This window comes from Giraffa tippelskirchi, chromosome 14 (genome assembly GCF_054371585.1).
Source record: "Giraffa tippelskirchi isolate mGirTip1 chromosome 14, T2T-mGirTip1v1.2.pri, whole genome shotgun sequence".
NCBI lineage: Eukaryota > Metazoa > Chordata > Mammalia > Artiodactyla > Giraffidae > Giraffa > Giraffa tippelskirchi.
The window spans coordinates 15,136,987-15,423,949 of record NC_137288.1 but is presented as its reverse complement, the minus strand read 5'-3'; the positions used below and the strand labels follow the sequence as shown (position 1 = coordinate 15,423,949).

Below are 286,963 nucleotides of genomic sequence, written 5' to 3'. Positions count from 1 at the left end.
CATTACTCTAGACAGCTTTTACATTGGAGAATTAAACTAGTGATGGCCAACCTTCTCTACTCTTCAGCAACTACAGCTGTTTATCTGAAGTATCCATTGCTTATAAAATTGATTAACTACTTTCCCAGAAAAAGATGTCACTGAGGCAAGAAATGGGCTGAATGCTTTCCAGTCAGGCTGGGCCTAGGCTGGACTGTGGAAACTTGAATCTCCTGGAGGGGAGTGTTAACCACAGCCCAGCCTAGGCTGGGCAATATACCACGTGACAACTTCCTCCACTGTAATCTGTTCGCTGGCTTCCAGTGGTGTGACTGCTGCCTCCTGGCATACAAGTGCCATCTTAAGAGCAGTCAACAGAATAATTTTTAAAATAGTTGCTATTTTTAGAATTAACTATATTAAATACAAGTCTTAGGCTAAGTAAGTTTTATCCACTTGTCAAAATCAGTTATAACTATTCAGAGAAGATTGAAGACACCTATTGAGGAAGGAGGAATGGTCGCCTGTAACGGAGTCCAAAGTATGTGCTGGAAGAGATTCAGACAGACAGAACTCCTGAGGGGGTGGACACAGAGGAGAGGGAGTGGTGTTTCCACCGACTTTTACACTGAAAATTCAATTGTTTAGAAAAGGAGTTTGATCCATTGCTCATTACAACTTAGTGGGAAAAACCCTCCACAATTAAAACCTTGAAAAACTAATTTCCCAAGAATTAAAACAGTTCTAGAGATCGAATATTTTAGCACAGCCCCATAAAAATGCAGGAAATTCTGCTTTAATAAATTATCAGTAAGACCTGGGAAACGAATGTTCCTGCTATCTTTCAGGACTCACAAGACACTGGAACACACTGGAACTCAGAAGTGCCACAGTGGCTGCTGCTGCTGAAAGTTTAAGAGCTCAAAGTCTCCTTTTTCCATTTCCAAGATGTCACAAGAAATTAATGAATCAGACTCACAGAAATTAGAGTAGAAAAGGACAAACATTGACTTTGATTAACTGTGGCAAGTTTCCTATTGAATAACCACCATGGATCATAGAGAAGCTGTCTTCTTAAGGAAAACAGTTCCCAAAAACACACTAAGATAAAATTAGCAAGATATTAGAGGCAATTCTCTCCAAAGGAAAATTGTTAAATTCAAGATAAATTGAGGACCTGAATCGGTAATACGTGGCCACCTCAGCGTGTCAGGCTTTGACGAGTTCGAGCGGCAGCTCAACGAGAATAAGCAAGAGTGTGACAAGGAGAATCGGCACCGCAAGCACAGCCACAGCCGCTCACGGAGGCGCGACCACAGCAACCGGGACCAGCGTAGCACCTACTGGGACAGGCGGTGCCACAGCAAAGCTTTGACCATAGGCGCTAAAGAGGAGCACGGTGGATTGATTCGCTCCCCCCGCCACGGGAAGAAGAAGAAGGTCCGCAAATACTGGGACGTGCTGCCGCCGGGCTTTGAGCACATCACCCCCATGCAGTACAAGGCCATGCAAGCTGCGGGGCAGATTCCAGCCACTGCCCTCCTCCCCACCATGACCCCCGACGGTCTGGCTGTGACCCCGACGCCGGTGCCCATGGTCAGGAGCCAGCTGACCAGACAGGCCCGGTGCCTCTACATGGGCAACATCCCCTTCGGCATCACTGAGGAGGCCATGATGGATTTCTTTAACGCTCAGATGAGCCTGGGGGGGCTGACGCAGGCCCCTGGCCACCCCGTCTTGGCCCTGCAGATTAACCAGGACAAGAACTTTGCCTTCTTAGAGTTCCACTCGGTGGACGAGACCACCCAGGCCATGGCCTTCGACGGCATCATCTTCCAGGGCCAGTCACTGAAGATCCGCAGGCCTCATGACTACCAGCTCCTGCCGGGCATGTCGGAGAGCTCCTCGGTCTACGTGCCTGGAGTCGTGTCCACCATGGTCCCGGACTCTGTGCACAAGCTGTTCATCGGGGGCTTGCCCAACTACCTGAACAATGACCAGGTGAAAGAGCTGCTGACGTCGTTCGGGCCGCTCAAGGCCTTCAACCTGGTCAAGGACAGTGCCACCCGGCTCTCCAAGAGCTATGCCTTCTGTGAGTACGTGGACATCAACGTCACGGACCAGGCCATCGCGGGGCTGAACGGGATGCAGCTGGGAGATAAAAAGCTGTTGGTCCAGAGGGCGAGTGTGGGCGCCAAGAATGCCACGCTGAGCACCATCAACCAGACCCCCGTGACCTTGCAAGTGCCCGGCCTGATGAGCTCGCAGGTGCAGATGGGCGGGCACCCGACGGAGGTGCTGTGCCTGATGAACATGGTGCTGCCCGAGGAGCTGCTGGATGACGAGGAGTACGAGGAGATCGTGAAGGACGTGCACAACGAATGTGGCAAGTACGGGCTGGTCAAGTCCATCTAGATCCTGCGGCCCATGGACGGCGTGGAGGTGCCCGGCTGTGGGAAGATCCTCGTGGAGTTCACCTCTGTGTTTGACTGCCAGAAAGCCATGCAGGGCCTGACGGGTAGCAAGTTCGCCAACAGAGTGGTCATCACAAAATACTGGGACCCCGACTCTTACCACCGCTGGGACTTCTGGTAGAGGCGGCCGGGGAGGGCAGGGGCGGAGCTGGCTGGGGGTTTCTCCCCCTCCTGCTCCCCCCATTTTCCCCCTCTGAAGACGATGGGCAGAGGAGTGAGAGCCAAATGACAGCCAGCAGCTCCTGGAATGGCAGCAACTAAGGGTGGGGTGGGGTGGGGTGGGGTGGGGTGGGGTGGGGTGGGGTGGGACGGGGCGGGGACTGGGGAAGTGTGCACACAGACCCACACAGACACACGCACCCACAGACACAGAGGGAAGGGCGGGGAGGAGGTGAGAGCAGGGCGGGGTCTGGCCTCCACAGCCCCTCCCTGAAGCAGTCTTCTGCCGGATACCCTCTTGCTCTTACCCTTCCCCACCATAGAAACATAGCCTGTTTATATTTTATGGCCAAACTCTTTTGAATTTTGTTGTCTGGCCCGGTACCCTGCCCCTTCCCTCTCAGGACCACAGCTCCCGTCCTCCTGGTCTCTGGTCCTCGCCCCAGTGTCCTCCTGATTTCTTACGTAGTTGATTCTCTCTAGTCACCCGGAACTGCCCCCCCACCCCGTGGCCCCTGTCCCTCTCCTCCTCGCTGTGGCAGGTTCATATTTGCTAGATCAGTTTTCTCGTTGAACTTTCTGTTGTATTAAAACAAACAGACAGAAAAGAAAAAAAGTGTTTTGGGGGGAAAAACATGAGGAGGTAAGAGCATTTATGACAGCGTGTGCGGGTTTATAAAGAGTATGCAAGATAACACCAGGAAACAACTCCAAAATAAATATTTCATTCCCAATAGGAAAAAAAAAAAGAACGAAAGAAAGAGAAAAAAAGAAAAATACTGAGAAATAAATTTAGCAATATAAAGTTGAAAACGTATTTGAAAACTACAAAATGTTTTGAAAGAAACGAATGTGAAAGTCGCTCAGTCATGTCCGACTCTTTTGTGACCCCATGGACAACTGAGTCCGTGAAATTCTCCAAGCCAGAATACTGGAGTGGGTAGCCTTTCCCTTCTCCAGGGGATCTTCCCAACCCAGGGCTTGAACCCAGGTCTCCCGCATTGCAGGCAGATTCTTTACCAGCTGAAGATCTAAATAAATGGATCCACACCCATTGATTGGAAGTCTTGATGTTGCAAAGATGGCAATACACCCCCAACTAATCTACAGATTCAACACAACCTCTATCAAAATCCCAGCTGACTTCTTTAGACGCTGCTGCTGCTGCTGCTGCTAAGTCACTTTAGTCGTGTTTGACTCCATGGACTGCAGTCCCCTGGGCTCCTCCGTCCATGGGAGTCTCCAGGCAAGAGTACTGGAGTGGGCTGCCATTGCCTTCTCCATCTTTAGACACTAGGCACCAAGCAAAGGTCATTTACAAGAATGAGAAGAACTTGCATCTTGCAGGTACTTTTGATTTGTAGATGAGGGTTTTAGAAACTCTGAAACAGAAATCACTGCTCAGCCCTGGCCTCCCCACCTCCAGGGCTCTCTCTCACAAGGTAGATTTGTTGCAGGAAGGGGGACACCTTCCAGGGCCCAAAACTGGGCTCTTGTCTAACACCCGGAAATGAATTGTCCGAGGAGACACATATGCTGACAAAGCAAGGGATTTTATTGGGAAAGGGCACCCAGGTGGAGAGCAGTAGGGTAAGGGAACCCAGGAGAACAGCTCTGTCACGTGGCTCACAGTCTCGGGTTTTACGGTGATGGGATTCGTTTCTGGGTTGTTTTTGGCCAATCATTCTAATTCGGAGTCTTTCCTGGTGGCGCATGCATCGCTCAGCCAAGATGGGTGCTAGCAAGAGGGATTCTGGGGAGTGGACGGACACGCAGTGTCTCCTTTTGACCTTTCCCGAACTCTTCCGGTTGGTGGTGGCTTATTCGTTCCCTATTCCTTACAACGCACGCGAATGGTTACTATGGTGCCTGGCCAGGGTGGGCGGTTTCCATCAGTGTGCTTCCCCTAAGAGATTTACTGAAAACCCACATAAAAGGCCTCACATCCAAACAAGGCCTGCTCTGTAATATAACCTAGTCACTGCCAGCTTAATTCTTAGAGGGGGCTGGGTGCAGAGGAACATGAGGACCTCCAAAAACATCCGAACGGGGAAGAGCTAATATCCGAAAAGTTACAAAGACTTGGGGGAGTCCGTGAAACCCTCACTTCAGATGTGTGGGGAAGCAGCCCTAGTCACCGCTCTGGACGCTTTCCTCTATGGTCCGGAAATCAGTTCAGTTGCTCAGCCGTGTCCAGTTGTCCGACTCTTTACGACCCCATGAACCTCAGCACGCCAGGCCTCCCTGTCCCTCACCAACTCCCTGAGTGCATCCAAACCCACGTCCATCGCGTCGCTGATGCCATCCAGCCATCTCATCCTCTGTCGTCCCCTTCTCCTCCTGCCCGCAATCTTTCCCAGCATCAGGGTCTTTTCCAATGAGTCAGCTCTTCGCATCAGGTGGCCAACGTATTGGAGTTTCAGCTTCAACATCAGTCCTTCCAATGAACACCCAGGGCTGACCTCCTTTAGGATGGACTGGTTGGATGTCCTTGCAGTCCAAGGGACTCTCAAGAGTCTTCTCCAGCTCCACATTTCAAAAGCGTCAATTCTTCGGTGCTCGGCTTTCTTTATAGTCCAGCTCTCACATCCATACATGACCACTGGAAAAACCATAGCCTTGAGGAGACGGACCTTTGTTGGCAACGTAATGTCTCTGCTTTTTAACATGCTGTCTAGGTTGGTCATAACTTTCCTTCCAAGGAGTGAGCGTCTTTTAATTTCGTGGCTGCAGGCACCATCTGCAGTGATTTTGGAGCCCGGAAAAATTAAGTCAGCCACTGTTTCCACTGTTTCCCCTTCTATCTGCCATGAAGTGATGGGACCGGATGCCATGATCTTAGTTGTCTGAATGTTGAGCTTTAAGCCAACTTTTTCACTCTCCTCTTTCACTTTCATCAAGCAGCTCTTTAGTTCTTCTTCACTTTCTGCCATAAGGGTGGTGTCATCTGCATATCTGAGGTTATTGATGTTTCTCCCGGCAATCTTGATTTCAGCTTGTGCTTCCTCCAGCCCAGCGTTTCTCATGATGTCCTCTGCATATACGTTAAATAAGCAGGGTGACAATATGCAGCCTTGACGTACTCCTTTTCCTATTTGGAACCAGTCTGTTTTTCCATGTCCAGTTCTAACTGTTGCTTCCTGACCTGCATACAGGTTTCTCAAGAGGCAGGTCAGGTGGTCTGGCATTCCCATCTCTTTCAGAATTTTCCACAGTTTGTTGTGATCCACACAGTCAAAGGCTTTGGCATAGTCAATAAAGCAGAAACAGATGTCTTTTTCTAGTACTCTCTTGCTTTTTTCGATGATCCAGGCGATATTGGCAGTTTGATCTCTGGTTTCTCTGCCTTTTCTAAAACCAGCTTGAACATCAGGAAGTTCACGGTTCAGGTATTGCTGAAGCCTGGCTTGGAGAATTCTAAGCATTGGTTTACTAGTGTGTGAGATGAGTGCAACTGTGCGGTAGTTTGAGCATTCTTTGGCATTGCCTTTCTTTGGGATTGGAGTGACAACTGACCTTTTCCAGTCGTGTGGCCAGCGCTGAGTTTGCCATATTTGCTCGCATATTGAGTGCAGCCCACGTTTTACAGCCAGATTCTGGGTGTGAGAACTTCTTTGGCCGCCTAAAGCTGCTGCAGGTGCAAACGGCCCCGTCTCGGGTTGAGGTGGCATTCCGTGGATGCTCTCGGGTTTTGGCCCGAATCTGGGTGTTCTTCTCAGGTTGATACACGTATCTTAGGGGACACCTGTGGCCACACGAACGGAGTCATGCTCTCTTTCAAGCCTGGAGAGGGTCCGGGTGATTGTTCTCAACACCCTGCAAGGGAAAAGGACCTCATCTCGTGATGGGCGTGGAATCACGTGTGTTTTCTCAAGTTTCCACGGGGGGCTCTCTAGTTGCAGTGGGCACTCCAGCTAGTGTCGTCTCTTACCACAGTGTGGTCGGGGTGCTTCCTTTCGAACAGCGAGGGGCATGGGCAACCTCGGGATTCCTCAGGAGTCTCTGTAGTGCACTGGGTCCTCATCAAGTGTTGAGGCAGGATACTCGGGGTTCCCCTTCAGGAGGGATGGGTATCTTGGGGCACCTCTGGAGTGGCATAAATGGAGTCAAGGGGGCTCAGCGTTTCTCTCCAGTTACTGCAAAGGATAATCGGGCTTCATCTTGTGTGAAGGCTCGAAGCTCTTGCATTTCCACAAGTTGCAGTGGGGAGCTGGGTATACCTCTCGAGTTCCGACAGGGGGTGCTCAGGGAGCCTGTCCTGATGCCTCTGGGATGTCCAGGCCTCCTTTGGCATTGCCAGCGTGCAGCTGGGGCTCCCCTCAAGTTGCTGCAAGGAAATTGGGCCCCATGTGCCCTTAAGGGTGCACACGGTGACCTTTCGTCTTTGGGCCGGAACTGGCGCTTATCCCCTCGTGCCTCAGTAGAGGAGACAGGCCTCCTCCTGAGGTGCGAGGGAAGGAGGGATTCCCAACGAGTGGAGGCAGGGGAGTCAGCCCCCCTCATGAGACGAGGGAGGGTACTTGGGGCCCCGCTCGAACTGTGTCTGGAGACTCATGGTTCCACTCGAGTGGGGACAAGGTTATTTCAGGGAATCTCTGGGGTCACCTAAAGGGAGTCAAGCTTCCTTTCCAATGCCAGAGGGAACTCAGGATTGCTCTCAAGGCGCTGCAGGTGCAAAGGTCCCCGTCTTTGACCATACACGTTGTCTCCAGACACGTGACCCAGACAGATAGCCTAGAAACGTGACCCAGACTACTGTTCCATGTCACGTGGCCCAGACATGTGACCCAGACACGTGACTCAAGCACATGACCTAGACACAGGACTGAGTCACATGGACCCAGACATGTGGCCCAGACATGTGGCCTAGATACATGGACTCAGAGACTTGTCCAAGACACGTGACCCAGACACATGGACCCAGACACGTGGCCCAGAGTCATGACGCAGACACATATACCCAGATATGTGGCTCTGCCACATGTCCTAGACACATGACCAAGACTCATGTTCCAGGTCACATGGCCGAGACACGTGACCCAGACATGTGGCCTGGACATGTGATCTAGTCACTTGGCCCAGAGACGTGACCCAGACATGTGACCAAGACACATGGACCCAGGTGGCTCAAACACGTGACTCAGGCACATGACCAAGACACATGGCCTAGACACGTGATCCAGACTCATGTTCTGGGTCACGTGGCCCAGACACATGATCCAGACACAGGGACTCAGATCATGGCCCAGACACGTGGCCTAGACATGTGGGTTAGGGTTTCAGTTAGGGTTAGGGTTCATGGTTAGTGTTAGGCTTATTGTAAGGTTTTAGGGTTATGGTTAGGGGTTAGGGTCAGGGTAAGTGCTAGGGTTAGGGTTAAGGTTACAGATAGGTTTAGGCTTTAGTTTTAGGGTTTGGGATAGGTTAAGGTTAGAGTTAGGATTAGAGTTTAGGGTTAGGTTTAGGCTTCAGGTTAGGGTTAGGGTTAGGGTTATGATTAGTGTTTGGTTTAGGGTTAGGTTTAGGGTTTGGTGTTAACGTTAGGGTTAAAGTTAGGGTTAGGTTTTAAGTTTGGTTTTGTGTTAGGGTTAGGGTTAGGTTTAAAAGTTATGTTTATGTTTAGGGTTAAGGTTAGGGTTAAGATTAGGGTAGGGTTATGATTAGAGTTAGGGTTAAGTTTAGTGTTAGGTTTAGGGTTAGACTAGGGTTTTGGTTAAGCTTAGGTTTAGAGTTAAGTGTTAGGATTAGGGTTTAGTGATAGGTTTAGGGTTAGGGTTACTTTTAGGATTAGGGTTTAGGGTTAGGGATAGGGTTAGGGTTAGGTTTGGGTTAGGGTAAGGGTCAGACTAGGGTTTGGTAAGGGTTAGGTTTAGTGTTAGGGGTTAGGTTTAGGTTTAGGGTTTAGGGTTTGCGTTCGGGTTAGCGTTAGGTTTACTGTTAGGGTAAGGATTTAGGGTTAGAGTTTGGGTTAGGGGTTAGGGCTAGTGTTAGGGTTAGGCTTATGGTGAGGGTCAGGGTTAAGGTTAGGGTAGGGTAAGCATTAGGGTTTAGGGTTAGGGTGAGGGTTAGTTTTTAGGGTTAGGGTAATGGTTTGGTTTATTGTTAGAATTAGGGTTAGTGTAAGTTAAGGGTTAGGGTTTGTGTAAGTGTTTAGGGTTAGGGTTAAGGTTAGATTCAGTGTTAGGTTTAGGGTTAGGGTTAGGGTTAGGGTTAGGGTAAAGTTAGGTTTAAGTTTTAGGGATAGGGTTAGATTAAGGGTTAGGGTTAGGTTTAAGTTTAGGGTTTAGGGTTAGTGTTAGGGGTAGGGCTAGGGCTAGGGTTAGGGTTAGGACTAGGTTTAGGGTTAGGTTTAGGGCTGGGGTTAGGCTTAGTATTAGGGTTAGTGTTAGGTTTAAAAGTTAGGGTTACAGTTAGTGTTAAGGGTAGGGTTAGGGTTTATGGTTAGTTTTAGAATTAGGTTTAGGGTTAGGGTTAGGGGTAAAGGTTAGGGTTAGAGTTAGTTTAGGGGCCTCTGGAAATTGCCAGGTGCCCTCGGGCAGGTACCCTGGCATGGCACCCTCTCCCCTCAGACACACTCCGCAGCCTTCTCCATGAGCAGGACAGGGCTGACCTAGGAAAGTGTTTGCAAGGCCCCCAGCGTGTAGGCAGACACACAGCATGACTCGGAAATTGAGGCCCTGGGAGCAGGCCCGGAAGTCTAGCATCTTTGGAGCCACACACTGGCTTCACAATAGAGTCCTGAAAACCCACTCTCTGGGGCTGCCTTTCTTGCCTCCAAGGACAATAGCGTCCACAGACACCTGCGGCCTGAGAGTCACTCCTGGATGGAAAGCGCTGGCTGGGAGGTCATTTTGCAGTGCGAAAGGCCCCTGGGGTTAGGGTTAGTGTTAGGGTTAGGGTTTAGGGTTAGGGTTAGTGTTAGGTTTAAGGTTCAGGGTTAGGGTTAGGGTTAAGTTTAGAAGTCAGGGTACAGTTAGTGTTAGGGGAAGGGTTAGGGTTTATTGTTAGGGTTAGAGTTAGGTTTAGTGTTAAGGTTAGGGATAAGGGTTAGGGTTAGGTTAGGGGCCTCTTGGAGTTGCCAGGTGCCCTCGGGCAGGTACCCTGTCATGGCACCCGGCCCCCTCAGATGCACTCCGCAGCCTCCATCCCCATGGACAGGACCACACTGACCTAGGAATGTTTTTGCAAGGCTGCAGACAGGCACATGGCCCTGACTCCAGGATTGAGGCCCAGGGAGCAAGCCCAGAGGTCTGGCGTCTGAGGAGCCACACACTGGCTACACAATGGAGGCCTGAAAACCTAGTCTCTGGGGCTGCCTTTCCTACCCTCATGGACTATAGCATCCCCAGGCGCCTGTAGGTTGAGAGTCACCCCCGGCTGGGAAGAACTGGCTGGGAGGTCATTTTGCAGTGGCAATGGCCCCTGGGGTTACTTTTAGAGTTACAGTTAGGGGGAGGGTTAGGGTTATTCTTTAGGGATACGGTTAGGGTTAAGTTTAGGGGTTAGGGTTTGGGTTACTGTATGGGTTAGGGTTAGGGGTTAAGTTTTTGTGATAGGGTTATTGTTAGGGTTAGGGTTAGGGTTAGGTTTAAGGTTATGTGTTATGGTTAGGGTTAGGGTGAAAGTTGGGTTTTAGGATTAGGGTTTGTGTTAGGGTTAGGGTTAGAAGTCAAGTTTATGGTTAGGGTTAGGGTTAAGGTTAGGGTTAAGGGTTAGGGTTAGTATTAGGGTTGGGTTTAATGTTAGGGTTAGGGTTACTTTTAGGTTTAGGGTTTAGGGTTAGGGATAGAATTAGGGTTAGGTTTGGGTTAGGATAAGGGTTAGACTAGGGTTTGGGTAAGTGTTAGATTTAGTATTAAGAATTAGGTTTAGGTTTAGTGTTTAGGTTTAGCATTAGGGTTAGCGTTAGGTTTACAGTTAAGGTAAGGATTTAGGTTTAGAGTTATGGTTAGGGGTTAAGGTTAGTGTTAGTGTTAGGGTTATGGTTATGGTGAGGGTTAGGGTTAGGATTATGTTAGGGTTAGGATTAGGGTTAGGGTTTAGTGTTAGGGTGAGGGTTAGGATTTAGGGTTAGGGTAAGGGTTAGGTTTATTGTTAGGGTTAGGGTTAATGTATGTTAGGATTTAGGGTTTGGGTAAGTTTTAGGGTTAAGTTTAGGGTTAGGTTTAGGGTAGGGTTAAGGTTAGGCTTAAGTTTTAGGGATAGGGTTAGATTAAGGGTTAGGGTTTAAGGTTCAGGGCTAGGGTTAAGTTCAGAAGTTAGGGTACAGTTAGTGTTAGGGGTAGGGTTAAAGTTTATTGTTAGGGTTAGAGTTAGGTTTAGGGTTAAGTTTAGGGATAAGGGTTAGAGTTAGGGTTAGGTTATGAGCCTCGGGGAGTTGCCAGGTGCCCTCGGGCAGATACCCCAGCATGGCACCTGGCCCACTCAGATGAACTAAGCAGCCTCCATCCCCTTGGGCAAGACCACACTGACCTAGGCATGTTTTTGCAAGACTTGCAGTTGCAGCCCTGACTCTGGTCCTGACTCTGGGATTGAGGCCCAGGGAGCAGGCCTGGAGGTCTGACGTCTGAGGAGCCACACACTGGCTATGGGATGGAGGCCTGAAAACCCACTCTCTGGAGCTGCCTTTCCTGCCTCCAAGGAAGATAGCATCCCCAGGCCCCTGTGGGCTGAGTCATCCCCGGCTGGGAAGCGATGGCTGGGAGGTCATTTTGTAGTGGCAATGGCCCCTGTGGTTTTGGTTTAGAGTTACAGTCAGGGTGAGGGTTAGAGTCTGGGAAAGGGATTAGGGTTAGGGTTTAGGTTTAGGGTTAGGTTTACGGTTAGTGTTAGAGTTGAGATAGTGTTAGGTTAGTGTTATGTTTCGGTTTAGGTTAGGAGTTAGGGTTAGGGTTAGTGTTAGGGGTTAGTCGTAGGGTTAGTGTTAGAAGTTAGGGTTATGGTTATGGTTAGCGTTAGTGTTAGAAGTTATGGTTAGGGTTAGTGTTAGAAGTTATGGTTAGGGTTAGTGTTAGGGTTAAACTAGGGTTTGGGTTAGGGCTGGTTTAGGGTTATGGGTTAGGGTTAGAGTTTAGAGTTAGGGTTAGGGGTTAGGGTTCGGGTTAGGATTAGGGTTAAGGTTACATTTAGGAGTAGGTAAGGGTTAAAGTTAGCATTTGAGTTACAGTTAGGGTTAGAGTTAGGGGTTAGGGTTAGGTTTAGTGTTATGGATTGGGGTTAAGATTTAGGGTTAGGGTTATGGTTACTGTTAGGTTTAAGGTTTAGGGTTAGTGTTAGGGATAGGGTTAAGGTTAGGGGTTAGAGTTAGAGTTAGCATTAGGAGTTAGGGTTGGGGTTAAGTGTTAGGGTTAGGGTTAGGTTTAGGATTAGGATTTAGGTATAGGGTTAGTGTTACGGTTAGGGTTAGGGTTAGGGTTAGAGGTTCGGGTTAGGTTTAAGGTTAGTGTAAGGGTTAGGATTAGGGTTAGTGTTAGGGTAAGGGTTAGAGTTAGGGTTAGTGTTAGGGTTAGTGCCCATAGGAGGTGCCAGGTGCCCTTGGCCAGGTGACCCCAGCGAGGCACCTGGCCCCCTCAGATGCACTCCGCAGCCTCGTTCCCCATGAGCAGGACAACTCTGATCTAAGAATGTGTTTGCAAGGCTCGCAGAGTGGAAACAGACCTACAGCCTGGACTAGGGTATTGAGGCCCTGGGAGCAGGCCCAGGGATCTGGCGTCTGAGGAGGCACACACTGGCTATGCGATGGAGACCTGTAAACAAACTCTCATGGGCTGCCTTTCCTGCCTCTAAGGACGACAGCATCCCCAGCCTCTTTCGGGCTAAGAGACACACCCGGTTGGGAACCTCTGGCTGGCAGGTCATTTTGCAGTGGCAATAGCCCCTTGGGCTTGGTGTAGAGTTAGGGTTAGCTTTAGGGTTAGGGTTAAGGTTTAGGGTTAGGGTTAGGTTAAGGGTTAGGCATTAGGGTTAGGGTTTAAGGTAAGGGGTTAGGGTTATGGTTATGGTTAGGGTTAGGGGTTAGGGTTAGTGCTAGGATTAGGGTTAAGTTTAGGGTTAGGGTTAGGTTCAGGGTTAGGTTTAGGTTTAGAGTTAGGGTTAGGTAAGGGTTAGGGTTAGGTTTAGGGTCAGGTTTAGGCTTAGAGTTAGTGTTAGGGTAGGGTTAGGGTTAAGTGTTAGGTTTAGGGTTAGGGTTAGGGTTAGGGTTAGAAGTTAGTGTTACGGTTAGTGTTAGGGCTAGTGTTAGCATTTAGGTTTAGTGTTAGGGTTACTGTTAGGGTTAGAGTTGGTGCCCATGGGAGGTGCCAGGTGCCCTCGGCCAGGTGACCCCGGCATGGAACCCCACCGCCTCAGATGCAATCTGCAGCGTCCTTCCCATGGGCAGGACTGAGCTGACCTTGGAATGTGTTTGCAAGGCTCTCAGAATGCAGGCAGACACAAGGCCCTGACTCGACATTTGAGGCCCTGGGAGTAGGCCCGGAGGTCTAACGTCTGAGGAGCCACACAGTGGCTACGCCATAGACCTGAAAATCCAATCTCTGGGGCTGCTTTTTCTGCCTCCAAGGATGAAAGTGTCCCCAAGCTCCTTCGGGCTGAGAGTCACACCCAGCTGGTAACCTCTGGCTGGGAGGTCATTTTGCAGTGGCAATGGCCCCTTGCATTAGGTATAGTGTTAGGGTTAGTGTTACGGTCAGGTTTAAGGTTTAGGGTAACGTTAGGTTAAGGTTTAGGCATTAGGGCTAGAGTTAAGCTTAGGGTTAGGGTTTAAAGTAAGGGGTTAGGGATCGGGGTTAAGGTTAGGGCTAAGGTTAGGGTTAGGGGTTAGGGTTAGGTTTAAGGTTAGCTTTAGTGTTATGGTAGAATTAATGTTAGGGTTAGGTTTAGGGTTAGTTTTAGGTTTACAGTTAGGTTTAGGGTAGGGTTAGTGTTAGGGTTAGGGTTTGGGTAAGTTTTAAAGTTACAGTTAGGGTTAAGGGTTAGGCTTAGGGTTTTGGTAAGGGTTATGGTTAGGTTTACGGTTTAGGGTTAGTGTTAGGGTTAGAATTTAGGATTATGGTTAATGTTAGTGTTAGATTTAAAGTTAGGGTTAGGGTTAGGGTTAAGTTTAGGATAGGGGTCCATGGGAGGCACCAGGTACCCTCGGACAGTTGACCCCAGCAAACACTCGGCCCTCTCAGATGTACTTTGCAGCCTTCTTCCCCATGGGCATGACTGTGCTAACCTAGGAATGTGTTAGGGTTAGGGTTAGGGTTAGGGATAAAGTTAGGTTTAGGGTTAGGGTTGGGGGTTTGGTTAATGTCAGGGTTAGAGTTTAGGGTTCAGGTTCAGGTTATGGTTAGGGTTTATGGTTAGGTTTGGGGTTAAGGTTATGGTTAAGGGGTAGCGTTAGGGTTAGGGTTACGGTTTGGGGTAGGGTTAGGGAAAGGATTAGCGTTAGGGTTAGGGTTAGGGTTTGGTTTAGGGTTAGGGTTAGTGTTAAGGTTAGGGCCCATGGGAGTGTCAGGTTCCGTCGGTAAGGTGACCCCGGCATGACACCCTGCCTGCTCAGAAGCACACCACGGCCTCCTTCTCCATGGGCAGGACCACACTGACCTAGGAATGTGAAAGGTTAAGGTTAGGGTTAGGATTAGAGTTAGGTTTAGGGAAGAGGTAGGGTAGGATTAGGGTTAGGGTTACTGCTAGGTTTAGGGTTTAGGGTTTGGGTTAGTGTTAGGGTTAGGTTTGGGTTTATGGTTATAGTTAGACTTAGGGTTAGGGTTAGGGTTAGGGTTTAGGGTAAGGTTTAGGGTTAGGGGTTAGGGTTAGGTTTAGGGTTAGGGTTGGGTTAGGGTTAGGGTAGTGTCCCAGGTAAGGTGCCCTGTGCCCTCAACCAGGCGACCCCAGCATGGCTCTCGCCCCCCTCATATGCACTGTGAAGCCTCCTTCCCTATGTGCAAGACTGCGATGACCTAGAAAAGTGTTAGGGTTAGGATTAGGGTTAGAGTTTGGGTTAAGATAGGGTTAGGGTTAGTTTAGGATTAGGGTTAGGTTTAGGGTTTAGGGTTAGCGTTAGGTTTAGTGTTTAGGAATAGGGTTAAATTTAGGCTTAGGGGTTAGGGTTCGGGTAGGATTAGGGTTAGGGTTACGATTAGGGTTTGAGTTAGGGTTAGGGTTACAATTTGGGCCCATGGGAGGTGCCAGGTGCCCTCTGTACGGTGACCCTGGCATGGCATCCGACACCCTCAGATGCACTCCACAGCCTCCATCCTCATGGCCAAAATCGCAGTGACCTCGGAATGTGATTGCAAGGCTCGCAGAGTGTAGACAGACACACCACCCTGACTCAGGAATTGAGGGTTAGTGTTAGGTTTATGGTTATGGTTTGGTTAAAGTTTAGGGTTATTGTTATGGTTAGGGCCCATGGGAGTGCCAGATTCTGTCCACATGGTGACCCCAGCATGGCACCCGGCCCCCTCAGACGCACTCCACAGCCTTCTTCCCCATGGGCAGGACCACACTAACCTATGAATGTGTTAGGGTTAGGGTTAGAGTTAAAGTTAGCATAGGGTTAGGATTAGGGTTAGGGTTAGACTAGGGTTTGGTATAGGGTTAGGTTTAGTGTTAAGGTTTAGGTTTAGCTTTAGAGTTACGGTTTAGGTTTAGGGTTACGGTTAGGGTTAGGGTTTAGGGTTTGGGTTAGGGTTAGGATTAGAGAGCTTTGGGTTAGGGTTAGGTTGACTTTATGCGTAAAGTGAATCAAGCCTCCTTTCAAGTGCCAGAGGGAACTCAGGGTTGCTCTCAAGGCGCTGCAGGTGCAAACGGCCCCTCTAGCATTGAGGGGTCATCCTGTGGACGCTCCCATGTTGTTGCGCAAAGCTCGGCATTCTTCTCAGGTGGGGATGTGTATCTCGGGGGACACCTGGGGTCGCACAAAAGGATTCAAGCCCACTTCCAAGCCGGGAGAGGGACAAGGGGATTGCTCTCCACGCCCTGCAAGGGAAAAGGGCCTCATCTCGCGATGGGCGTCGAATCACGTGGGTTTTCTCGAGTTGTGGTGGGGGTCTTCTCGACTTGCAGCGGGTACACTGGCCAGTGTCCCCTGTTACTCCAGCATGGTCAGGGTGTCTCCTTTCGAGCGATGAGGGGCAGGGGGAGCCTCGGGATTCCTCAGGAGTCGCTGCAACCCACTGGGTCCTCTTCAAGCCTTGAAGCAGGACACTCGGGGTGCCCCTAAAGGGGCAGATGGGTATCTCGGGGCACCTCTGGAGTGGCATAAAGGGAGTTGAGGGGACTCAGCGTTTCTCTCAGGTCAGCGCAAAGGGAAATCAGGCTTCATCTCGTGTGGAGGATGGACCGTGGACCTATGCCTACCAATCAATCAAATCTTTTCTATCATGGACAAGATTCTATTCTAGTTTAAAACTCAATCCAACTGTCTGATTGTGGCCAATTACCTATCATTTAAATTTAAAAGCTCCTCTATGTTGGGAAGGGTTAAATCATGCTAAAAATTATCAACCTGGTAATTATGAGACAAGGCTGGGTGCTTTATGAACTATGTCTCTTATTATCCTTAGAGAGAGTGACTGGTATGGAACTCAGTGGATTTGTGGCACTAATTTATGGCCTTCACATCTACAGAGTTGGATACGAAGGTGTAGCCTGGGATTCCTGTCAATTTTAGGTCATGCATGTTAACGAATTAGAGATAACCCTAACCAATCTACCATTGGCATGATCCCAATGGGTCAAAGATCTGTATTCTACTGGTATGACCATTTAGCAGCTTGTGTGTATGTGTGTGTGTTTATGCCTTCAATGGGGCTGGGGGATGTAATTTACCATATCTAAGCCTTAACATCTTTCATAAGCTTTAAATGAGAGTAACCGGGCTATTAGCCTATTGAATTCTGAGATCTCTATGATGAGAGAGGCAGTGCTACACAACTGCAAGGCCCTTGACACCTTAAACCATCTCAGGGAGGTATCTGTGCTATAATGCAAACTGAATGCTATGTTTTCATATCTGTTAAATACTTTAATGTAACACATTTGAACCACATGAAAAATCAGATTTCTGCTTAAAGTGACCCATTCCCTAACCTTGACGATCTTTTAAGAAAACTAGTGTGGGAGGTTCGTGGCTAAAATATTTACTTTTAATTCCACTAGTGTTATTAACTATACCATTTGTATTTTGCTTGTTTCAGAAGATTATCATTTCTTGTATTACCAAGTGTATGAACCTCCAATGAAAATGATGACTAGACTTGAATCAGTTGATCAAATGTATAGCTCGATATATGATCAATGATTGTAATAGTGTAACTCTAGGTTTGAACAGATGCAACGAGAGAGAATACTTTCCTGGACCATAACTAGAAGACAGATGTCCAGAGATCTTTGACTATTAAGACCTAGTCCAGTAATAGCACATTGAATGTCTTATCAACAAAAACCTCCAGAACTGGGGATGAGCCTTCCCAGCAACGCAGAACAAAATGGTCCTGAAATATCCCCCAAAGTATGATCAGATTTATGACCACAAGGGGACTGTGTCAACTACAAATTGGCATGTACCCAGAGCATTGCAAACGACTGAACAACAAAAGTGTCTACAGAGACTGAACCCCAAGCTCCTATAGCTGTTGACCTTCAACAACCCTTGAGGGAGTTCAGGGTGGAGTGAGGCACTCTGTGCTCCAGGGAATCTGGTGGGACAGGTCTTTAGATAGTTGGATGTTTTTAGGAACAGATTTTATGATCTCAATCCTTGTATCTCCTCATATCTAGAGAAACACTAAATCCCTTCATGGTGATATCAGATCCTTATGACTAACAAAAAGCCTTTTATAAAATGAGTGCTTCATGGTATTGAATTCCCCCTTTGGTAAAGAATCTGCCTGCAGTGCAGGAGACCTGTGTTCAATTCCTGGGTCAGGAGGATCCCTTGGAGAAGAAATGGCATTCCACTCCAGTATTCTTGCCTGGAGAATCCCATGGACAGAGGAGCCTAGTGGGCTACAGTCCATGAGGTCGCAAGAGTTGGACATGACTTACCAACTAAACTACTACTACTACTTCCCCCAAACTTTATATAGTGTCTTTCCCCCACTGCTGCTTGAGAACAGTCTCTCAGAGCTACCTGAGATGCTGCCTTCTGGGCTGCAGTCATCATTTTTCCCCAAATAAAACTTAACTCACTTCTCTCAAGTTGTACATCTTTTTAGTCGACACCTGCCACTGTAAAATTACCCTGGGCTCCATAGAGGTGATGAGAGTAGGGGCCTGGGGCCCTGGGCACCCCCAGTATTTCAGTGCCGAGCCTGAGGAGGCTGGGCAGAGCTGGGTCAGGGAACTCCTGCTCAGGACCAGGGGGGGATGTCCAGTTCGCTAGAGGGGTCCGATGTCCTTTTATGCCACAGCTGGGACATGGACTTGGAGGGGGCCTTGGCTTTAGGCATGAGTGGGCCCAGTGGCCTTGTTTGCCTCATCTGAAGCAGGGCCCAGGTGGCTTCCTTTCTATGTTGGTTGATGGAGAATTGGAGCCATGTATGGCACCCCACTCCAGTACTCTTGCCTGGAAAATCCCATGGACAGAGGAGCCTGGTAGGCTACAGTCCATGGGGTCGCTAAGAGTCGGACATGACTGAGCGACTTCACTTTCACTTTCCCCTTTCATGCACTGGAGAAGGAAATGGCAACCCACTCCAGTATTCTTGCCTGGAGAATCCTAGGGATGGCGGAGCCTGGTGGGCTGCCGTCTATGGGGTCGCACAGAGTCGGACACGACTGAAGCGACTTAGCAGCAGCAGCAGCAGCAGCAGCAGCAGCAGAGCAGTAACTAAAGGTGGCATTTGGCCTGATCTTTTGGCCCTTCTCTAGCTTTGCCTGTCCTTCCTGGTTATTGACAATCTTAAAGGCTAAATTTACAAGGTCTCATTGAGGGGTTTGAGGACCTTCTGCCTTTTTTAGTTTCTTTCAGATATCTGGGATGACTGGCAAATAAAATGGGTATTAAGGACAATGGTGCCCTCTGCTGAAGTGGGGTCTAATTTTGTGTATTTTGTAGTGCTTCTGTTAACCTGGCTAGAAATTGAGCTGGGTTTTCATCTAGCCCTTGAGTTATTTCCAAGAGCTTATCAAAATTGACAGCTTTATGCCTTGCCATTTGGAAGCCCACAATGAAGTAAGAAAGTGCATGATTACAGGCTGCTCATCCAGATCTCCCTGCCTGATAATCCCAGTTGGGATCTTTTCTGGGGACAGCTGTTGCCCATATGGGCTTAAGGTCATCAGTCCTGTGTATCTCATCAGCATGTGCCTGAGACGCTTGCCATACTAGTTACTTCTCTTCTGGGAGAAGAGTGGAGGAAAGGATGATGTAAACATCATGCCAGGATAAGTTGTAAGACTGGGTAAGATGCTTGAATTCTTTTAGATAATTATCAGGCTCTGAGGAGAAGGAGCCAAGACGCTTTTCAATCTGAGATAGATCAGAGAGGGAGAATGGGACACGAACCCGAAAAATGCCTTCTGCCCCAGCTACTTCCCCTAAAGGGAGGAGTGGAGTGGAGAACGGAGTGGGGTCCTGAGGTGGAGTTTCCTGTTTTAAAGGTGTTCAGAATAGGGTACTGGGGAGGGGATTTAAGGAGGTGGGGTAAAGCCTTGGGACCTTCTGTGTAGAGGATGGAGCTGAAGTCTCTGAGCTTATCTCAGGCACAGGTTGGGGAGGGGTGTTGGGAGCTGCAGCCTGAGAAGGAGGGAGGGAGGAGGGGGCGTACGATGGAGGTTGTGGCACTGGATCTGGAGTTGCTACAAGGGGATCTGGAGCTATAGAGGGTGGGCTGTGGTCGGAAGGGTCGAAGGAAGAAGAAGAAAAGTCTGAACAGGGATCGAGAGACATTGTATTTGGACGATGTGGCCCAGAATGGATTCACAGAGAGAAGGGCGAGAGTGAAAAGCAAAGAAAGCCTGAGCATAAGAGATTTCTAACCACTTGCCATTGTGGTGGCAGAAGTTATTGAGGTCCAGTAGAGTATCATAATCAAGAGTTTCATTTTCTTGCCATCTGGACCTGTTATCAAGTCTGTATTGCAGCCAGACAGTATTAGAATAGTAAATAAATCTTTTTGGTCTTATCTCCCCTTGGAAGCCCAAGGCTGTTGTTAGGTTACGGAGAAGGCATCCTAGAGGAGTAGGTTTTGAGGGCTGGGACTGAAAATTTCCCATTGCCACTGAATAGGCAGGTTAGACAAGGGCGAGGGAAAGCGAGGTGAAAGTTCGGAGAGAAAATGCTTCCCCATCTCAGAACTTTCTCAGAGAGTAATAACAGTCTGCTTTGAAATGGGAGTCCCCTATTTCAAAGTCAGATGGGGTGCAAGGGTCATGGAAATCCTCCCACCCAATGAGAGAGAGAAGATCCGAGAGAATGGGATTTCGCTCACCTTTGTAACCGATGGATGAAAAGTGGGATGGTGTGTGGATGTCAGTCCAGCAAGGTCAGTGTAGAGTTCCAGCCTGGAGATCGTCTCAGTTTCTCGGCAAGGTCCAAGGGAGGGGACCACTGGAGGTGGGCTCATGAGAGGAGCACACCCAGTTGCCATGATTCTTCCTTCCAGGGTTTTGGCACAAAAATGTAAGGCGAGTGCAGAGAAAAAGAGAGTAAGCCAGGCAGTCAGACAAGAAAAGAAAATTTATTGGAGGGAAGAGAGGGTGACTGTCTCTTAAGGAGAACCAGCATTCTCCCTTTCTGATGGAGTTCTTCTTATACCCCACCAATGGAAAATTCTCTGAAGGGATTATCACGTAGCCAGAGGTCTGGAATCTTGTGGTCTCACAGCTTTGAGAAGATAGGCACCAGTGAGATAACAGGATGCCATTTCGACAATTTGGTCAGTCTTACAGATCACTGTGATTTATTCTTTGTGAGATCATCATAACGAGCCCTCTTATCAATGAGATCCTATGTGGGCCCTAGCACTTAATATGCTTGTGCCAAAGTACTGATGCTGAAAATCAGCTCACAGGTAGCAGCTTGAAAAGTGCATGGGTCATATGGGAAAAAGAATCATGGACTTATTTTAGGACAGGAGCCAAAGGGGCAAGGATTTGTTGGAACTTTCTCTAGGGATGAAATCACTAACATTTTAAAAAATCCTCCCTGTACCCAGCAGGCCCAGTGTTAGCAGGAGACATTTCTGACATTCCCCACTTACCTTGCTAGCACTGCTTGCCCTGCCAGTCTCTCTGCTCCCGGTGAAACACACATATCCAACCCAGCCATGCCCACAATGCTCCTCCAAAATGGCTTCCCCCCGAGGGCTTGGATTCTCCCACAGTAGACTCCATCCCTACCACACACAGTGGGTGGACTCAGCCATGACTTGCATCCCCTCAAGGTGGTTCCCACTCCAGGTCAGCTCCAGCCAGAAACATATCTGCAACTGTTGAGGTGGGGCTCACGGTCAGCTGCACTGGTGGTCAGACAGACACACAAACATGCCCAAAGCAAAGATCGTACGTCCAACAGTACACCACACTCAGCCTACACGGAAGACAGGCTGAATTTCCTGTCTCTGGTGACCTGGGGCAACTGTTCTTCTGAGCCACACAGAAGACACTGTACATAAGTCCACTAATTCTACTTGGAGACATAGTTCATCTACCTAATATTAATGCATAGAAAGAGAAAGATAGGCAAACTAAGAAGACAAACACACACACACACACACACACACACACACACACACACAAAAACCCAGCGAATACGGTGGACTTTGTAAAATCAAAGATATCTACTGTGGTAAAGACCTTATTACAAAAGCAAAAGACAGGTCATACATCGTGAGACAAATAATTGGAAACACATAGCTTATCAAGGATTTGTCTCCAAACAGACAGTCACCCTCTCTTCCCTCCAATAAATTTTCTTTTCTTGTCTGACTGCCTGGCTTACTCTCTTTTTCTCTGCACTCGCCTTACATTTTTGTGCCAAAACCCTGGAAGGAAGAATCATGGCAACTGGGTGTGCTCCTCTCATGAGCCCACCTCCGGTGGTCCCCTCCCTTGGACCTTGCCGAGAAACTGAGACGATCTCCATTAACAAAACATTAACAAAACAAGCCTGTTAAAACTAGGGAAAAGTCTGAAGGGACACTAGACCAAGGAAGACACACAGAGAGTATACCGGATGATGTCCAGCACTGAGGGCCTGAAGAAACAACAGTTGAGTTGCACTCCCTCAGTCCTGTGTGACCCTGGATTAGACTTGTGTTTCCCGGTGGCTCTGAGACATGGCCAGGGAGGAAGGAGAAGAGAAATCATTTGCATTTCTATTACTCACAGCAAAGTCTTACAACGAGAAGGCAATTATCACCCCCACTGACAACGACATTCACTGAAGTGAAATACCCATGAGTCCATCTAACCCAGAAGGGAAGGAAGGACCTGTTCTCAGAAAACTGCAAGAGATGGAAGAAAGAAGATCAAGCCCACACAAACTAGCAGAAAGATAAGCTTTGCTCATGGATTGAAAGAATTCCTATTGGTGAAATGAAGTAATACCCCCACAGGGCAATCCATAGTTTCAATGCTATTCCTCCCAAAATATCAATGGATTTTCACAGTGAACAAAGAACTCCTTAAGGGGTATGGAAACATAAAAGAGAGTAAATAGTCAATACAATCCGATGAAAAAGCCTTGATAAGGACATACAAGGTTGTGTGAAAGGAAATTAGACTACAAAACTGGGATCCTCAGGACAGTATTGGAAAGGCCAATGGCAACACACTCCAGTACTCTTGCCTGGAAAATGCCCTGGATGGAGGAGCCTGGTAGGCTGCAGGCCATGGGGTCGCAAAGAGTCAGAACGACTGAAGTGACTTGGCAGCAGCAGTAGCAGAAGCAGGACAGTATGGTATTGATAATACAAAAATATGCACAGATCCAGATCATCGAATAAAGTTGAGAGTCCAGAAATAAACCCCAGCATCCATGGTCAACTCATCTATGACGAAGAAGGGGAGAATATAAAAATGGGAACAAGAAAGCTTCTTCAATAAATGTCCATGGGAAAACCAGAGAGCTACATCTGAAGAATTCTATTGGTTTTTATATCAGACCATCTCAATATCGGTGAAAAACGTCAACCTAAAGACTGAACACCAATACAGTATACTAATGCATATATATGGAATATGAAGGACTTTGAGGGAGAAGGTGAGGGTGGGACGTTCTGAGAGAATAGCATTGAAACATGTATATTATCATATGTGAAACAGAACACCATTCCAGGTTCGATGCATGACACAAATGCTCAGGACTGGGGCAATGGAATGACCCAGAGGGATGGGATGGGGAGGGAGGTGGGAGGGGGGTTCAGGATGGGGAACTCATGTAAACCCATGGCTGATTCATGTCGATGTATGGCAAAAACCACTACAATATTGTAAAGTAATTAGCCCCCAACTAAAATAAATAAATTTATTAAAAACAACAAAAAAAGACTGATGCTATGAGATAGCTAGAAACAAGCACACATCAAAGGCTCCTTAACATCAAAGTCTCCTTCACATTCGGTGGGTGGAAGTAGAAATGGGTCTCTTTAAGTAAGGTAAAGAGGAACACTAAGTACACCAATGTGTTTCCATCCAATTGAATATCTTCACAACAGAAAAGCTAAGCATTCACAAATCCAAAAGATAGTACACTGAACATGACAGACAACTTGCAAATGGCATATCTGATAAGGGGTTCATATCTAAAGAGACTAAGAATGCAGAGCACTCAGTCTCCAAGAAACACCACCACCACCCTTGACCCATCCCCCAATACCAACTCCAAATTAAAGCCTTTATCTCCCTCTACTGCTACTGCTAAGTCATGTCCAACTCTGTGTGACCCCAAAGATGGCAGCCAATCACGCTCTGCCGTCCCTGGGATTCTCCAGGCAAGAATACTGGAGTGGGTTGCTGTTTCCTTCTTCAGTGCAAGAAAGGGAAAAGTGAAAGTGTATTCGCTCAGTCTATCTCCCTCTTACCTATCCCTAAAAAATAACCCTAATCTAATAATATACATGTGCATTCATAGGCATCCATCCATCCAAACAAGAGAGAGAAAGAGGAAGACATAGACTGAATTTAAACAGGAAAACAGAGAGACACATTCAGAGAGAGACATGGAACAAAAGAGAGGAAATGAGTAGATTGTAAAGATTTTGCATAAATTTATCTCGAAGTTAGAAGCAATGACAGCGCCCATCCACCCCAGAAGGGGGAAAATGACCCAAGGTTATGAGAGTAAATGACAAGAACACAGGGAGCCATTATAAGCTCGGCCACCCACAGAAGCAGAGCTGGGACACTTGAACAGAATCTCAATGGAAACAGAAGACCAGAAAGTTGGCCAGTCTTTTCTATAACAGAGGGAGACCTTCGAATCTTCCTCTTGGTCCTCCAACTTGGATGCAGGGTCTCAAAACAGTCAGGAGGGTAAGTGCCTTTTCCTGGGTACCATAGCCCATCCAGGCCTAGTTCTGCCCCATTCTGTGCTATGTTAGCCCTGTACTGAATCCTTCTTTCGGAAGTCTCAGTGCACAAGCTCCATGTGATATCAGCCCCAGATTGAAAGGCATGGAGGTGCTTGTAGGCCAACAGACCTAGGAAGCCGATGGGAGAATGGCCCCTACTTTGCAGATGGAGAGACTGGGGAAACCCTGAGGGGCATATGCTTGTCCAGGGCAACATCACTTATGAGAAGAAGGAGCCTGGTCTGAAAGCAGCTGGGTCCTCAGAGTTCAGGCCCTGGCTGCACCCAGGCCTCCCCAAGGCTGTGGGGTGGGTTGTATGGGTGTCACTGTGTCTGCACATGGCCTAAGAGGGTGGTTGAACAGTCAGAAACCCAGAGATTCCCTTGGGGAGCTTTGTGTAAGGGACCTCAGTACGAACCCCTGGAAATGATGTCACCTCACGGTAACAGAACACAACAGAACCCGGAACCCAGGTATCCAGGCCACCAGAGCAGAGAGGAGCCCCCATCCAGATCACTTGCTGCCAAGGTGTTCTGCTGTTTGCCCTTGCTCAGAGGCCGGGGCCTCAGGAGAGCTCACAGGCAGAGTGTGTGGAAACCCTGTCGACACTGGCTCAGGGCCCCCCCCAAGAGGCCTCTGGCCCTTTTCCCGAAGGAACAAAAAGGTAACATGGGGGGCACCAGGCCGGGCCAGGCCACCTTTCCCATGCCACCCGGAAGCACTGGGTCCTTTCCCTGTGTGTGTGTATGCGGGTTTCTCGGTGTGTGTCTCCCTCAAGTAAGCCCAGGTGGATGTGGGGTCAGAAGCCTGTGGGCAAGTTGTGTCCAGACCCCAGGGGAGAACAGGCTGGGTGGGATGGGGAGAGTGCAGGCAGCGCCAGATGCCCAGGCTGACCTCACGCCCTCAGGTGGGTCTTCTTTCTCCGGGGGTTGGGGGGTGGAACCTGGGCAGGCACAGGTCTCTGCCCTTTCTGGGAACAGAAGTTTGAGCGGGCAGAAGCAGCAGCTCTACTGGCCAGGCCCAGCTCGGAAAACTCCAAGCAGGGCTGGCTGATGGTCACTGTCGTTGCAGAGCTTCCCACATGATGAGGCCGATGACGGGGACACCCCATCCATTTCCTCGTGGGAGGAGTCGGAGCACCACCCCTCCACCCATGAGGCCCAGTGCAGGCTCCAGCGAGCATTCCCACAGAGAATTGAGCCCAACAGGGGATGAAGAGGAAGTGGGGAAGGCCTGCTGCCCAGACACCACCAAGGGCACAGCCGGCAGCCCAGTCTCAGGCTGCTTTGGAGGACAGCACACCTGGCTCCGACCCAGAGCAAAGAGACCCCTGCCTCTGAGGCAGCAGGAGGACCTGGAGCCCAGCACGGCAGAGCACAGAGGTAAGGACGCTGGGGCTGGAGCATGAGAGTGTGTGGGGAGGGGGTGCTGAGCTACACAGGAACGAGTTCCCAAAAGCTGGTGCTGGGCCTGGAGCAAAGTTTGGCCTCACACCACCCATCTTGCACCCTTTAGTCAGAAAAGACATCCTACGCTGAATATTCCTTGGGAAACTCTTGGAAGCTTTCTGTCCCGGGATACGCACATGACAAGGATGGCCTGTGGGTAAACTTTTCTTCTCTCCCAGCTCTAGCCCTGGCCTCCAATTGCAAGCAGGTTCCACTTCCCAGACCTGTGCCTACAGAGGTGGTTGCTCCAGGTGCAGGACCTAGGGATCCACTCAGGGGAGATGGAGAACTGAGACTTGCCCTCGCAGAGACACCAGGCCAGCTGGGTACTGGCCAGGACACTGGGCAGATCGGATCTCTGTGCCTGCAGGACCCCCAGCCCCAGGCACTGATTTCCCACCCCCTCAGCGAGAACCTCCACCTACACGTGCACCTGCACCTGCTCGGGCTTTGGCAGGAGAACCTGAGGCAGAGGAGTAGTCACCGCCTCGGCAGGGAGAGCTGGCCCTGGCTCCTGCAAAACACCCAAACGCTCATGATGACTCACTCGCCCCTGCACTTAGAACGGACCCCCGCTCTGGACAGAGACCCAGAGCCCTTTCTGGAAACACCATGTCCAGGGGAGCAGTCAGCTCTGCAGCCTCCAACCCTGTCTCCCCACCATGAACGCCATCAACTCAGTCCACACCCAGGGGAGACTGAGTTCCTTTCCCCTGAACTTCTTTGCATTTGGTTTTTTTCTAACTTTCTTGTGATGTTTTATTTTTTTATGGTTTCCTGTATTTTTTTTCTTTGGTTAAGTTTGGAATAGTAAATTTTATCATAATTGTTGCAATTTGGGAACACTGTTGTGTAACTGTGGTGATGCTGGGTTACCATCACCACTTTGTAGTTTCAGACCCTTTCAATCTTTATGCCCCATCTCCCGACAAATCCTGTACTCATGGTAAGCACTCCCTGTTCATCCCTCCCCCCGATCCTGAAGACACTTTAATCTTTTCTTTCTTCATTTCTTCCTATATTCTGGGTGTCCCCAATCAATGAGTATCAATGAAATGACTGAAGGAGTTTTTCTCTGACTCCCCAAGCATTGTAAGACTACATTTGAGATTTCTCATTTGTATATCATTTGAACTAGCCTTTGATATCTGAAAGGACGGTGTACGTACTTTCAAGATATCATATGCCAAATGAGCCCTTTTGACAAATGCCATCATAATCTCCAGCAGGGATTGTTGTTTTAAGTGTGACATCTCAGCCAGAAGGCAAATGCTGAGCTCTTCTTGTTGCACAAGCTCACAAAATAAGCCAAGAAAGGGAGCTGGAAAAACAAACCATCCCAACAACGAGCCAAGCGTTCCTTATGAGAGAAGGCTAGAAAATGACCCAACATCCTTGTGGCCCAGAAACACTCTAGAAAATCGATATTCCATAAAGAAGAGAACACGCGGGAAGTTCCAAGGAGAGGCAATGCCCATGGCCAGTGTAGTTTAGAGATGGCCTGACTGCTCAGAAGAAGACACACACCAATGGAAACCCTTTGGAAACAGCAGTGATAGTCATTACCATCGTAAGGTTTTACTCTGGTGACAACCTGCCCTGGGCACCACATGAGGGAGCAGACTGGCTTCTCTTCTTCTGCCCACACACCATTCACTCATGAAGGCAGCTCAGGTGCTATCATGCCCTGCCTGCCTGCCTGGCTCATCCATGAGCTGTGACCACCTCCAGGGCAGGACTCCACCTTCTCCTCTCTGTGTACTGTGAATCTGCACACAGTGGGCTTTCAGAACCTCAGGAGACTTGAGCCATTCTCACTAGAGCCAGAACTCTCTCCATGAATTAAAACAGCTGTGGAGTTATTTTGGCCCAAGCACTGGTTTTGGAACCCTGGCGGTTCCTACAGCCTCTACGGTGTGAAGAGTGAGGCCCTTTTTAAAGAGCTTTCTGGCTGTCAGATTTGAGCTGTTGTTTCATTGCCAGCTCTGTCTCTTCCCTTGCAGCCAGGTGGGCCATGCTGCTACAAAGGAGCTCACAAGCTGAGTTTCAAGGGAAGTATTGAAAGGACAGTGATGGATATAATGTGCTGCAAACTGAGTGAGGGTCCCCACAATACTCAGAAAAGGTCTGTGGTGTGCAAGTGGGGAGTAGAGGGCGCCCAAGTTCCAAAGGAAGAGATGTACTTGGAAGCAAAGGCCCTTGGCTGCTGTTGTAGCAGCTCCAGACGGCAGCTCTTGAACAGTGGACATCAAATGAGGTCACATGAGCGAGACTCTGGAAATGGCTCAGAAATCAAGAGAAAGGAGTCAGGGTATGTGGGAATCCGGAGGGGGTGGTGGGGTGGATGAAGGGAGATGTCCTTCCTCTCTCCAGTGTAATTTGGTTTTGGGAGTCTCAAAGCTACCAGATGGCAGTTACCAAGTAAGGCCCCCACAGTAACCAGGGTGGGCTGTGTGCCTCAACCCCTGCCACACGGACAAGCCACACCAGTGGCTTCCCTGAACTCAAATGGCCGGATCTAGGGCTTCTGTCTGGGTACACATCTTCTTGCTGTTGCCAAGTTACCCCATTCTCTGAGCACCAGTTTCATCCTCTAGAATGAGGACATCGATTGCTACCTTAGCAGGTTACTGTCTTAATCCTATGGAGACTAATTAGGGTTATCCTACAATTAATACCTGGCCCGAAGAGATATCACCTGAATCCAGATTAAGCTGGAGTCTCTCAGTGTCTTCTGGCATTTCTTCCCTGAAGTCATCCAAAACCCACACCCTTGCATTTCCAGGGACTCCCCTTAGCCAGCTGGGCAGAAAACCCAGCATGGTTCAAACAAGCTGACAGACAAGCAGGAGAGGACTCACGGGCAGAGGGCTTCCCTCAGGTCTCGGGTGGAGCTCTGGGTCCACAGCAGGAACTGGCGATCTCAGCCCCTGGGCTCAGCAGTGCCCTCATTCTCAGGCCAGGGGCTCTGATCTGAGTGGGGCAGGAAGGTCACCAACTGCCCCAGGTGGACTGCACGCCCATCTCACTGCTGGAGCCTGACCTCAGCCAGCCCCACCCCTACCCCTTTGGGCAGAACTGTAGCTTGTCTTCCATCTTCCCCTTGGGTCCTGGGATGTACCTGTGCATCCTCTCTACACACTACACTGTCCTTTGCAGACAAAATATTCTGGACACACCTCTTCGCTTCCAAGCCGTGTTTTATGAATGCACATTCTGGGAAGCAAGCCCTCCTGTTTGAAGACACGTTTGGAGATCTTCTCCTAGCCTCTAGGCTTGTTTATTGTGTCATATTAGAATAATGTATTCAGCCAAAAAACACCCACGAGCACCGCCACATGCTGCTCTGTGTTTTCAGGATTGTTGGCTGTTCTGAGTAGATGACATGGCCCAGGGTCCTCCCAAAGGGATTGCATTTTGTCCACAGAAGCACCTGTGACAGTGAATCACTGAATCACTTTGCTGTACACATGAAACTAACAAATGATTAAAAAGCAGCAATAGTTCAATTAAAAAAAATCTATTCACGCCTCAAAAATTGTTGTAAAATTTTCTTTCAATTGTTCATTCTTCTTATGTCTCTAATTGTTTTGGTGGTGTTTTGTGAGGTAGGGATCCAACTTACTTACCTAATGGATACCAAATAGTCCCAGTGGGCCTCCTTTCTCTATGTACGTATTAAGAAGCATTTGCTAAAATCTCAAGTATCAAGGACTTCAGATCTTTTGTAACTTGTGGACCACCCCAGAGGCAGGTGTCCTTTTCTGCGTCTTCTCCTCGCATTTGGCAGTTTCTAGTATACACAAGTACCCCTGGAAAGTTCTCTGTAGTGAACCATGTGTGTTACAGTGAGGACAGAGGATCTGAGCATGGAGTAGGGACTGAGTCCATAGTGATCTCTGACCATGCTGAGCAAGCCCAGCATTCAGTCTGGCTACGACTTCCAAAGGCAAAGTCTGTGTTTCTTCCTTTGGAGTCTGCATGCCCACAGCAAGGTTGGATGGTTGGGACTTTGGTCTCTGGGGCCTGCACAGTGTAGATTCATCTCAGCAGCAGATTAGACCCACAGCCTGATTTTCCATTGTATTTCCTCCATGTGGGCTCTCCTGAGCTGCTGTGGAGATATTTCGGATACATTTCTGCTAAAGTCCTGAAAGGTAGTCAATCCTTCTGCTTCCCATCCCCTGCCTCATCTGTACTTCTGTCATTTCTTTAAAATATATTTCCTGATCAATGTTGTTAGCTCTTGTGACATTCTGAAACTCAGGCACCTGTGGTTTAATTGATCTGCAGCTCCCGAGAGCTCTTTTCCTGGTGGAGACATGAAGAACTCAGGGAGCAGCACCACATCACACTGGAGCCTGGACCAGACAGAAGCTTCTTACAAGGAAGGCTCCATCCCTGCTGTGGGGGGATTCCGAGTTATCACTTCTGATTTGGCATCCCCCTCTCCTTGGTTCAGGCCCCACTCTGAGATCTGGAAAGGAGGTGGCCTCCTTCCCTGACCCACAACTAGTATCATCTTTGCCCTGGTCCTCGTCCAGCCCCATCTGGCTGCCTAGCTGCACACTTGACCATCACCCACAGGATGAGGAGAGTCCAGTTCCAGAAAAGTTTCACACAAGGAGAGCCTGCTGGAGACCCCCCAACCCCCTGTTCTCAATAAGTATTTCTTTTTAGTTTCACAACCCTGGGAGGAGGTACTGGTGTTGCGTCCATTTTGTAGTTGCAATGGTTGAGCCTCAGGTCATTGTGTGATTTGCCCAGGGTCACACAGCAGGTTACCGAGGGAGTGAGGATTTCAACCCAGACTTCCTATCTTGGAATCCTTGACTCTTCGCTCCTTTCAGCTCCTGGTTTACATTTATTTCAAGGTATTTTATTCCTTTTGATGCATTTCTAAATGGGACTGTTTTCTTCATTTCTCTCTCTGATGATTTATATCTTGTTATCTTGATGAATTTATTAGTTCTAATAGCTTTTTCTGGTGTAGTTTTTATGGTTTCATATAATATCATCTCATAATCATGTAGTGACAGTTTTAATTCTTCTGTTCTATTGGGAATGCCTTTTAATTTCCTTTTCATGCCTAACTGCTCTGGGTAGGACTTCCAATACTCTGTTGAATAAAATTGGTGAGAGCTGGCATCCTTGTTCTATAACTGATCTTTTAGGCAAAACCTTCAATTCTTTACCACTGAGTCTGATGTTAGATGTGGTCTTGTCTTATATAGCCTTTACTATGTTCCATGAAGATTCTATGAAGACCTACAAGACCTTTTAGAACTAACACCCAAAAAAGATGTCCTTTTCATTATAGGGGACTGGAATGCAAAAGTAGGAAGTCAAGAAACACCTGGCGTTAACAGGCAAGTTTGGCCTTGGAGTACAGAATGAAGCAGGACAAAGGCTAATAGAGTTTTGCCACGAGAATGCACTGGTAATAGCAAACACCCTATTCCAACAACACAAGAGAAGACTCTACACGTGGACATCACCAGATGGTCAACACCGAAATCAGATTGATTATATTCTTTGCAGCCAATGATGGAGAAGCTCTATACAGTCAGCAAAAACAAGACCGGGAGCAGACTGTGGCTCAGATCATGAACTTCTTATTGCCAAATTCAGACTTAAATTGAAGAGAGTAGGGAAAACCACTAGACCATCCAGGTATGACCTAGATCAAATCCCTTATGAGTATACCGTGGAAGTGACAGATAGATTTAAGGGTCTAGACTTGATAGACAGAGTGCCTGATGAACTATGGACAGAGGTTCGTGACATTGTACAGGAGACAGGGATCAAGAAAATCCCCATGGAAAAGAAATGCAAAAAAGCAAAATGGCTGTCTGAGGAGGCCTTACAGATAGCTTGGAAGAGAAGAGAAGTGAAAAGCAAAGGAGAAAAGGAAAGATATTCCCATCTGAATACAGAGTTCCAAAGAATAGCAAGGAGCAATAAGAAAGCCTTCCTCAGTGATCAGTGCAAAGAAATAGAGGAAAACAACAGATTGGGAAAGACTAGAGATCTCTTCAAGAAAATTAGAGATACCAAAGGAATATTTCATGCAAAGATGGGCTCGATAAAGGAAGGAAATGGCATGGACCTAACAGAAGCAGAAGATATTAAGAAGAGGTGGCAGGAATACACTGAAGAACTGTACAAAAAAGATCTTCACGACCCAGATAATCACGATGGTGTGATCACTCACCTAGAGCCAGACATCCTGGAATGTGAAGTCAAGTGGGCCTTAGAAAGCATCACTACGAACAAAGCTAGTGGAGGTGATGGAATTCCAGTTGAGCTATTTCAAATCCTTAAAGGTGATGCTGTGAAAGTGCTGCACTCGATATGCCAGCAAATGTGGAAAACTCGGCAGTGGCCACAGGACTGGAAGAGGTCAGTCTTCGTTCCAATCCCAAAGAAAGGCAATGCCAAAGAATGCTCAAACTACTGCACAATTGCACTCATCTCTCATGCTAGTAAAGTAATGCTCAAAATTCTCCAAACCAGGCTTCAGCAATATGTGAACCGTGAACTTCGAGGTGTTCAAGCTGGTTTTCGAAAAGGCAGAGGAACCAGAGATCAAATTTCCAATATCCGCTGGATCATCGAAAAAGCAAGAGAGTACCAGAAAAAACATCTATTTCTGCTTTATTGACTATGCCAAAGCCTTTGAGTGTGTGGATCACAATAAACTGTGGAAAATTCTGAAAGAGATGGGAATACCAGACCATCTCACCTGTCTCTTGAGAAACCTGTATGCAGGTCAGGAAGCAACAGTTAGAACTGGACATGGAACAACACACTGGTTCCAAATAGGAAAAGGAGTCCGTCAAGGCTGTATATTGTCACCCTGCTTATTTAACTTATATGCAGAGTACATCATGAGAAACGCTGGGCTGGAAGAAACACAAGCTGGAATCAAGATTGCCGGGAGAAATATCAGTAACCTCAGATATGAGGATGACACCACCCTTATGGCAGAAAGTGAAGAAGAACTGAAGAGCCTCTTGATGAAGGTAAAAGAGGAGAGTGAAAAAGTTGGCTTAAAGCTCAACGTTCGGAAAACTAAGATCATGGCATGTGGTCCCATCACTTCATGGGAAATAGATGGGGAAACGGTGGAAACAGTGTCAGACTTTATTTTTGGGGGCTCCAAAATCACTGCTGATGGTGATGGCAGCCATGAAATTAAAAGACACTTACTCCTTGGAAGGAAGGTTATGGCCAACCTAGATAGCATATTTAAAAGCAGAGACATTACTTTGCCAACAAAAGTCCTTCTAGTCAAGGCTATGGTTTTTCCTGTGGTCATGTATGGATGTGAGAGTTGGACGGTGAAGAAAGCTGAGCGCCGAAGAATTGATGCTTTTGAACTGTGGTGTTGGAGAAGACTCTTGAGAGTCCCTTGGACTGCTAGGAGATCCAATCAATCCATCCTAAAAGAGATCAATCCTGGGTGTTCATTGGAATGTCTGGTGTTGAAGCTGAAACTCCAATACTTTGGGCACCTCATGCGAAGGGTTGACTCATTGGAAAAAACCCTAATGCTGGGTAGGATTGGGGCGGGAGGAGAAGGGGACGACAGAGGATGAGATGGTTGGATGGCATCACCGACTCGATGGACATGGGTTTGGGTAGACTCCGGGAGTTTGTGATGGACAGAGAGGCCTGGCGTGCTGCAATTCATGGGGTCACAAAGAGTCGGACACGACTGAGCGACTGAACTGAACTGATGTTCCATGCATAAACACTTCTTTCACTTCCAGTGAAACCTGGAATCATATATAGATGTTACACTTGACCAAGAGTTTTTTTGCAACTATTGAGGTGATGATAGGATTTTTATTCTTTAGTTTGCTCATATTTTCTGTCACATAGTTTGATTTTCAGATAATGTCATCCTTGCATCCCTAGAAATAGTTCCATTTGATTATAGTGTAAGATTCTTCTATTTTTGAATTGGGTTTGCTAATATTCTTTTGAGGATTTTTGCATCCATTTACACCACGGTCGGGCTTCTCCGGTGGTTCAGATGTTAGCAAATCTGCCTACAATGCCGGAGACCCAGGTTTGGTCCCTGGGTCAGGAAGGTCCCCTGGAGGAAGGAATGGCTACCCACTCCAATATTCTTGCCCAGAGAATTGTTCGGACAGAGGAGCCTGGCAGGATAGAGTCCATGGGACAGAAAGAATGGGACACGACAGCGTGAGTAACACACACAAGGGTCCCTCTTGACATCCTTTAAATTTCAATTTAAAAAGTTATTTCTGTGAAAAAATACAGTCAAAGCAAAACTTACAAAGGAAAAGAGTCCTTAGAAGGAAGTGAAAATAAGGCAAAACAGATGAAAAAATGTTCCAAATAACTTACTTTTCATACGGATTTTAGATCTTCATGGCAATTCTCTCTAAACTGAATTTAACATGAAAGGTTTAAGTTTAAATATACACTTACTTTGGCATTATATTTCTCGGATGAAACTGACATTTTTCTAATTTATATAAGATATTGAGGAATAGTGTATAGCTATTAAAATCATAATTTCCAAATCTTTAAGGAATGAATAAGCACTCATATATAGTGGAAAAGGATCTAGGAATAGAGAATGATTCCATAGAGTTTCGATGACAGTACAGACGTATTGAGTGAGAATTTTCAAATTTGTTTATTTCTAATTGAGGAATAACTGCTTTCCAATGTTTAGTTGGCTTCCCTCATACAACAACATGAATCCGTTGTAAGTATATATATATATATATATATATATATATCCGCTTTTTGGGGATCCAGGAATGTGAAGTCAAGTGGGCGTGGTGAAGCTAGTGGAGATGATGGAATTCCCGTTGAGCTATTTCAAATCCTGAAAAATGATGCTGTGAAAGTGCTGTACTCAACATGCCAGCAAATTTGGAAAACTCAACAGTGGACCCAGAACTGGAAAAGGTCGGTTTTCAATCCAAACACAAGGAAAGGCAATGTCAAAAAGTGCTCAAGCTACAGCAAAATTAGCCTCATCTCACAGGCTAGTAAAGTAATGCTCAAAATTCTCGAAGCCAGGCTTCAGCAATACGTGAACCGTGAACTTCCAGACATTCAAGCTGGATTTAGAAAAGGCAGAGGAACCAGAGATCAAATTGGTAACATTCGTGGGATCATCAAAAGAGCAAGAGAGTTCCAGATAAAGCATCTATTTCTGCTTTACTGACGATGCCAAAGCCTTTGACTGTGTGGATCACAATAAACTGTGGCAAATTCTTCAAGAGATGGGAACACCAGACCACCTGACCTGCCTCTTGAGAAATCTGTATGCAAGTCAGGAAGCTAGTTGGAACTGAACATGGAATAACAGACTGGTTCCAAATAGGAAAAGGAGTATTCCAGGCTGTATATTGTCACCCTGCTTATTTAACTTCTATGCAGAGTACATCATGAGAAACGCTGGGTTGGATGAAGCACAAGCTGGAATCAAGAATGCCGGGAGAAGTATCAATAACTTCAAATATGCAGATGACACCACCCTTATGGCATGAAAGTGAAGAAGAACTAAAGAGCCTCTTGATGGAAGTGAAAGAGAAGAGTGAAAAAGTTGGCTTAAAGCTCAACTTTCAGAAAGCTAAGATCATGGCCTTGGGTCCCATCATGTCATGACAAATAGATTGGGAAAGAGTGGCAGACTTTATTTTCGGAGGCTCCAAAATCACTGCAGATGTGACTGCAGCCAAGAAATTAAAAGATGCTTAATCCTTGGAAAGAAAGTTATGACCAAACTTGACAGCATATTAAAAAGCAGAGACACTACATTGCCAAAAATAGTCTTTCTAGTCAAGGCTATGGTTTTCCCAGTAGTCATGTATGGATGTGAGAGTTGTACTTCAAAATAGCTGAGTGCCGAAGAATTGATGCTTTTGAACTCTGGTGCTGGAGAAGACTCTTGAGAGGCCCTTGGACTGCAAGGAGATTCAACCAGTCCATGCTAAAAGAAATCAGCCTTAATATTCTTTGGAAGGACTGATGCTGAAGCTCCAGTACTTTGGCCACCTGATGTAAAGAACCGACTCACTGGAAAGGGCCCTGATGTTGGGGTTAGGGTTAGGGTTAGGGTTTGGTTAGGTTTAGAGTTAGTGTTGGCGTTAGGGTTAGGATTAGGATTAGGGTTGGGTTAGAGTTAGTGTTACGGTTACCGTTTGGGTTTGGTTTGGGTATGGAGTTAGGGTCAGCGTTGGGGTTAGGGTTAGGATAAAGTTTGGGGTTGGGGTTAGGATTGGGGTTGGGATTGTGGATTGAGTTGGGTTTAGGGTTAGGGTAGGTGTTAGGCCTAGGGTTAGGGATAGGGTTAGGGTTGGGTTAAGGTTAGGGTTAGGGTTGGGGTTGGGTTTGGGGTTAGGGTTAAAGTTAGGGTTAGAATTAAGGGTTAGGTGTTAGGGTTAGGTTTAGTGTTAGGGTTAGGGTAGGGGTTAGGTTTAGGGTTATGGTAAGGGTTAGGGTTAGGGTGAGGGGTAGGGTTAGGGGTAGGGTTAGGCATAGCATTAGGTTTAAGGTTAAGTTTGGGTTAGGGTTTGGGTTGGGGTTGGGGTTAGTGTTAATATTAGAGTTAGAGTTGGGTTTGGGGATGGGGTTAGTTGGGGTTGGGGTTGGGATTTGGGTTAGAGTTCGGGTTAGGCTTAGGGGAGGGGTTAGGGTAAAGTTTAAGTTTAGGGATAGGTTTAGTGTTAGGGGAAGGGTTATGGGTAGGGTTAGTTGTAGGGGTAGGGATCGGGGTAAGAGTAGGTGTAGGGTTAGGGTTAGGGTTGGGCTTAGGGGTTAGGTGAAGGGATTTGGGACAGGGTTAGGAATTGGGTTAGGGTTAGGGTCAGGGATGGGTTACAGTTAGGGTTAGGGTTAGGGTAGGGGTTAGGGTTAGAGTTATGGTTAGGGTTAGGGTTAGTGTTGGGTTAGGTTTAGGCTTAGGCTTAGGGTTAGGGTTGGGGTTGAGTTTGGGTTTTAGGTTGGGGTTAGGGTTAATTTTAGGGCAGGGGTTAGGGTTAGAGTTATGGTTAGCATTAGGGTTAGGGTTAGGTTCAGGCGTTAGGGTTAGGGTTAGGGTTAGTTTTAGGTATAGATTTGTGGTTGGGGTTGGCGTTGGGGTTAGGATTAGTGCTGGGGTTAGGGTTAAGTTTAGGGGTAGGGGTAGGTTTGGGTTTGAGGTTGGGGTTGGGGGTAGGCTTAGGGTTGAGTTAGGGTTAGGGTTAGGGATGGGGTTGGGTTTGGGGTTAGGGTTGAAATTAGGGTTAGCTTTGGCTTAGGGTTAGGTTTGGGGTTGGGGATGGGATTTGCGTTGGGGTTGGGGTTTGCATTGGGGTTAGTTTTAGGTTTAGGGTTAAATTTAGGGTTTAAGGTTAGTGTTAGGCTTAGTTTTATGTTTGGGGTTGTGGTTAGGTTTTGGGTTAGGGTTAGGGTTAGGGTGAGGGTAGGTTTAGGGATAGAGTTAGGGTTAGTGTTTGGTTTGAAGCTGGGTTTGGGGTTAAGTTAGTGTTGGGGTTAGGGCTAGGGTTAGGGTTGGGTTAGGGTTAGGTTTGGGGATGGGATTGGGGTTGGGTTTAGGGTTATTGTTGGACTTATGATTAGGGTTAGGGTTAGGGTTGGGTTAGGGTTAGGGTTACAATTGGGGTTGGGATTGGGGTTGGGGTTAGGGTTAGGGTTAGGGATTAAGGTTAGGGGTTAGGGTTAGTGTTATGTTTAGGGTTAGGGGTAGGGTTATGGGTAGGGTTAGGATTAGGGTTAGGATTAGGTTTAGGTTTAGGGGTTAGGGTTTAGGGTTAGCATTAGGGTTAGTGTTAGGGTTAAGGTTATGGTTAGGGTGAGGGTTAGGGTTTATGTTTAATGTTAGGATTAGGGTTAGAGTTTAGGGGTTTGTGTTATGGTTAGAGATAGGTTTACAGTAGGGGTTAGGGTAGGGGTTAAGGTGAGGGTTAGGGTATGTTTTGTGTTGGGCTTGGGGTTAGGTTTTGGGTTGGGTTTGAGATTGGACTTAGGCTTGGCATTAGTGTTAGGGGAGGGTTTAGGGTTAGGTTTAGGGTTAGGGTTTGGGTTAGGGTTTGTTTAGGGTTAGTGTTAGGGTTAGGGATACTGGTTAGGTTTAGAGTTAGGTTTAATGTTAGGGGTTAGGGGTTAGGGTTAGGGTTAGTGTTAGGGTGAGGTGTAGGATTAGGGGTAGGGTGACGGGTAGGGTTAGTGTTAGTGTGACAGGTAGAGTTGGTGTTGGTTCAGGGTTAGGTTTATGCTTAGTGTTATCATGAAGGGTAGGGTTAGGGGTGGGGTTAGGTTTAAAGTTAGGGAGTTAGGTTTAGGTTTAGGGTTAGCGTTAGAGTTATGGTTGGGGTTAGGGTTGTGTTTGGGTTAGGATTAGGGTTAGGGTTGAGTTAGGGTTAGGGTTAGGGTTAGGGTTGGGATTAGGGTTGGGGTTGGGGTTGGGGTTAGGGTTAGCTTTGGTTTAGGGTTAGGTTTAGGTTTAGGGTTAAGATTGGGGTTGGGGATGGGATTTCCACTGGGGTTGGGGTTTGCATTGGGGTTAGGTTTAGGTTTAGGGTTAAATTTAGGGTTTAGGGTTAGTATTAGGCTTAGTTTTATGTTTGGGGTTGTGGTTAGGTTTAGGGTTAGAGTGAGGGTCAGTTTATGGGTAGGATTAGGGTTAGTGTTTGGTTTGAGGCTGGGTTTGGGGTTAAGTTAGTGTTGGGGTTAGGGTTAGGGTTGGGTTAGGGATAGGGTTACGGTTGGGGTTGGGATTGGGGTTGGGGTTAGGGTTAGGGTTAGGGGTTAGGGTTAGGGTTAAGTTTAGGGTTGGGATAGGGTTATGGTAGGGTTAGGATTAGAGTTAGGTTTAGGTTTAGGGATTAGGGGTTAGGGTTAGCATTAGGGTTAGTGTTAGGGTTAAGGTTATGGTTAGGGTGAGGGTTAGGTTTTAGGTTTAAGGTTAGGATTAGGGTTAGAGTTTAGGGGTTTGTGTTATGGTTAGAGATAGGTTTATGGTAGGGGTTAGTGTAGGGGTTAGGGTGAGGGTTAGGGTATGTTTCGTGTTGGGCTTGGGGTTAGGTTTTGGGTTGGGTTTGAGGTTGGACTTAGGGTTGGCGTTAGTGTTAGGGGAGGGTTTAGGGTCAGGTTTAGGGTTAGGGTTTGAGTTAGGGTTCGTTTAGGGTTAGTGTTAGGGTTAGGGATAGGGGTTAGGTTTAGAGTTAGGTTTAGTGTTAGGGGTTAGGCGTTAGGGTTAGGGATAGGGTTAGGATGAGGCGTAGGATTAGGGGTAGGGTTACGGTTAGGGTTAGTGTTAGGGTTACGGGTAGGGTTGGTGTTGGTTCAGGGTTAGGTTTATGCTTAGTGTTATCATGAAGGGTAGGGTTAGGGGTGGTGTTAGATTTAAGGTTGGGGTTGGGCTTAGGGTTAGCGTTAGGTTTAGGATTAGTTTTAGGGTTAGGGTTAGCGTTAGAGTTATGGTTGGGGTTAGGATTAGGGTTAGGGTTGAGTTAGGGTTAGGGTTAGCGTTGGTGTTGGGGTAGGGGTTAGGGTTAGTTTTAGGGTTAGAGTTAGGGTTAGGGTTAGGTTTAGGTTTAGGGCTAGGGTTAGGTTTAGGGTTAGCTTTGGGGTTATGGTTGAGTTAGGATTAGGGTTATGTTTAGGGTTAGAGTTTGGGTTATGGTTAAGGTAACGGTTAGGATTAGGGTTAGTTTTAGGTTTAGAGTTTGTTTTAGGTTTAGGGTTAGGGTTAGGGTTAGGGTTGAGTTAGGGTTAGGGTTAGTGTTAGAGTTAGGGTTAGGGTTAGGGTTAGGGTTAGGGTTAGGGTTGAGTTTGGGTTAAGGTTAGGGTTAGGGCTGGGGTTGGGGTTAGGGGTGGGGTTAGGGTTAGTGTTATGGTTATGGTTATTGTTAGGGTTAGGTTTGGGTTAGGGTTAGGGTTCGGGTTCAGTTATGGTTAGGGTTGGAGTTAGGGTTAGGGTTAGAGTTAGGGTTAGGGTTAGGGTTAGGGTTACCCTTAGGGTTAGGGTTAGGTTGGTGTTAGGGTTAGGTTTAGGGTTAGGGTTAGGGTTAGGGTTAGGGTTGCGGTTGGGGTTGAGGTTAGTGTTAGGGTAAGGGTTAGGTTTGATTAAGGGTTAGGGTTATGGTTAGGGTTAGGGTTTGATTAAAGGTTAGAGTTGGGCTTAGGGTTAGCGTTAGGGTTAGGGTTAGTTTTAGGGTTAAGGTTAGGATTGAGTTTGATTTAGGTTTAGGGTTAGCATTAGAGTTATGGTTGGGGTTAGGTTTGAGTTTGAGTTAGGATTAGGGTTATGGTTAGGGTTGGGGTTGGGGTTATCATTGGGGTTAGGGTTAGTTTTAGTTTTAGGGTTGGGGTGGGGTGGAGTTAGCTTTAGTGTTGGCTTTAGGGTTAGGGATAAGTTTAGTGTTGGAATTAGGATTAGGGTTAGGGTTAGTGTTAGGAGCATGGTTATGGACAGGTTTAGGGTTAGGGTTAGGGTGGGTTAGGGTTACAGTTAAGGTTAGGGGTTAGGGTTAGTGTTAGTTTTATGATTAGGTTTAGGGTTACGTTTAGGGTTAGGGTTAGGGTTGAGTTAGGGTTAGGGGTAGGGTCAGATTTAGGGTTAGGATTGGGGTTGGGGTTGGGTTTGGGGTTAGCTTCGGATAAGAGTTAGCTTTGGATAAGGGTTAGAGTTACTTTTAATGGTAGGGTTAGGGTTAGGGGTTAGGGTTAGTGTTAGCTTTAGGTTTAGGGTTAGGGAAAAGTTTGCTTTTGGGGTTAGGTTTAGGGTTGGGTTTGGGTTAGGTTTAGTTTTAGGGTAAGGGTTAGGGTTAGGGTTAGAGTTAGGGTTGGGGTTTGTGTTGAGTTTGGGATGAGGGTTAGTGTTAGGTTAGGGTTAAGTTTTGGGTTGGGGATGGGGTTATGGTTAGGTTTCGGGTGAGGTGTTAGGGGAAGGTTTTGGGTTTAGAGTTAGCGTTAGCTTTAGAGTTAGTTTTAGTGTAGGGTTAGGGTTAGGTTTACGGTTGAGTTAGGGTTAGGGTTAGGGTTTGGGTAGGGGTTGGGGTTGGGATTAGGGTTAGCTTTAGGGTGAGGGTTAGGGTTAAGTTTTGGGTTGAGTTAGGTTTAGGGTTAGGGTTAGGATTAAAGTTAGAGAAGGGGTTAGGGTTGAGGTTTGGTCACGGTTAGGGTTAGAGATACTTTACGGGTTGGGGTTGGGGTTAGCGTGAGGGTTAGGGTTACTGTTGGGGTTAGCATTAGAGTTAGGGTAGGGGTTAGGGTTGAGTTTGAGTTGGGGTTAGGGTTAGGGTTACTTTTAGGTTTAGGGTTAGGTTAGTTTTAAGGTTGGGGTAGGGTTAGGGTTAGACTTAGGGTTGAGTTAGGGTCAGGGTTACTGTAAGGGTTAATTGTAGGGTTAGGGTTAGGGTTAGGGTTAGGGTTTGGTTTAGTGTTAGTGTTAGGCTTAGGGTTAGGGTTAGCTTACAGTTATGGTTAGGGTTGGGTTAGGGTTAAGGTTTGGGCTAGGGATAGATATGTGTTAGGTTCAGGGATAGTTTCAGGTTTAGGGTTGGGTTTTGGGTTGGGTTTGGGGTTAGGGTTATAGTTATGTTTTTTGTTAGGATTAGGTTTAGGGATAGGGTTAGGGTTAGGAGTAGGGTTATGGTTAATGTTAGGGTTGGGTTAGGTTAAGTTTAAGGGTTAGAGTTGAGTTAGGGTTAGGGTTAAAGTTAGGCTTAGAGTTAGATTTGGGGGAGTGTTGGCTTATGGTTAGGGTTAGGGTTGAGTTAGCGTTAGGGTTAGGGTTCGGGGTCGGGTAGGAGTTGTGGTTGTGGTTAGGGTTAGGGTTAGGGTTTGGTAAGGGTTAGGGTAAGAGTTAGTTTTAAGTTAGGGTTAGGTTTATGGTTATGATTAAGATTAGGGTTAGTGTTGGGGTTAGGGTTACAGTTAGGTTTAGGGTTAGATTCAGGATTAGGATTGGGGTTGGGTTTGGGTTTGGGTTAGGGTTAGGCTTTTGTTTGGGGTTAGGATTAGGGTTAGGGATAGCATTAGGGTTAGGGTTAGGGTTAGGGTTAGGGATAGGTGTAAGCATTAGGGTTTGGGGTAGTTTCAGGTTTAGGTTTAAGGTAAGGGTTGGGTTTGGGGTTAGGTTTAGGGTTATGTTTGAGGTTAGGATTAGGGTTAGGGTTAGTGTTAGGGGTAGGGTTAGGAGTAGGGTTATGGTTAAGGTTAGGGTTCGGTTAGGATTAGGTTTAGGTTTAGGGTTGAGTTAGGGTTAGGGTAGGGTTAGCGTTAGGGTTGGGATAGTGTTGGGTTAGGGTTAGGGTTAGTGTTTGGGTTAGGATTGGGTTACTCTTGAGTTAGGCTTAGGGTTAGTGTTAGGGTTAGAGTTTGGTTTGGGATTGAGTGTGGGGTTTGCGTTAGGGTTAGAGTTAGGGTTAATTTTAGGGTTAGGTTTAAGGTTAGGTTTAGCGTCAGGGTTAATGTTGGGGTTAGGGATTGGTTTAGAATTAGGGTTAGGTTTAAGTTTTCGGGTTAGGGTTAAGGGTAGTTTTAGGGTTAGATTTGGGGTTGAGTTAGGGTTAGGGTTCCGGTTAATGTTAGAGTTACGGTTAGGGGTTAGGACTGAGTTTGGTTTAGGGTTAGGGTTAGGGTTAGGGTTAGGGGTATGGTTAGAGTTAGGGTTGTGGTTGGGAATGGGGTAAGGGTTAGGGTTAGGGTTAGGGTTAGTGTTATGTTTAGGGTTAGGATTGGGTTAGGGTTTTGGTTAGGGTTAGGGTTGTGTTAGGGTAGGGGTTAGGGTTAGGGTTAGCATTGGTGTTGACGTTGGCGTTTGGGTTGGGGTTAGGGTTAGGGTTAGTGTTAGGTTTAGGGTTAGGGTTAGGGATAGCATTAGGGTTAGGGTTGGATTAGCATTAGGGTTAGGATTATGGTTAAGGTTAGGGTTAATGTTAGGTTTAGGGATACGGTTAGGGTTAGGGTTAGGATTAGGGTTAGGTTTTGGGTTAGGGTTAGGTTTAGTGTTAGGGTTGGGTTAGGGATAGGGTTAGGGTTGGTTTTAGGGTTAGGGTTAGGTTTGGGTTAGGTTTAAGGTTAGGATTAGGGTTCAGAATAGGAGAAGGTGTAATGTTACATTTAGGGTTAGGATTGGGGTTAGTGGTGGGGTTAGGGGTAGGATTAGGGTTAGGGTTAGGGTTTGGGGTAGGGGTACAGGTTAATGTTCAGTTTAGAGTTGGTTTAGGGTTAGGGTTAGGGTTGGTGTTAGGGTTAGGGTTAGATTTAGTGTTGGGTTAGGGTTCAGTTTAGGGTTATGGTTAGATTAGGTTTAGAATTAGGATTAAGGTTAGGTTTAGGGTTAGGGTTAGGTTTTTTTTATGGTCAGGGATAGGGTTAGGTTTAGGATTGGATTTCGGTTAGAGTTGGTGTTAGGGTTAGGGTTAGGATTGGTGATAGCTTTATGTTTAGAGTTAGGTTAGGGATAGGGTTAGGGTTGGGTTAGGTTTAGGGCTAGGATTAGGGTTAGTTTTGGGGTTAGGTTTAGGGAGAGTGTTAGGTTTAAGATTGTGTTAGGGTTAGGGTTGGTGTTAGGGTTTGAGTTAGGGTTTGGGTTGGGTTAGGGTTAGGGTTAGGTTTAGTGTTCTGAGTAAGGGTAGGGGTTGGGTTTAGTGTTAGAGTTTGGTTAGGCTTTAGGGTTAGGTTAGGGATTTTGTTAGGTTTAGGGTTTCGTTTAGGATTAAGGTAGTGTTAGGTTTAATTTTAGGGTTAAGGGTAGGGATAGGAGTAGGTTTAGGTTTAAGGTTGAGTTAGGATTAGGGTTAGGGTTTTGGTTAGGGTTAATGTTAGGGTTAGGGTTAGGGTAAGGGTAAGGGTTAGGTTTAGGATGGGTTAAGGTTAGGGTTAGGATTACGGTAGGGTTGGGTTAGGGTTAGGGTTAGGTTTAGGGTTAGGATTATGGTTTGGTTTTGGGTTAGTGTTAGGGATAGGGTTATGGTTAGGTTTGGGTTAGGGTTAGGGTAGGTGTTAGGGTTAGGGTTAGGGTTAGGATTAGGGATAGTGTTATGATTAGGATTAGGATTAGAGTTCGGGTTAGGGTTAGGTTTAGGGTTGGTTTAGAGTTAGGGTTAGAGTTATGGTTGGGTTAGAGTTACGTTTAGGATTAGATTTAGGGTTAGGGTTAGGGTTGGTTTAGAGTTAGGATTAGGGTTATGGTTGGGTTAGGGATACGATTAGGATTAGGATTAGGGTTAGTGTTAGGTTTAGGGTTATGTTTAGAGCTAGGGTTAGATTTGGTGTTTAGATTTGAGTTAGGGTTAGAGTTGGGTAAGGGTTAGTGTTAGGATTAGGGTTGGGGTTCGGTTTAGGGTTAGATTAAGAGATAGGGTCATGGTTACAGTTAGGATTAAGTTTAGGGTTGGGATTAGGGTGAGGGTTGGGTTAGGGTTAGCATTAAGGTTAGGTTTAGTGTTAGGGATAGGTTTAGTGGTTAGGGTTAGAGTTGGGTTAGGTTTAGGTTTAGTGTTAGGGTTGGTGTTAGGATTAGGGTTTGGGTTAGGGTTGGTGTTAAGGTTAGAGTTAGGGTTAGGATTAAGGATAGAATTATGGTTAGGTTTAAGATTTGGGTTAGGGTTAGGATTAGGGTTGCCTAAGGTTTTGGTTTTGGATTAGAGTTTGGGTTATGTTTAGGGTTAGGGTTAGGGTTAGTGTTATTGTTGGCGTTGAGGTTAGGGTTAGGGTTAGGGTTAGGGTTAGGGTTAGGTTTAGTGTTAGGGTTAGGGATAGCTTTAGGTTTAGGGTTGGATTAGGGTTAAGGTTAGGATTATGCTTAAGGTTAGGGTTAGTGTTTGGTTTAGGGATAGGTTTAGGGTTAGGGTTTGGTTAGGGTTAGGGTTAAGGTTAGGTTTTGTGTTAGGGTTATGCTTAGGGTTAGGTAGTTTTAGGGACAGGAATAGGGATAGGGTTGTGTTAGGGTTATGCTTACGGTTAGGTTTATGGTTAGGATTAAGGTTAGGTTTTTGGTTAGAGTTAGGAATAGGGTTACGGTTAGGTATGGGTTAGGGTTAGGATTGGAGTTAGGGTTAGGGTTAGGGATAGGGTTAGGGTTAGTGTTAGGTTTAGGGTTAGGGATAGTGTTAGGGTTAGGTTTGGATTAGCGTTAGGGTTAGTATTATGGTTAAGGTTCGGGTTAGTGTTAGGTTTAGGGATAGGGTTAGGGTTAGGGTTGGGTTAGGGTTAGGGTTAGGGCTAGGAGTAGGAGTAGGGTTAGGGGTAGAATTAGTGTTAGGGTTAGGGTTATGGTTAGAGTTAGGGTTAGGTTTAGTGTTAGGGTTGGGTTAGGGATAGGGTTAGTGTTTGTTTTAGGGTTAGGTTCAGGTTTGGGTTAGGTTTAAGGTTAGGGTTAGGGTTCAGAATAGGAGAAGGTGTAGTGTTACATTTAGGGTTAGGATTGGGGTTAGTGGTAGGGTTAGGGGTAGGATTAGGGTTAGGGTTATGGTTAGGGTTCGGGGTAGGGGTACAGGTTACTGTTCAGTTTAGAACTGGTTTAGGGTTAGGGTTAGAGTTGGTGTTAGGGTTAGGGTCAGATTTAGGGTTGGGTTAGGGTTAGGTTTAGGGTTATGGTTAGATTAGGTTTAGGATTAGGATTAGGGTTAGGTTTCGGGTTAGGGTTAGGTTTCAGGTTAGGGTTAGGTTTTTTTATGGTCAGGGATAGGGTTAGGTTTAGGATTGGGTTTCGGTTAGAGTTGGTGTTAGGGTTAGGGTTAGGATTAGTGATAGGTTTGTGTTTAGAGTTAGGTTAGGGATAGGGTTAGGGTTGGGTTAGGTTTAGGGTTAGTTTTGGGGTTAGGTTTAGGGAGAGTGGTATGTTTAAGATTGTGTTAGGGTTAGGGTTGGTGTTAGAGTTAGGGTTAGGTTTAGCGTTCTGGGTAAGGGTAGGGGTTGGGTTTAGTGTTAGAGCTTGGTTAGGCTTTAGGGTTAGGTTAGGGATTTTGTTAGATTTAGGGTTTCGTTTAGGATTAAGGTAGTGTTAGGTTTAGTTTTAGGGTTAGGGGTAGGGATAGGGGTAGGTTTAGGTTTAGAGTTGAGTTAGGAATAGGGTTAGGGTTTTGGTAAGGGTTAGTGTTAGGGTTAGGGTTAGGGTAAGGCTTAGGTTTAGGGTGGGTTAGGGTTAGGGTTAGGGTTAGGATTACGGTTAGGGTTGGGTTAGGGTTAGTTTTAGGGTTAGGATTATGGTTTGGGTTAGGGTTAGTGTTAGGGATAGGGTTACGGTTAGGTTTGGGTTAGGGTTAGAGTTAGGATTAGGGATAGTGTTATGATTAGGATTAGGATTAGACTTCGGGTTAGGGTTAGGTTTAGGGTTGGTTTAGAGTTAGGGTTAGGGTTATAGTTGGGTTAGGGTTACGGTTAGGATTAGATTTAAGGTTGGTTTAGAGTTAGGGTTAGGGTTATGGTTGGGTTAGGGATATGGTTAGGATTAGGATTAGGGTTAGTGTTAGGTTTAGGGTTATGTTTAGAGTTAGGGTTAGGTTTGGTTTTAAGGTTTGAGTTAGGTTTAGAGTTGGGTAAGGGTTAGGGTTCGGTTTAGGGTTAGATTAAGAGATAGGGTTATGGTTACGGCTAGGGTTAGGTTTAGGGTAGGGATTAGGGTTAGGGTTGGGTTAGGGTTAGGGTTAATGTTAGAGATCGGGTTAGGGTTAGGGTTAGGGTTGGGTTAGAGTTAGCATTAGGGTTAAGTTTAGTGTTAGGGATAGGTTTAGTAGTTAGGGTTAGGGTTAGAGTTGGGTTAGGTTTAGGTTTAGTGTTAGGGTTGGTGTTAGGGTTAGGGTTTGGGTTAGTTTTGGTGTTAAGTTTAGAGTTAGGGTTAGGATTAAGGATAGAATTGTGGTTAGAGTTAAGATTCAGGTTAGGGTTAGGATTAGGGTTGCCTAAGGTTTTGGTTTTGGATTAGAGTTTGGGTTATGTTTAGGGTTAGGGTTAGGGTTAGTGTTATTGTTGGCATTGGGGTTAGTGTTAGGGTTGTGGCTATGGTTAGCGTTAGGGTTAGGGATAGCTTTAGAGTTAGGGTTGGATTATGCTTAAGGTTAGGGTTAGTGTTAGGTTTAGGGTTGGGTGTAGGAGGAGGGGTAGGTTACATTTAGGGTTAGGTTTGGTGTTAGTCGTAGGGTTAGGGGTAGGATTAGGGTTAAGGTTAGGTTTAGGGTTCAGGGTAGGGGTACAGGTTAGGGTTAGGTTTAGTGTTTGGTTAGTGTTAGGGTGAGGGTTAGATTTGATCATTGGGTTAGGTTTAAATTTAGGGTTGGGATAGGGTTAAGGTTGGGTTAGGTTGTGGATTAGGATTAGCGTTAGGTTTACGGTTAGGGTTAGGAGTTTTATTAGGGTTAAGGATAGGGTTAGGATTTGATTTCGGTGAGAGTTGGTGTTAGGGTTAGGGTTAGGATTAGGGATAGGTTTACGGATTGGTTTAGTGTTAGGGTGAGGGTTAGGGTTGGGTTAGGTAAAGGGTTAGGATTAGGGTTAGGTATAGGGTTAGGGTTAGGTTTAGGGTTAGGTTAGGAATAGGGTTAGGATTAGGATTGGATTAGGTTTAGGGTTAGGGTTGGGTTAGGGTTAGGGTTAATGTAAGGGACAGGTTTAGAGTTAGGGTTAGGGTTACGTTTAGTGTTAGAGTTTGAGTTAGGGTTTGGTTTGGGTTAGGGTTAAGGTTGGGGTAGGGTTAGCATTAGGGTTAGGTTTAGTGTTAGGGGTAGGTTTAGTGTTTAGTGTTAGGATTAGAGTTGGGTTTAGGGTTAGGGTTAGATTTAGGGTTCAGTTCTGTTCAGTTCAGTCTCTCAGTCGTGTCCGACTCTTTGCAACCCCATGAATTGCAGCATGCCAGGCCTCTCTGTCCATCACCAACTCTCAGAGTCTACCCAAACCCACGTCCATCAAGTCGGTGATGCCATCCAAACATCTCATCCTCTGTCGTTCCCTTCTCCTCCTGCCCCGAATCCTACCCAGCATTAGGGTTAGGGTTAGGGTTAGGGTTAGGGTTAGTGTTGGTGTTAAGGTTAGAGTTAGGTTTAGGATTAAGGATAGGATTATGGTTAGGGTTAAGTTTCAGATTAGGGTTAGGGTTAGGGTTGGGTAAGGTTTATGTTTTGGATTAGGGTTAGGGTTAGGGTTAGAGTTGCTGTTGGGGTTAGTGTTAGTGTTAGTGTTAGGGTTAGGGTTGGGTTAGGGATATGGTTAGGGTTCGGTTAGGGTTATGGTTAGGGTTCGGTTAGGGTTAGGGTTGTGGTTGAGGTTGGGGTTATGGTTAATATAGGGGTAGGATTAGGATAAGGATTAGGGTTAGGGTTAGGGTTGGGTTAGGGGAGGGTTACGGATATGGATAGGGTTAGTTTTAGGGTTTGTGGTAGGGATAGGCCTAGGGTTTGTGATAGGGTTAGGGTTGTGGTTAGTGGTAGAATTAGGGTTAGGGTTAGGTTTAAGTTTAGGGATAGTGTTATGGTTAGGGTTAGGGTTGGGATAGGGTTAGGATTGGGTTAGGGTTAATGTTGGTGTTAGGGTTAGGGTTAGTGTTAATGTAGGGTTCAGGTAGGGTAAGAGTTAGTTTTAGGGTTAGGGTTGGGGTTAGGGGTAGTGTTAGGGTTAGGGTTAGGGTTATTGTTAGGATTGGGGATAGGGTTATGCATAGGGTTAGGGTTAGGGTTAGATTTAGGGTTAGGGTTATGGCTAGGATTGGTGTTACGGTTAGGTTTAGGGTAAGAGATGAGTTAGGGTCAGGATTGGGTTAGAGTTAGGGTTGGTGTTAGGTTTAGGGTTAGGGTTAGGGTTAGGTTAGGTTTAGGATTGGGTTAGGGTTACTGTTGGTATTAGGGTTAGGGTTAGGGTTAGGGTTAGTGTTAATGTAGGGGTAGAGTTAAGGTAAGGGTTAAACTTAGGGTTATAGTTAGGCTTAGGGTTAGGGTTAAGTTTGGGTTATGGTTAGGGCTAGGGCTAGGGCTAGGGTTACGGTTATGGTCATGTTTAGAGTTGGGGTTAGAGGTAGTAATAGTGTTTGGGTTAGTGTTAGTGTTAGGTTTAGTGTTTGAGGTAAGATTAGGGGTAGGTTATATTTAGGGTTAGGTTTGGGTTTAGGTTAGGGTTAGAGTTGGGTTAGGGTTAGGTTTAGGTTTAGGGATAAGTTTATGTTTAGTTTTAGGGTTTGCTTTAGGGTTAGGGAGAGGGTTAGGTTTGGATTAGGGTTAGGGTTGGTGTTAGGGTGACAGTTAGTGTCAGGATTAGGGATAGGTTTATGGTTAGGATTAGGGTTAATGTTAGGGTTAGCGTTAGAATTAGGGTTGGGTTAGGGTTAGGGTTGGATTAAGTTTTGGGTTAGGGTTAGGGTTAGAGATAGGGTTAGGGTTAGGTTTAGGTATAGGGTTAGGGTTAGGGTTATGTTTAGGGGTAGGTTTAGGTTTGGTGTTAGTGTATGAGTTAGGGTTAAGTTCGGGTTAGGATTATTGTTAGGGTTAGGGTTTGTTTTGGTTAAGGTTAGGGTTAGGTTTAGTGTTAGGGGTAGCGGTAGTGGATAGGGTTAGGGTTAGAGTTGCATTAGAATTAGGATTAGGGTTAGGTTTGGTGTTAGGGTTAGGGTTAGGTTTAGGGTTGGGTTAGGTTTAGGGTTAGGGTCAGCGTTGGGTTAGAGTCAGGGTTACGGTTAGGTTTGGGTTAGGTTTAGGATTATGATAAGGGTTAGGTTTATGGTTAGTGTTCGGTTTAGGGTTAGGGTTAGGGTTTTTTTAGGATTAGGGATTCGGTTAGCGTTAGGAATGGGCTTGGGTTACAGTTGGTGTTATGGTTAGGGTTAGGATTAGGGATAGGTTTATGTTTAGCTTTAGGGTTAGGGTTAGGGTTATGGATAGGGTTAGGTTTGGGTTAGGTTTAGGGTTAGGAATAGGGTTAAGTTTAGGGTTGGGTTTAGGGATAGTGTTAGGGTTAGGGTTTGTGTTAGGGTTAGGGTTATGATTAGGGTTAGGTTTAGGTTTCTGGGTAGGATTAGAGGTTAGTGTTAGAGTTTGGTTAGGGTTAGGGTTGTTGTTAGTGTTAGGGTTAAGTTTAGGTTTAGGGTTAGGTTTAGGTTTAGGGTTAGATTTAGGGTTAGGGTAAGGGTTAGGTTTCGGGAAACGGGTAGAGGTAGGTTTAAGTGTAAGGTTAGTGTTAGGTTTAGGCTTAGTGTTAGGTTTATGCTTAGGGTTAAGTTAGTGTTAGGGTTAGGTTTACGGTTTTGGGTAGGGGTAGGTTTAGGTTTAGGGTTGAGTTAGGATTAGGATTAGGGTTAGGGTTAGGGTAAGGGTAAGGGTAAGTGGTAGAGTTAGGTTTGGGTTAGGATTAGGATTCGGGTTAGGGTTGGGTTATGGTTAGGGTTAGTTTTAGGGTTAGGGTTAGGTTTAAGGTAGGATTACGGTTAGGTTTTGGGTTAGGTTTACGGATAGGTTTATGGTTAGGATTAGGGTAAGAGTTAGGGCTAGGTTTAGGGTTACGGTTTGTTTAGGGTTAGGGTTAGGGTTGGGTTAAGTTTAGGGTTAGGTTTAGAGTTGGGTTAGAGTCAGGGTTAAGGTTAAGGTTAAGATTAGGTATAGGGTTAGGGTTAGGGTTAGGTTTGGGTAAGAATTAAGGTTAGGATTATGGTTAGGGTTAGGGTTAGTGTTAAGTTTATTTTTAGGGTTAGGGATAGGGTTAGGATTAGAGTTGGGTTAGAGTTAGGGTTTGGATTGGGGTTAAGGTTAGGGTTCGTTTTAGGTTTAGGGATTGGGTAAGTGTTAGTTTTGGGTTAGGGTTATGGTTAGGGTTAAGATTAGGGTTAGGGTTAGAGTTGTGTTAGGGTTAGGTTAAGGATTGGGGTTAGGGTTAGTTTTAGGTTTAGGGATAGGGTAAGTGTTAGGTTAGGGTTAGGGTTAGGTTTAGGGTAAGGGTTAGGGTTAGCATTTGGTTATGATTAGGTATAGGGTTACGGTTAGGGTTAGGGTTAGGTTTAGGGTTAGGGTAATAGATAGGGTTATGGTTATGTTTAGAGTTAGGGTAAGGGTAGCGTTATCGTTTGGTTATGGTTAGGGATAGATTTAGGGTTAGGGTTCGGTTAGGTTTAGGGTTGGGGTTAGGGTTGGGGTTATGGTTAATGTAGGGGTAGGATTATGTTAAGGGTTAGGGTTAGGGTGGGGTTAGGGTTAGGGTTAGGGATGGGGTTAGGGTTAGGGTTCTTGGTAGGGTTAGGCCTAGGGTTAGGTTTGGGGTTTGGCTTAGGTTTAGGGTCGGGGTAGGGGTAGGAGTAGGGTTAGGAATAGGATTACGGTTGTGGTTAGGGTAGGGTTAGGAGTAGGATTAGGGTTAGTGTTAGGGTTAGGGATACGGTTAGGGTTAGGGATTGGGTTAGGAATAGTTTCAGTGTTAGGTTTAGGGTTAGGGTTAGATTTAGGCCTAGGGATAGGTTTACGGTTAGGGTTATGGTTAGGCTTAGTTTTGGTGTTAGGGTTTCACTTAGGGTTAGGGTTAGAATTAGGGTTAAGATTAGGGATAGGTTTAGGGTTAGGGTTAGCTTTAGTAATATGGATAGGGTTATTCTTAGGGTTAGGGTTAGGGTTTGAGTTAGGTTTAGGTATAGTGTTAGGGTTAGGGATTGTGTTAGTGTTAGTTTTGGTGTTAGGGTTAGGGTTAGAGTTAGGGTTTAGGGTTAGCGTTAGGTTTAGGGTTAGGTTTAGCGTTAGGTTTTGGTTAAGGGTTAGGGATAGGGTTAGGGTTAGGATTGTGTTATGGATAGTGTTGGTGTTAGGGTTTGAGTTAAGGTAGGGTACGGTTAGGGTTAGGATTGGGTTAGGGTTAGTGTTAGGGTTTGAGTTAGGGTTAGGTTTGGTGTTAGGGTTAGGGTTAGGTTTAGGATTAGGTTTAGAGTTAGAGTTATGGTTAGGGTTAGGGTTCAGGGTAGGGGTAGAAGTAGGGTTAAGGTTAGGGTTAGTATTAGGTTTAGGTTTGGTGTTAGGGTTATTGTAGTGTTAGGTTTAGGTTTAGTGTTTGGGGTATGGGTAGGCGTAGGGTAATGTTTAGGGTTGAATTAGGGTTATGGTTATGGTTAGGGTAAGCTTTAGGGTTAGTGTTGGGTTAGGGTTAGGGTTAGGGTTAGGATTAGGGTTGGGTTGGGTTAGGGTTAGGGTTTGGGTTAGGGTTAGGTTACGGATAGGGTTATGGTTAGGATTATGGTTAGAGTTAGGATAATGATTAGGGTTAGGGTTTGGGGTAGGTTTAGGTTTACGGTTGAGTTAGGATTAGGGGTACGGTTAGGGTTAGGGTAAGGGTTGGTTTTAGGTTTGGTTTAGGGTTTGGGTTAGGATTCGGGTTAGGGTTTGGTTAGGGTTGGGGTTAGGTTTAGGGTTAGGGTCAGGTTTAGGGTAGGATTACAGTTAAGTTTTGGGTTAGGTTTATGGATAGGTTATGGTTAGGATTAGCGTAAGAGTTAGGGTTAGGTTTAGGGTTACAGTTTGTTTAGGGTTAGGGTTAGGGTTAGGATTAGAGTTAGGGTTAAGTTTAGGGTTAGGTTTAGAGTTGGGTTAGGGTTGGGGTTAAGGTTAGGGTTAGGATTAGGGATAGGGTTAGGGTTAGGGTTAGGTTTGGGTTAGAATTAGGGTTAGGATTAGGGTTAGGGTTTGTGTTAGTGTTAGGTTTAGGTTTAGGGTTAGGGATAGGTTTTGGGCTAGAGTTGAGTTAGGGTTAGGATTGGGGTTAGGGATAGGGTTAGTTTTAGGTTTAGGGATAGGGTAAGGATTAGGTTTGGGTTAGGGTTATGGTTAGGGTTAGGATTAGGGATAAAGTTAGGGTTAGGGTTAGGATTAGAGTTGTGTTAGGGTTAGGGTAAGGATTGGGGTTAAGGTTAGTTTTAGGTTTAGGGATAGAGTAAGTGTTAGGTTTGGGTTAGGGTTAGTGTTAAGGTTAGGGTTAGGATAAGAGTTAGGGTTAGCGTTTGATTACGGTTAGGGATAGAGTTAGGGTTAGGGTTAGGGCTAGGTTTAGGGCTAGGTTAATAGATAAGAGTTATGGTTAGGTTTAAAGTTAGGGTAAGGGTTATGGTTATCGTTTCGTTATGGTTAGGAATAGTTTTAGGTTTAGGGTTAGGTTAGGTTTAGGGTTGGGGTTGAGGCTGTGGTTAGGGTTGGGTTTAGGGTTAATGTAGGGGTAGGATTATGTTAAGGGTTAGGGTTAGGTTTAGATTTGGGTTAGGGTTAGGGTTAGGGTTAGGGATGGGGTAGGCCTAGGGTTAGGGATACGGTTAGGTTTGGGGTTAGGGGTAGGATTAGGGGTAGAATTAGAGTTAGGATAAGGTTTACGGTTAGATATAGTGTTAGGGTTAGGGTTAGGGTTCGGATACGGTTATGGTTGGGGTTAGAGTTAGGGTTAGGTGTAGGGGAGGGCTAGGGTTAAGGTTAGGGTTAGGGTTCGGGTTAGGGGTAGTGTTAGGGTTAGGGTTAGCGTTAAGATGAGGGATAGGGTTATGCATAGGGTTAGGGTTAGGGTTAGATTTAGGGTTAGGGTTAGAGTTATGGTTAAGGTTGGTGTTACAGTTAAGGTTAGGGTTAGGATTGGTGTTACAGTCAGGGTTAGTGTTTGAGTTGTTAGAGTTAGGGTTAGGGTTGGGGTTAGGGTTATGGTTAGTGTTAATGTAGGTGTCGAGTTAGGGTAATGGTAAGGGTTAGGGTTACAGTTAGGGCTAGGGCTAGGGTTACGGTTAGGGTTATGTTTAGAGTTGGGGTTAGAGATAGTATTAGGGCTAGGGTTAAGGTTAGTGTTAGGTATAGGGTTCGGGGTAGGGGTAGGTGTAGGTTACATTTAGGGTTAGGTTTGTGGTTAGTGGTAGGGTTACGGGTAGGATAAGTGTTAAGCTTAGGTTTAGGGTTCGGGGTAGGGGTACAGTTTAAGGTTAGGGTTAGGGTTGGGTTAGGGTTAGGGTTAGGATTCGGTTAGGGTTAGGGTTTGTGTTAGGGTTTGAGTTAGGGTTAGGGTTGTGTTAGGGTTAGGGTTAGGGTTAGGGTGAGGGTTATGTTTCTTTTTAGGGGCAGGGGTTAGGGTTAGTGTTAGATTGGGTTAGGTTTTGGGTTAGGGTTGGTGTTAGGGTTAGGTTTAGGTTCAGGGTTAGGTTTAGGGTTTGGTTTAGTATTAGAGTTTTGGTTAGATTTAGGGTTAGGGTTAGCTTTAGCATTAGGGATAGAGTTATGGTTAGGGATTATGTTAGGGTTAGTTTTGGTGTTAGGGTTAGGGTTAGATTTAGGGTTCGGGGTATGGGTAGTTGTTAGGGTTAGGGTAAGAGTTGGATTAGATTTAGCGTTAGGGTTAGAGTTAGGATTGGATTTAGGCTTAGGGATAGGGTTAGTGTGAGGGTTAGGTTTAGGGTTTGGTTTAGGTTTAGGAATGTGGTTAGGAGTAAGGTTAGGGTTAGGGTTAGGGTTAGGCTTAGGTTTAGAGTCGGGGTAGGGGTAGGAGTAGGGTTAGGAATAGGATTACGGTTGGGGTTAGGGTAGGGTTAGGAGTAGGATTAGGGTTAGTATTAGGTTTAAGGATATGGTTAGGGTTAGAGATTGGGTTAGGAATAGTTTTGGTGTTAGGGTTAGGGTTAGGGTTAGGGTTAGGTTTAGGCCTAGGGATAGGGTTACGGTTAGGGTTTTGGTTAGGCTTAGTTTTGGTGTTAGGGTTAGACTTAGGGTTAGGGTTAGATTTAAGGTTAGGATTAGGGATAAGGTTAGGGTTAGGGACCCTAATGCTGGGTAGGATTGGGGGCAGGAGGAGAAGGGGATGACAGAGGATGAGATGGTTGGATGGCATCACTGACTTGATGGACATGGGTTTGGGTAGACTCCGGGAGTTGGTGATGGACAGAGAGGCCTGGCATGCTGCAATTCATGGGGTCACAAAGAGTCAGACAAGACTGAGCGACTGAACTAAATTGAACTAGGGTTAGGGTTAGCATTAGGAATATGGATAGGGTTATGCTTAGGGTTAGGGTTAGGTTTAGGGATTGTGTTAGTGTTAGTTTTGGTGTTAGGGATAGGGTTAGGGTTAGGGTTGGGTTAGTGTTAAGGTTAGGATTAGGATTTGGGCTGGGTTAGGGTTAGGATTTGGGTTAGGGTTAGGTTAGGGATAAGGTTACAGTTAGGATTATGGTTAGAGTTAGGGTAATGATTAGGGTTATCGTTAAGTTTAGGGTTAGGGTTAGGGTTTAGAGTATGTGTAGGGATAGGTTTAGGTTTACGGTTGAGTTAGGATTAGGGGTACGGTTAGGGTTAGGTTAAGGGTGAGTTTTAGGTTTGGGTTAGGGTTAGGGTTAAGGTTATGATTCGGGTTAGGGTTGGATTAGGGTTAGGGTTAGGGTTAGGTTTAGGGTAGGATTATGGTTAGGTTTTAGGTTAGGTTTATGGATAAGATTATGGTTAGGATTAGGGTAAGAGTTAGGGATAGGTTTAGGGTTACAGTTTGTTTAGGGTTAGGGTTAGGGTTGGGTTAAGTTTAGGGTTAGGATTAGAGTTTGGGTTAAGTTTAGGGTTAGGTTTAGAGTTGGGTTAGGGTTAGGGTTAAGGTTAGGGTTAGGATTAGGGATAGGGTTAGGGTTAGTGTTAGGGTTAGGTTTGGGTTAGGGTTAGGGTTATAGTTAGGGTTAGTTTTAGGGTTCTCGGTAGGAGTAGGGGTTAGGGATAGTGTTAGAGTTCAGTTAGGGTTAGGGTTAGGGTTGTTGTTAGTGTTGGGGATAGGTTTAGGTTTAGGGTTATGTTTAGGGTTATGGTTATGTTTATTGTTAGGATTAGGGTTAGGGTTCGGGGAAGGGGTAGATGTAGGTTTAAGGGTAAGATTAGTGTTAGGTTTAGGCTTGGTGTTAGGTTTATGCTTAGAGTTAGGTTAGTGTTAGGGTTAGGTTTAGGGTTTGGTTTAGTGGCAGGGGTAGGTTTAGGTTTAGGGTTGAGTTAGGATTAGGGTTAGGGTTAGTGTTAAGGTAAGGGTTAGAGTTAGGTTTGGGTTAGGGTTAGGGTTAGGATTCGGGTTAGGGTTGTGTTAGTGTTAGGGTTATGGTTATGGTTAGGGTTAGGATTACAGTTAGGTTTTGGGTTAGGATTAGGGATAAGGTTATGGTTAGGATTAGGGTTAGAGTTAGGGTTAGGTTTCGGGTTAGGGTTTGTTAAGTGTTAGGGTTAAAGTTGGGTTAAGTTTAGGGTTAGGATTAGAGTTAGTGTTAAGTTTAGGGTTAGGTTTAGGGTTGGGTTAAGATTAGGGTTAAGGTTAGGGTTAGGATTAGGGATAGGGTTAGGGTTAGGGTTAGGTTTAGGGTTAGGTTTGGGTTAGAATTATGGTTAGGGTTAGGGTTAGTGTTAGGTTTAGGTTTAGGTTTAGGGATAGGGTTAGGGTTAGAGTTGAATTAGTGTTAGGGTTATGATTGGGGTTAGATTTAGGGTTAGTTTTAGGTTTAGGAATAGAGTAAGGGTTAAGTTTGGGTTAGGGTTAGGGTTAGTGTTAGGGTTAGGTTTAGGGTTAGGGTTAGGGTTATGTTTATGGTTAGGGGTGGTGTTACGGTTAGGTTTAGGGTAAGCGTTGGGTTAGGGTTACGGTTAGTTTATGGCTAGAGTTTGTATTAGATGTAGTATTAGGGTTAGAGTTAAGGTTAATGTTAGGTTTAGGGTTCAGGGTAGGAGTAGGTGTAGGTTACATTTAGGATTAGGTTTGGGGTTAGTGATAGGGTTACGGGTAGGATTAGGGTTAAGGTTCGGGGTAGGGGTACAGTTTAGGTTTAGGGTTAGAGTTGGGTTAGGGTTAGGTTTAGGGTTAGGGTTGTTGTGAGGGTTAAGGTTAGATTAAGGGTTAGGTTGGGGTTAAGTTTAGGATTGAGTTAGGGTTAGGGTTTTTGTTAGGGTTTGAGTTAACATTAGGGTTGGGTTAGGGTTAGGGTGAGGGTGAGGTTTATGTTTCTGGGTAGGTGTAGGGGTTAGGGTTAGTGTTAGAGTTGGGTTAGGTTTAAGGTTAGGCTTAGGGTTGGGGTTAGATTTAGGTTTAGGATTAGTTTTAGGTTTAGGCATAGGGTTATGGTTAGGGATTGGGTTGGGTTAGTTTTGGTGTTAGGGTTAGGGTTAGATTTAGGGTTTGGGGTTAGGGTTAGGGTTAGGTTTAAGGTTGGTGTTAAGGGTAGCGCTGGGTGAGGTTTAGGGTTAGGGATGTGGTTAGGGGTAAGGTTAGGGTTAGGTTTAGTGTTAAGGATAGGCTTAGGGTTCGGGGTAGGGATAAGAGTAGGATTACGAATAGGATTACGGTTGGGGTTAGGGTAAGGTTAGGAGTAGGTTTACGGTTAGGGATATGGTTAGGGTTAGGGATTGGGTTAGGATTAGTTTTGGTGTTAGGGTTAGATTTAGGGTTAGGGTTAGGTTTAGGGTTAGGGATAGGGTTATGGTTAGGGATTTGGTTAGGGTTAGTTTTGGTGTTAGGGTTAAGGTTAGGTTTAGATTTAGTGTTAGAATTAGGGTTAGGGTTAGGTTATTGTTAGGGTTGCAGTTAGGGTAGGAGTAGGGTTAGGGTAAGTGTTAGAGATAGGATTAGGGTTAAGCGTTAGTGTTAGTGTTTAGTAAGGGTTATGGTTAGGGTTAGGGTTATGCTTTGGATATAGGGTTAGGTTTATGCTTTAGGGATAGGGTTAAGGTTAGGGTTAGGCTTATGCTTTAGGGATAGTGTTAGGCTTACACTTTAGGGATAGGGTTAGGGTAGGGTTATTGTTCAGGGTTAGGGTAGCTTAGGGTAAGTGTTAGAGTTAGGGTTCTGGTTAATGGTTAGGGTTAGGGCTTTGGTAAGGTTTAGGGTTAGGGTTACGGTTAGGGTTTTGGGTTAGCATTAGGGTTATGGTTAGTGTTAGGGTTAGAATTTAGGGTTACATTTAGTGTTAGTTGTTAGGGTTAAAGTCAGGGTAGGCTTAGGGTTAGCCATTAGTTTTAGGGATAAGGTTAGGTTTAGGTTAGGTGCCCTTGAGATGTTCCACGTGCCTTCGGCCAGGTGACACCGGACTGTCACCTGGCCCACTCAGATGCACTTTGCAGCCTCCTTCCGCATGGGCATGAGTGCGCTGACCTAGGAATTAGTTAAGGTTAGTTTTAGGGTTAGGTTTAGGGTTAGGTTTAGAGTTAACATTAGGGTAGTGTTAGGGTTAGGGTAAGGTTTAGGATTAGACTAAGGATTGGGTTAGCATTAGGGTTAGGGTAGGGTTAATGTTAGGGTTAGGGTAAGTGTTAGAGGTGGGGTTAGGGTTAAGGGTTAGGGTTAGGGTTTTGGTAAGGTTTAGGGTTAGTTTTAGGTTTAGGTTTAGGGTTAGGGTTTTGGGTTAGGGATAGGGACAGTGTAACCTAGGGTAAGTGTTAGAGTTAGTGTTAGGGTTGATGGTTAAGATAAGGTATTTTGGTAAGTTTTAGGATTAGGGTTAGTGTTAGGGATTTGTGTTAGCATTAGTGTTATGGTTAGTTTTAGGGTTAGAAGTTAGGGTTATGGTTAGTGTTAATGTTAGGGTTAATGTTAGGGTAGGGTTAGGGTTAGCGGTTAGGTTTAGGGATAGGGTTAGGTTTAGGGTAGGGGCCCATGGGAGGTTCCACGTGCCCTCGGCCAGGTGACCCCGGCATGTCAGATGCACTTTGCAGCCTCCTTCCCCATGGCCAGGACTGTGCTAACTTAGGAATGTGTTAGGGTTAGGTTTAGGGTTAGGTTTAGAGTTAACGTTAGGGTAGCGTTAGCGTTAGGGTAAGGGTTAGGATTAGACTGAGGTTTGGGTAATGGTTAGGTTTAGGGTTAGGGTTTGGTTTAGGGAAAGTTTAGGGTTAGGATTAGGATAGGCTTAGGGTTAGGGTAAGTGTTAGAGATTGGGTTAGGATTAAGGGTTAGGGCTAGTGTGTTGGTAAGGGTTAGGGTTAGGTTTAGGGTTAGGGTTAGAGTTTTCGGTTAGCATTAGGGTTACGGTTAGTGTTAGGGTTAGAAGTTAGGGTTATAGTTAGTGTTAGTGTTAGGGTTAATGTTAGGCTTAGGTTTAATGGTTAGGGTTATGGATAGTGTTAGGTTTAGCGTAAGGGTCCATGGGAGGTTCCAGGTGCCCTCAGCCAGGTGTCTCCGGCCTGTGTGCGCTGACCTAGGAATGTGTTAGGGTTAAGTTAGAGTTAACGTAAGTGTAGCGTTAGGGTTAGTGTAATGGTTAGGATTAGACTATGATTTGGGTTAAGGTTAGGGTTAGGGGTTGGGTTAAATTTATGGTTTAAGGTTAAGGTTAGGGTTAGGTTTAAGGTTAGTGTTAGGGATAGGGTTAAGGTTAGGGTTAGGGTTAGTGTTAGGGTTAGGGTTAGAGATAGGGTTAGTTTTAGGGTAAGAGCCCATGGGAGGTTCCAAGTGCCCTCAGCCAGGTGACCCTGCCATGTGACCCGGCCCGTTCAGATGAACTTTGCAGCCTCCTTCTCCATGGGCAGGCCTGCGTTAACCTAGGAATGTGTTAGGGTTAGGGTTAGAGTTAAGTTTAGGGTTTACATTTAGGGTTAGGGTTGGGAATACAGTTAGGCATTAGGTTTCGGGTAAGGTTTTGGGTTAGGGATTTGGTATAGGGTTAGGCTTAGGGGTTAGGGTTCAGATTAAGGTTAGATTTAGGGTTATGGTTAGGGTAGGGTTTGTTTTAGGATTGGCAATAAGATTACGTTTAGTGTTTGGGTTAGGGTTAGGTTTAGGGTAGGGCCCATGGGAAATGACAAGTGCCCTTCACAAGGAGACCGTGGCATGGCACCCGACCCCATCAGACGCACTGCATAGCCTCCATGCCCATTGTCAGGACCACATTGACATAGGAATGCGATTTCACGCCTTTCAGAGTGCAGAGTAACACACTATTCTGACTCGGGAATTCAACGTTAGGGTTAGGGTTAGAGGTTAGGGTTAGGGTTATGCTTTAGGGATAGGATTAGGGTTATGCTTTAAGGATAGGGTTAGGGTTAGGGTTTAGGCTTAGGTTTAGGGTTAGAGTTAGGGTTAGGGTTAAGATAAGTGTTACAGATAGGGTTAGGGTTAGGGTTAGTGTAGCTTAGGGTAAGTGTTAGAGTTAGTGTTAGGGTTATTGGTTATTGTTAGGGTATTGGAAAGGTTTAGGTTTAGGTTTAGGGTTAGTGTTAGTGTTTTGGGTTATCATTAGTGTTAGTGTTAGCAGTTAGGATTAGGGTTAGGGTTAGGGTTAGGATTAGTGTAGGTGCCCATGGGATGTTCCACGTGTCCTCGGCCAGGTGTCCCTGGCATGTGACCCGGCCCGCTCAGATGCAGATTGCAGCCTCCTTCCCCATGGGCAGGACTGTCCTAACCTAGGAAATTATTAGGGTTAGGTTTAGAGTTAATGATAGGGTAACGTTAAGGTTAGGTTTAGACTAAGGTTTGGGTTAAGGTTAGGTTTAGGATTAGGGTTAGGTTTAGGTAAGTGTTAAAGTTAGGGTTAGGGTTAAGCGTTAGGGTTACTGTTTTGGTAAGGTTAGGGTTAGGTTTAGGGTTAGGGTTAGGGATAGCGTTAGGTTTAGAGTAAGGGCCCATGCGACGTTCCAAGTACCCACGGCCAGGTGTCTGCGGCATGTCACCCAGCCGGCTTAGATGCACTTTACAGCCATCTTCCCCATAGGCAGGACTGTGCTAACCTAGGAATATGTTACGGTTAGATTTAGGGTTGGGTTAGGTTAGAGTTAACGTTAGTGTAAGGGTTAGGATTAGACTAAAATTTGGGTTAGGGTTAGATTTAGGGGTAGGGGTTGGATTAAGGTTATGGTTTAAGTTAATATTAGGGTTAGGTTTAGGGTTAGTGTTAGTGATAGGGTTAGGGTTAGGGTTAGGGTTAGAGATAGGGTTAGTTTTAGGGTAAGGGCCCATGGGAGGTATCATGTGCCCTTGGCCACGTGACTCTGGCATGTGACCCAGCCCACTTAGATGCACATGGCAGCCTCCTTCCCCATAGGCAAGATTGCGTTAACCTAGGAATGTGTTAGGGTTAAGGTTAGGGTTAGGGTCAGGATTAGGGTTAGTGCTAGGGTTAGAGTAGGGTTTGGGTTTAGTTTAGGTTTAGGGTTACGTGCTAGGGTTAGCGTTAGGGTTGGGGATACTGTTAGGGATTAGGTTTCGGGTTAGATTTTGGGTTAGGGATTAGGTATAGGGTTAGGCTTAGGGGTTAGGATTCAGAATAGGTTTAGGGATAAGGTTACAGTTAGGGTAGGGTTAGTGTTAAGATTAGCAATAGGGTTACGGGTAGAGTTTAGGTTAAGTTTAAGCTTAGGGTAGGGAACATGGGAGGTGTTAGGTGCCCTTCACAAGGAGACCGAAGCATGACCCCAGGCCCCATCTGCCACACGTGTGTGGCCTCATGCCCCATGGACAGGACCACACTGCCCTAGGAATGTCATTGCAAGGCTCCCAGAGTGCAGACAGACACCCGGGCCTGACTCGGGAATTGAGGCCCTGGGAGCAGGCCAGGAGGTCTGGCGTTTGAGGAGTCCCGACTGGCAGTGTGCAAGAGGCCTGAAAACCCACTTTCTGCAGCTGCCTTTAATGCCTCCAAGCAAGATAGTGTCCCCAGCTGCCTGCGGGCTGAAAGTCACCGCCGACTGGGAAGCGCTGGCTGGGAGGTCATTTTTCAGGGGCCATGGCCCCTGGGGCCCCACGCACTGGGAGAGTTCCCACACTGGCCAGAAAGGTCCGTCACGTTTGCTCTGCAGGAGAGAGCTCCCGAGACTAGGCCTGTCTGAACCGTGCTCAGCTCCAGCAGAGAGAACACCCCGGGCACCCACCTGTATCCTGGGCCTAGGGGCCCCAACTGGCATTTTTCTCCCAGGGAGGGCTCACTCGGGGCGAGCCAGCAACTGCCTGTGGCAGCATCCCAGGGCTGTTTGCTTCCTTCTGTCTGAGCTAGCTTTGCTCCCTGCAGTGATGTTGAGCAGGCCCGCCACCCCTTGAGGGGGGACCCTGGGAGGTGCCAGTTGCCCTCGGCCGGGGGAACCCAACATGGCCCCTGGGCCCCTCCGCCGCACTTGCTTGGCCTCCTGCTCGATGGGCAGGACCGCGTTGCCCTAAAAATGTCTTTAGAAGGCTCCCAGAGTGTGGGCAGTCACCCTGGCCTGACTTGGAAATTGAGGCCCTGGGAGCAGGCCCGGAAGTCTGGCGTCTGAGGAGCCCCACACTGGCTGCACGCGAGAGGCCTGAAAACCCACTCTCTGGGTCTTCCTTTCCTGCCTCCAAGCAAGAGAGCATCCCCAGCCGCCTGCAGGCTGACAGTCACCCTCGACTGGGAAGTGTTGGCTGGGAGGTCATTTTTCAGGGGCCATGGCCCCTGGGGCCCTGTGCCCACAGAGGACTCCCACACTTCTTGGGAATGTCAAGGCACCCTCCACACGGCTCTTTCATCACGTTTGCTCTGCAGGAGAGAGCTCGCAAGACTAGAACTCTCTGCACCGTGCTCGGCTCCTGCGGGGAGAGTACCCTGGGCGCCCGCCTGGATCCCGGGCCTAGGGTTCCCAACTGGCATTTTTCTCCTGAGGAGGCTTCACACAGGGCGGCCCAGCAACTGCCTGCGGAGGCATCCTGGGGCTCTTTGCTTCCCTCTGCCAGAACTAGCTTTGCTCCTCACGGCGGCGTTGGCCAGGCCTGGGGCAGGCCCGCCAACCCTCGCCAGGGCCCCCAGGCCAGTGCTGGCTGCCCTCAGCTGGAGGACCCCAGCATGTTCCCCGGCCCCCTCCGCTGCACTTGCGCATCCTCCTGCCCAATGCACAGGACCGCACTGCCCTAAGAATGTCTTTGAAAGGCTCCCAGAGTGCAGGCAGACTCCCTGACCTGACTCAGGAATTGAGGCCCTGGGAGCATGCCTGGAGGTCTAGCGCCTGAGGAGTCCCACAATGGCTGCATGCGAGAGTCCTGAAAACCCACTCTCTGGGGCTGCCTTTCTTGCCTCCAAGCAAGATAGCATCCCCAGACTCCTGCGGGCTGAGAGTCACCCCTGGCTGGGAAGCACTGGCTGGGAGGTCATTTTTCAGGGGCCATGGTCCCTGGGCCCCCGCACCCAGGGAGAGCTCTCATACTGCCTGGGAATGCCAAGTCCCCCTCCACACGGCTCTTCTATCACGTTTGCTCTGCAGGAGAGCTCATGAGAATAGGCCTGTCTGAACCCTGCTCGGCTCCTGTGGGGAGAACACCCTGGGCGCCCACCTGGATCTCCAGCCTAGGAGCCCCAACAGGCATTTTTCTCCCGGCGAGACCAAATCACCTGTCCTGCCTCTTGAGAAACCTGTATGTAGGTCAGGAAGCAAGTTGGAACTCAACATGGAAAAACAGACTGGTTCCAAATAGGAAAAGGAGAGTTCCAGGCTGTATATCGTCACCCTGCTTATTTAATTATATGCACAGTACATCATGAGAAACGCTGGGTTGGATGAAGCACAAGCTGGAATCAAGAATGCCAGGAGAAGCATCAATAACCTCAAATATGCACATGACACCACCCTTACGGCATGAAAGTGAAGAAGTAATAAAGAGCCTCTTGATGAAAGTGAAAGAAAAGAGTGATAAATTTGGCTTAAAGCTCAACATTCAGAAAGCTAAGATCATGGCCTCGAGTCCCATCAAGTCATGACAAATAGATTGGGAAAGAGTGGCAGACTTTATCTTTTGGGGCTCCAAAATCACTGCATATGGTAACTGCAGCCATGAAATTAAAAGACACTTAATCCTTGGAAAGAAAGTTATGACTAACCTTGACAGCATATTAAAAAGCAGAGACACTACTTTGCCAATAAAACTACGTCTAGGCAAGGTTATGGTTTTTCCAGTAGTCATGTATGGATGTGAGAGTTGGACTTCAAGAAAGCCGAGTGCCGAAGAATTGATGCTTTTGAGCTGTGGTGCTGGAGAAGACTCTCGTAAGGCCATTGGACTGCAAGGAGATCCAACCAGTCCATCCTAAAGGAAATCAGCCTTAATATTCTTTGGAAGGACTGATGCTGAAGCTCCAATACTTTGGCCACCTGATGGAAAGAACCAACTCATTGGAAAAGACCCTGATGTTGGGAAAGATGGAAGGTGGGTGGACAAGGGGAAGACAGAGGATGAGTTGAGTGGATGGCATCACTGACTCGATGGACATGAATTTGAGGAAGCTCCGGGAGTTGCTGATGGACACGGAAGACTATTGTGCTATGGTCCATGGGGTTTCAAAGAGTTGGACACGACTGAACGACTGAACTACACAACTTGCAATTAATCACCAATAATTTAAATAAAAGGTCGATTTTCATTAATGATTCATTAAAAGGACAATTTCAATTATGAAATCAAAGGCCAAACAACAGTACAATGGGAAAAATGCATAAAATTCATAAGATATAAATAATAATTAAAAGAAGCTTATAACTAGGTCCAAAGTACCAACATATATAGTCTTGGGCACTTTCAAGTAAGACTGTGCAATTATAGGGACAGCATATGGCCATTGTGCATGAGAGACAAAAAATAATACAAGAAGATTAAAACTTTATTATGAATCAAACATTACTAAGTTTCCCTAAGAAACCAATGAACAAAATTATCCAGGAAAGGCAAACCATACTTTTAATGAGGCCAATTTCACAGAAAAAAAAAATGCTTCATAATGAACTGTTCAAGGAAGCAACTAAATAAACCTTCAAATAAGTTTAAAAGGTTTGTTTAAAAAAAAAAAAGGTGAAGGAGAGCTATACCTCTCCCATCTATGTGAATTTAGGTTTAAACTAGTTTTGTCTTGGACATTATATAAGGCAAAAAAAAAAACCCCACAACCCACCCTCCCCCACAAAAAAAGCAGTGTTTTTAATATATTGTGTTTCTGTGTACTCAGTTGTGTCTGATTCATGGCAACTCCACAAATTCTACCCAGCCAGGCTCTTCTATCCATGGAATTCAGGGCTATTTTTCCTGTCATAGTAAATGCCCATCCTGGGTGACCCAAAGGCAAGGGCTCAGAGGCTCGTTAGAGACTAGCTCCTTTTAGCTGTGCATAGAGCTGGCTCCTCACTGGGATGCCTGTGGCCTGGGGCTCCCAGAGGGGAGAGCAGCACTCGCCCCACCGTGTGGTCACTGCTAGAAGTGCAGGCTGCTCCTCACTCCCCCCTTTAGAGTGTCCCTGTGGGCAGAAATATGTGAATTTATTCAAGGTGGAAATTCAAAATGAAATGCAACCAAACTTCCCACAAGGTCTCCAAAAGAACTCAGGAACAGGGAATTGGAATCTGGATGGGATGACATGAATGGAGATGGAAACTTGACACCTTACACCAAATTCACTTCAAATTATCCCTAGACATACTTTCCATGAAAACTTTTCACAAATCTAGAAGAACAATGAGCAGAAATTGGACACGTGCTTTGAGTCTTCACACGCAAAACTAAAAGGCAATCCACAAGAAAAACCCAGAGAATACAGTGCACTTTGTAAGATCAAAGATATCTACTATGGTAAAGACCTTATTACAAAAGCAAAAGACAGGTCATACATCGTGAGACAAATAATTGCAAACACATAGCTTATCAAGGATTTGCCTTTAAACAGAAAAAGAACACTAACAAAACAAGCCTGTGAAAATTAGGGAAAGGTCTGAAGGGACACCAGACCAAGGAAGACACACACAGAGTATACTGGATGATGTCCAGCACTGAGGGCCTCAAGAAACAACAGTCTAGTTGCACTCCCTCAGTCCTGTGTGACCTTGGATTAAGCTTGTGATTCCTGGTGGCTCTGAGAGATGGACAGGAAAGAAGGGGAAGAGAAATCATTTGCATTTCTAATACTCATAGCAAAGTCTTACAATGAGAAGGGAATTATCACCCCCACTGACAATGACATTCACTGAAGAGAAATACCCACTAGTCCATCTAGCCCAGAAGCGAAGGAAGGACCTGTTCTCAGAAAAATGCAAGAGATGGAAGAAAGAAGATCAAACGCACACAAACCAGGGGAATGATAAGCTGTGCTCATGGATTGAAAGCATTCCTATAGGTAAAATGATGTCACACTCCCACAAGGCAATCCATAGGCTCGATGTTATTCCTCCCAAAATACCAATGGATTTTTGCACTGAACAAAGAATTCCAAAAGGTGTATGGAAACAGAAAAGAGCCTAAATTGTGAATAGAATCAGACGAAAAAGCCCCGATATGGACATACAAGGTTGTGTGAAAGGAAATTAGACTACAAAACTAGGATCCTTAGGACAGTATCGGAGAAGGCAATGGCAACCCACTCCAGTACTCTTGCCTGGAAAATGCCCTGGACGGAGGAGCCTGGTAGGCTGCAGGCCATGGGGTTGCGAAGAGTCAGACACGACTGAAGCGACTTAGCAGCAGCAGCAGTAGGACAGTATGGTGTTGGTAATGCAAAAATACACACAGATCCAGATTGATGGAATAAAGTTGAGAGTCCAGAAATAAACCCCGGCATCCATGGTCAACTAATCTCTGACAAAGAAGGGGAAAATATCCAAATGGGAACAAGAAAGCCTCTTCAATAAATGTCCATGTGAAAACCAGACAGCTACATCTGAAGAATTTTATTGGTTTTTATCTCAGACCACCTCAATATCGGTGAAAAACGTCAACCTATAGACTGATGTTATGAGATAGCTAGAAATAAGCATAGGTCAAAGACTCCTTAACACCAGGGTCTCCTTCACATTTAGTGGGCAGAAGCAGAAATGGGTTTCTTCAAGTAAGGGAAACAGGAAAACTAAGTACACCAATGGGTTTCCATCCAATTGAACATCTTTGCAACAGAAAAGCTAAGCATTCACAACTCCAAAAGATGGTAAACTGAACATGACAGACTACTTCCAAGTGGTGTATCTGATAAGAGGTTCATATATAAAGAGACTAAGAATGCACAGCACTCAGTCTCCAAGAAACACCACCACTATCCTTGACCCTTCCCCCAATACCAACTCCAAACTAAAGCCTTTATCTGACTCTAACCTATCCCTAAAAACCCTAATCTAATCTAATAATGTACACGTGCATTCATAGGCATACATCCATCCACACAAGAGAGAGAAAGAGGAAGGCATAGACTGAATTTAAAAAGAAAAATAGAGAGACACATCCAGAGAGAGACGCAGAACAAAAGAGAGGAAATGAGTAGATTGTACAGACTTTTCAAAAATGTATATCAAAGTTAGAAGCAATGACAGTGCCCATCCACCCCAGAAGGGGGAAAATGAGCCAAGTTTATGAGAGTAAAAGACAAGAATGCAGGGAGCCATTATAAGCTCAGCCACTCACAGAAGCCGAGCTGGGACACTTGAAAAGAATCTCAATGGAGAAAGAGGACCAGAAAGTTGCTTACCCTTTTATATAACAGAGGAAGACCTTCAAGTCTTCCTTTCAGTCCTCCAACTTGGATGTGGGGTCTCAAAACAGTCATGAGGGGGATGCCTTTTCCTGGGTACCACAGCACATCCAGGCCTAGTTCTGCCCCATTCTGTCCTATGTCAGCCCTGTATTGAATCCTTCTTTCTGAAGTCTCAGTGCACAAGCTCCAGGCGATATCAGCCCCAGATTGAAAGGCATGGAGGTGCTTGTAGGCCGACAGAGCTAGGAAGCAGAAGGGAGAATGAACCCGACTCTGCAGATGGAGAGACTGGGGAAACCCTGAGGGGCATATGCTTGTCCAGGGCCACATCATTTATGAGAAGAAGGAGCCTGGTCTGAAAGCAGCTGGGTCCTCAGAGCTCAGGCTCTGGATGCACCCAGGCCTCCCCAAGGCTGTGGGGTGGGCTGTGTGGGTTTCACTGTGCCTGCACATGGCCTAAGGTGGTGGTTGAGCAGTCAGAAACCCAGAGATTCCCTTGGGGAGCTTAGTGTAAGGGACTTCAGCACGAACTCCAGGAAATGATGTCACTTCCCGGTAACAGAACCCAACAGAACCCAGAACCGGGTATCCAGGCCTCCAGAGCGGAGAGGAGCCCCAAGACAGACCACTTGTTGCCAAGTTGTTCTGCTGGTTGCCCCTGCCCAGAGGACGGGGCCTCAGGAGAGCTCCAAGGCAAGAGTGTATGGGAACCCTATTGATACTGGCTCAAGGCCCCCCTCGAGAGGCTTCTGGCCCTTTGCCCGAAGGAACAGAAAGGTAACATGGGGACCCCCAGGCAGGGCCAGGCCACCTCTCCCATGCCACCTGGAAACACTGGGTCCTTTCCCTGTGTGTGTGGATGGGAGTTTCTTGGGGTGTGTTTCCCTCAAGTAAGCACAGGTGGATGTGGGGTCAGAAGCCTGTGGGCAAGTTATATCCACACCCCAGGGGAGAGCAGGTTGGGCAGGATGGGGAGAGTGCAGGCAGCGCTGGCGGCCCAGGCTGACCTCACGCCCTCAGGTGGGTCTCCATCCTCCCGGGTAGGGATCTGAGCAGACACACGTCTCTGCCCCTTCTGGGAACAGAAGTTCGAGTGGGCAGAAGCAGCAGCTATCCTGGCCAGGCCCAGCTCAGAAAACTCCAAGCAGGGCTGGCTGACAGTCACTGTCATTGCAGAGCTACCCACATGATGAGGCCGAGAAAGGGGACATCCCATCCATCTCCCCGAGGGAGGGGTCGGAGCTCCACCCCCTCGCCCATGAGGCCCAGTGCAGGCTCCAGGTGAGCATGCCCACGGAGGGTTCAGCCCAACTGGGAGTGAAGAGAATGCGGGGAAGGCCTGCTTCCAAGACACCACCCAGGTCACACCCATCAGCCCAGTCTCAGGCTGCCACAGAGCTCAGCACACCAGGCTCCGACACAGAGCACTGAGAACCCCTGCCTCTGAGGCAGCAGGAGGACCTGGAGCCCAGCATGGCAGAGCACAGAGGTGAGGACGCTGGGGCTGGTGCATGGGAGTGTGTGGTGAGGGGTTGCTGAGCTACATAGGGACGAGTCCCAGAAAGCTGGTGCTGGGCCGGGAGCAAATGCTGGCCTCACACCACCCATCTTGCACACTTCAGTCAGAAAAGACATCCTACGCTGAGTATTCTTTGGGAATCTCTTGGAAGCTTTCTGTCCTGGGATACACACCCGACAAGGCTGGCCTGTGGGTAAACTTTTCTTCTCTCCCATCTCTAGCACTGGCCTCCAACTGCAACCAGGCTCCACTTCCCAGACCTGTGCCTACAGAGGTGGTTGCTCCAGGTGCAGGGCCCAGGGATCCACTGAGGGGAGATGGAGAATTGAGACTTCCCCTTGCAGAGACACTAGGCCAGCTGGGTACTGGCCAGTACACTGGCAGATCAAATCTCTGTGCCTACAGGCCCCCCCGACCCAGGCACTGATTTCCCACCTCCTCAGCGAGAACCTCCACATTCACGTGCACCTGCACCTGCTCGGGCTTTAGCAGGAGAACCCGAGACAGAGGATGGGTCACCACCTCTGCAGGGAGAGCCTGCCCTGGCTCCTGCCCAACACCCAGACGCCCACGATGAGTCACCCACCCCTGCAGGGAAAACGGACCCCTGCTCTGGACAGAGACCCAGAGCCCTTCCTGGAAACACCATGTCCAGGGGAGCGGTCAGCTCTGCAGCCTCCATCCCTGTCTGCTCACTGTGGATGCCATCAACTTGGTCCGCACCCAGGGGAGATTGAGTTCCTTTCCCCTGAACTTCTTTTCATCTGGTTTGTGTGTAGCGTTCTTGTGATGTTTTACTTTTTTAATGGCTTCCTGTTTTTTTTTGTTAATTTTTATTAATAAATTTTACCTTATTTGATGCAATTTGGGAATATTAAGGCCTTCACAGTGGTGTGTAACCATCACCACTGTCTACATTTGGACCCTCTCATTCTATCCCCCCCACTTCGCAGCAAAGCCTGTATTCATGTCAAGCACTCCCTGTTCCTCCCTCCCCCACGCCAGGTCCCTTGAAAGATTGTTACTGAACCATGAAAAGATGCCGGGATTCTTGGCCTCCAGAGAATAAGCATTCATGGCCAGAAACGAAGCTTGATTGCTCAGCACTTTTGTGTGATAAAGTTTTATTAAATTATAAAGGAGATAGAGAAAGCTTCTGACATAGCACTAGAAGGTTGCAGAAAGAGTACCTCCTTGCTAGATCCTAGCTGAATGTTATATAGTCACCAGCAGTCTGTTAATGAAAGAAAGGAATGTCTTAAAGCTCAGAATTGCACCAGGCCCCTCATCCATAAGATGTATTTTGGGAGAATCTTGGCACCAGACGAGTCATCCCAGGCCATAAACCGATTGACTTGAATCTTGTAGAAAGGCAGATTACCATACAAATAGTTTCGTTTACATAGATTAGGGGAACAATGTCTGAGTATAACATACTGGTTTGTCAAGTCGGTTCTGAGCCATTAAGCGGAATCGACTTGAAGGCAGGGTTTGAGGTAAATGCATAGTACATTAACATAGCTTAAGACAAACATTTCCATAAGAAGAATAAATTGATTAACTCAAGGTTTGAAAATAGTTAACTTCAGGTGGAACCAGGTGTCATTATCGCAACACAGCATTTTAAGAGAAACCTCCTTTTAAATTTGTATAGAGAAGGGGAAAATAAAATATATCAACAGTTTGTTTCCTCCTGCCGCTTAAGAGATAAAAATGTCTGGCACTCGCAGCTTATTTCCTCCATTTGAAGATCCCTGGCCTTCCTGTCTGTTACCCTCTCATTCCCCCCTTTTCTTTAAGGAGAATTATGTCGCCTAGGGAAAAGGGGCGTCATTCTCATTCTGTAACTGCTTCCAAGCTGACAAGGGGCGTTGTCCCTAAATTGGTGAAGCAACATATTCTCCTAACCCTCATACTGAGGATTTCTGATACAGGGGCCCCAAGTAGTAGTTGGAAGAAGCTGCAGCAGTAGCAGGAGTTTGAGCACCCATTTGTAACTTAGAAGCTTTCATGCGACTAGAAACAAATTCAGTTACACAGTTACAGATGCAGGGAGCAAACAGCAAAAACAGAACAATCAGCATTAAACCGAGACAGTTCAGTTCAGTTCAGTTGCTCAGTCGTGTCCGACTCTCTGCGACCCCATGAATTGCAGCACGCCAGGCCTCTCTGTCCATCACCAACTCCCGGAGTCTACCCAAACCCATGTTCATCGAGTTGGTGATGCCATCCAACCATCTCATCCTCTGTCGTCCCCTTCTCCTCCCGCCCCCAATCCTACCCAGCATCAGGGTCTTTTCCAATGAGTCAACCCTTCGCATGAGGTGCCCAAAGTATTGGAGTTTCAGCTTCAACATCAGACCTTCCAATGAACACCCAGGATTGATCTCTTTTAGAATGGATTGATTGGATCTCCTTGCAGTTCAAGGGACTCTCAAGAGTCTTCTCCAACACCACAGTTCAAAAGCATCAATTCTGCGGCGCTCAGCTTTCTTCATCGTCCAACTCTCACATCCATACATAACCACTGGAAAAACCATAGCCTTGACTAGACGGACTTTTGTTGGCAAAGTAATGTCTCTGCTTTTAAACATGCTATCTAGATTGGCCATAACCTTCCTTCCAAGGAGTAAGCGTCTTTTAATTTCATGGCTGCAATCACCATCAGCAGTGATTCTGGAGCCCAAAAAAGTAAAGTCTGACACTGTTTCCACTGTTTCCCCATCTATTTCCCATGGAGTGATGGGACCAGATGCCATAATCTTAGTTTTCTGAACGTTGAGCTTTAAGCAAACTTTTTCACTCTCCTCCTTCACCTTCATCAAGAGGCTCTTTAGTTCTTCTTCACTTTCTGCCATAAGGGTGGTGTCATCCGCATATTTGAGGTTATTGATATTTCTTCCGGCAATCTTGATTCCAGCTTGTGTTTCCTCCAGCCCAGCGTTTCTCATGATGTACTCTGCATATAAGTTAAATAAACAGGGTGACAATATACAGCCTTGACGTGCTCCTTTTCCTATTTGGAACCAGTCTGTTGTTCCATGTCCAGTTCTAACTGTTGCTTCCTGACCTGCATACAGGTTTCTCAAGAGACAGGTGAGATGGTCTGGTATTCCCATCTCTTTCAGAATTTTCCACAGTTTATTGTGATCCACACAGTCAAAACCGAGACAATGTATAATCAAAATTAAAAGTCACGTTATGTCTATAGTTAAAGTACAAAGTGTTGCAGCAGTCCCTTTTAGGGATGTTAGATGTCATCAGATGAAGAAGAGGCATCACATATGATTGTTGTTGAAGGTATTCACAGACTTGGAGGAAATCTCTTCCTTGAAGTGGAGATGTCCACCATGGGAAGCCTTCCACTGATGAAGACGGGAGTGCTCCACAGACCCAGCAGTTAGACTGATTGTGGAATGCAGCGTAGGAGTGAGCCCAGGACAGGAAGTCATTGTCTTGAGGATCAAACGGCAGACTCGGGAATTTTGGTGTCAGCAAAGTAGGCTCACATAGATTATCAGGCCCATCTAAAAAGTACAAAGTCAGAGCATAGAAAGTAAAGACATAAAATGAAGTCACTTAGTTCTGGTCAGGGTGCCACCTCTTAACTTGAGTGTGGTATACCCACAAATCAATTCCTGGCACTTTGACAGCTGTGGGAGAAGAAAGAATAACCTGGTAAGGGCTTTCCCAGAAGGGTTTGAGGGATGGGCCCCCAGACCCCAATGTTTTTATGAGGATCTCATTTCCTGGCTCAAATAGAGGCTTGCTTGACTCAGAGGCTGGGTCAGGAGTCATCTCCTGGTGTTCCACTAATGCCTGTTGAAAAGCTGAGAGCTGAGATACATAATTAGTTAATTCCAAGGCTTCAGGGTCTATAACAATATCTGTGCATAAGAAACCTTCCATAAATACATTCAAAGGGGGACAGTCCCTCCTTTTGGGGGATAGTTCGGGCCCTCATTAAAGCTATGGGTAGGACTATAATCCAATTGTCCTGTGTTTCTTGAGTTAATTTGCACAGAAGTCTTTTGATAATGTCATTAGCTTTTTCAACCTTTTCTGAGGATTCGGGTCTCCAGGAACAGTGTAAGTGACATTCTATTCCTAGAGCTTTAGACACCCCCTGAGTTACAGCAGCTTTAAAGGCAGAGCCATTGTCACTCTGAAGTCTCCGTGGCAGCCCAAACCTGGGGATAATTTCATGGATTAAAATCTTTATAACCTCCTTAGCCTGTTCACTACAACAGGGAAAAGCCTCAACCCATCCAGTAAAAGTATCTACCCAAACTTGTAAGCAAGAATATCCATTAGCTTTGGGCGTATGAGTAAAATCAATTTCCCAGTCCTCTCCAGGATACTTTCCACTTGGTTGTAATCCAGATTTTGCTAGCTTTTCAGTCTTTGGTTATTTTTCTGACAAACCCCACACCTTTTTGAAATGTTCTTTAAAGTTTTCATTACATTTTTACCTTCAAACAAATGAGAAGCCATCTGGTAAGTACTCTCTGCACCCAAATGAAAACTCTGGTGTAAACCCTTAAGAATTTTCCACTGAGCATTTTGAGGAATAATTAATCATCCATCCTTGGACAGTAACCATCCTTTATCAGTAATCTTTGCTCCTCTTTCCTCATATCTTTCTAATTCTTCCTCAGTATATTGTGGTTGTTCCCGTTCCACAGGACCTGTCCAGATCAAAGGCATCTGCAGTGAAGGGGTTCCAGAAAGTGCCGCTTTTCTGGCTTGACAGTCAGCCAACTGATTACCTTAGGCTACTTTACTCCCATCCCTGCTGTGCCCTTTGCAATGCATCACAGCTACTTCTTTAGGACAATATATATCAGTTAAAAGTCTCTCAATCTCTCTGAAATGCTTAATAGGTTTTCCTGTTGTTGTTTTAAACTGTCTTTCTTTCCATATTGCAGAATGAGCATGTAAAGTCAAATAAGCATATTTAGAATCAGTGTAGATATTTACCCACTGCCCTTTGCTTAACTCTAGAGCTCGAGTCAGAGCCACAATCTCTGCTAACTGAGCACTGGTTCCCTGGGAGGAGCGATTTTGCTTCTAAAACCTGTACAGCTGTCACCACAGCGTAACCTGCTTTATGCTTTCCATCCCGAACAAAAGAACTGCCATCTGTAAATATTTCCATGTCAGGATTGTCTAATGGGGTATCCATTAGATCTTCCCAAGCTGCATAGTTTAAAGTTGGAAATTTGGAACAATCGTGATCAGGTGTTTCATTTTCTTTCTCAGGAAGGAAAGTGGCAGGATTTCAATTTCCACAAACTTTAAGCCTAGTTACTGGTCCTTCTAACAACAATGACTGATATTTAAGAAGGCTACTGTCTATCATCCAAATATTAACCTTAGAATTTAAGATTCCACTCACATCATGAGAAGTCAGTACAGTAAGGTTTCATCCATTAATTATTTTTAAAGCTTCAGGTGATAATAAAGTCACTGCCCCAATTACTCTTAGGCAGTGGGGCCACCCAAGTGAAATTACGTCTAATTCTCAGCCTAGATAAGTGATAGGTTGCTGGTGAGGTCCTCCGGGTTGTGTCAAAACTCTCAAGGCCATACCTTTTCTTTCAGTGACGAACAAATTAAAGCCTGACCCTGTGGGCAAGCTCAAAGCGGGAGCTTACAGGAAAGCAGTCTGAAGAACCTTAAAAGCCTTTTGAGTATCTGGAGACCAAACCAGTTTGTTGGTTTGAGTCTGCTGAGTTCCAGCTATAAGATTATATAAAGGCCGGGCAAGCTCCCCATAACCCGGAATCCAAATGTGGCAGTAGCCTATGATTCCCCCAAATCCTCTCAGTTGTCTTAAAGTCATAGGTAGGGGATGATTTAGTATAGGTTTGATTTTCTCGGGGCCTATAGCCCTAGTCCCTTCTGATATGATTAGGCCCAGATATCTAACAGATTGTTGGCAAAGCTGAGCCTTTTCTCCTGATGCTTTGTAACTGCAGCCTGTCAGAAAGTTGAAAAAATTGTCTGAGGCTCGTGAACAAGCTTCCTCGGTCTCATCACAGAGCAAAATATCATCTACATATTGTAACACCTCTGCTTCAGAGATACTAAAGTTTTGTAGATCTCGTGACAAACTTTGTCCAAATAAGTCAGGACGGTCATGAAATCTCTGGGGCAAAACTGTCCGGTTAACTGAGAAGCTGGCTGTGTAGGGTCTGCAAAGGCAAATAGAAATTGACTTTCCTTCACCAAAGGCACTGAATAGAAGGCATCTTTCAAATTAATTACTGAGAAATATTTGGCTCCCTCAGGAATTTCAGACAATAGAGTATAAGGATTAGGCACCACGTGGTGTAAAGGAACTACAGCCTCATTTATTATTCATAAATATTGAACTAGTCTCCATTTACCATTTGATTTCTTTGTACCCAAAATAGGAGTGTTGCAAGGACTGTTACGGGGAATTGATAGTCTCTGCTTCTTTAATCTTCATTGATGGGTTTTAACCCTTCCTTGACCTCAGGTTTCAGTGGATACTGCTTCTTATGTGGAAATAAGTGTGGGTCTTTGAGCTTGACAGCTATAGGAATAGCATTTTTTGCTCAACCCACAGATTTTCCATTAGCCCATACTCTAGGATGTACATTTTGTTCAATTAAAGGGAGAGAAAGGAAGGGCTCCATATTCATGAAAACAGAGGCATGGACATTGCTCAGTATATCCCTCCCCAAAGAGGGTGAGGGAGACTCTGGCACGATCAGAAATTCATAGTGAAACTAGCACAAAGTCCCAGTTACAACTTAAAGAACACTGAAGTAATACCTTTTGGCTCTTTCAGACAGTCCCATTACGGAAGCGGATCGGGAAGGAAGTGGGCCAGGAGCTTCAGTAAGCATGGAGTAAGTTGCCCCAGTATCTAAAAGAAGATAGACGGATTGGCCCCCCACAGTTATTAATACCCAGGGTTCATCAGGTGTAATTAGGATGGGAGCTTGTGTGGGGACCCTGGGCACCTTCAGTCCTAATTGTCTTGAGAGTCTGACCCCTGAAACCTATGCCTCTGGGGGCAGTCTCTCCTCCAGTGTGGTTCCTTGAAGACTGGACATACAGCCGGGGGCAGCTTGGATGTCTGAGGGCAATCCTGCTTGAGGTGCCCCTCCTTTCCACAGTAATAGCAAGCCTATCCCTTTTCACCTGGGTCCCTCTGGGCATTTTTCTCAGGCTGTTTAAGAACGGTTCTCATAGCCATTGTGAAGGCTTCTGCCTGTTCCTTTGTCTTTTTCTGCCCTTCTTTCTTTTCCTCATATTCCCTACCATAATAGACTGTCTAGGCCAGTTGTAACAGATTATGTAAACACTGATTTGTTCCATACACCCGTTTTAATAGCTTACGGCAGATATGTGGAGCCGACTGAGTGAGAAATCTATTTTAAGATCACTATTCCCTCTTCACTTTTGTGATCAATCTCAGTGAATCTGCAAAGGGCTTCTCTCAGTCTATCTAGGAATTTACCAGGAGCTTCCTTCTCCTCCTGTCCTATGTTTGCCAATTTGCCATAGTTTAAAGGCTTAGCATGCACCTGCCTGAGTCCTTCAAGAATACATCTGACAAAATAACTCTGATCCCATCTTCTATTAGCTGTGTTGTAGTCCCAATCTGATTCTGTAATGGGGACCGCCTGATTCCCAGTGGGGAGGGCAGCTATCTCATCCTCCCTCTCCCCTACCGATTCATTACCAAGCCATTCATCTCCGTAAGCAACTGCTTTCCCCAAAACTTGACTTTTTGAGTCGGGAATCAGTGTTTGTCCCAAGATATACATCACATCTTTCGAAGTAAGGTCATAAAGCAGAGTGGCACCTTTAAAAGCACTAATATATTTTTCTGGGCCCTCTAAATATTCTCCCAGATTCTCCTTGATTCTTTGCATTGCTTTTTAAGAAAAAGGCTTATTAACTCTCTTAGACTGATTATTTCTCCCGGTGGGTGCTTCATGAAGAGGCAATAGCTTGTGTGGCTGTTCCTCAGTCTCTCTGGCCGCTCTGAGTGTATGATCCCAGGGATAGATTGGAGAAACCTGCTTTTCTTTATCTCCTTGTCTCCTGTCCTCCATCTCATGTCTTACTTTGATGGTCTGAGTTTCTATTGAAACCAGAGTAGTCTGAGGTCATACTGAGACAGGAGTTGTTTGGACCTCTACATGGGCAGTTTGAATCTCAGTTTGGGTTTCCACTGAGACCAAGCAACCCTTCTTGGCAGGGAGGGGAGTTGTTCTCTGGCTTTCAGTTTGTTCAGTTGGGAGCCCCGGGTACGGGGGCAAAGTAGGAGGACAGGAGGGACCTGAAGGTGTTACACCCAAATCTATAGCCTTAAAACAGAAGTCTGGCATATTTCACAGAGAGAAAAGAGGCAACATATATGTTACTTCTACCCATTTCCCTTGGTTTTCTACAGAACCGGTCTAATTGTAAACCAGTATTATACTTAAGAGACCCTCCAACCGGCCACCGTTTGCCATCCTCCAGTGGGTACCATGGCCATGCAGTATCACATAGGAAGAGAAGGTGTGTCTACTTTAAGCCCTGGGGATCAAATCTATCCCAGTTTTTCAGGATACAGTTCAAAGGAGTGAGGCTGGAATTGTTAACTCCCATCTGTAAAAGAGAAAAATGCGACCAGCGCCATCTTTCTACCGGAGGCATCCCTCCCTTCTCTAGATGGGGGTGTAGACAGACTTTACACCAAAGCTTTTCCTTCCTGGCCAGACTTAGTCTGTCCCTTACAGACACAGGCAATGTACTCATCCCTCCTGGTTCTACCATCAAGAGGGGGTGGGGATGCACCAGGGGTAGACCTGATTGCATCCTTGACTGACGTCCAGCTCCTCACCAATAAAACCTTGTTTGCCTCTGATGCCACCAGGGGTGCAATCAGAGTAATCTTCTGGAATGCCTCCCAAGCTAAGACCGCTGGGGGAAACATTCGTTACCTGAGTGCCTGTGCATGACCCTGAGTATATTCCTGACCAAGATAAGGTTGATACAAATATAAAACTGAGATGTTCCTTCCAAGTGTCACCACACCAGTATAAGAGCCTCCTCTGATCCACTAAGAGCCAGTGTTACCAAAGGAAAAGAAAAAATAAAATACCATTGTAGTTCCAGTCTGAGTAACCTTTAACTTCAGAGATGCTCTTGGAGCTAGAGCTCCATCTATCTTCTGAACTTTGGATTCCTAGCGAGGCTGGGCGCTTCCTGACTACCAATCCAAGTTTGGGACGTAAGTAACAGTACACAGTAATAGCATAGATAACAAGTCTCTTGAAATTCTATGATAAGATAGATAGGTTAGTACTTCTAATTCCCAAGGAGTCATGAAATGGTCAAAGAGACCAAAAAGTTTGATCGGGAAAGGACAGTTTTGTTCACACACTTTGCCCATTTCTGGTCGATCCCCAAAGGAGACATTGGGTGCCTCTTGGCATTGGCAGGTCGGTATAAACCCCCGACAGGTTTCTGCCATAAGCCGTATGAGGTCACTGCAGAACCGCAGAGCAGGGCTCCTCACTTGCTTCGTGCAGGGCATTTCATTCATTCACACAAGCACTCCGTAGAGTTAGTAAAGTACTGCAGAAAACGTGTTCACTAGGAGAACAAAGAACTAGAGCTCCAAGCATCCTTACCTTGTCCTGAAGAATCCCGGACAAGCCCTCAAGATGAAAGGTTGTTGCTGAACCACAAAAAACACTGGGATTCTTGCCCTCTGGAGAAGAAGAATTCAATCTGGGGCCAGAGATGAGGTTTGATCGCTCAGAGCTTTTGTGTGATAAAATTTTATTAAAGTATAAAGGAGATAGAGAAAGCTTCTGACATAGGCATCAGAAGCAGGCAGAAAGAGTACCCCCTGCTAGATCCTCGCTCAATGTTATATAGTCACCAGCAGTCTGTTAATGAAAGAAACGAATGTCTTAAAACTCAGAATGGCACCAGACCCCTCATCCATCCCATGTATTTTGGGATAATCTTGACACCAGAGGAGTCATCCTGGACCATAAACCGATTGACTTGAATCTTGTAGAAAGGCAGATTACCATACAAATGGTTTCGTTTACATAGATTAGGAGAACAATGTCTAAGTATAACATACTGGTTTGTCAAGTCAGTTCTGAGCCATTAAGTGGAATCAACTTGAAGACAGGGTTTGGGGTAAATGCATAGTACATTAACATAGCTTAAGACAAATGTTTCCATAAGAAGAATGCATTGATTAACTCAAGGTTTGAAAATAGTTAACTTCAGGTGGAATCATGTGTCATTATGGCAACACAGTATTTTAAGAGAAACTTTTAAATTTGTATAGAGAAGGGGAAATATATATCTATATCTATATCTATCTATATATATCTCACCAGTTTGTTTCATCCTGCCGCTTAAGAGATAAAAATGTCTGACACTTGCAGCCTATTTCCTCCATATGGAGACCTCTGGCCTTCTGGCCTGTTACCCTCTCACCCTAACAAACTTTAGTCTTCTTTCTCCATTTGTTCCCATCCTTTGGGTGTCCCCAACCAACGCCAATCACTGAAATGATAGAAAACTGGATTTTTTTCTGACTGAAAGTGAAATTTATAGTCTCTCAGTCTTGTTCGACTCGGCAACCACATGGATTTTACAGTCCATGGAATTCTCTAGGCCAGAATACTGGAGTGGGTAGCTTTTCCCTTCTCCAGGGTTTTTTCTGACTCTCCACATATTGTAAGACAAAACTTGAGAATTCTTGTTTTAATTTTTTTTGAAGTAGCCTTGCGTATCTGAAACCACAGTGTAGGTACTTTCAAGATGTCATCTGCTGGGAGCCAGCCCATGAGATCCCACTCATGACAGAGTCATGGGAAAGAGGAATGATTGGGCATGGCTTCTCAGGCCTCAGGGATTCTCAAAAGGCTGCCTCAGCACTCACCTTAAAGATATCTGTCTTTCTGATGTTTACTATAAAAAACCTCTTCTTATTTTCTGTGACTTAGGCAAAAGGCCTTTCCCGATTTCCTTCTAAAATAGATCATTCTGAAACCTCAAATCAACAAGGCCCCTGAATGGTAGCACCCTAAATAAAATTATCTGGGATATAGAGTATGCTGATCTAAATTCCTTTTGCTAACATATTAATTTGTTTAATAAATAAGCCTGTGCCTTTAGAGCTAATATGCATAACTGCTCCTTAATAATAAAACAACATTGAGAGCCTCCACACAGAAAGCCCCTATGGGCACAAAACCCTTCGCAGGAAAAAAGGCTTGTTAGGAAATATAAGAAATATTGCTTTATGAAACTGTTACTTAGTCTATATTTACTCACTATGTTTTTACTCTTAATGTATTTAGCCTATATAATGAAAGCATAATAGTTAAAAATTTATAAAAGTTTGGCTTTAATACAAATAATAAGACAATTGTTGATTTAACTGATGATTCTTACTTGGAACTGACCTTCAGCTTGCTGTTCTTTGACTTTATGGAACTACATTCTTTTCTGTTAAGCTCAAGGCATAGAGTAAATTACTGAAAATAGGTTTTACCTTGAAACTTTCTATTGATGAATTCTTTCCTGCTGTGCCTGATACAAAAGTGTTCTGACTGATCAACCCTTATCAATGGAGAGTCACAAGATGTTAGCAGGCCCCCAGGCCAGAAGATGATGTAAACAAAATGAGGCTTTTGGTAACTAAAAACATGCAAACGGTTTCGATGAAGGTCAAAACTGCTGGCCTATTAAGCTGAATTGATAGGCCCATTAGGCTGAATTCATATGCCCATTAAGCTAAATTAGTATGCCCACTAAGGTGAATTGGTATGACTCTATACTTTACATTTGTTTCTATGTACCACAAAAAAATATAAAAGCTGTCTTAAAAATAATAAAGTTGGAAGACACTTGGGAGACACTTGGAAACACCGAGACTCGCTGTGTCTTCTCATTTGCATCGCCGACGCCGTCCATCCTGAGGGAACCCCTGGACCTGCTGGAGCTGGACTCCGGCAGTCATCTGCAAAATGAAACCCTTTCCACAAATGTGATCAGAATCTCCAGATAGGCATTGCTATTGTAAGTGTGATATCTCAGCCAGAAGGCAAATGCTGAGCTCTTCTTGTGGCACAAACAAATACACAGAATAAACCAAGAAAGAGAGCTGGAGAAATGAACCACACCAACAACCGGAAAAACGTTCCTCATGAGACAAAGCTAGTGAAAACCCAACATTCTATGGCCCCAAAACCCTCTTGGAAGTGAATGTTCAGTAAGGGAGAGAAGAAACATGTGAAGGTCCAAGGAGAGGTAATGCCCATGGCCAGTGTAGTTTATAGACGGCCTGACCGCTCAGAGAAAGACACACGCCAGTGTAAACCTTTGCAGACAGCAGTGATGGTCATCACCATGGTAAGTGTTTAGTCTGGTGACAACCTGCCCTGGGCACCACACGAGGGAGGAGACCTGGGTCTCTTCCTCTGTCCCCATGCCATTCCCTCATGAAGGCAGCTCAGGTGCTTTCAGGACCTGCCTGCTTGTCTGGCTCATCCATGAGCTGCAACCACCTCCAGGGCAGGACTCCACCTTCTCTTCTCTATGCACCATGAACCTGCACACAGTGGGCCTTCAGAACATCAAGAAACTCACCCCAGCCCCTCTATAGCCAGATGCCTCCCCAGGCATCAAAACGCCTGTGGAGTCACTTTGGCCCAAGCCCTATTTCTGGATCCCTGGAGCCTACTACAGCCTCTACAGTGTGAACGATCAGGTCTTTTATACACAGATTCCCAGCTATCAGATCTGAGTTTTGAATTCACAGTCAGCTCTGTCCCTCCCGTGGCAGCCAGGTGGGCTGTGATGCAGGCACAGAAGCTCATGAGCTGAGTTTCAAGGGAGGCATTGAAAGTACAGCGATGGGTACAGCTTGTTGCAAACTGAGGGAGGGTCCCTGCATGTCTCAGAAAAGGCCTCTGGTGTGCAAGTGTGGAGGAGGGCACCCATGGTGAAAGGAAAGAGAGGTACTCTGTGGCAAAGGCTCTTGGCCTCTCCTGTAGCAGCTCCAGTTGGTAGCTCACGAACAGTGGACAGCCACTGTGGTCACATGAGCATTACTTTAATTTCCTTTCAAAGCAAGAGAAAGGGGGCAGGATGTGGGAGTACCCGAAGGGTGTGGTGGGAAGGATGAAGGGAGGTGCCCTTCCTCTCTTCAGTGCACACTGCTTTTGTGAGTCTCAGAGCTGCCAGACAGCAGTTACCAAGTCAGGTCACCACAGTACCCAGTGTGGGCTGGGTGCCTTAGCCCCTGGCACACAGACAAGCCCCACCATGTAACTTCCCTGAGTTCTAACAGCAGGATCTGGGGGTTTTGTCTGGGTACACACTTCCTTGCTATAGCTGAGTTACCCCCTTCTTGGAGCCTCAGTTTTTTTCCTCTAAAGTCAGGACATCGATTGCTACCTTAGCAGGTTGCTACCTTAATCCTGTGAAGACTCATTAGGGTAATCCTAAAATTAATATCTGCCTTAAGAGATATTGGGCTTCCCTGATACCTCAGCTGGTAAAGAATCTTCCTGCAATGCAGGAGACCCTGGGTTGATTCCGGGGTCAAGAATCCTGATACCCTGCAGAAGGGACAGGCTACCCAGTCCAATATTCTTGGGCCTCCCTTCTGCTTCAGCCAGTAAAGAATCTGCCTGCAATGTGGAAGACCTGGGTTCAATCCCTGGGTTTGGAAGATCCCCTGGCGAAGGGAAAGGCTGCCCACTCCAGTATTCTTGCCTGCAGAATTCCATGGAACATACAGTCTATGGGGTTGCAAAGACTCAGACACGACTGAGGGACTTTTTACTTCACGTTCAAGAGATAACACCTGAATTCAGATTAGACTGGAGTCTCCCAGTGTCATCTTGCATTTCTTCCCTGAAGCCAGCCAAAACCCACACACTTGCATTTCCAAGGTCTCCACTTAGCACGCTGGACAGAAAACCCAGTGGGGTTCAAACAAACTGACAGAAAAGCAGGAGAGGACTCACAGGCAGATGACTTCCCTCAGGTCTCAGGTGGAGCTCCAGACCCCAGCAGGAACCGGGGCTCTCTGTCCCTGGGCTCAGCAGTGCCCTCATTCTCAGGCCGGCGGCTCTGCCCTGACCGGAGTAGGAAGGTCTCCTACTGCCCCAGGCTGACCTCATGCTCCTCCCACTGCTGTAGCCTGACCTCACCTGGCCCCACCCCTTCTGGCAGAATTAGAGCCCCTTTTCCCCTTGATTCTTGCATGTGGCGTGGACCTGGGCCCCAATTGGTCACCACCCCAGTCCTGTGCCAATCACGGTGGCCAGGAAGGATGGAACACACCTGGACAGGTCCAGGTCATGTGACCATACTCTCCAGGACACGTGGGAGCTGCTCACCCTGTGTCACGGGTGGAGACAGTGCAATGTCCCAAGAGCAGTGCCGAGAGTCCAGTCACTGTGTCCGTGTGCTCAGTGTTCTGGGACAAGCCTGCACATCCTCGCTACAGACCACTTTGTCCTCTGCAGACAAAATATTCATGACACACCTCTTCCCTTTCCAAGCCCTGTTTCACGCACCCATATTCAAGGGAGAAAGGTCTCCTGTTTGAAGATATGTTTGGAGATCCCCTGCTAGCATCTAGGCTTCTTTTGTGTGTCATGTTAGAATAATTGATTCAGTCAAAAAAATGCCCACGAACACCACCACATGCTGCTCTGTGTTTTCAGGGTTATTGCCTGTTCTGAGTAGAGGGCATGGCCCAGGGGCCCCTCAAATGGAGTAAATTTTGTCCAAGAAAGCACCTGAGACACTGAATCCCTGAATCACTTTGCTGTACACCTTAAACTAACAAATCTTTAAAAATCCATACTACCTCAAGTAAAAATAAAGATATTCACTCATCAAAAATTGTAAAATTTATCAAGTTTTCCCTTCAAGTGTTGGTTCTTACTATATGTCTAATTGCTTTGATGGTGTTTTGTGAGGCAGGGGTCCAACTTACTTTCCCAATGGATGCAAAATAGCCCCAATGGGCCTCTTCTCTCCATTTACATATTAAGAAGCATTTTTCAAAATCCCAGTTAGCAAGGCCTTCAGATCTTTGGCAGTTTGTGGAGCGCCCCAGAGGCAGGTTTTCTTTTCTGTGTCTTCTCCTCGCATTTGGCCATTGCCACTTTCTAGTACACACAAGTGCCTCAGAGGGTTCTCTGTAGTGAACCATGTATGTTTCTGTGAGGAAAGGGGATGTGAGCACAGAGGAGGCACTGAGTCCATAGTGACCACTGACCATGCTGAACAACCCCAACATTAAGTCTAGCATGATAAAATCACATCTTATAAGGGATTTATACCTTAAGCATTGAGAACTCCTAAAACTGAACATAAACAACCAGTTTAGAACATGTGCAAAAAAGTTAAATACACATAAAACAAAGACACACAAATGTCCAACAAGTTAAAGATATTCAGCCTCACTAATCACTAGGAGAATCCAGAATCACCCTGCCCTGTTAAGATGGCACACTGTGTCAATTTGTGTGTGTGTGTGTGTGTTTTATTTATTTTTCAGAGTTCACGATTTTATGTATCTATAAAATATAGTGGTGGCGAGAACAATATAGGGGTGGGGGAGAAAAAAAAACGTTATTATGGGAATATAGGAGATTAGGTGAAATCATGTGTGAAAGTTTTGAAAATTGTAGAGCACCTTAGAATTTAAAAATCTTTCATAAAAATATTAAAATTTTTAACACTCTTAAGTATGATGTTTCTTTTTTTAATTTTAAATATTTGGTTTTGTCGAGTCTTAGCTGCTGCATGTTGGATCTTCACTGCATTTTGCCAGACCCCTTGCTGCGGTGCACAGACTCTCCAGTTGTGTCACGTGGCCTCCAGAGTGTGCAGGCCTCAGCAGTTGTGGTGCACAGACCCAGCAGCTTCATGGTATGTGGGATTCCAGTTCCTGAGTCCCCTTCATTGCCAGGTGAACTCTCAACCACTGGGCCACCAGGGAAGTCCCTGGTTTTCATCTTGAGGTGATGAAAGTTTCTGAAATTACATAGTGTAATGGCTAGTTTTGAATATAATAAAATCCACTGAATTGTAAGCTCTAAATTGATGAATTGCATGTTAATATGAATTTTATCTCAATAGAGCTGTTACTTTAAGAGCCCCTTAAAAGCAGAATAAATTGAAGAACATCAGAAGAGGCAGAGCACAGGCCAGCTCCAAGAGATTTCGAAGTTGCAATGCTGGATAACCCTGTTCTGTGAGGTCACTGTGTAGGGAACAACGAGGAATCCTCCTAGGCTACACTAAGTGCAGGCATGTCTTGACTTATTGAGTTTTGATTTATTTCCCTTCACACACAATTTCCTTGAAAAAAATTAAACAAATCGATGGTTTGTACCAGCCCTTTGTGGAGCAAGTCTATTGATATCAAAGACCCTTTTCTCAGACAAGATCCCTTCAAAGTTTCTGGGGCACACATCTTTCGGGGACACCATTCAATCTGCTTTCTATGTAAAGTGACCCTCTTCTTTTAGGAACTGACTGAGGTCCCATATAAATTGGAACAGCACCAGCCATGTGGGTGGGGTTCTGGGGAGAATGAGGACTCTGAAAACAGGACGGGTTGAGGCTAGGGGCTAACCTACCTCCAATCTTACCTTTTGGGTTTTCACTTCAGTTCTGGGATAGGGTTGGCCTCATCACTGGGCTTCGTTTTTATGCAGTCAGATGATCAGTTTGTGTGGCTTGTAGACTCTTCGCATATTTGGAAAGGCCTTTCCTATTCTGAGGATGTAATAATTGTTATCCCTTGGCTTCGACACAACTGTTTGTCTCTTGGCTTTTGGTTGCGCATCTTTGGTCCAGTTGTAGGGAGTGGGTGTGTCTGTGTATAAAGTGTGAGACAAGAATATTTTTTCCTAGATGACTACCTAGTTTTCTCACTATCAGTCAAGGAAAGATCTCCCATTTCCCAACTACCTGAAACATTATGTTAATCTTCTACTAAAATTATGCATTATTTGGGAGTCTGTATCTGGCTTTTTCATTGTTCTCTTCATCTCTCTGAGAATCCATGCATCAAGGCCAGTACAAGGCACATGTGTCTTCACACTTCTCAGATCTCTGAATAGGGAGGCACCTAACAAGTCAGAACCTTAAGAATAGGCAGTATTTTTAGTGGTGGTTCATGAGCCAGTAATGCACCTTGTACTACACAGTGGCCTGGATTCTTCAACAAAATGATAATAATCATGGCTTTAAAATCTGTCTCATCTCCTGGTGGACCTTATCACACCTCATCGCTTGACCTGATTTTTTTCCCCTCAGAGGTTTCCTGAGGTATTCTTGCTCAGTTATTCCGTGTGAAGCTTAGACTCAGTTTATCCTGAAAATCAGTCTGAATGTTATTTAATTAGGATTGCATTAGATGTTAGATTAATAAGAAGTGACATTTCTAACATTCAATCTGATCATTAAGAACAGTGTATGTCTTCAAAATGACTCTAGTACTTGCATGTGAGTAGATATCTCCAAACGGTGATGAAATTTCCTTTATGTTCTTTCTGTTAATATTGGGCATCTACACTGGAGATGTGGCATAAACAAAGCAGATACGATTTCCTGTCCTTGGATTTTTACCTACCTGAGATCATGAAGATATCCCCCTGTGTCTTCTTCCAGGTTTTCTTACCTTCCCATTTAGAGCCACTATTCACTTGGAAATGACTTTTTTGGATTGATTTTATTCCATCTACATATGCAGTTCATAAAAGGCAATGGCAACCCACTGCAGTACTCTTGCCTGGAAAATCCCACGGACAGAGGAGCCTGGTAGGCTGCAGTCCATGGAGTCACTAGGAGTTGAACACGACTGGGTGATTTCACTTTCACTTTTCACTTTCATGCATTGGAGAAGAAAATGGCAACCCACTCCAGTATTCTTACCTGGAGAATCCCAGGGATGGGGGAGCCTGGTAGGCTGCCGTCTATGTGGTCACACAGAGTCGGACATGGCTGAAGCGACTTAGCAGCAGCAGCACATGGGCAGTTAATAAAGCACCATTGACTTAAAATCCACTTCACTGCTGACTGGTACTAGTAGTGTAATAAACCAAGTGCTCATATATGGGTCAGAGAAGGCAATGGCAACCCACTCCAGTACTCTTGCCTAGAAACTCCTATGGATGGAGGAACCTGGTAGGCTGCAGTCCATGGGGTCGTGAAGAGTTGGACATGACTGAAGCGACTTAGCAGCAGCAGCAGCAGCATATCTTCATATCTGGAGTTGGTGGAAAAGGAAGCAGCCAAGAATGACACCGTTGTTTGGGCCTGAGAAATAAGAAGTGGTGACGACTATGGGGGAGGACCCTGGAGAAACAGATGGGAAGTGACAACTTATGGCTGTGGACTTGCCTGAGGTTGAGGTATCTCTTAGATACCAACATGAAGATGGGAGGTAGGCAGGTGGAGATGAAAGTAACAATTTATACCTCTGAGCACCATTCCCTTTAGAAAATTTAGTTATTTGAAATCAAAACAACATTAAGACCCTCCATGCAGTAAAAAATATTATGTGTACACTTTACAGTCAGCCCTCTGTAACCTCAGTTTCACATCTGTGGATTCAAAAACCATGGGTCATGTCATAGTATGTATTCATCTAAACAACCCAGGTGTAAGAGAACCTGTGCAGTTCACACCTGTGTTGTTTGAGGGTTACCTATATATGTAACAGATACAGAATATATCCATTATCCGAAATATTCTCTTGTCCTTTTCCCAACCATTTCAGTCAACTCCAGGCAGCCAACAATCTGCTGATCTCCAGAGATTAGTTCTACTTTTCTAGGATTTCATACAGATTGGATCACGTATTTTCCTTTATGTCTGACATCTTTTGTTTGGCATCGTAAGTTTTCGGTTGCTTTTTGTTTGTTTTTAAATTTCCTTAATTTATTTGAATTTTTTAATTTATTTCTCTAAATGTTCAAGCCTTTTCCTTAAGAGGAAATGGACCCATTCTTTATAACTTTCATTAGAAATATATGCATAGCATTTTGTTTACTTATGCTGTCCATGATGTTTGTATTTTTTAATTTAGTTTTTTCTTTGGTTGCTCTTGTTCTCAGCTGTGGCATGTGGAATCTAGTTCCCTGACTAGTACAGGAATCTGGGATCCTTGTATCAAGAGCATGGAATCTTCAGCACTGGACCAGCAGGGGAGTACTGGATGTTCCTATTTTCATTTGTTCTTTCTTTTTCCTTATTTTTATTTGGGTTATAGTTATTTTACAATGCTGCATTAGTCTCTGCTGTAAAATGAATGAATCATTTGTATGTGTATATACCCCTCCCTGTTGATCCTCCCTCCACCCTTCATTCCTCTTTAGGTCATCCTAGAGCACCAAGCTGAGCTCCCTGTGCTAATTTGCAACTTTCCATTAGCTACCATTTTACACATGGTAGTGTATATATGTCAATGCTACTCTCTCAATTTGTCCCCTTCTCTCGCTCCCTTGTTGTGTCCACAAGTTCGTTTTTTATGTCTTATGGTGTTTCTGCTCTGCAAATATATTCATCAGTACCATATTTCTAGTATATATATATTTCTTTTTTTTCTAGTATATATATACTAGAAATATGGTACTGTATATATATATATATATATATATATATATATATATATATGCACACACCTATATGCTGTGCTTAGTTGCTCAGTCCTGTCTGACTCCTTGTGACCCCATGAACAGTAGGATGCATGTGTCTTTTCAAATTATGGTTTTCTCAGGGTATTTCCAAGTAGTGGGACTGCTGTGTCATATGGCAGTCTTATTTTCAGATTTTTAAGGAACCTCCATACTGCCCTCCATAATGGTTATATCAATGTACATTCCTAGCAAGAGCACAAGAGGGTTCCCTTTCTCTACATCCTCTCCTGCATTGTTTGTAGATTTTTTTGTTGATGCCCATTGTGATTGGTGTGAGGTAATACCACGTTTGTCGTTTTGATTTGCATTTCTCTAGTACTGACAGAATAGTGAGTGATGATGAGCATCTTTTCATGGGTTTGTGGCCATCTGTACAGGACTGGAAAAGGTCAGTTTTCATTCCAATCCCAAAGAAAGGCAATGCCAAAGAATGCTCAAACTACCACACAATTGAACTCATCTCACACACTAGTAAAGTAATGCTCAAAATTCTCCAAGCCAGGCTTCAGCAATACGTGAACCATGAACTTCCAGATGCTCAAGCTGGTTTTAGAAAAGGAAGAGGAACCAGAGATCAAATTGCCAACATCTGCTGAATCATCAAAAAAGCAAGAGAGTTCCAGAAAAACATCTATTTCTGCTTTATTGACTATGCCAAAGCCTTTGACTGTGTGGTTCACAATAAACTGTGGAAAATTCTGAAAGAGATGGGAATACCAGACCACGTGACCTGCCTCTTGAGAAACCTGTATGCAGGTCAGGAAGCAATAGTTAGAACTGGACATGGAACAACAGACTGGTTCCAAATAGGAAAAGGAGTATGTCAAAGCTGTATACTGCCACCCTGCTTATTTAACTTATATGCAGAGTACATCATGAGAATCGCTTGGCTGGAAGAAACACAAGCTGGAAACAAAATTGCCAGGAGAAATATTAATAACCTCAGATATGCACATGACACCACCCTTATGGCAGAAAATGAAGAAGAACTAAAGAGTTTCTTGATGAAAGTGAAAGAGGAGAGTGAAAAAGTTTGCTTAAAGCTCAACGTTCAGAAAACTAAGATCATGGCATGTGGTCCCATCACTTCATGGGAAGTAGATGGGGAAACAGTGAAAACAGTGTCAGACTTTATTTTTGGGGGCTCCAAAATCTCTGCTGATGGTGACTGCAGCCATGAAATTAAAAGACACTTACTCCTTGGAAGGAAGGTTATGACCAACCTAGATAGCATATTTAAAAGCAGAGACATTACTTTACCAACAAAGGTCTGCCTAGTCAAGGCTATGGTTTTTCCAGTGGTTATGTATGGATGTGAGAGTTGGATGTTGAAGAAAGCTGAGCACCGCAGAATTGATGCTCTTGAACTGTGGCGTTGGAGAAGACTCTTGAGAGTCCCTTGGAGTGCAAGAAGATCCAACCAGTCCATCCTAAAGGAGACCAGTCCTGGTTGTTCATTGGAAGGACTGATGTTAAAGCTGAAACTCCAATACTTTGGCTACCTCATGCAAAGTGTTGACTCATTGGAAAAGACCTTAATGCTGGGAAGGATTGGGGGCAGGAGGACAAGGGGACGACAGAGGATGAGATGGTTGGATGGCATCCCTGACTCGATGGACACGGGTTTGGGTAAACTCCGGGAGTTCGGTGGTGGACAGGGAGGCCCAGCGTGCTGCAATTCATGGGGTCACAAAGAGTCGGACACGACTGAGCAACGGAACTGAACTGAACTGATGTCTTCTTTGGAAGACATCAAGGTATTCTTCTATGTTTCAGCCTCCATTGATCTTTATTTCCGTTCTTGTGCCAATGCCATACTATCTTGATTACTGTAGCTTTGTGATATAGTCTGAGGTGACGGAAGCTGATTGTTCCAGATTCATTTCTCGTCCTTAAGATGACTTTGGCTATTCGGGAACTTTTGTGTTTCCATACAAATTGTGAAAATTTTTGTTCTAATTCTGTGAAAACTGCCATTGGTAACTTGACAGGGATTCCATTGACTCTCTGTTGTGGTCCTTTAATGGACCAGAACTTGGGGGTACAGTGTCGACCGATAAGAAAGTGAAAGAAGGAAGAAAAGAGGCTGATATTTCCTCGTTTGCACAGTATGCCAATATAACTCTAGGACAAAGAGCTAGCACTGTCTACGTAGGCTCAGAGCACCCTCTCTAAGAGTTCTTGAAAGCCCGGACAAGTAATTAGACATGGTGGACACCTGTACTCCGTGGAAGCAGCCTGAAGGGGGCGGGGAGAGCAAACGAAATGAGGAAAGACACGGGGACCAGTGTTCTGATAGAACAAAGGCGTTTATTCAACATATTGTGGGCATATATATATATACTCTCTTACAAGATAGCCCTTTTTAGCAGAGACAGGGATTAAAAAATCTTACAAGTTATTCAGGAAGCTTGAGGCTAGAATCATTTTCCAGGGAGAGGATTGTAAAAGTTACTTTCCATATCAGAAGGGAAGAGAGTTGTAATGGATGCTTTTCACCATATGGAGAAGCTGCTTTCCATACAAACGAGATGCATAAATTCTTATTATTCCGGGAACCACGTGCGGTTCCTCCAGCACCTGCGTTCAGGTGTTAATGAGCAACAAAGGATTTATGCAAGACTGAAAGCAGCATATGGAAAGCCTTCTGTTAAATGCTACCTTACAACTCTCTAGATTGCTCTGGGTAGTAGAGTCATTTTCACAATATGGGTTCATTTGTCCAAGAACATGTTATATCTCTCCATCTGTTTGTGTCATCTTTGATCTCTAAGCATAATGTTTTGATATTCACGAATTTAAAGTGTATCAGCAGTTCATTCCTTTATTAAGCTACTTCTGCATTGTTCAGACATAAATTGTTCATCTGTTGAGCAATTGCTTCTTTTCCCACCAAGTTTTGATATTTTAAGTAAAACTGTTATAAACAGTTCAGTTCAGTGCAGTTCAGTCACTCCGTCATGTCCGACTCTTTGCGACCCCATGGACTGCAGCGTGACAGGTTTTCCTGTCCATCACCAACTACTGGAGCGTACTCAAACTTATGTTCATCACATCAGTGATGCCATCCAACCATCTCATCTTCTATCATCCCCTTATCCTCCCAACTTTCCCAGCATCAGGGTCTTTTCAAATGAGTCAGTTCTTTGTGTCAGGTGGCCAAATTATTGGAGTTTCAGCTTTGGCATCAGTCCTTCCAATGAATATGCAGTAGTGATTTCCTTTAAGAAGGACTGGTTGGATCTCCTTCCAGTCCAAGGGACTCTCGGGAGTCTTCTTCAACACCACAGTTCAAAAGCATCAATTATTCGGCACTCACCTTTGTTTATAATCCAACTCTCATATCCATACATGACTATGGAAAAACCATAGATTTGACTAGATGGACCTTTGTTAGCAAAGTCATGTCTCTGCTTTTTACTATTCTGTCTAGGTTGGTCATAACTTTTCATCCAAGGAGCAAGTGTCTGTTAATTTCATGGCTGCAGCCACCATCTACAGTGATTTTGGAGCCCAAGAAAATAAAACCTGTCACTGTTTCCACTGTTTCCCCATCTATTTAACATGAAGTGATCTGACCAGATGTGATGATCTTAGTTTTCTGAATGTTGAGTTTTAAGCCAATTTTTTCACTCTCCTCTTTCACTTTCATCAAGAGACTCTTTAGTTTTTCTTTGCTTTCTGGCATAAAGGTGGTGTCATCTGCATATCTGAGATTATTGCTACTTCTCCTGTCAATCTTGATTCCAACTTGTGCTTCAACCAGCCCAGCATTTTTCATGATGTACTCTGAGAAATGGTGTCTTAGTTGCTGCTAAAAGCCCACTTTTGGTGGGTGGCCAGAGGGACAGTTAAAATCAATGATGAGAGTGTTGCCTGGTAGCATAATGGTTAGGAATGGACTCTTTCTCTGTTGTGAACAGAGTTCAATTCCTGGTGGTGAAACTGATATACAGCAAGCAGCATGGCCAAAAAAAAAAAACAAAAACAAAAAACCCCCAAACAAACAAAACAACTGAAAGCTGAGTGTAAAAGTGCACTTTGTAGGAAAAGCTCATCAGGTTCATTTCTCTGATTTTCACTCTTCTCACCTTCATTTTAGAATGTTCTGAAGCATATACTCTTGTTCCTTGTAACATTATTGTGTCAGAGTTTGAGACACCACCAGTTTTCTGGGCCTAACCCTTCATTAGCTTCATCAGAGGGGCTTGGGTTAAAAAGAGAAACAAGGTAGTTATGCCCATGTCCACCCCAGGAATAATTTCCATTAGGGTCCCGTGGCTCACATACTTAAGGGAATCTCTGCCCTCAGGACTGGCCCTCCCCCTTTGCACCTGCTGATCAGAGGCCCAGACACCGCCATCATGGTTCCACTTCTCAGGGCCTGGATTTCAGGATGGCTTTGGAGTAGCAGGACCCTCTTACTCTTGTATCTGCCAGGACACGAGCATGTCTTAAACGAGTCTGAGTTTTTCTGGTCTTAGGAAGCCTTAGCCAGCATTGCCTGAATGAGGATTTCTGTTCTGAGCCAGAGAATGCAGTCATGCAATGACAGTGAAAGAGTTGAATCCTCCCCCTAGACCAGTTGTCATTGACAAGGCCCTGGCTGAGTGGCTTTGTAGAAAAGAATTTCCACAAAGAAGCAGACAGTATTGAAACAAGTACAGTGCTTATTAGGACGAAAACCACTATGTGTGAATAGACAAAATGGTGCACTCAGAAAGAGGTTTCACAATTGTGGTTGCTTAAATCACTTATATGCAGTGTTTCTTTCAGTTTTTCTGGCCAATCATCTTGCTCTGCCTGATTCTGAGTCCACATCTGGTCCATCTCAAGGTGCTTCCCATGTGTGTGTATATCTTAGCAAAGTCAGGTTCTAGCAAGGAAGCCTAAGGGTAGTTGATGTCACTTACTGACTCACAGGAGGTGCCCACTCACTCTTTGACCCTTTGGAGCTTTTCTTCACATGTGTAGTGGAAAAGGTTTCCTCAAACTTGAGAATGAGGACTCTGTGGTCTTCTATCTGTTATCTTAACTGGGATAAGCTCTGCAAGTTGAGAAAACCCACGTGGCTCCATGCCCAGCGCGAGATGAGGCCCTTCTCTCATGCAGGGTGTTGAGAGCAAAGCCCCGGCACCTCTCTCGGCTCGGACCGGGGTTTGACTCATTGCGTGAGACCCCAGGTATCCCCCGAGATACTGATGCCAACCTGAGAAGGCCGGACTTCCTGCCACAACCCGAGAGCGACCACGGGATCCTCCCTCAATGCGAGACGGAGCCCTTTGCACAGGCAGCGCCTCCGGAGCCATCCTGAGTTCCCTCTGGCCCTTGAAAGGAGGCTGGACTCGCTCTAGGTGGCCCCAGAGGCTCCCCGAGATACCCGTGTCCCCACGCGAGCGGAACCTCGAGTTTCCAGGCGCGGCTCGACAGCGGCCCCGCCTCTCCTACACCACCTCTTCTCGAGAGGGGGGCGGCCTGCTTTGCCTTCACTTGAAGGGGATCCCTACTTTCCTTTGCACCTCAAGAGGAGGCCTGTCGCCTCTACTGATGCTCGAGAGGAGGCCCCAAGACGTCAGTTCAGGCCCCAAGACAAAAGGACCCCGAGGAACCCCCCAACGTCATATGGGGCCCAATTCCATTGCAGCGACTCGAGGGGAAGCCCAGCTGCCCCTGGCAATGTCAAAGGAGGCCTGGACTTCCCAGAGGCAACAAGACAGGCTCCCTGAGGTGCCCCGCATCAGATCGAGAGAGGCAACCCCCGCTTCCCGCAGCAACTCGTGGAAAAGCACGACCTTCGACCCTGCATTCGAGATGAAGCCCGATTTCCCCTTGCTGTGACCTGAGAGAAAGGCTGAGTCCACTCGACTCCATTTACGCCACTCCACAGGTGTGCGATATACCCATCCCCTCCCCCCCAAGGGGATCCCCAAGTGTCCTACCTCAATGTTTGATGAGGATGCAGTGCGCTGCAGCGCCTCCTGAGAAATCCTGAGGCTGCTCCCTCACCTCGCTGCTCAAAAGGAGCCACCATGACCCTGCTGTGCTAACAGGGGAGATGGGCCAGGGTACCTGCTACAGGTCGAGAGTACACTGCCACAAGTCGAGAAAACCCACGTGATTAGACACCCATCACGAGATGAGGTGCTTTTCTCTCGCAGGGCCTTGAGAGCATACCCAGGCACCTCTCCCGGCTTGGAACGGGGCTGGACTCCTTGTGGGCGACAGCAGGTGTCCCCCAAGATACTCGTGTCAACCTGAAAAGAAGGCAGGGCTTCCCGCCACACCGCGAGAGTGTCCCCTGGATCCTCCCTCCATGTTAGACAGGGCCCTTTGTATCTGCATCGACTCGAGAGCCATCATCAGTTCCCTCTGGCACTGGAAAGGAGGATGGACTCCCTCTAGGTGGTGCCAGAGGTTCCCCGAGATTCCCGTGTCCCCACGCCAGCGGAACCCTGAGTCTCCAGATGCAGCTTGAGAGGGGACCCCTGGCGGCCTCACCCCCTCCTCTCGAAAGGGGGGGTCGAATCCCCTATCTGAACTCAACCGGAACCCCTACTTTCCCTCGCACCTCAAGAGTGAGACTGTCACCTCTACTGAGGTTCGAGAAGAGGTCGAAAGAGGCCAGTTCTGGCCCCAAGACTAAAAGTCACTGAGGAACCCCCCGTCGACAAATGAGTCCAATTCCCTTACAGCTACTTGAGGGGAAGCCCAGCTGCCGCCTGGCAACGCCAAAGCAGGCCTGGACTTCGCAGAGGCAAAGGACTCTGTGGTGACTCCCCCAGAACGCCAGAGGTGCAGCTAGTTTCCTGCTGCAACTCATTGAGTTGTGGCGGGTATCCTGGCCCGTCTCCCATGTTAGCACAGCACGGTCGTGGTGCCTCCTTTTGAGTGGCGATGGGAGGGGGCAGCCTCGGGATCCCTCAAGGGTCACTGCAGAGCACAGGTCCTCATCAAATGTTGAGGCAGGACCCTCAGGGTGCCCCTCGAGGTGGGACGGGAATCTCGGGGCATCTCTGGAGTGGCATAAAGGGAGCGGAGGGGACTCAGCCTTTCTCTCAGGTCACTGCAGAGGGAAATCAATCTTCATCTCGTGTGGAGGGTCGAAGCTCGTGCTTTTCCATGAGTTTCAGCAGGAAGCTGGCTGTGCCTCTGGCGTTCCAGGGGGCCACCTCAGGGAGCCTCCCTTCTTGCCTCTGCGAAGTCCAGGCCTCCCTTGGCCTTGCCAGGGGGCAGCTGGGCTTCCTCTCGAGTCGCTGCAAGAGAATTTGACTCGTTTGCCGACGGGGGGGTTCCTCGGTGACCTTTTGTCTTGGGGCCGGAACTGGCCTCTTGGGGCCTCTTCCGAAACATCAGTAGAGGCGACAGGCCCACTCTGGAGGTGCAAGGGAATCTAGGGATTCCAGTTGAGTTCAGGTAGAGGATTCGACCCCCCCTTTCGAGAGGAGGGGGCTAGGGCGACCAGGGGCCCCTCTCGAGCTGCGTCTAGAGACTCAGGGTTCCGCTGGCATGGGGACACGGGAATCTCGGGGAACCTCTGGGGGCGCCTAGAGGGAGTCCAGCCTCCTTTCCAGTGCCAGAGAGAACTGATGATGGCTCTCGAGTCGATGCAGATACAAAGGGCCCCGTCTCGCAGGGAGGGGAGTCCAGGGGACGCTCTCACTGTGTGGTGGGAAGCCCTGCCTTATTATCACGTTGGCACGGGTATATCAGGGGACACCTGTTCTCGCCCACAAGGAGTCAAGCCCCGTTCTGAGCCGGGAGAGTTGCCGGAACATGCTCTCAATGCCCTGCAAGGGAAAAGCGCCTCATGACGCAATGGGCGTGGAATCAAGTGGGTTTTCTCGACTTGCGGCGGTTTGCTCTCGAGTTGCGGCAGGTACCCTGGCCCGTCTCCCCTGTTAGCCCAGCGGGGTCGTGGTGGCTCCTTTCGAGCAGCAAGGTGAGGGAGCAGTCTCGAGATTCCCCAGGAGGCGCTGCAGCGCACTAGGTCCTCGTCAAGCATTGAGGTAGGACACTCGGGGTTCCCCTCGGGGGGGAGGAACAGGTATATTGGGCACCTGTGGAGTGGCATAAAGGGAGTCGAGTGGACTCAGCCTTTCTCCCGGGTCACAGCAAGGGGAAATCGGGCTTCCTCTCGAATGCAGGGTCGAAGGTCGTGCTTTTTCACGAGTTGCAGCGGGAAGCGGGTGTTGCCTCTTTCGATCTGATGCGTGGCGCCTCAAGGAGCCTGTCTTGTTGCCTCTGGGAAGTCCAGGCCTCCTTTGACATTGCCAGGGGCAGCTGGGCTTCCCCTCGAGTCGCTGCAATGGAATTGGGCCCCATGTGCCCTTGCGGGGTTCTTTGGTGACCTTTCATCTTGGGGCCGCAATTGGAGTCTTGGGGCCTCCTCTCGAGCGTCAGTAGAAGTGACAGGCCTCCTCCTGAGGTGCCAAGGAAAGTAGGGATTCCCGTCGAGTGGAGGCAAACCCGGCGGCCCCCCTCTTGAGAAGAGGTGGCGGAGGGGAGGCGGGGTCGCTGTCGAGCCGCGCCTGGAGTCTTCGGGTTCCACTCTCGTGGGAACACGGGTATCTCGGGGAGCCTCTGGGGCTGCCTAGAGGGAGTCCAGCCTCCTTCAAGTGCCAGAGGGAACTCAGGATGGCTCTTGAGGCACTGCAGGTGCAAAGGGCCCCGTCTCGCGTTGAGGGGGGGGGTCCCGCGGACGCTCTCAGGTTGTGGCGGGAAGCCAGGCCTTCTCAGGTTGGCACGGGTATGTCGGGGGACACCTGGGGTCTCACGCAACGAGTCAAGCTCCAGTCCGAGCCGAGAGAGGTGCCGCGGCTTTGCTCTCAATGCCCTGCATGGGAAAAGGGCCTCATCTCACAATGGGCGTGGATTCAGGTGGGTTTTCTCCACTTGCGGCAGGGGGCTCTCAAGTGGCGGCGGGTACCCCTGCCAGTCTCCCTTGTTAGCCCAGCGCGGTCGTGGTGCCTCCTTTCGAGCAGCGTGGGAGGGGCCAGCCTCGGTATCCCTGGGCATTAATTCAGGTGGGTTTTCTCATCTTGCGTCAGGGGGAGCTCAAGTGGCGGCGGGTGCCAGAGTCCTGCTCCAGCTGGTCCAGGATTCCCTCAGGATGGACGGCATTGGCAATGTGAATGAGAAGACACAGTGAGTCTTGGTGTTTCCAAATGTCTCCTCAATTTATTGTTTTCAAGACAGCTTATATATTTTTAGTGGTACATAGAAACAAATGTAAAGTATAGAGTCATACCAATTCAGGTTAATGGGCCAGAAGTTCTGACCCTCATCGAAACCGTTTGCACATCTTTAGTTTCAAAAAGCCTCATTTTGTTTACATCATCTTCTGGCCTGGGGGCCTGCTAACATCTTGTGACTCTCCATTGATAAGGGTTGATTAGTCAGAACACTTTTGTATCAGGCACAGCAGGAAAGAATTCATCAATAGAAACTTTCAAGGTGAAACCTGTTTTTGGTAATTTATTCTACACCTTGAGCTTAACAGAAAAGAATGTGGTTCCATAAAGTCATAGACCCGCAAGCTGAAGGTCAGCTCTAAGTAAGAATCATCAGTTAAATCAACAATTGTCTTATTATTTGTATTAAAGCTAAACTTTTATTTATATAAATCTCTATTATGCTTTCATTATATAGGCTAAATACATTAAAAGCAAAAACATAGTGAGTAAATATAGACTAAGTAACAGTTTCATTAAGCAATATTTCTTATATTTCCTAATAAGCCTTCTTTCCTACGAAGAGTTCTGTGCCCATTGGGGCTTTCTGTGCGGAGGGTCTCAATGCCGCTTTATTGTTAAGGAGCAGTCAGGCACATTAGCTCCAAAGGCACAGGCACACTTGTTAAACAGACTAAAATGCTAGCAAGGGGAGTTTAGATTAAAATTCTCTATATCCTAGATAATCTAATAGGGTGCCACCGTTCGGGGGCTGTATCGATCAGAGTTCCAGACTGATCTATTTAGGAAGAGATCAGGAAAGGCCTTTTACCTAAGTCACAGAAAATAAGAAGAGGTTTATTAGAAAGATAGATATCATCTTTAAGGTGAGCGCTGAGGCAGCCTTCAGAGAATCCCTGAGGCCTGAGTTGCTCTGCTCGTCAGGTCTTCTGCATGACTCTGTCATGGGTGGGATCTCGTGAGCTGGCTCCCAGCATCTCCCCCTTTTTTATTTTTTAAGACGGCAATATGGATTTCAGTCGCGAGCTTCTGAGTGCTCAGCCGAAGAGCTCTGACAATGCAAGGAAGGACTATAATGAGAAGCAGAATTAAGGCAGCTACAGCAACATAACTGAAGATGGTTGATAAGATATTCTTTTTAGTAATAAAGTCAGAAAAGGTATGAAAGAAATCATTAGCGGCCCCTGCAGTAGTGAAATCTAGACGGGACTGTTCTAAGGTCCTTATTTGGTCATGAAGCTTTTTCAAATCTAAACCAATATTGGAGCTATTCCAAATACCTAAAATATGATTTTTTTTTATTTTTTCCCAATTATAATCTGTATCATTTACTTTTAAGGGTGTTACACAAATCCACCAATAGTCGGAGTGACAGTATAATGTTAACTTTACTTTTAAGGCCTGTAACTCAGTTCCAATATGCATGACTGCTTCTTCTATGGCGTCTGCCTTCATTTTTAACTTTTTATCTATAATCTCTTGCATAGCTAGAGTTATAGAAACATTTTTGGACATAGTATTGACCTATTGAGCAGTATGTTCCTGTTGAGCCAATGATATTGTTGCCACAGTAACAGAAGTAATTGCTGTTATTAAAGCTGAAATCCCTAATATAAGTAGTCCCACAAACCGTTGGGGGCGTATTAAATCTTGTAATTGTTGCAGAACAGCTAGACCATAATTGTCATACCAATAGGTATTAACTGTGACAGGCAAGCAATGTAAGCATAACAACAATAACAAAAAGATGCCCGGGAGTTGTGGCGGCTCCCCATTTGGCCACCAGCCTGTGAGTGTCCCCAGTCAACCTCCTAACTTGGCCCCAGGTGGGAAGATCAGCGGCTCTAGTTGAAGCAGCAGGGTGAGGACGTCTGCGCGGCACAGGTGTAGGTCGTGGTCTGGGGCGAATGTGTCCTGGAGCGTTGCTCAGAGTGAGATTCTGAAACTGCTGACAGGGTGGTGCATGTTCTGAAAGAGGCTGTGGTTTTTTGAAAAGAAAGTAGGGAGGGGGTGGGGGCTGCTTTTCCAGCGGCTGCAGAAGATGGACTCGAGCAGTATGTCTCTCTTGAAGTGCCAGGTGCCTGAAGCGATGTACTAGTAGTGAAGCCTCAGGTGAAAGGTCATTCGCCTTTCGGTTTTTCCTTGGTTTCTTCAAGTCAGGAATCTAAACAGGAGAAGTGGAATCCTGCGGAAACACAAGCATACCTTCTCCAGCAAGTTAACAGCACAAATGGCCCTTTCCATTCTCTAGTAAGGAGGTCTTTTTACTTGACCAGGGGCCGAGTCATAGCCCCTTCAGGAATCCAGTGTCTCATTATTGCAGTCTGCCCCTGTGTGTCTACGTTTAAATGATTAATTATAAACAAAGTATGGTGTAGAACATGATGTGGAGAGGAACACTTAAATCTTACCTGTCTTAATTTAGCTATCTGATTTTTTACGGTCTGGTGCGCCCTTTTTACTATGGCTTGGCCTTGGGGATTATAAGGTATTTCTGTTGAATGCAGTATAGGAAATTGTTGACAAAATCTCTTAAAGGCAGCAGAAGTATGAGCTGGGGTAAGATAAAACTATTTTTCTTGGGGTCACTGGTAGATGGAGCCATTCTTGGGCCTTTTTGCCACAAGCATCCTGTAGGTGTATGTTCTGTGGTGACAATAATTAAATCCCATCCTCTGGTAATATTAATTTTAATTAACTGATCATTCAAAGCCTCATCCACTTTAACAAGAGCCGACTCTGTCTCACTAGTCAATTCTCTCTTAGAACTGGGATTAGGATCGCCCCTTAAGCAATAAATAAAGGCTTTAAATCCACAGTAGTCAGTCTTATATGTGGGCATATCCAATTAATATCCCCTAATAATTTTTGGAAATTATTTAAAGTTAGTAAACGATCTCTTTGCAGCTGCAAAGGAGCATGACTCACAGTATGGGTATTTAACACACTTTTTAAATAAGAAAAAGGAGGATTTACTTGTATCTTATCTGGAGCTACCTTCAAACCCCAGTTTTTCAAGGCCTCAATCAATTCAGATAAGATTTGTTGTAATAAGGCTCTATCTTTATGGGCAGCCAAAATATCATTCATATAGTGTATCAAATATAAATCCCTATATTTTCATCTAACATTTTGCACATTTTGATCCACAAATTTCTGACACAAGGTGGGGTTATTTTATATTCCCTGAGGCAAAACCTTGGGAGAGCTCATTCCCAGGTCTCAGGAAAATGTTATTGATAGGCCACTCAGGGTGTTGTTATTGGACTAGGCCTTGTAAGTAGAAAAAGTCTCTGGACCACTGTCTTACTAGCCTCTTGGTCCAGGAAAATATTTCCTCTTGTTGCTTCTTCCCATATCTAGAGTTGTATTATTACAATCATTGATCTCATATGGAACTGCATATCAGCATTACATCACAGGCTAAGTCACACATTTGTTAACGTAAGAAATAATCTTTTGAAACAAGTGACATAGAAGATAATATAGCTATAGCTAGCAGTTATTAGCAAAGTCATAAGTAGGAATTATAAGTCATGAACTTTCATTAGGTAGAACCCAGTATACCCCAGATCATCTGACTTCATTTGTTAAATGATTACAGCCTGGTGTTAATCTCCTGGTTGTACATCATGGAGCATCTGATCTTTATCTGAAGATTGGTTACTGAGATAAGCCTTAGAAACAAACTTAGAGTGTCCTTTAAAATAACTTAATTAAATCTTTTAGCAATATAACATAACAAAGAACTATCTCAGAAGTGAGTGTTAGTAAACACTAGACTTTAATTAACAAAACTAGAAACTTAGTTTAACAATTTATAAAACTTAATATTTAGTGAAACATGATTTTTTCATTATGAAGGCATTAACCTTGTAGCCAAGGAAGGCTTTAACCCATCAAATAAAAATGAGGTTTGTCAGGGAGCTGGGAAAAGCCAAGCGGCCGTCTGGATTTCCCATAGCCCCGACTCTTTGATTTTCAGCTATTGTTTATCTATTTTTAATTTTCCAGTTTAGGAGTAGACTGTTGCCATGGTTTAAGGACATTAGGATAACACAAGTCTAACAGTGAGGGGTTATTTTTTGTAGAAGCAGAATCAGCTTTTACATGTACCATAATCTTAAGTAATGCTTATTTACTTTACCAAAGTAACAAAAGACTTTAAAAACAAATATAAATCACTTAAAGGCAAAGAAATTCATAATCTGTTATTGAAAGCAAATGAACTCAGGTAGTTTAATAGCTCTTTAGGATGTCTCAGGGGCCCTCTGAAGCATCCCAAAGTTAGCTAGAAGTCAAGTTATTTAGGCAGTTTTGTCGATAGATATTAAAAGAGTTTATAACACTCAGTCAGATAGAATCATATAGATCACTATGAAATAATATATTCACTTAGCCAAAGTAACAAAGAAGATTTCAGGTAAGGTAAACATAGAACAGATCACTTCAGATGTAAAGAAACGTAAAATTTATTATCAAAGGCAGTTTAACATCTCAAGAAAACTTGTATTTATGCAAAAAACTCTTCCCTTGGGGTCTACTTTTCATAAAAACTTCTTATCACTTACTGTACCCGTTTGTTCTCCCATCTTGAAAATACCCACCTGTAAGTCAGACCTACTTCCTTTTCCCTTCCTAAAATGTAACTTCATTCCTCATACCTTCTTTACTGAAACCACATATCCCACTTTCCTTAAGCAACCAAGAACTGACCTTTATAATAGCATTCTTTAGATTGGTGAACATAAATACCAGTGATAATTTTTAAAAATTTTAGTGAACATTTCAGGATGGCATCAAACATTATTTATTAATAGTCCAAAATCTTTAGTTTCTCTGTAAGTTAGTATTCAGTAATGAAGGTTACAGAATCTTATTTTATTTGGAAATGACCTATCTATTCAATAAACTTCTGTTATTTAGTTTAGCACAACCCTAGAAATTCAGGTTACTGAAATCTAGAGAGACTGTTTTAGACAGACATTTTTATTCTTAATAGAGTTTATCTAAAAGTTCATATCTCATTTATATATATATTTTTAAGTTTCTTCACTCGAGGTACCTTCCTTGTTGACAAACTTGTGACAGATATAACAATATAACAATATTTAACTTATAATAAACCTAGGTATAATAAAAATATGTTTAATGTAAATGACTATTAGACATGTCTATATTAGATTAGCAAATAAACATTAATATTAGATACTTAATATTGAATATTTTTCAGTTCATGTGAATCTGAAATTGAGTTAGGTTAATTTCTCTTGTGTTTAGAATTGTTTGATTTGTAAGCGCTTACTTTTCTTTTAGGCCAATTAAATAAAGCTCATTGACTAATTAGGCTTCAGCAATGTTGTACAAGGACAGAGACACACACTGAGACACACATAAATCTGGACAGACAGAAACCTCAAAGTTTTCCACTTGAAATTTAAAATGTCTATTTGCCTTTTTTGCTTCTCTTTCTGTATTCCTTCTCTCTGATGTATACCTCATACCCTTCTTTTTTTTCTTCTTAACAGGTATTTTTTTAGATTCATGCACGGGATCTAAGGCATCCCTAATCATGTTCCATAAGGAAAAGGTATCAGCAGTAGGCACCTTTTCTGGACCGTGCAGAGTGTAATAAGTTTTCAATTGTTTTCCTACCTTCTCCCAAGTATCTAAGTTAACATTACCCTCTTCTGGAAACCAAGGACATTGCTCTTGTACAAATGTAAGAAAAGATTGGACGTTAGCTTTTTTCACCTTAATTCCTCTTTTATTCAATAATTGTAAGATTACTTGTATGAAAAGTTGTCGTTCTTTTGACTTGCTATTACCCATCTTAATCTTTTTCATTCTAAAAAATCTTTCTCAAAGTCTCAAGTTTACTTTTCAAAAATGTTCTCAAAATCTTCTCCAAGTTCTCAGCACTACCCACTAATCCTCACCCTACCTATCTTATGCAGGGGGGCCTGCAGAACCCTTAGTGGGATCCTATCCGTCCCGAAAACTGAACAATGGGGAGAATTACCTTCAGGTCCCTGTCCCGGGCGCCACTTGCCGGAGTCCTGCTCCAGCTGGTCCAGGGTTCCCTCAAGATGGACGGCGTCAGTGATGCGAATGAGAAGACACAGCAAGTCTCAGTGTTTCCAAGTGTCTCTTCACTTTATTGTTTTCAAGACAGCTTTTATATTTTTAGTGGTACATAGAAACAAATGTAAAGTATACAGTCATACCAATTCAGGTTAATGGGCCAGAAGTTTTGACCCTCATCGAAACCGTTTGCATATCTTTAGTTACAAAAAGCCTCATTTTGTTTACATTATCTTCTGGCCTGGGGGCCTGCTAACATCTTGTGACTCTCCATTGATAAGGGTTGAATAGTCAGAACACTTTTGTATCAGGCACAGCAGGAAAGAATTCATCAATAGAAAGTTTCAAGGTAAAACCTGTTTTCGGTAATTTATTCTATGCCTTGAGCTTAACAGAAAAGAATGTGGTTCCATAAAGTCATAGACCCGCAAGCTGAAGGTCAGCTCTAAGTAAGAATCATCAGTTAAATCAACAATTGTCTTATTATTTGTATTAAAGCTAAACTTTTATTTATATAAATCTCTAACTATTATGCTTTCATTATATAGGCTAAATACATGAAAAGCAAAAACATACTGAGTAAATATAGACTAAGTAACAGTTTCATTAAGCAATATTCCTTATATTTCCTAATAAGCCTTCTTTCCTACAAAGGGTTCTGTGCCCATTGGGGCTTTCTGTGCGGAGGCTCTCAATGCTGCTTTATAGTTAAGGAGCAGTTATGCACATTAGCTCCAAAGGCACAGGCACACTTGTTAAACAGACTAAACTGCTAGCAAGGGGAGTTTAGATTAAAATACTTTATATCCTAGATAATCTAACAGGGTGCCACCGTTCGGGGGCCGTATCGATCAGGGTTCCAGACTGATCTATTTAGGAAGAGATCAGGAAAGGCCTTTTACCTAAGTCACAGAAAATAAGAAGAGGTTTATTAGAAAGATAGATATCATCTTTAAGGTGAGCGCTGAGGCAGCCTTCAGAGAATCCCTGAGGCCTGAGTTGCTCTGCTCGTCAGGTCTTCTCCTCATGACTCTGTCATGGGTGGGATCTCATGAGCTGGTTCCCGGCAGGCGGGTACCCCTGTCAGTCTCCCCTGTTAGCCCAGCGTGGTCGTGGTGCCTCCTTTCGAGTGGCTATGGGAGGTGGCAAGCTCTTAGCTCCCTCAAAAGTCACTGCAGAGCACAGGTCCTCATCAAGCATTGAGGTAGGACTCTCGGGATGCCCCTTGATGTGGGACGGGTATCTCGAGGCATCTCTGGAGTGGCATAAAGGGAGTGGAGGGGACTCAGCCTTTCTCTCGGGTCACAGCAAGGGGAAATCGGGCTTCATCTCGAATGCAGGGTCGAAGGTCGTGCTTTTTCACGAGTTGCAGCGGGAAGCGGGGGTTGACTCTCTCGATCTGATGCATGGCGCCTCAGGGAGCCTGTCTTGTTGCCTCTGGGAAGTCCAGGCCTCCTTTGACACTACCAGGGGCAGCTGGGCTTCCCCTTGAGTAGCTGCAATGGAATTGGGCCCCATGTGCCCTTGCGGGGTTCCTTGGTGACCTTTCATCTTGGGGCCGGAATTGGAGTCTTGGGGCCTCCTCTCGAGCGTCAGTAGAAGTGACAGGCCTCCTCCTGAGGTGCCAAGGAAAGTAGGGGTTCCCATCAAGTGGAGGCAAACCTGGCGGCCCCCCTCTTGAGAAGAGGTGGCGGAGGGGAGGTGGGGTCGCTGTCGAGCTGCGCCTGGAGACTCGGGGTTCCGCTCGCGTGGGGACACGTGTATCTTGGGGAGCCTCTGGGGCTGCCTAGAGGGAGTCCAGCCTCCTTTCAAGTGACAGAGGGAATTCAGGATGGCTCTCGAGGCACTGCATATGCAAAGGGCCCCGTCTCGTGTTGAGGGGGGATCCCGTGGACGCTCTCGGGTTGTGGCGGGAAGCCAGCCCTTCTCAGGTTGGCAGGGGTATCGTGGGGGACACCTGGGGTCTCACGCAACGAGTCAAGCTCTGGTCTGAGCCGGGGGATGTGCCGGGGCTTTGCTCTCAACACCCTGCGTGGGAAAGGGGGCTCATCTTGCGATGGGCGTGGATTCAGGTGGGTTTTCTCCACTTGCGGCAGGGGGCTCTCGAGTGGCGGTGGGTACCCCTGCCAGTCTCCCCTATTAAAGCAGCATTGTCTTGGTGCCTCCTTTTGAAAGGTGATGGGAGGGGGCAGCCCCGGGATCCCTCAAGGGTCACTGCAGCACACAGGTCCTCGTCAAGCGTTGAGGCAGGAGCCTCGGGGTACCCCTTGAGGTGGGATGGGCATCTCGGGGCATCTCTGGAGTGGCATAAAGGGAGTGGAGGGGACTCAGCCTTTCGCTCAGTTCACTGTAAAGGGAAATCAGTCTTCATCTCATGTGGAGGGTCGAAACTCGTGCTTTTCCATGAGTTGCAGCCAGAAGCTGGCTGTGCCTCTGGCATTCTGGGGGGGGGGGTCGCCTCAGGGAGCCTCTATTCTTGCCTCTGTGAAGTCCAGACCTCCTTTGGCGTTGCCAGGTGGCAGCTGGGCTTCCCCTCGAGTCACTGCAAGGGAATTGGACTCGTTTGCCGATGGGGGCTTCCTCGGTTACCTTTCATCTTTGGGCCAGAATTGGCCTCTTGTGGCCTCTTCTCAAACCTCAGTAGAGGCGACAGGCCCACTCTGGAGGTCCGAGGGAATGTAGGGATTCCGGTTGAGTTCAGGTAGGGGAATCGACCCCCGTTTCGAGAGGAGGAGGCAAGGGCGATGGGGTCCCCTCTCAAGCTGCGTCTGGAGACTCAGGGTTCTGCTCACGTCAGGACACGGGAATCTCGGGGAATCTCTGGGGCCGCCTAGAGGGAGTCCAGCCTCCTTTCCAGGGCTGCAATCCGAACGCGTACTTTCAAATCAAAGTTTCTTTATTTGTGCCTTTGCTGAACGTTGCTTTTGCCGAAAGAGCTGTCATCCGGGTCACAAAAGGGCTTTCTCCTGTCATGTCCAAATGTGGTGACATGGACTTGGACGGGGATGCTGGCGAGTTATTGTTTTGGGGCGGGTGCTCACACCGTCTGACGTGGGCCTGCGGTCCCCCTCGGATGGGAGTGCATTCCGATACTCCGTGGGTGGGGAGTCAAGAATCCTTCCCGTCCCCTCCCTTCCGTCCGTCTGTCTGTCAGCCCTCGCCCAGGGATATTCTCGAGAAGTGTGGGCGGATCCCGTTCTCCTGTCTGCGCCGTTGACTGAGCGGAGAAACACGCACTAGGATGGGCTCCGTCTGGCAACGAGTCCCCATTGGTCGCCCCCTAAGCTCCTATGCTTGGGCTGGCTCACTGGATAGCTGGTTGGGGGTCGGGCACCACCTGCCTGTCGGTCGCTTTTTCACACAGTCTTGGGGCGGGGCGACCATGGATGGAGCCGGCCCGGCCGGCTAACTCTTGAATGCCTTGAGGCTGTGGAAGGAGGTGGTGTGGGAGGGACACCTTGGGACAGAGGTCAAGGGGGCGGGGATGGGTAGCCTCTTCAGCTTTTCTGTTTTGGTTGGAAATCTTCTTTTCAAAACTTACTGGATTTGAGAAAACGGGCATTGGGACCCAGGGGAATCGACTTCCTTCTTTCTGGCCTGGTCACTTCGCATGGGGGAATCTTATTTCTCCCGCCAAGGATGTTGAAACCAAGACATGGCAGATCACGCGGGTCCACTCGCTCCAGTGAGGTTCAGGGGCAGAAAGCAAGGATCAAAGCTCGCCTCATGACAGCAAAACCCTGTGCACCCACCCACCCTCCTCCCCCCCTTGGCCAAATCGGAACACTCCCTTGTCTGCCAAAGACAAGTGCTGGCTGGTGGTGGCTGAGGTGAGGGTGGCAGACTCCCGTTTCATGGGAGTGAGCTTGATCCCGGAGGTGATGAGCTCAGAAAACACAAGCAAATACTCAGAAGAATATCCGTGCACATTGTCCTTTGTCTGACTGTGTCTTTCTGTCTCTGCCCGCACCACCTACACACGCTGCCCACGCCCCCAACGCGTACACACACAGCACACGCACTCCCCCACGGCCCTACGCAGCACCTGCACACACGCCGGCCACACCCCGCACACCCACACACACGCACACACAGCATTGCCCTTGGCCTGGCTGTGTCTCTCTGCCCGCCTCCCCCTCACACCCACACCCACAGGCGCAAACACCCACGTGGGACCCGCACACAGCACAGACACACCACCCCCTACACACTGCCCCCCTACACACACGGTCCTATGCGCGATCCTACACATGCACACACCCCGCACGCACACTCCCACCCTTTCACCCCGCCCCCCCACACTATGTTGTCCTTGGCCTGGCTGTGTCTCTCTGCCTCTGTCTCTGCCCGCCCCCCCTCACACCCACGTGGCACCCGAACACAGCACAGACACACCTCCCCCCCCGACACTGCCCCCCTACACACACGATCCTATGCGCCATCCCACACATGCACACACCCCACACACACACTCCCCCCCTCCCACTCCCCCCACACTATGTTGTCCTTGGCCTGGCTGTGTCTCTCTGCCTCTGTCACTGCCCGCCCCCCCACACCCACATGGCACCCACACACAGCACAGACATACCACCCCCCACACACTGCCACCTCACACATTGCCCCCCTTCACACACGGTCCTATGCACTATCCCACACAAGCACACACCCCGCACGCACACACCAACCCCCCACCGCCCCCCACACACACTGTGTTGTTCTTCGCCTGGCTGTGTCTCTCTGCCTCTGTCTCTGCCCCACTCCCCTCACACTTGTACCCACAGGCGCACACACTCTCCTGGCACCCGCACATGGCACAGACACCCCCCCCACACACACACACACTGTGTGGTGTCCCTGTCCCTCACTTTCTTCTTCCCTTCTGCATCATCCCTCTGCCCTTCCCTCCCCCCCTCCAGCTTCACAGGACAGGGTGCCTCTAAGATGTGTCTGCCTGTTAATACACCCTTGACATGAAGATTTCTACAGTCTGACCTGTCACGCCTGTCACCTGGGAGGCGGGGGGTGGTCAAGCATCCTTGGTATGCTAGGTAGAGCCTTCTCTGTGGAAGGTGGAAGCAAACGCTGTTTGCCACTTGGGGCATACCTTCCACGGTCTCTAGTGGTTGACACACCACCCACTTCACTGAGCAAATCCTAGGAGCCTCCACTGAAGCTCTTGCAAAATTCTTCAGAACTGTCAGTCTTCCAGTCACCCCCGATCATCAGACGAGGTGTAGAGGACCGATGGAAAAATGGGAGGATTGACTTCTTCCATGGGATTGGATGAACTGAGGAGTAGGATGCTCAAATGGATGCCTGACTTCTTGGCGAAAATATGGTGGGGCGGGGAGGGGCAGGACGGTCCACTTAGGAGGTCAGGTTGAACGTGTACACATACGACATGTACATCAAATAATCCACAAGCACCTACTAGGCAGCACAGGAAATGTAGGCTTCCTACTTTGGATTAACCTCTAAGGGAAAAGAATCTGAAAACCCGAAACGAGCACGACTTTGTAAACCCACTCTATACTTCATTTCTGCCATAAGGGTGGTGTCATCTGCATAGCTGAGGGGATTGCTATTTCTCCAAGCCATCTTGATTCCAGCTTGTGCTTCATCCAGCCCAGCGTTTCTCGTGATGCTGTACTCGGCATATAAGTTAAATAAGCAGGGTGACGATAGACAGCCTTGATGGACTCCTTACCCTATTTGGAACCAGTCTGTTGTGTTCCATGTCTAGTTCTTACCTGTTGCTTCCTGACCTGCAGAAATACAGATTCCTCACTACTTTTGTTGTTGTTGTTGTGAATTCCCTAACCTGAGTGAAAAGCGCGAGAGACAGAGAGAAGAGGGGGAGGGACAGGCAGACAGGCAGGGGGGAAAAATAATCATAATCATAATCATAAAAAAAAAGGACCTTACTGTTAAATCTGTTGCTTTCCAGATCCAAAGAGACCACAAAGGACCGGAAAGGACACAATGTTTAAAATGGGAATTGGAAAAGATGGATATCCACTTGGTCGCTTCAAACAATAATATCCCTGTCAGCAGAATAGAATTGTTTCTCTTTTTCTCTCTACCTGGTCCTTCCAGACTTCAGAAACTCTCAGTGAGGATTCTTATCTCCTTGGCAAGAGAGTGATTTCCAAACGTTCCTTAGGGGCCCAGAGGATGTTTCCGTGAAACGGGGATACACATTTCTGGATAGGAGATTCCTGGGCTACGTGTGTTTGGTCCTTTGCCTGTGGTGCTTCCCCCGAAAGTGGGACTGGATCCTGAAGTTTCCTGAGTTGCCTCCAATATCGGAAGCTCTGTCAGAGGGGACAACCCTCTCTGGGGGGACATTTCCCACCAGAGAACTCAAAAGGCCCTGTGCCTGAAGCTCTGCAGATGGAAGCTAGAGTGAAGGAGGAAACAGACAAAGCTGGACTCCATCTTAGGCCAGGCTGCGAACATTAGGCTACATGCACAGTCACCCTCCCAATGGACTCTGAACTTTGTGCCCAGTGTCTATAGAAAGGGCATACCAATGGAAAACTGGACACACACGTGCGCGCGCACACACACACACACACACACACGGATAAAACAGCCTTTAGGGCTTGTACTTGGACTCTCCGTGGCCTAAAAGAATATGCTAATTATCTCTGTCACAGAACAAAGCCATCAGTTCCATTATGTGTATCAGGATATGACCACAGGCCTATGGATAAATGTCCACTGTGTATCTCGTCTTATAACACATGAATGATGGGGTTATCGGGATTGTCTTTACCCTTACTTTTGTTTAGGTAAGTCTCAAGGAATTTGGGGTGGCGGGTTCAGACATATATCCCTGAGGTATAAAAGATTTTCATGAATGCTGGTCGGGGTCCTTGGCTAAGAGAAGGCTCTGCCTTGGGCCCGCTGGTGTAAGAAACTGCACTCCACTACCTGCATGGTCCTTCTGAGTGAATTTGTTTCCCAGAACGCATGGCTACTACAAGAGGACTTGGTGAACATTTCCGACAGAGCTTCCTTGGTGGCTCACACGGTCAAGAGTCTGCCTGTGATGCAGGAGACCCAGGTTCCATCCCCGGGCCAGGAAGGTCACCTGGAGAAGGACATGGCAACCTGCTCCAGGACCCGACCCTGACATCTAGAAATCTCCTTGACTGACTCCCCCTCCACCGACTGGTTTCGAATCTGCTCCAGGAATGAACCTGTGTGTTTCCTTGGTTTCCCTACAAGTGCCTCTGAGGAAATACCTGATTGCTTGCACCCCAGGCCTACTTTCCCAAAGCCATCCATCGACATCACAGCCTCCTGAGAGGAGATATGAGAACTGGTTCACTGAACGGAGGATCTGTGCTCAGAAACTCTTTTTCCACAATAGGGAGACCCATACTAACTAACCTATTTGGTCCTTCCCTCCTTCCCTCATTCCTTCCTTCCTTCTTCTTTCTTTCTTTCTTCTTTCTTTCTTGCCTTCTTTCTTGCCTTCTTTCCTTCTTTCTTTCATCTTTCTTTCTTTCTTTTCTCTCTTTCTCTCTCTCTCTCTTTCCTCTCCTTCCTTTTTCTGTTTTTCTCTCACACACACGCACCATCTCTCACGTACACACGTACACGTACACATTCGCGCACACACACAGTCACCAGCTCAGCTTTTCATGGGTTCCAGGCAAGTGTCAGAGGAGGGAACTCCTGGGGTCCAGAGTAGGCCGCCGACCCCACATCACACCACCCCACACCACTAACGCACCCCTCCGTGTCCTATGGAGTGTTTTGGATTCAAGTGACTTAAGAACTGGCCAGCGCCAGCGGAACGCTCTGCCCCTCCCTCCTTTTCTGTTTCTCTGAAGGCAGGCAGGAAGGAAAAACACCTCCCACGGAGGAAGATGTCAAGTGATGATGGCTGCTTCGATGCAGGTCCGAGATCCTCACATGCATTAGTGGGGTTTCCTGGGTTACGAAAAGGAGGAGACTCCTTTGGCCTGACACAAGGCCAGTTTGTCCCTCAGCCTCCCTCCCCACCCCCCAGCCCCTTTCCTCCCCGCGGTGCCAAAGGGGCAGCCTCAAGGTGGAGAAATGGAGGTGGGGTCGGGGCGGATCACCATTCAATAGAGAGAAGCTCGAGGCAAAATCCAAAGGCTCTTTCTTGACTGAAAAGCTTTCTGCATTTGAATGAAGCTATCCGAGGAGGGGCCCTGCAGGGGGAGCGGGAGCAGGAGTGGAAGGGGGAGGGGGAGGGTGGCAGTGGGGGTGGGGCCCACAGACGATAGCCCTGGCTGGCCGGCCCGCCTTGCCGGGCTGAGGAAGCCCACTGGAGGTGGCGGGGCCACGCCCCCGACTCCTGCAACTCGATCCCTTCAAGGAAACTTCTGCAATGACTCCTGTCCAGGGGAATCATCAAAGTTGGCCTGTTTCTGAAAAAGGCCCGAGTCACAGCTGTGATGGATTCTCTGGATCTCTTGACACATGGATTGACCTGCACCCTCCCATCCTGGCAGATCCTTTGGACACGCTTGAAGAGGTCTTTGGTCTCCGCCAGAAAACAAGCCAAGATAGACGAACAAATACGTTCTTGTCTAGTTTTGTTGAACAGGCTGAAAACGATGCATGACCTTGGATTGGAGAGAAATCTGCTCTTCTCACACACCTGAAGGAAGGAAGTTCTCAGCGGGACAGAACCTGCCTTCACGTCTCAGCGGGACCACCGGGGGACGGTCCCCTGGCCTTGCGCGTCCCCAAACCCTAGCCTGGCTGCCCCGTCTCCTCTCCCCAACCTCACCACCTCCCCCAGCCCCCAGCCACCGAGGGGGAGCCAGGGAGGGATGGCGGTCTCAGCCCCGGTTCTGAGATGTCACTTATGAAACCACACTAGCTAGGCTGAGATGCCAGATGTGGCTGCCCTGCTGCTTCATGTCCATCTCCGTCAGCCATGCCCAAAAGGCACGTGGAATAATTGACAGCAAATAGCACACCCAGAAAATGCAAAATGATCCTCCTGAACACCAAACGGCCATTTTTATTGATCCACGTTAGAGGTCATTGATATTCCCACTTGATGCATGAATAGTACTCACAGGGACTCGATTTCTTTTCTCTTTTCCTGGGTGCCCTATCCAGAGAGATCACGTGGGCCAGAAAGCAAACACAGAACAGAACAAAACCGAAAACCACAGCCAAGTCGAGGGGGTGCTGAACCGCAGGAACTCACAGAACCTATGAGGTGACCCAGATTGTGAAGACGCGTTTGTGCTCACGTATTTCTGCGGAGGTTGGAAGGGGCACTCGCCAGCGATGCAGATGCCGTGGGAGTGGCTGGAGATGTTTCTCCATAGGATCTCTCGGGATGTCGCAGGGTGCCGGGTGCAGCGGCACCCTGGGAGGGTTGATCTACCGAAAAGTCCGAAAAGTCAGCATGTGGGGCAGGCACAGAATGGTTTCTTGCAGGGCTGGGCAAGGAGAATTCAGAGGCCGATACCTCCACGCCCCACACGCCTTGACAGGGTTCCATGTAGCATTCTGAAAGGCCAGTCGATGGAGGGAAGGGGTTCGTGGCTGCAAAAAACGTCTGGCTGGAGGAATTCTTTGTCTTTGGTGATGGTTCACCCCATAGGTCAGGTCATGAGGTTCCCAGACACTTTCCATGGGGCAGATGTTCCCACTTCTCCCCTCCGAGAACTGGAGTTCGAATCTAGATGGGCCTCTGACCGCACACATCACTGGGTTTACATCATGCCGGTTTGACCTTCGTTTCTCACAAACTGGCACTCTTGCTGCTTCTAGAAGTGTCCTAGAGAAGAAGACATTGGGTTCCGTATTAGATCAGCTTCTTTGATGTGACCCTTTGGGGTCTGTGGCTTTGGCTTCAGGTGAAGCATGCTGCCCATAGTATAGCCTGGCCGGGAAGCTCATCCAAGGATTCCTAAGGATTTCGCGAGCCTCCAGGATTTTGTTTACGAAAGGCGTTTTCTGGAACCAGGCAACTTGAGAGAACGTGTCACTCGTCTGCAAAAAGAAAGGCGCTGTCAGAGGATTCAGTGACCTTTACGCTCCCTCCTTTCACTTGAAAGGTTTCTTCTTTTTTCTCTCCCCCCCCCCCGCCATAACGCACAGGCCCCAGCACCCGGGTAGGGCTCCCACAGCGCCCAGGAACGTCAAGGCACCCTCCATACGGCTGGCTATTCTGTCACGTTTGCTCTGCAGGAGAGAGCTCCCGAGACTAGGCCTGGCCTGACTCGGGAACTGAGGCACTGGCATCAGCCCCATTGTCCTGGCGTCTGATGAGCCCCATACTTGCTGCGCGAGGGAGGAGTGAAAACTCACTCTCTGAGGATGCCTTCCCCCCTCCAAGGAAGAGAGCCTGCCAGGCCGCCTTAGGGCTGAAAGTCGCATGGGGCTGGGAAGTGCTAGCTGGGAAGTCAGTTTTTAGGGGCCATAGCCGATCGGGCCCCGCACCCGGGTAGACCTCCCACAAGGCCCGGGAATGTCAAGGCACCGTCCACATGGCTGTTCTGTCACATTTGCCCTGCAGCAGAGAGTTCCTGAGACTAGGCCTGGCCTGACTCGGGAATTAAGGCCCTGGGAGCAGACCCACTGTTCTGGCATCTGAACAACCCTACACTTGCTGTGTGAGGGAGGACTGAAAACACACTCTCTGGGGCTGCCTTTCCTCCCTCCATGGAATAGAGCCTGCCAGGCTGCCTTCGGGCTGAAAGTCACATGGGGCTGGGAAGTGCTAGCTGGGAAGTCAGTTTTTTGGGGCCATAGCGAATAGGCCCCAGCGCACGAGTAGGGCTCCCTCAGTGTTCGGGAACACCAAGGCATCCTCCATAGAGCTGTTCTGACACGTTTGCTCTGCAGCAGAGAGCTCGCGAGACTAGGCCTGTCCTGACTCGGACAGCCCCACACTAGCTGTGCGAAGGAGGACTGAAAACCCACTCTCTGGGGCTGCCTTTCCTCCTTCCATGGACGAGAGCCTGACAGGCCGTCGTCATGCTGAAAGTCACATGGAGCTAGGAAGTGGTAGCTGGGAAGTCGGTTTTTAGGGGCCATCGCAGCTCGACCCCCGTGCCCTGGTAGGGCTCCCACTAGGCCCGGGAATGTCAAGGCACCCTCCATACAGCTGTTCTGACAGGTGTGCCCTGCCAACAGAGAGCTCGCAAAACTAGGCCTGGCCTGACTTGGGAATTGAGGCCCTAGGAGCAGCCCCATTGTTCTGGCATCTGAACAGCCCCAAACTTGCTGCGTGAGGGAGGACTGAAAACCCACTCTCTGGGGCTGCCTTTCCTCCCTCCACGCAAGAGAGCCTGCGAGGCCGTCTTCAGGCTGAAAGTCACATGGGGCTGGGAAGTGCTAGATAGGAAGTCAGTTTTTAGGGCCCATGGGCGCTGGGCCCACACGTCCAGGTAGGGGTCCCACACTGCCTGGGAACATCAAGGCACCCTTCACACAGATGTTCCGTAAAGTTTGCCCTGTAGGAGAGAGCTAGCGAGACTAGGCCTGTCCTGACTCGGGAAGTGAGGCCCTGGAACAGCCCTAGAGTTCTGGCGTCTGAACAGCCCCACACTTTCTGCGCCAGGGAGGACTGGAAACCCACTCTCTGGGGCTGCCTTTCCTCACTCCAAGGAAGAGAGCCTGCAAGGCTGCCTTCAGGCTGAAAGTCACATGGGGCTGGGAAGTGCTAGCTGGGAAGTCAGTTTTTAGGGGCCATGGCCCCTGGGCACACGCGCACAGTAAGGGCTTCCACATGGCCTGGGAACATCAAGGCACCCTCCACATGGCTGTTCTGACACGATTGCTCTGCAGCAGAGAGCTCCCGAGACTGGGCCTGGCCTGACTCGGAAATTGAGGCCTAGGGAGCAGCCCCATTGTTCTGGCATCTAAACAGCCCCACACTTGCTACGCAAGGGAGGACTGAAAACACACTCTCTGGGGCTGCCTTTCCTCCCTGCATGGAAGAGAGCCTGCCAGGCCGCTTTCGGGCTGAAAGTCACATGGGGCTGGGAAGTGCTAGCTGGGAAGTCAGTTTTTAGGGATCATAGCCGCTCAGGCCCCACGCCAGGGTAGACCTCCCACAAGGCCCGGGAACGTCAAGGCACCCTCCACATGGCTGTTCTGTCACATTTGCTCTGCAGCAGAGAGTTCCTGAGACTAGGCCTGGCCTGACTTGGGAATTAAGGCCCTGGGAGCAGACCCACTGTTCTGGCGTCTGAACAACCCCACAGTCGCTGTGTGAGAGAGGACTGAAAACACACTCTCTGGGGCTGCCTTTCCTCCCTCCATGGAATAGAGCCTGCCAGGCAGCCTTCGGGCTGAAAGTCACATGGGGCTGGGAAGTGCTAGCTGAGAAGTCAGTTTTTAGGGGCCATAGCGAATAGGCCCCAGCACCCGGGTAGGGCTCCCTAAGTGTTTGGGAACGTCAAGGCACCCTCCATACGGCTCTTCCGTCACGTTTGCTCTGCAGCAGAGAGCTCGCGAGACTAGGCCTGTCCTGACTCAGGAATTGAGGCCCTGAGAGCAGCCCAATGGTTCTGACGTCTGAACAGCCCCACACTAGCTGCACGAAGAAAGACTGAAAACCCACTCTCTGGGGCTGCCTTACCTCCCTCCATGGACGAGAGCCTGACAGGCCGCCGTCAGGCTGAAAGTCACATTGGGCTAGGAAGTGGTAGCTGGGAAGTCTGTTTTTAGGGGCCGTAGCCGCTCGGCCCCCGTGCCCGGGTAAGGCTCCCACAACGCCTGGGAACGTCAAGGCACCCTCCATATGGCTGTTCTGACACATTTGCTCTGCAGCAGAGAGCTTGCAAAACTAGGCCTGGCCTGACTTGGGAATTGAGGCTCTGGGAGCAGCCCCATTGTTCTGGCATCTGAACAGCCTCACACTTGCTGCGTGAGGGAGGACTGAAAACCCACTCTCTGGGGCTGCCTTTCCTCCCTCCACGCAAGAGAGCCTGCCAGGCCATCTTCGGGCTGAAAGTCACATGTGGCTGGGAAGTGCTAGCTGGGAAGGAAGTTTTTAGGGGCCATGGTCCCTGGGCAGAAGTGCCCAGGATGGCTCCCACACTGCCTGGGACGTCAAGGCACCCTCCACACGGCTGTTCCATCACATTTGCTCTGTAGGAGAGAGCTCGTGAGATGAGGCCTGGCTTGACTCCGAAATTGAGGTAGTGGTTGCAGACTTTTGTTCTGGCGTCTGAAGAGCCCCAAAATTCCTGCACGAGGGAGGACTGAAAACCGACTCTCAGGGGCTGCCTTAACTCCCTGCAAGGAAGAGAGCCTGTCAGGCCGCCTTCAGGCTGAAAGTCACATGGGGCAGTGAACTGATAGCTGGGAAGTCAGTTTTTAGGGGCCATGGCCCCTGGGCACACACGCACAGGAAGGGCTCCCACACGGCCCAGGAATGTCAAAGCACCCTCCACACGGCTGTTCCGACACATTTGCTCTGCAGGAGAGAGCTCGCGAGACTAAGCCTGGACTGACTCGGGAATTGAGGCCCTGGGAGCAGCCCCATTGTCCTGACGTCTGAAGAGTCCCACACTTGCTGCACGAGAAAAGAATGAAAACCCATTCTCTGAGGCTGCCTTCCTCCCTCCACGGAAGAGAGCCTGCCAGGCCCCCTTTGGGCCGAAAGTCACATGGGGCTGGAGAGTGCTAGCTGGGAATTCAGTTTTTAGGGGCCATAGCAAATAGGTCCCGACGCCCGGGTAGGGCTCCCACATTGCCCGTGAACGTCAAGGCACCCTCCATAAGGCTGTTCCGACACGTTTGCTCTGCAGGAGAGAGCTCGCGAGACTAGGCCTGGCCTGACTCGGGAATTGAGGCCCTGGGAGCAGTCCCATTTTTCTGGTGGCTGAAGAGCCCCACACTTGCTGTGGGAGGGAGGACTGAAAACCCACTCTCTGGGGCTGCCTTTCCTCCCTCCAAGGAAGAGAGCCTGCCGGCCCGCCTTCGAGCTGAAAGTCACATGGGGCTGGGAAGTGCTAGCTGGGAAGTCAGTTTTTAGGAGCCAGAGCCACTCGGCCCCCGCACCCGGGTAGGGCTCCCACACTGCCTGGGAACGCCCAGGCACCCTCTACATGGCTGTTCCATCACGTTTGCTAAGTCAGAGATAGCTCGCTAGACTAGGCCTGGCCTGACTCGTGAATTGAGGCCGTGGGAGAAGCCCCGGAATTCTGCCGTCATTGGACCCGAGGCCATGATCTTAGCTTTCTGAATGTTGAGCTTTAAGCCAACATTTTCACACTTCTCTTTCACTTTCATCAAGTGGCTATTTAGTTCTTCTTTACTTTCATGCCATAAGGGTAGTGTCATGTGCATATTGGAAGTTATTGAGACTTCTCCTGGCATTCTTGATTCCAGCTTGTGCTTCTTCCAACCCATCGTTTCTTATGATGTACTCTGCATAGAAGTTAAATAAGCAGGGTGACAATATACAGCCTGGAACACTCCTTTTCCTATTTGGAAGCAGTCTGTTGTTCCATGTTCAGTTCCAACTAGCTTCCTGACCTGCATACAGGTTTCTCAAGAGGCAGATCAGGTCGTCTGGTATTCCCATCTCTTGAAGATTTTTTTCACAGTTTACTGTGACCCACACAGTCAAAGGCTCTGACATCGTCAGTAAAGCAGAAATAGATATTTTTTCTGGAACTCTCTTGCTCTTTTGATGATTCCACGAACATTAGAAGTTTGATCTCTGGTTCCTCTGCCTTTTCTAAATCAAGCTTGAACATCTGGAAATTCACGGTTCATGGCCAGGCTCCAGTGTGATGTGGTGCTGCTCCCTGAGTTCTTCCCGTCTCCACCAGGAAAAGAGCTCTCGGGAGCTGCAGGTCTATTAAACCACAGGTGCCTCATTGTCAGAATGACACAAGGGCTAACAACATTGATCATGAAATACATTTAACAAAATGACAGAAGTACAGACGAGGCAGGGGATGATGGGAAGCAGTCGGATTGGCTACCTTTCAGGACTTTAGCAGAAATGTATCCGAAATATCTCCACAGCAGCTCAGGAGAGCCCACATGGAGGAAATACCATGGAAAATCAGGCTGTGGGCCTAATTTGCTGAGGAGATGAATCTACACTGTGCAGGCCCCAGAGACCAAAGTCCCAATCCACCAACCTTACTGTGCGCATGCAGACTCCAAAGGAAGAAACACAGACCTTGCCTTTGGAAGTCGTAGCCAGACTGAAGGTTGGGCTTGCTCAGCATGGTCAGTGGTCACTATGGACTCAGTCCCTACTCCATGCTCAGATCCTCTGTCCTCACTGTAACACACATGGTTCACTACAGAGAACTTTCCTGGGGTACTTGTGTCTACGGCTGCTGCTATGTCACTTCAGTCGTGTACAACTCTGTGCGACCCCACAGATGGCAGCCCACCAGTCTCTTCTGTCCACAGTATTCTCCAGGCAAGAATACTCGAGTGGGTCGTCATTTTCTTCTCCTCTTGTGTATACTAGAATCTCCCAAAAGTCAAATACGACGAGAAGATGCACAAAAGGACACCTGCCTCTGGGGTGCTTAACAAATTACAAAAGATCTGAAGTCCTTGATACTTGGAATTTTAGAAAATGCTTCTTAATATGTAAATAGAGAAAGGAGGCCCACTGGAACTCTTTGGTATCCATTGGGTGAGAAATTAATTTGGATCCTTACCTCACAAAACACGACCAAAGCAATTAGACACATAAGAAGAATGAACAATTGAAAGAAAAACTTGACAAATTTTACAACAGTTTTTGAGTCGTGAATATCTTTTTTTTTTTAAATTGAAGTATTGTTGCTTTTTAATGATGTGTTAGTTTCATGTGTACAACAAAGTGATTCAGTAATTCTCTGTTTCAGGTGCTTCTCTGGAAAAAATGCAATCGCTTTGGGAGGCCTCTGGGCCATGTCATCTACTCAGAACAGCCAACAATCCTGAAAACACAGAGCAGAATGTGGCGGTGCTCGTGGGTGGTTTTTGGCTGAATATGTTATTCTAATATGACACAAACAACAAGCCTAGAGCCTGGGAGAGGATCTCCAAACCTATCTTCAAACAGGAAGACTTGCTCCCCTGAACCTGGGTGCGTAAAACAGGGCTTGGAAGGGAAGGGTTGTGTCCAGAATATTTTGTCTGTAAAGGACAGTGTGGTGTGCAGAGAGGATGCACAGACATGTCCCGGGACCCAGAGCGTGTGGACACCGTGACTGGACTCTCAGCCCTGCTCTTGGGGCATTGCATAGTCACCAGCCCTGGCACAGGATGAGCAGCTCAGGAGTTTCCTGGAGGATATGGTCACATGACCTGGCCCTGGCCAATCGGTGTGTTCCACCTCCCTGGCCACTGTGATTGGCTCCGGACTGGGGCAGTGCCCAATCGGGGCCCAAGGCCGGGCCTCTCCTTGGAACCAAGGGGAAGACGAGCTCTGGTCCTGCTCGGGTAGAGGTAATGGTGTGGCTGGGGGAGGTCAGGCTCCAGCAGTGGGAGGGGCGTGAGGTCCACCTGCGGCAGTTGGTGACCTTCATGCTACCCTCAGGGCAGAGCCGCTGGCCTGAGAATGAGGGCACTGCTGAGCTCAGGGGCTGAGATCGCCAGTTCCTGCTGTGGTTCCAGAGCTCCACCAGAGACGTGAGGAAAGGTGTCTGCCTGTGAGACCTCTCCTGCTTGTCTGTCAGCTTGTTTGAACCATGCTGGGTTTTCTGCCCAGCTGGCTAAGGGGAGTCCCTGGAAATGCAAGGGTGTAGGTTTTGGCTGACCTCAGGGAAGAAATACCAGATGACCCTGGGAGACTCCAGCTTAATCTTGATTCAGGGGATATCTCTTTGGGCCAGATATTAATTGTAGGATAACCCTAATGAGTCTTCATAGGATGAAGACAGTAACCTGCTAAGGTAGCAATAGATATCCTCATTCGAGATGATGAACCTGGTGCTCAAAGAAGGGGGTAACTTGGCAAGAGCAAGTAGGTGTGTACCCAGACAGAACCCGCAGATCCAATCATGTGAGCTCAGGGAAGCCACTGGTGTAGCTTGTCCCTGTGGCAGGGGCCGAGGAACGCAGCCCACCCTGGTTACTGTGGGGGCCTTCCTTGGTAACTGCCATCTGGTAGCTTTCAGACTCAGAAAACCAAATTGCACTGGAGAGAGAAAGGACACCACATTCATCCACCTCACCATCTGCTCCGGATTCCCACATACCCTGACCCCTTTCTCTTGATTTCTGAGCCATTTCCAGAGTCCCGCTCATGTGACCACATTTGATGTACACTCTTCACGAGCTGCCATCTGGAGCTGCTACAACAGAAGACGATGGCCTTTGTCCTGAGAATCTCTCTTCCTTTGGAACGTGGGGGCCCTCTACTTCCCACTTGCACACCACAGACCTTTTCTGAATATTGTAGGGACCCTCACTCAGTTTGCAGCACGTTGTAGCCATCCCTGTCCTTTCAATACCTCCTGTGAAACTCAGCCTGTGAGCTCTTTGCAGCCGCGTGGTCCACCTGGCTGCACCGGAAGAGAGAGAGCTGACAATGAAACAACAGCTAAGATCTGACAGCCGAAAAGCTCTGTAAAACGGGACCTCATTCTTCACACTGTAGAGGCTGTAGGAGCCGCCAGAGTTTCAGAACCAGTGCTTGGGCCAAAATGACTCCACAGCTGCTTTCATTCCTGGGGAGGGAGGCAGGCAGGGCATGATAGCACTTGAGCTGCCTTCATGAGTGAATGGTGTGGGGGCAGAGGGAGAGAAGCTGGTCTGCTCCCTCATGTGATACCCAGGGCAGGTTGTCACCAGAGGAAGCACTTATGACTGTGAGGACTATCACTGCTGTTTCCAAAGGGTTTCCATTGGTGCATGTCTTCCTCTCAGTGGTAAAGCCGTCTCTAAAGTACACTGGCCATGGGCATTGCCTCTCCTTGGAACTTCCCATGTGTTCTCCTTTTTATGGAACATTGATTTTCCAGAGGTTTTCTGGGCCAGAAGTGTGTTGGGTCATTTTCTAGCCTTCTCTCATGAGGAACGCTTTACTGGGTATTGGGGTGGTTTGTTTTTCCAGCTCCGTTTCTTGGCTTCTTTTGTGAGCTTGTGTAACAAGAAGAGCTCAGCATCTGCCTTCTGGCTGAGATGTCACCCTGAGAACAGCAATGCCTGCCTGGATATTATGACGGCATTTGCCAAAAGGGCTTTTTTTGGCACATGATATCTTGAAAGGACGTACACCATCCCTTCAGATATCAAAGGCTAGTTGAAATGACATAAAAATAAGAATTCTCAAATGTAGTATTACAATATGTGAGGAGTCAGAATAAAAAATTCTTCAGTCATCCCACTGATAGTCATTGATTGAGGACACCCAGAATATAGGAAGGAACGAAGAAAGAAATATTCATGTGTGTTCAGGATTGGGGGTAGGGATGAAGAAGGCGTGCTTGCTGTGAATACAGGATGTGTTGGGAGGTGGGGCATAAAGATTGAAAGGGTCTGAAACTACAAAGTGGTGATGGTAACACAGCATCACCACAGTTACACAACAGTGATCCCATAGTGCAAAAATTATGATAAAATTTACTAATCCAAATTTAACCAAAAAAAAAAAAATACAGGAAGCCATAAAAAAACAAAACATCACAAAAAAGTTAGAAGCAAACCAAATGCAAAGAATTTCCTGGGAAAGGAACTCAGTCACCCCTGGGTGGAACCAAGTTGATAGCGTCGACAGTGCCAGACAGGGATGAAAGCTGCAGAGCCGACTGCTCCCCTGAACGTGGTGTTTCCAGAAAGGGCTCTGGGTCTCTGTCCAGAGCGGGGGCCCGTTCTCCCTGCAGGGCTGGGTGAGTCATCATGGGCATCTGGGTGTTGCACAGGAGCCAGGGCCTGCTCTCCCTGCTGAGGCGGTGACTCCTCCTCTGCCTTGGGTTCTCCTGCCAAAGCCTGAGCAGGTGCAGGTGCACGTGGAGGTGGAGGTTCTCGCTGAGGGGGGTGGGACATCAGTGCCTGGGGCTGGGGGTCCGGCAGGCACAGAGATCCGATCTGCCCAGTGTGCTGGCCAGTACCCAGCTGGCCTGGTGTCTCTGCGAGGGCAAGTCTCAGGTCTCGATCTCCCCTCAGAGGATCCCTGGGTCCTGAACCTGGAGAAACCACCTCTGTAGGGACAGGTCTGGGAAGTGGAGCCTGGTTGCAGTTGGAGGCCAGTGCTAGAGCTGGGAGAGAAGAAAAGTTTCCCCACAGGCCAACCTTGTAATGTGCGTATCCAGGAACAGAAATCTTCCAAGAGATTCCCAAAGAATACCCAGCGTAGGATGTCTTTTCTGACTGAAGTGTGCGAGATGGGTGCTGTGAGGCTATACTTTGCTCCAGGCCCAGCACCAACTTTCGGGAACTCGTCCCTGTGTAGCTCAGCACCCCTCCCCACACACTGCCATGCAACATCCCCAGCGTCCTCACCTCTGTGCTCTGCCGTGCTGGGCTCCAGGTCCTCCTTCTGCCTCAGAGGCAGGGGTTCTCGGTGCTCTGGTTCAGAGCCAGATGTGCTGAGGTCTGTAGCAGGTTGAGAGTGGGCCGCCTGGGTGTATCCTGGCTGGTGTCTGGGCAGCAGGCCTTCCCTGCTTCCTCTTCATCCCCATTTCGGCTGAACCCTCTGTGGGCACGCTCACCTGGAGCCTGCACTGGTCCTCAGGGCAGAGAGGTGGTGCTCCGACCCCTCCCTCGGGAAAGTGGATGGGGTGTACTTGTCATTGGCCTCATCATGTGGGAAGGTCTGCAACAACCGTGACTGTCAGCCAGCCCTGTTTGGAGTTTTCCCAGCTGGGCCTAGCCAGTAGAGCTGCTGTTTCTGCCTGCTCGAACTTCTCTTCCCAGAAGGGGCGGAGACGTGTGTCTGCTCAGATCCCCACCCGGGAGGAAGGAGACCCACCTGAGGGCATGAGGTCAGACTGGGAGGCCTGCGCTGCCTGCACTCTCCCCATCCCGCCCAGCCTGCTCTTCCCTGGGGTGTGGGCACAACTTGTCTGCAGGCTTCTGACCCCACATCCACCTGGGCTTACTTGAGGGAGACAGACCCCGAGAAACCCGCATCCACACACACAGGGAAAGGATCGTGTTTCCGGGTGGCATGGGAGAGGTGGCCCGGCCTGGCCTGGGGCTCCCCGTGTTACCTTTCTGTTCCTTCGGGCAAAGGGCCAGAGGCCTCTCATGGGGGCCCTGTGCCACCATCGACAGGGTTCCCACACACTCTGCCTGTGAGCTCTCCTGAGGCCCCGGCCTCTGGGCAGAGGCAAAGAGCAGAACATCTTGGCAGCAAGTGATCTGGCTGGGGGCTCCTCTCTGCTCTGGAGGCCTGGATACCCGGGTTCCGGGTTCTGCTGGGTTCTGTTGCTGGGAAGTGACATCACTTCCTGGGTTTCATGTTGAGGTCCCTTACACAAAGCTCCCTAAGAGAATCTCTGTGTTTCAGACTGTTGAACCACCCCCTTAGGCCATGTGCAGCCCAGTGACACCCACAGAGCCCACCCCACAGCGTTGGGGAAGCCTGGGTACAGCCAGGGCCTGAGCTGTGAGGACCCTGCTGCTTTCAGACCAGGCTCCTTCTTCTCATAAGTCATGTGGCCTTGGACAAGCATATGCCCCTCAGGGTTTCCCCAGTTTCTCCATCTGCAGAGTGGGGGTCATTCTCCCATCTGCTTCCTACGTCTGTCAGCCTATGAGCACCTCCATGCCTTTCAACCTGGGGCTGATATCACATGGAGTTTGTGCACTGAGACTTTAGAAAGAAAGATTCCATACAGGGCTGACATAGCACAGAATGGGGCAGAACGAGGCCTGGATGGGCTGTGGTACCCAGGAAAAGGCACTCCCCCTCCTGTTTTGAGACCCCACATCCAAGTTGGACGACCGAAAGGAAGACTCGAATGTCTCCCTCTGTTACAGAAAAGAGTAGGCAACTTGCTGGTCCTCTGTTTCCATTGAGATTCTGTTCAAGTGTCCCAGCTCGGCTTCTGTGGGTGGCTGAGCTTCTAATGGCTCCCTGCGTTCTTGTCTTTTACTCTCATAACCTTGGGTCATTTTCCCCCTTCTGGGGTGGATGAGCACTGTCATTGCTTCTAACTTTGATATACATTTTTGAAAAGTCTGTACAATCTACTCATTTCCTCTCTTTTGTTCCATGTCTCTCTCTGGATGTGTCTCTCTTATTCCTTTCTAAATTCAGTCTATGTCTTCCTCTTTCTCTCTCGTGTATGGATGGATGGATTCCTATGAATGCACATGTATGTTATTAAATTAGGGTTATTTTTTAGGGATAGGTTAGAGTGAGATAAAGGCTTTAGGTTGGAGTTGGTATTGGGGAAAGTGTCAAGGATGGTGGTGGTGTTTCTTGGAGACTGAGTGCTATGCGTTCTTAGTCTCTTTACATATGAACCCCTTCTCAGATACACCACTTGCAAGGAGTATCTCATGTTCAGTTTACTATCTTTTGGATTTGTGAATGCTTAGCTTTTCTGTTGTGAAGATGTTCAATTAGTTGGAAACCCATTGGTGTACTTCTTTTTCCTGTTTCCTTTACTTGAAGATACCGATTTCTGCTTTCACCCACCAAATGTGAAGGTGACTCTGATGTTAACGAGCCTTAGACCTACACTTATTTCTAGCTATCTCATAACATCAGTCTTTAGGTTGATGTTTTTCACCAATATTGAGGTGGTCTGAGATAAAAACCAATAGAATTCTTCAGATGTAGCTGTCTGGTTTTCACATGGACATTTATTGAAGAGGCTTTCTTGTTCCCATTTGGATATTCTCCCCTTCTTTGTCAGAGATGAGTTGACCATGGATGCCGGGGTTTATTTCTGGACTCTCAACTTTATTACATCGATCTGGATCTGTGTGTGTTGTTGTAATACCAGTAGCATACCATTCTCCTCCTGCTGCTGCTGCTGATAAGTCGCTTCAGTCTTGTCTGACTCTTCACAACCGCATGGCCTGCAGCCCACCAGATTCCTCAGTCAAGGGCATTTTCCAGGCAAGAGTAGTGGAGTGGTTTGCCATTGCCTTCTCCAATACTGTCCTGAGGATCCTAGTTTTGTAGTCTAATTTCCTTTCACACAACATTGTGTGGCCATCTTGGGGCTTTTTCGTCGAACTGTATTGACTCTTTAGGCTCTTTTCTCTTTCATACACCTTTAGGAGTTCTTTGTTCACTGCGAAAATCCATTGGTATTTTGGGAGGAATAGCATCGAACCTATGGATTGCCTTGTGGGGGTGTGGCTTCAGTTTATCAATAGGAATTCTTTCAATCCATGAGCACAGCCAATCTTTCCACTGGTTTGTGTGGGTTTCATCTTCTCTTTTCCATCTCTTGCAGTTTTCTAGAACAGGTCCTTCCTTCCCTTTTGGGTTAGATGGACTCAACTCATCGGTATTTCACTTCAGTGAATGACATTGTCAGTGGGGGTGATAATTCCCTTCTCATTGGAAGACTCTGCTGTGAGTATTAGAAATGCAAATGATTTCTCTTCCCCTTCCTTCCTGTCCATCTCACAGACCCCGGAAACACAGGCCTCATCCAGGGTCACACAGGTCTGAGGGAGTGCAACTAGACTGTTGTTTCTTCAGGCCCTCAGTGCTGGACATCACCCGGTATACTCTCTGTGTGTCTTCTTTTGTCTGGTGTCTCTTTAGACCTTCCCTAGTTTTAACAGGCTTGTTTTGTTGGTGTTCTTTGTCTGTTTGGAGACAAATCCTTGGTAAGCTATGTGTTTGCAATTATTTGGCTCAAGGTGTATGACCTGTCTTTTGCTTTTGTAATAAGGTCTTTACCACAGTAGATATCTTTGATTTTGCAAAGTCCACTGTATTCTCTGGGATTTTTTTTTTGTCTCCTTTGTTTGCCTATCTTTCTCTTTCTATACATTAATATTAGGTAGATGAACTATGTCACCAAGATGAATTAGGGGACTTATGTACAGTGTCTCCTTTGTGGCTCAGAAGAACAGTTGTCCCAGGTAACCAGAGACAGGAAATACAGCAAGTTTCCTGTGTAGGCTGAATGTGGTGTACTGTTGGATGTACCATCGTTGCTTTGGGCATGCTTGTGGGTCTGCTTGACCACCAGTGCAGCTGACCTTGAGCCCCACCTCAACAGTTGCAGATGGGTTTCTGGCTGGAGCTGACCTGGAGTGGGAACCACCTTGAGGGGATGCAAGTCATGGCTGAGTCCACTCACTGTGTGTGGTAGGGATGGAGTCTATTGTGGGGGAATCCAAGCCCTCAGGGGGAAGCCATTTTGGAGGAGCATTGTGGGCATGGCTGGGTTGAATATGTGTGTTTCACCGGGAACAGAGAGACTGGCAGGGCAAGCAGTGCTAGCAAGGTAAGTGGGGAGTGTCAGAAATGTCTACTGCTAGCACTGGGCCAGCTGTGTACAGGGAGGATTTTTTTAAATGTCAGTGATTTTTCCTCCCTAGAGAAAGTTCCAACAAATCCTTGCCCCTTTGGCACTTGTCCTAAAATCAGTGCATGATTCTTTTTCCCATATGACCCATGCACTTTTCAAGCTGCTGCCTGTGAGCTGATTTTCAGCATCAGTACTTTGGCACAAGCGTATTACGTGTTAGGGCCCACATGGGATCTCATTGATAAGAGGGCTTGTTATGATGATCTCACAAAGAATAAACCACAGTGATCTGTGAGACTGACCAAATTGCCCAAATGGCATCCTGTTATCTCACTGGTGCCTGTCTTCTCAAAGCTGTGAGACAACAAGATTCGAGATCTCTGGCTACGTGATAATCCCTTCAGAGAATTTTCCATTGGTGGGGTGTAAGAAGGACTCCATCAGAAAGGGAGAAGTCTGGTTCTCCTTAAGAGCCACTCACTCTCTTTTTTCCCTCTAATAAATTTCCTTTTCTTGTCTGACTGCCTGGCTTGCTCTCTTTTTCTCTGCACTCGCCTTACATTTTGGTGCCAAAACCCCGGAAGAAAGAAACATGGCAACTGGGTGGGCTCCTCTTACGAGCCCATCTCCGGTGGTCCCCTCCCTTGGACCTTGCCGAGAAACTGAGACGATCTCCGGCCGGGACTCTCCACTTGCCTTTCTGGACAGACATCCACACATCAGCCCACTTTTCATCCATCGATTACAAAGGTGAGTGAAATCCCATTCTCTCGGATCCTCTCTCTCTCACTGGGCGGGAGGATTTCCATGGCCCTTGCACCCCATCTGACTTTGAAATAGGGGACGCCCATTTCAAAGCAGACTGTTACTACTCTCTGAGAAAGTCCAGAGAATGGGGAAGCCTTTTCTCTTACAACTTTCTCCTCGCTTTCTCTTGCCCTTGTCTAACCTCCCTATTCAGTGACAATGGGAAAATCTCAATCCCAGCCCTCAAAACCTACTCCTCTAGGATGCCTTCTCCATAACCTAACAGCCTTGGGCTTCCAAGGGGAGATAAAACCAAAAAGACTTATTTACTATTCTAATACTGTCTGGCTGCAATACAGACTTGATAACAGGTCCAAAAATGGCAAGAAAATGGAACTCTTGATTATGATACTATACTGGACCTCGATAACTTCTGGCACCACAATGGCAAGTGGTTAGAAATCTCTTATGATCAGGCTTTCTTTGCTTTTCACTCTCGCCCCTCTCTCTGTGCATCCATTCTGGGCCACATCCTCCAAACACAATGTCTCTTGATCCCTGTTCAGACTTTTCTTCTTCCTTTGACCCTTCTGACCACAGCCCACCCTCTATAGCTCCTGATCCCTTTGCAGCAGCTCCAGATCGTTTCACAACCTCCACCTTATGTCCCCTACTTCCTCCCTCCTTCTCAGGCTGCAGCTCCCAACACCCCTCCCCAGCCTGTGCCTGAGATAAGCTCTGAGACCTCAGCCCCACCCTCTACACAGAAGGTCCCAAGGCTTTTCCCCACCTCCTTAGACCCCTCCCCAGTACCCTGTCCTGAAAATCTTTAAAACAGGAAACTTCACCACAGGAGCCCGCTCCTTTCTCCACTCCACTCCTCCCTTTAGGGGAAGTAGCTGGGGCAGAAGGCATTGTTCGGGTTCCTGTCCCATTCTTCCTCTCTGATCTATCTCAGATTGAAAAGCATCTTGACTCCTTCTCCTCAGAGCCTGATAATTATCTAAAAGAATTCAAGCATCTTATCCAGTCTTACAACTTAACCTGGCATGATATTTACATCATCCTTTCCTCCATTCTTCTCTCAGAAGAGAAGGAACGAGTATGGCAAGCGTCTCAGGAACATGCTGATGAGATACACAGGAGAGACAACATTAAGCCCATATGGGCAACAGCTGTCCGCTGAGAGGATCCCAACTGGGATTATCAGGCAGAGAGATCTGGACGAGCAGCCTGTAATCATGTGGTTTCTTGCTTCATTGTGGGCTTCCAAATGGCAAGGCATAAAGCTGTCAACTTTGATAAGCTCTTGGAAATAACTCAAGTGCTAGATGAAAACCCAGCACAATTTCTAGCCAGGTTAACAGACGCGTTAGAAAAATACATAACATTAGACCCCACTTCAGCAGAGGGCACCATTGTCCTTAATACTCATTTTATCTGCCAGTTGTCCCCAGATATCTGAAAGAAAGTATAAAAGGCAGAAAGTCCTCAAACCCCTCAATGAGACCTTTTAAATTTAGTCTTTAACATTTTCTATAACCAGGAAGGACAGGCAAATCTAGAGAAGGGCCAACGAGATCAGGCCAAACGCCACCTTTTAGCCACTGCTCTACATGGCTCCAAGCCTCCATCAACCAACAAAGAAAGGAAGCCACCTGGGCCCTGCTTCAAATGCGGCAAAGAAGGCCACTGGGTTCAGTCATGCCTAAAGCCAAGGTCCCCTCAAGGTCCATGGCCCAGCTGTGGCAAAAAAGGACATTGGACCCCTCTAGTGAACCAGACATCCCCTTCTGGTCCTGAGCAGGAGTTCTCTGACCCAGCTCTGCCCAGCCTCCTCAGGCTCAGTGCTGAAATACTGGAGGTGCCCAGAGCCCCAGGCCCCAACTCATCACCGCTATGGAGCCTAGGGTAATTTTACAGTGGAAGGTGTAGACTAAAAAAAGATGTACAACTGGAGAGTTGTCAGTTAAGTTTTATTTGGGGCAAAATGAGGACTGCAGCCCAGAAGGCAACATCTCAGATAGCTCTGAGAGACTGCTCTCAAGCAGCAGTGGGGGAAAGACAATATATAAGGTTTGGGGGAAGCAGTAATAGTCGTTTAGTCGGTAAGTCATGTACAACTTTTGTGACCCAATGGACTGTAGCCCACCAGGCTCCTCTGTCCATGGGATTCTCCAGGCAAGAATACTGGAGTGGAATGCCATTTCCTTCTCCAGGGGATCCTCCCGATCCAGGAATTGAACCTGGGTCTCCTGCACTGCAGGCAGATTCTTTACCAAAGGGAGAGTTCAATACGATGATGTATTCATTTTACAAAGGCTTTTTGTTAGTCATGAGGATCTGATATCACCATGAAGGGATTTAGTGTTTCTCTAGATATGAGGAGATGCAAGGATTGAGATCATAAAATCTGTTCCTAAAAACATCCAATTATCTAAAGACCTGTCCCACCAGATTCCCTGGAGCACAGAGTGCCTCACTCCACCCTGAATTCCATCAGGGGTTGTTGAAGGTTAACAGCTATAGCACCGTGGGGTTCAGTCTCTGTAGACCCTTTCATTGTTCAGTCATTGACAATGCTCTGGGTACATGCCAATTTGTAGTTGACAAGGCCCCTGTGTGGTCATAAATCCGATCATACTTTGGGGGTCATTTCATGTCCAGTTTGTTCCACGTTGCTGGGAAGGCTCGTTCCCAGTTCTGAAGGTTTTGGTTGATAAGACACTCAATGTGCTATTACTGGACTAGGTCTTAATATTCAAAGATCTCTGGACACCTGTCCTCTAGTTATGGTCCAGGAAAGTATTCCCTATCGTTGCATTTGTTCAAACCTAGAGTTAACTATTACAATCATTGATCATATATCGAGCTATACATTTGATCAACTGATTCAAGTCTAGTCATCATTTTCATTGGAGGTTCATACACTTGGTAATACAAGAAATGATAATCTTGTGAAACAAGTAAAATACAAATGGTATAGTTAATAACACTAGTGGAATTAAAAGTAAATATTTTAGCCATGAACCTCCCACACCAGTTTTCTTAAAAGATCGTCAAGATTAGGGAATGGGTCACTTAAAGCAGAAATCTGATTTTTCATGTGGTTTAAATGTGTTACATTAAAGGATTTACCAGGCATGAAAATATAGCATTCAGTTTGCATTATAGCACAGATATCTCCCTGAGATGTTTTAAGGTGTCAAGGGCCTTTAAGTCGTGTAGCACTGCCTCTCTCATCATAGAGATCTCAGAATTCAATAGGCTAATAGCTCGGTTACTCTCACTTAAAGCTTATGAAAGATGTTAAGGCTTAGATATGGTCAATTACATCCTCCAGCCCCACTGAAGGCACACACACACACACACACATACACACAAGCTGCTAAATGGTCATACCAATAGAATACTGATCTTTGACCCATTGGAATCATACCAATGGTAGATTGGTTAGGATTCTCTCTAATTTGTTATCATGTATGACCTAAAATTCATGGGAATCCCAGGCCACACCTTCGTATCCAACTCTGTAGATGTGAAGGCCATAAATTAGTGCCACAAATCCACTGAGTTCCATACCAATCAGTCTCTCTAAGGGTAAAAAGAGACATAGTTCATAAAGCACCGAGCCTTGTCTCATAATTACCAGGTTGATAATTTTTAGTATGATTTAACCCTTCCCAGCATAGAGGATCTTTTAAATTTAAATGACCATAGCCTGGTGTTAACCATGTAGATCCACCTCATAATTGTGGGAATTTTCCTTTTCACAGATGAGAGGTTAATTTTTTTAAATTGAGACTTAGCTCATCACTCTGATTGAGTTAAAATGACCCTAAGATAAAACTTAAATCTATGGCCAGCATCCCCAGAGCAGGTATTACTAATTGGCCAGGTGAGGGAATCCCATCTGTAATATCATGAAGATAGGCCAAGACTGAACGCTCACCTAAAATAAATTTCCTAGTGGGTATCCCTAGAGAACAGAAATCCACCAAGGAAACCCAGAAGTACTAGACATAGGTAATTGGCCACAATCAGACAATTGGATTGAGTTTTAAACTAGCATAGAATCGTGTCCATGATAGAAAAGATTTGATTGGTAGGCATAGGTCCAAGGAATCAAGAAAACATGATAAATGATTATAAAACTCAGATCAGCCTCTTGGGCACGTTGTCTCCTTCTGATGTCCTCCTCTTCTCATCCTAGTGTAGTGCAGTTTCCTCTGTCTGAGCACTGTTTTAAGGTGCGTTTGAGGTCAGCAAGCCTCTCTATAGACCAATCCAGCTTAGAGGCCTTTGGAAGTGGGAGTTAACCGAAGAGTCAATTTTCCTTCAACTTCACTGGGCATGAGCTAGTTAAGAGTACCTGATAGAAAGGTCCATCCATCCAGGTTGGAAAGTTCCTTAAATTATATCTTCTTTCAGTCTTTTTTTTTTTTTCTTTTTTTTTTCAGTCTGATTGCAGGTCATGCCTGAGGCATCTGATCTTCATCCAAAGACAGATTACTAAAATAAGCTTCAGAAACAACCCTAGAGTGTCCTTTAATAATGCAATTAAATTTTACATTAATATACCCTAACAACAAAGAACTATCCAGGAAATGAGTCTTAGTAGATACAGGCCTCCATTAACAAACTGGGATTTAACATTCATTGAAACATCTTTTTCTCCCTAAAATCACTGTCATTTTTACCAAATATAGCCAAATTAAGACTTGCTTGTAATATAGGTCTGGTCGCAATGAACTTTGCCTGATGATTTGGATAACCATAATTGATCATAGACGTTTTTGCTTTGCTGAGACTATAAAAGTCTCAGACTGACCTTTTAAAATAAAACCTTTCAGGGCTATGAAAGTCATGCCAAACGTTTATCACAGATTTTGCCTAACAGATTCTATGTGAATTCCTCCTCTCTCAAGGTCTCAGATTCCTTCAAATTCCTTCGGATTTCTGTATCTGTTAGTGAAATCATCTTCCTAACTTATCTGATAAAATTACTGGAAACTAAGAGTTTCCAATCTCTGGAGGGTTCAGATAGAGAGAAAAGGTAAATGTTTCAATTTGTTTATAAAATATAATTTTACCAATTTACTATCATAATTAGTTTGAGGGGAAGGTTTTTCTTAAACCTGGAAAACTAGAAACCATAAAAGTGATAAGCATATTCACCAGTTCATTCAGTCCTTTTGTTAACCTTTGTGAAGTCAGCAGATTTTTCAATAGAATCTTTCCTCAGTTCAGAAACTGGTATTTATCTAAAAGTCCTTTTTATAAATCTTGAAGAGGAAGCATTTTTGCGAAATTTGGTTAGTGCTATGACAATATTTTGAGATAGTAACCGAATTATGCCTGATAACATTTTACCCAAACATATCAAAATTTTAGGATCTCCATACAGTTTCTAGGATATCTATATTAGTAACATATTACCATACAATATAACCTGAGACTTATTACTCACTTGACAATGCTTCCCATGTAATTCTGTATACAAAACGAACCTAATTAGTATAATATCTCTCTTTGGGATGTTTCAGGGGCCCTCTGAATCATCCCAAAGTTAGGCTAGAAATCTTCTTCATTAGAATGATTTAAGAAGCTTTGTCAACAAATATCAAAAAGGTTTAGAACAACTCAGTCAGATAGGACTACAGGTCATTGTGAAACAGTACTGTTCAGCTAGCCAAAGTCACAATAAAGAATTTCAGAACGGATCATTTAAGAGATATAGAAACTTAAATCTATTGTCAAAGGCAGCTCTTTACCTGAAGAAAAGTTGTCCTCTTAACAGAGAGAAAAAGCTAAATTCAAGTGTTTGCACCAGCTGACTTTACTTAAAAGGTAAACTTAATTAACTTTATTTTAAACTTAGTCTCAACTATATATATATATACATATAACTCTTTCCTCATGATTCACTTTTCACAAATCTTATCACTTTCTGTACCCATTACTGTGTTCTTCCATCCTAAAAAGTCACCTGTAAGTCAGACTTACTTCCTTTTCCCTTCACAAAATGCAATTCTACTCCTCATACCTTCTTTACTGAAAACACACTTCCTACTTCCCTTAAGCAACCAAGAACTGACATTTATATTAGCATTTTATAGATAAATAAATACCAGTGGTAATTTCTAAAACCTTTGTTTTCTTAGAGAACATTTTAGAATGGCATCAATCATCATTTATGTTTATGTTAATCTCAAATCTCTTTAGTTTCGCTGTAAGAGGTAATTAGTGTTTGGTAGTAAATGTTTCAAAATCTTATTTTATTTGGAAATAACTTAGCTATTCAATAGACTTCCAACACTTAGTTTAGCACAACCCTTAGAAGTTCAAGTTACTCCAATCTGGAGAGACTATTTTAGACACATTTTCCTAAAGAGCATAATTATTTTTAATAATGTCTATCTAAAGGCTCATATCTCATCTACATTTTTTAGAAGCCTTTTCACTCGAGGTCTTTTCCTTGCTGACATACTTGTAAAAGATATAATAATATTTATGTTATATTAAACCTAGGTACAATGGAAATATTCTGCTTGATATTAAGTACTCTTAGACATGTTTACATTATTTAGATCAACAAATAAACATTAATATCAGGTGTTTAACGCTGAATATTTCCCATTTCGCATGAACCTGAAATTCATTTAGGTTAATATGTCTTGTATTTAGAATTATTGATTTGTTAGCATTTACTTTAGAGCTCATTTACAAACTGATCTCAGCAATCACCAATATTATCAAAAAAAGCAAAGACATGCACTGAGACATACATACATCCAAATAGACACAAGAGATCCTGTAGCTTTGTTTTCCAAACTTAGTTATGAATAAAAAAATGGTTGAAGTAAGATTTTAAAAGGCTTTCCCCCCCCTTTATGTCCTTTTGGTTTCAGGAATTAGATATGGTCTAGATGTATAGGAGGAGTTATTTCCTCAGGGCAAGAATTCTTAAAGAGATAATTTTTTCTTCAAGCTTCCTCTGGAGTCTAAATAATGTGACCACATTGTCAAAAATTGTATTTTTTTGTTACCATAGTTTTATAGCTGAAATTTAGACCAGATAGTGCCCAACTTGGCCCTGATAACAAGGGCAGATTGGTCCCAGCAGGGATTGTCCCTCTGGGGAAGTAGGGGTCTCAGTTTGATCAGCCCCTGGCTGTTGATTACAGGAGGAAGTCCTGGAAGTAAGGTAACTTCAGGCCATTTTCCTATCCTATGCCAATAAAAATCTAATATTTTTAGGCCATTTTTCTTAGAATCAGATCATAGCTATAGATTGACCAGTCATTTAAAAACTTTCCCCAAGCTGTTCCCAGGTGGGGTGTAGAACCTTAGAGTGAGCAATTCACATATTAGCTTCAACAGTTTGTACCAGATATCTGTGCACTCAAACCAAACCAACAAACCAGACTGAACCAGAACTTCACCAGCCAGGAGTCACACTCCAAGTGAAACAAAAAGCAAAGAGATGGCCAGAAATCAAGAGCCAAGTGGCAAGAGTGCCCCAAAAAGCAAAAACCAAATGGCATAAATGCCAAACGTGACTTCCCAGTTCCACTATACCTGTGAACTGGCAAAGTCAGTGCTAGCAGCCTTTTTAGTTCTGATAGTTTCAAGCAATTTCTTGTTTATTTTCTGCAAAGAAGTGACTCTACCATTTTCTGTTTTACAAGCTTCTAGATATCAGTCAAAACACAGCTGGCGTTTTTTAACTGTGCACCAAAAAATATCAATTTTAGAATATCAAAAGAGCCCCAATTTGGCCATTTTAGGTTGAGATCCCTTTTAGTATAATTTCTCCAATTAACTAGGTACTTGCAAGTATGAGCTCTGTATGTATTGTACATGAAGCTAGCTAGAGTGTTAGTCAGAGGCTGACATTCTGACACCCATTTATTTCTGTTTTTGAGAGATTCTATTTCCCATTTTAATCTGAATTTCTCAGGGATAAAAATCACTAGTGAACTTATGTAGTGGGCCCATGTGCTGCTTGTGAGCTTAACTCCTCCAGGAGTCACCCCAGAGTCATTTCACCTCATCTTACATGTCTTGGATTCTGCCTCCGGCAATCTAGAAACACCGTGGCTGCTCAGTCGGCTGAATGGCCAGTCCTCATGTGCGACCCCCAGACGAGCCGGTATTTTAATTAATGAGTGGGTTTCCTATGGGACCGCTGAACGGCATGAGGACTAGGCCTCCACCACTCCCGTAAATTTCTCAGTGACCGGACAAAACCGAAACTGGCCGGGAGGAGTCTTGTCCCTTTTCTTCAGTGCAAAGCTCTCATGTATTTTCCTCACTTTTATCCTGTCACATTCTATAATGGCAGTCACACTGAGGAAAAGTGTCAGATCAGCTTCTTACTTGACCACTCAGCCAAGACCATTCAGTCCCCTACAACAGAGCTACCTAGGCATCTTTCAGCTGAGCCCCGGATATTCATCAATTTTTTTTCCCAGTCAAACCCCCCTACCCAGTACCTTTCCATTGCGTGAGCAATTTTCCTGGCATCTTTCAGCCAGCCCCCTCACCCAGCATCTTTCGACTGGGTGGGAATTCCTTGGTATCTTTCAACCGAGCCCCACTCAGTGTCTAGACCATGAGTGGGTATGCCCGGATGTTTCACCAGGGCCCCCCCTTAGTATTTTCCTCCTAGGAGGGGGCAGGTAATCTGCTCCTATTTGCTATTGATTTCAGCTGTTGTCTTCTTACTCCTGGAATATTTTTCTTTTGTGGAACCACTACTTATTTATGTCTTCCTACTAGCTGGACAGGAACATGCACCCTGGTATATCTGGCCCCAGATATGTCTATTGCTCCTAACACTCAAACCCTTCTTATCCCACTAACTCATAACTGACCCAGATGGGCAATTCAATTCATTCTTCTATTAATCAGTTTAGGAATAGCCACTGGTATTGGGACAGGGGCCGCTGGACTCACAATCTCTTTAAATTACTATCAACGCCTTTCTAAAGACCCACTAACAGCCTTATCACTACCGAAACCAGCTAGATTCCCTGATAACCATGGTCCTCCAAAACAAAAGAGGATTAGACTTCCTCATAGCAGACAAAGGAGGGCTATGCCTAGTTTTGGAGGAAGCCTGCTGATCCTACGCCAATAAATCAGGCAGTGTAAAGGAAGCAGCAAGAAATAGGGGACGCCAACACACCAGTAATTCATGGGAAAACTGGTAAAGTAATTGGAATTGGATACCTTTTCTAGGCCCTCCCATTCTACTTAACATTATTCTAACTTAATGTTCAGTTCAGTCACTGGGTCGTGTTTGACTCTTTGTGACCCCATGAACCACAGCATGCCAGGCCTCCCTGCCCATCACCAACTCCCAGAGTTTACCCAAACTCATGTCCATTGAGTCGGTGATGCCATCCAAACATCTCATCCTCTGCCGTCCCCTTCCTCTCCCAACTTCAATCTTTTCCAACATCAAGGAAATGACTCATCTTTCCAAATGAGCTCTTTGCATCAGGTGGCCAAAGTATTGGAGTTTCAGCTTCAGCAACAGTCCTGCTAAAGAACACCCAGGACCGATTTCCTTTAGGATGGATGGGTTGATTCTCCTTGCAGTCCAAGGGACTCTCAAGAGTCTTCTCCAACACCACAGTTCAAAAGCATCAATACTTCAGTGCTCAGCTTTCTTTATAGTCCAACTCTCACATCCATATGCGACTACTGGAAAAACCATAGCCTTGACTAGATGGACCATTGTTCACAAAGTAATGTCTCTGCTTTTTAATATGCTGTCTAGGTTGGTCATAACTTTTCTTCCAAGGAGTAAGCATCTTTCAGTTTCATCAGCTACTGTTTCCACTGTTTCCCCATCTGTTTGCCATGAAGTGATGGGACCGGATGCCATGATCTCAGTTTTCTGAATGTTGAGCTTTAAGCCAACTTCTTCACTCTCCTCTTTCACTTTCATCAAGAAGCTCTTTAGTTCTTCTTCACTTTCTGCTATAAGGGTGGTGTCAATTGCATATCTGAGGTTGTTGATATTTCTCCCGGCAATCTTGATTCCAGCTTGTGCTTCATCCAGCCTGGCATTTCTTATGATGTATTCTGCATATAAGTTAAATAAGCAGGGTGACAATATACAGCATTTGCATACTCCCTTTCCTATTTGGAACCAGTCTGTTGTTCCATGTTCTAACTGTTGCTTCCTGACCTGCATACAGGTTTCTCAAGAGGCAGGTCAGGTGGTCTGGTATTCCCATCTCTTGAAGAATTTTCCACAGTTTATTGTGATCCGCATGGTCAAAGGCTTTGGCGTAGTCAATAAAGCAGAAATAGATGCTTTTCTGGAACTCTCTTGCTTTTTCGATGATCCAGGAATGTAGGCAATTTGATCTCTGGTTCCTCTGCCTTTTCTAAAACCAGCTGAAACATCTGGAAGTTCACGGTTCACATATTGCTGAAGACTGATTGGAAAATTTTGAGCATTACTTTACTAGCGTGTGAGATGAGTGCAATTGTGCGGTAGTTTGAGCATTCTTTGGCATTGCCTTTCTTTGGGATTGGAATGAAAACTGACCTTTTCCAGTCCTGTGGCCACTGCTGAGTTTTCCAGATTTGCTGGCATATTGAGTGCAGCACTTTCACAGCATCATCTTTTAGGATTTGAAATAGCTCAACTGGAATCCCATCACCTCCACTAGCTTTGTTCGTAGTGATGCTCTCTAAGGCTAAGTTGACTTCACATTCCAGGATATCTGGCTCTAGGTGACTGATCACACCATCGTGATTATCTGGGTCATGAAGATCTTTTTTGTATAGTTCTTCTGTGCACTCTTGCCACCTCGTCTTAATATCTTCTGCTTCTGTTAGGTCCATACAATTTCTGTCCTTTATTGAGCCCATCTTTGCATGAAATATTCCTTTGGTATCTCTAATTTTCTTGAACCGATCTCTAGCCTTTCCCATTCTGTTGTTTTCCTCTATTTCTTTGCATTGATCTCTGAGGAAGGCTTTCTTATCTCTCCTTGCTATTCTTTGGAACTCTGCATTCAAATGGGTATATCTTTCCTTTTCTCCTTTGCTTTTCACTTCTCTTCTTTTCACAGCTATTGGTAAGACCTCCTCAGACAGCCATTTTGCTTTTTTGCATTTCTTTTTCTTGGGGATGATCTTGATCCCTGTCTCCTGTACAATGTCACAAACTTCTGTCCTTAGTTCACCAGGCACTATGTCTATCAGATCTAGTTCCTTAAATCTATTTCTCACTTCCACTATATAATCATAAGGGACTTGACTTAGGTCATACCTGAATGGTCTAGTGGTTTTCCCCACTTTCTTCAATTTAAGTCTGAATTTGGCAATAAGGAGTTCATGATCTGAGCCACAGTCAGCTCCCAGTCTTGTTTTTGCTGAACGCATCTTTTTTCAAAATTTCTTCAGGACCACTTTTAAGCCTTCACCAATTGAACTATCCATGAGTTACTTCTAACTACTCAGGTTATCAAGAACTTCCACCCCACACAAATCCCCATGACCTGCATTGCAGCCTTTTCTTATCTTACCCCCATGACACCCCTGTCCCACAGGAAGCAGTTACAGAAGACTGACCTTCAGCTCTTATCCTAAATCAAACGGCTGGAATGATAGGGCCCACACGGGGGCTCATTGATAAGATGGTTCGTTATGTCGACCTCACAGATGAAGAATAAATCACTGTGATTTGTGAGAATGATCAAATTGCCCAAATAGCATCCTGTTATCTCACTGGCGCCTGTCTTTTCAAAGCTGTGAGAACACCAGATCCCAGACCTCTGGCTATGTGACCATCCCTTCAGAGATCCGTCAGAAAGGGAGAACGCTGGTTCTCCTTAAGAGCTGGTCAACTTCTCTTTTCCCTCTAATAAATTTCTTTTTTTGTCTTCCTTGCCTGACTGCCTTGCTTGCTCTTTTTTTTTTTTTTCTCTGTACTCGCCTTAGAGTTGGCAGCCATTTTAGGGACAGCTTCCCCATCCACTAGAGGCAGAGAAGGGACACTTGAAGCAGAATCTCAATGGAACAGGAGGATGAGGAAGGTACGAGAGAGGGTAATATCTGAATCTTACTGTCGATCTTCCCAGTGGAGGGTCTTGGAATAGGCAGGAAGGGGAGTGCCTTTTCCTAGGTCTCAGAGCCCAACCCAGATCTCTTTCTGCCCCATTCTGTGCTATGTCAGCCCTGTATTGAATCCTTCCTCTGTGAAGTCTCAGGGCATGAGCTCCACATGATAGCAGTCCACGGGTTGAACAGGCACTAGAGCTGTTCGTAGGCCAAGAGACCTAGGCAGTAGATGGGAGAATGACTCCCACTCTGCAGATTGAGAGACTTGGGAAACCCTGAGGGGTACATGGCTTGTCCAAGGCCACATGACTTACGAGAAGAAGAAGCCTGGTCTGAAAGCAGCTGGGTCCTCAGAGCTCAGGCAATGGCTACACCCAGGCCTCCCTAAGGTTGTGGGGTGGGCTGTGTGGGTGTTCCTGTGCCTGCACATGGCCAAAGGGGTGGTTGAACAGAGGTTCCCTTGGGGAGCTTTGTGTAAGGGACCTCGGCAATGAACTCCAGGAAATGATGTCACTTCCCGGCACAGAACCCAACAAAACCCGGAGCCTGGGTATTCAGGCCTCCAGAGTGGAGAGGAGCCCCCAGCCAGATCACTTGTTTCCAAGATGTTCTGCTGTTCGTCCCTGCCCAGAGACCGGGGCCTCAGGAGAGCTCACAGGCAGAGTATGTGTGAACGCGGTCGATGCTGGCTCCCCCGAGAGGTCTCGGCCCTTTGCCCAAAGGAATAGAAAGGTAACATGGGGAGCCCCAGGCTGGGGCAGGACACCTCTCCCATCCCACCTGGAAACAGTGTGTCCTTTCCCTGTGTGTGTGGATGGGGGTTTCTTGGGGTGTGTCTGCCTCAAGCAAGCCGAGGCGGATGTGGGTTCAGAAGCCTGTGGGCCGGTTGTGTCCACATCCCAGGGGAGAGCCGGCTGGGTGGGATGAGGACAGTGCAGGCAACATCAACTGCCCAGGCTGACCTCACGCCCTCAGGTGGGTCTCCATCCTCCTGGGTAGGTATCTGAGCAGACACACGTCTCTGTTCGTTCTGGGAGCAAAAGTTTGAGTAGGCAGAAGCAACAGCCATACTGACCAGGCCCAGCTCGGAAAACTCCAAGCAGGGCTGGCTGATGGTCACTGTCATTGCAGAGCTTCCCACTGGATATGGCCGATGAGGGGGACACCCCATCCACCTCCCCGAGGAAGGGGTCGGAGCACCACCCCTCACCCTTGAGGCCCAGTGCAGCCTCCAGGTGAGCGAGCCCACAGAGGGTTCAGCCCAACTGGGAATGAAGAGGAAGCGGGGAAGGCCTGCTGCCCACTCACCACCCAAGACACAGCCGGCGGCCCAGTCTCAGGCTGCCACGGAGCTCAGCACACTCGGTTCTGACCCAGAGCACTGAGAACCTCTGCCTCTGAGGCAGCAGGAGGACCAGGAGCCCGGCATGGTGAGCACAGATGTGAGGAGGTGCTGGTGCATGTGAGTGTGTAGGGAAGGAGTCCTGAGCTACACAGGCATCCCCCAAAGCTGGTGCTGGGCCTGCAGCAAAGGTTGGCGTCAGACCATCCGCTTGGTGGACTGCAGTCAGGACGACATCCTATTGTGACTTCCTAAACTGAGAATTGTCTCAAAAGCTCAGGGTAGAATTGTCTCCAGAGAGGCAAAGGGCAAAGGCAGGCCTGTGGGTAACCTTTTCTTCTCTCACAGCTCCAGCACCAGCCCCCAGGTTCAACCAAGCTCCACTTCCCAGACCTGTCCCTACAGAGGTGGTTGCTACATGTCCAGAGCTCAGGGATCCACTGAGGGGAGATCGAGACCTGAGACATGCCTTCCTATAGACACCAGGCCAACTTGGTATTGGCCAGCACACTGGGAAGATCAGATCTCTGTGCAAGCAGGACCCCCAGGCCCAGGCACCAATGCTCCAATCCCCAGGGGAGAACCTCCACCTCCACCTACAAGTTTGGTTATGCCTGCCCGTGCTCGGATTTTGGCAGAAGAACCTGAGTCAGGGGATAAGAGAACACATCTGAAGGGAGAGCCTGCCCTGGCTTCTGCCCAAGACTCAGATGCCCACGATGACTGACCCACCTCTGCAAGGAGAATGGGCCCCTGCTCTGGACAGAGACCCAGAGCCCTTTCCAAATTTCCATTTCTGGAAATACCGTGTCCAGGGGAGGGTTTGGCTTTGCATCCTCCATCCCTCTCTGCCCCCCATGAATGCCATCAACTCGCTTTCTACCCAGTGGAGATTGAATTCGCTTCCCCTGAGCTTCTTTTCATTCAGTTTTTCTGTATTTTATTTTCTTGATTTGTATTTTATTTGTCACAGATTTGTGTATTTTTTCCTTAAATTTTTAATCAATAAAATTGATGTTAGGTGGTACATTTATGGAGCATTAAGGACCTTCACAATCCTCTGCAACCATCACCAATTTCTAGTTTGGGACCCCTTCATTCTCCACAACCAACCCTCCCTCACCCCCTGCAAATCCTGTATTCAGCTCAAGCACTCCCTGTTCCTCCCTTGCCCCTGACAATCTGTAATTCTCTCATATCTCAGTGTCTTCCCATATCCTGGATGTCTCCAGTTAATGCCTATCAATGAAATCATAGAAAAGGTGGTTTCATTAGACAACCCACATATTTTAAGAGTAGACTTGGGACTTCTTGTTTTTTATTTCCTTTAAGGCAGCCTTTGTGTATCGGAAAGGGCAGTGCAGGTGATTTCAAGATGTCATCTGCAAAACGAGGCCCTCTTGGCAACTAATCTCCAGATAGGCATTACTGTTGCGTGATGTCTCAGCCAGAAGAGAAATGCTGAGCTCTTCCTCAGGCACAAACAAAGTCACAAAAAGAAGCCAGGAAAGAGAACGGGCAAAACAGAGCACACCAACAACCAGAAACAATGAGGTTGTCTCAATTTCATGAGATGAGGCTAGAGAAAGACCCAACATCCTTGTGGCCCAAACACACTCTTCAAAATCAATGTGCAGTAAAGAAGAGAAGAAAGCTGTGAAGTTGCGTGAACAGGCAATGCACTTGGCCAGTGTAGCCTAGTCCTACAAGTTAGACCTGAGAGTTATAGCCTAGGCGCCCTGGTCTAGAAGTTGCAAGGAGAGGCAATGCACATGGACTGACTGCTCAGATGAGGATATGCACCAATGAAAACCCTTTGGAGACAGCAGGGCCGGTCATCACCGTGGTCCATGTCTGGACTGGTGAGAGCCTGCCCTGGGCAGCCCACTAGGGAACAGAGTCTCCAGCATGCCCACTAAAGATCTCTCTGTGCAGGACCTTCAAGGGTCCTCAGGTGCATCTCTTTAGGAGCAGTGGGGGATGCCATATGGGTTCTCACTTCACTGCAGTTCAATGGTTCCTGTCACTGCAAACTCCCACCCTGGGTGACCCAAAGGCAACCTCACAGAGGCTCCTGAGAGACTAACTCCTTTCAGCTGCGAAGAGAACTGGCTACTCACTGGGATGCCTGTGGCCTGGGGCTCCCAGAGGGGAGGGCAGCATTCGCCCCACCGTGTGGTCACTGCTGGGAGTGCAGGCTGCTCCTCACTCCCCCTTTACAGCGTCCCTGAGGGCAGAACAGTGAGAATCTATTCAAGGTGGAAATTCAAACTCAAATGCAAGCAAACTTCCCAAAAGGTCTCCGAAACAACTCAGGAACAGGGAATTGGAAACTGCAGGGGATGACATGAATGGAGATGGAGACTTGACACCTTACACCGAACTCACTTCCAATTATCCCTAGCAAACTTTCCATGAAAACTTGTCACAAATCTAGAAGAACAAGGAGCAGAAACTGGACACGTGCTTTGAGTCTTCACACACAAAACTAAAAGGCAGTCCACAAAAAAACCCAGAGAATACAGTGGACTTTGCAATATCAAAGATATCTACCTTGGTAAAGACCTTATTACAAAAGCAAAAGACAGGTCATACATCATGAGACAAATAAGTGCAAACACAAACCTTATCAAGGATTTGTCTCCAAACTGACAAAGAACACCAACAAAACAAGCCTGTGAAAACTAGGGAAAGGTCTGAAGAGACACCAGACCAAGGAAGACACACACAGAGTATCCCGAATGATGTCCAGCACTGAGGTCCTGAAGAAACAACAGTCTAGTTGCATTCTCTCAGTCCTGTGTGACCCTGGATTAAGCCTGTGTTTCCCGGTGGCTGTGAGAGATGGGCAGGGAGGAAGGGGAAGAGAAATCATTTGCATTTCTAATACTCACAGCAAAGTGTTCCAATGAGAAGGGAATTATCACCCCCACTGACAATGCCATTTGCTGAGGTGATACCCACGAGTCCATCTAACTCAGAAGGGAAGGAAGGACCTATTGTCAGAAAACGGCAAGAGATGGAAGAAAGAAGATCAAGCCCACACAAATCACTGGAAAGATAAGCTGTGCTCATGGCTTGAGAGAATTCCTATTGGGAAAATGATGTCACACCCCCACAAGGCAATCCATAGCTTCGATGCTATTCCTCCCAAAATGCCAATGCATTTTCGCACCGAACAAAGAATTCCAAAAGGTGTACAGAAACAGAAAAGAGCCCAAATTGTCAATCCAATCCGATGAAAAAGCCCCGATACGGACATCCAAGGTTGTGTGAAAGGAAATTAGACTACCAAACTAGGATCCTCAGGAGAGTATCGGAGAAGGCATTGGTGACCCACTCCAGTACCTTGCCTGGAAAATGCCCTGGACGGAGGAGCCTGGTAGGCTGCAGGCCATGGGGTCGCGCAGAGTCAGACACGACTGAAGTGACTTAGCAGCAGCAGCAGCAGCAGGTCAGTATGCTATTGGGAATACAACAACATACACAGATCCAGATCGATGGAATAAAGTTGAGGGTCCAGAAACAAACCCCAGCATCCATGGTCACCTCATCTCTGACAAAGAAGGGGAGAATATCCAAATAGGAACAAGAAAGCCTCTTCAATAAATGTCCATGGGAAAACCAGACAGCTACATCTGAAGAACGCTATTGGTTTTGATCTCAGACCACCTCAATATCGGGGAAAAACCTCACCCTAAAGACTGCTGTTATGAGATAGCTAGAAAGAAGCGTAGGTCAAAGGCTCCTTAACATCAGAGTCTCCTTGCCATTTGCTGGGCGGAGGTCGAAATGGGTCTCTTCAAGTAAGGGAAAGAGGTAAACGAAGTACACCAATGGGTTTCCATCCAATGGAACCTCTTCACAACAGAGAAGCTAAGCATTCACAAATGCAAAAGATAGGAAATGGAACATGAGAGACTCCTTGCAAGTGGTGTATCTGAGAAGGGGTTCATATGGAAAGAGACGAAGAATGCACAGCACTCAGATTCCAAGAAACACCACCACCACCCTTGACCCTTCCCCCATGACCAACTCCGACCTAAAGCCTTTCTCTCCCTCTAACCTATCCCTAAAACATAACCCTCATCTAATCATATACGTGTGCATTCATAGCCTCCATCCATCCACACACAAGAGAGAAAGAGGAAGACACAGACTGAATTGAGAAAGGAAAAGAGAGGGACACAGCCAGAGAGAGACACGGAACCAGAGAGTGGAAAGGAGTAGATTGTCCAGACTTTTCATCAATCTATCTCTAAGTTAGAAGCAATGACAGCACCCATCCACCCCAGAAGGGGGAAAAGGACGGAAGGTTATGAGAGTAAAAGACAAGAACGCAGGGAGCCATTATATGCTCACGCACCCACAGAAGCCGAGCTGGGACACTTGAACAGAATCTCAATGGAAACAGAGGACCAGCAAGTTGGCTACTCTTTTCTATAACAGAGGGAGACCTTCGAGTCTTCCTTTCGGTCATCCAACTTGGATGCAGGGTCTCAAAACAGTCAGGAGGGGAGTGCGTTTTCCTGGGTACCACAGCCCATCCAGGCCTCGTTCTGCCCTATTCTGTGCTATGTCAGCCCTGTATGGAATCGTTCTTTCTGAAGTCTCAGCGCACAAGCTCCACGTGATATCGCCCCCAGGTGGAAAGGCATGGAGCTGCTCGTAGGCCGAGAGATCTAGGAAGTACATAGGAGAATGACCCCCACTCTGCATATGGAGAGACTGGGGAAACCTTGAGGGGCATATGCTTGTCCAGGGCTACATCACTTATGAGAAGAAGGAGCCTGGTCTGAGAGCAGCGGGATCCTCCGAGCTCAGGACCTGGATGCACCCATCCCTCCCCAAGGCTGTGGGGTGGGCTGTGTGCGTGTCACTGTGCACATGGACTAAGGGGCTGGTCAAGCAGTCAGAAACCCAGAGATTCACTTGCAGAGCATTGGGGAAGGGACCTCAGCACGAACTCCAGGACATGATGACACCTGCGGGCAGCAGAACCCAACAGAACCCACAACCCCGGTATCCAGGCCTCCAGAGCGGAGAGGAGCCCCCAGCCAGATCACTTGCTGCCAAGATGTTCTGCTGTTTGCCCCTGCCCAGAGGCCGGGGCCTCAGGAGTGCTCACAGGCAGAGTGTGTGGGAACACTGTCGACGCTGGCTCACGGCCCCCCTGAGAGGCCTCTGGCCCTTTGCCCGAAGGAACAGAAAGGTAACACGGGGAGCCCCAGGCCGGGCCAGGCCACCTCTCCCATGCCACCCGGAAACACTGGGTCCTTTGCCTGAGTGTGTTAATGCGGGTTTCTCGGGGTGTGTCTACCTCAAGTAAGCCCAGGTGGATGCGGGGTCAGAAGCCTGCGGACAAGTTGTGTCCACACCCCAGGGGAGAGCAGGCTGGGCGGGATGGGGAGAGTGCAGGCAGTGCCGGCCGCCCATGCTGACCTCACCCCCTCAGGTGGTTCTCTTTCCTCCCAGGTGGGGATCTGAGCAGACATATGTCTCTGCCCCTTCTGGGAACAGAAGTTTGAGTGGGCAGAAGCACCAGTTCCACTGGCCAGGCCCAGCTCGGAAAACTCTAAGCATGGCTGTCTGACGGTCACTGTCATTGCAGAGCTTCCCACGTGATGAGGCCGAGGACGGGACACCCCATCCACCTCCATGAGGGAGGGGTCGGAACACCACCACCCCCGCCAGTGAGGCCCAATGCAGGCTCCAAGTGAGCGTGCCCACGGAGGCTTCAGCCCAACTAGGGGCAAAGCGGAAGCGGGCAAGGCCTTCTGCCCAGACACCACCCAGGATACACCCGGCGGCCCAGTCTCAGGCTGCCACGGAGCTCAGCACACCCGGCTCCAACCAAGAGCCCCGAGAACCCCGGCCTCTGAGGCAGCAGGAGGACCTGGAGCCCAGCACGGCAGAGCACAAAGGTGAGGATGCTGGTGCTGGTGCACAGGAGTGTGTGGGGAGGGGGGTACTGAGCTACACAGGGACGAGTCCCCGAAAGCTGCTGCTGGGCCTGGAGCAAGCGCTGGTCTGACACCACCTATCTTGCACACTTCAGTCCCAAAAGACATCCGACGCTGGGTATTCTTTGAGAATCTCTTGGAAGCTTTCTGTCCGGGGATACGCACATGCCAAGGCTGGCCTCTGGGCAAACTGCTTCTCTCTCAGCTCTAGCACTGGCCTCCAACTGCAACCAGGCTCCACTTCCTAGACCTGTCCCTACAGAGGTGGTGGCTCCAGGTGCAGGACCCAGGGATCCACTGAGGGGACATGGAGACCTGAGACTTGCTCTCTCAGAGACACCAGGCCAGCTGTGTACTGGCCAGCACACCGGGCAGATCGGATCTCTGTGCCTGCCGGACCCCCAGCCCCAGGCACTGATGTCCCACCCCCCTCAGCAAGAACCTCTACCTCCACATGCACCTGCACATGCTTGGGCTTTGGCAGGAGAACCCGAGGCAGAGGAGGAGTCACCGCCTCGGCAGGGAGAGCCTTCCCTGGCTCCTGCCCAACATCCAGACGCCCACGACGATTCACCCACCCATGCAAGGAGAACGGGCCCCCGCTCTGGACAGAGACCCAGTGCCCTTGCTGGAAACACCACGTCCAGGAGAGCGGTCGGCTCTGCAGCCTCCATCCCTGTCTGCTCACCGTGGACGCTGTCAACATGGTCCGCCACCAGGGGACATGGAGTTCCTTTCCCCTGAACTTCTTTGCATTTAGTTTGTTTCGACCTTTCTGGTGTTGTTTTATTTTTTGTATGGTTTCGTGTATTTTTGTTGGTTAAGTTGGGATTAGTAAACTTTATCATCATTGTTACAATTTGGGAACACTGTTGTGTAACTCTGGTGATACTGTGTTACCATCACCACTTTGTCGCTTCAGACTTGTTGGATCTTTATGACCCACCTCCCAACAAAGCCTGTATTCAAGGCAAGCACACCCTGTTCATACCTCCCCCCGATCCTGAACACAATTTCATCTTTTCTTTCTGCATTTCTTCCTATATTTTGGGTGTCCCCAATCAATGACTCTCAGTGAAATGACTGAAGGAGTTTTTTTGAACTCCCCACGTACTGTAAGACTACATGTGAGAATTCTCATGTTTATATCATTTGAACTAGTCTTTGATATCTGAAAGGACGGTGGACGTTCTTTCAAGATATCATGTGCTGAAGGAAGCCTTTTTGGCAAATGCCATCATAATCCCCAGGCAGGCATTGCTGTTTACGGGGTGACATCTCAGCCAGAAGGCAGATGCTGAGCTCCTCTTGTTGCACCAGCTCCCAAAAGAAGCCAAGAAAGGGAGCTGGAAAAACAAACCACCCCAACACCCAGGAAAGCGTTCTTCATGAGACAAGGCTAGAAAATGACCCAACATCCTTGTGGCCCAGAAACCCTCTAGAAAATCAATGTTCCATAAACAAGAGAACACATGGGAAGTTCCAAGGAGAGGCAATGCCCATGGCCAGTGTAATTTAGAGACGGCCTGACCACTCCAGGGAAGACATGCACCAATGGAACCCCTTTGGAAATAGCAGTGATAGTCCTCACTGTCGTAAGCGTTTCCTCTGGGGACAACCTGCCCTGGGCACCACATGAGGGAGCAGACCAGCTTCTCTTCCTCTACCCCCACACCATTCACTCATGAAGGCAGCTCAGGTGTTATCATGCCCTACTTGCCTGCCTGGCTCATCCATGAGCTGTGAACACCTCCAGGGCAGGACTCCACCTTCTCCTCTCTGTGTACTGTGAATCTGCACACAGTGGGCTTTCAGAACCTCAGGAGACTTGAGCCATCCCCACTCGAGCCAGAACCCTCCCCAGGAAGGAAACGAGCTGTGGAGTCATTTGGGCCACAGCAATGGTTCCAGAACCCTGGTGGCTCCTACAGCCTCTATGGTATGAAGAGGGAGGTCCCTTTTTACAGTGCTTTCCAGCTGCCAGATCTAAGCTATTGTTTCACGGTCAGCTGTGTCTCTTCCGTTGCAGCCAGGCTCTGGGACCACAGCAGCAACTGGCCATCTCAGCCCCTTGGCTCAGCAGCGCCTTCATTCTCAGGCTGGTGGTTCTGCCCTGAGGGGACCAGGAAGGTCACCAACTGCCCCAGGCGGACCTCACACCCCACCCACTGCTGAAGCCTGACCTCCCCCGCCCCCACCCCTTCCCCTACCCGTGCAGGATGGAGAGCTCGTCTTTCCCTTGGTTCCAACGTTAGGCCCAGCCCTGGGCCGCGATTAGGCACTGCCCCAGTCCAGAGCCAATCACAGTGGCCAGGGTGGTGGAACACTCCGATTGGCCAGGGCCAGGTCATGTGACCATACTCGCCAGGAAATTCAAATATTACCAAGATTCCCTAAGAAACCAATGAACAAAATTATCCAGTAAAGGCAAACCGTACTTTTTAATGAGGCCAATTTCACAGGAAAAAAAAAAAGCTTCATAATGAACTGCTCAAGGAAGCTACTAAATAAACTTTCAGAAAAGTTTAATGTTTTTTTTTTTTTAATAGGGTGACGGAGAGCTATACCTTTCCCATCTATGTGAATTTAGGTTTAAACTAGATTTCTCTTGGCCATTATATAAGACAAAAAACCCCACAAAACCCCCTTCCACTCCTGCCCAAAAAAAGTGTTTTAATATATTGAATTTTTGTGTGCTCAGTTGTGTCTAATTGACGGCAACTCACGAACTCTACACAGCCAGGCTCTTCTGTCCATGGAATTCAGGGCAATGTTCTCTGTCACAAAAATGCCCACCCTGGGTGACCCAAAGGCAAGGGCTCAGAGGCTCCTGAGAGACTAACTCCTTTCAGCTGAGCACAGAGCTGGCTCCTCACTGGGATGCCTGTGGCCTGGGGCTCCCAGAGGGGAGAGCAGCACTCGCCCCACCGTGTGGTCACTGCTCGCAGTGCAGGCTGCTCCTCACTCCCCCTTTACAGTGTCCCTGAGGGCAGAACTCTGTGAATCTAATCAAGGTGGAAAGCGGGGGTTGCCTCTCTTGATCTGATGCATGGCATCTCAGGGAGCCTCTCTTGTTGCCTCTGGGAAGTCCAGGCCTCCTTTCACCTTGCCAGTGGCCGCTGGGCTTCCCCTCGAGTCGCTGCAATGGAATTGGGCTCCATGTGCGGTTGCGGGGTTCCTTGGTGACCTTTCGTCTTGCGGCCGGAACTGGCACCTTGGGGCCTCCTCTCGAGCGTCAGTAGAAGTGACAGGCCTCCTCTTGAGGTGGAAAGGAAAGTAGGGATTCCCGTCGAGTGGAGGCAAACCCGGCAGCCCCCCTCTCAAGAAGAGGTGGCGGCGGGCAGGCGGGGTAGCTGTCGAGCCGCGTCTGGAGACTCGGGGTTCTGCTCGCGTGGGGACACGGGTATCTCGGGGAGCCTTGGGGCCGCCTAGAGGGAGTCCAGCCTCCTTTCAAGTGCCAGAGGGAACTCAGGATGGCTCTCGAGGCACTGCAGGTGCAAAGGGCCCAGTATCGCTTTGAGGGGGGGATCCCGTGGACGCTCTCGGGTTGTGGAGGGAAGCCAGCCCTTCTCAGGTTGGCACGGGTATCTCAGGGGACACCTGGGTTCTCATGCAACGATTCAAGCCCCAGTCCGAGCCGGGAGAGGTGCCGGGGCTTTGCTCTCAACGCCCTGCATGGGAAAAGGGCCTCATCTCGCGATGGGCGTGGATTCAGGTGGGTGTTCTCCACTTGCGGCAGGGGTCTCTCGAGTGGCGGCGGGTACCCCTGCCAGTCTCCCCTGTTAGCCCAGAGCGGTCGTGGTGCCTTCTTTCGAGCGGTGATGGGAGGGAGCAGCCTCGGGATCACTCAGGGGTCACTGCAGTGCACAGGTCCTCGTCAAGCGTTGAGGCAGGAGCCTCGGGGTGCCCCTCGAGGTAGACGGGTATCTCGGGGCATCTCTGGAGTGGCATAAAGGGAGTGTAGGGGACTCGGCCTTTCTCTCAGGTCACTGCAAAGGGAAATCAGTTTTCATCTCATGTGGAGGGTCGAAACTCGTGCTTTTCCATGAGTTGCAGCAGGAAGCTGGCTGTGCCTCTGGTGTTCTGGGGGGGTTGCCTCAGGAAGCCTCTCTTCTTGCCTCTGCAAAGTCCAGGCCTCCTTTGGCGTTGCCAGGGGGCAGCTGGGCTTCCCCTCGAGTCGCCGTAAGAGAATTGGACTCGTTTCCTGATGGGGGGTTCTTCGGTGACCTTTCGTCTTGGGGCTGGAACTGGCCTCTTGGGGCCTCTTCTCGAACCTCAGTAGAGGCGACAGGCCCACTCTTGAGGTGCGAGGGAACGTAGGGATTGCAGTTAAGTTCAGGTAGGGGATTCGACCCCCCTTTCGAGAGGAGGGGGCAAGGGCGATGGGGGGCCCCTCTCGAGCTGCATATGGAGACTCAGGGTTCCACTCGCGTCGGGACACGGGAATCTCTAGGAACCTCTGGGGGCGCCTAGAGGGAGTCCAACCTCCTTTCCAAGGCCAAAGAGAGTTCAGAATGGCTCTCGAGTCGCCGCAGACACAAAGGGCCCTGTCTCACAGGGAGGGGGGTCCAGTGGACGCTCTCGCTGTGTGGCGGGAAGCCCTGCCTTCTTTTCAGGTTGGCACGGGTATCTCGGGGGACACCTGTTGTCGCCCACAAGGAGTCAATCCCCGTTCTGAGCCGGGAGAAGTGCCGGGGCATGCTCTCAATGCCCTGCATGGGAAAAGCGCCTCATGACACAATGGGCGTGGGATCACGTGGGTTTTCTCGACTTGCTGCGATGTGCTCTAGAGTTGTGGCGGGTACCCTGGCCCATCTCCCCTGTTAGCCCAGCGGGGTCGTGGTGGCTCCTTTCAATTGGCGAGGTGAGGGGCCAGCCTCGGGATTCCCCAGGAGGTGCTGCAGCGCACTGGGTCCTCATCAAGGGTTGAGGCAGGACACTCGGAGTGCCCCTCGAGGGGGGATGGGTATCTCGGGGCACCTCCAGAGTGGCCTATAGGGAGTTGACAGGATTCAACGTTTCGCTCAGGTCACTGCAAAGGGAAATTGGGCTTCATCTCACGTGGAGGGTTGAAGCTTGTGCTTTTCCATGAGTTGCAGCGGGAAGCTGGGGGTGCCTCTCCAGTTCTGTTGGGTGAACCTCAGGGAACCTCTCTTGTTGTCTCTGGAAAGTCCAGGCATCCTTTGGCATTGCCAGGGGGCAGCTGGAGTTCCCCCAAGTTGCTGCAAGGGAATTGTGCCCCATGTGCCGTTGAGCGGGTACGTGGTGACCTTTCGTCTTGGGGCCAGAACTGCGGGTTTCCTCTCAGGTTTCAATAGATGAGACAGGCCTCCTCTTGAGGTGGGAAGGAAAGTAGGGATTCCTGTCAAGTGGAAAGAGGGGACTTGGTCCTAATCTCAAGAAGAGTTGGGGGATGGCATGGGGCTCCTCTTGAATTGCATCTGGAAACGCGGGGTTCCACTCGAGTTGGAACAGGTATCTCGGGGAACCTCTGAAGCTGCCTAAAGGGGATCAAGCCTCCTTTCAAGTGCCAGAGGAACTCAGGATTGTTCTCAAGGCGCTGCAAGTCAAAAGGACCCCATCTAACACTGAGGGGAAATCTCGTGGATGCTCTCGCGTTGTGGCAAGAAGCTCAGGGTTCTTCTCAGATTGGGACGGGTAGCTCGGAGAACACCTGGAGTTGCATGAAAGGAGTCAAGTCTCCTTTCAAGTTGGGAGAGAAACCCAGGGATTGCTCTCAAGGCTCTGCAAGGGAAAATGGCCTCATCTCGCGATGAGCGTGGAATCACGTGGTTTTTCTCAAGTTGTGGCGAGAAGCTCTCGAGTTGCTACTGGCACATCAGCAAATCTCCCCTGTTGCCTCAGGGAAGTCAGGATGCCTCCTTTCGAGCTGTGAGGGGAACCTTTGGGATTCCTCAGGAGTTGCTGCAGAAGAATGGGTCCTCATCAAGTGTAGAGGCAGGAAAGTCAGGGTTCCTCTCGAGCAGGAACGGGTATCTTGGGGAACCTCTGGAGTGGCATAAAGGAATTCAAGCTTCCATTCAAGTTTCGAGAGGAAACTCAGCGCTTCTCTCAAGTCACTGCAAGCGAATCAGGCTTCATTTCGCATTGAGGATCGAATTTTTGTGGTTTTTCATGAGTTGCAGCGGGAAGCTTGGGGTTCCTTTCGAGTTCTGACAGAGGACATCAGGGAACGTCTCTTGTTGCCTCTGGGACGTCAGATCTCCTTTGGAGTTGCTGGGGCAGCTAGGTTCCTCTCGAGTTGCTGCAAGGGAATTAGGCCCTATGTGCATTTGAGGCGGGTACTCGATGACCTTTCTTTTTGTGGCCAGAACTGCGTGTTTCCTCTCGAGTTTCAATAGATGAGACAGACCTCCTCTTGAGGTGAGAGGGAAAGTAGGGATTCCTGTCAAGTGGAAACAGGGGACTCGGCCCTCATCTACAGATGAGGGGGGTGGGGTGTGGGGAACGTGGGGCTCCTCTCGAATTGTGTCTGGAGACTCGGCGTTCCTCTCAAGTTGGGACAGGTATCTCGGGGAACCTCTGGAGCTGCCTAAATGGAGTCAAACCTCCTTTCAAGCGCCAGAGGGAACTCAGGATTGTTCTCGGGGCTCTGCAGGTGAAAAGGGCCCCATCTTGTGCTGAGGGGGAGTCTCGTGGATGCTCTCGTGTTGTGGCGGGAAGCTCGGGGTTCTTTTCTTGTTGGGAAGGGTATCTCAGGGAACACCTCCACTGTTGCCATTCGAGAGGTATCCCCAGTTTCCCATCGCAACTCGAGAGGAACCCCATGATTCCTGCTGCAGATCAAAAGGATACCGAGTTCCCCCTCAACTCAAGATAAGGATTGATTCCCTTGCTGCAACTTGAATGGAACCCCAAGTCTCCCCTTGCAAGTTGAATGGAGTTCTGACTCCCATGTTGCAATTCGAGAATATCCCGATGTCCCCGCTTCAACTCGACAGGAGGCCTGACACCCTTTTCACAACTGGAGAAGAAATCGGAGTTCCATGCCTCAACACGAGACGAGTTCTGACTCCCCTGTTGCAACTCGAGAGATTCGCACAGATACAACTCACAACTAGAGAGGAACCTTGAGTTTCACACAGCCAGTCGAGAAGGACCCCATGTTGCCCGCATCTTGAGATGAGGGCCGATTGCCCTGCTTCAACTCCAAAGGAATCCCGACTTTCCCCTTGCACCTCAAGACGAGGCCTGTCTCACCTATTGCAACTCGAGAGGATCCCCGAGTTCCCCCATTGCAACTCGAGAGAAACCCCGAGGTTCACACTACAACTCGAGAAGTACCTCGAGTTCCCTGCCTCAATTGAGATGTGGCCCAATACCCCTGCAGTGACTCGAGAGGAATCCTGCGTTCCCCCTCTCAACTCGAAAGGATGGCTGACTCCCCTGAGGCAACAAGAAAGGTACCCTGAGGTCACCATCGCAACTCGAGAGGAACCCTGAGCTTCCTCTCCCAACTCGAGAAAAACCACCAAATTCATCCCTCAAGGCAAGATGAGGCCTGATTCCCCTGTAGCGACTCGAGAGCAATCCTGAGATCCCCCTCACAACTCGAAAGGAGGCTTAACTCCCTTTCTACAACTCGAGATGTTCCCCAAGGTAGCCTTCACAACTCGAGAGGAACCCCGTGTTCCCGACCTCTTTTCAAGATGAGGGCCAATTCCCCTGCTTCGAGTCGAGAGGAATCCTGACTTCCCCATTGCACCTCAAGAGGAGGCCTGTCTCATCTATTGCAACTCAAGAGGATCTCCGAGTTCTGCATGACAAATCAAGACAAACTCAGAGCTTCCCGCCACAACTCAAGAAGAACCCTGTATTCCTCATCTCATTTCTTGATGAAGGCCGATCTCCAGCTCCAACTCGAGAGGTATCCCGACTTCCCACTTGCTCCTCAAGAGGAGGCCTGTCTCACCTATGGCAACTCGAGGGGATCCCCGAGTTCCCCATCACAATTCGAGAGAAACCCCGAGTTTCTTGCCACAATGCAAAACAAACCCTGGGTCCCTGCCTCAAATCGAGATGTGGTCCAATTCCCCTGCAGTGACTGGAGAGGAACCCCGAGTTCCCCAGCCAACTTGAAAATAGCCCCAAGACCCTGATGCAAATGCAGAGGATTCCCAAGAGGAGCTTAACCCACTACAATTGGAGAAGAGCCCTCTTTGGCAACCGGAGAGGAAGCCTCATACCACAACTAACCCAGAGGCCCGCCCTGCCACAAATAGCCAGTAGCTTGCTGCACTTCACAACTGGAAAAAGCGCCCCTTCTTATTACAACCGTAGAGGAGTCACCCACTTCCCAATTTGAGAAGAGCACTCTGCCGCATCTAGAGAGGAGCCAAACTACCACAATTAAAGAGGAATTCCCCTGCCACATAAGAGAGGTGGCTACAAATGACAACTATAAATGAGAAGACCCACAGCAAATAAAGAGTGCACCCCAACTGCAATTAAAGTGGAGCCCATGCTGCATCTAGAGAGTAGCCTCCCACACATTGCACTTAGATGGGAAGTGGCTTACACATTGCTGCTATGGAGGATCTGCCCCAGACACATGAATCTAATTCAAGAGGAGTCTTCACCTCAACTCTAAAGGAACCATGAGTCATATGCTGCAACTCAAGACGCACCCTGAGTTCGCTCTGCAACTTCACAGGATCCCTAGGCTGGAACAAGAAAAAGGGCCACTGGACCAAATGACGGAGTGCCTCCCTGGCCAAATCTGAAGTGGATTCCCTGGGCACAACTAGAGACGTGTCTCCCAGGATATCACACCTAGAGAGAAGACCTTGTGCCTCCAATGGAGATGAGCTCCCTGAAGGAAGTTGAGTGCAGGCCCTCACAACTAGAGAACAGGAATCCCATGAATAGAAGTGAGGAACCCATAGCACCAAAAGCAGAGAGGACCTCCTCCTAGGAGACATGCACAGCTCTACCGGAGAGGACCCAGCATCGACCCTCGAGAGGAGCCCTCAACCACAACTTGAGAGGAGCCTGCTGGCTATCACAAGCAGAGAGAAGCCCCTCTTCTGCTAAAACAGATGAAGCTCACACCACAAGGAGAAAGGAGCTGGCACACCACCACTAGAGAAATCATAGCCCCCGCAACTACAGAGTTGACCCTGACCACAACAATAGGGTAGCCCCTTTACAAAACTGGTGAGCAGCCACTGGTCACTGCCACAAGACACAAGCCACCCTGCACATCCCTGCTAGAGACGAGTCGCCCCAAGAGAACTCGACAGGATGTCCCACCACAAGTCGCCAGGAAACCGGAGTACCAACCAAGCTCGAGGAGAACCCCGACTTCCGTGCCACGACTCCATTGGATTCCTGCATCCTGTGCTGCAAATCCAGAGGAACGCTGATTTCTTGCTGCACTTCGAGAGGAGCTCTCAGCCCCCTGCAATAACTCTCGAGGAAACCCTGAGTTTCCAGCAACAACTAGAGAAGAACCCCGAGTTTCTGCTGCTACTCCAGAGGAAGCCCGACTCCCCTGCTGCAACTCGAGAGGAAACACAACTTCCCCACCTCAAGAGGAGCCCTAGTCGACTGCTGGAACTCAACAAAAAAAACCCGAGCTCCCTGCTGCAACTCAAGAGGTGGCACCACCAGAACTCGAATGGAGCTCTGAGTGCCCTTCCTCAACTCAAGAGGTTCTCTCACAGTAAATCGAGAATAAGACTTCAGCACAACTAACCAATAGCACCATGCCACAATTAGAGATGAGCCCACACCACACCTGGAGAAGAACCCCACTGCACGTTGCAACTACTGAGGAAATCCCCTGCACAATGGAACTAGAGGGGAGACCACCACCATCACTAGAGACTTGACTACCCACCACAACAAGAGTGTTGACCCCCACTGCAAATAAAGAGGAGCCTTCTGGATAAAACAAAATGGCAAACCCCACCACAACTACAGAGTAGGCCCTTGCCCTCAACAAATAGGGTAACGACTGCAACAACTCGAAGGAACTACCACACCACAACTAGAGAGAAACTCCTAGTACAGTGCGACTAGTGAGAGCCCCTGACCACAACTAGTGTGTTTACCACATGACGCAGCATGAAAGGAGCTTGCAAGGACATCTGAAAAAGTGTTCCCTACAAACCACAGTGATTGAGGAACACCATTGCCCAATGCAAGTAGAGAGGAACCACCAAGTCCTCTGCTGCAAAATGAGAGGAGCCAATGTCCAGAATGACTGAGAAGCCCCCCACCAAAACTGGAGAGATTTCCCCCATCACAAGCAGAGAGGAGTCCACAAGATATCACACACAGAAAGGAGTGCCTCTGCAACATATGGAGATATGCCTCCTGAAGTAAATCGAGAGGAGGCCCTCACAAATAGAGAGGAACAACCATGCTAAAATCTTTAGGAACATCTAGTGCCAAAAGAAGAGAGGATCCCCTTCAGATCCTCTCATCACAACCTTAGAGGAGAGTCCACTGCAACTTGAGAGGAGCCCCGAGGCCAGTGCCACAAGTCAAGAGGAGGACACTGCTGCTTCTCGAGAGAAGCCACCAGCCACAATGCGAGAGGAGGCCTCCAGACGTTATATGTAGAGAGAAGTCACTCTGGCAAATAAAGATGAGCCCCACCACCACCACAAGAAAGGAGGCCCCTGCACTTTGCAATGAGAGAGAACTCCCCACAGATATTTCAACTAAAGAGCCCCTTACCATAACTAGAAAAGAGACCACACACCGCAACTAAAGAGTAACCCACCAGCAAACCACAACTGGAAAGCAGCAGGTACACAACAGTCAGAGATAACTGCCCATGACAGCTAGAGAGGAGCCCCCACTGATATTGGAGAGGATCTCACCAGCACACTGCAACTGGAAAGAAACACCCATGCCACATGTGGAGAGGAGTCAACAACAACTAGAGACCCCCACTGAAATTCAAGAGGAGCCCCTTGCTTCATCTCAACAGGATCTGTTGCCTCTTTTTAGAGGAGCCCGAACACCCACAGCAAATTGATATGTGCCTCCTGACATAAATAGAGAAGAGGCCACCACCTCAAGTACAGAGATACCAGAGTTGTGCAAGTACAGAGTTGTGTATGTGACACAACTAGAGATTCCTGTGAAGACCGAAACTAGCATGGAGTCCCTGCCACAACAAGAAACTTGCACCCTGCCACAACTAGAGTGGAGCCTGCACATCACAACTAGAAAGAAGTCCCCCACAAATAGACAGGAGCCCCTGGAGTTCGACTTAGAGAGGAGCCCGCCGGCACAATGATACACAAGCCTCCCACCACAACTCCAGACGAGCCTGCATTCCTCATGTGGAGGAGAGCTCCATACAAACTGAAACTATTGAGGAAAAGCCCCACAAATGCAACTAGAGAGGCACTTCCTTACCACAACTAGAGAGATGACCACCCATTACAAAGAGAGAAGTTCAACCCCCAAATTAGTGAGGAAACCCTAGTGCTACAAGTAGACAAGATCCATCACTATGGAGCCCCCACATGACAAACACGATAGCAGGCACAACAGCAACTCAAGAGGAGGCGCGAGTACCTGCAGAAACTCTAGAGGAGCTCCGCAATGAAACTCAAGATGCTCCATGCAGCAACTCGAGAGGTGCCTCCTACTACAACTAGAGAGAAGCCCAGCCACAAATTAAGAGCACCACACACCCTGTAACAATCTTAGAGCCCCCTACCACAACTGGAAAGGAGCACGCGTTCACAACTAAAGATGAACCTGCAAACCACAACTAGGGAAAAGGCCCCCCAAAATAGAGAGGAGCTCCCAATCTGATCAGAATAAGAGCAGAGCCAAACACCACAACTTGAGGGGAGAACTCCACCACAAACAGGCATTAACGTTGCTGAACATCACCACTAGAGATGAGCACACCCACATATCACAATTAAATATAACCCCCCGGTGATGAATAGAGAGGAGCCCAACACACCACAACTAATGAGGATGCACCGTGCCACAGCTAGAGAGTGCCCTCCTTCCCTTCACAACTGGAAAATGTGCCCCTTCATATGACAAGCAGAGAGAAACCACCCCAACCTCAGTTTGAGAGGAGCATTCTACTGCAACTAGAGAGGAACCCCCATACCACAACTAAAAAGAGTAACCCCACCACAACTAGAGAAGAGTCTGCAAACCACAACAACAGAGGAGCAGGAAAAAAAAAACAACTGTCAGCCTAACCCCACTGCAACTAGAGTGGATCATGCCCTAACAATACAGTAGCCCACTGCACATCACAACTACACAGGAGCCAGCCTGCTAATCACTCCTATAGAGGAGCTGCAGTATGCAGCTCGAGAGGAGGCCCCACCACAACTATAAAGGAACACCAAGTCACCTGTGGAAATTCAAGTGGATCCCCGGGTCACTCAATGCATCTTGACAGGAGCCCGATGCTGTCACAAGGGAGGAGCCCTCGGCGACAAAGACAGAGGAGTTCGCACCCAAACTGGAGAGGATTCCCTGGTCAGAACTAGAGAGGAGCCCTCTGTCACATTGCACCTAGAGAGGAGTCCCTCTGCTGCAAATAGAGACAAAGCCCCAGAAGTAAACCAAGATGATCCCCTCACAACTACAGCAGAGCCATAACCTGGACACTAGTGAGGAGCCCCCAATGCCACAAGTAGAGAGAACACCATCCCCACAGAGAACCCCCAGAGGTGGCACCACTGCAACTAGAGAGATGCCCCTCCTGAACTTGAGACAAGGCCTATGCCACAACTCAAGAGAAGCCCATGGCTATAACGACAGAGGAGCTCATCTAGCAAAACTGGCGAGTGTCCCCAAACCACAACTAGAGAGGTGATCCTGGACATTACACCTAGAGAGGGTCCCCTCCACCGCAAATAGAGACGAACCCCTCCTGCAAGTTGAGCAGATTCCCCTACCACCATCACAGAGGCACATCCTTGCCACAGCTAGAGAGTAGACCCCATGGTGCAACTAGAGAGCAACCCCCTGAACACTGACACTTTGGAAGAGCATTCCCGCACATTGCAATTAGACAGAAACCTCCTTCCACAACTGGAGAGGGGGCCCCCACTCCACAACTAAAGAGGAGGGGCCATGCCAAAATTAGAGAGTAGGCTCACGCATATCGCGAAAGAGTGCCTGTGCACATTGCTACCAGAGAGGAAACTCCCACCACAATCAGAAAGGAAAAATCCACTGCAACTCTAGAGGTGCCCACCACACATCACAACTATAGAAGAGCCCCCCCAACACAACTCGAGAGGAGCTTGCACACTATAACCGAAGAGGAGCCCACCCGACACAACTAACAGCTGACCCTCCACACCAACTAGAGAGGAGCCCCATGCCACAGGTTGTGTAGCCACCCACACACCAAAACTAAACAGACGCAAACCTGCACGGTGCTACTAGAGAGGAGCCACCCCACCACAGCTCGAACGAAGGCACCACCACAACTCGAGAGGAACACGAATTCCCCCAATACACATCGAGAAGAGTCTCCCACCAAAATTAGAGAGGAGCCCACCCAGACACTGCAAGTAGAAAGGAGGCCTCACACCCTATAACTAGAGAGGAGCAATCTCGCACACCACATCCAGAGAGGAGGCTCTACACCACTACTAGAGAGTAGCCCCTCAAGCTACAAATAGAAATGAGTCTGAAATTGAACTTGGAGAAGAGCTGCACAGCACAATGCAACAAGACAGGAGTTCCCACTTCACAATTAAACAGGACTTCTCCAGACACAGAACACTGAGGGAGGACCACCCCGTCATATCACAACTGGAGAGAAGCTCAACTGCTACAACTGGAGAGTTGAATACACACCACAACTAGATAGTTGACCCTCAGGCACTAGTGAGGAGCACACTGCAGAAAACTAGAGAGGTTCCATCTCCCCCCATATATCGCAACTAGAGTGGAGCACCACCTCCACAACTAAATGGACACTCCTGCCACAGGTAGATACAAGCCCTCCCCACACATCCCAATTAGAGAAAAGTGCCCATGCACATCACAACTAGAGTGGAACTCCCACATGGATCATTACGATAGAGGAGGGCAATGCTGGAACTAGAGAGGAGACTTCTTTCACAACTAGAGATAAGCACCCCTGAACATCGTCATTAGAGAGTAGCACACCTACACATCACAATTATACAGAAGCCCCCTGAGATGAGTATACTGGAGCCCACCATGCCATAACTAAAGAGGACTTCCACTGCCACAACTAGACAGTAGCCTCCTACTATCGTAACTAGAAAAATCATCCCTTCACTTCACAACCAGAGAGGAGACACTCCCAGCACAATTTTGAGAAGAGTACTCTACTGCAATTAGAGAAGAGCCCAATTACCACAACTAAAGAGAACCCCCCCCGCCCCCACCGCCGCAACTAGAAAGGAATCTGCAATTGAGATTTAGAGAGGAGCCACTGCACCACAAATAAAGAATGGACCCCCCACTGCAACTACAGTGGAGCCCCATATAGCAACTAGACAGGAAGCAGCCTGCATTTCACTACTAGAGAGCATCTGCCCCACTGCAATTCGAGAGGAGGCTCCACTGCAACTCTAAACAAACCACAAATAAACTGCTGTAACTCAAGGGGAACCCTGGGTTCCCCACTGCAACTTGACAAAAGCTCTATGCTGTAACAGGAAAGGAGCCCCTGGCCACAATGACAGAGGAGTCCCTCTCCCAAAACTGAAGTGGGTTCCCCTGGCACAAATAGTGGAGTCACCCAGGACATAACACCTAAAGAAAAGCCACTCTGTCACAAATAGAGATGAGCTCCCTGCAGTAAGTTGCGTGGAACCCCTCACAACTCGAGAGAAGCGACCCCACTAAATGTTAGTCAGGAACCCCTAGCACCAAAAGTAGAGAGGATCTCCTCTGTGGAGCCACCCACACTCCAAGAAGAGAGGACACAGGCCCACAACTCAAGAGGAGCCCTCCACCACAACTCGAGAGGAGCCCAGTGGACATCACACATAGAGAGGAGCCCCTCTGCTGCTAATAGAGACGAACCTCACACCACAACTATAGAGAATCTTGTACAGCACAACTAGAGAAAATCGAACCCACCACAAACACAGACTTGACCCCGACCACAGCTAGAGAAAAAACCCATGCCAGAACTAGTGAGTACCCACCCACACATTACTGCAAGACAGGAGCCATCCTGTACATCCCTGCTAGAGACGAGTTGCCCCTAGACAGCTACATAGAAAGCCCCACTGCAACTGTAGAGGCACACTGCACCCCCCACCATGGCTCTAGTGTAACCCTGGGTCCTGCACTGCAACACGAGATGAATCGTGAGTTCCTGCCAAAACTCCAGAGGAGCTCTGAGTCCCTGGCTGCAAGCCCGAGTTTCCCACCACATCTCAACAGGAACACTAAGTTCCTCGCCTCAACTCGAGAGGAGGTCCAACTCTGTTGCTGCCCCTCAAGAGGAACCCCGAGTTCCCTGTCACAATTCAAGACAAGCCCCGATCCCCCTGATGCAACTTGTGAGGGTCCCAAGACCCCCACTCCAAATCAAGAGTGAGGATCTGCCTCAATTCAAGAGGAGCCCTATTCCGAATCAAGAGGGTGGCCCCCGGCAACAAAAACAGAGGCACTTCCCCACCAGAGCTGGAGAGGTTCCAATCATTGCATCTAGAGAGGTGCCCCCAGGACATTGCACCTAAAAAGGAGTCCCACTTCTGCAAATAGAGCTGAGTAAACTGAAGTAACTTTAGAGGAGACCCTCAAAATTAGAGAGTAGCAATCCCACCAAAAACTACTTGAGGAGACCCCTGTACCAAAAGTAGAGAGGACTGCTCACCCCACGAAGACACCCACCACAACTCGAGAGGAGCTCTGAGTCCCCTGCCTCAACTCAAGAGGAGCCTTGCACGGCAAGTCGAGAGGAACTCCGAGTTGTGTGCTGTATTTGAGAGGATTATCGAGTAAGCGCCACAACTCGAGAGGATCCCCAAGTACATTGCTGCAACTCGAGAGGAACTCAGAGTTCACCACCACAACTCTAAAGGAACACGAGCCCCTGTGGCAACTCGAGAGGAACTCCGAGTTCACCGTCACAACTCGAAAGGACCCGGAGCCCCCTACTGAAACTCGAGTGGAGGCACCACCAGAACTCGAGAGGAACTCTGAGTCCCCTGCCTCAACTCAAGAGGAGTTCTCATGGCAAATCGAGATAAGACCTCAGCACAACTAGAAAGGAGCACCACGCCACCACAAGAGAGGAGCCCAGGCACACATCACTACAAGAAAGGAGCACCCACGGCACAAATATAAAAGTGCAGCTCAAGACAACTAGAGAGGAGACCACATACCATACCTGGAAAAGTTCCCCACCCCACGTGCCTACTGTTGAGGAAAATCTCTGCCCAATACAACTAGAGAGGAAACCCACACCACAACTAGAGACTTGAACACCCACCACAACTAGAGAGTTGACCCCCAGTGCAACTAGAGAGGAGTGTTCTGGATAAAACTAGATTGGAAAACCCACCGCAACTAGAAAGGAGTACCTTGCCAACAGCAACTAGAGTAACGATTGTAACAACTCAAAGGAGCCACCACACCACAACTAGAGAGAAACCCCTAGTAAAGTGCAACTAGAGAGAGCTCATGGCCACAAATAGTGTGTTGAACCCGGGCCACAACCAGAGGGGAGGCTGCACATCGCATCTGGAGATGAATCTGAAACATATCGCAAAGATTTAGGAACACCACTGCCCAAGACAACTAGACAGGAACCACCAAGTCCTTTGCTTCAACAGGAGAGGAGTCAGTGACCACAATGATGGAGGAGTCCCCCACCAGAACTGGAGAGGTTTCCTCTACCACAGGCAGAGAGGAGTCCACCAAGACATCACACATAGAGGAGTCCCTCTGAAGCAGATAGAGACGAGCAACCTGAAGTAACTCTAGACGAGGCCCTCACAAGTAGAGAGGAGCAACCACATTAAAATTTGTGAGAAACACCTAGGGCCAAAAGAAATGAGGACCCCCATTGCAGAGACCCTCATCACAACCTAAGAGGAGGGACCACTGCAACGCAGGAGAAGCTCCAAGTCAAAGTTATAACTCAAGGGAAGACTCCACCCCTACTCAAGAGAAGCCACCGGCCACAATGTGAGAGGATGCCCCCCCAAATCATGGCAAATATAGTTAATCTCTCCCACCACAACATGCACTGCATACTGCAATGAGAGTGAACTCCTCTCACGTATTGTAACAAAAGAGTCCCTCACCATAACTAGAAAGGAGCCCACACACTGCAACTAGAGAGTAGCCCACCAGCACACCACAACTAGAAATGAGCAGCCACACCACAGCTAGAGATAACCCCCCACCACAACTAGAGAGGAGCCCCCATTGATACTTGAGATGAGCTCACCAGCACACTACAACCTAGAAAGAAACCTCCATGCCACAAAAGAGAAGAGTCACGAAACATAACTAGAGAGGAGTCCCCCACCACTGAAACTCGAGAGGAGGCCCATGCTTCCTCTCCATACAATCCTCTCCTTTGTTTTAGAGGAGCCCCGCACCCCCACAGAAAATTGATATGTGCCTCCTGAGACAAACATAAAGGGGCCCACCACCGCAAGTACAGAGATGCCCCCACCACAACTTGAGAGCCCCTTGAACACCACAACTAGATTGCTGTCCCCTGCCACAATAAGAAAGTTGCACCTTGCCACAACTAGAAAGGAGCCCGAACATCTCAACTAGAGAAAGGCCTGCACAACTAGACAGGAGCCCCTAGAAATCGACTTAGAGAGGATCCTGCTGGCACAAGAATACACAAGCCTTCTACCAGAACTCCAGAGAAGTCTGCATTCCTCATATGGAGAAGAGCCATATACACACTGCAATTATTGAGGAAAAGGCACACCCAACACAACTAGAGAGAATCTTCCTCTCCACAACTAGAGAGTTGACTGCCCATCACAACTAGAGAGAGTCAACTCCACCAAAATTAGTGAGGAAACCCTAGTGCTAAAAGTAGAGAACATGCCTCACCCTGGAGCCCCCCACATGACATACACGAGAGGAGGCCCAACCACAACTCAAGAGGAGACCCGAATACCCTGCAGAAACTCTAGAAGAGCCCTACAACACAAGTCGAGAGAAGACACTGTCCACAACGAAAGAGGAACCCTCTGGACATCACGTCTAGAGAGGAGCCAATACACTGCAAATACAGACAAAGCCCACACCACAACTAGAGAGGAGATCCCCTTCACATCACAATGAGAGGAGTGCCCTCAGACATCACAATTGAGGAAGAGCACCTCACCTCAACTAGAGTGGAGCACGTGCACTGCAACTAAAAACAGGCCACCATTTTACATCTATAGAGAAGTCCACCACTGAACTTGGAGAGGAGCTGCCCACTGACTTAAGAGGAGCTCACCAGCACACCACTAGTAGAAAGGAGGCACTATACCACAGCTAGAGAGGAGTCCCCCACCACAATTACAGATGAGTCTCCCACAAAAACTCGAGAGGAGTTTTTTTCCTACAACAAATCGAGAGGTGCCTCCCACTACGACTAGAGAGGAATCTCAGACACAAATTGAGAGCTAGCTGTACCCTGCAACTAGCTTAGAGCCCCCTGCCGCAACTAGAGAGGAGCACCCCTCCAAAACTAGAGAGGAGCCTGCACACCATAACTAGAGATAAAGTCCCCACAACTAGAGAGGAGCTCCCACTCACATCGTAATAAGAGAGGAGTCCCACACCACAACTATAGGGCAGAATCCCACTGTAAGGAGACACTAGCCCCACTGAACTTTGCCACTAGAGAGGGGTACACTCACGCATTACAATTAAATGTAAGTCCTCTGCCTTGAATATAGAGGAGCTCAACACACCACAACTAAGGAGGGTGCCCCCTGTCTTAACAAGAGAGTATGCTGCTTCACATCACAACTCGAAAAAAGTGCCCCTTCACATCACAAGCAGAGGGGAGCTACCTCCACCTCAATTCGAGAGGAGCACTCTATCACTACTAGACAGGAACCCTCATACCACAACTAAAGAGGAGCACACCCCCCCTCCACCACAACTAGAGAGGAGTCTGCAAACCAAAACTACTGACAAACTGAAACAAATATATCATTGACCTCCACGGCAACTAAAGTGGAGCCACATGCCGTAACTATACAGGGAAAGTGAAAGTGAAGTCACTCAATCGTGTCTGACTCTTTGCGACCCCATGAACTGTAGCCTACCAGGCTCCTCCGTCCATGGGATTTTCCAGGCAAGAATACTGGAGTGGGTTGCCATTTCCTTCTCCAGGAGATCTTCCTAACCTAGGGATTGAACCCGGGTCTCCCACATTGTAGGCAGGTGCTTTACTGTCTGAGCCACCAGGGGAGTCTATACAGTAGCCTACCACATATCACAAGTAGACAGGAGAGAGCCTGATAATCGCTATTAGAGAACAGCTGCCCCACACAGCTTGAGGAGTTTCCTCCACAACTTTAAAGGAACCCCAAGTTACCTGTCGCAATTCGAGAGGAACCCTGAGTCCCCCACCTCAATTCAACAGGAACCCTATGCCATCACAAGGAAGGAGCCCCAGGCGATAAAGACAGAGGAGGGACCCGCCAAAATTGGAGAGGATTCCCCTGCCAAATCTTGAGTGGAGCCCTCCAGCACATTGTGCCTAGAGAGGAGCTCCTCTGCCACAAATAGAGGTGAGGCCCCTGAAGTAACTCAAGAGGAGCTCCTCACAACTACAGTGGAGCAAACCCATGAAAACTAATGAGAATTCCCCAATGCCACAAGTAGAGAGAACACCCTCCCCACAGAGAACCCCCAGAGGTGGTACCACCACAACTAGAGAGATGTCCTGAGTCCCCTCCTGAAATTAAGAGGAGGCCTATGCCACAACTCAAGAGAAGCCCATGGCCACAACGACATAGGAGCCCACCTGGCAAAACTGGAGAGTGCCCCACCACCACAACTAAAGAGATTATCTCAGACATCACACTTAGAAAGCGTCCCCTCCACTGCAAATAGAGACGGACCCCTCCGGCAAGTTGAGTAGATTCCCCTACCACCATCAGAGAGGCGCATCCTTGCCACAGCTAGAGAGTAGACACTCCACCACAATTCAAGAGGAACATGAAGTCCCTTGACACACATCGAGAGGAGTCTCCCACCACAATTAAAGAGGAGCCCACACATGGAAACAAGAGAGGAGCTCACCACATGTAGGAAGGAGCCCAGGCACCCCATAACTAGAGAGGAGCAATCTCACACACCACATCTAGAGAGGAGGCTCTACATCACTACTAGAGAGTAGCCCCTCAAACTACAAATAGAAATGAGCCAGCAAATTGAACCTGGAGAACAGCAGCACAGCATAATGCAGCAAGACGGGAGTTCCCACTCCACAACTAGACTGGACTGCCCCAGGCACAGCACTAGGGTGGACTACCCCAGCACATCACAACTAGAGAGAAGCCCAACCGCCAAAACTAGAGAGTTGAATATATGCTATAACTAGATAGTTGACCCTCAGGCACAACTAGCGAGGAGCACACTGCCAAAACGGAGAAGTGCTACCCCCCTCCCCACCGTACATTGAAACTAGAGTGTAGTACCACCACAACTAGAGTGGACACTCCTGCCACAGGTAGATACGAGCCCTCCCCACACATCACAATTAGAGAAGAGTGCCCATGCACATCACAACTAGAGTGGAACTCCCACATGGATCATAACGATAGAGGAGGGCAACGCCAGAACTAGAGAGGAGACCTCTTCCACAACCAGAGATAAGCGCCCCCGAACATCGCCACTAGAGAGAAACATACCCACACATCACACTTAGACATAAGTCCCCTGCAATGAGTAGAGTGGAGCCCACCATGCCACAACTAAAGAGGACTCCCACTGCCACAACTATATTGTAGCCTCCTGCTATGGCAACTACAAAAAAGCATCCCTTCACTTCACAACCAGAGAGGAGCCACTCTCAGCACAATTTTGAGAAGAGCACCCTACCACAAATAGAGAAGAGCCCAACTACCACAACTAAAGAGAAGTCCCTATGCTACAAATAGAGTGGAGTCTGCAAAGGAGATCTAAGAGGAGCCGCCTCACCACAAGTAAACAATGGGCCTCCACCGCAACTAGAGTGAAGCCCCATGCTGCACCTAGACAGGAGCCAGCCTGCATTTTGCTACTAGAGAGCATCTGCCCCACTGCAGTTTGAGAGGAGGCTCCACCGCAACTCTAAAGAAATTCCGAATAATCTGATGCAACTCAAGGGGAACCCTGAGTTCCTCACTGCAATTTGACAAAAGCCCTATGCTGTAACAGGAAAAGAGCCCCTGGCCACAATGACAGAGGTGCCCCTGTGCCAAAACTGAAGCAGATTCTCTGGGCACAAATAGTGGAGTCACCCAGGACATAACACCTAGAGAGAAGACCCTCTGCTGCAAATAGAGATGAGCTCCCTGAAGTAAGTCGATTGGAATCCCTCAAAACTAGAGAGAAGCAACCCCATTAATGTTAGTGAGGAACCCCTAACGCCAAAAGTAGAGACGACCTTCCCTGTGGAGCCACCCACACCCCAAGCAGAGAGGACACAGCCCCACAACTCGAGAGGAGCCTGCTGGATATCACACATAGAGAGGATCCCCTCTACTGCTAATAGAGACGAACCTCACACCACAACTATAGGGAATCTTGTACATCACAACTAGAGAAAATCGATCCCACCACAACTACAGAGTTGACCCCTACCACAACTAGAGAAAAAAATTCATTCCAGAACTAGCGAGTAGCCACCCACACATTGCCACAAGACAGGAGCCATCCTGCACATCCCTGTTAGAGATGAGTCAGCCCTAGACAACTCTAGAGGAAGCCGTACTGCAATTCAATAGGCACACTGCATTCCCCACCATGGCTCTAGTGTAACCCTGGGTCCGGCACTGAAACTTGAGTTCCTACCACAACTCGAGAGGGTCTCTGAGTCCCCTAGATCAATTCAAGAGGAGCATCCCATGGCAACTCCAGAGGAACTCCAAGTTCCACGCTGTACTCAAGAGAAACACTGAATTCCCATTGCAATTCGAGAGGAGACCTGATTCCACTGCTGCAACTCGAGAGGAACCCCAGGTTCCCTGCCTCAGCCTGAGAGGAGGCCCAACTCCCCTGCTGCAACTCGAGAGGAACCTTGAGTTCCCTGTTGCAACTCGAGATGAGCCCCAAGCCCCATGGTGTAACTCAAGAGGATTCCCGATACCGCCAATGCAACTAAAGAGGAACCATGAGAATCTGCCTCAATTGAAGACGAACCCTATTCCGCATCATGAGGAGAGCACCTGGCAACAAAGAAAGAGGCACTCCCCTGGCACAGCTGGAGAGAATCCCATCATCACATCTAGAGAGGAGTCCCTAGGACATTGCACCTAAAAAGGAGTCACTCTACCACAAATAGAAATGAGTCCACTGAAGTAACTCAAGAGGAGACCAGAATGCCCTGGCACAACTCGAAGGACCCTCAGCCCCCAGCTGCAACTCGAAAGGAGGCAGCACCAGAACTCGAGAGGAGCCCCGAGGCCTCTCAAGAGGAGCTATCACAGCAAATCGAGATAAGATCTCAACACAATTAGACAGGAGCACCACGCCACCACAAGAGAGGAGCCCAGGCACACATCTCTACAAAAGAGGGGACACCCACGGCACAGTTAGAGAAGTACAGCTTGCCACAACTAGAGAGGAGACCACACACCACATCTGGAGAAGACCGCACATTGCAGCTATTGAGGAAAACCCCTGACCAATGCAACTAGAGAGGAGCCTTCTCAATTAAACTCGATTAGAAAGCCCACCACAACAAGAGAGTAGCCCCTTGCACACTGCAACTACAGTAACAACTAAAACAACTCGAAGGAGATACCACATCACAACTAGAGAGAAACTCGGGTATGGTGCAAGTAGAGAGAGCCCCTGGCCTCAAATAGTGTGTTGACAATGAGCCACAGTGAGAGACGAGCCTGCACACCGCATCTGGAGAAGAGTCCCCTGCATACCGCAATGACAGAGGAACACCAATGCCCAACACAACTAGAAAGGAACCACCGAGTCCATTGCTGCAACACAACAGGAGCCACTGGCCACAAGGACAGAGGAGACCCCACCAAAACTGGAGAAGCTTCCCCCATCACCAATAGACAGGAGACCACCAAAACATGAAACATAGAGAGGAAACATTCGGCTGCAAACAGAGAAGACCTCCCTGAAGTAACTCGAGAGGAGGGCCCTCACAAGTAGACAGGATCAACCACGCTAAAATTTGTGAGGAACACCTACTGCCAAAGAAGAGCAGAGGCCTCTGCAGAGGCCCCCCTCACAACCTAATAGGAGGGACCACTGCAACTTGAGAAGAGCTCCGAGTCCACTGCCACAACTCAAGAGGAGGACTCCTCCACTACTCGAGAGAAGCCAGAGGGCACAATGAGAGAGTATGCACCCCAGATATCACACCTAGAGAGGAGTCACTCTGTGACAAATATAGAAGAGCCCCCACCACAACAAGAAAGGAGGCCCTTGCAGATTGCAATGAGAGAGGACCCCCCCTCAGATACTGCAACTAAAGTGTCCCTCACCATAACTAGAAAGGAGCCTGCATATCACAACTAGAGATTAGCCCACCAGCACATAACTAGAAAAGAGCATCCACACCATGGCTAGAGATAATCTCCCACCACAACTAGAGAGAAACCACCACTGATGCTTGATATGAGCTCACCAGCACACTGCAACTAGAAAGAAACACCCGTGTCACAGATGGAGAGGAGTCCCTGACCACAACTAGATAGGAACCCCCCATCGAAACTCGAGAGGAGCCCCCTGCTTCATCTCGACAAGATCTACTGCCTCCTTTTAGAGGAGCCCTGAGCCCCCACACCAAATCAATATATTCTGCCTGATAAAAACACAGAGGAGCACACTACTGCAATTACATAGTTGTGCCTACCACAACTCGAGAGTCCTTGAATATCCCAAATATCTTGGAGTACCCTGCCACAACAAGAAACTAGCACCTTACCACAACTAGAGCGGAACATGCACATCAAAATTAGAGAGAAGCCCCTGAAAACTAGACAGGAGCTCCGGGAAATCGTCGCTTAGACGAGCCCGCCGGCACAACAATAGGCAAGCCTCCGGACATAGCTCCAGAGGAGCCTACATTCCTCATGCGGAGAAGAGCCCCATACACTGCAACTATTGAGGAAAAGCCCCTTCCTACGTGACTAGAGAGGAGCTCACTCACCACAACTAGAGATAGAACACCCATCACAACTAGAGAAGGTAAACTCCACCAAAATTTCTGAGGAACTCTTAGCACCAAAGGTAGAGAGAACCTCCACAGTGCAGCCACCCCTTCCCCGACCAGAGAGGACACAGCGGCATAAATCCAGAGGAGTTCTCCACCACAGCTCGAGAGGAGCCTGCTGGACATCACACACATAGAGAGGGGCCCCTCTACTGCTAATAGAAATGAACCTCACACCACAACAAGAGAGGAGCTTGCACACCCCAACTAGAGAGAATCAAATACACCACGACTACAGAGTTGATCCCGACAATTTCTAGAGTAAAGACCCATGCCAAAACTTGTGAGTATGCACCCACACATTGCAACAAGACAGCAACTGCCCTGTATATCCCTGCAAGAGAAGAGACGCCCCAAGACAAGTCGACAGGAGGCCCCATGGCAACTCAAGATGCACCCTGAACACTCCCCCCAGCTCGAGAGGAACCCCGAGTTTCCCGCCATGGCTTGAGTGGAACCCTGTGTCCCACGCTACAACTTGAGAGGAATCCTGAGATCTCGCCACAACCCTAGAGGAGCTCTGAGTCACCTGCTTCAACTTGACAGGAACCCTGAGTCTCCCACAACTACTCGAGAGGAATCCTACATTGCCACTCGAAACTTGAGTGGAGCTCCAAACCACTATTTTAACTCAAGAGGAACCCCGAGTTTCCCACCACAACTAGCGAGGAAACCTGAGTTCCAAACCACAATTTGAGAGGGGGCCTGACTCCCCTGCTGCAACTCATGAGGAACCCCGAGTTCTGAATCACAACTGGAGATGAGTCCCAAACCCCCTGATGCAACTTGAGAGGATTCCCAATGTCCCCAACAAAACTCAAGAGAACTGTAAGAATCCGCCCTAATTCAAGAGGAGCCATATTCTGCATCATAAGGGGAGCCCCCAGCAACAAATCAGTGACACTCCCCCGCCAGAGTTGGAGAGGATCGCCTCACCACAACTAGAGAGGAGGCCCCAGGACATCTCACCTAAAAAGATGCCACAAATAGAGATGAGCACACTGAAATAACTCGAGAGAATCTCTCACAATTATGGAGGAGGAATCCCGCAAAAAACTAGTGAGGAGGACCCAGTACCAAAACTAGAGGGGACTCCCCACCCATGGAGACAATCCATCACAACTCTAGAGGAGACAAAATGAAACTCAACAGGAGTTTTGAGTCCCCTGTCTCAACTCAAGTGGAACCTTCCATGGCAACTCAAGAGGAACTCTGAATTCCAGGCTGTAATTGAGAGGAACACCAAGTACCCACTGCAAATCGAGAGAAGCCCTGAGTCCATTGCTGAAAATGGAGAGGTGGCACCAAAAGAACTCGAGAGGAGTTCTGAGTCCCCTGCCTCAACTCAAGAGGAGCTATCATGGCAAATCCAGGTAAGACCTCAGCACAACTAGAGAGGAGCACCACACCACCACAAGGGAGGAACCCAGGCACACATCACTACAAGAGAGGATCACCCTCAATTAGAGACGTGCAGCTTGCCACAATTAGAGAGGAGCCCACACACCACATCTGGAGAAGAGCCCCACCACACATTGCAACCTCTGTCCAATGTAATTAGAGAGGAGACCTCTACCACGAGTAGAGACTTGACCACCCATTACAAATAGAGAGTTACCCAACTGTGACAAGGAGCCTTCTGGATAAAACTGTGTTGGAAGCCCCAGCACAACTAGAGAGCCGCCTCTTGCCAATAGCAAATAGAATAACAAGTGTAAAAACTCAAAGGAGAGCCACCACACCTCAAATAGTTAGAAACCTCTAGTACAGTGCAACTAGAGAGAGCCCCTGGCCACAACCAGTGTGTTGACTAGGTGCCACAATGAGAGAGGAGCCTGCATACCACATCTGGACAAGAGGCCCCGCATCCCACAATGACTGAGGAGCAACACTGCCTAACGCAACTATAGAGGAACCACTGAGTCCTGTGCTGCAACATGAGTGGAGCCACTGGCCACAATGACAGAGGAGCTACCCACCAAAACTGGAGAGGTTTCCTCAGCCACAAGTAGAGAGGAGTCCACCACGACATCACACATAGAGAAGAATCCCTCTGCTGCATATAAAGATGAGCCCACTGAAGTAACTCAAGAGTAGGCCCTCACAAGTAGAGAGGAGCAATCATGGTACAATTTTGAGGAACACGTAGTTCCCAAAGAAGAGAGTACCGCCCTGTAGAGCCCCCCATCACAACCTAAGAGGAGGCCCCAATGCAAATCAAGGAGCCACAAGTCCACTGGCACAACTCAAGAGGAGGACTCCACCGCTACTCGAGAGAAGCCACCAGCCACAATGGAAGAGAATACCCCAGACAGCATATCTAGAAAGAGTCACTCTGCAGCAAATATAGATGAGCACCCCCACCAAAAAAAAAAAGGAAGCCCCTGAACATTGCAATGAGAGAGGACTCACTGAAGATATTGCAACTAAAGAGCCCCTCACCATAGCTAGAAAGGAGCCAGCATACCACAACTAGAGAGCAGCCCACCAGCACATCAGAACTAGAAAGGAGCAGCCACACTGCAGCTAGAGATATTCCCCACTGATACTCAAGAGGAGCTAACCAGCACACCGCAACTATAAAGAAACCCCCAAGCAACAGGTAGAGAGGAGTGGCCAACCACAACTAGAGAAGAGCCCGCCACCAAAACTCAAGAGAATCCACCTGCTTCTTCTCGACAGGATCTGCTGCCTAATCTTAGAGGAGCCCTGAGGCCCCGTAACAAATTGTTATGTGCCTGCTGAGACTATTAGAGAGGAGCCAACCACCACAAGTACAGAGATGCAACCACCACAACACGAGAGCCCCGTGAACACCACAACTAGCTTGGAGTGCCCTGCCACAACAAGAAATTTGAACCCTGCCACAACTACAGAGGAGCCTGCCCATCAAAACTATAGAGAAGACCTGCACAACTAGACAGGAGCCACTGGAATTCGCCTTTGAGAAGAGCCCGCTGTCACAACAGTACACAAGCCTCCTGCCACAACTTCAGAGGAGACTGCATTCCTCAGGTGGAGAAGAGCCCCACACACCCCATAACTGTTGTGGAAAATCCCCACCCAATGCAACTAGCCAGGTGCCCCTACAACCCAACTAGAGAGTTGACCACCTGTCACAATAGAGAGGGTCAACCCCACCAAAGTTAGTGAGGAACCCCTAGTGCTAAAAGTAGAGAAGACTCCCCTCACCGTGGAGTTCCCCACATGACAAACGTGAGAGGAGGCACACCCGCAACTCAAAAGGAGACCCGAGTACCCTGCGGAAACTCTAGAGGAGCCCTACAACACAACTCAAGAAAAGCCACTGTCCTCAATGAGAGAAGCCCTCTGGACATCACATCAAGAGAGGCGCTCCCATGGAACAAGTAGACAAGTGCAGCTTGCCCACATGTAGAGAGGAGCCTGTACACCACATCTGGAGAAGAGTCCCACGCATACCGCAATGATTGAGAAACACCACTGCCCAAGGCAACTAGAGAGAAACCACCGAGTCCTTTGCTGAAATATGAGAGGAGCCACTGGCCCCAATGCCAGAGGATCCCCCCACCAAAACTGGGGAAGTTTCCCTCACCACAAGTAGAGAGAAGTCCACCAAGACATCACACATAGATAGGAACGCCTCTGCTGAAGATAGAGATGAATCCCCCAAAGTAACTTGAGAGGAGGCCCCCACAAATAGAGAGGAGCGACCACACAAAACTTTGTGAGGAAAATCTAGTGCCAAAAGAAGAAAGGGCCATCCTGCACACCACCCATCAGAATATAAGAGCAGTGACAACTGAAACTCGAGAGAAGCCACAAGTCCACTGTCACAACTCAAGAGGAAGACTCCACTGATATTTGAGAGAAGTCACAGACCACAATACGAGAGGATGTGCCCAGATATAGTACCTAAAGATGAGTCACTCTGAGGCAATTATAGATGAGCCCCCCAACCACAACAAGAATAAAGGTCCCTGCACATGGCAATGAGAGAGGACTCCCCTCAGATGTTGCAACTAAAGAGACCCACACCATAAATAGAAAGAGCCCACACACCACAACTAGAGAGTAGCCCACTAGCACATCACAACTACAAAGGAGCAGCCACATCACAGCTGGAAAAAATCCCCCACACAACTAGAGTGGAGCCCCCACTGGTATTTTAGAGGAGCTCACCAGAATACCGCAACTAGAAAGAAACCCCCAAGCCACAGGTAGAGAGGAATCCTCAACCACAATTAGAGAGGAGTCTGCCACTGAAACTTGAGAGGAGCCACCTGCTTCACCTCAACAGGATTCACTGCCTCCTTTTAGAGGATCCCGAACCCCCACAGAAAATTGATATGTGCATCCTGAGACAAACAGAGAGGAGTCCACCACCGCAAGTACAAAGAGGCCCCCCACCACAACTCGAGAGCACTGTGAATACCACAGCTAGCTTGGAGTCCACTGCCACAATAAGAAAGTTGCACCCTGCCACCACTAGAGAGGAGCCCGAACATCACAACTAGAGAGAAGCCCCCACAGTTAGACAGGAGCCCCTGGAAATTCACTTAGAGTGGAGCTTGCCAGCACAACAATACACAAGCCTTCGGCCACATCTCCAGAAGAGCCTGCATTCCTCATGTGGAGAAGAGTCAAACACACACCATAACTACTGAGAAAAAGCCTCAGCATCAGAGAGCCACCCACTGAAACTTAGGAGGAGATCACCAGCACACCACAACTAGAAAGGTGGCCCCACATCACAGCTAGAAAGGAGTCCCCCACCATAATTACAGGTGAACCCCGCACAAAATCTCGAGAGGTGCCCCCTACAGCAACTCAAGAGATGCCTCTCACTACAGCTAGAGAGGAGCCACAGCCACAAGTTGAAAACCCCATGCACCCTGCAACAAACTTAGAGCCCACTACCACACCTAGAAAAGGATCAACCCTCCCCTACTAGAGAGAAACCTGCACACCTCAACTAGAGAGGAGCCCACCTGACATAATTAAGAGTTGACATCTGACATCAACTAGAGAGGATCCCCATGCTGCAGGTAGTGTAGTCAACTACACATTGCAACTAAACAGAAACCACCCTGCACATTGCTACTACAGAGGGTCACCCCACCTCCACTGGAGTGGAGGCTCCACCTCACCTCGAGAGGAACACCAAGGCCCCTGATGAAACTCCAGCGGAGTCCCCTACCAGATCTAGAGAGGAGCCCACACACTGCAACAAGAGAGGAGCCCACCTAGACACCACATGTGGAAAGCAGGACCCGAACCCTGCAACTAGAGAGGAGTAATTTTGCACACCACATCTTGAGAGGCGGCTTCACACCACTACTAGAGAGTAGCCCATCAAACCACAAATAGGGATGAGCCAGCAAACTTCACCTAGAGAAGAGACACACAGCATAAAGCAATAAGACAGGACTTACAACTCCACAAATAGAGAGGACTCCCCCAGGCACAGCAAATCTAGGGAGGAGCACCCCAGCACATCACAACTAGAGAGAAGCCAAACCACCAAAATAGAGAGTTAAATACACACCACAACTATATAGGTGATCCTCAGGTGCAACTATTGAGGAGCACACTGCCGACACTAGAGAGGTGCCTCCCAATACATCTAGAATCTAGAACCACTAACACAACTGGAGTGGACACCCCTGCCACAGGTAGATAGGAGCCCACCACACCCATTACAATTAGAGAAAAGTGCCTATGCACATCAAAACTAGAGTGGAACTCCCACACATATCATAATGAAAGAGGAGGCCAACACTGCAACTAGAGAGGCTACCCCTACTTCAGTTAGATATAAGCCCCCCTGAACATCGCCATTAGAGAGGAGCATACTCACACATCTCAATTAGACAGAAGACTCCTGCCACAAGTAGAGAGGAGCCCACCATGCGACAATGAAAGAGGACTCCCACTGCCACAACTTGAGTGTAGCCTCCTGCACATCACAACTAGAAAAAGTGTCCCTTCCCATCACACCAGAGAGGAGCCACCCCCATCACAATTTGAGAAGAGCACACTACCGCAACTAGAGAGGAGCCCAACTACCACAACTAAAGAGGAGCCCCCTGCCACAACTAGAGAGGAGTCTGCAAACAAAAACTAGAGAGGAGCTGACCCACCACAAATGAAGAGTGGAAACCCACTGCAACTAGAGTGGAGCTCCTTGCTCCAACTAGAGAGTAGCCTCCCACATATTCCTGCTAGACAGAAGCCAGCCTGAACATCACTACTAGATAGGATCTCTCCCACTGCAGCTAGAGAGGAGGCTCCAGCACAACTCTAAGGGAACCCTGAGTCACCTGCTGCAACTCAAATGGAACCCCGAGTTCCCCACTGCAATTCTACTGGAGCCCTGTGCTGTAATAATGCAGGAGACTCTGGCAAAATGACATAGAACCCCCCAGCCATTAGTGAATTGGATTCCCCTGGCACTATCAGAGTGGACACCCCAGAATATCACACCTAGAGAGAAGTCCCTCTGCCACACATACAGATGAGCTCCCTGAAGTAAGTTGAGTGGAGTCCCTCACAACTAGAGAGAAGCAGCCCCACTAATATTAGTGAGACATCCCTAGTGACAAAATTACAGAGGACCTACCCCATGGAAATCCCCACACCCTAACCAGAGAGGACACAGCCCCACAACTTGAGAGGAGCCCTCCACCACAACTCGAGAAGAGCCCACAAGGCCTCACACATAGAGAGTAGCCCCTCTGCTGCTAATAGAGATGAACTCACAACACAACTAAAGAGAAGTTTTCACACCACAACTAGAGAGAATCAAACCCACCACAACTACAGAGTTTACTCTGAAAACAACTAGAGAAAAGACAAATGTCAAAACTAGTGACTAGCTACTCACATATTGCAACAAGACAGGAGCCACCCTGCACATTCCTGGTAGAGATGAGTCGCCCCAAGGCAATTCGAGAGGAAGCCACACCACAACTAGAAAGGAATCCTGCATACCCCTCAACTCGAGAGGAATCCCGAGGTCCCCCCATGGCTCAAGAGGAACCCTGAGTTCCGTGCTGCAACTGAAGAGGAACATGGTGTTCTTGCCACTACTTGAGAGGAGCTCTGAGTCCCCTGCTTCAACTCAAGAGGAGCCTTCCATGGCAACTAGAAAGGAAATCCGAGTTGTGCACTGCAACCGAGAGGAACACAGAATATCCACTCCAACCCGTGAGGAGCCCCGATTCCACTGGTGCAACTTGAGAGGAACCACCAGCTTACTACCACAACTCAAAACGACCCCGAGCCCCCTGCTGCAACTCGAGAGGAGGCACCACCAGAACTCGAGAGGATCTCTAAGTCCCCTGCCTTAACTCAAGAGGAGCTCTCATGGCAAATTGAGATAAGACCACAACACAACTAGAGAGGAGCATCACAACACCACAAGAGAGGAGTCCAGGCACACATCATTACAAGACAGGAGCACCCACCGCACAATTAGAGAAGTGCAGCTCACGACAACTAGAAAGGCTCTCACACATCACATCTGGAGAAGAGACCCACCTTACATTGCAACTATTTAGGAAAGCCCTGTCCAATGCAACTAGAGAGGAGATTCCCACCACAACTAGAGACTTAACCAAGAGACACAACTAGAGAGTTGATCCCCACTGCAACTAGAGAGGAGCCTTCTGGATAAAACTAAATTGGATATCCCACCTCAGCAAGAGAGTAGCACCTTGCCCACAGCAACTAGAGTAACGACTACAACAACTTGAAGGAGCAGCACACCACATCTAGAGAAAAACCCCTAGTACAGTGCAACTAGAGCCCCTGGCCACAGCTAGTGTGTTTACCACAAGCCACAGTGAGAGAAGCCTACACACTGCCTATGTAGAGTCCCCTGCATACTGCAATGACTGAGAAGCACCACTGCTCAATGCAACTAGGGAGGTACCACTGAGTCCTTCCCTGAAACATAGCGATGCAACACTGGCCACAATGACAGAGGAGCCCTCCACCAAAACTGAAGAAGTTTCTCCCTCCACAAGTAGAGAGGAGTCCACCAAAGCATCACAGATAGAGATAAGCCCCTGAAGTAACTCGAGCGGAGGTTTTCACAAGTAGAGAGGAGTAACAGCACTAAAATTTGTGAGGAACACCTAGTGTCAAAGAAGAGCAATGCCACCTGCAGAGTCCCCCATCACAACCTAAGAGGAAGGACTACTGCAACTTGAGAGGAGCCCTGAGTACACTGCCACAACTCAATAAAAGAACTCCGAGCTACTCGAGAGAAGCCACTGGTCACAACACGAGAGGATGCCCACAGACATCATAAGTAGAGAGGAGCCACTCTTCAGCAAATATAGATGAGCCCCTCTACCACAACCAGAAAGGAAGCCCCTGCACATTACAATGAGAGGGGGCTCCCCATAGATATTGCAGCTAATGACCCCCTCACCATAACCAGAAAGGAGCCCATACACCACAACTAGAGGTTAGCCCATAAACACACCACAACTAGAAAGGAGAAGCCACACGACTGCTAGAGATAATCTCCTGCTACAACTACAGAGGAGCCCACCAGCACACCACAACTAGAAACATCCATGCCACAGGTAGAGAGGAGTCTCCAACCACAACTAGAGAGGTGCTTGCACACCACAACTAGAGAGAATTGAAACCACCACAGCTACAGAATTGAATCTGACACAAACTAGAGAAAAGACCCATGCCAAAACTAGTCAGTAGCCATCCGCACATTGCAGCAAGACAGGAGCCCCCCCTGAGCATCCCTGCTAGAGACAAGTCACACCAATACAACTCGAGAGGAGGCCCCATTGCAACTTGAGAGTAACCCTGAATACACCCCAAATGGAGAGGAACCCTGAATTCCCTGCCACAGCTCGAGTGGAACACTGATTCTCACGCTGCAACTCAAGAGGAATCCTGAGACCCCACTGCAACTCGAGAGGAGCCCTGAGCCCCCTGCTGCAACTCGAGTGGAGCCCCAGGTCCCCTGTTGCAACTTGATCGGAAGCCCGAGTTTTCTGCTGCAACTAGAGAGGAACCCTGAGTTTTCAGCCACAGTTCTAGTGGACCATAATCCCTTGATGCAACTTGAGAGGAACTCTGAGTTCTCTACCTCAACTCGAGAGGAGGACTGACTCCCTTCCTGTAACTCGAGAGGAACCTTGAGTTTCCCATCTCAATTTGAGACTAAATCCTAGCCCCCTAATGCAACTCGAGAGGATTCCCAAGACCCCGACCACAACTCAAGAGGAACCGAGAGAATCCACCTCAATTCAAGAGGAGCCCTATTCCGCATCACGAGGGGAGCCCTCAGCAACAAAGTCAGAGGCATTCCCACACCAGAGCTGGAGAGGATGCCCTCACCACAACTACATCGCACCTTATAGGGGTCACTGTATCGCAAATAGAGATGAGCCCATGAAGTAACTCAAGAGGAGCCACTCAAAATTAGAGAGTAGCAGTTCCATGAAAAATTAGTGAGGAGACTCCAGTGTCAAAACTAGAGAGGATTCCCCACTCCAGAGAGATAACACACCACAACTCAAGAGGAAGCAACACCGCAACACGAGAGGAGCTCTGAGTCCCCTGCCTCAAATCAAGAGGAGTCTTTCATGGCAACTTGAGAGGAAATCTGAGTTGTGCACTGTAATCCAGAGGAAAACTAAGTACCTGCCACAACTCGACAGGAGTCCTGGGTCCACTGCTGCAACTCGAGGGAAACCTCTAGTTCCCTGATGCAACTCGAAAGGACCCCAAGCCCCCTGGTGCAACTTGAGAGGAGGCACCACCAGAACTCGAGAGGAGCTCTGAATCCACTGTCTCAACTCAAGAGGAGCTCCCATGGCAAATCGAGATAAGACCTCAGCATGACTAGAGAGGAGCACCACGCCACCACAAGAGGAACCCAGGCACACATCACTACAAGAAAGGAGCACCCACGGCACAATTAGAGAGGTGCAGCTTGCCACAACTAGAGAGGTGCCCACATATCAAATTTGGAGAAGAACCCTACCACACATAGTAACTGTTGAGGAAAACCCCTGCCCAGTGCAACTAGAGAGGGGAACCCCACCACAGCTAGAGACTAGACCACCCACCACAAATAGAGTGTTGACCTCCACTGCAACTAGAGAAGAGCCTTCTGAATAAAACTAGATTGGATATCCCACCTCAACTAGAGAGTAGCACCTTGCTCACAGCAACTAGACTAACGACTGCAACAACTTGAAAGAGCCAACACACAACTAGAAAGAAACCCCTAGTATAGTGCAACTGGAGAGAGCCCCTGGCCACAGCTAGCTTGTTGACCACACGCCAAAATGAGAGAGGAGTCTGCACACTGCATATGTATAGAGTCCCTTGCATAGTGCAATGATTGAGAAACACCACTGCCAAGGCAACTAGAGAGGTACCACAAAGTTCTTTGCTGCAACACGAGAGGAGTCACTGGCCACAATGACAGAGGAGACCTCCACCAAAACTGGACAGATTTCCCCCACCATAAGTAGAGAGGAGTTCACCAAGACATAACGTGTAGAGAAGAGCTCCTCTGCTGCAAATAGAGAGGACCATCCTGAAGTAAATTGAGAGGAGAGCCTCACAAGTAGAGAGGAGTAGCCATGCTAAAATTTGTAAGGAACACCTAGTGTCAAAAGAAGAGCAGAACCACCTGCAGAGCCCCCCATCACAACCTAAGAGGAGGGACTACTGCAACTCGAGAGGAGCCCTGAGTACACTGCCACAACTCAAGAAAAGAACTCCACCGCCACTCGAGAAAAGTCACTGGACAAAAGGCGAGATGATGTCCCCACACATTATACCTAGAGTGGAGTCATCATACTGTGGCAAATATTGATGAGCTACCCCACCACAAGAAAGGAAGCCTTTGCACATTGCAATGAGAGAGGACTCCCGTTAGATATTGCAACTAAAGAGACCCTCATCGTAACTAGAAAGGAGCCTGCACATCACATCTAGAGAGTAGCCCACCAGCACACCACAAGTAGAAGGGAGCAGCCACACCGCAGCTAGAGATTATCACCCACAACTAGAGAAGAGCCCCCACTGATACTCGAGAGGAGCTCACCAGCACACCACAACTAGAAAGAAACCCCCATGCCACAGGTAGAGAGGAGTCCCCAACCACAATTAGAGAGGAGCCCCCCAAAGGAACTCCAGAGGAGCCTCCTGCTTCATCTCGACAGGATCCTCTGCCTCCTTTTAGAGGAGCCCAGAGCTCCCACAGCAAAATGATATCTGTATCCTGAGACAAATAAGGAGGAGCTCACAACTGCAAATACAGAGATACCCCCACCACAACTAGAGAGACCCATGAACAACGCAATTATCTTGGAGTCCTTTGCCACAATAAGAAAGTTGCATCCTGCCACTACTAGAGAGGAGCCAGCACAACACAACTAGAGAGAAGTCCCCCACAACTAAACAGGAGAACCTGGAATTAGACTTAGAGTGGAGCCCGCCTTAACAACAGTAGACAAGCCTCCCACTGAAACTGCAGAAGAGCCTGCATTCCTCATGTGGAGAAGACCCTCAGACAAACCACAACTATTGAGGGAAAGTCCCGCCCAAAGCAACCGGAGAGGAGTTCCTCATCACAGCTAGAGAGTTGACCACACGTCACAACTAGAGGGAGTCAACCACACCAAAATGAGTGAGGAACCATAGTGCAAAAAGTAGAGAAGACCCCTTGCCATGTAGCTCCCCACATGACAAATGCTAGAGGAGGCACAACCACATCTCAAGAGGAGTTCCAAGTACCCTGTGAAAACTCTAGAGGAGATCTTCGACCCAACTCAAGAGAAGCCCCCGTCCACAACGGGAGAGGAGCCCTCTGGACATCACATCTAGAGAGGAGCCCATTCACTGCAAAGAGAGACAAGCCTCATGTCACAACTAGAGAGGAGACCCCCTGCACATCGCAATGAGAGAGGAATCCTCACAGACATCACAACTAAAGAAGAGCACCTCACTACAACTAGAGAGGACCCTGTACACTGCAGCTAGAAAGGGTCTCCCATATTACAGCTATAGATGAGTCCACCATCACACCTAGAGAGGAGCTGCCCACTGAAACTTAAGTGGAGCTCACCAGCACAACACAACTAGAAAGGAGGCACCATGCCACAGATAGAAAGGAGTCCCCCACCACAATTACAGATGATCGTGTGTTAGCTGCTAAGTCGTCTCTGACTCTTTGTGACCCCATGGACTGTGTAGCTAGCCAGGCTCTTCTGTCCATGGGATTCTACAGGCAAGAATACCAGAGTGGGTTGCCATGCACTTCTCCAGGGGATCTTCCCGACCCAGGGATCAAACGCAGGTCTCCTGCATCCCAGGCAGATTCTCTACCATCTCAGCCACCGTGGGCCTATGATGAAAAGTGAAAGTTAATTCGTTCAGTAGTGTCTGACTCTTTGCAACCCCATGGACTGTAGCCTACCAGGCTCCTCCATCCATGGGATTTTCCAGGCATGAGTACTGGAGCTGGTTGCCATTTCCATCTCCAATTTCAGATGACCCCCCCACCAAAACTCGAGAGGTGCCTTCTGCAGCAACTCGAGAGGTGACTCATGCTACAGCTGGAGAGGAGTCCCAGCCACAATTTGAGAGACTCGTGCACCCTGCAGCTAGCTCAGAGCCTCCTTTCACAACTAGAAAGGAGCACCCTTCCACAACTAGAGAGGAGCCTACACAAGACAACTAGAGAAAAGGGCTCCACAACTAGAGAGGACCTTTCACTCAGATCGTAATAAGAGGGAGCCCCACACCACAGCTAGAGGGGAGAATTAGCCCTGCTGATCATTTCCACTAGAGAGAAGCACATCAACACATCACAGCTAAACATAAGCCCCCAGCTATGAGTAGAGAAGAGGCCAGCACATCACAACAAAAGAGGATGTCCCTTGCTACAATTAGAGAGTATATTCCTTCAACCCACAACTGGAAAAAGTGCCCTTTCACATCACAAGCAGAGAAGAGGCACCCTCACCACAGTCCGAGAAGAGTATGTTACCACATCTAGAGAAGAATCCCCATACCACAACTAAAGAGGAGCCCACCCCCCTGCTGCCACAACTGTAGATGAGTCTGCAAACCACAACTAGAGGAGAGCAGAAACAAAAGTGTCAGTTGACCCCCACTGCAACTAGAGTGGAACCCTATACAGTAACTATCCAGTAGCATACCACACATCACAACTAGACAGGAGCCAGCCTACTAATTGGTACTAGAGTGGAGCTACCCCACGCAGCTTGAGAGGATGCCCCTCCACAAATCTAAAGGAACCCCAAGTCACCTGTCACAACTCGAGAGGAACACCAAGTCCTCCACAACAACTTGACTGGAGTCCTTTGCCATCACAAGGAAGGAGCCCCCAGCGATGAAACTAGGAGCCATCCCCCTCAAAACTGGAGAGACTTTCCCTGGAAAAACTAGAGAGGAGCCCTCTGGCACATTGCACCTAGAGAGGAGCCCCTGTGCCGCAAACAGTAATGAAGCCACTGAAATAACTCGAGAGAAGCCCATCACAACTAGAGTGGAGCAACCCCATGAAAAAAAAAAGTTAGGAGCCCCCAAACAACAAGTAGAGCGAATACTCACTCCACAGAGAACTCCCATATGAGGCACCCTGCAACGAGAACGGAGCCCCAAACCCCTCCTGAATTTGAGAGGAGGCCTATGCCACAACTCGAGAGAAGCCAATGGCCACAATGAGAGAGGAGCCCATGCACCAAAACTGGAGAGTATCACCCCTACCACAGCTAGAGAGGAGACCTCTGACACTGCACTTAGACAGGGTCACCTCCACAGCAAAAAGAGACGAACCCACTCCTGCAAGTCGAGTAGATGCCCCTACAAATGTCAGAGAGGAACAAACTAGCCAAAACTGGCAAGTAGATCACACGCCACAAATAGAGAGCAGCTCCCTGAACATCAACACTTGAGAGGAGTATTTCAGCACAATGCAATCAGACAGAAGTCTCCTGCCAAAACAAGAGAGGAGGCACAGACGCCACAACTAAAGACAAGGGGCCATGTCAAAATTAGTAGGCTCATGGATATCACACCTGGAAAGAATGCCTGTGCACATCACTCCCAGAGAGCAATCCCTCACCACAATTCGAGAGGAACATTCTACCACAACTCTAGAGGTGCCCTCTGAACACTACAACTAGGGAAGATCTCCCTTAACACAACTCGAGAGGAGCCTGCACACCACAACTAGAGAGGAGCCCACCCAACACAACTAAGAGTTGACCCCCCACACCAACTAGAGGGGAGCCCCATGCCACAGATAGTTTAGCCACCCACACATCGAAGCTAAGCAGAAGCAACCCTGCACACTGCTACTAGAGAGGAGTCACCCCGCCAAAACTTGAGTGGAGGCCCTACCTCAACTCGAAGGAACAACAAGTCCCCCAACGCAACTCGATTGGAGTCCCCCACCACAAATTGGGAGGAGCCCAACACTGCAACAAGAGAGGAGCCAAACCAGACACTGCATGTAGAAAGGAGGACCTACACCCCGCCCCTAGAGAGAAGCAGTCTTGAACACCACATCTAGAGAAGAGGATCCACTCCAATAATAGAGAGTAGACACTCAAACCACAAATAGAGATGAGCCAGCAAACTGCACCTAGAGAGGAGCAGCACAGCATAATGCAACAAACAGGAGTTCCCACTCCATAACTAGAGAGGACAACCCCAGGAAGAATGCAACTAGGGAAGAGCACCACAGCACTTCACCACTAGAGAGAATCCCAACTGCCAAAACTGGAGTTGAATACATGCCACAACTAAATAACTGACATTCAGGCATAAGCAGCATATTGCTGCAACTACATAGTAAGGAGCATAATGCTGCAACTACAGAGGTGCCACCCCCGCCTTAAATCGCAACTAGAGTGTAGCACCACTGGCATAACCTGAGTGAATAACCCTTGCACAGGTAGATAGGAGTGTGTCCAACACATCACAATTAGAGAAAAGTGCCCATGCACATCAAAACTAGAGTGGAACTCCCACACGGAGGAGGCCAACACTGCAACTAAAGAGGAGACCCCTGCCACAACTAGAGATAAGCCCCCCTGAACATTGCCATTAGAGAGGAGCATACCCACATATCACAACTAGGCAGAAGCCCTTTGCCACGAGTAGAAAGGAGCCCACCATGCCACAACTAAAGAAAACACCCACTACCATAACTAGAGAGTAGCCTCCTGCACATTGCAACTAGAAAAAGGCCCCTTCACACCACAACCAGAGAGGAGACGCACCCATCACAATTTGAGAAGAGCTCTTTACCACAACTAGAGAGGAGCCCAACAACACAACTAAGGAGGACCCCTTCCCCTGCCACAACTAGAGAGAGAAGCCCCCCTGCCAAAGCTAGAGAGGAGTCTGAAAATGATGACTAGAGAGGAGCTGACCCACCACAAATAAAGAGTGGATCCCCACTGCAACTGGAGTGGAGCCCCATGCTGCAACTAGAGAGTAGAGTCCCACAAATTGCAACAAGACAGGAGCCAGCCTGCACATCACTTCTAGAGGATCTGCCCCAGTGCGAGTCAAGAGGAGGCTCCCCCACAACTTCAAGGAACCCTGAGTCCCCTGCTGAAACTCAAAAGAAATGCCAAGTTCTCCACTGCAATCTGACAGGAACACTATGTTGTAACAAGAAAGGATAACCTGGCCAAATGACAGAGGAGCTCCCCTGGGAAAACTGTAGTGGATTCCCCAGTCAGAAATAGAGTGGAGTCCCCCAGGACATCACATCTAGAGAGAAGTCCCTATGCAGGAAATAGAAGTAAGCTCCCTGAATTAAAACGAGTGGAGTCACTCACAACTAGAGAGAAGCAAGTCCACTAATATTAGGAACCTCTAGTGCCAAAAGTAGAGCGGACCTTTCACACGGAGCCACCCACACCCCAACCAGAAAGGACACAGCCTGGCAACTCAAGAGGAGCCTGCTGGACATCACATAGAGAGGATCTTTTCTGCTGCTAATAGAGACACCCTCACAACACAACTAGACAGGAGCTTGCAGACCACAACCAGAGAGAATTGAACACACCACAACTACAGAGTTGACCCCGACAATATCTAGAGAGAAGTCCCATGACAAAACTAGTGAGTAGTCACCCGAACATTGTAACAAGAGGGAAGCCAACCTGCACATCCTTACTAGACACCAGTCACCCCAAGACATCATGAGAGGAGGCCCCATCACAACATGAGAGGAACCATGTATAGTCCCCCAACGTGAGAAGAAAACTGAGTTCCCCACCATGGCTCAAGTGGAAACCTGAGGCCCACACTGCAACTCAAGAGGAACCCAGAGTTCTTGCCACAACTCGAGAGGAACTCTGAGTACCCTGCTGTAACTCGAAAGGAACTCCAAGATTAATGCTGCAACTTGAGAGTTACCCAGTGTAACCAGCCACAACTCGAGTGGAAACCCAAGTCCCCTGTTTCCACTAGAGAGGAACCCTGAGTTCCCTCTCACAACTTGAGAGGAGGCCTGACTCCCCTGCTGCAACTCGAGAGGAAACCCAAGTTTCTCGCCTCAACTCGAGAGGAGACCTGACTCCCCTGTTGCAACTCGAGGTGAACACTGAGTTTCCCCATCACAACTCAAGAGGAATCCTGAGTTTCCCGCTGAAACTTGGGAAGAACCCTGAATTACCCACCTCAACTGGAGAACAGGCCTGATTCCCCTACTGCGACTCAAGAGGAACACCGAGTTCCCTGTCGCAAATCGAGACCAGCCCCAAGCACTGAGGCAACTCGAGAGGATTCCCAAGAGGAGCCACCTCCACTATAATTAGAGAGGAGAACTCTACTGCAACAAGAGAGGTAGCGTCATACCACAACTAAAGAGGAGTCCTACCCTGCCACAGCTAAAGAGGAGTCTGCAAACCACAACCAGAGAGGAGTCCAAACCACAGCTAGAGAGGAGTGGAAACAAAAACGTCAGTTGACCCCACTGCAATTAGAGTGGAGTCCCATGCTCTGACTATACAATAGCCTACCTCATATCACAAGTAGATAGGAGGCAGCCTGCTAATCGCTACTAGAGAGGAGCTGCCCCATGCAGCTCAAGAGGAGGCCCCACCACAACTCTAAAGGAGCCCCAAGTCACCTGTCCCAACTTGAGAGGAACCCCGAGTCCTCCGCCGCATCTCGAGAGGAGCCCTATGCCATCACAAGGAAAGAGCCCCCAGTGACAAAGCTAGGAGCACCTCCACCAAAACTGAGAGGATTCCCCTGCCAACATTAGATAGGAGCCCTCCAGCACATTGCACCTAGGGAGGAGCCCCTCTGCTGCAAATAGAGATGAGGAACCTGAAGTAACTTGAGATGAGCCCGTCACAACTAGAGTGGAGGAACCCCATGAAAACTAGTGAAGAACCCCCAATGCCACAAGTAGATAGAACAAACTCCCCACATAGGACCCTCAGAGGAATCACCATCCCAACTAGAGAGGAGCCCCAAGGCCCCTGGTAAACTTGAGAGGAGGCCTGTGCCGCAGCTCAAGAGAAGCCCATGGCCACAACGAGAAAGGAGCCTACCCGCCAAAACTGGAGAGTGTCCCACCACCACAACAGGAGACAAAACCCTGGACATTGCACCTAGAGAGGGTCCCTTCCACCACAAATAGAGATGATCCTCTGCTGCAAGTCGAGCACATTCCCCTACCACAATCAGAGAGAAGTAACCTCACCACATCTATAGAGTAGACCCCATGCCGCAACTAGAGAGCAGCCGCTTGAACATTGCCACTTGAGAGGAGCATTCCTACACATCACAATTACTCAGAAGCCTCCTTCCACAACTAGAGAGGAGGCTCCCATGCCGCAACTAAAGAGGAGGGGCCATGCCAAAATTAGAGTAGGCTCGCAAATATCACACCTGGAAAGAGTGCCTGTGCACATTGCTACCAGAGAGAAAACCCCCTTCCCAATTGGAGAGGAACATTCCACTGCAGCTTTAGAGGTGCCCCCCAGACAGCATAAATAGAGAAGAGATCCCTATCACAACTTGAAAGGAGACTGCACACCACAACTAGAGGGAAGCCAAACCAACACAACTAAGTGTTGACCTCCCACACCTACTAGAGAGAAGACCCATACCGCAGGGAGTTTAGCCATCTACACATCACAACTAAACAGAAGCCACCCTTCACAATGCTACTAGAGAGGAGCCACCCCACCAAAACTCAAGTGGAGGCCCCACCTCACCTCGAGAGAAACATCAAGTCTCCCCCACCACAACTAGAAAGGATCCCACACACTGCAACAAGAAAGGAGCCCACCCAGACACCACATGAAGAAAGGAGGCCCCACACCCTGCCCAAAGAGAGGAGCAATCTCCTACACCTCATCTAGAGAGGCGGCTCTACACCACTACTAGAGAGTAGCCCATCAAATCACAAATAGAGATGAGCCAGAAAACTTCACCTAGAGAAGAGCTACACAGTCTAATGCAACAAGAAAAGAGTTCCCACTCCACAGCTAAAGAGGATTTCCCCAGGCATAGCACACCTAGGGAGGAGCGCCTCAGCACATTACAACTAGAGAGAAGTCCAACTGCCAAAACTGGAGAGTTGAATACACATCACAACTAGATAGTTTACCCTCAGGCACAACTAGAGGAGCACACCGCCGAAACTAGAGAGGTACCCTGCCCTCCCTTACATTGCATTTAGAGTGGAGAACCACTGCCACAACTAGAGTGGACACCCCTCCCACAGGTAGATCTGAGCGCATCTCACACATCACAATTAGAAAAAAGTGCCCATGCACATCACAACTCGAGTGGAATTCCTATACGGATCAAAACCAAAGAGGAGGCAACACTGCAGCTAGAGAGGAGACCCCTGTTACAATGAGAGATAATCCCCCCTTAACATTGCCATTAGAGAGGCTCATACCCACACATCACAATTAGACAGAAGCCTCCTTCCACAAGTAGAGTGGAGCCCACCATGTTACAACTAAAGAGGCCTCCCATTGCCGCAACTAGAGAGTAGCCTCCTGCACATTAAAGCTAGAAATAGTGCCCCTTCGCATCACAACCAGACAGTAGCCACCCCCATCACAGTTCGAGGAGAGCACTGTACCACAACTAGAGAGGAGCCCAACTACCACAACTAAAGAGGCCCCCTGACACAACTAGAGAGGAGTCTGCAAATGACAAGTAGAGACGAGCTGATCCACCACAAATAAAGAGTGGACCCCCACTGCAACTAGAGTGGAGCCTCATGCCACAATTAGAGAGTAGTCTCCCACACAATGGAGGTAGACAGGGACTAGCCTGCTCAGCGCTACTAGAAAGGATCTGCCCCACTGAAGCTCGAGAGGAGGTTCCACCACAACTCTAAAGGAATCCTGAGTCACCTGCTGTAACTCAAGAGGCACGCCGAGTTCCCTGCTGCAATTTGACAGGAGCCCTAGGCAATAACAAGAAAAGGGGCCTCTGGCCATACTGATACTGGGGCTCCCCGGATAAAACTGAAGCGGATTCCCCCAGAAAAACTAGAGTGGATTCACCCAGGACATCACACCTAGAGAGAAGCTGCTCTGCCACAAATAGAGATGAGCTCCCTGAAATAAGTTGAGTGGCATCCTTCACAACTAGAGAGAAGCAATCCCGCTAATGTTAGTGAGGAACTCCTATCGCCAAAAATAGAGGACCTTCCCCATGGAGCCACCCCCACCCCAACCAGAAAGGACTCTTCAAATTGAGAGGAGCCCTCCACCACTACTCGACAGGAACCCAATGGACATCACACATTGAGACGAGCCCCTCTGCTGCTAATAGAGATGAACCTCACACCACAACTAGAGAGAATCGAGCCCACCACAACTATAGAGTTGACCCTGACCACAACTAGAGAAATCCCATGCCAAAACTAGTGCTTAGTCACCCGCACATTGTGACAAGAAAGGAGCCGCCCTTCACATCCCTGCTAGTGATGAATCGCCCCAAGGAAACTCGAGTGGAGACCCCACCACAAGTAGAGAAGAACCCTGAGTAAACCCCCAACTCGAGAGGAACCCAAGTTTCCTGCCACACCTCGAGTGGAACCCTAAGTTCCACACTGCAATTGGAGAGAACACTGAGTTCTCATGGCAACTAGAGGGGAGCTTTGAGACCCCTGATACAACTCAAGAGGAATCCCTAGTTTCCCGCCACAACTTGAGAGGAACCCCATGTTCCCCACTGCAACTCTAGAGGAACCCTGGAATCAGATTTCCACATTCTCCAGAGTGACACCCTTCACACACCCTGAAGCAGGGTCACACATCTATGTTCACCAGGTTATAATCCCTCCCAGTTCATGCACCTGGTCTCACACGTCCACAGTCTCCAGGTTAACACCCCACCCATTTCTTGTACCTGGCTCACACATCCACAGTCTTCAGTGTGACCCCATGTCTCAGGCTCTGCACCTTGGGTCACATGGCCACAGTCTCCAATGTGACTCCTCTCTTCCACCTGGGGTCACACGTCCATAGATTCCAGGGTGACACCCCTCCCAGACACTGCAGCTTGGGTTACACAAGCCCAGTCTCCAATGTGACCCCCCTCACCAAACTTTGTACCTTGGTTTACTTGGCTTCAGCCTCCAGGGTGACCCCATATCTCAGACCCTGTACCTGGGGTCATATTTTCATGGTGGTCAGGATGACAACCCTCCCCAGACGCTGTACCTGGTGTCACATGGGCACAGTCATCAGGGTTACCCCAACTTCCAGACCCTGTACCTGGGGTCACACATACACAGTCTCCAAGGTGAGCCCCTCACAGACACTCCCCCTGGAATCACATATCCACAGTCTCCAGAGTGACTCATCCAAAATCCTGTACCTGGGGTCACACGTTTAGTCTCCAGGGGGACTCCCTCCCAGACCCTGCACCTGGGGTCACGTGTCCACAGTCTCCTCTATGATGTCACTTCCCAGACACTGAACCTGTGGTCACATGTCCACAGGCTCCAGTGTAACTCCCTTGCCAGACTCTGTAATTGAGATCACATGTCCTCAGTTTCCAGTGTGACCCTACCTCTCATAATCTGTACCTGGGGTGAGTTGTCCACAGTTTCCAGGGTGACCCCCTTCCCTCCAGACCCTGTACTTGTTTCCACACGTCCACAGTCTCCAGGATGACTGCCTTCTCCTACCCTGCAGCTGGATTCACATGTCCACAGTCTCCAGCGTGAACTCCATTTCACACACTGCACCTGGGCTCACACGTCCAGTTTCCAGGGTGACCCCCCTCCCTCCAGACCCTGTACTTGTTTCCACACACGTCTACAATCTCCAGGATGACTGTCTCCCCTACTCTGCTGCTGGATTCACATGTCCACAGTCTCCAGCGTGAACTCCATTTCACACACTGCACCTAGGCTTACACGTCCACATTCTCTAGGGTGACACTCCTTGAAGACCCTTTACCTGTGGTTAAAAGTCTGCTGTCTCCAGAGTGAACCTCCATACACTGTACCTGGGGTTGAAAGGTTGTTGCAGAACCACGAAGAGATGCAGGGATTCTTGGTCTCCGGAGGAGAAGAATTCAATACCGGGCCAGAGACGAGGCTTGATCGCTCAGAGCTTTTGTGTAATCAAGTTTTATTAAAGTATAAAGGAGATAGAGAAAGCTTCTGACATAGGCGTCAGAAAGGGGCAGAAATATTAACCCCTTGTTAGTGTTAGCGATGGAATTATATACTCTCTAATTAGTTACTACACTGAATCAAAAGAATGTCTGGAGGTTGTAAAGACCTCAACAGACCCACTCCCATAATTTACATTTAACACATGTAAACCCATGGCTGATTCATGTCATTGTATGGCAAAAACTATTACAATATTGTAAAGTAATTAGCCCCCAACTAAAATAAATAAATTTATATATATAAAAAAAAAGATAACAGGATTATTATCCAGAAGGTTTTTTCCAGAGACTGTCCTCAAGCAGGATACATTATTGTTATATATTCCTAAGGAATGTAGAGGGGAAAAAAAGTTTGTCCTTTCTTCCTCCTTGAGAATTCCAGACCCCTCTCTCCTTGGGGACCCCTGGACTTCTTATCAACCTGCCTAGGAAATGACTCTTTCAGGGTCACATGTCAAGAGTCTCCTGGGTCATTCCCGCCCCAGACCCTGTACCTGGGGTAAGATATCCAAGTGTCTAGGGTGACGCCATTCAGACCCTGTAGCTATGGTCACATGTCCAGTCTCCAGTATGATGTCCCTCCCAGACAGTGCATCTGGGGTCACATGTCCACAGTCTCCAAGGTGACCCCATCCCCTAACCTTGCACATTTGTCACCTGTCCACAGTCTCCAGAGCGACCTCACCCCAGACCCTGCACCTGGGGTCACATGTCCACAATCTGCAAGGTGACACTCTCCCAAACCCTATACCTAGGGTCACACAGCTACAGTCCCCTGGGTGATCCCTCTCAGACACTGTACATGGAGTCACACATCCACAGTCTCCAGGGTACCTCCTCCTGTCCATTCCCCTGGGGTCACATATCCACATTCTCCAGGGTGACCACCCCAGTCCCTGTCCATGGGGTCACATAGCCACAGTCTCCAGGATGACACTCCTCCCCAGACTCTGAATCTGGGGTTACACATCCACACTTTCCAGGGTGACATCCTTTCAGATCCTGAAACTGGGGTCACATGTCCACAGTTTCCAGGGTGACTGCACCCTCCAGACCAGAACCTGGGGTCACACATCCACCGTCTTCATGGTGAACACGCTCCCTACACCCTGCAACTGGGATCGCACATCCACAGTCTCCAGAGTGACCCCACACTCAAGACCCTGTTTGTGGGTTCACACATCCACAGTCTCCAGGGTGACCCCCCCACCCAGATCCTGAACCCAGGGTCTGATGTCCACTGTCTCCAGGGTGACACTCCTCCCAGACTCTGAACCTGCAGTCACACGTCCTCAGTCTCTGGGGTGACAACACCTCACAGTGCCTCCACCTGAGGTCAAATTTCCAGCCTCCAGGGTTACCCCCTCCCAGACCCTGTACCTGCAGACACACATCCACAGTCTCAAGGGTGACCCCACACTCCAGACCCTTTTCCTGGGGTCACACATTCAGTCTCCATGGTGAAACCCTCCCCAGGCCCTGTACCTGGGGTCACACGTCCACAGTCTCAAAGGTGACACCCCTCCCCACATCCTGTACCAGAGATCACATGTTCAGTCTCCAGGGTGATCCCACCCTCAAGACCCTGTACCTGGATTCACAAGTCCACAATCTCGGGTGACCCCACCTCCCAGACTCCACACCTAGGCTCACACATCCACAGTCTCCAGGTTGACCCCACCTCCCAGTACTGTACCTGGGGTCACATGTCCACAGTCTCAAGGGTGACTCCACCTTGTAGACCCTCTATTGGGGTCACACATCCACAGTCCCCATGGTGAACCCACCTCCCAGAACCTGCACCTGGGTAGCGGTGACAACAGACAATGCAGAAATAAATGGATTATATTAGACTATTATGAACAACTATATGTCAGTAAAATCAATAAATGGAAGAAATGGACAGATTCTTAGAAAAGTTCAATTATTCAAGATTGTATCCACAGCATCCAAATTTGATGAAGATTGAAACACACACCTGGCCAAAGAAGATAAAGAGATTGTAAATAAGCATACAAGAGTATACTCAAGATGCTGGTGGACTGCATATACAGGCAACTTTGGAAGACAGTTAGGCACATTTCTCCAAATCTAAAGAGTCTCACCTTAGGAATCAACAAGTGCACCTCTTGTATTTAGACAACTGCTTTGGAAAACTGAAATAAAATCTAGCATCAAGTAATGTACGAGAGCTCAATTCATAATTCATAATAATTAAAAACTTAAAAATATCAGGATATCTTCCCATAGATGTGTATTCATAGGTAAATTAGGGCACAGACATTTCAAGGGGAGCACAAAACAGCACACCCAAAATATGCCCATTTGACAAAAGGATTATTTTAGACTGATTAGTTTAAAAAACAGCAGCCCTCGGGGAATCTTTGAAAACCAAGTAGAAATGCCATTTTATGAAGTAGATTTACATTTATTAAGGATATCTCCATCTGTAAGGATGTGTCCCTCTCTGAACAAGGAAATGGAGGATGACTAAATATCAAGAATGACTTGACTTGACTAAATATCAAGAAGATCTATGGAATGGACCTGGATGTTAATCTGCATAACCACCATACCTTTGTTTACTGTGCTTCACGTAATAATCTCCCTTAAATGGATTCTTCCATTCCCTAACCTCCTTCTTTCATTCTTAGCTGATGATAGCATTTAAGGTAAAGTCTTGGACCATTTCAGGAAGTGACTCAGTTTTCCCAGGTATCTTTCAACTGTACAGAAGGTATGCATGGCATATATTAAACTTCTGATTGTTTTTCTCCAGACCATCTCCCTTTCATTATGAGAATCTCAATGAAGAACACTGAGGGTAGACGGAAAATTATTTTTCCTCTCATATAGTGCAATACAATAGTATTCTGAGATATAAAGGAATGAACAACCAACACATTTATAAAAAAAAAGAAAGAAAAGCATAAATTTAACACTTATATTACTAAGTGAAGGAATCCAGCCTCAAGTGCTATACACTGTATGACCTTATAAGACATTTTAGAAAAGGTAAAACAGACATGATAAACAGTTTATGGAATATGTGGCTGAAATATTTCACATGGTATTTTAGTGATGAATACCTGCCACTATGCATTTGTCTAAGCACATAGATGTTTGTTTTCAGAACCCAACAAGTAAATTATTGCCTATTAACATTTATTTGTTTATGGTATGGGAGTGTCAAAAACTGGAATGCAGAATTTAACAAAGAATCTAACAGATTGCAAAACATATGAAAAACTTCAGACTTCCCTGGTGGGCCAGTGGTTAAGATTCCACTTTACCAATGAAGGAGAGGTGGGTTCAATTCCTGGTCGGGGACCTAAAATTCCACATGCCACAGCACAGCCAAGAGATTAAAAAAGAAAAAGAAATTTTTTCAAAAGCCACTCTTAGTGTTAGGACAAAATTATCTGACCTAAGTTCACTGTGAAAATGAATAGAATCTGCAGGCCAAAGGCAAAAATGTATGAAACATAAGCAATGGGCTCTGTAAGTTCTTTCTGCAGGGTGTTGTAGCTAACAGGACTGAAACTACCGTATCAGTCATCTAATGGAGCAAGCACTGAATTTGATAAATGACAAGTAGTGGAAGCCAGGTTTCTTACCACTGGAGTGGGAAGTTACAGGGAGACAAAGGGGAAAGGTTATAATACCTGTGTCATAAGCGATCAGGTTGGAGACATCATTATAAACTATCTTTAGCCTAATACAAAAACACATAGCTCCATGTGAAAATCTTCATAATCGTGTGTATGCATAGTCTGGGATACATCCATATGTATTTCCATTCATCTTATGCTGAGATTATGAAGTTGCCACATGCAAATTTTTATTATCATTTTTTTTAATAAAAAGGAACGAGGACACTTTAAATATGTGGCTGATACTAGGACTGAGACAGTAAATATGAAAATCAGTGTAATCTTAAAATATGAGAAAGAAGAACCAAAAAACCCCATGAAAGCTGAATTACGTAAAAATAAAATCAGGATAGCACGGAAAAAGCTCTCAATAGCCAAAGCAAGAACGAACTAAGAAGTCTAATTGGCTGGATTATAGTCAAAAGAAAGTGAAAGTGAAGTCTCACAGTCATGTCCGACTCTCTGCGACCCCATGGACTGCAGCCTAATAGGCTGCTCCATCCATGAAGTTTTCCAGGCAAGAGTACTGAAATGGGTTGCCATTTCCTTCTCCAGGGCATTTTCCCCACCCACGGATCAAACCCAGTTCTCCTGCATTGCAAGCAGATGCTTTTACAGTCTGAGCCACCAGGGAAGCTCTCAAAAGTTTAAAATAATTTTCAGGTTCCAAACAGGTTTAAAAAAAAAACAACGTAGATTATAAGAGTAGTGTTGAATAAAAATCTCTATGCAGAAAGATTCTAAGTAATTGATACGGACACTCAGCTGTCCATCAAGCATATGAAGCTAACTCCCCTCTCCTCAAATGTGGGTCCTACATTATGACTTCCTCCTTAATAAGGCACTCAGGATGGACGTGGGGAAAATCAACAATAAAGACTAATGACAAATGTTGGCGAAACTGTACAGAAATTGGAACTCAAACTTTACTTGTGAAGATGTAAAATGGTGCGATCTATGTGTGTAAAACTAGCATTTTATCAAAACCATGAAAATATAATTATATCACTCAGCAGTGGCCACAGGACTGGAAAAGGTCAGTTTTCATTCCAATTCCAAAGAAAGGCAATGCCAAAGAATCTTCCAATTACTGCACAGTTGCACTCATCTCACACGTTAGCAAAGTAATGCTCAAAATTCTCCAAGCCAGGCTTCAACAGTACATGAACCATGAACTTCCAGATGTTCAAGCTGGATTCAGAAAAGGCAGAGGAACCAGAGATCAAATTGCCAACATCCGTTGGATCATTGAAAAAGCAAGAGAGAAAAACATCCAGGAAAACATCTATTTCTGCTTTATTTACAACCCAAAGCCATTGACTGTGTGGATCACCACAAACTGTGGAATAGTCTTAGAGATGGGAATACCAGACCACCTTACCTGCCTCCTGAGAAATCTGTATGCGGGTCAAGAAGAACAGCTAGAACTGGACATAGCACAATGGACTGGTTCCAAATCGGGAAAGGATTACGGCAAGGATGTATATTGTCACCCTGCTTATTTAACTTATATGCAGAGTACATCATGTGAAATCCTGGGGCTGGATGAAGCACAAGCTGGAATCAAGACTGCCAGAAGAAATATCAATAATCTCAGATACACAGATGACACCACTCTTATGTAGAAAGCAAAGAAGAACTAAAGAGCCTCTTGATGAAAGTGAAAGAGGAGAGTGAAAAAGTTGTTTTAAAACTCAGTATTCAGAAAACTAAGATCATGTTATCTGGTCCCATCACTTTATGGCAAATAGATGGGGAAACAATGGAAACAGTGACAGACTTTATTTCGGGAGGCTCCAAAATCACTGCAGATGGTGACTGCAGCCATGAAATTAAAAGACGCCTGCTCCTTGGAAGAAGAGTTATGACCTACCTAGACAGCATATTAAAAAGCAGAGACATTCCCAACAAAGGTCTGTGTATGCAAAGCTATGGTTTTTCCACTAGTCATGTATCGATGTTAGAGCTGTACTACAAAGAAAACCAAATGCCTAAGAAGTGATGCTTTCGAACTGTGGCGTTGGAGAAGACTCTTGAGAACCTCTTGAACTGCAAGGAGATCCAACCAGTCAATCCTAAGGGAAATCATCCCTGAATATTCATTGGAAGGACTGATGCTGAAGCTGAAACTGCAATACTTTGGCCACCTGATGTGAAGAACTGATTCATTGGAAAAGACCCTGATGCTGAGTAAGACTGAAGGCAGAAGCAGAAGAGGATAACAGGTTGAGATGGTTGGATGGCATCACCAACTCAATGGACATGCCTTTGAGCAAGCTCTCGGAGTTGGTGATGGATAGGGAAGCCTGGTGTGCTGCATTCCATGGGGTCACAAAGAGTCGGACATGACTGAGTGACTGAACTGAATTATCATATGTTTTGGCAACTCCACTCCTAGATATACACCCAAAGAATTTAAAACAGGTGTTCAAATATAAACTTGCACACCAATATTCACAGCAGCAGTGTTCTTGAGAGCCCAAGTTCAAAACAATGAAAATGTCCACCAACAGGTGAATGGAAGAGCAAATAGGGTAGATCCATCCATAGTAATCCATCCATGCGTTATTTTGCCATGTAAAGGAATATAGTAAAGTAGTGCCACCGCTGCAGAAGACAGTAGGGGGATTCTCAAAAACTTAAACACAGAGTTAACATAGAATCTACCAATTCCGGTCCAGGTTATACACCCAAAATATTTAAAACCAAGAACTGGAACAGATATTCAAACCCCATATTCATAGCAGCATTATTCACAGTAGCCAAAAGGTGGAAGCAACACAAGTGTTCAACAGATGGCTGGATAAGCACAATGTAGTGAAAACACAATGGAATATGATTCAACCTTTAAAAACAAGATAACTCTCACACATGCTATAATGTGGATGAAATCTCAAGTCATTATGCGAAGTGAAACAAGCCGGACACAAAAGGAAAAATGTACTATGATCCACTAGTATGAGATATCCATACAAGACAAATTCCAAGTAGAATAAGATGGCCAGGGATTGAGGGTGGTGAGTGTTTAATGGTTACAGTGTCACGTCAGGAAAAGGAAAAGATGCTGGAGATGAATGGTGGGGGAAATTTTTACAACAATGTGAGTGCAGTTAATGCTATAGAAGTGCATACTTAAAAGGACTCAAATGATAAATGTTGTTATATGTTTGTAAGCACAATGAAAAAATGACACATGGAACAACATGGAAAAGCACTGAAAACATCCCCAGTGAAAGAAACCACACAGAAAAAGCCACACAGATCATAGTCATCTTGTTACTTTAAATCCATGAAGGTTTTTAATATGAGGGAAAGCCCCACTGATGGCTCCAGAAAAAGAAAACTGCATTAGAATGGAGAAAGTCATTTGCACAAAGCTTGGGCAGCTGATGAAAGTTGAATTGGTCCTATGGATAGGATTGTAATGTGGAAACCATAATTATCCCCCATTTTGGGGTTATGGGCTGGTTCCCCGGGAAAGTGACCCTGTTTTGGGTAAAACACATTGTAGTATTTGAAGTGAATGTAGAAAACTTTGTACCACTATTTAAAGTCGAAGCATTTGAAATTTTACTAGAAAGTAAATTACTTTTCAATACAACCATGTAAGTCACATGCCAGAAAATCAGAGATGACACTGAACATTGCAACAGAGGCCAAGACTTAATCAAACCAAATTCAGCTAAAGTTCAGTTCAGTTCAGTCACTCAGTCATGTCCGACTCTTTGCGACTCCATGAATTGCAGCACGCCAGGCCTCTCTGTCCATCACCAACTCCCGGAGTCTACCCAAACGCATGTCCATCGAGTCAGTGATGCCATCCAACCATCTCATCCTCTGTCATCCCCTTCCCCTCCTGCCCCCAATCCCACCCAGCATTAGGGTCTTTTCCAATGAGTCAACTCTTCGCATGAGGTGGCCAAAGTATTGGAGTTTCAGCTTCAACATCAGTCCTTCTAATGAACACCCAGGATTGATCTCCTTCAGGATGGATTGATTGGATCTCCTTGCAGTCCAAGGGACTCTCAAGAGTCTTCTCCAACACCACAGTTCAAAAGCATCAATTCTGTGGCGCTCAGCTTTCTTCACTGTCCAACACTCACATCCATACATGACCACTGGAAAAACCATAGCCTTGACTAGACGGACTTTTGTTGGCAAAATAATGTCGCTGCTTTTAAATATGCTATCTAGGCCGCTGAATTCCAGAAAAATAAACGACCCAATTAAAAAATGGGCCAAAGAACTAAACAGACATTTCTCCAAAGAAGAAATACAGATGGCTAACAAACACATGAAAAGATGCTCAACATCACTCATTATTAGAGAAATGCAAATCAAAACCACAATGAGGTATCATTTCACACCAGTCAGAATGGCTGCTATCCAAAAGTCTACAAGCAATAAATGCTGGAGAGGGTGTGGAGAAAAGGGAACCCTCTTACACTGTTGGTGGGAATGCAAACTAGTACAGCCACTATGGAGAACAGTGTGGAGATTCCTTAAAAAACTGGGAATAGAACTGCCATATGACCCAGCAATCCCACTGCTGGGCATATACACCGAGGAAACCAGAATTGAAAGAGACGCGTGTACCCCAATGTTCATCGCAGCACTGTTTACAATAGCCAGGACATGGAAGCAACCTAGATGTCCATCAGCAGACGAATGGATAAGGAAGCTGTGGTACATATACACAATGGAATATTACTCAGCCATTAAAAAAATACATTTGAATCGGTTCTACTGAGATGGATGAAACTGGAGCCCATTATACAGAGTGAAGTAAGCCAGAAAGAAAAACAACAATACAGTATACTAATGCATATATATGGAATTTGAAAGATGTTAACTATAACCCTATATGCGAGACAGAATAAGAGACACAGATGCATAGAACAATTTTATGGACTCTGAGGGAGAAGGTGAGGGTGGGACGTTCTGGGAGAATAGCATTGAAACATGTATATTATCATATGTGAAACAGAACACCATTCCATGTTCAATGCATGAGACAAGGGCTCAGGGCCGGGGCAATGGGATGACCCAGAGGGATGGGATGGGGAGGGAGGTGGGTGGGGGGTCCAGGAAGGGGAACACATGTAAACCCATCACTGATTCATGTCAATGTATGGCAAAAACTATTACAATATTGTAAAGTAATTAGCCCCCAACTAAAATAAATAAATTTATTAAAAAAAATATGCTATTCAGGGTGGCCATAACCTTCCTTCCAAGGAGTAAGCGTCTTTTAATTTCATGGCTGCAATCACCATCAGCAGTGACTTTAAAGCCCAAAAAACCAAAGTCTGACACTGTTTCCGCATCTATTTCCCATGAAGTGATGGGACCAGATGCCATGATCTTAGTTTACTGAATGTTGAGCTTTAAGCCAACTGTTTCAGTCTCCTCTTTCACTTTCATCAAGAGGCTCTTTAGTTCTTCACTTTCTGCCATAAGGCTGGTGTCATCTGCATATCTGACGTTATTGATATTTCTCCCGGCAATCTTGATTCCAGCTTGTGTTTCTTCCAGCCCAGCGTTTCTCATGATGTATTCTGCACATAAGTTAAATAAGCAGGGTGACAATATACAGCCTTGACGGACTCCTTTTCCTATTTGGAACCAGTCTGTTGTTCCACGTCCAGTTCTAACTGTTGCTTCCTGACCTGCATACAGGTTTCTCAAGAGACAGGTCAGATGGTCTGGTATTCCCAACTCTTGAAGAATTTTCCACAGTTTATTGTTATCCACAGAGTCAAAGGCTTTGGCATAGTCAATAAAGCAGAAATAGATGTTTTTCTGGAACTCTCTTGCTTTTTTGATGATCCAGCGGATATTGGCAATTTGATCTCTGGTTCCTCTGCCTTTTCGAAAACCAGATTGAACATCTGGAAGTTCATGGTTCACGTATTGCTGAAGCCTGGCTTGGAGAATTTTGAGCATTGCTTTACTAGCATGTGAGATGAGTGCAATTCTGCTGTAGTTTGAGCATTCTTTGGCATTGCCTTTCTTTGGGATTGGAACGAAAACTGACCTTTTCCAGTCCTGTGGCCACTGCTGAGTTTTCCAAATTTGCTGGCATATCGAGTGCAGCACTTTCGCAGCATCATCTTTCAGGATTTGAAATAGCTCAACTGGAATTTCATCACCTTCACTAGCTTTGTTCGTAGTGATGCTTTCTAAGGCCCACTTGACTTCACATTCCAGGATGTCTGGCTCTAGGTGAGTGATCACACCATCGTGATTATCTGGGTCGTGAAGATCTTTTTTGTACAGTTCTTCTGTGTATTCTTGCCACCTCTTCTTAATATCTAAAGTAGTGATGCTAATTGCCTTGTACTAATCCACATGGTATTAAAAGACACCGTAGGAAGAGTATATTAGCAGACACCACGCCTTGGGTGTTGTGAATGACCCAGATGGAACTGAAACTATGAGATGTCTTAATTCTAGTTTTCCACATAACACTACACCAAAGCAACTGTCAGAACTTAAAAGCGAATTCATCGACTTGCCTGACAGCCCAGTGGTTAAGACTCTGCACTTCCACTGCAGGGGGTACGAGTTTGATCCTTTGTCAGGGAACATGTCATCCAACATGTCGAGCTGCACGGCCAAAAAAAAAAAAATCAGTAGAACTGCAAGATCATTTGTGATTCTCTACACTAATAATGGACTTTTAGAAAGAGAAATTAAGAAAATAATCCCTTTTACAATTGCATCCCCCCACCCCCACCAAAAAACTAGAAATCTAACCAAGGACTTGAAAGACCTGCAAGCTACAAACTACAAGACAATGATCAAAGAAACTGAATGGACACAAGTGAAATGATAGCCCATGTTTATGGGTGAAAATACCATTAAAATAGCCATTCTAACCAAAGCAACATATACATTCATGCAATCACTGCCAACATTTCAATGATATTTTTCACAGAAACAAAAGCAATCTTCACATCTGTGTGGAGCCACAAAGGAACCAGAAGATCCAAAGAAAGCAGACCAGGCTGGTGGCATGTCTATTCCTGACTTCACTCTAGAGTATGCACCTAAAGTCACCACAAGACGTGTGGAATTGGCAGAGAAATAGGCACAGAGACAAGAGAGCTCAGAAGTAAACCTACAGGTACATGGTAATTAATTTACAATAAAGGAACTAAGAATATACACGCAGGAAAGGACAGTCCCTCCCAATAAACCATGCTGGGAGAAATGGAAACCACACACCAAGGAGCAATACAGGACACCATCTTATACCACAGACAAAAACTGACTAAAATCCCACAACTTTCCACATCAAGCCCTAACAGTCCTGGGTCCTCTTAAGGCAGACTTTCAGCAACAGCTGCACACAGAAAGCTTCTTCCCAAATTTTCCTCACATTTTCCTACAGCAGCACCACCTCCTTGCAGATCTTGAGGAAACTAGACTCCCGTCAGACTCGACTGAACCCCACAATGTCCCAAAGCTGGAGCCCCAGCGGGTCCTGAGGATACCAGAGACCTGTCAGCCTCAACTGAACCTCACAATGCCCCAAAATTGAAGCCCAAGTGGGTCCTGAGGAGACCAGATTCCATCAGCCTGAACTGAAGCCCACAACGCCCCAAAGCCGAAACCACTTGGGTCCTGTGGTGATCCATCTCCTGTCAGCCTGAGCTGAACCCCACAATGTCCCAAAGCTGAAACCATGCGGGTCCTGTAGTGACCTATCTCCTGTCAGCCTGAACTGAACCTCACACTGTCCTGAATCTGAAGCCCCAGAAGGTCCTGAGGAGACCAGAGTCCTGTCAGTGGCCACCCACAGCCACTGGAAGTGCTCCAGCAGAGCGAGGAGTTCCCCTTTGCGGTGGGGGGTGGGGGTGTCTGGGAGGTGGGCTCTGCATTATCACGGACAGGCATGATCAAGCAGGTTTGCAGGGGCTAGGACAAGGTGAAGGAGGCAAGCTCCAGCTCCAAGTATTGTAAGTCCCTACTTTCTGAGACTGTGTGACCTATGTGATCCAGACTTTGCAAGGAGCAAGCTGAGTTACAGAGGCAGAAGGAGCAGGAGGCGATCTAAAATTTTAACGTTTCCTCTTCAGGTACAGGAACACGGAGGCCTCCCAGGTTCCCAGTTCCTCGTGCTCCAGTGACTGTGAGCTCCTCCTCCAGTGTGTATGGCCAACCCCCACACTAAGTCCCCTCGACACCCACAGTCCTGGCCCAAGCCTAACCCCTCCATTAGGCCCTGACAAAGCTCCCTGCCCCCACGGTGCATCTCACATCCCATCCCAACATGGTCTTTTTGAAGCCTGAACAAGACCATGCCCCTCTTCTCCCTGTGATTTCCCTTGCCTGATGAAACCAGGCCTTCATCCATTCCAGGTGACTCCAAGGGCCTCATTCTCTCCAGACTCCACGTGTGTGGCCACTGTCTGCACCCATCTATATGGGTCTGTGGTGATCTCCTAAAATGAGAGTTGTTTGATACACAGAGAATGGGGTGAATGGTGACCACCAAAGATGTGTCCCTGCAGAACAGGGCCGTATCTGGGAAAAGGATCTTTGTAGATGTAGTTAAGGATATCAAGGTAAGGTCATCTAGGGTTAGGGTGACTTTCAATCCAACTGACAGAGTCCTTCGAAGAGACGAAAGAGGACACAGAAGAGAAGCCTCTTAAAGGCAGAGGCAGAGATGGGAGGGAGGGGGCCACAAGCCCAGGGACCCCTGGAGCCCCTGAAGCTGGAAAAGGCAGGAAGGACCCTATCCTGGAGCCTCTGGAAGGACCTCAGTCCTGTGCCACCTTGATCTCAGGTGTCTGGTTTCCAGGACTGGGGGAGGATGAACTCCTGTTGTTTTAACCCACCCAGCTTGTGATCATTTGTTAGAGAAGCTACAGAGCAGCCACACAGACCCTGCTCTGTAAGATCCTAGAAGTGTGGGTCTCACTAAAGGCAGATAGAGCCTGGATTACAGAACCCTTCGAGTCATCACTGGGCCCTCAGAAATGCTAAAGCAGTAGCTGTACTTCAGAATGTTGAGGGTTCAAGTCTGAAGCCTGTCCCTAGGGGTACTGGCTGCACACGCCTCCTCAGGTTCTTACACTGGTACATGCGGTGTAACATCTCAGTCCTGACTGAGGAAATTTTTTATCACTGTTCATATTGCTAATTAAGAAGCCGCTAGTTACACAGGTGAAACCCCAATTAGGACGCTTGCTCCAGGGATGAGTATTTCTGAAGATAGTCAGGGGTGGGGACTTACTCATGTGCAGCCAGCAGCCCTTCCACACTCCCTACCCCTCCCCTTCCAACAAGGGTCTTCAGTCGGTAGCTGGGAGACCCCATGGAGTCATCTCTAAGTAAATGCTGGCTGACCCCCAGGACAGCCACTCCCGAACCTCATCCACACTTCCCAGGTAAAACACTTGAATATGTGCAAAGACCTCACAGGCTGGAGAAAAGTGTTGGGAGCCACTCCAGCGACAGCACACTTACCAAGTTGGCTCTTGTAGGTCAGGCAGGATGGTCCTGGCCTGGGTGATCTTCTGGAAACTTTCCACTTTCCTACCTGAGTTACTCCTCCTGTCCTGCTCCCACTGCCTGTTTTCTTGCTTCCTAACCTCCGCCTGAGAAGATTTCCAACAGCAGGAACAGGCAACACAGCCCATCCTTAGCAAGTGACAGCCTAGCACCTCCTGAAGAAGGTCCAGCAGAGCCCCACAAAGACCAGATCCCCTGAAACGCCATGGCCCCTCACTCTCTCTCACCAAACCATCCCTGCAACATCTAAGCAGAAAAGATGGCATCAAGTACAGCTGCAGGCACTTGATGGGGTTTATATAGATCTCAACCCACGCACACGTGCAAAGGGCAGGCCAGCCAGGTCAGTCAATCACTGCCCATCTGGGCTTGTGGTTTCAGAAAATGGGCCTCATTGTGCTGGCCAAGGTTCCAGGAGCACCTGTGAGTCCTGAGGGTGAGGATGGATATGGGGCTGCAGCTCTGACTTGTTTTCTAATCATTTTATCTGGTCCACAAGAGAGAGAATTTCAGGAAGACCTTTTTCTAATGAGAGGGACCCAGGGATTGGGGGTGGTGGTGGTAGGCGGAGACAGGCTCAGTGCCCAGGTACAATGGAAGCCTCTGGAAAACCTGCTGGAAGGAGGCTGCACACAGTGAAGCCCAGGGTCACAGACCTGTCCAGAAGCTGCTGTTTGTTATCTCAGGTCCTGCTCTGAGGGGCTCAAGGTCAGATCTGTCCAACAGAGGGGCTGGGGGTGCTCTGCAATGAGGGCTTTGTGGACAGTTCCTGGGTGCTGAGCCCTGCGGAATACCTGCCCAGGTGAACTTCATATCTTGGGAGGTGCCTGCCCATAAGAATCCCGTGCTCCTGGGAGGTGTGAGTGAACAAGTATTCTCTCTGTGCAGTCGTCACAGAGTAGCTTAGCAACTCTCACGTGGGCAGTGCTTGGATTAGATGAGAACAAGGACATGCTGGGGGACGTCCCCAGAAACACCCCAAGGCCCATCCAGAGTGAAGAGGTCAGTAGAGGGGTACTGGTTGCTGTGCTGGTGTGGGTACCTCATGGGTACCTCTTGTTTCTTCCACCTGACACCACAGAGGCCTCTCCAGGACAGAGAAGGCAGCCTGGCCAGGGACAGTAGGAGCTCCTGGTGACCAGGCATGGGATGTGAGAGGGAAGGACCAGGCTGAGGGGGCCTTTCTGTTCTGAGCTGGGAGTGGACAACAAATGGTGAGTGTGATCCAGGAAAGCGCCCTGGTGATGGGAGACTTGTTGAGGCAGTCTGAGCACGAGTTGAAAAAGAATTTCCAGACATAGAGTGTTTCAGAAGGGAGTGAGTTTTTATTATGAACAAAGAGCAGAGAAAAAGTGGGCACTGTGAGCGCAGCAGGCCAACCTGCTGACAGACTAGGGAAAGTCGGCAGCTTTTGGGGCTTCAAGACAAAGAAAATTCCTGCTGGAAGGTTGATGTTAGGTGATTGGTTGGGGCACCATAGGTTGTTTACTGGAGTGGGCATCTTTACCTGGTAGGGAGTCAGGAAGCTTGTTAGTGATGATCAGGGGCTTTTGGCAACAGCTGCAAATGGACTCAGTCAGATTCACAGGTGACCTTCTTTCTGGGCTCCATGTCTGTGGCCGTGGTGTGAGGCCTCCCAGCTGTGGCCTTGGGGAAGGACTCACCTCAATGAGACTCACCCTTCAGAGTAAAAGTTCCGTCAACTTATCTCTGTAGGAGAGATCCAGTGATTCTAGGTCTGTTTGGAAAATTCTTGGATACTGCAGGGACAAATACTGAGTGTGAACCTTGTTATTAAACCTTGTTGGCAAAATTAGCATTTTCTCTCTGTTGGCGCTAAAAGGGTGTGGGCTGGCAGCTGCCTGATAATCCATTCAAATGATGTTGGTCAAACTTTTTCGATTTCTGGTGCAAGCAGGCAGCTTGCTACTCCTTGCTGCAGGATCATTTCCATTAGAATGTCAGCTAATCAAGGTAAGAACAGTATGGCACTCAGCACTCTTAGACAATTTCCCAAGCCTGTTTCCTCAGGGGCAGACCCAATATGAGCTAGGAATGGGTTCACAAGGCTCAGAAAATGCAGGGAAATATACTGCCCATGACTCTGGAAATTAAGGCCTCTTGCAAATCTGGAGTTCTCACATCTTAGAATCTAGACAGTTGCTGATAGATAGATGTCTGAAAAGCACTCTGTTTTTATGCCTTTCATTCATCTGGGAGGTGGGGTCACCCTGAGGACTGTGGATGTGTGATTCAAAGTGCAGGTTTAGGGGAGGGTGCTCTCCCTGGAGACTGTGGACATGTGATCCAAGGTGCATGCTTTAGGAGGGGGTCACTATAGAAACTGGATGTGCAACTCCAGGTATAGGGTCTAGGAAGTAGTGATGCCCTGCTGATTGTGGACATGTTTCTACAGGGGCAGGGTCTGGGGGGTGGGGTCATCCTGGAGAGTGTGCCTGTATGACTCCAGGTACAGGGTCTAGGGAGAAGTGTCACCCTAGAGACTGTGGAATGTGACCCCAGGTGCAGGGTTGGGTGGGGGTCACCCTGGAGATAATCGTCTTGTGATCCTGGACGCATGGTCTAGGAGAGAGTCACCATGGATACTATGGATGTGTGCCTACAGGTTTAGGCTTTGGGGTTACCCTGGACTGTGGATATATACTCCTAGTTTTTCGCTCTGAGGGATGGAGTCACCCTGAAGACTGTGGATGTGTGACCCCAGGTACAGTGTCTGAGGAGGGGTGTCACCTTAGAAACTGGAAATGTGACCCAGGTCCAGAGTCGAGAGGGTGCACCCTGGATATTGTGGACATGTGACCCCAGGTGCAGGGTCTAGGAGGTGGGGTCACACTGGAGACTTTGGACATGTGACCCCAGATGCAGAATCTCTGAGCTGGGGTTTCCCTGGAGACTGTACACATGTACAGTACAGCTTCTGGGAGGTGGGTTCATTAGGAGACTGTGGACGTGTGACCCAAAGTGCAGTGTCTGGGGAAGAGACTGAACTTGGAGACTGTGGACTTACAACAATATGTATATAGTCTGGGAGGGGGTAACCCTGGACATTATGTACTTGTGACCACAGGTGTAGTTTTGGGAGGTGTGTCACCTTGAGACTGTAGATGTGAGAACCCAGGTGCAGAGTCTGAGAGCTGGGATCACCCTGGAAACTATGGACATTTGACCCTAGGCACAGGGTCGAGGAGGTGGGGTCACCCTGGAGACTGTGGACATGTGACCCCATGTCCAAGGTCTGGGAAGGGGACACCTTGGAGCTTGTAGATGTGCCACCCCAGGTGCAGGGTCTGGGGGTGGGGTAAGCCTGGAGACTGTGGATGTGTGACCCAAGGTGCAGGTTATGGGGAGGGTCTCACCCAGGAGATTGTGGACATATGACCCCAGATACATGGTCAGTGAGATGCAGTCACCCTGGAGACTGTGAATATGTTACCTCAGATGCAGGTTCTGGGAGGGGTTTACCCTGGAGACTGGTCGTGAGAACCCAGGGGCAGAGTCTGTAAGGTTAAGTCACCTCAAGACTGTGGTCGTGATGCCCCAGACCAGGGTCAGTGAGGTTGGGTCACCCTGGAAAATGTGGACGTGTGACCCCAAGTATACAATCTGGGGAACATTGTCACCCTGGAGACTGTGGACATATGACCCCAGGTGCAGGGTCTGGGAGGGGTGTCAACCTGGATACTGTGGACTTGTGAACCGAGGTGCAGGGTCTGAGAGGGGTGTCACCCTGGATACTGTGGACCTGTGAACCGAGGTGCAGGGTCTGATAGGGGTGTCACCTGGATACTGTGGACCTGTGAACTAAAGTGCAGGATCTGGATGGGGTCACATAGGAGACTTTGGATGTGTGAACTCAGGTGCAGTGTTAGGGAGTCATCACCCTGAAGACTGAATATGTGACCCCAGGTACAGGGTCTGGGAAGGGTGTCACCCTGGAGACTATTCATGTGTGACTCCAGGTGCAGGGTATGTGAGAGGGGTCACCTTGGAGACTGGACGTGTGACCCCAGGACAAGGTCTGGGAGGGAAATCGCACTGATGAGTGTGGGTATGTGATACCAGGGACAGAGTCTGGGAGGAGGGGTTGCCCTGGGGGCTCTGGACTTGTGACCACAGATGCTGGGTCATGGAGGGGGCTCACCCTGGGATACATGGATGTGTGTTCCCAGGTACAGGGTCAGGGAGGGTGTTAGCCTGTAAACTGCAGATATTTGACCCTAGGTACAGGGTCTGTGAGGGTGGTCACACTGGAGACTGCACAGGTGACACCAGGTGCAGGATTTGGGTGGGGATGTCATCCTGAATATTTTCTAAGTGTGACCTCAGGTACAGGGTATGAAGGGTGTCCTCTGAAGATGGCAGATATTTGACCCCAGGTACAGGGTATGGGTAGGGGTTCACACTTAAGACTGTGGACATGTGACCCAGGTACAAGGTCTGGGAAATGACATCACCCCGGAGACTATGGACATGTGTCACCAGGTACTGGGTCTGGGAGAATGCACATGGTAGAGAGTGTGGATAAGTGACCCCAAATACAGTGCCTGGGAGAGGTCACCCTGGGGACAGAAGACATGTGATCTCAGATACAGGATCTGGGAGGGTGTCACCCTGGTAACTGTGGACATGTAACACGAGGGTATGGTCTGGGAGGGGAGTTCACAATGGAAACTGTGGCCGTATCATCCCAGATGCTCAGACTGATGTGGTAGTGTCACCCTGAAGTCTGTGGACTGTGTCCACAGGTACGGGTCTAGGGGACAGTGTCACCCTGGAGACTGGAAATGTGACCAGAGGTTCAAAATCTGGGAGTAGTGGTCACCCTGGAGACTGTGTACATGTGACCAGAGGTAAAAGTTCTGGTGAGATGAGGTCACCATGGAGAATGTGGACGTGTGATCCAAGGTGTAGAGTCTGGAAGAGGCAGTTACCCTGGAAACTAAAAATGTGATCCCAGGTACAGGGTCTGGGCGAGGTGTCACCAAGGAGACTGTGGACATTTGACCCCAGGTGCTTGTATTTCAAAGGGGTCACCCTTTAGCTAGTGGATGTGTGACCCCAGGTGAAATGTCTGAGAGTAGGGATCACCCTGGACTGTGGACGTCTAACATCAGGTGCAGGGTCTGGGGAGAGGGCTGTTTGTGGAGACTGTGGACATGTGACCCCAGATGCAGGTTCTGTGAGGTGTTTTTTCTCTGGAGAAAGAGGACGGTTGACCCAAAATGCAGTGTCTGTGGTAGAGGCTGACCCTGAAGCCTGTGGATGAGTAAAGCCAGGTGAAGTGTCTGGGAGGTGGGGTCACCGTGGAGACTGTGGACGTGTAAACCCAGGTGAAGGATCTGGGAGAACGTTCACCCTGAAGACTATGGACATGTGACCCTATGAATAGGGTCTATGAAGGGGTTCACCAGAGAAACTGTGGCCATGTGACACCAGGTAAAGGATCTGATGTGGGGTGTGAACGTGGAGACTGTGGTCATATAACCCCTGGGGAAGGGGGTCACCCTGGAAAGTGTGGGTGTGTGACCCAGGTGCATGGTCTGGGAGGGGTTCATCATGGAGATTATGGACGTGAAATTCCAGTTATAGGGTCTGGGAGGTGGGGTCACCATGCAGATTGTGTGAAGGTATTTCTGGTTACTGGGTCTGGGTAGTGGGGTCACCCTGAGGACTATGGATGTGTGACCCAAAGTGCAGGGTCTGGGGAGGGGGCTCTCCCTGGATACTGTGGATGTGTGATCCCAGATGCAGGATCTGGGACGTGGGGTCACTCTGGGGATTGTGAACATGTTACATCAGGTGAGTGGTCTGGGAGGGGGTGACCCTGGAGACTCTGGACGTGTTACCCTAAGTGCAGGGACTGGGAGGTGGTGTCACCCAGGACACTGTGGTCATGAGACCTCAGGTACAGAGTCTGGATGTTGGCTCATACTAGAGACTGTGGACATGTTATCTCCTGTATATGGTCTGGGAGGAAGTCACCCTGGATACTACAGAAATTTGACCCCAGGTACAGGGTCAAGAGGGGGTTACCCTGGAGACTGTTTATGTGTGACCCCACATGCAGTTTCTGGGAGGTGGAGTCACACTTCAGACTGTAGACATGTGACCCTGATCCAGGGTGTGGGAGGGGGTCACCCTGGATCTTGTGGACATAGGACCTTAGGTGCAGGGTCTGGGAAGTGGTGTCACTCTGGGGATTGTGGACATGTTGCTCCAGATGAATGATATGGGAGGGGTTCACCCTGGAGACTGTGGATGTGCGACCCTAGGTGCAGAAACTGGGAAGAGATGTCACACTGGGCACTGTGGTCATGTGACCCCAGGTACATAGTCTGGAGGTGGTCTCATCCTGGAGACTGTTTACATGTGACCCCAGGTGCAGGGTCTGGGAGGTGGGTCACACTTTAGACTCTAGACATGTGACCCCAGGTACAGGGTCTGGGAGGTGGGGTTACCCTGGGGACAGTGGACATGTGACCCAAGATCCCAGGTCTGGGGAGGGGTCTCACCAAGGAGACTGTGGATGTGTGACCACACATACAGTCTCTGAGAGGGTGTCACTCTGATGAATGTGGACTTGTGAACCTGGTAAGGTGGTCACCCTGGAGACTGTGGACATGTGAACCCAGGTGTGGGGTGTGAGCGGTATCAACAAGGAGAATTTTGACATGTGACCCCAGGTGCAGGTACTTCGAAGTAGTCAACATGGAGCCTGTGGATGTGTGAACCCAGGGCAAGGGTCTGGGAGGTGGGGTCACCCTTGAGACTCTGGACATGCAACCCCAGGTGTAGGGTCTTGAGGCAGGTTCAGCCTGGAGAATGTGGGCATGTGATTCCACGTACAGGGTCTGCAAAGGTGTTCACCAGGGAGACTGTGGCCATGTGACACCTGGTATAGTGTCTGAAGAGGGGTGTCAGCATGAAGACTGTGGACAGGCACACCAGGTGTTTGGATGTGGGCTGCGGTCACCCTGGAGACTGTGCATGTATGACCCAGTTTCAGTGTTTGGGATGTTTGTCACCCTGGAGATGGTGCACCTTTGACTTCAGGTACAGGGTCTGGGGGGTGCTGTCACCCTGGGGACTGTGGACATGTGGCAGTAGGTACAGGGTCAGAGTGATGGGGTCACCCTATGGACTATGGACATGTGATCCCACGTGCAGGGTCTGGAAAGGGGCCTCTGTAGATACCATGGATTTCTTACCCTAGGTGCAGAGTCTGGGAGGAGGTCACCATGAACTCTGTGGATGTGTGACCCCAGGTACTGGGTCTTGGGGACAGGGTCACCCTGGAGACTGTGGACATGTGACCCCAGGTCCAGCATCTGGGAGATGGGGTCAACATAGGTAATGTGGACATTTGACCCAAAGTATAGGGTCTGGGGAGAGGTCTAACCCTGAAGACTGAATGCGTGATTCACGTGCATGGTCTGGGAGGGTGTCACCCCGGAGACTGTGGATGCATGACTCCACATGGGTATAGGAGGGTATAGGAGGGTATAGGAGGGTATAGGAGGGGGGATCACACTTTAGACTGTAGACATGTGACCCCGGTCCAGAGTCACCCTGGAGATAGTGGACATAGGATCCCAGGCGCAGGGTCTGGGAGGTGGCTCACCCTGGAGACTGTGACATCAAATCCCAAGTACATTGTTTGGGAGTTGGATCACCCTGGAGACTGTGGACATGTGACCCCAGGTGCAGGGTCTTGGAGGGGTTCACCCTGGAGATTGTGGAAGTGTGACCCCAAGTACAGTTTCTGGGAGGGTGTCACCCTGGACTGTGGACGTGTGACCCCAGGTGCAGGGCCTTGGAGGGGGGTCACCCTGGAGACTGAACGTGTGACCCTAGGTACAGGTTATGGGCAGGAGGGACACCCTGGATATTGTCAAAGTGTGATCCCAGGCACAGGGTCTGGGCATTTCCTGATAGCTCAAAAGCGTCCCCCATAGCTCAGTCGGTAAAGAATCTACCTGCAATGCAGGAGACCTGGGTTCAATTCCTGGGTCAAGAAGTGTTCCTGGAGAAGGAAATGGCAACCCACTCCAGTATTATTCCTGGAGAATCCCATGGATAGAGGAACCTTGCTGGCTACAGTCCATGGGGTCACAAGAGTTGGACACGACTTAGTGACTAAACCACTACCACTAAGGACTGTTAAGGGGTGAGAGGTTAGTAAATAGAAAATAAATAGACAGGGTCTCGGATAAGGGGTCACCATGGAGACTGTGTACGTGTGACCCCATGTACAGTGTCTGGAAAGGGGGTCACCCTGGTGACTGTGGACATGTGACCCCAGGTACAGGGTCTGGAAGGAGGGTCACCATTACCCCAGGTACAGAGTAGGTAGTATAAGGTCACTGTGGAGACTGGACATGTGACACTAGGTGAGGGTCTGGGAGGGGTCACTTTGGAGTCTGTGGACAAGTGACACAATGTATAGGGTCTGGGTGTGGGGATTACCATGGAAACTGGAAATGTGACTCCAGGTACACGGACTGGTAGATGGGATAACCAGGGAGACTGTGAACTTGTAACAACATGTGTATGGTCCGAGAGTGGTTAACCCTGAGACTATGTACATGTGACCACAGGTGTAGGTTTGTGAAGGAGTGTAAGAGTGTGTGCAGGTGTAAGAGGGGATATAAGAGTGTGCAAGAGAGTGTAAGAGTGTGCGATGGTGTGTGAGTAATAGTGCATGAGGACATGTGAGGGAGTGTAAGAGTGTGCAAGGATGTGCGAGGGAGTGTAAAGTGTATGAGGGAGTGTAAAAGTGTGCGAGGGTGTATGATGGAGTGAAAGAGTGTGTGAGGGTTTGTGAGGGAGTGTCAGAGTGTGTGAAGGAATGTAATAGTGTGCAAGGCTGTGTGAGAGTGTGTACGAGTGTGCAAGTGTGTGTGATGGAGTGTAACAATGTGTGAGGATGTGTGATGGAATGTAAGAGTGTGTGAGGATGTGCAGGAGAGTGTAAGAGCAAGTGAGGGAGTGTAAAAGTGTGCAAGGGTGTGCAAAGGATTGTAAGTCTGTCAGGTTGTGCCACAGAGTGTAAGAGCATGCAAGAGAGTGTAAGAGTGTGTGAGGGTGTCCGATGAAGTGCAAGGGTGATTGAAGGTGTGCAAGGGACTGTAAGAGCCTGCAAGGAAGTGTAAGAGCATTTAAGGTTGTGAGAGGGAGTATAAGAGCATGATAGGGAGTGCAAGAGTGTGCAAGCTTGTGGGAAAGTGTGTAAGAGCGTGTGGGGGACTGTAACAGTGTATGAGGGTATGCAATGGAGTGTAATAGCATGCAAGGGAGTGTAAGAGTGTGTGATGGTGTGTGAGGGAGTGTAAGAGTGTGAGAGGTGTGCAAAGGAGTGTAACAGCATGTGAGATAGTATAAGAGTGTACAAGGGTGTGTGATGAAGTGTAAGGGTGTGTGAGGGTGGGCGAGGAAATGTCAGAGCATGCAAAGGAGTGTAAAGAGTGTGCGAAGATGAGTGAGGGAGTGTAAGTGTGTGGGTGTGCAAGGGAGTGTAGGAGGGTGTGAGGCAGTGTAGTACTATGTGAGAGAGTGTAAGAGTGTGGGATGCTGTGTGAGGGAGTGGAAGAGCATGTAAGGGAGAGTAAGAGTATGTGAGGGTCTGCAAGGGAGTATAAGAGCGTGTGAGGGTGTGCTAGGGTGTGAGATGGAGTGTAATAGTGTGAGAGGGTGTGCCAGGGAGCAGAAGAGCATGAGAGGGAATGTAAGAATGTGGGAAGGTATGCAAGGGAGTATAAGAGTGGGTGAGAGTGCTGTGAGGTAGTGTAAGAGTGTGCTAGGGTGTGAGATGGAATGTAAGAGTGTGAGAGGGTGTTCCAGGGAGTTTAAGAGAGATCCCAGGTGCAGGATAGGTTGGGAATCACCCTGGAACTAGTGGTTGTTTCAGGGATTGTAAGAACATAGGAGGAAGGATAAGAATGTGCGAGGGTGTGCAAGGAGTGTAAAAGCCAGCAAAGGACTGTAAGTGTGTGAGGGTGTGCAATGGAGTATAAGAGTGTGTGAGGGCATTTGAGGACAGGAAATAGCGTGAGAGGGTGTGCAAGGACGTGGGAGAGTATGTCGGGGTGTAAGAGGCCGTGCAATGGTGTATGAAAGCAAGCAAGTGTGAGGACGTGGGAGAGTGTGCGAAGACATGCAAGGGCATGTGAGGACACAGAGGGAGTGAGAGAGCATGTGAGGCCCTGTGAGAGACTGCGAGGGCAAGTGAAGCCATGCGAGGGTTTCCAAGGGTGTGTGAGAGCATGTGGGGTCGAGCAAGAGTGTGCAAGGACGAGCGAGACCATGTGATGATGTACCAGAGTGTGTGAGGGTGTGTTAGGGAGTGCAAGGACATGAGAGGTCATGTGAGAGTGTTCAAGGATGTGCAAGGGTGTGTGAGGGTGTGCAAGTGCATGCAATGGTATGTGAGGGCCTGTGAGAGTGTGAGAGGGCGTGGGAGGGCCTACGAGGTAGTTCAAGTGGGTGTGAGAGTATGTGAGTAGGTGTAAGGGGATGTGAGGGCATGCAAGAGCGTGTGAGGTCATGCAAGGAATTGCGAGAGTGTGTGAGGACACTCGAGAGAGTGTGAGGCCATGTGAGAGTGCGTGAGGGCATGCAAGCCCATGCGAGAGGGTGCAAGGACATGCAAGGGGAGACGAGGGCATGGGAGGACATGCAAGGCCATGTGAGGATGTGCATAGGCGTGCGAGGCTGTGTGAGGGCATGCAAGTGCGTGCGAGGACATGCGAGGAAGTGTGAGGCCATGTGAGAGCACGTGAGGGAATGTGAGCATGTGCAAGAGGGTGTGAAGATGTGCAAGGGGATGCAAGAGCATGCAAGGGTGTGCTAGGGCATACAAGTGCATGTGAGGGCATGATAGGATATGTGAGAGCATGCAAGGTTGTGTGAGGGTGTGCAAGGGTGTGTGAGGGAAGTGAGAGCACGTGAGGGCATGTGAGTGCATGCAAGAGGGTGCAAGGACATGTGAGGGGACATGAGGGCATGCTAGGGTGTTCAAGCACATGTGAGGGCATGGTAGGGCGTCCGATAATGTGCGAGAGCATGCAAGATCGTGGAGGGTGTGCAAGGGTGCATGAGGTCATGTGAGGGTGTGTGTGAGGATGTTCAAGAGTTTGTGAGGGCGTGTGAGCACTTGAGAGGGCATGCGAGAATGTGAAAGGGCATGCGGGAGTGTGTGAGGGCATGAGAGGCCATTTGAGGTCATGCAAGTGCATGCCAGGATGTGCGAGAATATGCAAACATGGGCAAGAGTGTGGTAGGGCCTGCAAGGGTGTGTGAGGGTGTGTGTGGTCGTGTGAGGGCTTGGGAGTACGTTTGTGGCTGTGAGAGAGTGTGCGAATGCATGCAAGAGCATTTGAGGGCAAACGAGGGTGTACGAGGCTGTGCAAGGGCATGTGAGGGCATGCAAAAGCATATGAAGAGGTTGGAGGGTGTGTGAGGGCTTGCAAGAGAGTGGGAGGACATGCGAGGATTTGTAATGTCATGTGAGGGCATGAGAGGCCATGTGAGTGTTTGCGAGAATGTGCAAGGCTGTGTGAGAGCAGGTGAGCATGTGCAAGGGTGTGCAAGAGCATGTGAGGCTGTGCAAGAGTGTGTGAGGGCTTGCAGAGATGGATGTGTGAGGGTGTATGAGGATATGCGAGTGCATGTGAGGCTGTGGGAGAGTGTGAGGGCATGCAAGGATGTGTGAGAATCTACGAGGGCGTACGAAGATGTGAGAGAGCGTGCCATGATATGTGAGAGCTTATGAGAATGTGCGAGGGTGTGCAAGGTCGTGCAAGGGCGTGAGGTGGCATGCGGGACTTGTGAGAGTGTGCAAGGACATTTGAGTGCATGTGAGGCTGTGTGAAAGCATGTGAGGATGTGCGAGAATGTCTGAGGGCGTGCTAGGTCATGCATGGACATGTGAGGGCATGCAAAGATGTGCGAGAGCATGTGAGGACGTGCCAGAATATGTGAGTGCAGGCAAGGGCATTCTAGAATGTGTGCAGGCATGTGAGGGCGTGCCAGGACGTGCGAAACTGTGTGAGGATCTGCGAGCACGGGCAAGTGTGTGCTAGAGCATACACGGGCATGTGAGGGCTGTGAGGTCATCTGAGGGTGTGTCAGTGTGTGTGAGTATGGGCAAGAGCATGTGAGGGTGTGCGAGGACATGCAAAAGTGTGCAAGGGTGTGTGAGGACATGTGAGAGTGGAAGAAGGTGTGGGAGATCTTATGAGAGTATGTGAGGACTGCAAGAGGGTGCAAGGATGTGCGAGAGGGTGTAACGATATGCGAGGGAGTGCAAGACTGTGTGACAGTGTGCAAGGGTATGTGAGTGCTTGGGACAATGTGAAAGAGCGTACGAGGACATGTGAGGGTGTGCAAAGGCATGCAATAGCATGCGAGGTCATACGAGGGTGTGTGAGGATGTGCAAGAGCATTCGACAATGTGCAAGAGAGTGTGAGGGTATGCAGGGGTGTGTGTGGGCATTTGAGGATGTGTTAGGGCATGGGGGAAAGTGGTAGGACATGCAAGTGCGTGCAAGGTCATGCAAGGAAGTGTGTGGCTGTGTGAGAGTGTTCGTGTGCATGTGAAAGCATTCGAGGGCATATGAGGACATGCGAGTGCATGCGAGGGCATGTGAGGGTATGCGAGGGCATGTGAGGCTGTGCGAGGACGTGCGAGAGCATTCAACAGTGTGTGAGAGCACAAGGGCATGAAGGGGTGTGCGAGGGCATTTGAGGACATGTTAGGTTGTGGGAGGACATGTGAGGGTGTGCAAGTGTGTGTGAGGTGGTATGTGGCTGTTCGAGATATGTGTGTGAGTGCAAGAGCTTTTGAGGGCATCTGAGGGTGTGAGAGGATGTGCAAGGCTGCCCGAGGGTGTGCATGAGTGTGTGGGCGCGTGTGAGAGCATGCTAGGACGTTCAAGGGCATGCAAGGGCTTGCAAGGGCATGCATGGAAGTGTGAGGATGTGCAACCCCATGCGAGGGTGTGTGAGTGTGTGTGAAAATGTGTGAAAGTGGGTGAGCACATGTGAGGGCATAAAGATCATGTGAGTCCATGTGAGAGTGTACAAGGGCATGGGAGGACGTGCAGGAGTGTGCAATGGTGTGTGATGGCGTGCCAGGGTATGCAAGGACATGCAAGTGTATGTGTAGCTGTGTAAGAGTGTGCAAGGGTATGCGAGCACGTGCAAGGGAATGCAGGGTCATGCACGAGCAGGCGAGGGCATGCAAGAGTGTGTGAGGAAGTTAGAGAGTGTGCAAGGACCTGCAAGGGTATGTGAGGACGTATGAGACCATACAAGGGAGTTCGAGAGTGTGTAAGGCCCTGTGAAAGCATGCAAAGGCATACAAGCATTTGCGAGGGTTTGTGAGGACATGCGAGGCTGTGTGATGGTGTGTAAGAGCAGACGAATGCATGCAAGGGCGTTTGAGAGCATTCTAGGACGTACGAGAGTGTGCGAGGACGTGCAAGAACATATGACAACATGAGAGGGCATGCTAGGGCATTCAAGAGCGTGTGAGGGCGTGTGAGGGCCTTCCAGTTCATGCGAGAGCATGCAGGGGCATGAGAGGGTGTGGAAGAGCGTGTGAGGTTGTGCAAGGGCGTGTGAAGATGTGCAAGAGCATATGAAGGCATGTGATGGCACGCGAGGACATGTGAAAGCATGAGTGGACATGCGAGAGTGTTGGAGAATATGCTAGTGTGGGCGAGGTCGTGCTAGGGTGTGTGAGGGCGAGTGAGGGGGTGCAAGGGCATGAGAAAGCTTACGAGAGCGTGCGAGTATGTATGAGAAATGTGAGGATGTACGAGAGCATGCAAGAGCGTGTCAGGTCGTCTAATGCTGTGCAATAGCTTGTCAGGGCATGCGAGGAAGTGGAAAGGTGAGTGAGGGCATGAGAGCATGCAATGAGGGGCGAGAGCATGTGATGGCATGCGAGGGCTTGCATAAGCATACGAGGGCATTTGAGGTCATGCAAGAATGTGTGAGAGCATGCAAGGGAGTGCAAAGACTTGCAAGAGCGTGCAAGAGCATACGAGGGTGTATGAGACCATGTGAGGGTGTGAGAGAATGTGAGAGGATTTGGGAGAGCGTGGGAGGGCATGCAAGGATATGTGAGGACGTGCAAATCTGAACAAGGATGTGCGACAGTGTGTGAGGACATGCAAGGGCATGCGAGGGTGTAAGAGAATATGCAAGGGCCAGCAAAGACGTGGGAGGACATGCAAGGGCGTGCAAGGGCTTGGGAGGATGTGCAGTGATGTGAGGCCATGGGAGAGCATTTGAGGGCATGTGAGGGTGTTTGAGGGCATGTGAGGATATGCAAGGACATACGAGACTGTACGAGAGCATGCAAGAGTGTTTGAGGACGTGTAAGGGTGTGCGAGTTTGTGTGAGGATGTGGAAGGGCATGCAAGGTTGTACGAGGACATGAGATGGTGGGCCAGTTTTTGCGAGAATGTGGGAGGGCATGTGAGGGCATGCAAATTTGTCTGAGGGTGTCCTAAGGGGTGCTAGAGTTTGTGAGGGCATGTGAGGACTTGCAAGAATGCGTGGGGGTGTGCCAGGACGTGCAAAGGTGTTCGAGTTCATGTCAGGATGTGTGATAATGCCGTGCAAGTGTGTGCAGGATCATGCAAGAACATGTGGGAGTTTGGAAGGGCATGTGAGGGTGTGCAAAGATGTGCAAGGGCGTGGGAGGGCATGTGAGGACATGCAAGGGTGTGTGGTGGTGTGAGAGGCCATATGAAAGCATTCGAGGGCATTCGAGGGTGTGCAAGGACACCTGAGGCCATTTGAGAGGATGATGCGAGAGCGTGTGAGGACCTGCAAAAGTGTGCAAGTTTGTGTGAGAGAGTGCAAGGGTGTGCGAGAATGTGTGAGAGTGCGTGAGAGCATGAAAGGTCATATGATTCTGTGAGAGGGTGATCTAGGAAGTGTGAAGGCGTGGGTGGGCATACTAGCATGTGCAAAGGCATGTGAGAACATGTGAGAGCATGGCAGGGCATGGGAGAACGTGCAAGGGTGTGTGAGGATGTGCGAGGTCGTGTGAGGAAGTGCAAGAACTTGGGAGGGAATGCGAGAGTATGTGAGGCCGTGCAAGGCCGAATGAGGCTGTGCAATTGTGTTGGAGGACATGCAAGGCCATCCAGGCTGTGCAAGGATGTGTGACGAACGGATGAGAGGGAGTGTGGTGGTGTGAGAGAGTGTGCAAGGGTGTGCAAGAGCATAGTGGCCATGTGAGGCCTTGTGAGCATGTGCAGCATAATTCAAGGATGTGTGAGTACGTGCATGAGTGTGCAAGGCCATGGGAGGAAGTGCAAGAGTATGCATGGGGGGCAAGAGCAGGCGAGTCAATGAAAGAACGTGCAAGGGCATGCGAGGGTGTGTGAGAGCGTGCAATGCCATGTGATGGCATGCAAGGATGTGCGAGGGTATGTGAAGGCGTGTGAGGTCTTGCAAGAGTGTAATGAGGCAATGCGAGGGCATGGCAGGGCTTGTGAGAGGGTGAGAGGAAGTGCAAGGTCATGCAAGTTCCTGTGAAGTTGTGCAAGGGCATGTGAGTTTGCGTGAGGATGCAGGAGGGTGTGTGAGGGCGTTTGAGGGCATGGAATGCCATGAGAGTGTGTGAAATGTGCAAGAGCGTGTGAGTTTGTGCGAGGATGTGTGAGGGCGTTTGAAGTTGCACCAGTACATGCAATGGCATGCGAGTTCATGCAAAGACATGCCAGGTCGTGGGTGGGTGTGCTAGAATGTATGAAGACATGCAAGGACGTGTGAGAGCATGAGAGGTAGAGAGAGGGCGTGCAAGAGTCTACAAGGCCATCTGAGGGCATGCAAGGGTAAGCAAAGGGCATATGAGGATGTGCGAGAGAGTGCAAATGTGTGCGAGGACGTGCCAAAGAGTGCAAGTGGGTGCAAGGGCATGAGAGAGCAACTCAAGATGAGCCCCAAGACCCCTGATGCAACTCCAGAGGATTCCCAAGAGGAGCCACCCGAAACACAATTTGAGAGGAGCATGCCACCACAACAAGAAAAGAAGCCCCATACCATAATTAAACATGAGAACCCCCCCTCCCACCACAACTATAGAGGAGTCTGCAAACCACAAAAAGAGAGGTGCAGGAAGAAAAAAAAATTGACCCCACTGCAACTAGAGTGGAGCCCCATGCAATAAAAATACAGTAGCCTACCGCACATCACAACTAGACAGGAGCCAGCCTGCTAATCACTACTAGGGAGGAGCTGCCCCACTCTGCTCAAGAGGAGGCCCCACCACAACTCTAAATGAACCCTAAGTCACCTGTCCCAATTCGAGAGGAACCCCGAGTCGCCCACCACAACCCGACAGGAGTCCTGTGCCGTCACAAGGAAGGAGCCCCCAGCAACAAACAGAGGAGTGCCATGCCATAACTTGAGAGGATTGCCCTGCCAAAACTAGAGAGGAGCCCTACAGCACATTGTGCAAACAGAGATGAAGCCCCTGAAGCAACTCAAAACAAGCCTCTAACAACTGGAGTGGAGCAACCCTGTGAAAACTAGTGCTGCTGCTGCTGCTAAGTCACTTCAGTCATGTCCGACTCTGTGCGACCCCATAGATGGCAGCCCACCAGGCTCCCCTGTCCCTGGGATTTTCCAGGCAAGAACAGTGAAGCGGGTTGCCATTTCCTTCTCCAAAGCATGAAAGTGAAAAGTGAAAGTGAAGTCGCTCAGTCGTGTCCAACTCTTCACAACCCCAGGGACTGCAGCCTACCAGGCTCCTCCATCCATGGGATTTTCCAGGCAGGAGTACTGGAGTGGGGTGCCATCGCCTTCTCCGGAAAACTAGTGAGGAGCCCCCAATGCCACAAGTAGAGAGAACAGCCTCCCCACAGAGAACTCTCAGAGGAGGTGACACCATAACTAGAGAAATGCCCTGAGTCCCCTCCTAAACTTGAGAGGGGTCCTATGCTAAAACTCAAGAGAAGCCCATGGCAACAACGAGAGAGGAGCCCACTGACCAGAACTAGAGAGTGTTCCACCACTCCAATGGGAGAGGAGACCCCAGACATCGCACCTACAGAGGGTCCCCTCCAATGCAAATAGAGATGAACGCTATGCTGCAAGTCGAGTAGATCCCCCTACCACCGTCAGAGAGGAGTAACCTCGTCACACCTAGAGAGTAGCCCCTTGAACATCACCATTTGAGAGGAGCATTTCCACACATGGGAATTACACAGAATCCTCCTTCCACAACTAGAGAGGAGGCTCCCATGGGACAACGAAAGAGCAGGATCCATGCCAGAATTCAAGAGCAGGCTCACACATATTGCACCTGGAAAGATTGCCTGTGCTCATCGCTACCAGAGAGAAAACCCCCTCAACAATTCAAGAGGAACAGTGCACTACAACACTAGAGGTGCCCCCCCACACACCACAACTAGAGAAAATCCCCCCTAAAACTTGAGAGGAGACTGCACACCACAACTAGAGAGGAGCCCACTCGAGACAACTAAGAGTTGACCCCCCCACATCAACTAGAGAGTACCCCATGCCGCAGAGAGTTTAGCCACCCACACATCACAACTAAACAGAAGCCACCCTGCACAATGCTACTAGAGGGGAGCCACCCCACCAAAACTTGAGGAGGCCCCACCTCAACTCGAGAGGAGCACCAAGTCCCCCGATGCAACTTGAGAGGAGTCCTGCACCACAACTAGAGAAGAACCTACCCGGACACTGCATTAAGAAAGGAGGCCACACGCCCTGCCCCTAGAGTGGAGCAATCTTGTACACCACATCAAGAGAGGAGGCTCCACACCACTCCTCGAGAGTAGCCCCTCAAACCACAAATAGAGATGAGCCACAAAACTGCACCTAGAGAAGAGCGACACAACATGATGCAACAAGACAGGAGTTCCCATCCACAACTAGAGAGGACTTCCCCAGGAACAGCACAACTAGGGAGGAGCACTCTGGCACAACACAACTTGAGAGAAGCCCAGATGCCAAAACTAGAGAGTTGAATACACGTCACAACTAGATAGTTGACTCTCAGGCACAAATAGTGAGGAGCACAAGGCTGTAACTAGATAGGTGCCCAACCCCTCCTGTACATCACATCTAGAGTGGAGAACCACTGCCACAACTAGAGTGGACACACCTGCTACAGGTAGATAGGAGCCTACCCCACACATCACAATTAGAGAAAAGTGCCCATGCACATCAAAACTAGAGTGGAACTCCCACATAGATCATAATGAAAGAGGAGGCAAAGACTGCAACTAGAGAGGAGACCCTGCTGCAGTTAGAGCTAATCCCCCCCCCGAATATAGCTATCAGACAGGAGCATACCCACACAGCACAATTAGACAGAAGCCACCCACCACAAGTAGAGAGGAGCCCACCATGCTACAACTAAAGAGGACTTCCACTGACACAACGAGAGTGTAGCCTCCTGCACATCGCAACTAGAAAAAGTGTCCCTTCTCATCACAACCAGAGGGGAGTCATCCCAATCACAATTTGAGAAGAACGTTCTACTGCAATTAGAGAGGAGCAAGGCTACCACAAGAAGGAGCCCCTCTGCCAAAACTAGAGAGGAGTCTGCAAATGACAGCTAGAGAGGAGCCAATCGACCGCAAATAAAGAGTAGACCCTCACGGCAACTAGAATGGAGCCCCATGCCACAACTAGAGAGTATCCTCTGGACAATCTACTCCTTTCCTCTCTTTGGTTCTCTGTCTCTCTCTGGCTGTGTCCCTCTCTTTTCCTTTCTAAATTCAGTCTGTGTCTTCCTCTTTCTCTCTCGTGTGTGGGTGGATAGATGCCTATGAATGCACATGTATATGATTAGATGAGGGTTAAGATTTAGTGATAGGTTAGAGGCAGAGAAGGGCTTTAGGTTGGAGTTGGTCATGGGGGAAGGGTCAAGGGTGGTGGTGGTGTTTCTTGGAATCTGAGTGCTGTGCATTCTTCGTCTCTTTCCATATGAACCCCTTCTCAGATACACCACTTGCAAGGAGTCTCTCATGTTCCGTTTCCTATCTTTTGGATTTGTGAATGCTTAGCTTTTCTGTTGTGAAGAGGTTCCATTGGATGGAAACACATTGGTGTACTTCGTTTTCCTCTTTCCCTTACTTGAAGAGACCCATTTCTACTTCCGCCCACCAAATGTCAAGGAGACTCAGATATTAAGGAGCCTTTGACCTACGCTTCTTTCTAGCTATCTCATAACATCAGTCTTTAGGTTGAGGTTTTTCCCTGATATTGAGGTGGTCTGAGATAAAACCCAATAGCATTCTTCAGATGTAGCTGTCTGGTTTTCCCATGGACATTTGTTGAAGAGGCTTTCTTGTTCCCATTTGGATATTCTCCCCTTCTTTGTCAGAGATGAGTTGACCATGGATGCTGGGGTTTGTTTCTGGACTCTCAACTTTATTCCATCGATCTGGATCTGTGTGTGTTGTTGTATTCCCAATAGCATACTGTCCTGCTGCTGCTGCTAAGTCGCTTCAGTCATGTCTGACTCTGCGCAACCCCGTGGCCTGCAGCCTACCAGGCTCCTCTGTCCAGGGCATTTTCCAGGCAAGAGTACTGGAGTGGGTTGCCATTGCTTTCTCCGATACTCTCCTGAGGATTCTAGTTTTGTAGTCTAATTTCCTTTCACACAACCTTGGTTGTCCGTATCAGGGCTTTTTCGTCGGATTGTATTGACTATTTAGGCCCTTTTCTGTTTCTGTACACCTTTTGGAATTCTTGTTCTGTGCGAAAATGCATTGGCATTTTGGGAGGAATAGCATCGAAGTTGTGGATTGCCTTGTGGGGGTGTGACATCATTTTCCCAATAGGAATTCTTTCAAGCCATGAGCACAGCTTCTCTTTCCAGTGATTGGTGTGGGCTTGATCTTCTTTCTTCCATCTCTTGCCGTTTTGTGAGAACAGGTCCTTCCTTCCCTTCTGGGTTAGATGGACTTGTGGGTATCACTTCAGGAAATGGCAATGTTAGTGGGGGTGATAATTCCCGTCTCATTGGAAGACTTTGCTGTGAGTATTAGACATGCAAATGATTTCTCTTCCCCTTCCTGCCTGTCCAACTCTCAGAGCCACCGGGAAACACAGGCCTCATCCAGGGTCACACAGGACTGAGGGAGTTCAACTAGACTGTTGTTTCTTCAGGCCCTCATTGCTGGACATCATCCGGGATACTCTGTGTGTGTCTTCCTTGGTCTGGTGTCTTCAGACCTTTCTCTAGTTTTCACAGGCTTGTTTTGTTGGTGTTCTTTGTCTGTTTGGAGACAAATCTTTGATAAGCTTTGTGTTTCCACTTATTTGTCTCATGATGTATGACCTGTCTTTTGCTTTTGTAATAAGGTCTTTACCACAGTAGATATCTTTGAGTTTGCAAAGTCCACTGTATTCTCTGCGTTTTTTTGTGGACTGCCTTTTAGTTTTGTGTGTGAAGACTCAAAGCACGTGTCCAATTTCTGCTCCTTGTTCTTCTAGATTTGTGACCAGCTTTCATGGAAAGTTTGTCTAGGGACAATTGGAAGTGAACTAGGTGTAAGGTGTCAAGTCTCCATCTCCATTCATGTCATCCCCTCCAGTTTCCAATTCCCTGTTCCTGAATTGTTTTGGAGACTTTGTGGGAAGTTTGGTTGCATTTGAGTTTGAATTTCCACCTTGAATAGATTCACACTGTTCTGCCCTAAGGGACACTGTAAAGGGGGAGTGAGGAGCAGCCTGCACGTCCATCAGTGACCACACGGTGGGGCTAGTGCTGCACTCCCTGCTGCGAGCCCCACGCTGCAGGCATCCCAGTGAGGAGCCAGTTCTGTGCTCAGCTGAAAGGAGTTAGTCTCTCAGGAGCCTCTGAGCCCTTGCCTTTGGGTCACCCAGGGTGGGCATTTACTGTGACAGAAAAAATTGCCCTCAATTCCATGGACGGAAGAGCCTGGCAGTGTAGATTTTCTGAGATGCTGTGAATAAGACACAACTGAGCACACAAAAATTCAATATATTAAAACACATTTTGGAGGGGGGGTAAGGTGGGTTGTGGGGTTTTTTTCTCTTATATAATGGCCAAGGGAAATTTAGTTTAAACCTAAATTCACATAGATGGTAAAGATATAGCTCTCCATCACCCTATGAAAAAAAAAACTATTAAACTTTTCTGAAAGTTTATTTAGTAGCTTCCTTGAGCAGTTCATTATGAAGCATTTTTTTTTCTGTGAAATTGGTCTCATTAAAAAGTACGGTTTGCCTTTATTGGATAATTTGTTCATTGGTTTCTAAGGGAATCTTGAATATATTTGAGTTGCCTGGCGAGTATGGTCAAAGACCTGACCCTGGCCGATCGGTGTGTTCCACCTCCCTGGCAACTGTGATGGGCTCCGGACTGGGGCAGTGCCCAATCGTGGCCCAGGGCCGGGTCTCACGTTGGAACCAAGGGGAAGTCAAGCTCTCCTCCTGCTCGGGTAGGGTAAAGAGTGGGACCGGGGGAGGTCAGGCTCCAGCAGTGGGAGGGGTGTGAGGTCCCCCTGGGGCAGTTGGTGACCTTCCTGGTCCCCTCAGGGCAGAGCCGCCAGCCTGAGAATGAAGGCGCTGCTGAGCCCAGGGGCTGAGATGGCCAGTTGCTGCTGTGGTCCCAGAGCTCCACCCGAGACTTGAGGGAAGCCGTCTGCCCGTGAATCCCCTCCTGCTTGTCTGTCAGCTTGTTTGAAGCATGCAGGGTTTTCTGCCCAGCTGGCTAAGGGGAGTCCCTGGAAATGCAAGGATGTGGGTTTTGGCTGACTTCAGGGAAGTCACGCCAAATGACACTGGGAGACTCCAGCTTAATCTGGATTCAGGGGATATCTCTTCGGGCCAGCTAGTAACTGTAGGATAACCCTAAAGAGTCTTCACAGGATGAAGAGAGTAACGAGCTAAGGTAGCAATCGATGTCCTCATTCGAGAGGATGAACCTAGTGCTCAGAGAAGGGGGGAACTTGGCCACAGCAAGGAGGTGTGCACCCAGACAGAACCCCAGATCCGGCCATTTGAGCTCAGGTAAGCCACTGGTGTGGCTTGTCCCTGTGGCAGGGGCCGAGGCATGCAGCCCACCCTGATTCCTGCAGAGGCATGAATTGAGAAGTGCCCTCTGGTAGCTTTGAGACTCAGAAAACCAAATTGCACTGGAGAGAGGAAGGACACCTCCCTTCATCCACCCCACCACATCCTCTGGATTGCCACATACTCTGAACCCTTTCTCTTGATTTTGGAGCCATTTCCAGAGTTCCGCTCATGTAACCTCATTGGAAGTCCACTGTGGATGAGCTGCCATCTGCAGCTGCTACCAGAACAGCCAAGGGCTTTTGCTCCCAAGTACCTCCCTTTCTTTGGAACTTGGGGACCTTCTACTCCCCACTTGCACACTACAGACCTTTGATGAGTATTGTGGGGACCCTCACTGAGTTTGCAGCACGTTGTAGCCATCACTGTCCTCTCAATACCTCTCTTGAAACTCAGCTTGTGAGCTCCTTTGGAGCAGCGTGGCCCACCTGGCTGCAACGGAAGAGACACAGCTGACAGTGAAACAATAGCTTATATCTGACAGCCGGAAAGCTCTGTAAAAAGGGACCTCCCTCTTCACACCGCAGAGGCTGTAGGAGGCGCCAGGATTCCGGAACAAGTGCTGGGGCCAAAATGATTCCATAGCTGTTTTCCTTCCTGGGGAGGATTCTGGCTCGAGTGGGAATCGCTCAAGTCTCCTGAGGTTATGAAAGCCACTGTGGGCAGATTCACGGTACACTGAGAGGAGAAGGTGAAGTCCTGCCTTGGAAGTGGTCACAGCTCATGGATGAGCCAGGCAGGCAGGCAGGGCATAACACCTGAGCTGCCTTCATGAGTGAATGGTGTGGGGGCAGAGGAAGAGAAGCCGGTCTGGTCCTCATGTGGTGCCCAGGGCAGGTTGTCCCCAGAGGAAACACTTACGATGGTGAGGACTATCACTGCTGTTTCCAAAGGGGTTCCATTGGTGCGTGTCTTCCCCGGAGCGGTCAAGCCATCTTTAAAGTACACTGGCCATGGGCATTGCCTCTCCTTGGAACTTCCCATGTGTTCTCTTTTTTATGGAACATTGATTTTCTAGACGGTTTCTGGGCCACAAGGATTTTGGGTCATTTTCTAGCCTTTTCTCATGAAGAACGCTTTCCTGGGTGTTTGGGTGGTTTGTTTCTCCAGCTCCCTTTCCTGGATGCTTTTGGGAGCTGGTGCAACAAGAGGAGCTCAGCATCTGCCTTCTGGCTGAGATGTCACATTTCAAAAAGCAATGCCTGCCTGGAGATTATGATGGAATTTGCCAAAAGGGCTTCGTTTGGCACATGATATCTTGAAAGTACATGCACCATCCTTTCAGATATCAAAGGCTAGTTCAAATGACATAAAAATGAGAATTGACAAATGTAGTGTTACAGTATGTGGGGATTCTGAAAAAAACTCCTTCAGTCATTTCACTGAGAGTCATTGATTGGGGAAACCCAGAATATAGGAAGAAATGCAGAAAGAAAAGACGAAAGTGTGTTCAGGATCGGGGGGAGGGATGAACAGGGCATGCTTGCCCTGAATAAAGGTTTTGTTTGGAGGTGGGGCATAAAGATCGAACGGGTCTGAAACTACAAAGTGGTGATGGTAACACAGTATCACCAGAGTTACACAACAGTGTTCCCAAATGGCAACAATGATAATAAAGTTTACTAATCCCAACTTAACCAACAAAAATACACAAAACCATACAAAAAATAAAACATCACCAGAAAGGTCGAAACAAACCAAATACAAAGAATTCAGGGGAAAGGAAGCCCATGTCCCCTTAAGGCGGACCGAGTTGATGGCGTCCACGGTGAGCAGACAGGGATGGAAGCTGCAGAGCCAACCGCTGCCCTGGACGTGGTGTTTCCAGCAAAGGCTCTGGGTCTCTGTCCAGAGCGGGGGCCTGTTCTCCCTTCAGGGCTGGGTAAGTCATCGTGGGCATCTGGGTGTTGGGCAGGAGTCAGGGCAGGCTCTCCTTGTCAAGGTGATGACTCTGCCTCTGCCTCGGGTTCTCCTGTCAAAGCCCAAGCAGGTGCGGGTGCATGTGGAGGTGGACCTTCAGCCAGCCCTGCTTGGAATTTTCCGAGCTGGGCCTGGCCAGTAGAGCTGCTGCTTCTGCCCGCTCAAAATTCTGTTCCCAGAAGGGGCAGAGACGTGTGTCTGCTGAGATCCCAACCCGGGAGGGAAGAGGCCCACCTGAGGGTGTGAGGTCAGCCTGGGGGGCCAGCGCTGCCTGCACTATCCCCATCCCACACAGCCTGCTCTTCCCTGGGGTGTGGACACAACTTTTCTGCAGGCTTCGGACCCCACATCCACCTGGGCTTACTTGAGGGAGAGACACCCCCAGAAACCCACATCCACACACAGGCAAAGGACCCAGTGTTTCCGGTGGCATGGGAGAGGTGGCCTGGCCCTGGGTGCCTTTTCCTGGATACCACAGCTCATCCAGGCCTCGTTCAGCCCCATTCTGTGCTATGTCAGCCCTGGATGGAATTTTTCTTTTTGAAGTCTCAGTGCACAAGCTCCATGTGATATCCGCCCCAGTTGGAAAGGCATGGAGGTGCTCGTAGGCCGACAGACCTAGGAAGCAGATGGGAGAATGACCCCCACTGTGCAGATGAAGAGACTGGGGAAACCCTGAGGGGCATATGCTTGTCCAGGGCCACATCACTTATGAGAAGAAGGAGCCTGATCTGAGAGCAGCGGGGTCCTCTGAGCTCAAGCCCTGGCTGCACTCAGGCCTCCCCAAGGCTGTGGGGTGGGCTGTATGGGTGTCACTGTGTCTGCACATGGCGTAAGAGGGTGGTCGAGCAGTCAGGAACCCAGAGATTCCCTTGGGGAGCTTAGGGGAAGGGACCTCAGCATGAACCCCAGGAAATGATGTCACTTGCCGGCAACAGAACCCAACAGAACCCACAACCCGTGTATCCAGGCCTCCAGACCGGAGAGAAGTCTCCAGCCAGATCACTTGCTGCCAAAATGTTCTGCTGTTTGCCCCTGCCCAGAGGCCGGGGCCTCAGGAAAGCTCACAGGCACAGTGTGTGGAAACCCTGTTGACGCTGGCTCAGGGCCCTCTCGACAGGCCTCTGGCCCTTTGTCCGGAGAAACAGAAAAGTAACACGGGGAGCCCCAGGCCGGGCCAGGCCACCTCTCCCATGCCACCCGGAAACACTGGGTCCTTTGCCTCTGTGTGTGCATGCGGGTTTCTCGGGGTTTGTCTCCCTCAAGTAAGCCCAGGTGGATGTGGGGTCAGAAGCCTGCGGACAAGTTGTGTGCACACCCCAGGGGAGAGCATGCTGGGTGGGATGGGGAGAGTGCAGGCAGCGCCGGCCGCCCAGGCTGACCTCACGCCCTCAGGTGGGTCTCTTTCCTCCCGGGTTGGGATCTGAGCAGACACACGTCTCTGCCCCTTCTGGGAACAAAAGTTCAAGCGGGCATAAGCAGCAGCCCTACTGGCCTGGCCCAGCTCGGAAAACTCCAAGCAGGTCTTGCTGATGGTCACTGTCGTTGCAGAGCTACCCACGTGATGAGGCCGAGGACTGGGACTCCCCATCCACCTCCTCGAGGGAAGGGTCGGAGCACCACTCCCATGCCCGTGAGGCTCAGTGGAGGCTCAAGGTACGCCTGCCCACAGAGGCTTCAGCCCAACTGGGGGCGAAGCGGAAGTGGGGAAGTCCTGCTGCCCAGACACCACTCAGGATACATCCGGCGGCCCAGTGTCAGGCTGCCACGGAGCACAGCACACCCGGCTCCGACCCTGGCCTTTGAGGCAGCAGGAAGACCTGGATCCCAGCATGGCAGAGCACAAAGGTGAGGATGCTGGGGCTGGTGCATGGGAGTGTGTGGGGATGGGGTGCCGAGCTACACAGGGATGAGTCCCCGAAAGCTGTTGCCGGGCCTGGAGCAAACGCTGGCCTCACACCACCCATCTTGCACACTTCAGTTCCAAAAGACATCCGACGCTGGGTATTCTTTGAGAATCTCTTGGAAGCTTTCTGTCCCGGAAAACGCACATGCCAAGGCTGGCCTCTGGGAAAACTTTGCTTTTCTCCCAGCTCTAGCACTGGCCTCCAACTGCAACCAGGCTCCACTTCCCAGACCTGTCCCTACAGAGGTGGTGGCTCCAGGTGCAGGACTCAGGGATCCACTAAGGGGAGATCGAGACCTGAGACCTGCCCTCACAAAGACACGAGGCCAGCTGGCTACTGGCCAGCACACCGGGCAGATCAGATCTCTGTGCCTGCAGGACCCCCAGCCTCAGGCATTGATGTCACACCCCCTCAGCGAGAACCTCTACCTCCATGTGCACCTGTACCTGCTTGGGCTTTGGCAGGAGAACCCGAGGCAGAGGAGGAGTCACCGCCTCGGCAGGGAGAGCCTGCCCTGGCTCTTCGCAACACCCAAACGCTCATGATGACTCACCCACCCCTGGAGAGAGAACGGGCCCCCGCTCTGGACAGAGACCTAGAGCCCTTGCCAGAAACACCACGTCCAGGGCAGCGGTCGGCTCTGCAGCCTCCATCCCTGTCTGCTCACCGTGGACGCCGTCAACTCGGTCTGCCCTCAGGGGACATGGGCTTCCTTTCCCCTGAATTCTTTGTATTTGGCTTGTTTCGACCTTTCTGGTGATGTTTTATTTTTTGTATGGTTTTGAGTATTTTTGTTGGTTAAGTTGGGATTAGTAAACTTTATCATAATTGTTGCAATTTGGGAACACTGTTGTGTCACTCTGGTGATACTGTGTTACCATCACCACTTTGTAGTTTCAGACCCGTTTGATCTTTATGCCCCACCTCCCAACAAAACCTGTATTCATGGCAAGCCCACCCTGTTCATCCCTCCCCCAGATCCTGAACACACTTTCATCTTTTCTTTCTGCATTTCTTCCTATATTCTGAGTGTCCCCTATCAATGAATCTCTTTGAAATTACTGAAGGAGTTTTTTTCGGACTCTCCACGTACTGTAAGGCTACATTTGAGAATTCTCATTTTTATGTCATTTGAACTAGCCTTTGATATCTGAAAGGATGGTGTATGTCCTTTCAAGATATCACGTGCCAAACGAAGCCCTTGTGGCAAATGCTATCATAACCTCCAGGCAGGCATTGCTGTTTGAAGGGTGACATCTCAGCTAGAAGGCAGATGCTGACCTCCTCTTGTTGCACCAGCTCCCAAAAGAAGCCAAGAAAGGGAGCTGGAGAAACAAACCACCCCAACACCCAGGAAAGCGTTCTTCATGAGAGAAGGCTAGAAGATGAACCACCATCCCTGTGGCCCAGAAATCCTCTAGAAAATCAATGTTCCATAAAAAAGAGAACACATGGGAAGTTCCAAGGAGAGGCAATGCCCATAGCCAGTGTACTTTACAGACGGCCTGACTGCTCCGGGGAAGACATGCACCAATGGAACCCCTTTGGAAACAGCACTGATAGTCCTCACCATCGTAAGGGTTTCCTCTGGGGACAGCCTGCCCTAGGCACCACATGAGGGAGCAGACTGACTTCTCTTCCTCTGCCCCCACACCATTCACTCATGAAGGCAGCTCAGGTGTTATAATGCCCTGCCTGCCTGCCTGGCTCATCCATGAGCTGTGACCACCTCCAGGGCAGGACTCCACTTTCTCCTCTCAGTGTACCATGAATCTGCACACAGTGGGCTTTCAGAACCTCAGGAGACTTGAGCCATTCCTAGTCGAGCCAGAACCCTCTCCAGGAATGAAAACAGCTGTGGAGTCATTCTGGCACCATCACTGGTTCCGGAACCCTGGTGGCTTCTACAGGCTCTATGGTGTGAAGAGGGAGGTCCCTTTTTACAGAGCTTTACAGCTGTCAGGTCTAAGCTATTGTTTCACTGTCAGCTCTGTCTCCTCAGTTGCAGCCAGGTGGACCATGCTGCTCCAAAGGAGCTCACAAGCTGAGTTTCAAGGGAGGTATTGAGAGGACAGTGTTGGCTACAACATGCGGCAAACTGAGTGAGGGTCCCCACAATACTCATCAAAGGTCTATGGTGTGCAACTGGGGAGTAGAGGGCCCCCATGTTCCAAAGGAAGGGAGGTACTCGGGAGCAAAAGCCCTTGGCTGCTGTGGTATAAGGTGCAGATGGCAGCTCGTCCACAGTGGACTTCGAATGAGGTCACATGAGCGGTACTCTGGAAATGGCTCTGAAATCAAGAGAAAGGGGTCAGGGTATGCTGTAATCCCGATGGGGTGGTGGGGTGGATGAAGGGAGGTGTCCTTCCTCTCTCCAGTGCAATTTGGTTTTCTGAGTCTCAAAGCTACCAGACGGCACTTCCCAAGTCAGGCCCCCGCAGGAATCAGGGTGGGCTGCGTGCCTCGGCCCCTGCCACAGGGACAAGCCACACCAGTGGCTTCCCTGAGCTCAAATGGCCGGATCTCGGGGTTCTGCCTGGGTACACACCTCCTTGCTGTTGCCAAGTTCCCCCCTTCTCTGAGCACCAGGTTCATCCTCTCGCATGAGGACATCGATTGCTACCTTAGCACGTTACTCTCTTCATCCTGTGAAGACTCATTGCGGTTATCCTACAATTACTAGCTGGCCCGAAGAGATATCCCCTGAATCCTGATTAAGCTGGAGTCTCCCAGTGTCATTTGGCATGTCTTCCCTGAAGTCAGCCAAAACCCACACCCTTGCCTTTCCAGGGACTCCCCTTAGCCAGCTGGGCAAAAAACCCAGCATGGATCAATCAAGCTGACAGACAAGCAGGAGAGGACTCACGGGCAGACGGCTTACCTCAGGTCTCGGGTGGAGCTCTGGGACCACAGCAGCAACTAGCCATCTCAGCCCTTCGGCTCAGCAGTGCCCTCATTCTCAGGCCGGCGGCTCTGCCCTGAGGGGAGCAGGTAGGTCACCAACTGCCCCAAGAGGACATCACACCCCTCCCACTGCTGAAGCCTGACCTCCCCCGGCCCCACTCCTTCTCCTACCCGAGCAGGAGGAGAGTTCGTCTTCTCCTTGGTTCCAGCGTGAGGCCTGGCCCTGGGCCCCAATTGGGCACTGCCCCCGTCCGGAGCCAATCACAGTGGCCAGGGAGGTGGAACACACCGATTAGCCAGGGCCAGGTCATGTGACCAAACTCTCCAGGAAACTCCTGAGCTGCTCACCCTGTGCCAGGGCTGGTGACTATGTGATGACCCAAGAGCAGGGCTGAGAGTCTAGTCACTGGGTCCACACGCTCATTTTCCTGGGACGTGCCTGTGCATCCTCTCTACACACCACACTGTCCATTGCAGACAAAATATTCTGGACACACCTCTCCCCTTCCAAGTTCTGTTCTACGCAGCCATGTTCAGGGGAGCAAGGCCACCTGTTTGAAGATAGGTTTGGAGATCCTCTCCCAGCCTCAAGGCTTCTTTTTGGTGTCCTATTAGAATAACGCATTCAGCCAAAAAACACCCACGGGCACCGCCACATGCTGCTCTGTGTTTTCAGGATTGTTGGCTGTTCTGAGTAGATGACACAGCCCAGAGGCCTCCCAGAGGGATTGCATTTTGTCCAGAGAAGCACCTGAGACAGGGAATCACTGACTCACTTTGCTGTACACATGAAACTAACACATCATTAAAAAGCAACCATATTTCAATTAAAAAAAAAAGATATTCATGCCTCAAAAATTGTTGTAAAATTTGTCAAGTTTTTCTTTCAAGTGTTCATTCTTCTTATGTGTCTAATTGCTTTGGTGGTGTTTTGTGAGATAGGGATCCAACTTACTTACCTGTTAGATACCAAATAGCCCCAGTGGGCCTTCTTTCTCTATTTACATATGAAGAAGCATTTTCTAAAATCCCAACTATCAAGGACTTCAGACCTTTTGTCATTTGGGAAGCACCCCAGAGGCAGGTGTCCTTTTCTGCGTCTTCTCCTCGCAGTTGGCTTTTGGCAGTTTCTAGCATACACAAGAACCCCCAGAATGTTCTCTGTAGTGAACCCTGTTTGTTACAGTGAGGACACAGGATTTGAGCATGGAGGAGGGACTGAGTCCATAGTGACCACTGCCCATGCTGAGCAAGCCCAACATTCAGTCTGGCTACGACTTCCAAAGGCAAGGTCTGTGTTTCTTCCTTTGGAGTCTGCATGCGCACAGTAAGATTGGTGAATTGGGACTTTGGTCTCCGGGGCCTGCACAGTGTAGCTTCATCTCCTCAGTAGATTAGACCCACAGCCTGATTTTCCATTGGATTTTCTCCATGTGGGCTCTCCTGAGCTGCTGTGGAGATATTGCAGGTGCATTTCTGCTAAAGTCCTGAAAGGTAGTCAATCCTTCTGCTTCCCAACCCCTGCCTCGTCTGTACTTCTGTCATTTTTGTAAATATATTTCATGATCAATGTTGTTAGCCATTGTGTCATTCTGACACTCAGGCACCTATGGTCTAATAGACCTGCAGCTCCCGAGAGCTCTTTTCCTGCTGGAGATGGGAAGAACTCAGGGAGCAGCACCACATCCCACTGGAGCCTGGACCAGACAGAAGCTTCTTACAAGGAAGGCTCCACCCCTGCTGTGGGGGGATTCCAAGTTATCCTTTCTGATTTGGCATCCCCCGCTCCTTGGTTCAGGCCCAACTCTGGGATCTGGAAAGGAGATGGTCTCCCTCCCTGACCCACAACTCGTATCATCTTTGCCCTGGTCCTCGTCCAGCCCCATCTGGCTGCCCAGCTGCACACTTGACCGTCGCCCATGGGATGAGGAGAGTCCAGTTCCAGAAAAGTTTCACACAAGGAGAGCCTACTGGAGACCCTCCAACACCCTGATCTCAAGAAGCATCTCTTTTTAGTTTCACAACCCTGGGAGGAGGTACTGGTTTGGCGTCCATTTGGCAGTTGCAATGCTTGAGCCTCAGGTCATTGTGTGATTTGCCCAGGGTCACACAGCAGGTTCGCGAGGGAGCGGGGATTTCAACCCAGACTTCCTGTATTGGAATACTTGACACTTTGCAAGTCTTTCAGCTCCTGTTTTACATTGATTTCGAGGTATTTGATTCCTTTGGATGCATTTCTAAATTGGACCCCTTTCTTCATTTCTCTCTCTGATACTTCATCTCTTGTTATCTTGAGGAATTTATTAGTTCTAATAGCTTTTCTGGGGTAGTTTGTAGGCTTTCAGATAATATCATCTCATAATCGCGTCGTGACAGTTTTACTACTTCTGTTCTAATGGGGATGCCTTTTGATTTCCTTTTCAGGCCTAACTGCTCTCGGGAGGACTTCCAATACTCTGTTGAGGAAAATTGGTGAGAGCTGGCATCTTTCTTCTCTTCCTGATCTTTTAGGGAAAACCTTCAACTCTTCACCACTGAGTCTGATGTTAGATGTGGTCTCATCCTCTATACCCTTTCCTATGTTCCGTGTATAAACACTTTAGTGAAAGCTGGAATCATATAGAGAGGTTAAACTTGATCAAGATCTTTTCATGCAACTAGTGAGGTGATCATACGATTTGTATTCTTTAGATTGCACATATTCTCTACCGCATAGTTTGGTTTGCAGATAATGTCATCCTTGCATCCCTAGAAATAGTTCCCTTTGATTAGAGTGTAAGATTCTTTTCATGTATTATTGAATTTGGTTTGCTAATATTCTCTTGGGGATTTCTGCATCCACTGACACCACGGTTGGGCTTCTCCAGTGGTTCACATGTTAGCGAAACTGCCCACATTGCTGGAGACCCAGGTTTGGTCCCTGGGTCAGGAAGGTCCCCTGGAGGACGGAATGGCTACCCACTCCAATATTCTTGCCTGGAGAATTGTTTGGACAGAGGAGCCTGGCAGAATACAGTCCGTGGGTCACAAAGAATCGGACACGACTGCGTGAGTAACACACACAAGGGTCCCTCTTGATATTCTTTACGTTTCAATTGAAAATGTTATTTCAGGGAAAAACTACACTCAAAGGAAAAATTACACAAGGAAATGAGTCCTTAGAAGCAAGTGACCATAAGGCAAACAGATGAAAACACTATTCCAAATGATTTACTTTTCATACGGCTTTTAGATCTTCAGGGCAATTCTCTCTAAGCTGAATTGAACATGAAACCTTTAAGATTAAATACAAACCTATTTTGGCATTCTATTTCAAGGATGAGACTCACATTTTTCTAATTTATATAAGATATTGAGGAAGAGTGTGGAGCTATGAAAATCATACTTTCCAAACGTTTAAGGAATGAAGAACCACTAATATATAGTGGAAAAGGAGCTAGGAATAGAGGATAATTCCATAGAGTTTCGATGACAGTTCAGACGTATTGAGTGAGAATGTTCAAATTTGTTTCTTTCTAATTGAGGAAGGACTGCTTTACAATGTTTAGTTATGCTCCCTCACATGACAACATGAATCCATTGTAAGTATACACATATATCCCCTTCTTGGAGATCCAGGAATGTGAACTCATGTGGGCGTTAGGAAGCATCACTACGCACTAACCTAGTGGAGGTGATGGACATTCCCATTGAGCTATTTCAGATCCTAAAAGATGATGCTGTGAAAGTGCTGTCCTCAATATGACAGCAAATTAGGAAAACTCAGCAGTAGACCCAGAACTGGAAAAGTTCAGTTTTCATTCCAATCACAAAGAAAGGCAACGTGAAAGTGTGCTCAAGCTATGGCACAATTCCCCTCCGCTCACATGCTAGTAAAGTCATGCTCAAAATTCTCGAAGCCAGGCTTCAACAATACGTGAACCGTGAACTTCCAGACATTTAAGCTGGATTTCGAAAAGGCAGAGGAAGCAGAGATCAAATTGCTAACGTTTGTTGCATCATCCAAAGAGCAAGAGAGCTCCACAACAAACATCTATTTCTGCTTTACTGACGATGCCACAGCCTTTGACTGTGTGGATCACAATAAACTGTGGGAAATTCTTCAAGAGATGGGAATCCCAGACCACCTGAATTGCCTCTAGAGAAATCTGTGTACCGGTCAGGAAGCTACTTGGAACTGAACATGGAACAACAGACTGGTTCCAAATAGGAAAAGCAGTGTTCCAAGCTGTATATTGTCACCCTGCTTATTTAACTTCTATGCAGAGTACATCCTGAGAAACGCTGGCTTGAGTGAAGCACAAGCTGGCATCAAGAATGCCGGGAGAAATCTCAGTAACCTTCAATCTGCAGATGACACCACCCTTATGGCATGAAAGTGAAGAAGACCTAAGGAGCCTCTTGATGAAAGTGAAGGAGAAGAGTGAAAAAGTTGGCTTAAAGCTCAACATTCAGAAAGCTAAGATCATGGCCTCGGGTCCCATCATGTTATGGCAAATGGATTGGGAAAGAGTGGCGGACTTTATTTTTCAGGGCTCCAAAATCACTGCAGATGGTGACTGCAGCCATGAAATGAAATGACACTTAATCCTTGGAAGGAAAGTTATGACCAACCTGGACAGCATTTTCAAAAGCAGAGACACGACTTTGCCAACCAAAGTGTCTATTCAAGTCTATGGTTTTTCCAAGAGTCATGGATGGATGTGAGAGTTGGACTTCAAGAAAGCTGAGAGCCAAAGATTTGATGCTTTTGAACTGTGGTGCTGGAGAAGACTCTTGAGAGGCCCTTGGGCTGCAAGGAAGGCCAACCAGTCCATCCTAAAGGAAATCAGCCTTAATATTCTTTGGAATGATGGATGTTGAAGCTCCAATACTTTGGCCACCTGATGGAAAGAACCGACTCATTGGAAAAGGCCCTGATGTCGGGAAAGATGGAATGCGGGTGGACAAGGGGATGACAGAGGATGAGCTGAGGGGATGGCATCACCAACTCGATGGCCATGAATTTGAGGAAGCTTTGGGAGTTGCTGATGGACACTGAAGACTGTTGTGTTATTGAGAGGGCAACAGGCAGGAAGGCCAAGGGTCTCCAAATGGAGGAAATAGGCTGCAAGTGTCAGACATTTTATATCTCTTAAGCGGCAGGAGGAAACAAACTAGCGATATTTTCTCCCTTCTCTATACAAATTTAAAAGAGGTTTCTCTTAAAATACTGTGTTGCCATGACAGCTGGTTTCACCTGAAGTTAACTATTCTCAAACTTTGAGTTAACCAATGCATTTTTCTTATGGAAATGTTTGTCTTAAGCTATGTTAATGTACTGTGCATTTACCCCAAAGGCTGTCTTCCACCTAATGGCTCAGAACCTACTTGGCAAACCACTATGTTATGCTCAAACATTGTTCCCAAATCTATGTAAATGAAACTATTTTCATGATCTACCTTTCTGCAAAATTCAAGTCAATCGTTTTATGACCCGGAATGTCCAGTGCCCAGATTATTCCAAAATACATCTTATGGATGAGGGGCCTGGTGCCATTCTGAGTTTAAGACATTCCTTTCTTACATTAACTAACTGCTAGTGACTATATAACATCCAGCTGAAGACTAGCAGGGGGGTACTCTTTCTGCCCCCTTCTGATGCCTATGTCTGAAGCTTTCTCTATCTCCTTTGTACTTTAATAAAATTTTATCACACCAAAGCTCTGAGGGATCCAGCCTCGTCTCTGGCCCAGGATTGAATTCTTCTCCTCCAGAAGCCAAGAATCCCAGCTGTTTTTCTGTGGCTCAGCAACAATCTTTCATCTTGGGGGCTCGTCCGGGATTCTTCAGGACAAGGTAAGGATGCTTGGAGCTCTAGCTCTTTGTTCTCCTAGCAAACACGTTTTCTGCTGTACTTTACTAACTCTACGGCTTGCTTATGTGAATAAATGACACACCCTGCGTGAAGCAAGTGAGGAGCCCTGCTCTACGGTTCCACGGTGACCTCATACGGCTTATGGCAGAAACCTGTCGGGGGTTTATACCGACCTGCCAATGCCAAGAGGCACCCAGTGTCTCCTTACGGGACCAGCCAGAAATGGGCAAAGCGTGTGGACCAAACTCTCCTTTCTTGGTCAAGCTTTTCGGTCTCTTTGACCATTTCATAGCTCCTTGAGAATTAGAAGTACTAACCTATCTGTCGGGTCATAGACTTTCAAGGGACTTGTGATCTATGATGTTACTCTGTACTGTTACTTAGGTCCCAAACATGAGGTTGGTAGTCAGGAAGCGCCTAGCCTCACTAGGAGTTGAAATTTTGGAAGCTAGATGGGGCTCTAGCTGCGAGAACACCTCTGAGGTTAAAGGTTACTCAGATTGGAAATGCAATGGATTTTTTTCCCTTTGGTAACACTGGCTATTAGTGGCCCAGAGGAGGCTCTTATACTGGTGTGGTGATGCTTGGAAGGAACATCTCAGTTTTATGTGTGCATTGGTCTTATTGCTGTCAGGAATATACTCAGGGTGGTGCACAGGAACTCAGGTGACGAATGCCTCCCCCAGCGGTCTTGGTCTGGGAGGCATTCTGGAAGGTTACTCTGATTGCACCCTGGGTGGCATCAGAGGCAAGCAAGGTTTTAACGGTGAGGAGCTGGATGTCAGTCAGGGATGCCATCAGGTCTACCCCTGGTGCATTCTCACCCCATCTCAGTGGTAGAACCGGGAGGGATGAGTATGGCGCCTGCATTGGTAAGGGACAGACTAAGTCCGACCAGGAAAAGAAAAGCTTTGGTGTAAAGTCTGTCTACACCTCCATCTAGAGCAGGGAGGGATGCCTCCGATAGAAAGAAGGTGCTGGTGGCTTTTTTTCTCTCTTACAGATGGGAGGTAACAATTCCAGCCTCACTCCTTTGAACTGTATCATGAAAAACTGGGATAGGTTTGATCCCCAGGGCTTAAAGAAGACACACCTGGTCTTCCTATGTGATACTGCATGGCCGTGGTGCCCACTGGAGGACGGCGAACGGTGGCCAGTTGGAGGGTCTCTTAAGTATAATACTGTTCTACAATTAGACCGGTTCTGTAAAAAAACAAGGGAAATGGGTAGAAGTAGCATATGTGTTGCCCTTTTTCTCTCTGCAAAATATGCCAGACTTGTGTCCTAAGGGTATAGATTTGGGTGTGACACCTTCAGCTCCCTCCTGTCCTCCTACTTTTCCCCCATACCTGGGACTCCCAACTGAAAACCAGAGAACCTCCCCCCCCCAAGAAGGGCTGCCTTGGTCTCAGTGGAAACCCAAACTGAGATTCAAACTGCTCATGTAGAGGTCGAAACAACTCCTGTCTCAGTACGACCTCAGACTACTTTGGTTTCAGTAGAAACTCAGACCATCGAAGTAAGAGATGGGATGGAAGGCAGGAGACAAGGAGATAAAGAAAAGCAGGTTTCTCCAATCTATCCCTGGGATCATACACTCAGAGCGGCCAGAGAGACTGAGGAACAGCCGCACAAGCTGTTGCCTCTTCATGAAGCACCCACCGGGAGAAATAATCAGTCTATGAGAGTTAATAAACCTTTTTCTTATCAAGAAATACAAAGAATTAAGGAGGATCTGGGAGACTATTTAGAGGACCCAGAGAAATATATTAGAGCTTTTAAAGGTGTTTCTTTGCTTTATGACCTTACTTGGAAGGATGTGATGTATATCTTGGGACAAACGCTGACTTCTGACTCAAAGAGTCGAGTCTTGGGAAAAGCAGTTGCTTATGGAGATGAATGGCTTGGTAATGAATCAGTAGGGAAGAGGGAGCACAAAATAGCCGCCCTCCCCACTGGGAATCAGGCGGTCCCAACTATAGAACCAGATTGAGACTACAACACAGCTAAAGGAAGATGGGATCAGAGTCATTTTGTCAGATGCATTCTTGAAGGCCTCAGGCAGGCACGTGCTAAGCCTTTAAACTATGGCAAATTGGCAAACATAGAACAGGAGGAGAAGAAAGCTCCTGGTAAATTCCTAGATAGACTGAGAGAAGCCCTTTTCAGATTCACTGAGATTGATTCCGAAAGTGAAGAGGGAAAAGTGATCTTAAAGGATAGATTTCTCACTCAGTCGGCTCCAGATATCCACCGTAAGCTATTAAAGTGGGTGTATGGACCTAACCAGTCTTTAGATAATCTGTTACAACTTGCTCAGACAGTCTATTATGGTAGGGGATACGAGGAAAAGAAAGAAAGGCAGAAAAAGACAAAGGAACAGGTGGAAGCCTTTGCAATGGCTGTAAGAACTGTTCTTAAACAGCCTGAGAAAAATGCCCAGAGGGACCCAGGTGAAAAGGGATGGGTTTGCTATTACTGTGGAAAGGAGGGGCACCTCAGGTGGGATTGCCCTCAGGCATTTAAGCCGCCCCCGGCTCCATGTCCGGTCTGCAAAGGACTACACTGGAGGAGAGACTGCCCCCAGAGGCATAGGTTTCAGGGGTCAGACTCTCAAGACAATCAGGATTGAAAGTGCCCAGGGTCCCCACACAAGCTCCCATCCTAATTACACCTGAGGAAACCTGGGTATTAATAACTGTGGGAGGCCAATCCATCAATTTCCTTTTAGATACTGGGGCAACTTACCCCGTGCTTACTGAAGCCCCTGGCCCACTTTCTTCCCAATCCGTTTCCATAATGGGACTGTCTGGACGAGCCAAAAGGTATTACTTCTGTGTTTCTGTCAGTTATGACTGGAATTCGGTGCTATTTTCACACGAGTTTCTGATCATGCCAGAATTGCCCTCACCCCTTTTGGGGAGGGATATACTGAGTAAGGTCCATGCCTCTGTTTTCATGAATATGGAGTCCTCCCTTTCTCTCCCTTTAATTGAACAAAATGTAAACCCTAGAGTATGGGCTGATGGAAAATCGGTGGGTCGAGCACAAAATGCTATTCCTGTAGTTGTTCAGCTCAAAGACCCGCACTTATTCCCACATAAGAAGCAGTATCCACTAAAACCTGAGGTTAAGGAAGGGTTAAGACCCATCATCGAAAATTTAAAGGAGCAGGGACTATTAATTTCCTGTAACAGTCCATGCAACACTCCTATTTTGAGTATAAAGAAATCAAATGGTAACTGGAGACTAGTTCAAGATTTACGAATAATAAATGAGGCTGTAGTTCCTTTACATCCCGTGGTGCCTAATCCTTATACTCTATTGTCGGAAATTCCTGAACGAGCCAAATATTTCTCAGTAATTGGTTTGAAAGATGCCTTCTATTCAGTGCCTTTGGCGAAGGAAAGTAAATTTCTATTTGCCTTTGAAGACCCTATGCAGCCAGCATCTCAGTTAACCTGGACAGTTTTGCCCGAGGGATTTCGTGACAGCCCTCACTTATTTGGACAAAGTTTGTCATGGGATCTACAAGACTTTAATAGTTCTGAAGCGGTGGTATTACAATATGTAGTTGATATTTTGCTCTGTGCTGAGACAGAGGAAGCTTGTTCACAAGCCTCAGAAGATTTCTTAAACTTTCTGGCAGGCTGCGGTTAGAAGGCATCAAGAGAAAAGGCTCAGCTTTGTCAACAATCTGTTAGATATCTGGGCCTAATCATATCAGAAGGGACTAGGGCCATAGGCCCAGAGACAATTAAACCTATACTAAATCATCCCCTACCTATGACTTTAAGACAACTGAGAGGATTTTTGGGAATCATAGGCTACTGTCATATTTGGATTCCTGGTTATGGGGAACTTGCCCGACCTTTATATAAACTTATAGCTGAAACTCAGCAGGCCCAAACCGACAAACTGGTTTGGTCTCCAGATAGTCAAAAGTCTTTTAAGGTTCTTCAGGTGGCTCTCCTGCAAGCTCCCGCTCTGAGCTTTCCCACAGGGTCAGAATTTAATTTGTTTGTCACTGAAAGAAAAGGTATGGCCTTGGGAGTTTTAACACAACCCCGAGGGCCTCACCAGCAACCTATTGCTTATCTAAGCCAAGAATTAGATGTAATTTCACGTGGGTGGCCCCACTGCCTAAGAGTAATTGGAGTAGTGGCTTTATTAGCTTTAAAAATAATTAATGGACGAAACCTTACTGTACTGACTTCTCATGATGTGAGTGGAATCTTAAATTCTAAGGTTAATATCTGGATGACAGACAGTAGGCTTCTTAAATATCAGTCATTGTTGTTAGAAGGACCAGTAACTAAGCTTAAGGTTTGTGGAAATTTAAATCCTGCCATTTTCCTTCCTGAGAAGGAAAATGAAACACCAGATCATGATTGTTCCCAATTTCTAACTTTAAACTATGCAGCTCGGGAAGATCTAATGGATACCCCATTAGACAATCCTGACATGGAAATATTTACAGATGGCAGTTCTTTTGTTCGAGATGGAAAGCGTAAAGCAGGTTACGCAGTGGTGACTGCTGAACAGGTTTTAGAAGCAAAATCTCTCCCCCAGGGAACTAGTGCTCAGTTAGCAGAGCTTGTGGCTCTGACCGGAGCTCTAGAGTTAAGCAAAGGGCAGCAAGTAAATATCTACAGTGATTCTAAGTATGCTTATTTGACTTTACATGCTCATGTTGCGATATGGAAGGAAAGACAGTTTAAAACAGCAACAGGAGAACCTATTAAGCATTTCAGAGAGATCGAGAGACTTTTAACTGCTATATATTGTTCTAAGGAAGTAGCTGTTATGCATTGCAAAGGACACAACAGGGATGGTGAAAGGTTGTTGCTGAGCCACAGAAAAATGGCCAGGATTCTTGGCCTCTGGAGGAGAAGAATTCAATCCTGGGCCAGAGACGAGGCTGGATCCCTCAGAGCTTTGGTGTGATAAAATTTTATTAAAGTATAAAGGAGATAGAGAAAGCTTCAGACATAGGCATCAGAAGAGGGCAGAAAGAGTACCCCCCTGCTAGTCTTCAGCTGGATGTTATATAGTCACTAGCAGTTAGTTAATGTAAGAAAGGAATGTCTTAAACTCAGAATGGCACCAGGCCCCTCATCCATAAGATGTATTTTGGAATAATCTGAGCACCGGACACTCCGGGTCATAAAACGATTGACTTGAATTTTTGCAGAAAGGCAGATCATGCAAATAGTTTCATTTACATAGATTAGGGGAACAATGTCTGAGTATAACATAGTGGTTTGCCAAGTAGGTTCTGAGCCAATAGGCGGAAGACAGCATTTGGGGTAAATGCACAGTACATTAACATAGCTTAAGACAAACATTTCCATAAGAAAAATGCATTGGTTATCTCAAAGTTTGAGAATAGTTAACTTCAGGTGAAACCAGGTGTCATGGCAACACAGTATTTTAAGAGAAACCTCTTTTAAATTTGTATAGAGAAGGGAAAAAAATATCGCTAGTTTGTTTCCTCCTGCCGCTTAAGAGATATAAAATGTCTGACACTTGCAGCCTATTTCCTCCGTTTGGACACCCCTGGCCTTCCTGCCTGTTGCCCTCTCTCAATGGGAGTAAAATAGCCGAAGGTAATCAGCTGGCTGACTGTCAAGCCAGAAAAGCAGCACTTTACGAATCCCCTTCACTACAGATGCCTTTGAGCTGGACAGGTCCTGTGGAGCAGGAAAAACCACAATATACTAAGAAAGAATTAGAAAGATATGAGAAAAGAGGAGCAAAGATTACTGAAAAAGGATGGTTACAGTCTGAAGATGGACGATTAATAATTCCTGAAAATGCTCAATGGAAAATTCTTAAGGGTTTACACCAGAGCTTTCATTTGGGTGCAGAGAGTACTTACCAGATGGCTTCTCATTTGTTTGAAGGTAAAAATGTAATGAAAACTTTAAAGAACATTATCAAAAGGTGTGAGGTTTGTCAAAAAAAATAACCCAAAGACTGAAAAGCTAGCAAAATCTGGATTACAACGAAGTGGAAAGTATCCTGGAGAGGACTGGGAAATTGATTTTACTCATATGCCAAAAGCTAATGGATATTCTTGCTTACAAGTTTGGGTGGATACTTTTACTGGATGGATTGAGGCTTTTCCCTGTCGTAGTGAACAGGCTGAGGAGGTTATAAAGATTTTAATCCATGAAATTATCTCCAGGTTTGGGCTGCCATGGAGCCTTCAGAGCGACAATGGCTCCGCCTTTAAAGCTGCCATAACTCAGGGGGTGTCTAAAGCTCTAGGAATAGAATATCACTTACACTGTTCCTGGAGACCCCAATCCTCAGGAAAGGTTGAAAAACCTAATGACATTTTCAAAAGACACCTGTGCAAATTAACTCAAGAGACGCAGGAGAACTGGATTAAAGTCCTACCCATAGCTTTAATGAGGGCTCGAACTGCCCCCCAAAAGGAGGGACTTGTCCCCCTTTGAATGTATTTATGGATGGCCTTTCTTACACACAGACATTGTTATAGACCCTGAAGCCTTGGAATTAACTAATTATGTAACTCAGCTCTCAGCTTTTCAACAGGCTTTAACAGAACTCCGGGAGACGACTCCTGACCCAGCCTCTGAGTCAAGCAAGCCTCTATTTGAGCCAGGAACTGAGGTCCTCATAAAAACATTGGGGTCTGGTGGCCAATCCCTTGAGCCCCTCTGGGAAGGTCCTTACAAAGTTTTTCTTTCTTCTCCCACAGCTGTCAAAGTGCCAGGAATTGATTCGTGGGTACATCACACTCAAGTTAAGAGGTGGCACCCTGACCAGAACTAAGCGACTTCATTTTATGTTAGCTCCTCTGTCATTGTGGCCAGTGGCTCCACTCATGTTGCAGCACAGGACTCGGTGGTTCCTCTATAGTTGCGTTAGGCAGTGTTGCTCCTCAGTCATTGTGGGATGCGGGGCCTCTTGTCCAGATGTGGTATGCAGGCTCCTCTCTCATTGTGGCACCTAGTCAACACACTGGTTGTGGCCAGGGGCTCTCTCTAGTTGCACTGTACTAGAGGTTTCTAACTATTTGAGGTGTGGTGGCTCTCCTTTGAGTTTTTACACTTGTTATTCTATTTGCTATTGGCAAGAGGCGGCTCTCTAGTTGTGCTGGGGCTTCCAACACAGTTTTATCCAGAAGGCTCCTTGTCACAGTTGGGTAACTCTCTATTTGTAATGGGTGGTCAAGTCTCTACTCGTGGTAGAGGTCTCCTCTCTAATTACATTGGACAGAGGTTGCAATGTGTGGTGGGGCTCTTCTCCAGATGTGGTGTGTGGGCTCCTCTCTAATTGTGGCAAGCTGCACGTCTCTAATTGAGGGTGATCCTCTCTTGTAGTGATGTGTGCCTGGGTTCCTCCCTTGTGGTGGTGTGGTGCTCCTCTCTAGTTGTGCTGAGGTCTTACCTGGATTTGCCATGATAGCTCCTCTTGAGTTGAGGCAGGGGACTCAGAACTCCTCTCGAGTTCTTTTGGTGCCACCTCTCCATTTTCAGCAATGGACTCAGGGCTTCTCTCGATTTGCAGTGGGTACTTGGTGTTCCTCTCAATTACAGCCTGGAATTCAGAGTTCCTCTTGAGTTGCCATGGAAGGTTCCACTTGAGTTGAGACAGGGGACTCAAAACTCCTGTTGAGTTTCATTTTGTCTCCTCTAGAGTTGTGATGGATTGTCTCCATGGGTGGGGAGTCCCCTCTAGTTTTGGTACTGGGTCCTCCTCACTAGTTTTTTGCGGGATTCCTCCTCCATAATTGTGAGAGATTCTCTCGAGTTATTTCAGTGTGCTCATCTCTATTTGTGGCATCTTTTTAGGTGAGATGTCCTGGGGCCTCCTCTCTAGTTGTGGTGAGGCGATCCTCTCCAACTCTGGCGGGGGAGTGTCACTGATTTGTTGCTGGGGGCTCCCCTTATGATGCAGAATATGGCTCCTCTTGAATTAGGGCGGATTCTTACAGTTCTCTTGAGTTTTGTTGGGGACATTGGGAATCCTCTCAAGTTGCATCAGGGGGTTTGGGACTCATCTCCAGTTGTGATTCAGAACTCGGGGTTCCTCATGAGTTGCAGCAGGGGAGTCAGGCCCCCTCTCAAATTGTGGTTTGGAACTCAGGTTTCCTCGCTAGTTGTGGTGGGAAACTCGGGGTTCCTCTTGAGTTAAAATAGTGGTTTGGAGCTCCACTCAAGTTTCGAGTGGCAATGTAGGATTCCTCTCGAGTAGTTGTGGGAGACTCAGGGTTCCTGTCAAGTTGAAGCAGGTGACTCAGAGCTCCTCTAGGGTTGTGGCGAGATCTCAGGATTCCTCTCAAGTTGTAGCGTGGGACACAGGGTTCCACTCAAGCCATGGCGGGAAACTCGGGGTTCCTCTCGAGCTGGGGGGAGTGTTCAGGGTGCATCTTGAGTTGCCATGGGGCCTCCTGTCGACTTGTCTTGGGGCGTCTCTTCTCTTGCAGGGATATACAGGGCAGTTGCTGTCTTGTTGCAATGTGTGGGTGCATACTCACAAGTTTTGGCATGGGTCTTTACTCTAGAAATTGTCGGGATCAACTCTGTAGTCGTGGTGTATTTGATTCTCTCTAGTTGGGGTGTGCAAGCTCCTCTCTTGTTGTGGTGTGAGGTTCATTTCTATTAGCAGTAGAGGGGCCCCTCTCTATGTGTGTGATGTCCAGCAGGCTCCTCTCGAGCTGTGGTGGAGAACTCCTCTGGATTTATGCCGCTGTGTCCTCTCTGGTCGGGGAAGGGGTGGCTGCACTGTGGAGGTTCTCTCTACCTTTGGTGCTAAGAGTTCCTCAGAAATTTTGGTGGAGTTTACCTTCTCTAGTTGTGATGGGTGTTCTATCTCTAGTTGTGGTGAGTGAGCTCCTCTCTAGTCACGTAGGAAGGGGCTTTTCCTCAATAGTTGCAGTGTATGGGGCTCTTCTCCGCATGAGGAATGTAGGCTCCTCTGGAGCTATGTCCGGAGGCTTGCCTATTGTTGTGCCGGCGGGCTCGTCTAAGCGACGATTTCCCGGAGCTCCTGTCTAGTTTTCAGGGGCTTCTCTCTAATTTTGATGTGCATGTTCCGCTCTAGTTGTGGTAAGGTGCTAGTTTCTTGTTGTGGCAGGGTACTCCAAGATATTTGGGATATTCAAGGACTCTCGAGTTGTGGTAGGCACAACTATGTAATTGCAGTAGTGTGCTCCTCTGTGTTTTTATCAGGCAGAATATATTGATTTGGTGTGGGGGCTCAGGGCTCCTCTAAAAGGAGGCAGTAGATCTTGTCGAGATGAAGCAGGGGGCTCCTCTCGAGTTTCGATGGGGGGTTCCTATCTAGTTGTGGTCAGGGACTCCTCTCCATCTGTGACACGGGTGTTTCTTTCTAGTTGCAGTGTGCTGGTGAGCTCATATCAAGCATCAGTGGTGGTTTCTCTCTAGTTGTGGTGGGAGATTATCTCTAGCCATGGTGTGGATGCTCTTTTCTAGTTATGTGCTGGTGGGCTAATCTCTAGTTGTGATATGCAGGCTCCTTTCTAGTTATGGTGAGGGACACTTTAGTTGCAGTATCTGAGGGGGGGTCCTCTCTCATTGCAATCTGCAAGGGCCTCCTTTCTTGTTGTGGTGGGGGCTCTTCTATATTTGTCACAGAGTGACTCCTCTCTAGGTGTGATATCTGGGGTGCATACTCTCTCATTGTGCCCTCTGGCTTCTCTCGAGTAGTGGAGGAGTCCTCCTCTTGAGTTGTGGCAGTGGACTCGGAGCTCTTCTCAAGTTGCAGTGGTCCCTCCTATTAGGTTGTGAGGGGGGCCTCTGCAGAGGCCTCTGCTCTTCTTTGGCAGTAGGTGTTCCTCACAAATTTTAGCGTGGTTGATCCTGTCTACTTGTGAGGGCCCTCCTCTCGAGTTACTTCAGGGAGGTCTTCTCTGTTTGCAGCCGAATGTTTCCTCTCTATGTTTCATGTTTTGGTGGTCTCCTGTCTATTGGTGATGGGGGAAGCTTCTCCAGTTTTGGTGGGGTCTCCTCTGTCCTTGTGGCCAGTGGCTCCTGTTGTGTTGCAGCAATGGACTCGGTGGTTCCTTTCTAGTTGTGTTGGGCATTGGTGTTCCTCTGTCATTGCGGTATGCAGGGGACTCTTCTCCAGATGCGGTGTGCAGGCTCGTCTCTCACTGTGGCTCATTGTCAACACACTATTTGAGGCCAGGGGCTCTCTCTACTTGCACCATACCCGAGTTTCTCTCTAGTTGTGATGTGGTATCTCCTTCGAGTTGTTTTAGTTGTTACTGTAGTTGCAGTGTGCAAGGGGCTACTCTCTTGTTGTGGTGGGCTTTCTAATCGAGTTTAATTGAGAAGGCTCCTCTCTAGTTGCATTGGTCAGGGGTTTTCCTCAATAGCTGCAATGTGCGGTCTTCTCCAGATGTGGTGTGTGGTCTCCTCTCTAGTTGTGGCAAGCTGTACTTCTCTAACTGTGCCGTGGGTGTCCCCTCTTTTGTAGAGATGTGTGCCTGGGCTCCTCTCTTGTGGTGGCGTGGTGCTCCTGTCTAATTGTGTTGAGATCTTATCTCGATTTGCTGTGATAGCTCCTCTTGAGAGGCCTCGGGGCTCCTCTCGAGTTCTGGTGCTGCCTCCTTTCGAGTTGCAGCTGGGGGCTGAGGGTCCTTCGAGTTGTGCCAGGGCATTCTGGTCTCCTCTTGAGTTACTTCAGTGGACTCATTTCTATTTGTGGTAGAGTGACTCCTTTTTAGGTGCAATGTCCTAGGGACTCCTCTCTAGATGTGATGATGGGATTCTCTCCAGCTGTGCCAGGGGAGTGCCTCTTTCTTTGTTGCCAGGTGCTCTCCTCATGATGCGGAATAGGGTTCGTCTTCAATTGAGGCAGATTCTCATGGTTCCTCTTTAGTTGCATTGGCGGTATCGGGAATCCTCTTGAGTTACACCATGGGGCTTGGGGCTCATCTCGAGTTGCAACAGGGAACTCAAGGTTCCTCTCGAGTTGCAGCAGGGGAGTTGGGCCTCCTCTCAGGCTGAGGCAGGGAACCTGGGGTTCCTCTCGAGTTGCAGCAGTGGAATCAGGTCTCCTCTCGAATTGCAATGGGAATTCAGTGTTTCTCTTGAGTACAGCGTGGAACTTGGAGTTCCTCTGGAGTTGCCATGGGATGCTCCTCTTGAATTGATCTAGGGGACTCAGAGACCCTCTCGAGTTGTGGTAGGAACTCAAGTTTCAGTGCCGGACCCAGGGTTACACTAGAGCCATGGTGGGGAATGCAGTGTGCCTATTGAATTGCAGTACGGCTTCCTCTAGAGTTGTCTAGGGCTGACTCATCTCTAACAGGGATGTGCAGGATGGCTCCTGTCTTGTGGCAATGTGTGGGTGGCTACTCGCTAGTTCTGGAATGAATTTTTTTCTCTAGTTGTGGTAGGGGTCAACTCTGTAGTTGTGGTGGGATCGATTTTCTCTAGTTGTGATGTACAAGATTCCCTATAGTTGTGGTGTGAGGTTCGTCTCTATTAGCAGTAGAGGGGATCCTCTCTATGTGTGATATCCAGCAGGCTCCTCTCGAGTTGTGGGGCTGTGTCCTCTCTGCTTGGGGTGTGGGTGGCTCCACAGGGAAGGTCGTCTCTACTTTTGGCGTTAGGGGTTCCTCACTAACATTAATGGGGTTGCTTCTCTCTAGTTTTGAGGGATTCCAATCGACTTACTTCAGGGAGCTCATCTCTATTTGCAGCAGAGGGTCTTCTCTCTAGGTGTTATGTCCTGGGTGACTCCACTATTTGTGCCCAGAGAATCTGCTTCAGTTTTGGCACAGGGGCACCTCTGTCATTGTGGCCAGGGGCTCTTTTCCTGTTACAGCATAGGGCTTTTGTCAAATTGCAGTGAGGAACTCAGGGTTCCCCTTGAGTTGCATCAGATTATTCGGAATTTCTTTAGAGTTGCGGTGGAGCCTCCTCTCAAACTGCAGTGGGGCAGATGCTCTCTAGTAGCAAAATGCAGGCTGGCTCCTGTCTAGGTGCAGCATGGGGCTTCACTCTAGTTGCGGTGGAGGCCCATTGTTTACTTGTGGTGAGGCGGCTCCTCTTAGATCTCCTTTGCAGACTCCACTCTATTTGTAGCATAGGGACTTCTCTTTAGTTGTGGTAGTTGGGCTCTTCTCTATTTGTGGTAGGGTGCTCTTCTCAAAATTGTGCTGAGAGTGGCTCCTCTCTGGTTGTGAAGTGAAGGGATGCTTTTTTGTAGTTGCCATAGCAGGAGGCTACAATATAGTTGTGGCAGTGGGAGTCCTCTTTAGTTGTGGCATGGTGGGCTCCACTCTACTCATTGCAGGGGACTTATGTCTAAGTGTGATGTGTGGGTATGTTTCTCTCTAGTGGCGATGTTCGGGGGCGCTTATCTCTGGTTGTGGAAGAGGTCTCCTCTCTAGTTCTGGCGTTGCCCTCCTCTATCGTTATGATCCATGTGGGAGTTCCACTCTAGTTGTGATGTGCATGGGCACTCTTCTCTAATTGTGATGTGTGGGGAGGGCTCGTATCTACCTGTGGCAGGAGTGTCCACTCTAGTTGTGGTGGTACTACACTCTAGTTTCAATGTACGGTGGGGAGGGGGGTAGCACTTCTCCGTTTTGGCAGTGTGCTCCTCGCTAGTTGTGCCTGAGGGTCAACTATCTAGTTATAGCATATATTCAACTCTCTAGTTTTGGCGGTTGGGCTTCTCTCTAGTTGTGATGTGCTGGGGTAGTCCACCCTAGTGCTGTGCCTGGGGCAGTCCAGTCTAGTTGTGGAGTGGGAACTCCCGTCTTGCTGCATTATGCTGTGCTGCTGTTCTCCAGGTTCAATTTGCTGGCTCATTTCTATTTGTAGTTTGAGGGGCTACTCTCTAGTAGTGATGTAGAGCCTCCTCTCTAGATGTGGTGTGTGAGATTGCTCCTCTCTAGTTATGGGGTGCCTGGGCTCCTTCCTACATGTGGTGAGCTCCTCTCTTGTTTCCATGTGTGGGCTCCTCTTTAATTGTGGTGGGAGACTCCTCTCGATGTGTGTCAAGGGACTTCATGTTCCTCTTGAATTGTGGTGGAGTGTCTACTCTCTAGCTGTGGCAAGGATGCGCCTCTCTGATGGTGGTAGGGGAATCTACTCAACTTGCCGGAGGGGTCCGTCTCTATTTGCAGTGGAGGGGACGCTTTCTAAGTGTGATGTCTGAGATAATCTCTTTAGTTGTGGTGGTGGGGCACTCTCCAGTTTTGCCAGGTGGGCTCCTATGTCGTTGTGGCCATGGGCTTCTCTTGAGTTGTGGCATAGGCCTCCTCTTAATTTCAGGAGGGGACTCAGGACATCTCTCTAGTTGTGGTGGTACCACCTCTGGGGGTTCTCTGTGGGGAGGGTGTTCTCTCTACTTGTGGCATTGGGGAATTCTCATTAGTTTTCATGGGTTTGCTCCACTGTAGTTGTGAGGAGCTCCTCTTGAGTTACTTCAGGGGCCTCACCTCTATTTGTGGCAGAGGAGCTCCTCTCTAGGCACAATGTGCTGGAGGGCTCCACTCAAGATTTGGCAGGGGAATCCTCTCCAATTTTGGCGGGTCCCTCCTCTGTCTTTATCGCCTGGGGCTCCTTCCTTGTGATGGCATAGGGTTCCTGTTGAATTGAGGTGGGGGACTCAGGGTTCCTCTCGAATTGCGACAGGTAACTTGGGGTTCCTTTAAAGTTGTGGAGGAAACTCCTCAAGCTGTGTGGGGCAGCTGTTCTCTAATAGCGATTATCAGGCTCTCTCCTGTCTACTTGTGATATGTGGTAGGCTACTGTATAGACTCCCCTGGTGGCTCAGACAGTAAAGCACCTGCCTACAATGTGGGAGACCCGGGTTCAATCCCTAGGTTAGGAAGATCTCCTGGAGAAGGAAATGGCAACCCACTCCAGTATTCTTGCCTGGAAAATCCCATGGACGGAGGAGCCTGGTAGGCTACAGTTCATGGGGTCGCAAAGAGTCAGACACGATTGAGTGACTTCACTTTCACTTTCCCTGTATAGTTACGGCATGTGGCTCCACTTTAGTTGCCGTGGAGGTCAATGATATATTTGTTTCAGTTTGTCAGTAGTTTTGGTTTGCAGACTCCTCTCTAGTTGTGGTGGAGGGGGGGTGTGCTCCTCTTTAGTTGTGGTATGAGGGTTCCTGTCTAGTAGTGATAGAGTGCTCCTCTCGAATTGAGGTGGAGGTAGCTCCCCTCTGCTTGTGATGTGAAGGGGCACTTTTTTCGAGTTGTGATGTGAAGCAGCATACTCTCTTGTTAAGACAGGGGGCACCCTCCTTAGTTGTGGTGTGTTGAGCTCCTCTATATTCAAGGCAGAGGACTTACATTTAATTGTAATGCGTGAGTGTACCCCTCTCTAGTGGCAAAGTTCAGTGGGGCTAGTGTCTCCTTACAGTGGGATTCTGCCCTATAGTTGTGGTGTGGGACTCCTCTCTTATTACGATGTGAGTGGGAGCTCCTCTCTAGTTGTGGGGACTTTATCTCTAGTTATGGTGTGCAGGCTCCTCTCTAGTTTTGGAGGGGTGCTCCTCTCTAGTTGCGGCAGGGGGCTCTAAGCTAGTTGCAGGGTACAGCTAGCTCTCAATTTGTGTCTGAGATTCCTCTCTAGTCGTAGTGGGAGGCACCTCTCGATTTGTTGTAGGAAAAAAACTCCTCTCGAGTTTTTGTGGGAGACTCATCTGTAATTGTGGTGGGGGACTCCTCTCTAGCTGTGGTATAGTGCCTCCTTTCTACTAGTGGTGTGCTGGTGAGCTCCTCTTAAGTCAGTGGGCAGCTCCTCTCCAAGTTCAGTGGTGGACTTCTCTATAGATGTAAAATGGTGGCCTGTTTTTAGTTGCAGTGCACGTGCTCCACTCTAGTTGAGGTGAGGTGCTCTTCCTCAATTGTGATGTCTGAGGGCACTCCTCTCATTGTGATGTGAAGGGGATCTCCTCTCTAGTTGTGGTGTGGGCTTTGTCTGTATTTGCAGTGTATTGGCTCCTCTCTAGACGTGATGTCCAGAGGGTTCCTCTTTCGTTGTGGACAGTGTCTTCTCTCGACTTGTGTTGTAGGGCTCTTCTAGAGTTTCTGCAGGGTATTCGGGTCTCCTCTTGAGTTGTGGTTGGGCCTCCTCTCGTGTATGTCATGTGGGGGGCTCCAGGGTGAGGCATGTTCTCTACTTTTAGCACTAGGGTTTCCTCACTAATTTTGGTGGAGTTGACTCTCTCTAGTTGTGATGGGCAGTCAACTCTCTAGTTGTGGAGAGGAAGATTCTCTCTAGTTGTGTTGGGTGTGCCTTTTCCTCAATAATTGCAGTGTGTATATGGCTCTTCTCCATATGAGGAATGCAGACTTCTCTGGAGTTCTGGTAGAAGGCTTGTGTATTCTTGTGCCAGCAGGATCCTCTCTAAGTCGATTTCTAGGGGCTCCTGTCTAGTTGTGCAGGCCTTTCTCTAGTTGAGATGTTCGGGCTCCTTTCTAGTTGTGGCAAGGTGCAACTTTCTTATTGTGGCAGGGGACAGCAATCTAGTTGTGGTGTTCAAGGGGCTCTCAAGTTGTGGTGGGGGCATCTCTGTACTTGCGGTGGTGGGCCCCTTTATGTTTGTCTCAGGAGGCACATATCAATTTTCTGTGGGGGTGCGGGGCTCCTCTAAAACAAAGGAGAGGATTGTATGGAGAGGAAGCATGGGCCTCCTCTCGAGTTTCAGTGGTGGGGGACTCCTCTCTAGTTATGTTTCGTGACTCTTCTCTTTTGTGGCATGGAGGTTTCTTTCTAGGTTGTAGTGTGCTGGTGAGCTCATCTCAAGTATCAATGGGGGCTCCTCTCTAGTTGTGGTGGGGGGTTATCTCTAGCTGTGGTGTGGCTGCTCATTTCTAGTTGTGGTGTGCTGGTGGGCTACTCTCTAGTTGCAGTGTGTGGGCTCCTTTCTAGTTATGGTGAGGGACTCTTTTGTTACAATACGTGAGAGGAGTTCACTCTCATTGCAGTATGCAGTGCATGTTGTGGTGGGAGAGATTAACTATATTTGCCATGATTTGGGGGGGCATCCTCTCACATTGTGGCCGGTGGCTTCTCTTGAGTAGGGGTGGAGTCTTCCCTTGAGTTATAACTTTGACTTGGAGCTTCTCCTGCGTTGCAGTGGTCCCTCCTCTTAGGTTGTGATGAGGGTCTCTGCAATGGGGGTCCTCATTTCTTTTGGCCCTAGGTGTTTCTCACAAATTTTAATGTGGTTGCTCCTCTCTACTTGTGAGGGCCTCGTCTAGAGTTACTTCAGGTTGCTCGTCTCTATCTGCTTCAGAGGGACTCCTCTATGTGTGATGTCTTGGTGGACTCCTCTCTGCCTGTGGTAGAGGAAACCTCTCCAGTTCTGGTGGGGGACTCCTCCATCATTGTGGTCACTGACTCCTCTCCTGTTGAAGCAAAGGACTTGGTGGTTCCTGTCTAGTTGTCTTGGGCAGTGGTGTTCCTAAATCTTTGCGATATGTTTCAGATTCATCTCCAGATGCGATGTGCAGCCTCCCCTCTGGTTGTGGCCCGGGTTCAACACACTATTTGTGGCCATGAGCTCTCTCTAGTTGCACTTTACTAGGGGTTTCTCTCTAGTTGTGGTGTGGTGGCTCCTTTGAGTTGTTACAATCGTTACTCTAGTTGCTGTTGGCAAGGTACTCCTTTCTAGTTGCGGTGGGTTTTCCAATCTAGTTTTATCCAGAACACTCCTCTCTAGTTGCACTGGGGGTCAACTCTCTAGTTGTGGTGGGTGTTCAAGTCTCTAGTTGTGGTGTGGGTTTCCTCTCTAGTTGTATTGGGCAGAGATTTTCCTCAACAGTAGGCACGTGGGGTGGGGAACTTTTCCAGGTATGGTATGTGGTCTCCTCTCTAGTTGTCTTGAGCTGCACTTTTATATTTGTGCCGTGGGTGCTCCTTTCTTGTAGTGATGTGTGCCTGGGCTCCTCTCTTGTGGTGGCGTGGTGCTCCTTTCTAGTTGTGCTGAGGTCTTATCTCGATTTGCCATGAGAACTCCTCTTGAGTTGAGGCAGGGGACTCAGAGTTCCTCTCGAGTTCTGGTGGTGCCTCCACTCGAGTTTCAGTAGGGGGCTCCGGGTCCTTTCGAGTTGTGACGGTGAACTCGGAGTTCCTCTCGAGTTGCCACAGGGGCTCGTGTTCCTTTAGAGTTGTGGTGGTGAACTCTGAGTTCCTCTCGAGTTGCAGCAATGTACTTGGGGATCCTCTCGAGTTGTGGCGCTTACTCGATAATCCTCTCAAATACAGCACACAACTCGGAGTTCCTCTCGACTTGCCGTGCAAGGCTCCTCTTGAGTTGAGGCAGGGGACTCAGAGCTCCTCTCGAGTTGTGGTGGGTGTCTTCGTGGGGTGAGCAGTCCTCTCTACTTTTGGTACAGGGGTCTCCTCAAGTAGTTTTTGGTGGGATTGCTACTCTCTAATTTTGAGGGTCTCCTCTAAAGTTACTTCAGTTTACTCAGCTCTATTTGCAGAAGTGGGACTCCTTTTTAGGTGCAATGTCCTGGGGGCACCTCTCTAGATGCAATGATTGGAACCTCTCCAGCTCTGGTGGGGAAGTGCCTCTGTTTTTGTTGCCGGGGGCCACCCTCTTGATTCGGAATAGGGCTCCTCTTGAATTGAGGCAGATCCTCACTCTTGATTTGGAGTGGGGGTCTTGGGACCCTCACAAGTTGCATCAGGGGGATCGGGGCTTGTCTTGAATTGTGACAGGGAACTCGGGGTTCCTCTTGAGGGGCAGCAACAGAGTTGGACCTCCTCTCGAGTTGAGGCGAGGAACTTAGTGTTCCTGTTGAGATGTGGTGGGAAACTCGGGCTTGCAGCCAGGGACTCAGAGCTCCTCTGGAGTTTTGGCAGGAACTCACGATTCATCTCGTGTTGCAGTGCAGGACCCAGGGTTACACTAGAGCCATGGTGGGGGGTGCAGTGTGCCTCTACAGTTGCAGTGGGGCTTTCTATGTAGCTGTCTAGGGGCAACTCGTCTCTAGCAGGGATGTACAGGATGGCTCCTGTCTTGCAGTAATGTGTGGGTGGGTACTCACTAGTTCTGGCATGGGTTTTTTCTCTAGCTGTGGTCGGGGTCAAGTCTGTGTTTGTGGTGGGTTCGATTTTCTCTAGTTGTGCTGTACAAGATTCTCTATAGTTGTGGTGTGAGGTTCGTCTCTATTAGCAGCAGAGGGGCTCCTCTCTATGTGTGATGTCCACTGGGCTCCTCTCGAGTTGTGGTGGAGGGCTCCTCTTGAGTTGTGGGCCTGTGTCCTCTCTTCTTGGAGTGTGGGTGGCTCCACAGAGGAGATCCTCTCTACTTTTGGTGCTAGGGGTTCCTGACTAACATTTAGTGGGGTCGCTTCTCTCGAGTTGTGAGGGGTTCCACGCAACTTACTGCAGGGAGCTCATCTCTATTTGTGACAGAGTGGCTTTTCTTTAGGTGTTATGTCCTGGGTGACTCCACTATTTGTGCCAGGGGAACCCACTTCAGTTTTGGGAGAGGGACTCCTCTGTCATTGTGGCCAGGGGCTCCTTTCCTGTTACAGCATAGAGCTTTTGTCAAGTTGCAGTGGGGAACCCAGGGTTCCCCTTGAGTTACAGCAGTTTATTTGTGGTTTGTTTAGAGTTGCAGTGGAGCCTCCTCTCGAATTGCAGTGGGGCAGATGCTCTCTAGTAGTGAAATGCAGGCTGCTTCCTGTCTAGTTGCTATATGGGGCTCCACTGTAGTTGCAGTGGGGGGTCCATTCTTTATTTGTGGTGCAGTGGCTCCTCTCTAAATCTCAATTGCAGATTCCTTTCTAGTTGCGGCGGTGGGGGCGGGGGGGGTTCTCTTTAGTTGTGGTAATTGGGCTCTTCTCTAATTGCAGTAGAGTACTCTTCTCAAAATTGTGCTGGGAGTGTCTCCTCTCTGGTTGTGAAGTGAAGGGATGATTTTTCTAGTTACGATAGTAGGAGGCTACTGTCTAGTTGTGGCAGTGGAAGTCCTCTTTAGTTATGGCATGGTGGGCTCCAGTATACTCATCTCAGGGGGCTTCTGTATAATTGTGATGTGTAGGTGTGCTACTCTCTAATGACGATGTTCAGGGGTGCTTATCTCTAGTTGTGAAAGAAGTCTCCTCTCTAGTTCCAGCATTGCCCTCCTCTATCGTAATGATCCATGTGGGAGTTCCACTCTAGTTGTGATGTGCATGGGCACTTTTCTCTAATTGGGATGTGTGGGGAGGGCTTGTATCTACCTGTGGCAGGAGTGTCCATTTAGTTGTGGAGGTGGTGCTCCACTCTAGTTGCGATATATGGGGGGAGATGGAACCTCTCTAGTTTTCTGCAGTGTGCTCCTCACTAGTGCCTGAGGGTCAACTATCTAGTTGTGGTGTGTATTCAACTCTCCAGTTGTAGCAGTTGAGCTTCTCTCCAGTTGTGATATGACGGGGTGGTCCTCCCTCAGTGTTCTGTGTCTGGAGAAGTCCTGTTTAATTGTGAAGTGGGAACTCCTGTCTTGTTGCATTGTGCTGTGCAGCTCTTCTCCAAGTTCAATTTCAGACTCATTTCTATTTGTAGCTTGAGGGGCTACTCTCTAGTAGTGGTGTAGAGCCTCCTCTCTGGATGTGGTGTGCGAGATTGCTCCTCTCTAGTTATAGGGTGTGAGGCCTCCTTTCTACTTGCAGTGTCTGGGTGGGCTCCTCTCTAATTTTGGTGGGAGACTCTTCTCGATGTGTATTGGGGGAATTCGTGTTCCTCTCGAGTTGTGGTGGTGCCTTCGTTCGAGCTGTGGTGGGGTGGCTCCTCTCTAGTAGCACCGTGCAGGTTTGCGTCTGTTTAGTTTTGGTGTGTGGGTGGCTACACAACCTGTGGCATGGGGCTCCTCTCTAGTTGGTGTGGAGGGTCAGCTGTTAGTTGTGTCGGGTGGGCTCCTCTTCGGTTATAGTGTGCAAGCTCCTCTCGAGTTGTGTTGGGGGGGCTCTTCTATAGTTGTGATGTGTGGTGGGCACCTCTAGAGTTGCAGTGGATTTTTCCTTTCTGATTGTGGTGGGAGTTTCCTCTCTGGTAGCAATGTGCACAGGCACTCTTTCGCGATATGCGTGAGCCTACTCTCTAATTTTGGCATGGCCCCTCCTCTTTAGTTGTGGAGTGGGGGCCCCCTCTCCAGTTGTGGAAGGAGGTTTCTGTCTAATTGCAATGTGCGGGAATGCTCTTCCAAAGTGTCAGTGTTCAGGGGGTTGCTCTCTAGTTGCACCATGGGGTCTACTCTCTAGCTGTGGCAAGGATGTGCCTCTGTGATGGTGGTAGGGGAATCTGCTCAACTTGCAGGAGGGGTTCGTCTCTATTTGCGGTGGAGGGGACCCTCTCTAGGTGTAATGTCCAGGATCACCTCTCTAGTTGTGGTTTGGGGACACTCGCCAGTTTTGCTAGATGAGCTCCTCTGTCGTTATAGCCATGGGCTTCTCTTGAGTTGTGGCATAGGCCTTGTCTCAAGTTCAGGAGGGGCATCTCTCTAGTTGCAGTGGTGCCACCTCTGGGGGTTCTCTGTGGGGATGGTGTTCTCTCTACTTGTGGCATTGGGGGCTCCTCACTAGTGTCCAGGTTATGGCTCTGCTGTAGTTGTGAGGGGATCATCTTGGTTTACTTCTGGGGCTTTGTCTCTATTTGCAGCAGAGGGACTCCTCTCTAGGTGCAATGTGACAGAGGGCTCCTCTCTAGTTCTGACCAGGGAATCCTCTCCAGTTTGGGTGCGAACTCCTCTGTCTTTGTCGCCGAGGGCTCCTCCCTTGTGACAGCATCGGGCTCCTGTCAAGATGCATTGAGTGACCCGGGGATCCACTTGAATTTCCACAGGTGACTTGGTGTTCCTTTATAGTTGTGGTGGGGCCTCCTCTCGAGCTGCATACTGCAGCTCCTCTATAGGAGTGATTAGCAGGCTGGCTCCTGTGTAGTTGTGATGTGCAGTGGGCTACTGTATTGTTAGGGCATGATCCACTCTAGTTGCAGTGGGGTTAGGCTGACAGTTGTTTTTTTTTTCCTGCTCCTCTGTTGTTGTGGTTTGCAGACTCTTCTCTAGTTGTGGTGGGGTTACTCTTTTTAGTTGTGGTATGGGGGTTCCTCTCTAGTTGCAGTAGAATGCTCCTCTCAAACTGAGGTTGGGGTGGTTTCTCTCTGCTTGTCATATGAAGGGGCACATTTTCCAGTTGTGAAGGGAAGGAGGGCACTCTCTAGCTGTGGCACGGTGCATCCTCATTAGTTGTGGTGTGTTGGGCTCCTCTCTATTCATCACCGGGGGGTTATATTTAATTGTGATATGTGGGTGTGCTCATCTCTAGTGGTGATGTTCAGCAACGTTAATGCCTGTTTGTGGTGGAGTTCTCCCCTCAAGTTGTGGTGTTTGGCTCTGCTCTTATTCTGATCAGATTGGGAGCTCCTCTCTATTTTGGGGGGCCTTTTCCCTAGTTGTGGTTTGCAGGTTCATCTTTAGTTGTGAACGCGTGCTCCTTTCCAGTTGTGGTAGGGGGCTCTAAGATTGTTACAGGGTGTGTGGTGCTCTTAATTTGTGGCTGGGCTTCTCTCTAGTTGTAGTAGGAGGCACCTCTCGAGTTGCTGCATGGAGCATCTTGAGTTTCATTGCGGAGCTCCTCTAGAGTTTCTGCAGGTACTCGCGCCTCCTCTTGAGTTGCTGTTGTGCCTGCTATCGTGTTTGTCATGTGGGGGCTCCATAGTGATGGATCTTGTCTACTTGTAGCACTAGGGTTTCCTCACTAATTTGGGGGTTGAACTTCTCTCTTTGTAATGGGTGGTCATCTCTCTAGTTGTGGTAAGGAAGTGCCTCTCTAGTTGCATTTGTGGGGCTTTTCCTCAATAGTTTCAGTTTGTATGGAGCTCTCCTCCACATGAGGAATGCAGGCTCGTCTGGAGTTGTGGTGGGAGGCTTGTGTATCATTGTGCCGGCGGGCTCCTCTCTAAGTCGAACTCCAGGGGCTCCTGTCTATTTGTGGGGGACTTCTTTCTAGTTGTGATGTGCAGGCTCCACTCTAGTTGTGGCAGGGTGCAAGTTTCTTGTTGTGGCAGGGACTCCATGCTAGTTTCGGTCTTCACAGGAATCTCTAGTTGTGTCACATACACAACTCTGTACTTGCACAACTCTGGTATCTCTGTACTTGAGGTGGTGGCCTCTTCTCTATTTATGTCAGGAGGCACATATCAATTTGCTGTGGGTGTTCGGGCTCCTCTAAAAAGAGGCAACAGATCCTGTTGAGATGAAGCAAGGGGCTCCTCTTGAATTTCAGTGGGGGTCTCTAGTTGTTGTTGACTCCTCTCCACATGTGGCATGGGTGTTTCTTTCCAGTTGCAGTGTGCTGGTGAGATCCTCTCCAATATCAGTGGGGGCTCCTCTCTAGCTGTCATGGGCAGTTATCTCTGACTGTTGTGTACCTGCTGCTTTCCAGTTGTGGTTTGCTGGTGGGTTACTCTTTAGTTGCGGTGTGTGGTCTCTTTTCTAGTTATGGTAAGGGGCTCTTTAGTTGAAATATCTGTGGGGAGTTCTCTCTCATTGCAAAGTGCAGGGGCCTCCTTTCTTGTGGTGGTGGTGGGGCTCATCTTTATTTGCCAGAGTGACTTCTCTCTACATATAACGTCTGGAGGCCTCCTCTCGCATTGTGGCTGGTGGCTTCTCTCGAGAAGCAGCAGTGTCCTCCTCTTGACTTGTGGCACTGGCCTCGGGGCTCCTCTCAAGTTGCAGTGGACTCTCCTCTAAGGTTGTGATGAGAGGATCTGAAGGGGATCCTCTCTTCTTTTGGCACTAGATGTTCCTAAAGATTTTAGCATGGTTGTTCCTCTCTATTTGTGAGGGCCTCCTCTCGATTTACTTCAGGAGGCATATCTCCATATGTTGCAGAGGCACTCCTTTCTGTGTGTGATATCTTGTGGACTCCTCTCTGCTTGTGATGGGGGAAATCTCTCCAGTTTTGGTGGGGGGCTTCTCAGTCATTCTGGACATTGGCTCCTCTCATTTTGCAGCAGAGGACTTGGTGGTTCCTCTCTACTTGCATTGGGCAATGGTGTTCCTCAATCACTGTGGTTTGTAGGGAACACTTTTTCAGATGTCCTTGCAAGCTCCTTTCATGCTGCGTCATGTGGTAAACACACTAGTTGTGGTCAGGGGCTCTCACTAGTCGCACTGTACTAGGAGTTTCTCTCTAGTTGTGGTGTGGTAGTTCCTTCGAGTTGTTGCAGTCGTTACCCTATTTGTTGAGGGCAAGGGCCTACTCTGTAGTTGTGGTGGGGTTTGCCATTTTGTTTTATCCAGAAGGCTCCTCTTTATTTGCAGTGGGGGTCAACACTCTTGTTGTGGTGGGTAGTCAAGTCTCTAGTGATGGCGGTGGTCTCCCCTCTAGTTCCATTGTGCAGGGGATTTCCTCAGTAGTTGCAACGTGCAGTGGGGTTCTTCTCCAGGTGTGGTGTGGGCTCATCTCTAATTGTGGCATGGTGCTCCTGGTCCTGGTTAGTTGTGCTGAAGTCTTATTCTTAATTTACTGTGAGAGAGCCTCTTGAGTTGAGGAAGGGCACTCAGAGCTCCATTCGAGTTCTGGTGGTGCCACCTCTTGAGTTGCAGCAGGGAACTCGGGTTTTTTTTGTTGAGTTCCAGCAGTGGACTAGGGCTCCTCTTGATTTGTGGTGAGTACTCAGTGTTCCTTTAATGTACAGTGCGGAACTAGGAGTTCCTGTTGAATGGCCATGGAAGGATCCTCTTCAGGTGAGACAGGGGACACAAAGGTCCTCTCGAGTTTCAGTAATACCGCCTCTTGTGTTTTGGTAGGTGGTCTCTGTAGGGTGGGGCATCATCTCTAATTTTGGCACTGGGCAATCCTCACTAGTTTTTCTCGGGATTGCTCCTCTATAATTTTGAAGGTATTCTCTCAAGCTGCTTCAGTGGGCTCATCTCTATTTGTGGCAGAGTGACTCCTTTTAAGGTGCGATGTCCTGGGGACACCTCTCTAGTTGTGGTGAGGACATCCTCTCCAGCTCTGGCAGGGGAGTGCCTCTGTCTTTGTTGCCAGGGGTTCTCAATGTGATGCAGAATAGGGCTCCTCTTGAATTTAGGCAGATTCTCATGGTTCCTCTCGAGTTGCAACAGGGAGTCGGACCTCCTCTAGAGTTGCAGCGGGGAACTTAGGGTTCCTCTCGAGTTGCAGCAGGAGACTCGGATCTCCTCTCGAGTCACAGTATGAACTCAGTGTTCTTCTTGTGTTGCGCTGCAAGACTCTGGGTTCCACACAAGCCGTGATGGGGAACTCGGTGTTCCTCTTGAGTTGGGGGCCTACTAAGGGGTTCTCCCAACTTGTAGTGGGGCCTCCTCTTGAGTTGTCTTGGGCCGACTCATCTCTAGTAGGGATGTGCAGGGTAGCTCATTACTTGTTGCAATATCGGCTGGCTACTCACTAGTTTTGGCCTGGGACTTTTCTGTCGTTGTGGTCAGGGTCAACTCTGTAGTTGTGGTGGTTTCCATTTCCTCTAGTTGTGGTGTGCAAGCTCCTCTCTCTTTGTGGTATGAGGTTCAACTCTATTAGCAGTAGAGGATCTCATCTCTCCCTGTGATGTCCAGCGGACTCCTATTGAGTTACAGGGCTGTGTCCTCTGTAGTTGGGGTGTGGGTGCCTCCACGGGGGAGGTCCTCTCTACTTTTGGTGCTAGGGGTTCCTCACTAACATTATTGGGATTGCTGCTCTCTAGTTGTGAGGGACTCCACTCGACTTACTTCATGGAGCTTGTCTCTATTTGGGGCAGAAGGATCTTCTCTCTAAGTCCTGCGGGACTCCACTCTAGTTTTGCTGAGGAGCCCCTCTGTCATTTTGGCCAGTGGCTCCTTTTCTTGTTACAGCTAAGTGCTTCTGTCAAATTGCAGCAGGGAACTCCTGGTGTCTCTTGAGCTACCACAGGTGACTCGGGCTTCCTTGAGAGTTGTGGTGGATCCTTCAGTCGAGCTTCAGTGGGCCAGATCCTCTCTAGTAGTGATGTGCAGGCTGGTCCCTATCTAGTTGCAGTGTGCAGGCTACTGTCTAGTTGCAGCATGGGGCTTTACTCTAGTTGCAGTAGGGGTGCATTCTTTATTTGTGGTGGTTCAGCTCCTCTCTAGTTGTTGTTTGTAGACTCCTCTCTAGTTGTGGCAGGGGAGGCTCTTCTTTCGTTGTGGTAGTTGGGTTCCTCTCTACTTGCAGTAGAGTGTTCTTCTCAAATTGTGATGGGGGTGGCTCCTCTGTGATGTGAATAGGCCCTTTTTCTTGTGATTTGCAGGAGGCTACTCTATAGTTGTGGCAGAAGGAGTCCTTTTTAGTTTCAGCATGGTGGGTTCCTCTCTACTCATGGCAGGGTTCTTCTGTCTAATTGTGATGTGTGGGTGTGAGTATGCTCCTCTCTAATGGCAATGTTCACAGGGGATTATTTCTAATTACGGCATGGGTCTCCTCTCTAATTGCAGTGCTGGCCTCCTCTTTCGTTACGATCCGTGTGGGAGTTCCACTCTAGTTTTGAAGGGCATGGGCACTTTTCTCTAATTGTGATGTGTGGGGCCGGCTCCTATCTACTTGTGGCAGGGGTGTCCACTCTAGTTGTGGCAGTGGTTTTACACCCTAGATGTGATATATGGGATGGGGGCTCTTCTATAGTTGCAGCAGTGTGCTCTTCACTAATTGCACCTGAGGATCAACTATCTAGCTGTGGCATGTATTCAGCTCTCTAGTTTTGGCGGTTGGGCTCAAAGTTGTGATGTGCTGGAATGCACTTCCCTAGTTGTGCTATGCCTGGGGAAGTCCTTTCTAGTTGTAGAGTGGGAACTCCTGTCTTGTTGCATAATGCTGTGAGACTCTTCTCTCGGTGCAGTTTGCTTGTTCATTTCTATTTGTGGCTTGAGGGGCAACTCTTTAGTAGTGGTGTGAAACTTCCTCTCTAGACGTGGTGTATGAGATTTCCCCTCTCGGGGGGGGGGGGGGGCGCAGGGCCTCCTTTCTTCATGTGATGTCAGAGTGGGCTCCTCTTTAGTTGCAGTGTGTGGGCTCCTCTCTAGTTGTGGTGAGGGACTCCTTTTGAGTTGCTTAATGGGACTTGGTGTTCCCCTCAAGTTGAGGCGGGGTGGCTCCTCTCTAGTAGCAATGTGCAGGGTGGCTTCTGTTTAGTTGTGATGTGTTGGTGGCTAAACTACCTGCAGCATGGGGTTCCTCTCTAGTTGGTGTGGGGGGTCAACTCTTAGTTTTGTTGGTGGGCTCCTGTCTAGTGTTGTGCAGTCTCCCCTCGAGTTGTATTAGTGGGGCTCTTCTCTAGTTATGGTGTGCAGAGGTCATCTCTAGAGTTGAGGTCGAATGTTCCTTTCAAAATATGGAGAGGATTTGCTCTCTGGTAGCAGTGTGCACAGGCACTCTTTCCAGGTGCGATATCCATGAGCCTACTCTCTAATTATCACATGGCCCCTCCTCTTTAGTTTTGGCATGGAAGCCTCCTCTCTAGTTTTGATAGGAAGCCTCTGTATAATTGCAATGTACAAGAATGCTCCTCTCAATTGTCGACGTTCAGGGGGCTCCTCTCTGGTTGCATGTGACTTCTACTCTCTAGTTATGTCGAGGTTATTCCTCTCTGTCGGTGATAGGGGATTCTATTAGACTTGCAGCAGAGGCTCATCTCTATTTGCGGTGGAGGGGGCCCTCTCTAGGTGCGATGTCCTGGTTCTTCTCTCCAGTTGTGGTGGTGGGAAAATTTCCAGTTTCGGCAGGTGGGTTCCTCTCTCATTGTGGTCATAGGTTTCTATTGAGTTTTGGCACAGGTATTCCCTCAAGTTCAGGTGGGAACTCCGGGCTGCTCTCTAATTGTGGTGGTGCAACCTTTGGGGGTTCTCTGTGGGGAGAGTGTTCTACTTGCGGCATTGGGGTTTCCTTTCTAGTTTTCACGGGGTTGCTCCACTCTAATGGTGAGAGGCTCATCTTGAGTTATGTCAGGGTCCGCGTCTCTATTTGTGGCAGAGGGCCACCTCTCTAGGTGCAGTGTGCCAGAGGGCTCCTCTCTAATTTTGACAGGGGAATCATTTCCAGTTTTGGCGGGGGATTCCTCTGTTTGTTGCCAGGGGCTCCTTCCTTGTGACAATATAAGGGTCCTGTAGAATTATGGTGGAGGACTCAGGATTCCTCTCGAGTTCAGACAGGTGACTTGTATAGTTGTGATTGGGCCTCCTCTTGAGCTGCATGGGGCAACTCCTCTCTAGTAGCGATTAGCAGCTGGCTCCTGCCTCATTGTTATGTGTGGTACGCTACTGTATAGTTATGCATTGGGCTCCACTCTAGTTGCAGTGGAGTCAACTGACATTTTTGTTTCAGCTCCTCTCTAGTTGTGGTTTGCAGACTCCTCTCTATTTGTGGTGGGGAGTGGTGGTCTGCTGTTTAGAAGTGGTATGGGGCTTCCTCTCCTGTTGTGGTAGAGTGTTCCTCTCAGATTGTGGTGGGTTTGGCTCCTGTTGGAAAGCCTCTCGTGTTGCATCAGGGGGCTTGGGGCTCTTCTTGAGTTGCTCTGGGTGACTCGGGATTTCTCTTGATTTGCAGCAGAGAAGGGCCTCCTCTCTAGTTGTAGCAGGGATCTCGGGGTTTATCTTGAGTTGTGGAGGGAAACTTGGGGTTCCTTTCGAGTTGCAGCAGGGGACTCAGAGCTCCTCTCAAGATGAAATGGGAGCACAGTGTTCCTCTCGAGTTGCAGGGTGGGTCTCAGGGTTCCACTCGAGCTGTGATGGGGAACCTGAGGTTTCTCTCAAGTTTGGGAGGAGTACTCAAGGTCCCTCTCAACTTGTGGTGGGACCTCCTCTCGAGTTGTCTTGGGAAGACATCTCTAGCAGAGATGTGCAGGGTGGCTACTGTCTTGTTGCAATGTTGGGTGGATACTCACTAGTTTTGGCATGGAACTTCTCTATCATCATTGTCGGGGTCAACTCTGTAGTTGTAGTGGTTTCGATTCTCTTTAGTGTGCAAGCTTCTCTCTACTTGTGGTGTTAGGTTCATCTTTATTAGCAGCAGAGTGACTCCACTCTATGTGTGATGTCCAGCGGGCTCCTCTTGAGTTGTGGTGGAGGCCTCCTGTTGAGTTGTGGGGATGTGTCCTCTCTGGTTGGGGTGTGGGTGGCTTCACAGCGGAGGTCCTCTCCACCTTTGGCACTAGGGATTCCTCAGTAATTTTGTTGGGGTTGACCCTCTCTCATTGTGATGGGTAGTCAACTCTGTAGTTGTGTTGAGGGTGCTTCTTTCTTTGTTTATTGGAAAGGGCTTTTCCTCAATAGGAGGAATGCCTATGTGGCTCTTCTCTGCATGAGGATTGTAGGCTTGTCTGGAGTTGTGGTGGGGTGCTTGTCTTTTGTTGTGCCAGCGGGCTCCTCTCTACGTCAGTTTCCAGGGGCTCCTCGCTAGTTGTGGGTAACTTCTCTCTAGTTGTGATATGGACACTCCTCTCTAATTGTGTCAGGGTGTAACTTATTGTTGTGGCAGGGGACTCCAAGCTAATTGTGGTGTTCATGGGGCTCTCGAGTTGTGGTGAGAGCATCTCTGTACTTGAGGTTGTGGGCTCCTCTTTATTTGTCTCAGGAAGCACATATCAATATGCTGTGGGAGCTCGGGACTCCTCTAAAAGGGGGCAGCAGATCCTGGTGAGATCTGGGACTCCTCTCGAGTTTCGGTGAGGGGCTCCTCTCTAGTTGCGGTGGGTTTTCCAATCTAGTTTTATCCAGAAGGCTCCTCTGTATTTGCAGTGAGGTTCAACTCTCTAGTTGTGGTGGGTTGTCAAGTCTCTAGTTGTGGTGGGGGTCTCCTCTCTATTGACAACGGGCAGGGTTTTTCCTCAATATTTGCAATGTGCACTGGGGTTCTTCTCCAGATGTGGTGTGTGGGCTCCTCAGTAAATGTGGCGAGCTGCACTTCTCTAATTGTGCTGTGGGTGCTCCTCTCTTGTAGTGATATGACCTGGGCCCCACTCTCGTGATGGTGTGGTGTTCCTCTCTAGTAGTGCTGAGGTCTTATCTCGATTTGCCGTGAGACCTCCTCTTGAGTTGAGGAAGGAGACTCAGAGCTCTTCTCGAGTTCTGGTGCAGCCAGCTTGGGGTCCTTTTGAATTGTGGCAGGGAACTCAGGGTTCTTCAAGAGTTGCAGCAGTGGACTCGGAGCTCCACTTGAGTTGTGGAGGGTACTCGGTGTTCTGCTCGAGTACAGAGGACCTAGGAGTTCCTCTCCAGTTTCCATGGAAAGCCCCTCTTTAGTTGAGCCACGTGACTCAGAGCTCCTCTCGACTTGTGGTGATGCTTCCTCCCGAGTTTTGGTAGGTTGCCTCCATGGGGTGGGGCGTCCTCTCTACTTCTGGCACTGAGTCTCCTCACTAGTTTTTCACGGGATTGCTCTTCTCTAATTTTGCAGAGCTCCTCTCGAGATATTTCAGTGGGCTCATCTCTATTTATGGCCAAGTGACTCCTTTTTAGGTGCAATGTCCTGGGGACCCCGCTCTCATTTTGGTGAGAGGATCCTCTCTGTCTGGTGAGGGAGTTCCTCTGTCTTTGTTTCTGGGGGCTGTCCTTGTGAAGGGGAATAGGGCTCCTCTTCAGTTGAGCTGGATTCTCATGGTTGCTTTTGAGTTGCAGTGGTGGTCTTAGGAATCTTCTCAAAGTGCTTCAGGGGACTTGATGCTTATCTTGAGTTCCAACGGGGAACACAGGGTTCCTCTCGAGTAGCAGCAGGGGAGTTGGGCCTCCTCTCGAGTTGAGGCGGGAAACTCAGGGTTCCTCTCGAGTTGCACTGAAGAACTTGGGGTTCCTCTCGAGGTGCAGCATAGGACTCAGGGAGCCCCTTGCACTGTGACAAGGAACTCGTGTTTTCTCTTGAGTTGGAGGTTACTCATCTATATTTACTGCATAGTGATTCCTCTCTAGGTATGATGTCTGTGTGCATACTCTCACATTGTCGCTGGTGGCTTCACTTAAGCGGTGGAGTCCTCCTCCTGAGTTGTGGTTGTGGACTTAGGGCTTCTCTCGGTTTTCAGTGGTCCCTCCTCTTAGGTTGTAATGGGAGGGCTCTGCAGAGGGTTCCTCTCTTCTTTTGGCACTAGGCATTCCTCACAATTTTTTTTTTTTCTTTTTTTTTTTTTTCTTTTTTCTTTTTTTTTTTTTTTTTTATAAATTTATTTATTTTAGTTGGGGGCTAATTACTTTACAATATTGTAATAGTTTTTGCCATACATTGACATGAATCAGCCATGGGTTTACATGTGTTCCCCTTCCCGGACCCCCCACCCACCTCCCTCCCCATCCCATCCTTCTGGATCATCCCATTGCCCCGGCCCTGAGCCCTTGTCACATGCATCGAACATGGAATGGTGCTCTGTTTCACATATGACAATACACATGTCTCAATGCCATTCTCCCAGAACGTCCCACCCTCACCTTCTCCCTCAGAGTCCATAAAATTGTTCCATGCATCTGTGTCTCTTATTCTGTCTCGCATGTAGGGTTATCGTTACCATCTTTCAAATTCCATATATATGCATTAGTATACTGTATTGTTGTTTTTCTTTCTGGCTTACTTCACTCTGTATAATGGGCTCCAGTTTCATCCATCTCAGTAGAACCGATTCAAATGTATTTTTTTTAATGGCTGAGTAATATTCCATTGTGTATATGTACCACAGCTTCCTTATCCATTCGTCTGCTGATGGACATCTAGGTTGCTTCCATGTCCTGGCTATTGTAAACAGTGCTGCGATGAACATTGGGGTACACGCGTCTCTTTCAATTCTGGTTTCCTCGGTGTATATGCCCAGCAGTGGGATTGCTGGGTCATATGGCAGTTCTATTCCCAGTTTTTTAAGGAATCTCCACACTGTTCTCCATAGTGGCTGTACTAGTTTGCATTCCCACCAACAGTGTAAGAGGGTTCCCTTTTCTCCACACCCTCTCCAGCATTTATTGCTTGTAGACTTTTGGATAGCAGCCATTCTGACTGGTGTGAAATGATACCTCATTGTGGTTTTGATTTGCATTTCTCTAATAATGAGTGATGTTGAGCATCTTTTCATGTGTTTGTTAGCCATCTGTATGTCTTCTTTGGAGAAATGTCTGTTTAGTTCTTTGGCCCATTTTTTGATTGGGTCGTTTATTTTTCGGGAATTCAGCTGCAGAAGTTGCTTGTATATTTTTGAGATTAATTGTTTGTCTGTTGCTTCATTTGCTATTATTTTCTCCCATTCTGAAGGCTGTCTTTTCACCTTGTTTATAGTTTCCTTTGTTGTGCAAAAGCTTTTAATTTTAATTAGGTCCCATTTGTTTATTTTTGCTTTTATTTCCAATATTCTGGGAGGTGGGTCATGGAGGATCCTGCTGTGATTTATGTCGGAGAGTGTTTTGCCTATGTTTTCCTCTAGGAGTTTTATTGTTTCTGGTCTTACGTTTAGATCTTTAATCCATTTTGAGTTTATTTTCGTGTACGGTGTTAGGAAGTGTTCTAGATTCATTCTTTTACAAGTGGTTGACCAGTTTTCCCAGCACCACTTGTTAAAGAGATTGTCTTTTCTCCATTGTATATTCTTGCCTCCTTTGTCGAAGATAAGGTGTCCATATGTGCGTGGGTTTATCTCTGGGCTTTCTATTTTGTTCCATTGATCTATATTTCTATCCTTGTGCCAATACCATACTGTCTTGATGACTGTGGCTTTGTAGTAGAGCCTGAAGTCAGGCAGGTTGATTCCTCCAGTTCCATTCTTCTTCCTCAAAATTGCTTTGGCTATTCGAGGTTTCTTATATTTCCATACAAATTGTGAGATGATTTGTTCTAGTTCTGTGAAAAATACCATTGGTAGCTTGATAGGGATTGCATTGAATCTGTAGATTGCTTTGGGTAGAATACTCATTTTCACTATATTAATTCTTCCAATCCATGAACACGGTATATTTCTCCATCTGTTTGTGTCCTCTTTGATTTCTTTCATCAGTGTTTTATAGTTTTCTATATATAAGTCTTTTGTTTCTTTAGGTAGATATATTCCTAAGTATTTTATTCTTTTTGATGCAATGGTGAATGGTATTGTTTCCTTAATTTCTCTTTCTGTTTTTTCATTATTGGAGTATAGGAATGCAAGGGATTTCTGTGTGTTAATTTTATATCCTGCAACTTTACTATATTCATTGATCAACTCTAGTAATTTTCTAGTAGAGTCTTTAGGGTTTTCTATGTAGAGGATCATGTCATCTGCAAACAGTGAGAGTTTTACTTCTTCTTTTCCTATCTGTATTCCTTTTATTTCTTTTTCAGCTCTGATTGCTGTGGCCAAAACTTCCAAAACTATGTTGAATAGTAGTGGTGAAAGTGGGCATCCTTGCCTTGTTCCTGACTTTAGGGGAAATGCTTTCAATTTTTCACCATTGAGGATAATGTTTGCTGTGGGTTTGTCATATATAGCTTTTATTATGTTGAGATATGTTCCTTCTATTCCTGCTTTCTGGAGGGTTTTTATCATAAATTGATGCTGAATTTTGTCAAAGGCTTTTTCTGCATCTATTGAGATAACCATATGGTTTTTTTCTTTCAATTTGTTAATGTGGTGTATTACATTGATTGATTTGCGGATGTTAAAAAAACCTTGCATTCCTGGGATAAAGCCCACTTGGTCATGATGTATGATCTTTTTAATATGATGTTGGATTCTGTTTGCTAGAATTTTATTAAGGATTTTTGCATCTATGTTCATCAGTGATATTGGCCTGTAGTTTTCCTTTTTTGTGACATCTTTGTCTGGTTTTGGAATTAGGGTGATGGTGGCCTCATAGAATGAGTTTGGAAGTTTACCATCTTCTGCAATTTTCTGGAAGAGTTTGAGTAGGATAGGTGTTAGCTCTTCTCTAAATTTTTGGTAGAATTCCGCTGTGAAGCCGTCTGGTCCTGGGCTTTTGTTTGCTGGAAGATTTCTGATTACAGTTTCGATTTCCGTGCTTGTGATGGGTCTGTTAAGATCTTCTATTTCTTCCTGGTTCAGTTTTGGAAAGTTATACTTTTCTAAGAATTTGTCCATTTCTTCCAAGTTGTCCATTTTATTGGCATATAGCTGTTGGTAGTAGTCTCTTATGATCCTTTGTATTTCTGTGGAGTCTGTTGTGATCTCTCCATTTTCATTTCTAATTTTGTTGATCTGATTCTTCTCCCTTTGTTTCTTGATGAGTCTGGCTAATGGCTTATCAATTTTGTTTATCTTCTCGAAAAACCAGCTTTTAGTTTTCCTCACAATTTTTATCATGGTTGGTCCTCTCAACTTATGAGGGCCCCCTCTCGAGTTAATTCAAGGTGGTCCTCTCTATTTGCTACAGAGGGGATTCTATCTATTTGTGATGCCTTGGAGGACACCTCTCTACCTGTGGCAGGGGAAACGTCGCTGGTTTTGGTAGGCGTCTCCTCTGTCATTGTGGCCAATGGTTCCTCTCGTGTTGCAACAAAGTACTCGGTTGTTCCTTTCTAGTTGCTTTGGGGAGTGGTGCTCTTCAATCTTTGTAGTATGCTGGAGACTCCTGTCAAGATTAGGGGTGCCGGCTCCTCTCCCATTGTGGAGCATGTTCAACACACTAGTTGTGACCTGGGGCACTCTCTAGTTGCATTGTACTAGTGGTTTCTCTCTGTTTATGGTGTGGTGGCTCCTTTGAGTTGTTGCTGTTGTTACTCTGTTTGCTGTGGGCAAGGGGATACTCTCCAGTTGTGGTGGGGTTTCCAATCTAGTTTTATCCAGGTTCCTCTCTAATTGAAGTGGGGGTCCACTGTCTAGTTGTGGTGGGGTTTCCAATTTAGTTTTATCCAGGTTCCCCTCTAATTGAAGTGGAGGTCCACTGTCTAGTTGTGGTGGTGAGTCTCCTCTCTAGTTGCATTAGGCAGGGGTTTTCAATAGTTGCAATGTGAGGTGGGACTGTTCTCCAAGTGTGGTATGTGGGCTCCTCTCAAGTTGTGGCGAGCTGCACTTCTCTAATTGTGCTTTGAGTGCTCCTCTCTTGTAGTAATGTGTGCCTGCGTCCTTCTCTTGTAGTGGCAAGGTACTCCTCTAGTTTTGCTGATGTCTTGTCTCAGTTTGCCATGAGAGCTCCTCTTGAGGTGAGGGGCTCAGAGCTCTTCTCGTGTTGTGGTGGTGCCTCCTGTTGAAATGCAGCAGGGTGCTTGGGGTCCTTTTGAGTTATGGCGGGCTAACTTGGGGTTCCTCTCTAGTTACACCTGTGGAGTTGTGTCTCCTCTTGAGTTGAGTCAGGCAACTCGGGGTTCCTCTCAAGTTGCAGTGGGGAACTCGGGGTTCCTCTCAAGTGGCAACAGGGGGTCTGGGGCTCCAGTTGAGTTGTGGTTGGGAACACAGGTTTATTCTCGAGTTTCAGAGAGAAACTTGGGGTCCTTCTCCAGTTGCAGCAGAATACTCACAACTCCTCTTGAGCTGCGGTGGAAACTCAAGGTTCCTCTCGAGTTGCAGTACAGGTCTGAAGGTTCCACTCGAGCCGTGGCAGGGAACTTGAGGTTCCTCTCTAGTTGGAGGTTACTCAGGGTTCCTCTTGAGTTGCAAGGGAGCCTCCTCACCAGTTATCTTGGGTCTACTCTTCTCTAGCAGGGATGTGCAGTATGGCTCCTCTCTTGTTGCAATTTCCCAGTGGCTGCTCACTTGTTTTGGCATGGGTCTTTACTCTAGTTGTGGTTGTGGTCAACTCTGTAGTTGTGGTGGGTTTGATCCTAATTGTGATGTGCAAGCTCCTCTCTAGTTGTGGTTAGGGATTATCTCTAGCTATGGTGCGGCTGCTCTTTTCTAGTTTTGATGTGTTAGTGGCCTACTCTCTAGTTGTGGTGTGCAGGCTCCTTTCTAGTTATGGTGACCGGCTCTTCAACTGCAATATCTGTGGGTAGTTCACTCTCATTGCAATGTGCAGGGCCTCCTTATTGTGGTTGGGGGAATCATCTATATCTCCCACAGAGTGACTCCTCTCTAGGTATGTTGTCTGGGGGCATGCTCTCACCTTGTGGCTGGTGGCTTCTCTCGAATAGCAGTGGAGTCCTTCTCTTCAGTTGTGATTGTGGACTTGGGGCTCCTCTAGAGTTTCAGTGGACCCTCCTCTTAGGTGGTGATGGGTGGCTGTGAAGGGAGTTCCTCTCTTCTTTCAGCACTCAGTGTTCCTCACAAATTTTTGCAGGGATGTTCCTCTCTGCTTGTGAGGGCCTCCTCTTGAGTTACTTCATGGGGCTCATCTCTATGTGCAGCAGAGGAGCTCCGCTCTATGTGTGATGTCTTCCTGGTCACCTCTCTACGTGTGGTAAGGTAAACCACTCCAGTTTTGGTGGGAGTTCCTCTGTCACTGGGGCCAGTGGCTCCTCTCATGTTGCAGCAAAGGACTCAGTGGTTCCTCTCTATTTACACTGTAGTTTGCATGCTCCTCTCTCATTGTGATGCATGGTCAACACACAAGTTGTGGCCAGGGGCTCTCTGTAGTTGCACTGTACTGTGGGTTTCTCTTTAGTTGTGATGTGGTGGCTCCTTCAAGTTGTTGCAGGCATTACTCTAGTTGCTGTGTGCAAGGGGCTGATCTCTAGTTGTGGTGGGGTTTCCAATTTCATTTTATCCAAAAGGCTCCTCTCTAGTTGCTGTGGGGTTCAACTCTCGAGTTGTGGTAGGTGGTCAAATTTCTAATTGTGGTGGAGGTCTCCTCTCTAGGTGCATTGGACAGGGCTTTTTCTCAATAGCTGAAATGTGTGGTGGAGCTCTTCTCCAGATGTGGTGTGTGGGCTCCTCTCTAGTTGTGGCTAGCTGCATTGTACTAATTGTGCCATGGGTGCCCCTCTCTCATAGTGATGTGTGCCTGGGCTCCTCTCTTGTGGTGGGGTGGTGTTCCTCTCTAGTTGTTCTGAGGTCTTATCTTGATTTGCCGAGCAAGCTCCTCTTGAGTTGAGGCAGGGAACTCAGAGCTCCTCTTGAGTTCTGGTGGTGTCTCCTCTCAAATTGTAGCAGGTGTCTTGGGATCCTTTCAAGTTGTGATGGGGAACTCGGGGTCCCTCTCAAGTTGCAACAGAGGACTCAGGGCTCCCTTCAATTTGCAGCAGGTACTTGGTGTTCCTCTCGAGTACAGAACACAACTCTGAGTTCCTCTCAAGTCACTGTGGAAGGCTCCTCTTGAGTTGAGGCAGTGGACTCAGAGCTCCTCTCGAATTGTGGTGATGCTTCCTATTCAATACTGGGGGGTAGTCTCAGTGAGGTGGGGCATCCTCTTTACTTTTGACACTGGGATATCCTCACTAGTTTTTCGTTGGATTGCTCTGCTCTAATTTTGAGGTCCTCCACTCAAGTTCACCTCATCTCGAGTTGAGGTGGGAAACTTGGGGTTCTTCTAGAGTTGTGACAGGGATCCCAGGGAATGCTTGGGTTGCCTCTGGGGAGTCAGGTCTCCTTTCGAGTTGTGAGGGGCAACTCGGGATTCCTCTCAAGTTGCTGCACGGGAATAAGGCAGGATCTTGAGTTGAGGCACGAAACTCGGGGTACATCTCCAGTTGCAACAGGGATATCAGGGTTCCTCTTGAGTTGCAAGAGGGGAGTCAGGCTGTGTCTTGTGTTGAGGTATGGACCTTCGCTTTCCTCTAGAGTGGTAAAAGGGGTGTCAGTCTTCCTGTCGAGTTGAGGAGGGGAATTCGGGATTTTCTAGAGTTGCAACAGGGGAGTCGGACATCCCATCGTGTTGTGAGGGGAAACTCGGGGTTCCATTCGAGTCGCTGCAGGGGAATCAAGCCTTATCTCAAGTCGAGGCGGGACTCGGTGTCCTTTCAACTTGTGGTGGGTAACTCGGGGTTCCTCTCGAGAAGTGATTGGGATCTGGGGATACGTCTAGAGTGGCAACAGGGGAGTCAGGACTCTTCTAGAGTTGAGGTGGGGAAGTTGTGTTTCCTCTCGAGTTGCAGCAGAGGAGTCGGGCTTCCTCTGGAGTAGCAGCAGAAACTCGGGGTTCTTCTCTAGTTGTTGCTGGAAACTCAGGGTTTCCTCGAGAGTTGTTGCAGGGTGCTGAGAGCTCCTCTCGAAGTGCAGCAAGAAATCAGCGTTCCTCTGGATTTGCAGCACAGGATGCAGGATTCCACTGGAGTCGTGGCACGGAAGTCGGGGTTCTCCTCGAGCTTGGTTGGTACTCTGGTTTCCTGGTGACTTGTGGTGGGATGTCCTGTCGAGTTCTCTTGGGGCGACTCGTCTCTAGCAGGGATGTGCAGGGTGGCTTGTGTCTTGTGGCAGTGACCAGTGGCTGCTCACCAGTTTTGTAAAGGGGCTACTCTATTGTTGTGGTCAGGGTCAACTCTGTAGTTGCGGGGGCTATGATTTCTCTAGTGGTGGTGTGCCAGCTCCTCTCTCCTTGTGATGTGAGCTTTGTCTGTTTTAGCAGAAGAGGGGCTACTTTCTGCTTGTGATAGCCAGCAGGCTCCTCTCAAGTTGTGGTTGAGGGCTTCTCTCGAGGGTCAATGCTGGGTCCTCTCCGGTAGAGCTGTCCATGTCTCCAAGGAGGAGGTCCTCTCTGCTTTTGGTGTTATGGCTTCCTCACTTCTATTCATGGGATTCCTGTTCTCTAGTTGTGAGGGCCTGCACTCAACTTCCTTCAGGGAGCTCGTCTCCATTGGAGGCACAAGGTCTTCTCTCTAGGTGTGATATCCTGGGGGACACGTCTCTAGTTGTGCCCGGGGAATCCACTTCAGTTTTGGCCAGGGAGCCACTCCGTCATTTGGTCCAGTGGCCCTTTTTCTTGTTCCAGCCTAGGGATCCTGTGAAATTGCAGAGGGAACTTGGGGTGCGTCTTGAGTTGCAGCATATGACTCATGGTTCCTTTAGAGTTGAGGTGGAGACTCCTCTTGAATTAGATTCATGTGTCTGGGGCAGATCCTCCATAGCAGCGATGTGTAAGCCAGTCCCAATCTAAGTGCAATGTGTGGGAGGCTACTCTCTAGATGCAGCATGGGCTCCACTTTAATTGCAGTGGGGGTGCGCTCTTTATTTGCTGTGGGTCTTCTCATCTATAGCTGTCATTTGTAGCCACCTCTCTCATGCGGCAGGGGAATTCCTCTTTAATTGTGGTAGCTTGGCTCCCCTTTAGATGAGGCAGAGTGCTCTTTTCAAATTAGGAAGTGGGTGACTCCTCTACGGTTGTAATAAGAAGGGGCGTTTTTTCCAGTTGTGAAGTGCAGCAAGCTACTGGCTATTTGTGGCAGGGCAGGCCTCTGGGTTAGTTGTGGTATGAGGCTTCCTCTCCGGTTGCCATAGAGGGCTCTTCTCCAATTGTAGTGGGTTAAGCTCCTCTTGGGAATCCTCTGCAGTTGCATCAGGGTCTTGGGGCTAGTTTCAAGTTGGCTGGGGAACTCGGGGTTCCTCTCCAGTCACTGCAGGGGAATTGGACCACATCTCGATTTGAGGCAGGGACCCAGGGTTTGTTTTGCATTGTGGCAAGAAACTCGGGGTTTCTCTCGAGTTGTGATGGGGAACTCGGGGATCCCCTCGAGGGGGATCTCGGGATTGCTCTCGAGTCGCTGCAGGGGAATCAGGCCTCATCTTGCCTTGAGGAATGAATTTGGTGGTTTTTCTCGAGTTGGGAGAGGAAGCTCAGGGTTCCTCTCAAGTTGTGATGGGGACCTCAGGGAACCTTTCTTGTTACCTCAGGGGAGTCAGCCATCCTTTCGAGTTGAGAGGGGGAACGCAGGATTCCTCTCGAGTCACTGCAGGGGTATTGGGCCACATCTCAATTGAGGCAGGGAACTCGAGGTACTTCTCGATTTGTGGTGTGAACCTCGGGGTTTCTCTAGAGTTGCAATGGGGAACTCGGGGATCCTCTTGAGTTGCAATAGGTGAGACAGGCCTCGTCTTGAGGTGCAAGGGGGAAGTCGGGATTCCTTTGGAGTTGAAGCAGGGGAATTGGCCCTCATCTCAAGATGTGGGCAACACGGGGTCCTTCTCGACTTGCTGTGTGAAACTCAAGGTTCCTCTCTAGTTGTGACTTGTATCTGTGGGAACCTCTCAAGTTGCAGAAAGGGAGTCAGTTCTCCTTTTGAGATGAGAGAGGGAACACAGGATTGCTCTCGAGTCACTGCAGGGGAATCCGCCCTCATCTCGAGATGAGGTGTAGAACACAAGGTTCTTCTTGAGTTGCTGCGGCAATCTCAGAGTTCCTCTCGAGTTGGGATGGGGACCTCAAGGAACCTCTCTTGTTGCCTCAGGGGAGTCGGCCATCCTTTCGAGTTGAGAGGGGGAACGCAGGATTCCTCTCGAGTCACTGCAGGGGTATTGGGCCACATCTCAATTGAGGCAGGGAACTCGAGGTACTTCTCGAGTTCTGGTGGGAACCTCGAGGTTTCTCTCGAGTTGCAATAGGTGAGACAAGCCTCATCTTGAGGTGCAAGGGGGAAGTTGGGATTCCCTTGGAGTTGAAGCAGGGGAATCGGCCCTCATCTCGAGTTGCTGTGACAATCTCGGAGTTCCTCTCGAGTTGCGACGGGTATCTTGGGGAACCTCTCTAGTGGCAAAAATGGAGTCAAGCATCCTTTCGACTTGCGAGGGCAATCTCGGGATTACTCTCGAGTTGCTGCAGGGAAATTGGGCCTCATCTCACAGTGAGGGATGAATCTGGTGGTTTTTCTTGAGCAGTAGTGTGAAGCTAGGGGTTCCTCTCGGGTTGCAACAGGTACCTTAGGGAAGCTTTCGTGTTACCTCAGGGTAGTCATGCATCCTTTCGAGTTTTGAGGTTGAACTCTGGATGCCTTTTGAGTCACTGTAGGGGAATCAGGCCTCACCTCGAGTTGAGGTGGGAAACTCGGGGTTCCTCTTCAGTTGTGACAGAGATCTCGAGTTCCTCTTGAGTTGCAGCAGGGGAGTCAGGCCTTGTCTCATGTTGAGGCTTGGAACTCCGCTTTCCTCTGGAAGGTAAAAGAGGTGTCAGGTTTCCTGTCAAGTTGAGGCGGGGAACACAGGGTTCTTCTAGAGTTGTGGTGGGAAACTTGGGGTTTCTCTTGAGTTGCAATGGGGAGCTCAGAGAACCTCTGGAGTTGCAATAGGTGAGACAGGCCTCCTCTTGAGGAGCGAGGGGGAAGTCAGCATTCCTCTCGAGTCGAAGCAGGGGACTCAGCCCTCATCTCAAGATGAGGTGGGGAACACGGTATTCTTCTTCAGTTGTGGCGTGAAACTCAGGGTTCCTCTCAAGTTGCGACAGATGTCTCGGGGAACATCTCCAGTTGGAAAAAGAGCGTAAAACCTCCTTTTGAGTTGCGAAGAGGAACTCGGGATTGCTCTCGAGTCGTTGCAGAGGAATTGGGCCTCAAATCACGTTGAGGGATGAACCTGCTGGTTTTTCTTGAGTTATGGTGGGAAGCTTGGGGTTCCTCTTGAGTTGTTACAGGGACCTCAGGGAACATCTCATGTTCCCTCAGGGGAGTCAGGCATCTTTCATGTTGCAGTGGGAAACTCAGGATTCCTCTTGAGTTGCTTCAAGGGAAATGGACCTCATCTCGAGTTGAGGCTGGAAACTCGGGGTTCCTCTCGAGTTGCGATGGGTATCTCGGGATTCCTCTGAAGTTGCCACGGGATCTTAGGGATGCTCTGGTTGCCTCAGGGGAGTCAGGCCTCCTTTCTAGTTGTGAGGAACACCTCAGGATTCCTCTCGAGTCACTGTAGGGGAATAGGGACTCATCTTGAGTTGAGGCGGGATATCCGGGGTTTTTCTCGAGTTGCGACGTTGACCTCAGAGAACCTGTCCTGTTGCCTCAGGGGAGTCAGGCACCCTTTTGAGTTGCGAGGGGGAACTCTGGATTCCTCTCGAGTCGCTACAGGGGAATCAGGCCTCACCTCATCGCGAGTTGAGGCGGGAAACACAGGGTTCTTCTCAAGTTGTGACAGTGACCTCAGGGAACCTCTCATGTTGCCTCAGGGGAGTCAGGCCTCCTTTCGAGCTGTGAGGGGAACCTATAGATTCCTCTCGAGTCGCCTCAGGGATATAGGGCCTCATTTCAAGTTGAGGCAGGAAACTCGGGGTTCCTCTCCAGTTGCAACATGGAGCTCAGGGTTTCTATAGAATTTCAACAGAGAAGTCAAGGTTCGTCTCATGTTGAGGCATGGTACTCTACTTTCCTCTCAAATTGTGAAAGGGGTGTCAGGCCTCCTCAATTTGAGGCGGGGAACTCGGGATTTTTCTCGAGTTGCAACAGGGGATTCAGACCTCCCTTCATGTTTTGAGAGGAAACTTGGGATTCCATTTGAGTCACTGCAGGGAAATCAGGCCTTATTTCAGCTGAGGGGGAACTCAGTGTTCTTTCGACTTGTGGCGGTAAACACGGAGTTCCTTTTGAGTTGCGATGGAGATCTGGGGATACATCTTGAATAGCAACGGGAATCAAGACTCCTCTCAAGTTGAGGTTAGGAAGTCATGTTTCCTCTCGAGTTGCAGCAGAAACCCAGAGTTCTTCTCTAGGGGTTGCTGGAAACTCGGTGTTTGCTGAAGAGTTGCCACAGCACCTGAGAACTCCTCTCAAAGTGCAGCAAGAAATCAGTGTTCCTATGGATCTACAGCATGGGATTCAGGATTCCACTGGAGTTCTGTTGTGAAAGTCAGAGTTATACTCGAGCTTTGTTGGTACTCAGTGTTCCTGGCAACTTCTGGTGGGGCCTCCTGTCAAGTCCTCCTGGGGCGACTCATCTCTAGCAGGGATGTGCAGGGTGGCTTGTGCCTTGTTGCAATGATGGGTGACTGCTCACTAATTTTGAAAAGGGACTACTCTATCATTGTGGTCTCGGTCACCTCTGTATTTGTGGGGGCTTTGATTCTCTCTAGTGGTGGTGTCCCAGCTCCTCTCTCCTTGTGGTGTGAGATTCGTCTGTCTTAGCAGAAGAGGGGTTCCTCTCTGTGTGTGATGTCCAGCAGGCACCTCTCAAGTTGTGGAGGAGGGCTCCTCTCGAGGGGCTAGGCTGCGTCCTCTTTGGTTGGAGTGTTAGTGTCTTCCCTTGGGAGGTCCTCTCTGCTTTTGGCGCTATGGGTTCCTCCCTTATATTCGTGAGATACCTGCTCTCTAGTTGTAAGAGCCTCCACTTGACTTACTTCAGGAAGCTCGTCTTCTTTGGAGGCAGAAGGTCTTCTCTCTAGTTTTGTTATCCTTGGAGACAACTCTCTAGTTGTGCCTGGGGTATCCACTTCAGTTTTGGCCAGAGAGCCCCTCTGTCATTTGGTCCCAGGCCTCTTTTCTTGTGCCAGCCTAGGGATCCTGTGAAATTGCAGCAGGGATCTCGGGGTACATCTTGAGTGGCAGCATATGACTCAAGGTTCCTTAAGAGTTGTGGTGGAGACTCCTCTTAAACTAGATTCATGAATCTGGGGCATATTCTCTGTACTAGCGATGTGTAAGCTGGTCCCTGTCTAAGTGCAATGTGTGGGAGTATACTCCCTAGGTGCAACATGGGCTCCACTCTAATTGCAGTGGGTGTCCGCTCTTTATTTGCTATGGATTGGCTCATCTCTAGTTGTCATTTGCAGCCACCTACCTCGTTGTGACAGGGGGACTTCTCTTTAATTGTGGTAGTTGGGCTCCTCTCAGATGCAATAGAGTGCTCTTCTCAAATTAGGAGGTGGGTGACTCCTTTATGGTTATGATGAGAAGGGGCACCTTTTCTAGTTGTGAAGTGCAGGAAGCTACTGGCTATTTGTGGCAGGGTGGGCCTCTGGGTTAGTTGTGGTATGAGGCTTCCTCTCTGTGGTCTACCGTTCTTCTCCAATTGTGGTGGGGTAATCTCTTGGGCATCCTCTGCAGTTGCATGAGGGTCTTGGGGCTCATGTCGAGTTAGGACGGGGAACTCGGGGTTCCTCTCGAGTCACTGCAGGGGAATCAGGCCACATTTCGAATTGGGACGGGGAACCCGGGGTTCTTCTTGAGTTGTGGTGGGAAACTCGGGGTTTCTCTCGAGTTGCAAAGCAGAATTTGGGGATCATCTGGAGTTGCAATAGGTGAGACAGGCTTCCTCTTGAGGTGTGAGGGGAAGTCTGGATTCCTCAGGAGTAGAAGCAGGGGCATCGACCCTCATCTCAAGATGAGGTGGGCAACATGGGGTTCATCTTGAGTTGCGGCGGAAACTCGGGGTTCCTCTCGAGTTGTGACAGGCATCTCAGGGAACCTCTTGAGTTGTAAAGAGAGAGTCAAGCCTCCATTCGGGTCACAGGAAGAAACTCGGGATTGCTCTCGAGTCACTGCAGGGAAAACGGGCCTAATCTTGCGTTGAGGGATGAATTTGGTGGTTTTTCTTGAGTTGTAGTGGGAAACTCGGGTTTACTCTCGAGTTGCAATGGGGACCTCAGGGAACCCCTCGAGTTCTCTTGGGGAGACTTGTCTCTAGCAAGGATGTGCAGGATGGCTCCTGTCTTGTTGCAATGACAGGTGGTGGCTCACTAGTTTTGCAAGGGATTATCGTTGTGGTTGGGGTCCACTCTGTAGTTGTGGGGATTTCAAGTCTCTCTAGTGGTGGTGTGCAAGCTCCTTTCTGCTTGTGGTGTGAGGTTTGTCTGTATTAGCAGAAGAGGGGCTCCTCTCTGCATGTGATATCCAGCGGGCTCCTCTCAAGTTGTGGTGGAGGGCTCCTCTCTAGGGGTGAGGCTGTGTCCTCTCTGGTTGGGGTGCATTTATCTCCATGAGGGAGGTCCTCTGTGCTTTTGGCACTATGGGTGCCTCACTTCTATTCGTGCGATTGCTGCTCTTTAGTTACGAGGGCCTGCACTCGACTTCCTTCAGGGAGCTCGTCTCCATTGGAGGCAGAAGGTCTTCTCTCTAGGTGTGATATCCTGAGGGACACCTCTCAAGTTGTGCCTGGAAAATCCACTTCAGTTTTGGCTGGAGAGTCCTTCTGTCATTTGGTGCTCTGGCCCCTTTTCTTGAGCCAGCCAAAGGTTCCTGTAAAATTGCAGTGGGGAAATCGGGGTGCCTCTTGAGTTGTAGCATATGACTTGGGGTTCCTTTAAAGTTGTGGTGGAGACTCCTCTTGAACTAGAGTAGGGAAGATCCTCTCTAGTAGCGATGTGCAAGCTGGTCCCTGTCTAAGTGCAATGTGTGGGAGGCTACTCTCTAGATACAGCTTGGGGTCCACTCATTGCAGTGGGTGTCTGCTCTTTATTTGCTGTGGATCAGCTCGTCTCTAGTTGTCATTTGCAGCCACCTCTCTCTTTGTGGTAGGGGAACACCTCTCTAACTGTGTTAGTTGGGATCCTTGTTCGTCTAGTCAAGGCTATGGTTTTTCCAATAGTCATGTATGGATGTGAGAGTTGGATGGTGAAGAAAGCTGAGCAGCGAAGAATTGATGCTTTTGAACTGTGGCATTGGAGAAGACTCTTGAGAGTCCCTTGGACTGCAAGAAGATCCAACCAGTCCATCCTAAAGGAGATTAGTCCTGGGTGTTCATTGGAAGAACTGATGTTGAAGCTGAAACTCCAATACTTTGGCCACCTCATGTGAAGAGTTGACTCATTGGAAAAGACCCTAATGCTGGGAAGGATTGGGAGCAGGAGGAGAAGGGAAAAACAGAGGATGAGATGGCTGGATAGAATCACCGACTCGATGGACATGGGTTTGGGTAGACTCCAGGAGTTGGTGATGGACAGGGAGGCCTGGCATACTGCTATTCATGGGGGCGCAGAGTCAGACACGACTGAGCCACCGGACTGAACTGAACTTAGCTGAACTAAATGAGGTAGAGTGCTCTTCTCAAACTGAGAGGTAGGTGACTCCTCTATGGTTGTAATGGAAAGGGGCTCTTTTTATTAGTTGTGAAGTGTGGGAAGCTACTGGCTATATGTGGCAGGGCAGGCCTCCTGCTCACTTGTGGTATGAAACGTCCTCTCTGGTTGTGGTACAGGGCTCTTCTCCAGTTGGGGTTGTGTAGGTTCCTCTTGGGAATCCTCTGCAGTTGCATCAGTTTCTTGGCACTCATGTCAAGTTGGGATGGGGAACTCGGGGCTCCTCACAAGTCACTGCAGGGTAATCAGGACTCATCTCACGTTGAGAGGGGAATCTCATGCTTTTTCTCAAGTTGTGGTGGGAATCTTGGGGTTTCTCTCCAGTTGAGACAGGGACTTCAGGGAACCTCTCATGTTGCCTCAGAGGAGCCAGGACACCTTTCGAGTTGGGAGGGGGAACTCAGGATTGCTCTTGAGTAGCAGTAGGGGAATTGAGCTTCAACTCTAGTTGAAGTCGGAAACTTGTGGTCTCTCTCGAGTTGTGATTGGTATCTCGTGGTTCCACTCGAGTTGCTCCAGGGACCTCAGGATTCCTCTCGAGTTGCAACAGGGGAGTCAGGACTTGTCTCGTGTTGAGGCATGGAACTCTGATTTCTTCTCCAGTTGTGAAAGGGGTGTCAGGCCTCCTGTCGAGTTGAAGCAGGGACATTGGGATATTCTCTAATTGCAACATGGGAGTCAGAACTCCATTCAACTTGCAAGGGGAGACTTGGGGTTCCACTTAAGTTGCAGCAAGGGAATCAGTCCTTATCTTGAGTTGAGGGGGAACTCGGTGTCCTTTTGATCTGCGGCAGGAATCATGGGGTTCCTCTCGAGTTGTGATGGGAAACTGGAGATACCTCTTGAATGGCAACAGTGGAGGTGTTCCTTGAGATACCCTTCCCAACAAGAAAAGAACCCCGAGCTTCCCGCCACAACACGAGAGCATCCACGAGACTCCCCCTCAGCACAAGATGGGGCCCTTTTCACCTGCAGAGCCCCGAGAACAATCCTGAGTTCCCTCTGGCACTTGAAAGGAGGTTTGACTCCATTTAGGCAGCTCCAGAGGTTCCCCGAGATACCTGTCCCAACTTGAGAGGAACGCCAAGTCTCCAGACACAATTCGAGAGGAGCCCCGTGTTCCCCACCCCCACCCCCCTCATCTGTAGATGAGGGCCGAGTCCCCTGTTTCCACTTGACAGGAATCCCTACTTTCCCTCTCACCTCAAGAGGAGGTCTGTCTCATCTATTGAAACTCGAGAGGAAACACGCAGTTCTGGCCACAAGAAGAA

At 48.2% G+C, this 286,963-nt stretch overlaps 1 protein-coding gene, 2 long non-coding RNA genes and 1 pseudogene across 3 annotated transcripts; 3 read left to right on the top strand and 1 right to left on the bottom strand.

Moving 5' to 3' along the window:
* The first annotated feature begins 1,320 nt into the window (after positions 1-1,320).
* On the top strand, positions 1,321-2,676 carry LOC145534952 (splicing factor U2AF 65 kDa subunit pseudogene; annotated as a pseudogene).
* A 21,932-nt stretch (positions 2,677-24,608) lies between these two features.
* Positions 24,609-26,398, top strand: LOC145534321 (uncharacterized). The gene is made up of 3 exons (XM_081561594.1): positions 24,609-24,779; positions 25,187-25,497; positions 25,743-26,398. Exons 2-3 carry the CDS (start codon positions 25,197-25,199, stop codon positions 26,372-26,374), a joined length of 933 nt encoding a protein of 310 aa, XP_081417720.1. The 5' UTR covers positions 24,609-24,779; positions 25,187-25,196; the 3' UTR covers positions 26,375-26,398.
* A 41,128-nt stretch (positions 26,399-67,526) lies between these two features.
* Positions 67,527-80,380, top strand: LOC145534319 (uncharacterized). The gene is made up of 2 exons (XR_014074462.1): positions 67,527-68,417; positions 75,268-80,380. It is a non-coding gene; the product is annotated as an uncharacterized LOC145534319 (long non-coding RNA).
* On the bottom strand, positions 69,540-235,150 carry LOC145534320 (uncharacterized). The gene is made up of 3 exons (XR_014074463.1): positions 235,044-235,150; positions 82,487-82,597; positions 69,540-71,974 (listed from the first exon to the last, which is right to left on the bottom strand). It is a non-coding gene; the product is annotated as an uncharacterized LOC145534320 (long non-coding RNA).
* Between the last annotated feature and the right edge of the window lie 51,813 nt (positions 235,151-286,963).

What these genes read in the sequence shown, in the direction of transcription:
- LOC145534321 (XM_081561594.1), top strand. Translation starts at nt 25,197, where the DNA reads ATGATGAGGCCGATGACGGGGACACCCCATCCATTTCCTCGTGGGAGG. An exon ending in CAGCACGGCAGAGCACAGAG is followed by an intron (nt 25,498 to 25,742) that starts GTAAGGACGCTG and finishes CTTCTCTCCCAG; the next exon opens with CTCTAGCCCTGGCCTCCAAT.